The 284,859-nt window shown below is 39.1% G+C and overlaps 3 protein-coding genes and 1 long non-coding RNA gene across 11 annotated transcripts; 2 read left to right on the top strand and 2 right to left on the bottom strand.

The window, feature by feature from the left end:
• Positions 1-101,020: 101,020 nt before the first annotated feature.
• LOC131190525 (transcription factor 7-like 2) lies at positions 101,021-103,467 on the top strand. The gene is made up of 3 exons (XM_058167863.1): positions 101,021-102,272; positions 102,380-102,446; positions 103,310-103,467. The coding sequence occupies exons 1-3, from the start codon at positions 102,030-102,032 to the stop codon at positions 103,465-103,467; spliced, it is 468 nt and encodes a 155-aa protein (XP_058023846.1). The 5' UTR covers positions 101,021-102,029.
• Positions 103,468-106,783: 3,316 nt separating this feature from the next.
• LOC131192571 (lymphoid enhancer-binding factor 1-like) lies at positions 106,784-259,438 on the top strand. 5 transcript variants are annotated; one of them, XM_058171818.1, is made up of 10 exons: positions 106,784-106,914; positions 207,291-207,423; positions 214,399-214,489; positions 226,582-226,668; positions 229,650-229,760; positions 232,202-232,364; positions 233,670-233,777; positions 244,397-244,489; positions 249,642-249,690; positions 255,976-259,438. In XM_058171818.1, exons 1-10 carry the CDS (start codon positions 106,831-106,833, stop codon positions 256,053-256,055), a joined length of 999 nt encoding a protein of 332 aa, XP_058027801.1. In that variant the 5' UTR covers positions 106,784-106,830; the 3' UTR covers positions 256,056-259,438. The 5 variants fall into 5 exon arrangements, with proteins under 5 accessions (XP_058027801.1, XP_058027802.1, XP_058027803.1 ...); XM_058171819.1 differs by having other exon boundaries at positions 255,953-259,438; XM_058171820.1 differs by lacking the exon at positions 226,582-226,668.
• A 2,289-nt stretch (positions 259,439-261,727) lies between these two features.
• Positions 261,728-265,912, bottom strand: LOC131192573 (uncharacterized). The gene is made up of 2 exons (XR_009153751.1): positions 265,514-265,912; positions 261,728-262,143 (listed from the first exon to the last, which is right to left on the bottom strand). It is a non-coding gene; the product is annotated as an uncharacterized LOC131192573 (long non-coding RNA).
• Positions 265,913-267,217: 1,305 nt separating this feature from the next.
• On the bottom strand, positions 267,218-278,933 carry SKP1 (S-phase kinase associated protein 1). Of its 4 annotated transcripts, none has more exons than XM_058171825.1 (5): positions 278,707-278,933; positions 276,728-276,824; positions 270,554-270,627; positions 268,242-268,385; positions 267,218-267,436 (listed from the first exon to the last, which is right to left on the bottom strand). In XM_058171825.1, exons 1-5 carry the CDS (start codon positions 278,707-278,709, stop codon positions 267,233-267,235), a joined length of 522 nt encoding a protein of 173 aa, XP_058027808.1. In that variant the 5' UTR covers positions 278,710-278,933; the 3' UTR covers positions 267,218-267,232. The 4 variants fall into 4 exon arrangements, with proteins under 4 accessions (XP_058027808.1, XP_058027809.1, XP_058027810.1 ...); XM_058171826.1 differs by having other exon boundaries at positions 278,755-278,929; XM_058171827.1 differs by lacking the exon at positions 278,707-278,933 and adding an exon at positions 278,262-278,526.
• Between the last annotated feature and the right edge of the window lie 5,926 nt (positions 278,934-284,859).

Below are 284,859 nucleotides of genomic sequence, written 5' to 3'. Positions count from 1 at the left end.
TATGGCTTATGTTCTCACATAAAGCTAAGCGATATGAGAGACAGCTTCCTGCTGAAAAATAACTTTTGAGGTCATGCAAAGGAATTTGAGTTACATTCTTTGACTCTGAATTCCTAAAAGTAACATATACTATACAGATACATGTACAAATTTTGCAGACTTTATTTCTCAATAAGATATCACTATAGGTACATGTGTATTCTTTCAAGAACTTCAGTTCAACTTACACTGCTAATCTGCCTTTCCAAACACCTTTAATTGCAAATGCCAATGTTGCAGGAAAAATGTAAAATATCCTTATTGAGTTATGATTGACTGACTGATTGTGTGCCATCAACTATTTGTGGACTCTTAGTGATAATACTGATAAATTTTCTCCATGGTGATTTGTCCTTAACCTGGTATTTCAGGTCTTGCAACAGTGTATTCCCTCTAACTAAATCTATCCACCATGTTGCTGATCCTCCTCTTTCCTTCTACCTTTCCCAACCTTAAGATTCTTTTCTAGGAAGCTTAGTCTTTGCATAATTTGTCCAAAGCAGGATAATTTGAGCCTGGTCATTAATGTTTCAAGTAAGAACTCTGGGTTGATTTGTTTGATAATCCCTTGGTTTGTTTTCCTGGCTGCATTGAGCATTATGTGAAAACAATGTGGAATATATACATATTTTTCAAGGTGTGTGTGTGTGTGTGTAAGAGGTGGGTTTCAGCAGTTTCTGACCAATTCTGGAGAACCAGTAGCGGAAATTTTGAGTAGTTCAGAGAACCAGTAGTAAAAATTCTGACTGGCCCCACCCCCATCTATTCTCTACCTCCCAAGTCCCAGCTGATCAGGAGGAAATGGGGATTTTGTAGTAACCTTCCCCTGGATCGGGGAGGGAATGTAGATTTTACAGTATCCTTCCCCTGCCACACCCACCAAGCCACGCCCACCAAGCCATGCCACGCCCACCAAGCCACACCCACAGAACTGGTAGTAAAAAAAAATTGAAACCGACCACTGACAAATAGAGATAGAGATAGAGATATAGATAAAACTTTAAAACAGATGCTCATTTCCATAGACCAAATTCTTATTTATATGGTCAGTTTCTGTGGCTATTATAGAACTCTTATTTTCTGCCTTCTCTTTCTTCCCTTTTACTTTGATTTGGGTTTTTAAAGGAATATTTCTTATGGTGAAATCTGGAGTAATACTTTGCTGAAATATAGAAATATGTTGAAACTCTTCATCAGGTCACAATTAGGAAGATCATGATGTGGGCATTCGAAGTCATAAAACATTCAGTCACATATAATACTGGTATAAAGCAAAAAGATTACCTCATTTGGATAATGCAATGTCTGCAAGGAAACAGCCAAGCTTAGACAGCACCAAGGACGCTTCAATTCAACCCTGAACCAAAAATATTCTCATTTATTTATTTATTTGTCATGTTTACATATCACTGCCATCTCACAGAAAATGACTCTGGGCAGCATACAATGATATCTGTTTTTAAAAGATATATTCAAAACTGATTACAGCTAATAAAAGTTAAGTAGTTTTTTTTACTAAACTAAGTAAAGATAAAAACCATAGACAGGAGAATATTACATATAATAAAGCCAACACATGGGCTCCCAGTTATGAAGTGTTTTCTAGGCTTATTGGGGGGAAAATACCTTTTTAAGCTTTCTGGAAAGCCATGAGAGTTGGTGCCAACCTCACCACAGGAGGAATAATGTTCCAGAGGGCTGGTGCCACAGCAGAAAAGGCCACCACCTGGGTTCCATCAGATGGAATTTAATTGTAAATGGAACCCAAAGAATGCCTTTTTACCAGGCTTGAGATGACAGGAAGGTGTAATCAGCAGTCCCTCGGATAAACCAGCCATTTGTCTGTCATGGAGGGGTTTTAAAGATCAAAACCAGCACCTTGAATTGGAACCAGAAGCAAAGTGGAAACCAATAATAGCGATGAACCAGAGGCATAACATGTATCCTCTTAGGGCACACATAACTGCCTATTCTGCCCCTTTTTGCACCAGCTGCAACTTCTTCAAGGGCAGCCCATGTAGACTGGATTACAATAGTCCATACAGTAGGTGACTTGAGCGTGAATAACTGAACAGAGCCTCACAAACCAGGAAAAGTACAACTGGTGGACAAAACAGAGTTATGCAAAGGTCACCTAGCCCACTACTGGGAGCTGCTCCTCAAGCAGGAGTTGTGAGTCCAGATTGCATATGTCTGAGAAGGGGATGGTAGTCCAGAACAGTGGTCACCAACCAGTGGTCCATGGACCACTGGTGGTCCGTGAGAAAATTTTGTTGGTCCGCAGAAAAATTATTTGCATTTTTTATATTGCACTAAATACTATTTATCTTTTTAAAAGATTCATATTAGTGGTAATTTATTAGTGGTAATTTATTTAAAATTAGGAGTTTAGTGGTCCCTGAGGTCCAAAAGGTTGGTGACCCCTGGTCCAGAAGACCCTAAAACCTAAAGTTACTCAGTTATATAGTAGGAGCTGAGGGCAGGGTCTCATTCCCAATCAACACCAACTGGTATTGGGCTCCGAAGAAAGAAGAGAACCAGGACAATACTGTGCCAATGGTACTGAAAGTCACTGAGAAGTCAAGAAGAGTTATGATGGATGCGTACCTCATCTCACACCCACCAGAGATCATCCAAAAGCATGATCAATACCATTTTCATTCCAAACTAAGCCTGAATCCTGCCAGAAAATAGTCCAGATAATCTGTTTCATCCAAGATCCACTGAAGTTGCTGCATGATCATTTCCCGCACAACCTTCCCTAGAAAAGGGAGTGTCGTGTCCCACTCCTCCGCTGACGGCCGGGTCAGGGAAATCCGAATCAGGCTTGCCTCTGCAGCTCTGCCCAAAGTCCTAGCAAAGTCCTCAGAGCAGGCAGGAGACCAGTAAGTGACTTCAGCAAGATAAGTTCGACTTTGCCTGACTCAGAGACTGCCAGAAAGCAGATCCTTTATATAGGCCATGGGGTGTGGCTCCATGACTCAGCACTCATTAAGGCCTGCCCCTCCCTTCCTTCTGTTGCCTCCGCCTATCCAATCCAATGGAGGGTCACTCCAATCAGCTGTTGTTGGAAGTAAACTTTCCTCAGGCTCACATGCTGTGGAGGAGGGGGAGGGGTCTAGCTGCTCCGTTTGCCTGGGCATGAAGCCAGGGCTGGGGCCGGGGGATGCTCCCTCCTCTGCAGCCTGCTTGGGCATGGAGCCAGGGCTGGGACCGGGAAGTGCCCCCTCCTCTGCAGCTTGTCTGGGCATGGAGCCAGAACTGGGGCCGGGAGGCATACATTCCTCCGTGTTCGGGAGCAGATAAGCAGACCCCGGCTGCGGTGAGAGCGGACAAGACACGACAGGGAGATTGGACAATGAATTAAAATTGCCCAGTATCATGGGATCCAGCTTTAATCATCCTGCAGGAGCATAGATCTAAGGAGCTGATGACTGCCTTCATGGTCCTAATGATCTTATCCAATCCTTCAAACCCAACAGGATAAGAACAGTACTTCACTGGTTCTACACTAAGGCTGTCCTCCAACTGGGAACAAATTTGAGTGATTTTGTCCAACAGATGCTCTGAAAATTCTTTTGTTCAATCATGCAAATGAATCATAGAATCATAAGGCTGGAAGGTACATTGGATATCTTCTAGTCCAACCTCCAGTCCAGGGCAGAAGTTCTTATTCTATTTTGAATAAATGGTGGTCCAGACTTTTCTTGAAAACCTCCAGCAATGGATGTCACACAACTTTGGGAGGCAAACTGTTCCATTGACTAATTGTTCTCACTATCAGAAATTTCTCCTTAATTCCAGGTTGGATCTTCCTCTGACGAGCTTCCCTCTGTTGCTTGTTGCCCTGCCCTTAGGTCTCCAAATAAGTCCTATCTCCCTGCATTGACCCTCCCTTTTCCCTGTGACAGCCCTTCAAGTATTTTCTGGGTTGCCTTTGCCCAGAAGGATCAGGACACCTGAAACAAGACCACTGAATGGCAATCTGTAGATACAATAAGAGCAGAGATGTATTCTCACAGCTGTTCTTACCACAATAAGATAAACCTTAATGTTAGCTCTTACCCATGTTCAGTCAAATTCAACTTTCATTGATTTCCAGTGGCAATCTAGTTTTCCCTTCTCTTGAAAGGCAGAAACAAAATAGCTTTTGCTACAGGGGATCCTGAGGCACCTGCTTTCTGCTGTGACTAACCCTCAAAGCTCAGCTGGTCACAACCTTCCAGTTCCTCCAAAAGGGAGAACCTGATAGGCTTCTGAGTCATTTGCAGAATTCTGTATAGCTTCTTAATCCAAAGGCCATGAAACATTGTGGCATGCTGCCTTCTCTCCCTGGGACAGATTGATTCATCACACTGAGTTCTCCAAGAAACCACTAAACACCACCCCTAAATGACATTGCAAAGCAGTGACTAGATGATGTTGCAAACCATAATTGGGAAACTTTCACATTGGTGCCAGAAACAAAAACGCTGCTAGGATCCATGCCAGACCAACTAACAATCAGGTTACCACCCATAAAAGATACAATAGGGGCACACTCCCTTTAGCAAACCTCTTTCCAAGCGGCCCCAGCAAGCTCCCACTAGATATGTCAATCCATGGGAGTTATCCTAGAAGTGATTAGGGCATGAATAACAATTTAACCTGCCTTGAACTGCCTAAACTAATTTGCTGCTCTCAGATGGTGGAGAACTTATAAAATTATCATGGCCAATTACAATTATTGCTCTACTTCAGTTTTTATGACTTTGATGCACCTTCTGATGCAACTCAACGGCTTCCCTTTAGGTTTTAAGACTTCATATTATATTCTTATTCATACAATATTTCTCTGAGGCTTCATTATAAAACCTCAGTACCTTTCAAAATCTGTAACCATAGAACACAACCAAGGAAGCAAAATTCACAGGGTCTTTTTAATAAGTTTTAATGCCGAGAATTAAGGATGGGAGCCCAGACTTGTAACAACTAAGGCAGCCTTCTTTTATTAGTATGTTCATCTCTAAAGCTTTTGAAATTCTTTTCTCTAGGCTATTTGCATTATAGGCCAATAATCTATTACTTTGAGAAGTTAATGGTCTCTGATTATTTCTGTGTAGAAATTCTGTGCTTCTTCTCAGACTCAATAGTTTCATTCATGTCATCAGATTAAATAATATGGCTGTGCAGACAATGCAATTCAGCACATGGCATGCCATCAACTATGTTAAGATACGTAATGCCAATTTTCTCTTGAGTCAGGATTTATTCCTTGTAGCCACATGAATATATTTGGCAGATTATAAATAGATTCAACTCTGCTTAATTTTCTCAAGATCAACCAAGGTCACCTTAGATGCTGTCATTGGTGTGTTTCAATCATGATGGACAATAACTTAATAACATTTTTTCATGGGGATGTTACTTTCTTTGGATGCTAGAACAGAGAAGAGCAGAATTAAGACTACCCCGAAGTGTTGTGGGCTTCTCTGAGTCAGAGGCTGAAGAAAGCAGACCTTCCAAACTGTCAGCCTGAAGACCTGGCAGGCAACCAGATCCCCTGAAGCAACTCTTGGAGATAATGAGCTTCTGCAGATGGGGGCTGGTTCAGATAAAGGGGGCCTAGCCCTAGAGCATGCCAGCAGCTACAAACAGCAAAGCTACAAACACAAAAAGATGTGTGATCAACACATCTCTATGAGAGGAAAGGGTAGCAGTATCTGAGACTATAGATAAGAGCAGCCTCCAGGCCCTTTTCCAGCTATTAGAGCTAACTATCTAACTCTGGCTATGCATTCCTGTTGCTCACAAACTCCTTGCGATCCATCAGAAGCAGCTTGTGGAATTCTTCGACACTAGAAAACTGGAGTGTTACGAGAAATACTCATATCTCTATCTCTCCTTTCTCCTGCTGACTGATTGTTGATTGCTCCCTCAAGTTTCAAGGCAGGTTTTAAGTAATCTCTGGCCAATTACTCCCCCAGTTCCCAGACAATGATATAGTTCCCAGACAATGATATAGCAAATCATATCACTGTCCATTTTATGTATATTTGCCCTGGCATTCGCTTTGCATAGGAAAAAAAAAACGAGAACAGAATGTAACAGTCTGTCCATTGGCGGATGAGAGCTGGCAGGATCACAAACTCACTGGTTATCCAAATACAGTGCAAAGTGCTCCTTGTTATCTATCAAGCATTATCTTGTTTTGGGTTTAAGAACCTGCCAATTATCTGCTTCAAGCCTATCAATCCATTTGGTGTCTGAGTCCCAAATTGTGACGCTAAAGATCTCCCCACCCCCACCCCTCATTTGAGATTCAGGAAAGGAGGAGGCAATGTTTTTCAGGCCCACCTGCATACCTGGGGAACAGTTTGAAGGCTTACTACTGGAGATCCTTATAAACACCTTCTTGACAGTCTTAGGAAAGTAGTGAAAACAGAATTGTGTTCTAAAGCTTAGTCTGTAAAGCTGCTGGAATTTGGATGCTGAGGCAGAGCTGACATTTTTATGTCTTTGTCTATTTTATGATTTTATGAATACAGTGTAAAGAACTGGATAGTTCTTTATAGGCCTGATGATCTGTAAATAATATAAACAAACAGCAGATGCCATTCCATGTGACAGTCTCACACACTCATATTGTGCTGATTGAGTTCTCTTTGGTAGCTTCTTTCTTTTACTGTCTGATTCACCACTGGTTTATTAAACAGTGCAGTTCGGGAGCTGGGGGAAAGCAAGTCAGTCCCTGCAGTTTTGCAGGCAAGATTTCAGAAGTGGTTTTGCTATTGCTTCCTTCCTATGACTAAGAGATAGTAACTGGCCCGAGGTCACCCAGCTTTGTGCCTAAAGTAGGACTGGACCTCACAGTCTCCCAGTTTCTAATCTGGTGCCTTAGTACAACAACCCAGTTCTTATTTATGTTAGTTGCTTTAAGGTTTTTTTTAAAAAAAACTTAATTACTGTATTATTTGGTCAGTGGTGGGTTTCAAAAAATTTTACTAACGGTTCTGGGGGTGTGGCTTTGTGGATGTGGCATGGCTTGGTGGGTGTGGCAGGCAAAGGATACTGTAAAATCTCCATTCCTGCCCCAGTCCAGGGGAAGGTTACTGCAAAATCCCCATTTCCTCCTGATCAGCTGGGACTTGGGAGGCAGAGAATAGATGGGGGCGGGGCCAGTCAGAATTTTTACTACCGGTTCTCCAAACTACTCAAAATTTCTGCTACCGGTTCTCCAGAATTGGTCAGAACCTGCTGAAACCCACCTCTGTATCTGGTGCCACTTTCTTTCTGCAGACCAAGATTGTGGGCAAAGCAGCTTTCAGATATAGTACTTGTACACTTAGCTTCTACAGATCATTAGTTATTGTAGTAAAGGGGCTTCTACATGACTCTAATCTTGGAGATTATTTCAGTGAAAAAAATGTTATTTTAATTTTTGTAAATTCATATCAAATGTCTTGACCATTAACAAGGGGAGTCCTTAGGAAATACAGTAGTCTTCTATGATCCAGAGATGCAATTTGATTTGACCTCTTTCAGGGTATTATAGGAAATGCCCTAGATTACCGTTATTTATTTTTATTTATTTATTTATTTATTTATTTTGTCACAACAATATATGTAACTATCATACAGAAAGGTTATATAGTATATAAAGGTATATGCATATATATATATATATATATATATATATATATATATATATATATATATATATATATATATATATATATTTGTTTTCTGAGGTTTTCACGGGTGTTTGTATGTAGGTCTTTGGTTGTTCGGGTTTTCTCTCATGTAAAATTGGAAATGTCTTGGCAACGTTTCGACGAAGTCTCATTCGTCATCTTCAGGCTTCAGCTTCGTGCTTCTGGGAGCAATGTGTGATTGCAGCTGTTTCTTCCTTCCTCTTAGTCATAGGAAGGAAGAAACAGCTGCGATCACACATTGCTCCCAGAAGCACGAAGCTGAAGCCTGAAGATGACGAATGAGACTTCTTCGAAACGTTGCCAAGACATTTCCACCTACACGAGAAAACCCAACAACAGACCATATATACATATACATATACATATACATATACATATACATATACATATACATATACATATATTTTATATATATGTCGTGTCCCACTCCTCCGCTGACGGCCGGGTCAGGGAAATCCGAATCAGGCTTGCCTCTGCAGCTCTGCCCAAAGTCCTAGCAAAGTCCTCAGAGCAGGCAGGAGACCAGAAAGTGACTTCAGCAAGATAAGTTCGACTTTGCCTGATTCAGAGACTGCCAGAAAGCAGATCCTTTATATAGGCCATGGGGTGTGGCTCCATGACTCAGCATTCATTAAGGCCTGCCCCTCCCTTCCTTCTGTTGCCTCCGCCTATCCAATCTTCTGATGCGAGGTCACTCCAATCAGCAGCTGTTGAAATAAACTTTCCTCAGGCTCACATGCTGTGGAGGAGGGGAGGGTCTAGCTGCTCCGTTTGCCTGGGCATGGAGCCAGGGCTGGGGCTGGAGGATGCTCCTCCTCTGCAGCCTGCTTGGGCATGGAGCCAGGGCTTGACCGGAGGTGCCTCCTCTTCAGCTTGTCTGGGCATGGAGCCAGGACTGGGGCCGGGAGGCATACATTCCTCCGTGTTCGGAGCAGATAAGAAGGCCCCGGCTGCTGTGAGAGCGGGGCCGGGAGGCATACATTCCTCCGTGTTCGGAGCAGATAAGAAGGCCCCGGCTGCTGTGAGAGCGGGCAAGACACAACATATATATATATATATATATATATTTGTTTTCTGAGGTTTTCGCGGGTGTTTGTATGTAGGTCTTTGGTTATTCGGGTTTTCTCCCGCGTAAAATTGGAAGTGTCTTGGCAACGTTTCGACGAAGTCTCATTCGTCATCTTCAGGCTTCAGCTTCGTGCTTCTGGGAGCAATGTGTGATTGCAGCTGTTTCTTCCTTTTTAACTGCTAGTGGGGGTTTGAACTGATTGGGTGGGAGCTTGGCTGTGCTCTGATTGGATGTGGGTTTTTTTGTGCTCTGATTGGCTGGGGGTGTGTCCTGTTTGGATGGGGGCTTGGTTGTGCTCAAATTGGTCTGAGTTGCAGGGGGATCTGAGCTGGTGAGCTGCACTGCTGCTGTTTGGCTTCGTGTTCGTGGTCGTGCTACATCTTCGTAGTGGGTGTCAGTCTGCTGCATGTATGGATTGGAGGGGTTTGAAATGGCTAATGTTGCAGCTGCGGTCTGGCTTCTGGTCCTTGGTCGTGCTTCCTGATCAGTGTGGGTTTGGGTGTGCTTTCTGGGTGGATGTGTGGTGGTGACATCCTGTGTGGACCTCGTGAGTGTGGGTCTGGTGTCATTCCTCGTGTTAGGGACACGTTTGTCAATAAGGGCAGGTTTCCAAATGGCTGGTAGGCGGGAGGTATCATCTCGTTTGTTCATGCTGTGTGGGCGTTTTTCTATCTCGATGGCTTCTCTGATTATTCTGTTGTTAAAGTGTTCAGTTTTGGCGATAGTTCTGGTCTTTTTAAAGTCAATATCGTGTCCTGTGACTTTAAAGTGTTGGACCAGGGAAGAACCAACAAATATATATATGTATAGGAAGAAGAAAAGAAAAACAATAGGACAGGAACGGTAGGCACGTTTGTGCCTTATGCACGCCCCTTATGGTCCTCTTAGGAATGGGGTGAGGTCAATAGTAGAAAGGTTTTGGTTAAAGAGCCTCTGGTGGCGCCACAGGCTAATGCAGCCTATTATTAACAGCAACTGCTTGCAATATTGCAGGTTCAAGTCCCACCAGGCCCAAGGTTGACTCAGCCTTCCATCCTTTATAAGGTAGGTAAAATGAGACCCAGATTGTTGGGGGGCAATAAGTTGACTTTGTATATAGTATACAAATGGATGAAGACTATTGCTTGACATAGTGTAAGCCGCCCTGAGTCTTCGGAGAAGGGCGGGATATAAATGCAAAAAAAAATAAATAAAAAAAAAGCTTTTAGGATTATGAGAAGAGACCACAGAGTCAGGTAAAGTATTCCAAGCACTGATGATTCTGTTACAGAAGTCATATTTTCTGCAATCTAGATTAAAGCGGTTGACATTAAGTTTAAATCTATTGGTTGCTCTTGTATTATTGCAATTAAAGCTGAAGTAGTCTTTGACAGGAAGGACATTACAATAGATGATTCTATGAGTTAAACTTAGGTCTTGTCGAAGGCGACGGAGTTCCAAGTTTTCTAAGCCTAGGATTTCAAGTCTGGTGGGATAAGGTATTTTGTTATTTTCAGAGGAATGGAGAACTCTTCTTGTAAAATATTTCTGGACACGTTCAATTGTATTGATGTCAGAGATATGGTGAGGGTTCCAAACAGGTGAGCTGTATTCTAGAATTGGTCTAGCAAATGTTTTATATGCTCTGGTTAGTAGTGTAGTGTTTTTGGAAAAGGCCATATCTTTCTGTAACTTTCCTTTATTATAATGACGCATATCTGGGGTCACCTCTGGCCACTAAAAATGTATACTATTATACATTTTGTGGACAACTCTGTGTATTCATATAAAGAAGTATGGAATAGAAAATGAAAATATGATTTTATTGTTATGCTTATCTCCCAGAAGATGGCAGTAAAACTCTTCAAAACATCCTTCAAAAAGCCCTTCAAAACATCCTAAGCAAACCAAAAGACCCAGCAACTCCAGAAGAAAAAACAGGAGTCATCTACAACATACAACCTAAGAATTGCAACAACCACTGTGTAGGGCAAGCAGGCAGAAGATTGGCAGAACACATCCATGAACACCAACTGGCAGTTAGAAGGCATGACAAAAGTTCTTTAATTTCCCCAAATATAGATAGATTTGACCATAATTTCAATTGGGAAAATGTAACAATCCTAGAGCAGGCCAAATCCAAAAAAATGCCAGGGAATTTCTAGAAGCCTGGCACGCTGACAAATCAGCCGTCAAATAGACAAATATACATTAACAACATCTACAGACTGTGCAAAAGAGACAATCAACCAGCCCCTTAACAGATTAACAGAGTTGGAAGGGACCTTGTAGGTCATCTAGTTAGTTAGGAACAATTTGAAGGATGCAGCTGTGGGTAACTTTTCAAAATTTGTCATCCTTAAAAATGACGATACTATGTGACAGACACTGACCAGCTTCCCCACTGATAGGTGGTAAAAGAATAATTGGTGCCTGATAAGGTGGGTAATCTTGTGCACAGCGACTGCTTACAGGTATGCTTCTATTTAAGGAAATGGTGATGTTTTCTTGTTTGTTGCTTGTTTTAGTTTCATCTTAATGTGCTGTATAAAACAAGTCATTTGGATTTCTAAAACATGGTTAGTGTAGCCCTCTCCAACACAACACTTTTCAGACATATTGAACTTTCAGCTTTATGCTGAAAATCCTTGCTGGCTGGGAGTGATGGGAGTTGAAGTGCACAAAACTGTAGACCTCCATGTTGGATATGGGTTTAAAACAGTGGTGGGATTCAGCCAGTTCGCACCACTTCGGAAGAACCGGTTGTTGATTTTCTGAGCAGTTTGGCAAACTGGTTGTTGGAAGAAATCATTAGGGCAGAGAACTGGTTGTTAAATTACTTGAATCCCACCACTGGTTTAAAATGTTCTGCAGAGCCATTGATATTGCAATATTTCCTTCAGCCACAAGGAAATGAACTAAGATTTAGCACATGTGAATCCAGCTAAAGTTGTAGCTGTCACTTATATTTATTATTACTGTATGTTATTGTTTTCTAGGGTTGGAGAAATAGAGTAACAATGATGGAGCCGTCATAACAGTGTACAGTAGGTCAGTTTAAGATGCAACTAGAAAATTCCAAGGTAAAGCCAGGAATCAAGCATGAGTCCCAATGACAGCATGGATCCATTCATATTGTTGTCTTGGCAGCAATATGGGAGCAGATTCCACAGCCCTGATGCTCTTCCTACATAGGTGCAATTTTGTGGAATAGAATAGAATAGAATAGAATAGAATAGAATAGAATAGAATAGAATAGAATAGAATAGAATAGAATAGAATAGAATAGAACCGGACCTTCTAGGTCTTCTAGTCCAGCCCCCTGCTCAAGCAGGAGACCCTGCACCATTTTAGACACGTTGTTGTCCAGTCTCTTCTTAAAAACTTCCAGTGATGAAGTGTTCATGATTTCTAAAGGCAAGCTGTTCCACTGGTTAATTGTTCTCACTGTTAGAAAGTTTCTCCTTAATTCCAGGTTGCTTCTCTCCTTGATTAGTTTCCATCCATTGTTTCTTGTCCTGCCCTCTGGTGCTTTGGAAAATAATTTGACCCCCTCTTCTTTGTGGCAGCCCCTCAAATATTGGAACATTGCTGTCATGTTACCAGTAGTTCTTCTTTTCTCTACACTAGCCAAACCCAAATCCTGCAACCATTCTTCATATATTTTAGGCTCCAGACCTTTGATCATCTTAGTTGCTCTTCTCTGAATTTTTTCTAAAGTCTTAACATCTCTTTTGTAGTGTGATGACCAAAATTGGTTGCAATATTTCAGGTGTGGTCTTACTAAGGTTTTATAAAGGGGTACTAATACTTCATGTGATTTTGATTCTATGCCTCTGTTTATATGACTCAGGATTATATTAGCTTTTTTGTCTGCTGCCACACACTGCTGGCTCATATTCAAGTGGTCATCCACTAGGACTCCAAGGTCCCTCTCACAGTTTTTGAGCCAGGTCCTGCCTAATCTATATTTATACCTTTGGTCTTTCTTGCCTAAATGTAAAACTTTCCTTTTCTCCACATTAAAATTCATTTTGTTCGATAGAGCCCATTGTTCAAGACTGTCAAGATCTTTTTGGCTCCTCAGCTTGTCTTCTGGGGTTTTGGCTATTCCTGCCAGTTTAGTGTTATCTGCAAATTTGATGAGTTCCCCTTCTATTCCCTCATCTATGGGATCCTCATTTATGGGGATATTGAAGATTATTGGGCCTAAGACAGAACCACACTGCTTCCTTCCTTTCATGTAGATGTAGTACCATCAAGGACTACTTGTTGAGTACGGTTTGTCAGCCAGTTACAAATTCATTTATTTATTTATTTATTTATTTATTTATTTATTATTTATTTATTATTTAGATTTTTATACCGCCCTTCTCCCGAAGGACTCAGGGCGGTGTACAGCCAGATTAAAACAATAATATACAAAATTAAAATAACAATTAAAATACATATTCAAAAGATGGCCAAAAATTAAAACCATCGAATTGACCTATACTAAAATACCCCAATTTAAAATTATTAAAAATTCAGAAATTTGAAAATTTAAAAATCAAGCCAGTCCCGCTTGGATAAACAGATATGTTTTCAATTCACGGCGAAAGGTCCGAAGGTCAGGTAATTGGCGTAAACCGAGGGGAAGTTCATTCCAGAGGGTAGGTGCTCCAACAGAGAAGGCCCTTTCCCTGGGGGCTGCCAGCCGACATTGTTTGGCGGATGGCACCCTGAGAAGACCCTCTCTGTGTGAGCGTACAGGTCGGTGGGAGGCATAAGGTAACAGCAGGTAGTCCCGTAAGTACCCGGGCCCTAAGCCATGGAGCACTTTAAAGGTGGTAACCAACACCTTGAAGAGCACCTGAAAGACCATAGGTAGCCAGTGCAGACTGCGCAGTAGCGGTGCTACCCGGGAGCAACGTGTGGCTCCCTCAATCACCCGCGCAGCTGCATTCTGGACTAACTGGAGCCTCCGAGTGCACTTCAGGGGTAGTCCCATGTAGAGAGCATTGCAATAATCCAGACGAGAAGTGACGGGAGCATGAGTGACTGTGTATAAGGCATCCTGGTCAAGAAAGGGGCGCAACTGGCAAACCAGGCAAACCTGGTAAAAGGCTCTCCTGGAGACGGCCGCCAACTGATCTTCAAACAACAGCCGTCCATCCAGGAGGATGCCCAAGTTGCGCACCCTTTCTGTTGGGGCCAGTGACTCGCCCCCAACAGTCAGCCGTGGTTGCAGCTGACTGTACCAGGGTGCCGGCATCCACAGCCACTCCGTCTTGGATGGATTGAGTCTGAGTCTGTTTCTCCCCATCCAGACCCGTACGGCTTCCAGGCACCGGGACAGCACTTCGACAGCTTCGTTGGGGTGGCCTGGGGTGGAAAAGTACAGCTGAGTATCATCAGCGTACAGCTGGTAACTCACCCCAAAGCCACTGATGACCTCGCACAACGGCTTCATATAGATGTTGAACAGGAGAGGTGAGAGAATCGACCCCTGAGGCACCCCACAAGTAAGGCGCCTCGCGGTCGATCTCTGCCCTTCTGTCAACACCGTCTGCGACCGGTCAGAGAGATAGGAGGAGAACCACCGATAAACGGTGCCTCCCACTCCCAGACTCTCCAACCGGTGCAGCAGGATACCATGGTCGATGGTATCGAAAGCCGCTGAGAGATCTAATAGGACCAGGGCAGAGGAACAACCCCTATCCCTGGCCCTCCAGAGGTCATCCACCAACGCGACCAAAGCTGTCTCCGTGCTATATCTGGGCCGGAAGCCGGACTGGAACGGGTCTAGATTTGGTGGTAATGTTGACAATTCCACATTTTTCTAGCTTACCAAGAAGTAAGTTGTGGTCTACTTTGTCAAATGCCATGCTGAAGTCTAAATATACTATGTCCACAGCATTTATCTGGTCTACTAATTTAGTCACTTTATCAAAGAATGAAATAAGGTTGCTTAAGCATGATCTGTTTTTAACAAACCCATGCTGGCTACAAGTTATAACTTTATTTGTTTCTAGATGTTTGTATGTTTTTTTATTATATCTTCCAGGATCTTCCCAGGTATTGATATCAGCCTGATTTGTCTGTAGTTTTCAGGATCTGTTTTTTTGCCTTTCTTGAAGATGAGAACCACATCAGCCTTTTTCCAATCCTCAGGTACTTCCCCAATGCTACAGGATTTTTGAAAGATATGGTACAATGGTTTTGAGATAACATCTTCTAGCTCCTTCAGAACTCTGGGATATAATCTGTCAAGTCCCAGTGATTTATATTCATCAAGATCAGATAGGTGTTCTCTTACCATTTTCTTACTTGTTTTAATTTTTTATTTCTAGTCTATTTTTTATGGTAGTTTTTTTTGGTAGGTTGCCAAAAACCTGGTTGTGTTTTGTGGGGTATTTTTTGGTTTGTTTGTTTTTTTGCGTGAAGACTAATGCAAAGAATGAGTTAAGCAGCTCTGCTTTCTCCCTACTGTCTGTTATTTTCTTGCCATCTTCTCTCTTTAGTGGATCAACTATTTCCTTGACTTTTTTCTTGTTATTAATATGTTGAAAGAATTTTTTTTTGTTATCTTTGACTTTTGTGCAAGTCTTTGTTCATTCTGAGCCTTTGCTTTCCTGACCTCATCTTTGCAGATTTGGGCTATCTGCTGATACTCTGCCTTAGTTATGTGTCCCTGTTTCCATTTTTTGTACTTGTCCTTTTTGTCTTTCAGTTTATCAGAGAGATCTTTATGCAACCATGCTGGTTTCTTCTTGAATTTCTTTTCCAGTGGTATTGTGCTGGACTGGGCTTTTATGATCACATTTTTCAGAATTTCCCATGCTTCTTGAGTTGTTTTCCCCTTTAGGATTTTCATCCATGGAATCTTTCCTAGGCTCTCTCTGAGTTTGTCAAAATCAGCTCTTTTAAAGTTTAAGATACTGGTTGGATTATGTTCTATTGCTTGTGTTTGCGTTATATTGAATTCCAGTGTGACTTGTTCACTTTCACTTCTTCTCTATTAGTAAGAATTAGGTCCAGTATAGCTTTTCTTCTAGTTCCCTCCTCCACCTTTTGGATGACAAAGTTGTCAGCTAGATTGGTTAGGAATCTGTTTGATCTCCCACTTGCTGCAGAGTTTGTCTCCCAATTAATACAAGGGTAGTTAAAATTTCCCATTATTACTGTGGTATGCTTCCTACATTCGTTAACTGGTTGGCAAAAAGTTCATCTATTTCTTCTGATTGGTTGGATGGCCTGTAATATATGCTTATGGCAATGTCACTCTTTTTTCCTTTTATATTGAGCCATATACATTCTAGAGGGGGTTTATCTTTAGTCATGGGCATTACTGAAGATATGTAGTGCTATTTTACATATCACCTCCTCTTTTTGTAGATCTTTTTCTTTTGAACAATTTGTATCCATCAATATATTCCAGTTATAGATTTCATCCCACCAGGTTTCTATAATGACAACTATATCCTACCTACTCTCATGTACTATTGCTTCAAGTTTTGAGCATTTGCATATAAGCATTTAAGACTTTTATGCCTGTCTATGGGTACCGTATGTCACCTGCACCTCCTACTTGTTGTTTGCGTTTTTCTTTTTTCTCATCACTCCCTGCCTCATTGTTTGCTTTGCTTTCTTGGGATTTATGATTGGTTTTGTGTTCTAGAGATTCTAAAGCTTGGTCACCGTCCCCCTCTCAATTTTAGCTTAAAGCCCTTCTGATGAGTTAGGCCAGTCTTTTTCTGAGTACATTTTTCCCTGTTTTCATGATGCAGCCCATCTCTTGCCAAGAATCCTTGGCAGAGAGGGGGATATAACATTCTCTTATCACCCAGTATGTAATAACTGGGTTCTGCTACCCCAAAGGTGCTTTTTCAAGAATCAACTGGACTTCCTTGCTTTTCATTGAAGACATTTTACTTCTCATCGAAGAAGCTTCTTCAGCTCTGACTGGGTGATGGTGAATGGAAGGATTTTTAGATAGCTGGTCATGAGCTGAAGAAGCTTCTTCGATGAGAAGCGAAAGTCCAGTTGCCTCTTGAAAAAATACCTTGGGACACCATGACCTGGATGACTGAGACTCTCTATACACATTTGAAAACCCCACAGTCTGAATCAAACAGATCAGAGATTGAAAAGGAAGTTCCAGAAGCATATTTTGAGTGAAATAAGGTAGGCTATGCCTAGGGAAATATTTTTTTCCTATATTGGCTCTTCAGTTTTGCTTTTTTGCTGGATTTTTTCTTTTTTTTTCTTTTTCCTTGATTCCTCCTCTTATTTTTGTTATGATTTCCATGCTATTTACCCACAGACCTTATATAAGTCTATAAAGTGACCCTAACCTCTACTCTTGCCTCCAGCACTATCAATAAACCAATTTGTGCTTCAGTGTAATGTGTCCTGGTCTGCAGTTTAAACAAATATTTCTTGCTACAAACCTGCTTCTTTTGCAGAAATGTAAAACTATTTGGAACAGGCAGACTGTGCTTAGGTACCATCCACCTACAGCGTCTCCATCTTGCCATGATTCAGCCTCAATGTATTGGCCTTCATAATCTAGATTCCAGATTTATGACCTGCACAGCCTCTCTCATTTCAGAAGTCACTGTGAAAAACAGCTGGATGTTATCAGTATTTTGATAGTCGCTTTATGTGAAGCTTCTGATGACTACTTCAACATTTCATAAGTGATAGAGAGTGTTAGGAAAAAGATAGTTTCCCATTTGTCACACCAGAGTATAACCACATGGTTCACAATACAGATACTTCGAACATTCTGAGAACATTCTGCCAAGTAGAGAAAATTCACTATAGAAAAATGATTCCAATCTTCATTTCACAATTCAGAAGAATGTTGTGGTCAAGAATATCAAAAACAGTCAGGGATCCAGTAAGATCAGCGGTTCTCAACCTGTGGGTCGGGACCATGTTGGGGGTCGAATGACGATTTGCCAGGGGTCGCCTAAGACCATCGGAAATATGGGAAGTATACTTGCGAGTTGAAGAATCGCGCTCCAATGGTTGACTCCACAAGCCAGCTGCAGGCTCTTCAAATCGCTAGCCGAATTCGGCTTCAGGCGCGATGAATTAAAAAAGAGAGAAATCTTTGCTCTGATGTCTCCCTCTCAAGCCAGCTGCAATCACTCCCAATCGCTAGCCTAATCTGGCTTCAGGCGCGATAAACTTAATAGGGGAGGAGTCTTTGCTTTAATGCCTCCGTCCTCAAGGCAATCGCAAGCAGTTCAGATCGCTAGCCAATACGGCTTCAGGCATGATAAATTCAAAATGAAAATAATTTTATGGTTGGGTTCGCCACATCGTGGGGAATTTTTTTAAATTTTTATTTATTTATTTTGTCACAACAGTATATATAAGCATAAGCATGAAAGGAACTATATAATATATAAGCATATATATAAGCATAAGTATGTAATAACTATATTAATTGGATATAATGAAAGAAAACAATAGGGGTCGCTACATCGTGAGGAATTGTATTAAAGGGGTCGTAGCACTATAAAGGTTGAGAACCACTGAGTAAGATCAATAAAGTTGTACTTTTTCTGTCTCCTACCACAAGAGGTCATCCATCAAAGTAAGAAAAATGATTCAGCCGCCAAACCAGACTAAACTCAGGAAAAAAATATCTATTTTATTTACATTCTGCTTTATTTTTTTTATTTTTTTAATGCACGCAAGGCGGTAAACGTATCTAATTACATGTAGTCCTCGACTTAAACTACAATTCAGCCCAAAATTTATGTTGCTAAGTGAAACATTTGTTAAATGAGTTTTGCTCCATTTTGCAAACTTTCTTGCCTCAGTTGCTAAGTGAATCGTTGTAGTTGTTAAGTTAGTAATATGGTTGTTAAGTGAATCTGGCTTCCCCACTGACTTGGCTTGTCAGAAAGTTGCAAAAACTGATCACATGACCCCTGGACATTGCAACTGTCATAAATATGAACCAATTGCCAAGCATCTGAATTTTGATCACATGGCCAGGGGGATGTTGCAATGGTTATAAGTGTGAAAAATGGTCATAAGCACTTTTTTCAGGGCTGTTGTAACTTTGGACAGTCACTAAATGAACTGTTGTAAGTGAAAGACTACCTGTATTCCTTCCTCCTCCTATTTTCCCTACAACAACAGATGAGTGAAGTGAATTGGACTGAGAGTGATTGGCCCAAGTTCACCTAGCTGGCTTTCATTCCTAACAAGAAACTAGAATTCACATACTCCTAGTCTCCTACAGAGACTAGACTCCTACTCTTCTACAGAGAGTAGCTTGTGGAGTTACAATGAGAAATTATGAGTGGGTAGAAATTGTCATAAATGTTTGGATCCATAACTGTTTTTTAAAGCTGATAGAATAGCAGTGTCAAACACGATTTCATTGAGGGCCGCATCAAGGTTGTGTTTGACTTTGAAGGGCTGGGGCTGGGCGTGGCCAGCTCAACATTCATTTTTGCCTGTGACAGACTCCTGCAGCCATCTGCCAGTGAAAACAGAGCTTGTGGGATACGCACAGCCCCTCCAAGCTCCTTTTTTGCTAGCAGAGGCACTGTTTCCAGGGCAGCTCTAGTGGGCGGCAGATCTAAGCACTCCGTGGGCTGGTTCCGGCCTGTGGGCCTTGAGTTTAGTTAAGCACTCCCTGGATCTGATGTAACATACTTCTAGATAAGCCATTCCCTGGCCTTTGCTTGAATAATGATCAGTGTTTTTTTAATCTCACTGAAAGAGTTCATTCTAACCTGGTTGAGATAGGGAATTTAAAAAGTGCACCTACTGTAAAATAACCATTAATATAATATCTTGAAAATAATCAGAATTTCTAAAGTAGCAATGCAGCTAAGGACTCCCAGATTTAAGCTGCTTTTATGAACAGCCTTCTTTTCGGCAAAGAGTCCTACAATCTCTATGAACCACACTGTTTTTGTAACATTAATTTCATGCAGTTGTTCTTAAATGCTTTAAAAACAAAGTAGATCACACAAAGAAAAAGTTATTTCTTCCAAAGCCTTTGGCTTCTGAAATCATATGTTTTCTGTATGCAAATATATGAAAAGAAACACCACAAGGAGTTATGTGTCACATAATAGTACTTTAAATTTCCTCCCTATTCTTCACAAGGGCAGATCACTCTTACATGATGGGAAGAGTTTAACAAAATCAGTAGATCAAATGTTTCCTACTGCTGAAATAATTATATTTATAAAGTAATGAATGTAAGGTGATCCTAAGTGTATTTATTCAGAATGAAGGCTCATTGAATTAAGTTAGACTTGTTTTATACAGGATTAAAGTCTTGGTATATGAAGACTGGAGGAAAGAAATGTTGTTCATAGCAGTAGCTGGAATTCTCAGCCTTTTGCAATGCCTGAGAAACATATGGGCATCAGATAACATACAACTGAGAACCTAGATAATGGTTCTCTAAGCCAGTGGTCCCCAACCTTTTGGTCACCAGGGACTGGTTCTGTGGAGGGAGGTTTTCTGCTGATTGGAGGGGACATGATTTCATATGCTGCCTGCATCCCATGGATGGGGCTTCATTTTTTTGTGTGGCCTGGTTTGTGGCATGCCGTGGACTGGTGCCAGTCCACAGACTGGGGGTTGGGGATCCCTGCTCTAAGCAAAATCCTATGATCCTGTAGTCTCTTAAATGGGCTGCTACTGAGCAGGCCATCTCTCCAATTTACCCTACAGAGGCCTAAGGGCTTATGAAATGTCTATAGTTACAAGTTGGTTAGTGATTCTTTGGCCATCTTGTTGGCTTGCAGTAAACGAGGACAGATAGTTTCTTAAATTTGGCTTTAGATCTCAGCATCCAGTAGACAGCAAACAGCCATGTTCTAGTATAGGAGGAGGGAGAATGGCAAAATATGCATCATGATACACCAGAGGTCAGGATGCAAGTGCATAAGGGCAGGATTTGCAGCACAGTGTCATAAATGGTTAACTTATAACCATAATTAAGTGTGGAATTACAGTCATAAGTCATTAAGCAGGTCATCATGTGACAGTGCCCAATTTTATGACCTTTTTTGCCAGAAACAAACATCAGTTTTATCAGGCAAAAAAATTAAACTGTGCTAATGTAACTGCAGTATACTGCAAATGACTGAAAAGTTGTGCCAGTTGTCAAGCACCCCAAATGCAATCATGTCATTGGCGATGGGGCAATTGTCACAACTTCAAATCTGGAGCCTCGGTAGTGCAGTGGTTAGAGTGCAGTACTGCAGGCTACTTTTGCTTACTTCCGGCTGCCTACAATTTGGCAGTTCAAATCCCACCAGGCTCAAGGCTGACTCAGCCTTCCACGCTTCCGAGGTGGGTAAAATGAGGACCCAGATTGTTGGGGGCAATATGCTGATACTGTAAACCATTTAGAGAGGGCTGTAAAGCACTGTAAAGCAGTATATAAGCCAAAGTATGATATTGCTATCATAAATATCCTTAGGGAGGTCTGTTGTATCTTTGAACAGACATAAGTCAAGGCCTAAATATATCAGCATTTTAATATACTCTCAGATTATAGAGAAAGGCAGCAGTGTTTTGAAATCAGCCCAACAGGCTTGCATGGACACACGCACAGCCTCCCTGCTCTGTCAGTTATATCTTCTCTCTTTTCAGAGCTATTTTACACTTATATATATATATGTACTGAGAATGATTACTGCTTCCCTGATACCATAGTTGTCAGAGTTAATACTGAACAAATGACAATGAACGAACAAATATAAATGGCCATGTGAAACTGACAGGCATTTAGAGTTAACAGCATGCTATCTGTAGGGGGAGACTAAAACCTTCCATGACAAGATGATGTAAGAAAAGAAACCTTGCTTCAAAACGTACCTTTTCCCCCCCAAATGGACTTTCTTGATTTTTCTTGAAGAGTTTCTACTTCTCATCCAAGTAGCTTCTTCAGTTCAAACTAACCGGAGTGGAATGGAAGTCAGCTGAAAATAGTATAAATCTTTCCATTTCCCGCCAGTTAATTTGAACTGAAGAAGCCTTTTGGATGAAGTGTGAAACATCTTCCAAAAAAATCAAGAAAATCCAGCTGACAATTGGAAGGGAGAAAAAGCACCTTTTGAAACAACCATGACCTAAATGTATTAAGAATTTCCATAGACAAATCCTGCTTCACTTAACACTTAGCAAATCATTGTGATATCCTGGATAGATCAGAAGAAAGCAAGATTTGACCATGTCTAGAGTCCCTCTGAAGCTGAAGATGCATTTAGATTCTATTTGTGAGTGGTACTGGAGTGTATTCTAAATTCAGTTCTGTAGTTAATACCCTGATATTATCAATTGGATAATTAAACAGTGATGTTTGCTAAGTGCTTTAATATACCTTCCTTAAAATAACTACTTCGTTTTTAGTTGGCAATTTATATCATGTTAATCAGGGACTCTTACTTAAATGCCTAGGTTTAGTTTTTCCTTTAAAAAGTAGTATAACAGATTTCATAATTTTGTAAGAATCTAATAAAGCAGAAAAAACACGATCTCAATGATATTTTAGATCCCATGTTTACTTATTTGTATCTTGCCGATTTTTAAAATTTTTCTTATTTTTTTATTTATTTTTTATTTTATTAAATTTTTATACCGCCCTTCTCCCGAAGGACTCAGGGCGGTGTACAGCCAAAGTAAAAACAAAGATATATACAGTTTAAAACAACAATTAAAAAGAGCAAATTTTAAAGGCCGATTATTAAAATTTAAATTAAAAAGTTAAAAAATATTAAAACCCCAATTAAAATACATCACTAAATTATGCCAGTCCCGCTTTAATGAATAAATATGTTTTGAGCTCACGACGGAAGGTCCGAAGATCGGGCACTTGACGCAGACCGGGGGGAAGTTCATTCCAGGCGTCACTGCCCCCACAGAAGGCCCTACTCGTGGGGCCGCCAGCCGACACTGTTTGGCGGACGGCACCCTGAGGAGACCCTCTCTGTGCGAGCGTACGGGTCGGTGGGAGGCAAAAAGTAACAGCAGGCGGTCTCGTAAGTACCGGGTCCTAAGCCATGGTGCTCTTTAAAGATAGTTACCAAAATCTTGAAGCGCACCCGAAAGACCACAGGAAGCCAGTGCAAGCTACGGAGCAGCGATGTCACGTGGGAGCCACGAGCGGCTCCCGTTACTACTCGCGCAGCCGCATTCTGGACTAACTGCAGCCTCCGGGTGCACCTCAAGGGCAGCCCCATGTAGAGAGCATTGCAATAATCCAGCCTAGACGTAACCAGAGCGTGAGTGACCGTGCATAAGGCATCCCGATCAAGGAAGGGACGCAACTGGCGAACCAGGCGAACCTGGTAAAAGGCCCTCCTGGCGGCGGCCGCCAGGTGTCCACCAAAAGACAGCCGCCCACCCAGGAGGACCCCCAAGTTGCGACCCCCCTCCTTTGGGCCCACTAACCCCCCCCCAACAGTCAGCTGCGGATGCAGCTGACTGTACCGGGATGCCGGCATCCACAGCCACTCCGTCTTGGAGGGATTGAGCTTGAGTCTGTTTCTCCCCATCCAGACCCGTACAGCTTCCAGGCACCGGGACAGCACTTCGACCGCCTCGTTGGGGTGGTCCGGGGTGGAAAAGTACAGCTGAGTATCATCAGCGTACAGATGATAACTCACCCGAAACCACTGATGACCTCACCCAGCGGCTTCATATAGATGTTGAACAGGGTGGGCGAGAGAATCGACCCTGAGGCACCCCACAAGTGAGGCGCCTCGAGGGCGACCTCTGCCCCCTGTCAACACCGTCTGCGACCGGTCAGAGAGATAGGAGGAGAACCACCGATAAACGGTGCCCCCACTCCCAATCCCTCCAACCGCGCAGCAGGATACCATGGTCGATGGTATCGAAAGCCGCTGAGAGATCTAATAGGACCAAGGCAGAGGAGCAACCTGTCCCTGGCCCTCCAGAGGTCATCCACCAACGCGACCAAAGCCGTCTCCGTGCTATAACCGGGTCGGAAGCCGGACTGGAACGGGTCCAGATAGACAGTTTCCTCCAGGTGCCGGGGGAGCTGCCATGCAACCACACTCTCAACAACCTTCGCCACAAAGCGAAAGGTGAGACTGACGATAATTACTCAAAATAGCTGGGTCCAGGGAAGGCTTCTTGAGGAGAGGTCTCACCACCGCCTCCTTCAAGGCGGCGGGGAAAACCCCTTCCATCAAAGAAGCATTTATAATCCCCTGGAGCCAGCCTCGTGTCACTTCCTGAGCAGCCAGCACTAACCAGGAAGGGCACGGGTCCAGTAAACATGTAGTTGCATGTAACCTCCCCAGCAACCTGTCCATGTCCTCGGGAGCCACAGAATCAAACTCATCCCAAATAACCTCAACAAGACGCGTCTCTGTCGTCCCGGCTGGATCATCGCAATCTTGGTCCAAACTATCCCGAAGCTGAACGATTTTATCGTATAGATAACCGTTAAACTCCTCAGCTCGTCCCTGCAAGGGGTCATCCCGTCCCTCTTGATGGAGGAGGGAACGGGTCACCCGAAACAGGGCGGCCGGGCGGTTATCTGCCGATGCAATGAGGGTGGAAACGTAGAGACGCTTCGCCTCCCTCATTGCCACTAGGTAGGTCCTAGTAAAGGACCTCACTAGTGTCCGATCAGCCTCGGAACAGCTAGACCTCCAAACACTCTCTAGGCGTCTTCTCCGGCGTTTCATCTCTCTCAGCTCCTTATGCTTATGCTTCATTTATGTTTCATGATTTATATTCTTCCCTTTAGATGTTTAAGTAAATAAAAGAAAATAGAAACCATTGTGGTTGTATGTGTATACACATATCTATTTTGTACAGAAATAATATTAATAGAACCATTGTGTCCCGACCAAGCTGAATACAGTACTCAATTCTGTTGCAATGGTAAGATCACACTTGAATCTTCCATTCTGAGTGGAACTGTAGTATAAAAGGGACATGGAAAAGCTGGACTGGATTAGAGAAGAGCTAGCAAAATGAGAAGAGTCTGGAAACCAAACCCCTAAGGAACAGTTAAAGGGACTGGGTGTTTTTGGTTTGCAAAAGAGAAAACTAAGAGGAGATGCACTATGATGCAGGTCTACATACAGCTAAAAAGTTGTTTTGTAGAGGGGCTACAGACAGGTTCTCTATTGAAAGAAGGAACAGCAGGCTGAAATTAAAAGAACTTCAGCAAAGGGAGGAAAAATATTTGGAGGAAAAAGTAGAAACAGGGTACAGTAGCCAAGAAGGACCAAAAATAGTGGCTGAAGAAAGGGAGAAATTGGGGATGAGTGTCATAAAGGGAAAGTATAGCTGAATGTATCAAGGAAAAAAAGTGTCATCTCTATATATTAGAGAGGAATGTATCAAGAGAGAAGAACATGGAGAAACTATTAAAGATGGAATCCCTAGTAAGAGGTAAGATGGGGTGAGACTGAGAGCCAGATAGTTGAGGAAGAAATAGAAAGAACATAGGTTAGTCTCCTCCCAGGTGTTGTGTAGAAAAAGTAACAAGAAACTCCTATGCTGAGGCCTTACAGTTGTCTCTACTACTGGAAGACAATCAAACATGTGCCTAAACACTAAGAAGGTCAAGAAAAAAACACAGCCAGAGCTGGGAAATGAGAATCTCTGGTCTCTAGCTTGTCTCAGAAAGATCTATTAGAGATATTAGTTATTGAAAGAAGGTAATTACCTGCAAAGAAATATTTCACACTACTACAGGATTAATTCTTGGACTGATCTGGTGGATCATAAAAATTATAAGATTGTGATGCTGGTTAAAAATTGGAAGACAAAAGAGTGTTCTTTCCTTGGTTTAAAACAGAAACCCCCTTGGTTGGGGGGTAGGAGATTATTGTGGTGTACTTTACTAAATTAAGGTCCCAATTAACCAGGTTAATAGACATAAATAGATACAAGCAGAAATGGCAAGCAATCCAAATTTAAGCAAACTAGGAAAGAAAGCAACGTCTGCACCATTATCTGCAACAGCAGCAGCAGCATCAAGTCCATCAAGTCAAAGATTGATAGAGAGCATGTTACAAGCAGAGAAATCAAATTCATTTCAAAAAGATGTCATGACGATGTTCCAATCTTTCCAATCTTTTCAGGAGGTGATAACAAAGAATCATAATGAGGTGAAGAGTGAATTGGGAGAGGTTAAAGAAATGATACACAATATGAATGAAAAAAGTAGGGAATTTCCAACAGATAGAAAAAAAATGAACAAAGGATTCAGGTAATAGAAGAAAAATCAGAACAAGCAGAGAAAAAAATGGAGAATATGAACCAAAGACTTACACAGGAAAATAAAGAATTGGATGAAAATGTGATTTTGTTGCAAATGGAAAAGGCCACGTACTTCCTGAGATTCCAAAACATAGAAAGGAGAAGACCTACCTGATATAAAGACAGAATTACTGGCAAATGCTTTACAAATTACAAAACAGGAAATGCAAGCAGAGATTCATTAAATATTTTGAATACACACAACCTATGTGAGAAAACATAATCTCCCAAGAGAAGTTCATGTCATATTTGTCAAGAAGATGCTAAGAGTTAAAATACTTAAAAAGGTGAGAGATGAACCTCTGTAATATAAAGGCAAAGAAACTGTGGTGCTGAAACAGGTGCCAAGAAGAGTAAGAAATCTAAGAAGACAATATCAATTGTCAGGTCAGCTGATTAAATACAATGTAAATTTCAGATGTCCAATACCAGAGGGAATTTTGGTACTTGGAATGAAAAAAGATATAGATTGGACTCATTAGATAAAGCACATGAATTTTATGAATATCAATTTGGAACTACTGAAGAACAGAAAAAGTGAAAGGAAGTAGAATGGAAAGGACAAAGAGAACTAGTAAATGTGGAAAAGACTATAGGGCAAGAAGAAAGTGAATCTGAGAAAACAGAACGAGCAGAATGAGAAGGAGCAAAAGCAAAGGAACAGAGAGAAGTAAGATCAAATTTTTGTAAGTAAGATTACTGGTATGATTATGGTTATTGTACCTTTATTCAATTATGCCCAGACAACACTCTATTCGGATAAACATGGAATTTTTTATGTTTTTAAAGAAAAAAATGTACCAATAAAACATATATTTTAAAAAAAAGTTCTATGAAGAAGAAACTCAAGATTTCAAAATAAAGACTTACTTATTAAAAGAATGTGACTCCTAAGAGGATTTTATTAAATGGTTCCCAGGAATATTGCTGGACATGTAGAAATGAAATTATATATCTCCATTTTGAACATTTTATGACTGAATTTGAAAACAGAACTGATGAACAAGTTATTCCTAAAATGTATAAACTGTTACTAAAATTCACAGTGGAAGAACCAGTAAAAGAATTTATGAAAAATGTGGTTATAATATACAAATAGATCGATGGTTTAATACACATACAAATAGTATGTACATAAAAGCATCAAAATTTCCATTAAGTTCCCTTAAATAGAACTTTTATAAAACAATGTATTTTTGGTATTTGTTGCTGGAAAAATTGTTTAAAATGTACAAATGTATTTCAAATTTATGTTGGGAATATGCTTGGCAGATGTGTAAAAAGCCCCCAAAAAGTTTAATTTTACATTAATTCGGAAGATGTTAAAAATTATTATACAACTGAAGCCAGAGGCACTTCTTCTGAAACTGATTGACAAACAGCTGGGGGAGGGGAGAAACTCATGGTTGTTTATTTTTATACATATTAACAGGAGCAAGAGTTTTATATGTACAACGATGGAAAGATCTGACATTATCCATAATGAGACAGTGGTTGGATTTGGATGGTAAAGATGATAATGATGACCAGTGGTACCTTGTGGTAAGATGGGCAGCCAATAAATTTTACAAATAATTAAGCATATAAAGTTGACTGACTTGGCCAAAATGGCAAAATTGACAGTAGTGATTAGAGAAAAGACACTGATTAATTTTAATAATGATTTGAAACCCCTTTTGGACTTTCTGTGTGAAACAGGAAAAAAACTATAATTATGAAAAATGATAGGAAAAAAGTAGATAATAGGAAAATATGTAAATTATGTTGCAATCTTGGAGTAAGAGGTCAGTTTAAATTTTATAACTGTTGTTAAAGAAACTTGCAAGTAATTTCTCTGAGTTTCTTTTTCCTTCCTTTACTTTTTCTTCTTTTTTTCTCTTTCCTATCTTAATTATTTGTGTTAGTTTTATCTTTTTATTTTAAAAATCTAGTAAAGTTATCTTTAAAAAAAGAAATAAAAATGTTATGGTTGGGAACAATATTGGGAACAATATTGTTCTATATTGGGAACAATATAAGATTCAGAATACTTTCCTGAAATCTCTGTCAATATTATTATACAACTAGCTGGATTCCCGTGCTTCGCTACAAAACTATGTGATCAGGCTTGATAAATCGACACATATAGCTTGAATCCTCCCCTATCCTCTCCCTTCTCTCCTTCAGTCTTGCCCCATAGAAGCCTCTCCCCTTCTCTCCCTCAGCCTTTCCCCACAGAAACATCTCCTATCCCATCCCCTTCTGTCCCTCAGGCTTTCTAGCCCCTTCTCTCCATAAGGCTTGCCCCAGAGAAGCCTGTCCTATGCTATCCCATTGTCTCAAGCGTTATTTTCAAGTTGGGAGGGGGAGTAGAACCTCTAACTAATTAGCATCAGAGCATATTATAATAATATAGGAAATACTAATGCTCTGATGGTCATTTCGAAAAATCCTTTCTTAGTGAGCAACTAGAAGCCAAGAGGAACACATGTGGCAAATTTCAAGTTTATATGCTTTACAGTTCTGGAGATTTCGTGATTAATGCGTGAGTTATTTTCACTTTTATATATAGAGTCCCCCATATTTTTATGTGAAGTGATTGTTTTAAACATTTGCCAATATTTTTCCTGAATCTCATGGAGGATTGCGCTTATTATAGATCCATCATGTAAAAAAAAAACTGTGGACTGTCTTGGGAGAGAGGGAGGCAAAAGGGAAACATGGTATTTTCAACTATTCAATAAACATTTAAAGCAGCCCTTGGAATTTTTCAGATCTTTGAATGCAACACTCAAAGCCTCAAGCTCCTTTTTTTTTTTTTAGATAAAAGAGAGAACAACCATCCTTCCTGAAATTCAATATCCTTTTATCTTCCAATGGGCATAATAACTTGGATAAATACTTTTATATTGTTCTACTGGTAATTATATTTACGTTGGGATTAGGTTTCATTACTCTGCTCCACATCCCCTTACCTCTATTTGCTGATACCATCTTCTGAAGATCACTTTTTCATGCATGCATACATAATGGTGCTACTTTATAAAATTTTATTACTCCTGAAGGCAAAACAGATGTTTTGTTTTTCTTCAAAGCAGCTGTGGGAGAGGGTTAATTTGATGGGGGAAGCAGTGCAGTGCCAGAGGAGTCATATTATTATTTTTTTCCATGTCATTTCTTCAAACTCAATTGTCCCCAGCTGTTGCTAGCCTCACACAGGGATAGAGACCCATAGACATCTCAGAAAGAAGATGCAGCTTTGCTTGTGTGATAAAGGAGAACCTACTAAACACTCAGAACCACTTCCCCAGTCAAATTTGCAGTCCAGGCAGCAGCTTCCAAAGAAAGAAATGTCAAGACAATCTCATGTCCGTTCCTACGTCCTACTTCCTAGTGTCAAGTTCTGTGTAAAGTTTTGAGAACAATATTTTTCCCCCTTGGAAGGAAGAAGTTGCTAAATGTGCCCTTTCATGAAAAGACTTCAGATTGAGCAAGCATAGCTTAAAAATATTACATGGGTTGGATCACTACAAAATCTTTGTTTGCCAAGAAAAAGATCCTCTCTTTGCCAGTTCTGACCACATGTTGACACTGGGTCAAGTGACATCAAGCCACACAATCCCTGAATTTGTCTGAAATTGTAGGAAGCCTCCCCCCAATAAAAAATATTCTTATTCTTAATATTAAAAAGAGGTGGGACAGAATATTTAGTCAAAGGAGAAATAGAATAACATGCTCTTAAAGGCAGAAATCCCAGTCATCCTGCTCTGCATAGTAAACAGCCTCAAGCAGAAGAGGCTGGTCTTTAGGAATGCAGATTTTGTATCCATTCAGAAAGGCTGGGCCATTCTATTCATTAAAAAAAACACCTTCACACCGCCACACTTTCCTCAAGCTGGGATTAAGATTAACAGAATAACAGACTAACAGAGTTGGAAGGGACCTTGGAGGTCTTCTAATACAACCCCCTGCTTGAACAGGAGACTCTATTCAATTTCAGACAAGTGGCTGTCCAGTCTCTTCTTAAAAACCTTCAGTGACAATGTTAGTATTACAGAATACTAAAGAGTTGCAGTTTTCTGTTGTTATGTGACTACAAAAAGACTGGCAACCAGGAGTGCAAATCCTATCTTTTTCTCAGCATACAGCCATCTACTGCAGGAGCGCCAACAGGGTTCACCCATCTCCCGTCAGTCACTCTGGTTAATGGTCATGATATTCCCCTAATTCAGCATTCATTCTGAATCAGAGGAAGAATCCATACCAATTTACATTCCCCCACTCAAATTTTAAGGACAGGACATGACCTTTAGGACATAATAGGATTTAACCACCACCAAAAGACACAAGGCTCACTACATTGCACAATCCCCTGGAGCATCTCAATCACCCTTATAAAGATCCATCCACTCACTCAGCCATTTAGTCAGCCATTCCAGAAACATTTCTGCTGTCCTGAAGTTTCTGGAAACCAAATAAACCTTCCCTTGCAGTCAGCCTTTCTCCCAGCTTGGAACCAGACTAGATTTTTCTTCCAACAAAAACATATTGGCTGCAAGAAAAGTAATTTGGGAGGTAAAAATGCACAAAACAACTGCCAATAGCAGCAATTATTTTTCAAAGATTATTTCAGAATTTGGGTGCTATTTATCACCACTCTAACTCCAAGACCTTTTTCTCTTTCTTTTCATACTTTCCCCACAAGTTCTGGCAGTTTACTTTTTTATTATTTGAATTCTTCTGTATGGCACAATACAAAAATTATTTATTAATTATTTACATTTGAAAAGTACAATTCAGGAATTTTAAGCTGCCTATAAAACTAAATGTGTGAACTGGAGATATGAAGTTGATCATAGGAAATATTTCCCAAATTTGTATTGCACATAATGAAACTGAACATTTCAAGTTTATTTCATCAGCTTAGAATAAGAATCATTTTTCCCACTGTACTGTAATGTAATAGCTGAGCTGTAAATTAGGGTTTTCCCAGTTCATGTGCATCTATTATTCAAGGTGGTTGTATAAAACTCTTGCAGTGTTTAGAGTTCTATTCTATTGATTATACAATCCTAATTATTCTAAGTATTTTAATCTATTATATTATATTCTGACTTCACATTTCTAAGATATTTTCTCAGCAGCTTAAGTATTGTGCTGAATCCTTTGGTTTTCTCCATTTTTGATTGGAAGGTATAGGTTTGCTCCCTTGCCCAGTTGTAGTACATCCAGTGCACGCTCACAGGGAGGGCCTTCTTAGGGTGCCGTTGGCTAGCCAATGTCAGCTGGCGGCCCCCAGGGGAAGAGCGTTCTCTGTGGGGGCCCCGGCTCTATGGAATGAGCTGCCGGTGGGACTCCGTCTCCTCCCTGATCTCCGGACCTTTAAACACGAGCTCAAGACTTTCTTTTTTCACCAAGCGGGGCTGGCCTGATTGATTTTAATTTGGGGGGTTTTAGCGGGTTTTTTAATAGGGTTTTAGCTTCTGAAAATTTTAGCTAATATTTTAAGTATATAGCGGTTGAATCAGATTTTTAAACTTGTTAAGGTATTTTAATTTGTTTTGGATTTTTGTTGTTTTATTGGCTGTACAGCGCCCTGAGTCTTCTGAGAAGGGCGGTATAAAAATATGAATGAATGAATGAATAAATAAATAAGTAGTAATTATAGTCCTTGACTTACAACCACAACTCAGTCCAAATTTTCTGTTGCTAAACAAGACAGTTGTTAAGTAAATTTTGCCCCATTTTACGACCTTTCTTGCCACAATTGTTAAGCAAATCACTTTAGTTGTTAAATCAGTAGCACAGTTGTTAAGTGAATCTGGCTTCCCCATTGACTTAGCTCGTCAGAAGGTCACAAAAGATGATCACATGACCCCCAGACATTGCAACCATCATAAATATGTGTCAGCTGCCAGCTGTCGAATTTTGATTACGTGACCATGCTGCAGTCTTGAAAGAGACAAAAACTTTATTAGATACAGGTAGTTGTCGACTTATAATTCATTTAGTGACTGTTTCAAGTTACAATGACACTGAAAAAGAGATTTATGACCGTTTTTCACACTTACAAAACTCACTTAACAACTGCATTGCTTAGCAACAGCAATTTTGGGCTCAGTTGTGGTCATAAATCAACGACTACCTGTGTTTTAGGAGAGCCAGTCTTGATATAGTGATTAAGATAGTAGGGCAGAAAATCATAACCATGAGTTCCAGTCCCACTTTGGGCACATATCCAGCTGGGTGACTTTGGGCCAGTCACTCTCGTTCAGCCCTAGGAAGGAGGCAATAGTAAACCACTTCTAAAATCTTACAAAGAAAATTGCAGGTACTTCTCCAGGCAGTAAATAGGAGTCAACAGTGACAAAAAGCAACCCCCAAAAAGATGTTTTAGGTTGGGATCTCCCTAGTGCTAGTACTACTGTATATCATGTTTGATCAAGTGAATTGGACTTTATATGAGAAAAATCGAGCAATTTCTTAAAACCATGGAATTACGCAGCATTTGAGAGTTTAGAATCTTTACCATTTACAAGGAGAATATCCTAGGAATTCTTTATTCTTATTTCTGGCCAACATGTCTCAGTATGTCAAGAGTAAAACCAGAAACAACCGAAGCAAGTTTCTATGAAGTTTTTACTGAGGTGCATAGATTTAGTGATTAATATACATTCAGAAATTTATTTACAATGTTGATATAAAAACCTCAAGTATTTATAATAAATGTTTAGTTCTGATATGACTTTTAAGATGGATATTATGCATTTCTTTGAAATATTTGGGGAAGGGAGGGGAGTAGGAAGGGGAGGAGAGAGGAGGGGAGGGGAGGAGAGGAGAGGAGAGGAAGGGAAGGGAAGGGAAGGTATTGATGGTGACATCAATTATGTACCTATCACTTTTCTCATCAATATAAGACATGAGATTTCCTGGACATTATAGCTGTGTCCTTGCAGAATGTTAGAAGTACCATAGATAGACCAAAAAAAAAAAAAGATTAGAGTATTTCATATCATTCTTTGTCAGGGGATCTCTCAAATTCAAAGTTGCTGAAACACCTATTTCGGCAACGACAACATTATTGCAAGAAAAAGGAGATAGCGACAAGCGCTTTGGCTATAAAGTTAAGATTAAGTTCTATAACTATATGAACTCTGAGTTCCAAGTGTTAAAACTGACAAAAAGTTCAAATACCTTCTTGACACAAGAGGTATCTGGCAGACTGAAAACAACCAGTATGTTTTCTCTCTTCTCCTGTTGAAGGCAGAAATACATCCCTATGTGGTTTTAGGCCTTAGGGATGTGGTACTGTTCACCTCAGGTATCCTAAGACCTAACCTGGAGAAGATACTGCAGACAGTTGCATACTGCTTTCAGCTCAGCTAGTATAAGCTACATATCTGTTCCTGTTCTAACAAAATCTATAAAGATAAGGCATATATGAATAGTAACACAGATACTAAATGAATAAAATAAGGTAGTGAATGTGTATGAGTGTGTGTGTTATATGCCTGCTGGCTTAAAGGCCTGTGGCTCGGTATGTACATCATGGTAAGCCATAATGTGGTTTGATTTCAGCTTAGTGCAATATGAATTCAATCAATCTCTATTTCTCTGCGGATATTCTACGTACTGTACAATTTGGGTGAGTATAGAAATATAGTTAAGGAACCAAAGAGAAAACAGTAGCTGTCACATTATCCATTCCAGGAAGACCTTTCTAGGAAATGCAAACAGTTTTACAAGTATTTCTCCTTCAGTATAAATTCAGAACGTCTCCACCAAACTCAGAAGTGGTTTCCCCAAAAGTGTCTTATTCTCTGCACATGACTTGATAGAGAAACTTCATCAAGGGAGCAATTTGTTTATCAGCTCAATATGAGCCACTACTAATTGGCCAGAAACCATTCTGTTTATTTCACTTACCTGGGTGAAAATTATGTTTTTCAGTTGTGGTTAGTTTGTTTTTCTAGAATGCTTTCCGAACTCCACCCTTGCATCCACATCTTCCTGCTACGTTATAGGTTTTTGTTTTGTTTTGTTGCTTTGTTGTTGTTGTTGTGGTTAGGGTAAAAAATACTAAGACACCTAGTAGAGGTAATTATTTTTTTTTTGTTAAAACTAAGAAGTGAAAGCCACAAAGAAATTTCATTTGTCTACAGTAGATTTAGAAAAAAAAAACTCTTTAAAGAATAAAATTAGAACTTTCATCATTAGTCGGAAAGAAATTGGTGATGTTTGGAAATATTATCATCAATAAAATAAAAAGTACAAAATAAACCTTTCTGCAAATGGAAAATACTCTGTTCAGAAGTTTATGATATTTTTAAAAAAACTGTTTTGAAAGCTAAGTCTCAGTGTAAGTAGAAGCTTAAAAGAGTAACACTACTTCAGATTTAGGAAATACAACAGGTCTTCCTCCCACTCATTTTTTTCCTGAAAATTAGTGTTTTGAGTATTTGGTGCTCTAGGAGGCACTTAATCCTCTTCTAAATAGGATCAAGTGGTTGTTGATTATGATTTATTTTTATTTATTTATTTATTATTTAAATTTGTATACCGCCCTTCTCCCGAAGGACTCAGGGCGGTTCACAGCCAAGTAAAAATGAAAATACATTATAGATACAATTAAAATACAAGTAAAAAACTTATTTGAATTGGCCACAATTAAAATTTAGAGATAAAACCCATTAAAAACCCATAACTTAAAAAAACTAACCCAGTCCAGCGCAGATAAATAAGTAAGTTTTGAGCTCGCGGCGAAAGGTTCGGAGGTCCGGAAGTTGACGAAGTCCTGGGGGGAGTTCGTTCCAGAGGCGGAGCCCCACAGAGAAGGCCCTTCCCCTGGGTGTCGCCAGACGACACTGTCGCGCCGACGGCACCCTGAGGAGTCCCTCTCTGTGAGAGCGCACGGGTCGGTGAGAGGTATTCGGTAGCAGCAGGCGGTCCCGTAAGTAACCCGGCCCTATGCCATGATGATGGAGATGTACTGCAACAGAAAAGGGTTTCAGTTTTTGCCTTTAGTTCATGGCCTCTCCAATACTTTGTAGGTGCTGATTATGGAAAAAAAATACTACATATCAACTCAGTAAAACATATTAGTATTCTGCTTAATGAAAAACCCTGCCAGCTAAATGGCTAAAATGAAAAGGTTACATTGCAGGTCTGAATTTCTGAATTTCAAGTAGCTCTGTTTCACAATAAAGTATATGTGTATGTATTTATGTATGTATTTAATGATTAGTATTTAATTTTTAATTGGGCTAGTCTTCATTTTCAGCTAGCAAATCAACATGTCACCTTTTGTATTAATTTATAAAAAGTCTTCAGCGTTGTCATCTTCAGCCAATGAACTAATTCTCATGTAGTATACTCCATAATTTGAACTTGAGACTCTTGTTGTTATAGCCCTCTTCCCCCACCCCCACCCAAATTAAGACTGGTAGATTGACAGTATTTTAAGTCACAAACCTAATCCAAAATCCAGCTGGCTCTTTCAGTTCAGCACCTTGTTGCTTCAGTTTCCAAAATATTACAAGACTTTAATTTCATGTAGGTGGTAGTGCTTAGATTTCTATCCCATTTTTATTCCACAAGCTCTGTGAGATTCAGCTGGAGATCTCTCTTCTGTTATTCCCCACAACAACAACATTATGAGATAGATAGGCTGAGAGAAAGCATCTGGCACAAAAGTCCTGCAGTGAGTTTCAGTGAATGAGGGAAGACTTGAATCTGGGTCTTCCCAGCCTTAATCCAACACCCTCACTGTTAGTCAACACTGGGGTGGTTTTTTTTTAGCAAAACAAAATAGAAATGCTTTCAGAATCTTCAGCAGCATTTTCATACACAATTAATAATAAAGATGTTACCCTGACAATGCCTACTTTTCAGTGGCGGAATTCAATTTTTTTTTACTACCGGTTCTGTGGGCTTGGCTTGGTAGGCGTGGTGTGGCGTGGTGGGCGTGGTGTGGTTTGGTGGGTGTGGCAGGGGAAGGATACTGCAAAATCTCCATTCCCACCCCACTCTGCTGCCAACCACAGGTGGTGTTTGCCGGTTCTCCGAACTACTCAAAATTTCCAGACAAATCTGCTTATCTAGTGAAATTGAGATAAGAATTTTTTAGAAAAAAAAATAAGCTAAGAATTATTTATTTCTTCTTGGGTGGTGGTATTGTCCTCATGCTGCTGTCCTCTTCGTTTTCGGTGTTCTCTGCCATTGTGAAGTGGATGGTAGCTACAGAGATGGACTCTTTTTTGACTTGTGGTAACATACTGAAGTTCATCACATACATTTATTCTATCAGGACCTCAGAAGTGCATCTTCTCTGAAGCAGCACCTGCCCTCTGGAATAATGTTTCCCCAGAGATCCAGATGATCCCCCACTGCTGCTGTTATTTAGTAGATCTATCTATTCACCCAGGCTTTCCACGAGGGAGAATGAGACCTCTCTCTTTATTGCCTTTGCTATATTTTTTTCCTTTATTTTTTATTAGTTATGAGGGTTTTTAAAAATAACAGTTGGCGTGTTTCATGCTGTTAAGTTCGGGTATTGACGAGGCAGGAGACCAGGTTAGTGACAACAGCTCTTTAATATAGTGTGACCCAGCAAAACTCTGGAGAAAAACCTCTCCTTATATACACTTCAGCCTGAGGCTGCAACCAATCAGGAACGAGATATTTCCCGCCTAAAACTCCCGCCAAAACTTACAGTAATACATTACACTCCTTCCCTCCCAGAAGGCACTTTGCCAATATTTGCATATTACTTCTCTACGTAGTCCTGCAGGTACGTGGGGCGTCTCCTGACTCTCCCGGACCTGCGCAGTTCACTTTCTGGAGTTGAGTCGAGCTTGCCGGAGGGACTTTTCGTTCCTCTGAGCTCCTCCTCCCGGCCATCCGGCCCTGGATTATTCGCCGGCTCGGACCTGCTGTCCTCTCGAGGGGCCTGAGGGTGTCGCTGGACCTCGCCTGGCTCAGATAAGTCTCTGTTTGGTTCTATGCTTTCTGTTTGTTCTCGGCTCCAGTCAGCTGTGGGGTTAATTAAATCATAGTCAGGGCTCGTCTCGCCTAATTCTGCCTTATCGCTCAATCTGTTTCTTAGCTGATCTATGTGGCGCCTCCAAACTCTGCCATCGTCTATTTCCACTAGATACGATTTGGGGCCCGTTTTGTCTATGACTATCCCCCTCTTCCAGTTTGGGCCGTCGCTATAATTATGGGCCCACACTGAGTCTCCTATGTTTAATTCCCGGAGTCTATCTGGTTTTGTTTTGAACCCGTCCTGCACGTAGTTCGGGTGTAGCCGGTCTAGCGGGCACCTTAGCTTCCGCCGCATTAATAGCTCGGCTGGGCTGCGGCCGGTGGCCACACAGGGGGTCCTGTGTTGGACGGTTAGGAATGCGTCGATTTGTGCCTGCCAGTCTCCGGGGCTGCTTCGTGATAGCGCTTCTTTTGCACTCCGAACAAAACGTTCAGCAAGGCCGTTCGACGCAGGGTGGAACGGCGCTGAGAGGGCATGTCGGATGCCCTCTTCAGCCAGGTACCCTTCAAATAATGCTGCAGTGAACTGTGGGCCGTTATCGGACACGAGGGTGTCCGGTAGCCCGTGCGTGGCGAATAGGTGTTTTAGTGCTGAAATGACGGCTCCCGCGGTTGTGGATTTCATTAGGATGATCTCCAGCCATTTGGAGAATGCATCCACCACAATTAGAAATGTTTGGCCGTGGAAAGGCGGCAAAATCAATGTGAATGCGGGACCAAGGGCCTTGGGGTTTCTCCCACTCCAACACTGGGGCCGTGGGTGGTAGTGGTCTGGATTCCTGACATACCTGGCATCGGCCAACCCTGTCACCGATTTCCCTGTCCATTAGGGGCCACCAGACATAGCTCCTGGCTAGCCCCTTCATCCTTACGATTCCTGGGTGACCCTCATGCAGTAGTTCCAGGACTTTTGTCCTCAGCTTCTCTGGAACTACCACCCTATCCCCCCAGAGCAGGCACCCCCCTTGCACAGACAATTCCCCTCTTTTCTTTACAAATTCTCTAAAACGGTCGCCCGGCGCAGCGGGCCATCCCCTTTGAACCCAACCGATTACAGTTCTTAAGACAACGTCCCGGTAGGAGGCCCGAGCCACTTCCTGCGATGTGACTGGCCCAGAGTCCCAAGAGTCAATTAGTAGAACGGGGATGCCCGGAGTAGGGTCCTCGATTTCCCCGGGCAATGGGCATCTGCTCAGTGCGTCCGCATGCCCCAGCTCTTTTCCCGGTCGATGCTGCAGTTTGTAAGAGTAGGCGGCCAAAAAGATAGTCCATCTGGTCAGCCGGGGTGATAGTGCCACTGGCGTTGGGCGGTCGCCAGCCAGTAAGCCCAATAGTGGTCTGTGGTCAGTGATAATGTCAAAGTCTCTCCCGAAAACGTATTCGTGGAATTTTTTCACCCCTGACACTATTGCGAGAGCCTCCCTATCTAGCTGGCTGTAATTTCTCTCAGCCGGGGACATCGTTCGTGAATAGAACGCTATAGGGACTTCTGTGCCGTTTGGGAGTCTGTGGCTAAGTACAGCTCCTACTCCATAGGGGGACGCATCACAAACCAATACTAACGGCAGCCTGTTGTTGTATTGTATTAACAGGCTATCGCTTGATAGCAAACTTTTACTGCCTCAAATGCCCTATTCTCTGACTTCCCCACGACCAAACAGTGTTTTTCCAAGCAATTTATGCAACGGTTCAGCAACGGTTGCCTTGTCTTTAAAAACACGGCGTAAAGTTTACCAGACCCAGGAAAGCCTGGAGTTCTGTCTTGTTTTTGGGTGCTGGGGCTCTCTTTATCGCCTTGACTTTGCTCTCAGTGGGTGAATCCTTTTTGTCTATTCTATAGCCCAAAATTCAACAGATTCGACCCCTATCTGACACTTGCTTGCTTTAACTTTTAATCCTGCCGACCTAAAATGGCCAAAACTTTCCTTAATCGCTTCCCAGTTCTCTTAAATCTTCCCTGATACCAACACATCATCGAAATAGGGCACGACTCCGGTAACCCTTGTAGGAGTCGCTCCATCAAATTTTGGAATAGCCCGGGCCACACTCACCCCAAACTGTAACCGGGTGCACTTAAAGGCACCCGTGCGTTACAATGGTCTGGGCTTCAGCTGTGCTAGCATCTACGGGTAGCTGTTGGTAAGCTTGTGCCAAGTCTAATTTGGCGAAAACTTGTCCGTGCCCTAGTGAGTGCAATAAGTGTTGCACTACTGGAACTGGGTAGGCGCTCTTTGCAATGCTTTGTTCAAGGTAGCCTTGTAATCAGCGCAAATTCTTATGGACCCGTCTGGTTTCATAGGGTGACGATTGGCGTCTCCCATTTGGCATGGTCAACTGGCACTAGTATCCCCTGGCTGACTAATTTATCTAACTCTTTGTCGATTTTAGGTTTGAGTGCAAAAGGAACCCTCCTTGCCTTTAACCTAATGGGAGCTATTTGGGGGTCTAAATTGAAGGAGATAGGGGTCCCTTATACTTGCCTAAACGGTCCTCGAATACGTCTGCGAATTCCTCCAGTAGGGCGTTTTGCAGGTTGCATCCGCTCCGGTGGACGCCAGTCACCCCCATTCCCAACGCCCGGAACCAGTCTAGCCCCAGCAAGCTTGGCAAGGTTCCCTCGACTAACGTGATGGGCAGGGTCTTTTCGTATGGCCGTACTTGACCTCGACGGTCGTTGTCCTGGAACAGGGATGCGGTTGCCCTGGTAATCCTGCACCCGGAGCCGTTGTTTCTGTAGCTTGCGCTTTGCGATGTGCGGCAAGGCTTTCACAAAAGTGTCCCAGGACATGATTGTGATAGCTGATCCTGTGTCTACTTCCAGTCGGCACGGTACGCCTTCAATTGTCGGGTTTGTGAAGATCTTTTCTTGATGCGGGTAGCTGCGTGGTCTATGGTAACAGTCATTCGGTTTGACTTCGCTCTTTCTTTCCTGGCCAATCGCGGGTCGCCTTGCCGATCTCGCTCTGATTGGCTGGTTTGAAATTTCGGCGGAATGTGGGGTTTGCATCTCTGACTCAGAGCCGCTCTGATTGGCCGATTTGAATTTTCGGCGGAAGGTTGGGGTGCTCGGCAGACTTGGGCCAGGTGCCCTTTCTCTCACACCGCCGCAAATGGCGCCCCTGAACTTACATCTTTGGCGCTGATGTCGCCCGCAGCTTCCGCATTCCTCCGGGTCTTCCTTGTCGATTTTCCGGTGTAGTGGACTTCTTCCTCCTCTTCGCTGGTTGACTCACGATAGGTTTCTTCGTGGTGGACTGTGCTCGGCTTTGCGCCCGCCATCGGCGTGAGTCGCTTTTGTAAGGTGTCTGCTGCATGGTTGGACATCTCATGGGCTCTGGCTTCGTCCAGAGCGTTTGCCAATGTCAGGTTGCTCTTGGCTAGCAACCGTCTCCTCAAACGGATGTCTCTGACCCCCCGTATAAGTTGTTCCAGCAGCTCTTCGTCCAGATCGCGGTACTGCAATGCTTGGAGGCTTGTCTCAGGGCTGCCATGTAGTCGCTGATAGACTCGCCTTCTTGTTGCCTGCGCTCCCCAAACTCGTACCGTCGAACGTATTTGGACGGGGCCGGTGCGAAGTGATTCTTCAGGAGGGTCTGAAGGGTCTGCCACGACACGGAGTGTAGCGGTGTTGGCTCCGCCAGGGCTTCTGCGACGGCGATGACTGCGGACCCACAGTGGCTTATGAAGTAAGCCCGTTTGCGGTTGTCGGAGACTCCCTGTAACTCGTTTGCCTCCAGGAAACTTTCGAAACGGGTCATATATATTCCCCATGTTTCCTGGGCAGGGTCAAACGGAGTGGGTGGCGTGTAGCCGGTCATCGCTGCATTCGCTATCACCTTGCTGGGTTTGATTCTCGTAGTGAGTTCAGCTCTGTTCTGGTGCTCTGCCTCAAGATCCCACCTTCGTCGCCAATGTTAAGTTCGGGTATTGACGAGGCAGGAGACCAGGTTAGTGACAACAGCTCTTTAATATAGTGTGACCCAGCAAAACTCTGGAGAAAAACCTCTCCTTATATACACTTCAGCCTGAGGCTGCAACCAATCAGGAACGAGATATTTCCCGCCTAAAACTCCCGCCAAAACTTACAGTAATACATTACACATGCATCATTGAGAGTTGAGCAGGATGCAAGTTTAATAAACTAATAATAGTAGCAGTGGTATTCAATGGCAAAAAAAGTATGAGAGGGAGATCACTTCATCATCGGAGGTTTTTAAGATGAGGCTGGACCAAGCCACTTTTCTGAAGTGGTATGGGGTCTCTTGCTTGAGCAGGGGGCTGGACTAGAAGACCTCCAAGGTCCCTTCCAGCTCTATTCTGATCGAATGAGATGGAAAAGAGATATTCAAATTATTGTTCTTGGATGAGTGCTCAGTTCTAGCATTTGCTCTGGAAGTAAATGATACAATAGTTTTATAAGATATTTAAGTACATTTTTATTACATTTGCATTCTAATTATCAAGTAAGTTCACAATCAATCACATTACCATAGAGAACTCCTTTACATAAATCAAATATTTTGCAGCAACTTTCAAGAGCATCAGGAAGATATCCATATCCTTTGCTATCTTTCTTTCTTTCTTTCTTTCTTTCTTTCTTTCTTTCTTTCTTTCTTTTGTTACACAATATATATAAGCATAAGCATGAAATAACTAAACAATATATAACCTGTGCGCTCCCATAGAGTGGGCCTGCTCAGGGTGCCATCGACCAAACAATGTTGGTTGGCGGCCCCCAGGGGGAGAGCCTTCTCTGTGGCAGCACCGGCCCTTTGGAACAAGTTACCTCCGGGGTTACACCAACTCCCCGACCTCCGAACCTTCAAGCGGGAACTGAAGACCTTACTATTTAATCGTGCGGGACTAGCCTGAGTGTATTTTAATTATAATTTTAAATTTTAAGGGTTTTTACGTCGGTCTATGACCTTTTAGTTAATTAGGCCTATTTAATATTTGTTTTAAATTCGTTTTAAATTTGTTATTTATATTATGTATTATTTGTGTTTTTAATAAGGCTGTAAACCACCCTGAGTCCTTCGGGAGAAGGGCGGTATAGAAATTAAACTATAAATAAATATATAAATAAATAAATAAATAAATAAATATAGTCATATTATATGAGTATATAATAACTATATTAATTGGATATAACGAAAGGAAACAATAGGACAGGAACGGTAGGCACGCTTGTGCTCTTATGCATGCCCCTTCTTGGGAACTGAACTGAGGGATGCAAGCTCTGTCATGAAGTATTGCTGAGTGTGTGTACATGCATGTGTGCACACACATATGATTGATGTTTTATAAGCTTTTGAACTAAGAGACACGAGAAGGAATCGAAGAAATAAGGGAAGGAAACTGAAAGACCAGCTAAGAGACACGAGAAGGAAACTAAGGGCAGAGATAAAATCCAGAAGGTTCTGACAGGTTCTGGAGAGCTGGTAGTGGAAATTTTGAGTAGTTCGGATAACCAGCAAATTCCACCTCTGGCTGGTCCCAGAGAGGGGTGAGAATGGAGATTTTGTAGTATCCTTCTCCTGCCACGCCCACCAAGCCACACCCACAAAACCGGTAGTAGAAAAATTTGAATTTCACCACTGACTAATGTCAACCTTAAGGGACAAGAGAAGGAACATGCTTTTCACCAGGCTTTAAAAACATGGCTGTATACCTTTACTTTTACCTGGTTGGCTATTTATTTTTTTTATTGCTATTAATTGTTTTAACTAATTTCTAGTTTTAAAACTGTAAGCCATTCATAAACAGCTGGTCTAACCTTTGTCCCAAAACATGCAGTTATATGGGTAAACAGATTTTCCACCCAAAACTATTTCTCAGTATTGTTCAGCTTACCATAGTACTCTGTGGTCTCTTCCTGAAACAGTTCTTTTATACAAAGTTGATATTGTTGACAAGTTGACATCTCTACTTCAGCTGGAATATCTTTAGTCCTTTGTTGCTGTTAGTTACTGTATATGGGTTAGCATTTCCACCCTAAAACGGCTTTATAATTCTTTAATATATAGAAAACAGAAAATGTTCAATGTTGACATCATGAAAATAGTTTGGTTTATAGCCACTTGTGCACTTAATTTTTCTTCAAAACAGATGTTCAATGGGAACTGACAAAACAAAGAAAATGGACCACCAACTGAAAGTTTCCACAACTAGGGCTTTTAACTTGGCTTCATAATATTAATCCACCCAATCCCAGCAGAAGATTATTTTTCAAATAGATGCTAAAATTTTTAGTCTAATTAAATGACAGACTACTAATTTCAGATCCCATGTGTTTGTGGTACACACCCCATCAGTGTTTTCAATTATTTCACATCTAGCACATCTTGTCTTTTAATAGTGGGTCTTGCACGATATCACATAGTAAGGCTACTTTGACTGGTGTGTGTATGTGTATGCGTGTGTGTGTATTTGCCCCATGTGAAGTAACCTGTTGGGGAGAAGCAAAGGGAAACATTAAGCCAGTGCATTTCTAGTTATAGTTGGTAATCTCTGGTTTGAAAAGACTATCTAACTCAGAAGTCTCCAACCTTGGCAACTTTAAGACTTGTGGACTTCGAGTCCCAGAATTCCTCAGCCAGCAAATCTTAAAGTTACCAAGGTTGGAGACCTCTGATCTAACTGACCATCTTTTTCCAATAGTCTCTACTTGTCCAACAGATTGGGCATGCTGCAGATCTTCTTAGCCAAAGAGTGTTGCATGGCGGGAACTAGAAGACATGGTTGTGTACCCAGGCCTGGGACTCAAAAGGTGTTAAGGGCCTTGTTACTTGATTTTACTATTAGTAGGTTAACTATCCTGGCTATTGTATGCATTTGTTGTTTTGGGTTGTTTTTATTGTTTCACATATATATAGGCTGAGTTTTTGTTCTAGCTTTGAGTTTTTGTTCTAGCTTTTATTTTCACAGAGACCTCACCTGCACATACGTGGATTTTACATCTTTCTTAGGACCACTTTCTGTAATGGTCTGAAACTTTCAGCTAGTCATAAGCAATTGCCTGATTCCTCTTTCTGAACTATTTTGTCATTCTTTACTCAAAAACATGTGAATTTAGGGGGTTTACTCTGAGCACGACAGTATGATATAATTGTATACTGAGAGGGATTTTTTGTAACATTGAGAATGACACCTTAACATTAAATGCAAGTTTATTCCATGAAACAATGTATTTTTTAAAAAAATTATTTAGATTACATTAAATGTAAAGGATAAAAGGGCATACAAAAGGTTTTTCCTGAGAAAATTTTGCTGTTTAATTTTGAATGGATTTGCCTACTTTGATTATAAATAATGTGATACAAAATGCAAAATCTCATCCATTTCATAAAACTTATTCAGTGAATTCATACTCCAGTTAAGTATCCTTACCACTGTTTTTTTAAGTCAATAAAGCGCAATCAGTTACTTAGAAGATGGTAATAAAACTGACTATTACCACAAAAATTGTGCAAAGCAGATCAGGCATAAGATAGAAAATACACTAATTAAATAGCAAAGTATCATTATTATGTTTTAATTGCAAGGAACTGAACATTCAGTATCAGTCAGATACACGTCTTTGTAATGCAAAATATGGAATGTCCCTAATGTACATTAAGAATTAAAAACACACACTAAATATGTTTTTTCCCCCAATCCAAAGCCTGACAAGGTGTCATGAAAATAATTGTTGCCATTTAGTTAATGATCTAGTATTTGAGGGGGGAATCCAAGTCTTGGATATAATCAGCTACTTACCCAGTCACATACTGAAAAGAAAAAACCCAGAATGAGCAAAGGGTTTTCTGATTTGTTTCATGTCCTTACATTTCAAACCAGCTTTCTCTCTTGGGAAAACCCAATTATTTCAAATGCAGAATGACAAGGTATCCCAGAACCCTAATTTCCTAAATCTAAGCTTCAGATAAATCAGTTAACCCAAAGTCTTACTGCTCTTTGGTCCCTATAAGAGCCTTCCAATTAGACTAGACATAATTCTCAGAAATCGATCTGTTTCATCACTTGTGTAAAGTAACTACGACTATCTAATAGCAGCTATTTCTTAGAATTCTTATAAGCTCATGCTACTGATACCACTAATAGCATTTAGCCATCTTGTCTTCTACCAATCTCTTTTTTTTATTGCCTTCCCTTTGTCCAAACATCAGGTTCTTCTCTAAAAACTCTTGCTTCTGTATTATGGGTCCAAAATAGCCAAGTTCCATGATTTGAGCTTCCATTGAGCAATCTCTCAACTATTTTCTCAAGAGACATAGCTACATTGATTATCCAACATTATTGTGACTTTCCTATGAAGACATCCAGGGAAGGCTTGATAAAAGTTCTGTTTATCTAGTTTGAAATGTAAAGACATAAAACAAATCAAAAAACCTTTTGCTCTTTTCAGTGGGTGACTGGGTAACTACAGTAGATAATTATATTCAAGATGATTGTCCCAAAGGTGCTTATTTTCAAGAGGCAACTAGACTTTCTGGTTTTTCTTTGAAGATGTTTTGCTTCTCATCCAAGAAGCTTCTTCAGCTCTGAGATGAGAAGCGAAACGTCTTCAAAGAAAAAAACAGAAAGTCCAGTTGCCTCTTGAAAAAGTACCTTTGGGACAACCATGACCTGGATGACTGAGACTCTCCATAGACATCCAAGCTGATTATATCCAAGATGAAAATAATTAGGACCAGAGACAAGCTTGTATCCTATGGAATATGCAACTTCCAAAAATACATTTAGGCTCCTCATCCAAGGAGGTACTAAAAACCTGCTTTTTAAAGCTGGCCTGGAAATTCTGGGAGTTGAAGTCCTCGAGACTTAAAGTTGCCAAAGTTGGAGACCCTCTGCTTTAAAGCAGGCTTTTGACAGTTAGTGCCTTTCGTGGAGAGCTATCTTGATGCTGGTGATATTATTATTGTTTCATTATCTGAAATTTCTATAAACACCTGCTAGTTTCTGTTAATTTTTTTTGTATAGGTATTGAAACCATCCAGAATCATAGGATTTGGTTATAACAGTCATGAGAGTGATTGAGAGAACTATTGGCCTAGTTTGATTTGCACAAAATGGAAATACAGTTTCTATAATTGGCAAAACTTTCCTATATGATACCACACCATGTTAGATGCAATGTCATATGTATGTCACATGTATACATTGCCAAAGAATATGAAGCTTTCCTCTATTATGCTCCTATTGTACATATAAGTTTTTAAAAAAAATAAAAAATGGTTAACAATAGTGTAGTCCAGGAACAATTTTAGCAATCATCTGTAGTCTGTGTGAGAGTTGATGTGTTTCTTATAGAAACAGAGAACAAAGCCTATTTATCTTTGGATTTTGCAACTATTATTCAGACTATGTTGTGAATATATTGTGTTAAATATTTCACCTTAAATTCTTGGCAATTCCAACGAAGACGAGACAGAAGGAGGGAGCAAAGAAGGACATCATCTCAGTGTGTGATTAGTTTACCTGATCATATATATTAAAAACCTTCAGAAATTAATAAAAAAAATTCAGCTGGAGTTCATATCTGAGAAGCTACCACTGCAAGCTAACTGGACAAGAGGAGGATGTCAGATCATGTAATGCCTTGGGTTTTTTCTTTTATTATTTTGTAAGCACATCAAATAATAAATCTGTGACTAGGAACTTCTCAGCAGACATAAGTCTCTCTCTTTCAGGCACGAGATTAATCTGATATTAGCTCTATGTTTATTTAAATCATCCCCACTAGCGTGGAACAAATTTTACATCAGGAGTTGATTTCCCAAACAGCAAAGGCATTTCTCAGTGATGAGATAGCTGTTCATTTCCTACAGAGTCATCAAACTAATTGGGCTGAATGAGAAACTGCAAGGGTTTCATTCTGAAACTTGATGTTCTTATTTTTAAAGTACATGATGGGCTTTTTGAAATTAATTTAATATCTTCCAGTAACCTAAAATCCCACCAGAAAGTTACAATCAGAGAACACTATGGTTTAGTTATTAACAGACAACTATGGATTTCAATTATCAGACTGACTCTTGAGTTTACATATTTTTCCTTAATTCTTAACTCTGAAAAGTTCACAATGAACTGATAGGATTGCGACATCATCAGTGTGGCTCTGTGGCAGCTGCAGAGAAGGTTGCTGCTCCTCTGTTGTAGTTGACTCTCTTCTCTAAATTCCTGTAACTTCTGCCATCACACACAGCTTCTACATCACCTTACCTTTTGATCAGTTCTAGTACTTGCTCACTTTGGAGTGTCTTCCCTGCTTATTACATTCCTCAAGGCCCCTAAAGAAATGGACCTGGCAGGGATCTTTCAGATATAACAGGAATCTGGGAATCGTAAGTTCCAACATATGGGGAGAGCAGCAAGCTAAGGAAGTCTGGCCTCGCAGCCAAAAGTAAGGAGAAGCAGCAAATTAAGTGGTGCAAGTGTTGTGTGAGATGACCTCCAAGGTCGTCTTCAGAAGGTTGCTTTGGTATCTTTCCTATGCTGGGGTGTGAAAAGAAGCTATATGTAAGTAGACTCTTTAGAGGTTGGCAGCCTCTCCACTTTGGAATGTTTTCGTCAGTGAGGCATGGTGGCACTGCCCTTTGTAGTGCCATTTTTATTTTCCCAGGCAATGTTAACGTTGCTGTGATTTGCAGCTCTTTATTCAGGCTTTTATTTGCTGTCGCTGGGTAAATCTTGTTTTGATTTTGCCCTTTGATTGTGTTTTTAAAAAGGTTTTATTTTGCCCTTTTATTGTTTTTAAAAAGGTCTTATTTTGCATTTTATTGTTTTAGCCTTATGTTTTTAATTGCATTTTGTCATTGTAAGCATTTTTGGACGCTCGTATTAATGGGAAGTTGTATGGAAGATGTTTAAATAAATAAATAAGTATCCTCCTAAGATCTGGTAGACCGTATCAGAGAGTCTCTTAAACTTCAAGGTTCAATAAATTCCTTCCTGTCAGAAAAACCTGCTCCATAAAGAGAAACGTTTTGTTGTTGTTGTTGTTGTTGTTGTTATTTCTTGTAAGAGAAAGCTGTTTGATTAGGATTAGGATTAGGATTAGGGTTTTTCAACTTTATTCCCATAAGAGTTTGGCAGGATGTGGGAAAGTGATGGTTGACAACAGATGTATTTCAGTGAAACAGAAAAGAAAGTAAAAGTGTCACTAAATAACTACAAAAGGGAAATTCCTCACTGCTAGCATTTAGACACCCCCCCCAATCTGTCACAGAGTAGTTTGAAACTGGCCCGTGGTTACCTTTACTTTTGCCAATCAAAAAACACAGAGAACACCATGAGCAATCAATTTACCTTCTTTCCCTCAAGTAGATTAATAGGAGACTGAACAGCCCTTTACTTAACAACCATTCGTTTAGTGACCATACAAAGTCACAATGGCACTGAAAAAAGTTACTTATGACCAGACTATGGAGGTTCTCAGTCATCCAGGTCATGGTTGTTCCAAAGGCGCTTTTTCAAGAGTCAACTGGACTTTCTTGTTTTTCTTGGAAGGCGTTTCGCTTCTCATATAAGAAGCTTCTTTAGCTCTCTTATGACCAATCCTTGTATTTACAACCATCTCAACATCCCCATGATCGTATGATCAGAATTTGGATGCTTGACAATCAGCATGTATTTATGATGGTTGCAGTGTTTCAGGGTCATGTGAACACCATTTGCAACCTTCCCAGTTGAGTTCAGACAAGCAAAATCAATGGGAAAAGCCAAATTTTCTTAACAATCATGTGATTTACTTAACCAACTTGCCTAATAAACAGAAATTCTGGTCTTAGTTGTCATAAATCAAGGTCTACTTGTAAAAAATGTCAACCGATTAAAATTCTTCTTGCAATACTATTCTTCATGGAGCAGCAAAGCCCAAACCTTTTCCACACAAGAAACAGATAGATAAAATAAATTGCTGGTATCTAACTTATCCATCATTTTTCAGTACATATATAATACCCTCTAAATAATTCCTGGCTGCCCTGCAACCATTTTTCTGTTAAATTTAGAAGTTCCTATGAGTTGTGCAATTGCAGTATGTCAGAAATGTTATAACTATCCTCTTTCCCCGGAAATAAGATATCCCCTGATAATAAGCCCAATCGGTCTTTTGGGCACATGTGCTAAAATAAGCCTCCCCCTGAAAAAAAGCCCTCCCCAAAAATATTTAAATACAGAGCTGCCCCATCATGCTCCACGTGCCCCAAAATAATAAGATCTCCCCAAAAATAAGGCCAAGAGTTTATTTCGGGGTTCAAAAAATATAAGACCGGGTCTTATTTATGGGGAAACATGGTAGATGCATTTCCCAATAGCTGTAATCAAGGTTGCATGCTATTATGATGCGGGAATTGGAGGAACAGGTGATAAGTTCTAAACAACAGACACATAGGAAAAGTCAAGCTCTATAAACAGGCAATGAAATTCAGAGATAAAGGCGACATTTGAGTTGAAGCCAAATATCCAGATGTGACAAGATTTCCCATCAATAGGAAAACGGGCCACCCATGAGATCTGCAGAGTTGCAGTAATTCAAAGGAAAATACCAGCCTTGTTTCAGTTTTGATAACCTAGAGTAGAGTCAGAAATGAATTAATTTTTTTTTCTTTTTGTCACAACAGTATACACAAACATTGTCATAAATAAAACAACATATCTTGAAGAATATATATATATATATATATATATATATATATATATATATATATATATATATATATATATATGTAAAAAAATATGCATCAACTATATTAAATTGATATAATGAAGGGAACAATAGGACAGGAACGGTAGACACTTTTGTGCTCTTATGCACGCCCCTTATAGTCCTCTTAGGAATGGGGTGAGGTCAATAGTAGACAGGTTGAAGATTTTGAGTAGAGACTATGGAGTCAGGTAATAAGTTCCAAGCGTTAACAACTCTGTTACAGAAGTCATATTTTCTGCAATCAAGTTTGAAGCGGTTGACATTTAGCTTGAATCTATTTTTTGCTCTTGTAATATTGCGATTGAAGCTGAAGTAGTCTTTTACAGGAAGGATATTGCAATAGATGATTTTGTGTGTTAAACACAGGTCATGTCGAAGTTGACGGAGTTGTAAGTTTTCTAATCCCAGGATTTCAAGTCTGGTGGTATAAGGTATTTTGTTGTTTTCGGAGGAGCGAAGAACTCTTCTAGTAAAATATTTCTGGACTCGTTCTATTGTATTTATGTCAGAGATGTGGTATGGGTTCCAGACGGATGAGCTGTATTCAAGAATAGGTCTAGCAAATGTTTTGTATGCTCTAGTTAGTAGTGTAGAGTTTTTAGAAAAGAAGCTGCATAAAATTAGGTTTACAACTCTTAGAGCCTTTTTGCTATGTAGTTGCAGTGGGCTTTGGCATTAAGGTCATTTGATATGAGAACTCCAAGATCTTTGACAGGGTGGGGGTCGTCAGTTAGGTAATGTCCATTAAGTTTGTACTTGATGTTAGGGTTCTTTTTTCCAATATGTAAGACTGAGCATTTGCTGGTTGAGATTTGGAGTTGCCAAGTTTTAGACCAATCGGAAATTAAGTCGAGATCTTCTTGAAGGGTAGAAGTATTATTAGTGGTATTAAATAGTTTGACATCATCAGCAAAGAGAACGCAATAACTTGAGATGAGGTCACAGAGATCATTTATGTATAGTATGAAGAGTGTTGGTCCAAGAACACTACCTTGGGGAACGCCACTTTTGACAGGAACAGGATTTGATATAGCGTTGCCAATTTTGACCACTTGTTGTCTGTTTGACAGGAAGGCATTTATCCAATTGTGAAGAGGTCCTGAAATGCCATAGGATTTTAGTTTGAGGAGTAGTTTATCATGTACTACTGAATCAAAAGCTTTGCAGAAGTCTATGTAGATTGCATCTATTGCTTTTCCTTGATCAAGGTTGGTAGTCCATATGTTTTTGCAGTGGAGAAGTTGTAAATTACAAGACAATTTTTTTCTGAAACCAAATTGTTTATTAGAGAGAAGGTTGTTTGTTTTGAGGTGGAGTGTAATGGATTGGTTTATGATGGATTCCATTAGTTTGCATGAGACACAACATAGAGAGATAGGTCTGTAATTTTCAACTAGGCTTGGATCTCCTTTTTTGAAGATAGGGATGACTGTGGCTAGAGACCAGAGTTTTGGAAGGGAACTAGTTTTGAAGGCTTTATTAAAGATTATGCTTAGGGGTTCAGCTATATTAGTTGAAAGTTTTTTTAAAAAGTATGCACATAGTCCATCTGGTCCAATAAATAAAGATGGTTTCAGGTTGCGGAGGGCTTTTTCAACAATATCTTCAGTGAAGTCTATATGTGTTAGGTTGTTGTTATCTTCTGTGAAGTCTATATGTGTTAAGTCGTTGTTAACATTTTTGGTACGATTGAGGAATGTCGGATATGAGCAATCACTGTTTACAAAGACTGAGCCGAAGAATGTGTTAAAGAGGTTTGCTTTAACTGTTTCGTCAGTACATTCTTTGCCGTTAGGTTCTTTTAGTGGTGGAATGGATCTTGTTTCTTTAAGTTTATTGTTCACAAAATTATAAAAAGCACGATTGGAATTGGTGCGTAGAATTCATTTACAAAAAAATATAGTTCTTTTAAAACAACCAGGTCCAGACCTGGTTCTAAATTGTTATAAAAATATTGATGTGAAATTACCCATATTGAGGAGAAACTGGGGAACACGATATGGTATGGCACACTTTTATCAGCCTTTGAAAAATATGCTCAGTTTCCTTCTTGGTTTATAGTTTTCTACCAAGATTCAAGTTAAGTAGGTTGGAGTGAGAGACAGTGAGTGGCTAAAAGTCATCAAATGAATTTGCATAAGTTGGGACTTAAATAGGGTTCCCTCAGTCCTAGCCCAATAATTACAAAGAGTTGGCTTATGGCATACCATATTTACCATACCATATTTAGTCTCACTTATCTTATTCAAATTGTTTAAGTCATCATGGATCCAGCCAAAGCACAACAACAGAATTGCAGAATTGGAAAGGACTTTGGACATCTTCTAATCCAATTCCCTGCCCAAGCAAGAGATTTTACACCATTTCAAATAAATGGTTGTCCAATCTCTTGTTAAAAACCTCCAGTGATGGAGCACTCACCACTTCTGAAGCAAATCACAATTTAGGCAAGCTGCTTCCTAAATCTGGATGTCAGTTTGAAAATGGGGCGAAGACAGCCTCTAATCCAGCAAAATGGGAAATGCTAGAGTAGCTGTGACAATTCATGCAACATATGCATTCTTGCAACTAGGGATATGTTTATGGTGCAGAAAGCAGAAGTTCCATTTATTCTTTCTCCCAGAATTGTCCCCAACCTCTTTCGCATTTCTAATCACAAAGAATGGATATGATTGTTCATCTATGCAGCTTCATTGTGAGCAATGACATCTGCCTCCTCTTTTGCACATGTGGCCCTCTCGACAAGTATCTCTACTAATAGGAATAGCACCAGCTGGATTCTTTTTACAATTACAGGAGTTTGCCATATGGTCTGCCTCTTGATTATACACACCACAAAACCTATTTCAGAATGACAAGCACAGAACAAGATGATAGTCATATAACTGCCTGTGTGTCCTTTCTTACAGTGTAGCATTTTTCATCTGTCATTCATAAATCATCAAGGAATTTTTCCCAATCAAGCCATTTTCCCCATGGGCTAATTTTCTCCCTTTATATACATTCAATCAATGTCAACAGTCATCAGCTGTTCTTCATTTTTCCACCACCCAGTAGCATTATGGGAATCAATTCCTTCAGATAATCCAATTTAGTGACATCTTATTGCAAATAAACCTTTGGTATGTTCCTACAAATGTACCTGGAACAAGCAAGAAAGTCAGAGAGAGAGGGGGAGAGAGAGAGAGGGAGGGAGGGAGGGAGATACACATCTCTAAGAGAAAAAAGTGAGTGTGTTATTAGCTCTGGAGACAAGCTTCATATTTAAACCAGTAATAAACAAGGAACAGATCAGACTGGGACAGATATATGTACAATTAGTGCCAATCTCCCCTCTTGGAGCTTGGATAGAAATTCTGAGATTTGTTCATTTTTATTGGTATTTTCATACTGTTTCATTCAGTTTACTGGGGAGAAAGAGTGTTACTTAAGCCTAAAACTGCATTTAAGAAAACGATTAATACATTAATACAGATGGTCACCCATCAATATCTACTCAACCTCTGCTCAGAGAGAACAAATTTCACCAATTTGTGAATGGCTACAAGTAAAGACTTCCAGAGCGTAGGAGCTACAACTAAGTAGGCTTGCTTTCAGGCCCACTTCACCCTAAATTGATAAAAGGATGAGACTCCAGCATCCCATTCCTGCATGGGCTCAGCAACTGGACAGATCCATCTGTTAAGCTACTGAAGTTCGCAGATGACACAACAGTGATTGGTCTCATTCGAGACAATGACGAATCCGCATATAGATGAGAGGTCGAACGACTAGCCTTGTGGTGCAACCAAAACAATCTGGAACTGAACACGCTCAAAACCATAGAAATGGTGATAGACTTTAGGAGAAACCCTTCCATACTTCCACCTCTCACAATACTAGACAACACAGTATCAATAGTAGAAACCTTTAAATTTCTAGGTTCTATCATATCGCAAGATCTAAAATGGACAGCTAACATCACAAACATCATCAAAAAAGGACAACAAAGAATGTTCTTTCTGCGCCAACTCAGTAAGCTCAAACTGCCCAAGGAGCTGCTGATTCAGTTCTACAGAGGAATTATTGAGTCTGTCATTTGCTCCTCTATAACTGTCTGGTTCAGTTCTGCAACCCAACAAGAAAGACACAGACTTCAGAGGATAATTAGAACTGCAGAAAAAATAATTGCTACCAACCTGCCTTCCATTGAGGACCTGTATACTGCACGAATCAAGAAGAGGGCCTGAAAATATTTACAGATACCTCACATCCAGGACATAAACTGTTTCAACTCCTACCCTCAAAACGACGCTATATAGCACTGCACACCAGAACAACTAGACACAAGAACAGTTATTTTCCCGAAGGCCATCACTCTGCTAAACAAATAATTCCCTCAACACTGTCAAACTATTTACTAAATCTGCTCTACTATTAATCTTCTCATAGTTCCCATCACCAATCTCTTTCCACTTATGACTGTATGACTGTAACTTTGTTGCTGGCAATCCTTATGATTTATATTGATATATTGACCATCAATTGTGTTGTAAATGTTGTACCTTGATGAATGTATCTTTTCTTTTATGTACACTGAGAGCATATGCACCAAGACAAATTCCTTGTGTGTCCAATCACACTTGGCCAATAAAAAATTCTATTCTATTCATCTGGGAGAAACAGTTGAGAGGAATCCAAAGATTTAGGTGGTATTTTAACAAATCCCTTTCTCCTCAGTCTCACCGGGTAGGGGAAATAAAGCGGTGTAAAATTTGGAACATGCACTAGAGGATAGAGAACAACTCTTTCTTCAAACATGACAACTGTCTTCTACAAAAATGACTGACTCTGATACAATTGCTATCTTTCTGAAACCCTTCTTAGATATGTCATCTTCATCAAAATTGCCCCTACAAAGCCAGAGAGATAAGCACCTATATAGGAAATCTATAAAGTCTTGACCCTACCTGAAAGGGTAAATAGCTCTGCAAATATCCTCCCATGAATCCAGAAGATAAGACAGGCAGTGGCTTTGAAACATAACATACCTACAGAGAGATGGTTTAAGAATATCCAGTACCAACCACCAAGTCTATTGCATGATTATATTTTGCAGACTTCATCTGTTTATGTGGTTACTACACCAGAACATTTCATTGATTTTGGTCAAATATGCCCCCAAAGTAGTTATGACTATTGTTTTCCAGGGACAGTCAACAGGAATGATTAAGCTTTAAATTTCTAAATGTTGATTCAGAATTGGCCCCCATATCCAAATTTGCTGAGACACTTTTCTAAATCCAGAATTGGCATCCAGATTTAATCTTCCTGTTGTCCATCAATCATTATAATACATTCCTTGTTTAGTGCAATTTTATACCCTTAATAGAACATAATCGTTGCCATTTCTCTCCCTTTTCTTTAGAACATAGAGTCTTCTTCTCTTTTGCTGTTTGATGTGGGGCCTTGGCCAAACCATAAACTAGGCCTAACACATTTGTTTTACTATGCAATTTAATATGGATATTTAAAAAAAACAAATCAGGAATTGCTCTTACCACATTCATGCACATATTATATTAGATCAATGTTAAAACTGTTTTATTACTCTGGCAACATGTGGACTAATTCCAAAGTAGACTCAGAAGTTCTGTATTAAGTTGATTGTCACAAAAAACCATATTTTTTCAGTTGTTCTGCTGAGAAATAGCAATGGAATGCTTGTGCCATTTGCCCAGCCAAGGCAATAGAAGGTTGTAATTACATGCAACTGACCAGGTTGCTAGATTTTTAAGGGAACTGAAGAATTCATGTTGTTAGTTGCGAAGTCGTGTCCGACCCATCGCGACCCCATGGACAACATTCCTCCAGGCCTTCCTGTCCTCTACCATCCTCTGGAGTCCATTTAAGCTCATGCCTACTGCTTCAGTGACTCCATCCAGCCACCTCGTTCTCTGTCGTCCCGTTCTTCTTTTGCCCTCAATCTTTCCCAGCATTAGGCTCTTTTCCAGTGAGTCCTTCTTTCTCATTAGGTGGCCAAAGTATTTCAGTTTCATCTTCAGGATCTGGCCTTCTAAAGACCAGTCAGGGTTGATCTCTTCTAGGACTGACTTGTTTGTTCGCCTTACAGTCCAAGGGACTTGCAGGAGTCTTCTCCAGCACCAGAGTTCAAAGGCCTCAATTCTTTGGCACTCAGCCTTTCTTATGGTCCAACCTTCACAGCCATACATTGCAATTGCGAAAACCATAGCCGTGACTATATGCATTTTTGTTGGCAGGGTGATGTCTCTGCTTTTTAGTACACTGTCTAGATTTGCCATAGCTTTCCTTCCCAGGAACAAGCATCTTTTAATTTCTTGGCTGCATTCCCCATCTGCGGTGATCTTGGAGCCCAGGAAAATAAAATCTGTCACTACCTCCATTTCTTCCCCATCTATCTGCCAGGAATTGAGAGGGCCGGATGCCATGGTTTTAGTTTTCTTAATGTTGAGTTTCAAGCCAACTTTTGCACTCTCCTTCACCCGCATCAAGAGGCTCTTTAGTTCCTCTTCGCTTTCTGCCATTAGAGTGGTATCATCTGCATATCTGAGGTTGTTGATATTTCTTCCGGCAATCTTAATTCCAATTTTTGATTCATCTAGCCCCGCCTTTCTCATGATGTGTTCTGCATATAAGTTAAATAGGCAGGGTGATAGTATACAGCCTTGCCGGACTCCTTTCCCAATTTTGAACCAATCAGTGGTTCCGTGTCCAGTTCTCACTGTGGCTTCTTGACCCGCATACAGGTTTCTCAAGAGACAAATAAGATGGTCTGGTACTCCCATCTCTTTAAGAACTTGCCACAATTTGTTGTGATCCACACAATCAAAGGCTTTAGCATAGTCAATGAAGCAGAAGTAGATGTTTTTCTGGAACTCCCTAGCTTTCTCCATGATCCAGCGTATGTTGGCAATTTGATCTCTAGTTCCTCTGCCTCTACAAAATCCTGCCTGTACTTCTGGTAGTTCTCGATCCACATACTGCTGGAACCTAGCTTGTAGGATTTTAAGCATAACCTTACTAGCATGTGAAATGAGTGCAATGGTGCGATAGTTTGAACAGTCTTTGGCATTGCCTTTCTTTGGAATTGGAATGTAAACTGACCTTTTCCAATCCTGTGGCCATTGTTGAGTTTTCCAAATTTGCTGGCAAATTGGGTGTAGCACTTTTACTGTGTCATCTTTTAAGATTTTGAATAGCTCAGCTGGAATACTGTCTCCTCCACTAGCTTTGTTGTTGCTCAGATTTCTTAAGGCCAATTTGATGAATATGAAGAATTCATACATACAGGAAAAGCGGTGTGGCTCAGGCTGTAAGAAGCCTGTTATTAAAACACAGCTGCCTGCAATTACTGCAGGTTCAAGCCCCACCAGGTCCAAGGTTGACTCAGTCTTCCATCCTTTATAAGGTAGGTAAAATGAGGACCCAGATTGTTGGGGGGGCAATAAGTTGACTTTGTAAATATACAAATAGAATGAGACTATTGCCTTACACACTGTAAGCCGCCCTGAGTCTTCGGAGAAGGGCGGGGTATAAATGTAAACAAACAAAAAAAAAGATTAAACAAAGGAAGCTGCCTTTGACTAACTCAGGTCTTCAACTCAGTGGTGATTGTTTGCTGTGCTACATGAGAGCTTAGAGAATTATAGGTTCTCCCTTTTATTTATTTATTCATTCATTCATTCATTCATTTGTCAAACATGTACAAGTTAACAAGTATAGGTATGAATATAAACATAAACAAAGGAAGTAAGTACAAATAAATGGGGATAGTGAGGCACGCTGGTGCGCTTATGCGGACCTCTTAAGAATGGGGTGAGTCCACAGTAAACAGTTTGAGGTTGAAACTGTGAGGGTTTGAGGTTGTAAAAATGGAACCAGGTAGAGCATTCCAGGCGTTGACCGCTCTGTTGCTGAAATCCTATTTCCTGCAATCGAGTGTGAAGCAATTTACCTTGAGTTTCTATCGATTGTTTGCCCATGTACTATTGTGGTTGAAACGGAAGAAGTCGTTGACAGGCAAGATGTTGTAGCAGACAATTTTGTGAACTATGCTTAAATCGAACTGCAGGCGGCACAATTCCAGATTGTCCAAGCTCAAATTTTTAAGCCTGGTGGCATACTTCACGAACCTTGGGGTACAGATGGCTTACTAACTACTTTTAAAAGACCTTTTAAAAGGCCTTCAGCTCATATCCAACCCACTATCTAGACACCTGGCATTTGTTTTTAATTGTGTCAATTTTAAATCAGTGTTCTTACCTTTCTCCCAACATCAGTCTTGCCACATGAATATTCTTCTATGCCTAATTGATGATGTTTATTATGACTTGTCAGGGGCTGAGATTACCTGAAATTGCTGCAGAAATTTTCCTTCCCTTATGTCACTGGCCACCATCTTCCATGGCTATTTTGGCTTAGTCTGTAGGAGAGACCTATTACTTGGTTTCAAGAAAGGATTGCTTGTGTAAAGTCTGCATATTCCAAAGTGCTTGTCAGGTTTTTAGCAAGCTCCTTATATATGTGGGGTTCTTGCTCTTTGAAACAGCACAAAAAAACACTCAGCAGGAGGAAGTATCCCCAATATCCTTGGAGAGCTTCATCTGGACTCAATGTACTCCAGTGGTGAAATCCAAATTTTTTTTACTACCAGTTCTGTGGGTGTGGCTTGGTGGGCATGGCAGGGGAAGGATACTGCAAAATCCCCATTCCTGGGGGAAGGATATTGCAAAATCTCCATTTCCACCCAACTCTGGGGCCAGCCAGAGGTGGTGTTTGCCGGTTCTCCAAACTACTCAAGATTTCTGCTGCCGGTTCTCTGAACTGTTCAAAATTTCCACTACCGGTTTTCCAGAACCTGTCAGAACCTGCTGGATTTCACTCCTGATGAACTCCCCTCCTCCATTTCACCAACCTCTCGGCCAGACTATTTTGGAGACCTGTGTTTTATGGCTATTCCAAATCAGCTCCATATTCAAGAAAACATGGAAGACAGGTCACTTGTGCACAGAATCTCCACACTACTCACTGCCACTTGAATAACTTGAAAGCAACTGACAGGCTCAGGGACTTGTTTATAGAGTGACCATCTTTAGAATTTTTTTTTCCTGCCAGTGATGCTTGATTGGAGGAGAGACACAGCTGGAGAATCCACTAACTGTGCTCTTTACGTTGTTCCATATTAAAACCGTAAGGATTCTTTCAATTCCTGGACTCAGCCTTAAGTCAATACATTTTATGTCAGAATCCAATCTGGGTCAGTCACCGGGATTAGAGGTTTTGTCTTCTGAGCTTTCAGACTCATGCTAGACCCCATCCTCAGGGAACTTCTCTCTAGCGGAGTGAGTTGTGTTTATGTTATGTTATGTTTCTGTTGCTTTAACAACTGGAAAAGGCAGGTTACCATGGTTGTAAGGAAGAGCCTATCATCTCAACACTTGAGAAGATCACCAGATTGGAGAAAATAATAACTTGACTACATGTACTGCATAACTGAACTAGGTAGGACTGTTCCTAGGAAAAGACATGAAAACAAAACATGTGAAGAAATGCTGGAAAGATTGAGAGAAACATGAATAAATGGGATCATTTGTTTGGTTTTATTTGGTCATAGCTCCATTTTGAAGCCTCAAAACAAACATATATAAGTTTCTTATTTTTTTAACTTTGAAACTATAGGTACATTTGGTGGGTTTAGGGAGAAAATAATTTCCTATTGAAGCAACCCAACAGTTCTCTTTAGCCATGTGATTAGGATCTCCACGTATTCATGAATGATACATAAATAGCAACTCCTATTAGATCTTAAAAGCTACAGGAGTGTCAGTTCTTTATATCATGGCTTTACCTCAGAGCACTCATAAAAAATGTTGTTGACATTTGAGGAAAAAGTAGGTTTCCTGTTTGAACTCTGACAAGCATCGGAAGATGTGAGTAATTTCAAATCTTGGGTTCACATTAAAGGCAGTCTGTGGTCAGGGGTTTCTCATATTTGTTGTGTGCCAAGCTACCTTGAATTGTTTGCCGTTTTTAAAGCAGAATTCTGTTTTCATATCATAGAAGAAGAAACCTCTTGGAGATTCTTATCAGGATCCGTTATGAAATATGTGCATTTGTGAATAGGCCACTGGAGATTAAAAACCACCCCACATGTGCGCATCACTCGCTGTAAAATGTGGTTGATCGTCCTGATACCTCTAAACACCCAGTTCATGTTGTGTATACAATCATCTGCCTTGTTTCTACTTCACAGCATTTGAGAAAAAAAAGATTTTTTTCTAAAACATTTATTTATAATATTATAAATTATAATTTATGTTTAAAATTCTTTTTTTTGTTTGTCAGATTTAAACAACACAGCGATGCAAGAGATTCATATAATTTAAATCAATAGCATTATACATTCTGGATCTTGGATGAACCTGGTTGTGGATAAAACTGTGCCATACTCAGTTTCAGAGAGGGAGAAGTCCTTTGGTCCTGATGTGTACATGGTTGTTTTCTCATTGTTCTGTTGCCACATCTTTAATGCCTACATCTTCTTCTGACACTGTGCAGGTATTATGTGAAACCAGGAAAGGACACAAGCTCTTTAAGATGCCACAAATGCATGTTTATGTATATTTATGCATATGCACAATTATTTTATGGATGTTTTATTGTTTTAAAGTTTTTAAATTGTTTTAATTGTTTTATAATTTTAGAAATATAAACATCCCAGCGTCATTTGATGGAATTGGGTGGCTACAGCAAATAAAGTAGGTATGTAAGTAATTACAGCCATGCCAGGTCCAAAGTATCTTTCCTTAGTTGTGAATTCCCTTTTCCTTATTATCCCTAATTCTGAGAACTCTCATAAAGATTTTACCAAATTGGCATCCGTTAGATTTCTTGAATTAAAATTTTATGATGGGAGTTTTAACTCAACACATCTGTTGTTAAAGTTTTGCTAGTAGCTAGAGCCAGAGTAGGAATGCAATGAATGTAAACCTATGGATGTCACATACATAAGTCAGGGAGGGGGGAATGGCAGGGTTACCACTATACAGTGTAGGTAAAAAGTTGTAGATGTTGGATGTATAAGTTCTGGAATCAGCCTAAAGGCTCATTGATTGTGAGCTGTTCGTATTGGCTTCTGTTCTTGCATTACAGTAAAGATAAAAGTCCTAACCATGTTCTGTCAAATCTCTGGAAAGCTTCAACCAAGTTTGTACTTGCGTTTGAAGAGTCTCTCACAGCTGACAGGCATGAAATCAAGAAGGACAGGTCAATATATTGGCCTTCTCTGTTCAATACAAATGGCCATTATTCTCTCCTCAATCAGCTGACTCATTTTCACATACCAGCAGTACAGGTAGTTGGTTGATTCATGTAGTGTTGCTTTTAGTCTTCCAGCTGGTACAAGGAAGGCTGCTTCCTTGCCTTCCTCTCTGAAATAACTAGTCTTAGCACAACTATAGATAGATTCAAAGAATCCTTATGGCAAATATATATGTATATGTGTGTGTGTTACTTAAAGCAAAAAAAGTTAACTGGAAGCTTCAAATAACGTATTTATTTATTTTTAATTTATTTATTTTGTCAAGCATATATAAGATTACAGAAAAAGTATAAACATGATTGTGAATACATGAAATGTATAAACATGAGTATGAATACATGAGATGGTTACGACTACATGGGGACACAAATAAATAGGCTTGATTCTTCTTTGTTTCCTTGAGGGTGTGAACTTAATCTAAAAGATTTGGGTAGTTGTCTGTTGAACAAAAATTGGTTATTTAGATGCAGTTCCTTAAATTTTATGGCCCTTAACAGGTTAGTCTGCTGTTGAGAACAACTCATGTGAAACAACAAAAGCCACTGTATAGTCTAAGCAATCAGATTTTCACCAGTGGATTGCATGTGCTAGTAATTCATATGTGTGTTCTGGTTTGGATTAAAGCGATCAAATCAAGCAATTATCTTTCGGATCTAAGAGAAATGTTTATATGGAAATTGTTCAGACCATTTTAAATACCAGTAGAAGCTACATGTTACCTTAATGTTTCTATGTTTAGTTTGTCTGTTAGCAGCATCTAGTATAAAATCGATAGGGATCTTAGGTATAACTGTACCTGTGGTGAATGCATTTGCATAGATTTGTAGCAAGATAAAAAGAGGCAGTGGAAACATCTGCCATCTCTAACGTCATTTTATGTCAAGACTGTTCAGCTTGTGTATTATTTTAAGGATACTAGTAGTTTCCCTCTTCCTTTGAACATAAACAAAGGTTTTGTGAAAATATCCTGTTTCTGGATAATAAGAAATCAAAACTTGCACATTTACGTTCATATGGACAAAATTCCATCACATGAATGTATGTGAAAACTGTAAAATATTTGTTTAACTCACCTACACTGTTCAGGGTTGTTATCCACTGTTTAAAAAATCATAAAACTAAGTACTGTATCACCCAAATTTTACACATTAAATATGTACATAAATATTTATATTTAGTATGAATAATTGAAAATTCCTTGAAAATATGACAAAATGTTGTTCTTGGGAAGAACTAAAACATTTTTTAAAAAAATTGAGATCAAATTGTGTTCTGAAAATTAAAGAAATTTGGATATATTTTCCCAGTACTGCTTGTCTCAAAAACCTTCTATGTGTTAAAGACAAGTGTGGCAAGGAATTAGCCATTGGCTATCCTTCATAAATACTGAATCACTCACATATTCCTGGAAACACAACTATTGTTCAGGAAAACATCTTTCAGAGAATATTCAAAGCAATATCAAGTTTTGAAGAGTGAAGAAGTGTCAGGTAGTTCCTTCAAATATTTCCCATAATCCCATTTCTCCCATCTTTTTGCACATGTAGCATATTAGACAAGACTGCTCACCTAATAACATGTTTGTGTTTTTCCAAAATTATTTTTTCTCAGTGAAAAACATTGGGGAATTAACTCTTCCCTAGTTCAACCATGTTCTACTCCAGTTCCCATGAAGATGAATGCATATATTGTTGTAAAATTCTAAACTTATATTTGCAAAGATTGAGCAAAGATTAATTAGATGAAATAATTATTTCTCAGAGGACCACTTTTTTCATGCTGGCCATTTAACAGATCACCGAAGGAGGTAATGTACCTTACCACAACAGAAAGCGGGCGCAATTTGAATAAAATTTGCACATGCTTTTTTTTTTTACATATGGAAAATTATCGAAATTTAGAAATAACATAATTTAGATGTTATATCTTAGGCTAGGAACATTTAAAGAAAATAATCAAGAATGGCAGTGGGAACAAAATGGTGCAATGTGCCAAAACAGACTTATTCCAAAGATTATTAGGATTGCAGTTGGTGAGGCAAGAACAAGCAGTTCTCAACCAAGGGAAGATCTTTGCACAGACCTGAAAGAATGGCCAATATCTTTTGACTCAGAAAAGCTGGAGGAACGTCCTCACAGTCTAACTCCCAAGCACACAGCTTTAAATGGCCCTGTTCTTCTCTGCAGTAGCAGATCTTCACAATGTGTATGGCTTCCCCTTTGTCTGCAGAAAAGTAACTAGTCTAACCATGTTGTGTCTATGAGCTTCTGCTGTAAGCAAGTTCCTGAATACATTGGCATGAAGCCTGAAAGATAACAACCATCATTTCCTGTTCAAAATGTGCGTGTGAACTTGGGAAAGGTGCATATACTATTTTAAAAGTACCAGTAGGGATAAGTATCATTCTTTAAAAATATACGCTAGAAAAAGTTACAGCAGAAAATACAGGAAGGATCTGTAGATTATCTTTGATCCAACTGATTCAGATCTATTCAGAATTTGAGCCAATTTGATTCAACACTTTCCTTGAAAACACTTATGATAATTATTCAGTTTTCCAAATCAGCTTAATTAAAAGAAGATCTAAGAGGACAGGACAAGGAGTGGGTTCTACTTACCTTTACTACCAGTTTGCATTGGGATCGCATGCACGCCTAGCTTCTGTGCATGTGCAGATCACCTATGACGACATTCAAGTTGGTAGGTGGAGCCTTCCACCGGTTTTACTACCAGTTCTATAGAACCGGTCTGAACCGGGGGCAACCCACCACTGGACAGGACAATTAGGTTACTGGCAGGCAAGTTAGCCCTGATTGACTGACCGAGTACAGTATCTGTATGTACCTCTAGTTCAGAAAGAGAAGGCTTTGCTTTGCCTTTTACATAGGATGCAAACAAGATATTAGCTGAAATGGCTGCTTGTTTAAAGGAGCTCCGGGATGGATGTAAGGGAGCTTTGTGGAGAAAAGTTTGCACCATGACTTGTTTTAAAAATTCACTAGGCTAAAAAGTATTGGAATAATTTGTGGCTTAGGATAGCACAATTGTACCATCATGTATTACTGTAGCTAAAAAATTAACCGGTTTGAAAGGTTATTTCAACAGATTTCCTCCAGAGAAAATTATGATTAGAAATTGATTAATTAAGAACAAATGCTTTTTAATTTTTTAATTTTTTAATTAAGAACAATTACTTTTCCCAGATTATAATACCCATCTCCACTTCAGTAATGAATTATATTTTCACTCCAAAATAAATCTGTTTAATTTCTCCTTTTGGGCTGAGTAAATATTTTGTTCCAGTTCATTGTCAAGGTTGTTTATTGGTCTTGATATATAGCATAACAATCTCAATCTTACCTTAATTGCAGCACACTTCTTACTCATTTAATATCTTATAAATCCCAACCTATTATATGAATGAAAAAGGAAAGTAAAAACTTGAAAAACTATCTCATAAACAAAACAACTCCCCAAAATATGACCACATTCTTCAAAAGTCCTTTTCCATGCCACTTTGTTAAAACAACCATCTATTTCAATTGTAGGCTTGTAACCCACTATTGCAAATCAAGGAAATTTGTCCTTTCAAAGTTATCTTCTTTCTGCCACTCCCTTGGCATACAGACAGAGACATATATTGTATACATAAAAATCAATTCCACTTAATATCCGGATACTCCAAATGCAACCTTAAAGAACAAAGATAAACCCTAATGGCATCATAATCTATGGATTTTATCCCCCAAATGTGGCAATAGCAGGAGAACTCCACTAATCTTCATCTGCACAGTTAGAATGTTCTCCTGTATTAAGTTTATTTTAAGATCAAAAAATACGTTCATACTCTTTAAGGCAACTTTCAAAATATCCAGACCAGTGGTGGAATTAATTTTTTTTTACTACCGTTTCTGTGACTTGGTGGGCATGGCCGGGGAAGGATACTGCAAAATCTCCATTCCCACCCAACTCTGGGGCCAGCCAGAGGTGGTATTTACTGGTTCGCCAAACTACTCAGAATTTCTGCTACCGGTTCTCCAGAACCTGTTAGAAACTGCTGAATTTCACCCCTGATGCAGGCCATTCAAAGTTGTTTTTCCAAAGTTCACACTTTGGAATAACAACTTTGGAAGTTAAGGTAAATTTATAAATTTATTTCAACATCTTTTAAAGTTGGGATACCAGTTAGTGAAACTCAACTGACTCCTCCAAAGTCTTTAATAACTGTGGATCTTCAGCTGTATCAATGGCTTAAGACCATGCAGCTCAAATATATGTTTACAATGAATACATTGCCAAGGATCACTCTTCAGTAACTAAATTCTGTTTTAAATGTTACAATTGGCTAAAAGTATTTAAATGGTGTCAATATAATAATGGTGAATTTCAAACTTATCTTTCAGTATTACACAAACATTAACAAATCACATGATGTAAACACTGAACCTCTTGAAGTATAGTTATCAAGCTATTATTGTCTTTATCTGACATGAACTAAGCAGGAGGTGACTTTTCAAATATATATCAGAAATAATGAATGGATGTAACAATCTTGGTGTGCAAAGACAAATAATAGTACACAGCTGAAACCTAAGAACAGAACTCTATTGACTAACTAGCTCATTTATGCTGGCAGAGAATGTGGCCAGAGGAACTTACTATAAATAAGTATGAAAGGAATGCTCAACTTTGACTGATTTATATCAGCCACTGCAAAGAAAACAGTTGTGATGTATCAAGGATTCGGCGACTATCTAAGTACACCATCAAGTTCTAACAGGTTCTGGAGAACCAGTAGTGGAAATTTTGAATAGTTTGGAGAACCGGCAAACACCACCTCTAGCCTGCCCCAGAGTGGGGTGGGAATGGAGATTTTGCAGTATCCTTCCCCTGGAGTGGGGAGGGAATGGAGATTTTGCAATATCCTTCCCCTGCCAAGCCACACCCACAGAGCTGGTGGGGAGAAAATTTGGATTTCACCCCTGAAGTACACCAAAGTACATAGGATTTCTTACAGGGGGCCTTTTATGTTCCTTAATATTGGCTATTTTCTTATATCCCTTATATAAGATATATTATACAGTATCTTATATTTTAGGATCTAAAATTTTGCTGCTCGCTATATATACAAAGCCCTGAATGGGAAGAACAATCACTTTGAAAAACAGATTGATTTGCGGAATGAAAAGATAGAATGTTTTCTAGATAGAGTGCATGTCTTAGAAATCTTTTCCACAGATTTATCAAGTAACAAAGACTTTATTTGCACTGTTTCTCTCCCAGTACAGAACAGTATAAGATGTTTTCTGAAATACTTATGTTGCCAATTTAGAATTTTCAGGATAGATACTGAGGCAGGAGGAGATGAATAAGGTGAAAATTGTCCTTATTAATTGCTTACAGTCCCAGAAGCCCCCCAATCTGCAAGGATGGTCTCCAGAATTCGATTCATAAAGGAGTGGTTTTCACTGGGTGAGTTTTATAACCCTGCCTGCAGCCTCTCTTTCCCCCTCCACCCGCTGAGTTTTTCAATTTAGGCATCAGCAAGGGAAGATTAGATATTAATGAGGATTAAGTGTCTAGCAGGCACTGGGCACCTACTATGACAATAGAGGGGAATTATTATCTGATTGAGATTAGAGCTGGAAGTTTGTTATCTCACAGCTCACAAGAGTTAATAGGAAGAGATAAGCAACCTCTCTTCCAGGTGTTAATTGAAAAAAATGGAGATCAGTCACAAGGTAGAAAGATTTACATAAGTGCTATTTTAATTTGAGAAGTAGCATAAAATTCATCTTGGAGGGCATTCACCATTCCTTTGCCTTTTCCAAAATACAGTGCCCAATCATTAGTAATCATGAACATTTTCCTTTTTGATATTTATATAAATTTAAAAAAAAACAAGCACCCAGAAGTTAGCTATCACAACGGCATATCACAACGGCATATTATGACATCACAACATCAATTTCATCTCCTCTTTACTTGTTTGCAATAATCTGTGCAGATACAAAAAGGCAGAACTTGACATCATGATGTTGATGTTGTTTTTACTATGTTGACATTCGGATAGTTAGGAACAGATACCTATATTACAAACACTTAGCCATGAAAAACTATTTTTCTTTGCATTTTTAAACATCTACAAGTATTTGGAATCATATTCATTCTGCAAAACATTTGAAATGCAACTCTAGGCTTGCCTATTTTCAGCAGTGAAATGTTCAGTGGTCACTGTGTTTTATTGCTTGTACTTAGTGGTTTACAACTTGTTTTATCTTCTGTGCATTAGCATAAGTATTGGGCTATAAAAAGCCTCCTAAATATATATTACCAGCAAAGACTGCTGGCTCTTCACAGCAGGGAACTTTTGAGTTATATTCAGTAGTCACATACTGGGCAATGTTTTTTGGGGTCAATGAGATATATCCTAAATTTAGTATCCTGTGCAGTACTGGCAGCCACCAAAATAAACATGTGCAGTATATCATTTATCTTTACAAATATATTTTGACAGATATGGCAGCAGCTGAGAGAGTCTATGTTCTTCAGTAGATAATAGATCGGCAGAGCTGATTAATTTTAACAAACATATACTTATGGGATTGGTAGCTAAGGATCTCTAGAGCGTAAATAGGAGGAATAGAGCATATATCCTGCCTGTTCATTGTATAATAAGGAGTATATGACAACTTCATCCTTAGGCACATATAGATACAGTGGACTGTCAAAACAATAGCTGAGGTGGGAAGGCATATTTATCTGTTCCATCACAATATGATTTCTGACATGAAAGGAAAATGAAGGAATAGTTTCTGAGATGTATTTGATGTAATATAAAAGCACATTTATATTACCATACTTCATATGGATGGTCAAGAGAAATGGAATAAATAAATGATCTCTCCTTGGTCCTCTCTGAGCTTGGTTGTTTTCTTGCAGATGTTTCATTATCCAAACTAGGCAACATCATTAGCGCTAGACCCACACTGATGATGTTATCTAGTTTGTGTAAGAAACCAAGTTCAGAGAGAGCACCAAAGACCCCTCATTTCAACCCTGAGCTACAAATATTCTCCTTTTTTGGTAAATGATCTCCAGAATACAAGACTGTATTCTAAGCTTAAGCTTTAAATAAAAGCTTGGAAACTGACAGCCAGTGCCTGACAAAGCTCTGTAACTGATATAGTCTAGGTAAATCTTCCCACTTTGCTGGAACAAGGCATGCATGTTCTGCACAGTTCCATCTTCTGCAATACTCCTGCCTGCACAGATTTTTGCTCTCCTTCTACCCACATTGGGACATTGTCTCCTGTTCTAGGCCATTGAATGCACTGATAGATACATCATGGGCAGAAAATAAAATCAAAAAACCCTCATGGAAAGCGTGAAGAAACGTTAGAAGTTGAAAAGAGGAAATACAGAAAAATTTTATACCTATTTACTCACAAGTAACCCCCACTGAGTTCCATGTAATCTACACTCAGAAAACAACTTCAGTTTTTCAGAATGTGAGCCAACTAAAGCCCATGTTTACCACATGCTAGTTCTGTCCCTAATAAAATCCAATGAGAAATGCTTTGCCACACATTGAATTGGTTCAGTTTGTCTTGGGATTGATCCAGTTGTCCATTACATATTTCCACCCCCTTCCACGGATGATGTTTTGTCTTGAAAAGCTTTTACTTCTACATCCTTTCATCATCAACAGTTCCATGAACACAAGAGACTGGGCAAAGAATCTCTACCAACTTATATAACCTTGCTTATATCCATTCTTTATAGGTTCCAGTAGAATCTAACATTTACCATTAGTTCAAGGTTACTGCTTTCAATGAAAAACATGCAGGCTCAGTCCGTATAGACAAACAGTCTGGACTGATTACCAAATGTGACTTCGGCACTGCTAACACAAGGGTTTTGTCTTTAAATTAATTTGGTGGGAGTGGGGAATCAAAAAGCTAAATAAGCCCTTTAATTATATGTTTAAGACATTGAATGGAAGAAATTAGGGGATATGAAGGAACAAATGTATACTAATTATTCCTTGTTTTTCAGCAAATACATTTCTATGGTAACCACTGAGGTCTTAGAAGAAATTAAATGACTTTTTAAATCGGATCATCAGCAAAGTTACCAAGTAGAGCCACAAACCAATACTCTTCCAAATAAGTCTTTAGATGATGAAGGAGAAAAGCATTCATTTTCCCAGATGTTGGCTATTAGAGCTAAAAAATGCGATTTTCATTAAAAACCACCAAGTAGAAGATTTCTTATTTGTTATGGGAGAAGGGTGTGGGTTTGGGGAGAAAATCATTTTAAAATTTACAGTAATACATTTCATGTCTCAACTGTAATTCAGTATGTGGCAGATTTGGGGCACCATCCCCCTAAAGCCATTTAGCCAGTGGACAGAGAAACATGGACAGATCATATTCCCAATTTTTCTCATAGTTATACTTGGGTTGATTCCCACATAATATAGAATCCATCTGATGAAAAAACCTTCACAGAGCATGGTACCTATTTTCTTAATCTGTCACTCATATTCTCCATAAGTTACAAAAGAAGGCAAACATCTCTGTGTTCAGATAATATTATTTGTTTGCATTTTTAATTTCCTCATCAACTAGAAGCAAGAATTACCTAAATGATATTTGTTCCATATAGATAGATAGGTTTTCCAAACCATGGGAAAAGAAAAAACCAACTTTATATGCTTTAAAAAGGAAGCTAGGGCCCCACTGATCCCTTAGTTCAATTTTAATTTACTAAGAATGTATAACCAAGGATTATACTAACCAATTAGTAGACCAGAGGAATGCTGTCAATATAATTTACTGGGACTTCAGTAAAGCATTTGATAAAGTAGACCATAACCTACTACTAGATAGTAGAAAAATATGGGTTAGACAGCACCACCACCAGGTGGATTCATAACTGGCTGACCAACCGCACTCAACGTGTAGTCCTCAACGGAACTACATCCACATGGAGGGAAGTATGCAGTGGAGTACCCCAAGGCTCTGTTTTAGGCCCAGTACTCTTCAACATCTTCATCAATGACTTGGACGAGGGGATAGATGGAGAACTCATCAAATTTGCAGATGACACCAAGCTGGCAGGAATAGCAAACACTCCAGAAGATAGGCTCAAGTTACAAAAAGATCTTGACAGACTTGAACATTGGGAGCTATCTAACAAAATGAAATTCAACAGTGAAAAAAGTAAGGTTCTACATTTAGGCAAGAAAAACAAAGTGCACAGGTACAGTATATGTGGTACCTTGCTCAATATTAGTACCTGTGAGAGGGATCTTGGAGTCCTAGTGGATAACCATTTAGATATGAGCCAGCAGTGTGCAGCAGCTGCTAAAAAAGCCAACACAGTTCTGGGCTGCATAAACAGAGGGATAGAATCAAGATCACGTGAAGTTTTAGTGCCACTTTATAATGCCTTGGTAAGGCCACACTTGGAATACTGCATTCAGTTTTGGTCGCCGTGATGTAAAAAAGATGCTGAGATTCTAGAAAGAGTGCAGAGAAGAGCAACAAAGATGATTAGGGGACTGGAGGCTAAAACATATGAAGAACGGTTGCAAGAACTGGGTATGTCTAGTTTAATAAAAAGAAGGACTAGAGGAGACATGATAGCAGTGTTCCAATATCTCTGGGGTTGCCACAAAGAAGAGGGAGTCGGGCTGTTCTCCAAAGCACCTGAGGGTAGAATAAGAAGCAATGGGTGGAAACTGATCAAGGAAAGAAGCAACTTAGAACTAAGGAGAAATTTCCTGACAATTAGAACAATTAATAAGTGGAACAACTTGCCTGCAGAAGTTGTGAATGCTCCAACACTGGAAATTTTTAAGAAAATGTTGGATAACCATCTGTCTGAGATGGTGTAGGGTTTCCTGCCTGGGCAGGGGGTTGGACTAGAAGGCCTCCAAGGTCCCTTCCAACTCTGTTGTTATATTATATTATTAAGGACTCTGCAATTTGTCTCAAGTTCTATCCTAAATAATGAATCTGGAGTCTTCCTAATGCATGAAGCTAATCCAATAGTAATCATTGGTCAACAATGCAAAACTTGTATTACCTGTGGGAATTATCATTTGTGAATTATGTTTTATTTTTGTCTGTCCAATGTGAAAATAATACACCCCATATCTCAGTGCGGTATAATTCAAGATTCCTTAAAATGGTACAATGCAAAATTGGAATAGGACTGAACATTATCTAGGCTTCAAAGTTTCAAGATCTTCCAAATTATTGAAGCAATTCATGTTATGGATAGAATGAGCCTATAATTAAGTGAATGGGTTTCATACAGGGGTGCTATTCAGCAGGTTCTGACAGGTTTTGGAGAACCAGTAGAGGAAATTTTGAGTAGTTTGGAGAACCGACAAATACCACCTCTGGCTGGCCTCAGAGTGGGGTGGGAATGGAGATTTTGCCGTATCCTTCCCCTGCCATGCCCACCAAGGCACACCATGCCCACAAGCCACGCCCACAGAACCAGTAGTAAAAAAAAAATGATTTCCACCACTAGTTGCATAGTTTTAGCTGCAAGCAAAACTAAGCCATATCAGATGGTCAATAGGAGAATCTCTCTTTAAAATGGTCTCGTTTCAAGCCTGGAACAGACTGCCAAGAGAACTGAGAAGAGTCTCCAGTATTTCTGCTTCCAGGAAAGAAATGGAGTTTTTCTTAGTGAGGTATTTTCAGTTGAGTTGTGTAAATAATTATTCTGTTTGGTAGGTGTAAATGTTTGTGTCTATCGTAGCTGTGCTGTCAATTACCTTAACTCTCTATAGGAGAAAAAGCAGGATAGAAATTGTATAAATAAGTCAGTGTAGCTCTTGAAAAAAGAATATATTTATCCAAAGAACTGGTATGAACAATCCTGCTTTCATTTCTAGAAAAGGTTGGATGGCTTAGTCTTTGTGTTGCAGAATGAAGCACAAGTATGACTCATTGCCTTTACAACACGAAGACAAGGAGGAACAATAGACTCCTGTGTATTGTTAGCTGAGAGCAAAGCTATATTTTGTTCACATGACACTCCTGTAACTTATGAAAAGCTAATCTTTTCACTTCAAAATCTGGCTTTGCTGTAAATTGTAGCAGTAGCTAGAAAATGATTCATGTCATCAGTGGAAATCAATATAGGCTGTATTAGACATAATATCTGTACTGTTTCTACTCTGTCCTCTGATAAATACTCATAACAATCTGTCCAATCCTCACAACATATTGCCAATTTCAAAATAATCCTTTGCCCAAGAGAGCTAACTTCCAACAACATCTCTAAGAAAATTTCAGTGAAAATCTTAGCTGATTTGCTTTGTTGGAAAAATATGCAACTCATATGCAGAAACGTGTGTGTGTGTGTGTGTGTGTGTGTGTGTGTGTGTGTGTGTGTGTGTGTGTATGTATTCAGAAAACAATACACCAGAGAAATTCAAGACAATTTTTATGCATTCTATGCCTAAATGTGAAATAACTGGAAGTGTATGAACTTCAAACAAAATAAATTCATATCAATTCTGATCTACAAACTATTATTTATTTATTTATTTATTTATTTGATCATATTTATATACCGCCCTATCTCCCGAAGGACTCAGGGCGGTTTACAGGCACTTAAAAACACATAAATACAATATAAAAGCAATTAAAAAACTTATTCTAAAAGCCCGATAATTAAAAAATATAGACATAAAACCCAATTTAAAACCCATAAATTTAAAATCTAACTCAGTCCTGCGCAATTAAATAAGTATGTTTTAAGCCCGCGGCGGAAGGTCCGAAGGTCGGAAAGCTGACGAAGTCCGGGGGGTAGTTCGTTCCAGAGGGTGGGAGCCCCCACAGAGAAGGCCCTTCCCCTGGGCGTCGCCAGACGACATTGCCTCGCTGACGGCACCCTGAGGAGACCCTCTCTATGAGAGCACACGGGTCGGTGAGAGGTATTCGGTAGCAGTAGGCGGTCCCGTAAATAACCCGGCCCTATGCCATGGAGCGATTTAAAGGTGGTCACCAAAACCTTGAAGCGCACCGGAAGGCCACAGGTAGCCAGTGCAGTCTGCGCAGGATGGTGTTATCACGGGAGCCACGAGGCTCCATCTATCACCCGCAGCCGCATTCTGGACTAACTGTAGCCTCTGGATGCCCTTCAAGGGGAGCCCCATGTAGAGAGCATTGCAGTAATCCAGGCGAGACGTCACGAGTGCGTGAGTGACCGTGCATAGGGCATCCCGGTCCAGAAAGGGGCGCAACTGGCGTACCAGGCGAACCTGGTAGAACGCTCTCCTGGAGACGGCCGTCAAATGATCTTCTAGAGACAGCCGTTCATCCAGGAGGACGCCTAAGTTGCGGACCCTCTCCATCGGGGCCAATGACTCGCCACCGATGGTCAGCCGCGGATTTAGCTGACTGTACCGGGACGCCGGCATCCACAGCCACTCTGTCTTGGAAGGATTGAGCTTGAGCCTGTTTCTCCCCATCCAGACCCGTACGGCCTCCAGACACCGGGACAGCACTTCGATAGCTTCGTTGGGGTGGTCCGGTGTGGAAAAGTACAGCTGGGTGTCATCCGCATACAGCTGGTACTTCACACCGAAACCACTGATGATCTCACCCAGCGGCTTCATGTAGATGTTAAACAGAAGGGGCGAGAGGATCGACCCCTGCGGCACCCCACAAGTGAGGCGGCTCCGGGCCGACCTCTGCCCCCCTGTCAACACCGACTGCGACGGGTCGGAGAGATAGGAGGAGAACCACCGATAAACGGTGCCTCCCACTCCCAATCCCTCCAATCGGCGCAGCAGGATACCATGGTCGATGGTATCGAAAGCCGCTGAGAGGTCTAATAGGACCAGGGCAGAGGAACAACCCCTATCCCTGGCCCTCCAGAGATCATCCACCAACGCGACCAAAGCCGTCTCCGTGCTGTAACCGGGCCGGAAACCGGACTGGAACGGGTCTAGATAGACAGTTTCATCCAGGTGCAAGGGAAACTGATATGCCACCATACTCTCTACAACCTTCGCCGCGAAGCGAAGGTTGGAGACCGGACGATAATTACCTAAAACAGCCGGGTCCAGGGAAGGCTTCTTAAGGAGGGGCCTCACCACCGCCTCTTTCAAGGCGGCCGGAAAGACACCCTCCACCAAAGAAGCAGTCGTAATCGCCTGGAGCCAGCCTCGTGTCACCTCCTGAGTGGCCAGCACCAGCCAGGAGGGGCACGGGTCCAGTAAACACGTGGTGGCATTCAACCTACCCAACAACCTGTCCATGTCCTCGGGAGCCACAGGGTCAAACTCATCCCAAACAATGTCACCAAGACCACCCTCGAGCGTCTCACCTGAGTCACCGCAATTTTGGTCCAACCCGTCCCGAAGCTGAACGATTTTATCGTATAGATAACCGTTAAACTCCTCAGCACGTCCCTGCAGCGGGTCATCCCGCTCCCCCTGGTAAAGGAGGGAACGAGTCACCCGAAACAGGGCGGCTGGGCGATTATCTGCCGACGCAATGAGGGAGGAGGCGTAGCAACGCCTCGCTTCCCTCATTGCCACTAGGTAAGTCCTAGTATAGGACTTCACTAGTGTCCGATCAGCCTCTGAACGGCTAGACCTCCAGGAACTCTCTAGGCGTCTTCTCCGGCGCTTCATCCCCCTCAACTAAATTAAGGATTTTTATGAAGGTGCACATTTCTCTAGTTGTAATCGGTTATTAGGCACTACAGCTAGAACTATATTTTTAGGAACTTGAATGGGTTTTTGAAAACTGTTTTAGAGTTTGTGGCCTTCACTTATAACTAGAAGAACAATACTTCTCTAAATGTATTTTAATGGAAATTAAAAGACTGATGATCATGCAGACCTAATAGTTACTTGCCATGGTGGGCTGCTGCCGTTTGTAACAACCGGTTCACTTGGAACCAAAAATGTGAGCGTGCATGATTATATAGGACGTGATAGCGCCACGGCAAGTGGGCGGGGCCAGCCACTGGTCAGAACTACCGGTTTGCCTGAACTGGCCCAAACTAGCAGCAGCCCACCACTGGTGATTTGATATTTTGACTCAATTGCACACCCAGTATATGTTCAAAATAAAAGTCATCCATAAATACCCTCTTGAAATGATTACTGGTATTGAATAAAAGTACCATTGGATCATTGCTGTCTATTTTAAAGAAAACAAAGACTTTGATACAAAAAGATTGGCGCATGCTAGTGAGGTTCAGTATGAGAAAGAAGAAGAAAGAAGAAGAAAATGTGACATTAGGGAATATAGCCCACATCACTTCCCCTCATGAAGTTAGTGTAAATATTAGCAGTTATTTTAGATAGTTTTGCTTTTACTCCATGTGAGGCTTGACTACAAATACAGTTTAATCTGCCCGTTCCAAAATGATGCTTACCCCGACTCTTTACTCAGATAAACCTGTTTTAGCAAAAATTTGGGAGGAGGAGAAGGTGCTTGCTGAAGAAAGCTGCTTAGTTGTTCTAGAGGCATCCACAAGGGGGTGCAGGAAAGCTAGCACTATATATTCCTAACTGTATGGATTATTATACTTCAGGCTGCTTAGACACTTTCTGCTGCTGGTAGAAAAAATAGAATAAAATGAGAAAAGCATTCATGGTTTTGGGCTGAAGCTATCGCAGAGATCCAAACACAATCTAGATAATAATCATCCAGGTCCTTGCTGATGCATTCCTGCTGATAGCTCCCCCATGCTATCTCCTCAAATCTGCAATTTTGAGAGATGTGTACGTTATAAAGCAATGTGTAATAAAACATGACCATATGACAATTGATTGAGAGCTTTTTAATAAACTACATCACTGTTTGGTTTGGTGACAGCAGTGCCTCAGATAGAAAGTCCATTCAGAGAGTGGTAAGAACAGCTGATGAAGATTATAGGAGGGTCGTTTCCTGTCATTCAGGATAATGCTTATAAGCACTATACGCTTAGAGCTCAAAGCACTGTTAGAGACCCCACACGCCCAGTTCACGATCTGTTTCTGTTGCTCCCCTCTGGGAGGAGGTTTTGAAGTATTTCTAGCAGGACTTCCAGATTCTGTAACAGCTTTGTTCTCTATGCCATCTGTCTGGTAAACTTGCAAGATTCGTGTCTCTCGCCATGTAGATGTATACATCCAAACTAGATTGTGTTGTTTTTCCGTGTCATATAATATATGTGGGTACATGCAAATTTATTTATTTATTTATTTATCTATCTATCTATCCTGTCATGTTTATGTTTATATTAGAGGTGGACACCCTTTCAGAACTGTATGCAACATAATTTCATTTTCATGTATGCCTGTTAGTGTACATTCAAAGTGATGATAAAGTTATTCTAAATTCTAAGTCCCTATCAAAAAATAAAACCCAATAATCTCTGAGCAAATCTTTTCAGAGATCAGGTTTTCATTCTTAAGAATGAGCTCTCCAGCATTTGGTTTGAGGCTGTTTCAGATTTTAATAAAAGCAGGATGAACAAACTATGGGTTTTGTGTAGACTAGAATAATTATGAAATTAATGGGTATACTCTCCCATTAGATCCACTAATATTATTGCTATGTTGTGCATCAAAGCATTGTTAGACAGAAAATTCTGATTGCTGATCTAATGATGGCTCCAAGGACAGATGATGTCCATAATTAAATAAAGTCTGGCATTAATTTAGAACAAGGGTGGACTTTTGTCTACATGAACTACTGTTCTAATTTACTGCAATCTTCGCATCTTATTTTCAAAGCAAGAAACACACATTCAAAAGCCAATATTCATCGCATTTATTGCTTTAGAAGAAATGTGCCTTTTTTTGCTATTTTTGCAGCAAGGCCAATCTACAATCTTTGCACATGTCCTGACCACAGATAACTGAATTGCCTTTCAATGGGCTAATACAGGGCTGGCAAACTGGCGGCCTGCAGGCCGGATGCTTCGTGCGCAGGTCCTGCCCAGCCCAGCTCCGCAAAGGGGAAAAACATTGCAATACTTCATGTGATGGCAACGTAACACCACGGGTTTGACACCTACAGTCTAATCTGTTCTCTGTCCATTGTATTTTAGACTTGGAATATTACTATCCATAATGGAGTCACTCAGTTCTCTACACAAACTAGATGTACATATACAAGCACATCTTAATGTCCTCATGCCTAACAACTCAGTCCTTAGTTGAAGAGAAAGTTCTTCAGGTTCATTATTCACACTCATTAAACCTAAACCCAGGTTAGTCAGAAGGAACTGCTATATTTACATCACATGCTGTGCCAAATTCCCTAAACCCATGATGGCGAACCTATGGCACACATGCCAGAGGTGGCACACAGCGCCTTCTCTGTGGGCATGTAAGCCATCGCCCCAGTTCAGCTCCGTCATCTCCTGCTGGCCAGCTGGTCTTCAGGTCTGTGCCACGGATGCATTGGGGGCGGAGGGTTGCGTGGGGGCCGTGTGTACATGCACGGGGTGGGGCACATGTGGGGGACCGTGCACGCATTGCATTTGGAGAGTTTGGGCACATGTGCATTCACTTTGGGCATTTGGTCCGGAAAAAGTTAGCCATCACTGCCCTAAATCCTGGTGATATAATGATTAAGTGCAGTATTGTAGGCAAACTCTCCCCACAGTCTGGAGTTTGCTCCTGACTGGCTCAAGGTTGACTCAGCCTTCCATCCTTCCAAGATCAGTAAAATGAGGACCCAGATTGTTGGGGGTGATATGCAAATAATGCCTGACATTATAAACTACCCAGAGAATGCTCTAAGGCACTATGGGATGGTATACAGGTAGTCCTCAACTTACAATCACAACTGAGCGTACAATTTCTGTTGCTAAGTGAAACATTTGTTAAACGAGTTTTATCCCATTTTATAACCTTTCTTGCCACAGTTGTTAAGTGAATCACTGCAATTATTAAATTAGTAACATGACTGTTAAGTGACTCTATCTCCCCTATTGACTTTGCTTTCAGAAGATTGCAGAAGGGGATCACATGACCCTGGAACACTGCAACCATCCTAAATATGAGTCAGTTGCCATGTACCTGAATTTCGACCACATGACCATGGAGATATCCTAAATATGGAAAATGGTCATAAGTCACTTTTTCAGTGTTGTTGTAACTTCAAACGGACACTAAACTAAACTTTTGTAAGTCTAGCACTACCTATATGCTATTGTTATTGCTAAACCATATTAGGATTCAGCATAACGATGCCCCTTATTTTTACAACATAGCATGACAAGGACTGTGTTCCCAAACATGGAGACTCATAAGATTCTTTTAATATAGTTTTTTTGATTCAACCCAGACAATCAGTTCATAACTGGAGTGAGCTTTGAGCCATGGACTTTCCAGAGCTCAATTTTTTGATGATGTAAATGAGCCATCTTTCTTGTTTTCCCCCAGGTTTGGAGACTTAATAGACTTGTTCACAATTTATGCTTTGTAATGATTGAAAGCGACGCAATACAATCTAATTTAAAATAGCAAAGATAATATCTATAATTGTTTCAAGCAAGGTGTAATATAATACACCCCACAGGGTTTAATTGTTCTGTATCCCTTATTGTGATCTCTTAACTCAGTATCTTCACATGTATAAGGTGCTGTAAGTGAAACAGCATTAAATAAACATGACCAAATTGCAACTGTGCCAAAAATAATACAGAAAAAAAAATGAAGGAAAATTTTTGCTGGGCATTGATGTTTTTTTAGTAGCTGGCCCTAAGAGTTTTGAATGCTTTCCTTTTATTATTTATTTATTTATTGAGATTTGTATAGCTGCCCATCTCATGTGACAACTCTGGGTGGTATATATATAGTAATAATAAATTTAAATAAAAACAAAAAAACAAAAAATGGCAGGAAAACTTACAGACAGCACATTTTAGTAACTGTCATACAACCATCTAACAGGTTCCATTCTACCAAGGGAACTCCAAGCTACTAGTTAACAAAGCCAATAGAGTTGGGGCCAAACTCACCTGGGGGAGTGATGTCTCACAAGGCAAATACCACAGCAGAAGAGGCTTTCTACCTAGATCCCACATGACAACTTTCCCTTGCCTAAAAGATCCACAACATGTCTCTCTTGTCAGATCTGATGAGATGGGTAGATCTAACCAGGGAGAAGTAGACCCTCAAATATCCTGCTCTCATACCATGTGAGATTTAAAACCAACACCTTGACTCTGTGTCTATATGCAAACTTGTAACCAATGCAGCTTGCATAGCTAAGTTGTAATATGTGCATATCTTTTAGTACACATAACTGATGTGATGCATTGATGCATTTTGTACCCCCTGAAGCTTCCTATACTTTTCAAAGGCAGCCCCATATACATCCACAAAACAGTAATATTCATAGCAGACAGGATTTTTTAAATTAAACTATGGCTTGCTGAGCAAGCTATGTTGGCTTGATTCATGTTTAATCCTTTTTGAATAATCTGAGCAAAGAAAAGAATATTAAATGGAAATGTGATAGCTGCCTTTTCTATTCTTGAAAGGAAGACACTTACTCTTGATAGTTTCAGAGGAAAAGACTTGAGCTAAATAGCAACAATTGCAGAGCATTAGATTTTGGTTAAGTGCTGGGAGAATTTTCCAAAGGAGAACTGCCTTGTGGTGAAACTGAGCACTTTGGATATGATGAACTCTCATTCACTGGAAGTACAGAAGTAACAAATAGACCAAGGATGCTGCAGTTCCATTTCTGCATTGAGCTAGAATGGACTAGATGTTATTCAAGATAAATTCCAACTCTGTATTTATGCTTCTGTGAAAAGCAAGTAAAAAATTGCACCATTGAACAAGTGGATTATTATGCAAGTAGTGAAGTATTGAGATCAGTTGGTATTCTGTCAACAATCACAGTGGAAAAGGTTTTCTTAGGTCCAGAATCCATTCAACTGTACAGTTTTTTTCATTGTTCTCCTATCATCAAGGCCTTACATTGTTCTTTCCCAATATAGCATATGAAACTGCCAATATATTGAGATTTAATGAATAAGGGCTTCCCTTCTTCACTATGTATTCATGAAGGTAATTCAAATTGTTAAATATTGGATATACCATTTTAAGACCCCTAAAGTCTCTATCATATATATTTTGATTGGAATATTTAAATCCTTGATGACAAATGAATTAGAAATGTTGACATCAGCTTCCTTATGAAATGTTGAATTAGAAATGAATACATTGTGTAGAATTGCTGCTTTTTTTCAAGTTCACAGACATGTATGTGTCTTCTGATGATGAACTCAACACAGTGCCATATGAATGAAAACATTTTGAAATCATAAACATTTCCCTGTTATAATCATTGCAAGAGTAGTCATCAATAGATTTTTTTTTCTACTTGAAGAATATGATTTTACCATATATTGGCTGTTGATATGTTAAAAACTCACCCCGTAATAGCTTGATAGAGATAGCTTGCAAGAAAAGGTTGTCAAGTCAGATATGATTCTGTATACAGAATTCACTTAAGATATACTTCTCTATTTTCTTACATTAATACAGCATCCTTGGAATTAATATTTGACTACATGATTGTTTTCTTCTCATTGGGTCATTTTGTAGGAATAAAGCAGGGGCATACAGTCTATAGCCGTGATGGCGAACCTATGGCATGCATGCCAGAGGGGGCACACAGAGCCCTCTCTGATGGCACACAAGCCATCAGCCCAGTTCAGGTCCGCTGTGCATGCGCGCACACCTCCTGCCAGCCAGCTGGTCTTCTGGTCTCTACCACACATGCACAGGGGGCAGGGCACATGTGGGCCATGCACGCATGCGAGGGGGGGCACATGCAGGGGGCCACACACACATTGCATTTGGGGGGTTTGGGCACGCATGGGCTTTGGGCACTTGGTCCAGAAGTTAGCCATCACTGGTCTATAGCAGGGGTCTCCAACCTTGGCAACTTTAAGCCTGGCGGACTTCAACTCCCAGATTTTCTTCAACTCCCAGAATTCTGGGAGTTGAAGTCCTCCAGGCTTAAAGTTGCCAAGGTTGGAGACCCCTGTTCTATAGTGATTCCAAGGCTTTGTCTCTCTGGCTGCATCCTTTTCTTAGCCAGAATTAATTTTTGGTTAAATACTGTGAAAACAGCTGATAGGGACATAAATTTAAACCTATTTAAACCTATTTAAAAGACGACTTCAATAAAACTGTATATGCCTTTCTTCTCGCCTTCTAGTTTAATCACAGCCAGTTTTCTTTGCCCACAAAGAAAACAGTTTCTTAATTTTTTCAGTAGGACTACAATCAGGCAGCAACCCAGAGAAGTGACCATGGGCTAGAGAAGTAGAATGCCTTGCCTATTAAAGCTGTAAAATAACAAGCTGAACATGTTCTATAAAATGAGATGAAGGAAGGCACTCAGGGAGTACTGCCACCATATTTTAATGGTAGCCTAGTAGCTGCCATCAACATTACTAAACATCCCAAACACAAGAAGCAACTGAATCTATACATATGGTCACTTCTTCTTTCAAGTAATAAAATAAAAAGTTGCACCTGGAAAAGCATAGATGAGACACGGGTAAAAGCCAGAAAAAGTTAATTACCAAGCCACATAGATCCATGTAAAGGGGGTGGGTGGGGAGAAACACAGTTGCAGAATGATTTCTTAGTGTGAAAAGGAATGCATAATTATGCTTGTGTGAGAGAGTGCAAGAGAAATTGATTGGTTGGTTGGTTTCAGTTATTATATTGGAAAATAAATTTCCATTCTAACAAAAAAGAACACCCCCCTCTTTTAAACAGTGCTTCCTAATTATGGATTTTATATGGACTTGTATTAAAAACTGTATTTTTTTTAATGTTGCATGAGTAAGAGATAGTATCAATTTATTGAGTTAAGGCATCCATTGTGTGGCTTTTATGAAGGTGTCTAAGGGAATAAAGAATTCCCCGGAGTCCTGTCCTCAGGGTCAGAGGGAAAAGTCCAATCTCAGAAAGAGGGAACTGAGTTAAAAAAAAACCAGGCATTTCTGTTTTCTCTGACTAGCTCATCTTACCTCAGCAAAAAAATAATAATTGACAATTGAAAGGCCAAAAAGTCATGCTGTGGAAGTGGCTATCCGTCTGCTAAATGTCCCCAGCTGGCATGGAATCAATTTCCAAATCTGGAGGTGATATAGATAATTTTTCTTTTGTTGTTTACAAAATGAAGGAAACCTTTTTTAATGATTAGGACAATAGGGAAGAGCACACAGATCATCTCCTTTTATTTTAGCTTTTTTTCCCCATGGTCATCCTGCTACCTGAAATTCTACACACTCCCTTGAATAAAGTCTTCATGAACTCAGTAGGATTAACTACAAAATACATATCCATAAGATTCTACTGCTATGGCTTTTAAGGCAGTGATTCAAAGAAAGCCAAAGACAAAAATATCAGTCCTTGCCAGAACTACTAAGACATCCCTTTGTAATTATTAGCATTATCAATGGCACAATTTCAATTATGTTCAACCACACAACTCATCCCATACAGGCAGCATCACTTTATCAATCAGGATGCTCCCAAACATGAGAAGAAGGATGATCACTTTATGTTCAGTGATTGCTTTCTTTTTGACTCTAAAACCCAGGCATTGGATAGATTCAAAACTTCTTATGACTTGCCTATTCCAACAGAACACTGTTTATAGCCTTTGTTAATTGGTGTAGAACCTAATGGAGAATCTGTAAGAATCTGGCCGTTCAGCTGGAGTCTGGGTCTCTTCCTTGACTTCTAGTTTTCAATTCAATGGGAACAACTTCTTCAGAAAAATATCTCAAGGAGTGACTCCTTTCATCTAGGCTGGCTATTGGTTTCTTCGGGATAGAAAGTCCTTGAACTTCCAACTGGTCCAGAAAGAGTCTAAAAGCCAGACTAGATAGGTAGGAACAGTTTTTCTATTGCTAATGGGACTTCATTTATTTTAGCATATTACTTTGCAGGACTCTTTGGTAGAAGCCACAATTATAGGGTTAAAGCCTAGATATGTTCAGGAGGACAACCAAGCAGACTTAATTTGTAGTAGTATGAATGTAATAATATAAATTTGCCCACAAGGTATTACCCTACCTATGTAAAAACCATGGAGTGTTAGTAATACTGATTCCCTAAGTGCCACAAATAGCAAGCACTTAGGCTAGTTGCTTTATATGCCTTTCTAAATCCTAGACTTAGAAGATTTCTAAAATCAGATATTATGAATTTGCAATGGAGGCAACATTTGAAAACCAGTATTCTGAAAAGATAATTACAAAAGGTGGGGAAGAGCTGACAGTCATAATATTGTTGATGAGCGAGGAGGACTCCAGAAGTGAGTAAGAGCTGCTCTCCAAATGAATATGGTTTGTTGGGGCATGTCCAGAAGAGCGTCAAAAATTCCCTTTGGCAGAAGCTGGATTTCTGTGGTTGATGAGGTAGTTCCTGCAAGCCTAAGTGAGTATTTCAACCCATCCCATGAATCATCTTTATTCATGCAATATCCACCAAGCTCAGTCACATGATTATGAGCTATAGTATAGTGACCCAAATATTTGCAATGTAGCATCAGATATACAAATTATAAACTCCTATATGTCTGACTACAAAGCCCATCTTGCTGAAGTTAATAATCTAACTGGGAAAAATGGATTAGATTATTAGAACTGGCAAGGATTGTTTTGGAGCTAAAATAATTTTAAAAGTCAATATTAATATGTGTCATCTTTATATATTGGAATATTTTACTCTGGATTAAATAACATTTATCATAAAGATGGATTGAAAGACCTATAGCAATAGCAATAGCACTTAGAAGTATATACCACTTCAAGGTGTTTTACAGCCCTCTCTAAGCGGTTTACAAAGTCAGCATATATTGCCCACAGCAATCTGGGTCCTATGGAAATGATTCTGTGAAAAATCAAACACAAATTGAAAAGTTAATTTTTAAAATTCCACAACCTGAGGAACTGTTTCTCAGAATCTCTGAAAAATGAGCCATACAATTCAGTGAATATTTAGATCCTTCATCTCAGTTTCTCAAAAGCTTTTCATTTTATGGTGCCTACACCTTTGAGCAAATATAGATTCCTAAGCCTTTCAAATAAGCAGGTATTGAATCTGCAGTCATAGTATTGTTACAATATGCCTCGTAGGAAAGGGAACCTCATTTTTCCACAAAAGGCCTTTGATTGAGTTGGCCAGACACAAATCGTCAATTTACTATCAGGCAAGCCGAAAACAGTTCTCCATCCCATCTTATCAAGACTCCTAGGGTGCTCTTAGTTCCTTTTATCCCCCAATTTATATTTCTCTTTTGCCTAGGTAGTCCATCAAACTTTCATATGAAGCAGTGAAGCAATCCTCTATTTTTGTCTAACAAGGCAAGGGGCCCATTTGGTGTCCAGGTGAAAAGATATTCCTGTAAATCATGAATAATTTGGAAACTGATACTTTGCACCACAGCATGCCAACTTTTCTTCAGAAAAGATAATAAAATAATTGAACTGTGGAAAGCCAGGTTGCATGGAAGTTTGGTGTGTGTACCAAAGAAAATGTTTGCAGGTATACTACTGGCCTGGGGTGTTATATTGAACAGCCCTGAGCCTGAAACATCAAGGAAAAAATATTTAATGGATCCAATAAATTCAATATAGATAGGTTAATGGAGTATGAACTGAGGGAATGGGCCTAGATAATTTATATTTTATAAAGTCATAAATAGCATAGCAGTACATTATAAAGATAAGTTCAGGCTAATGGAGCTAGAAGAAAGTTTTGATCAAATTCAACTTTTTGTCCTTTGTTTGTTTTATACCCTATGTATAGGTGTATCTTTCAGGGTTGAGAAAGGAGGTCTGGTATTTTTCTACCAATCATGTATTGGCTGAAATAGAAATGGGACCTTGATGAAGGAATAGGTGAACCTGGGCAAGTCATCATTTCTCAGCTTTGCGTCTCCAGCTCACAGTGACATCACAAGTGCCAGGAGGGGCTGAAACCAGCTGTTTGAGATGAACGGAGTCATGAAACAAAACCAGATATGTAAGTTAAAGGACAAGTCGGGGATGGGGGGGAGATCAAGACACAGGAAAGAAGCAGGATAAAGGAGCAAGGCTCACATCCTGAATGAAGAAGGTCAACCAAAGGAAAAAGACACAAATGATCGTGTCATTCTAAAACACAAAGGATAAAGTGTACTTCACTGACACTTGTAGATCTAAAAAGACCTTTACTACCTTGAGGAGAATATGTGTTTTAGGTTAGAGCATTCTAATAAGATTGCCATTACTTCCTCCACCACCCAAATACACAACAACTACTTTCTCCTCCATGTTCATAAAATGGACCATCTCTTCAACAGATCCCTATCTTTCAGCTATACAAGGTTAGAACATATAAAGTTGGTTTCCAGGATGAGCAATGGTTCATGAAGAAGACAACTTGGAAATACGCACAGAGAAAAGATAACACATTCTTCATCCCCGCTGCTAGAGGAGCCAAGCTTCTTCTCCAAACGTCTTCCAGGAATGCAGGAACCTCTTCTTTCCTTCTCTTGTTAGTCATTATAAGACGTTTTGCAAACTAGTACATTCTATGGACTTACTTACCATTTGTCTGTAAGGGTAGAGCACCAATCCCCTATCCTCAGGATAAGCTTCCTCCAGTGATCCATCCGGACCTTCCATCAAAGGTAACAAGTTAAAAAAAAATGTTGCTGGAAGTTCCCATTTCAAAAAGGTTCAAGTAAGTACAGGTGATAATGAGCATCTTGGGTCTATCATGGGAAATGAATGCTCAGCAATCTCCAGCAAGGTGGAAAATAACCTTTAGAAAATGTCCCCTTATCATTCAAATCTGATCTCACACAGCTCCAGGTACCGATTCCACTGCAGGCTGTAATTTACTAAACCCATCTGTTGCTTCTTGGAAATGTATTTCCAGGGCCTGATATATAGAGAAGGTCAAAGAGTGATGCAGTCCCTTTTATTTGAAAGACACTTGAAGGAAATGGAAAAGACAATTTATATTTAGGAACGGACATAATTAACGAAAGGAAAGTCTCCCCTGTCCTCCAGCCAATCATTTTGGGAGTCACAACCCAAACACATTAGGCTGCCCTTTTTATACAAAATAAGACCTGGCAGCGAATAACTGATAAACAAATAACAATACGAAACATTAAAAACTCTCTCACATCACCAAGTCCCATAACAATCCCATGAAAAATTACAACTGCCAGGCTCAGCTCCCCTTCTGACTACCCAGGACTGCCCAGCAATTAGCCACCTTCTGAAGACAAGGAGGGTATAACGGTGTGTAGGAACGATTCTGTTAATGTAACCTTACAGTAAAGAACTCAGTTCATCTGTGTGTGCTTCTTGCAGGGCTGGCATCAGTCTTCCCCGTTTTTCCTCCTTTTTCTCAACCTCTGGAAAACCTTGGGAGGGTCCTTCCAAAATCCTTCCCATGCTTCTCCCCCACCTGCAGATTGAACAGCTTCATACAGGTAGTTCTTGACTTACGACTATTCATTTACTGACTGGTCATAGTTACAATACCACTGAAAAAAAGTAACTTATGACTTATTCTCACACTAATGATTATCGTAGCATCCCCACAGTCACATAATCAAACTTTGGCTGCTTCTCAAATGGCATGTATTTACTATGATTGTCAATGGAGAGTCTCAGTCATTCAGGTCATGGTTGTCCCAAAGCTGAAGAAGCTTCTTGGATGAGAAGCGAAATGTCTTCAAAGAAAAACCGGAAAGTCCAGTTGCCTCTTGAAAAAGCACCTTTGGGATTTGCGATGGTTGCAATATCCCAGGGTCCCAGGATTGTCATTTGCAACCTTCATAGTGAGCTTCTGACAAGCAAAGTCAATGAGGAAAGCTAGATTCGCTTAACCACATATTTCACATAATAGTTGTAGTGATTTGCGTAACAACCATGGCAAAAAGGTCATCAAATGGAGCATAATTCACTTAACAACTGCCTTAAATTAGCAATGAAAATTTTGGGCTCAATTGTGGTAGTAAATCAAAGGCTACCTATATCTATGGCCTGTGTATTCTTCCTGTCACCATTACAAATAGTCAGAAATCCTGTGTCAAGACATATTTAGTAGCGTCATCCAATTCTACCTTTGTGGTAGATGTGTAATGATTTGCCATGGTGCTAAAGCTTTGGATGTAGTGGATGTTAAGGTCTATCATGTCCACCAGAATTCTGGTTCTAAGTCTCATTTGCTTTAAAAGGGTTCAATCCCATGAATCCCTTAGTTTTCCCATTTTCCCTTAGTTTTCTGCCCCTAATCAAGTCCTATGCTTCTGAAAATACGGTATATTATTCCCAGGAATCCTATATTAATGTTGAGTCCAGGGAGTCCTTGGCAGTTTGGCAATTGGTAGAAATGGACTCACATCCCTGGTTATATGTCAGTTCCTCCGTTATTTACGATCATTTTGGAAAGAACAGATCACTCAAGTTGCTAACTCTGGTTCAGGAGATGCCCATAACTGAGTGTTCTGGTAGTTGCTAATAATGGCCACAATTTCTGCAATTAGCTGAAAGTGAAAGCCTTTGCCAAAGGAGCACATATACTATCAGTATTAGAAGCAATACTAAAAAAATCAGCTAGCACAGCTATTATACTATTTCTGGCAGTAACTCTGGGAGGGAGATTTTTATGTCTAACATCAATGCTGATAATCCTATTGCATTCTGGCAGTGGTGCTGCTATAATTCAGTCCCCTTTCTCCTGATGACTGGCGCAGGGTATCATTAGTTCCATATTCTCTACTGTTGCTGATGGTTCTGCATCCTGGTTAACACATTCGTACTACTGAGAAGTCAACTGCAAAAAGATTTTTTTAAAAAATATCTAACATAATTGTAAATTTTCATTTGAATATGGTTGCACAAGAGAAAAAATTATGTTGGGATAGTAGGAGGAGGGAAGGCCCAGGAATCACACACACACACACACACACACACACACACACACACACACACACACACACTTGCCTGGAGACAAAAGAGTCTGGTGAACAGCCCTGTGCCTACAGCCTTGCCAGCAACAGATGTCTGCACATATACAACACCTCCTGAAACAACCAACCACAGAAACATATTGATTTAAAAACCTATTTTTCTCTCTGTTATATTGAGGCTATGTCAAAACAACGGTCTCAAGACTGCACAGATATGGGTGGCTTTATTCTATTTGTTACTGATCTTCTCATTCAGGTCTACAACACGTTACCTTTACATAAATGACTGTGAGTGTAGACACACCCTAATTAAGTGTATCTGCTCCGAGCTCATTAAATAAACAATATTGCTAAAGCATTTTGACAAATTCTTCTGGAAGCACCGATTCAGACTTTCCTCAGATGACTTTCTATTTTCTTTTCTGTTAGGCAGTTCTGTAATGGCAGTTTTCTCTTCCTTGTATCCCATAAACATTGCTGTTTAATAGTTAAACAAATGGGTCTGGCTTTTGTGGAGAGGGGAAAAGGAGAAGGAAGATGTTCATGATGATGGAGGAGTAAGGAGTTCGTATTTCTCATCAGTTATTTCAATTATTCTCAAAAGACATCTTTGTAATGAAAACCAATGTTATTCTTTCTGCTGTGAGTTCCACAGTTGGCTCTCTTTTTTCATTTACATTTTCAGTGATAATAATATCAAATTAGCTTGCAGAGTAGTTTATAAGACTGATTACCTTACAAGCATATGATAAAGATAGGACACTAGTTAGGTCTTTTTCGAAAGCCTACCTAGTGGCAATGAGGGTTGCGAAACGTTCCTATGTTTCCACCCTCATTGCGTCGGCAGATAACCGCCCGGCTGCCCTGTTTCGGGTGACCCGTTCCCTTTTACATCAGGGGGGACGGGATGACCCCTTGCAGGGATGTGCTGAGGAGTTTAGTGGTTATCTATACGATAAAATCGTTCAGCTTCGGGATAGTTTGGACCAAGATTGTGATGATCCGGATGGGATGACTGAGACACGTCTTGTTGATGTTGTTTGGGATGAGTTTGATTCTGTGGCTCCCGAGGACGTGGACAGGCTGCTGGGGAGGTTACATGCCACTACATGTTTACTGGACCCGTGTCCCTCCTGGCTGGTGCTGGCCACTCAGGAGGTGACACGAGGCTGGCTCCAGGGAATTATAAATGCTTCTTTGTTGGAAGGGGTTTTCCCCGCTGCCTTGAAAGAGGCGGTGGTGAGACCCCTCCTCAAGAAGCCTTCCCTGGACCCAGCTATTTTGGGTAATTACCGTCCAGTCTCCAACCTTCGCTTTGTGGCGAAGGTTGTAGAGAGTGTGGTGGCATGGCAGCTTCCCCAGTACCTGGATGAAGCTGTCTATCTAGACCCGTTCCAGTCCGGCTTCCAGTCCGGGTACAGCACGGAGACAGCTTTGGTCGCGTTGGTGGATGACCTCTGGAGGGCCAGGGATAGGGGTTGTTCCTCTGCCCTGGTCTTGTTGGATCTTTCATCGGCTTTTGATACCATCGACCATGGTATCCTGCTGCGCCGGTTGGAGGGGTTGGGAGGGGGAGGCACCGTTTATCGGTGGTTCTCCTCCTATCTCTCTGACCGGTCGCAGACGGTGTTGACAGGGGGGCAGAGATCGACCGCGAGGCGCCTTACTTGTGGGGTGCTGCAGGGGTCGATTATCTCGCCTCTCCTGTTCAACATCTACATGAAGCCGTTGTGCAAGGTCATCAGTGGCTTCGGGGTGAGTTATCAGCTGTACGCTGATGACACTCAGCTGTACTTTTCCACCCCGGGCCACCCCAACGAAGCTGTCGAACTGCTGTCTCGTTGCCTGGAGGCCGTACGGGTCTGGATGGGGAGAAACAGACTCAGACTCAATCCATCCAAGACGGAGTGGCTGTGGATGCCGGCACCCCGGTACAGTCAGCTGCAACCGCGGCTGTCTGTTGGGGGCGAGTCACTGGCCCCAACAGAGAGGGTACACAACTTAGGTGTTCTCCTGGATGGACGGCTGTCGTTTAAAGATCATTTGGCGGCCGTCTCCAGGAGAGCCTTTTACCAGGTTCGCCTGGTCCGTCAGTTGCGTCCCTTTCTGGACCGGGATGCCTTATGCACGGTCACTCATGCTCTCGTCACTTCCCGTCTGGATTATTGCAATGCTCTCTACATGGGGCTACCCCTGAAGTGCACCCGGGGACTCCAGTTAGTCCAGAATGCAGCTGCGCGGGTGATCGAGGGAGCTCCTCGTTGCTCCCGGGTAACACCGCTCCTGCGCAGTCTGCACTGGCTACCTGTGGTCTTTCGGGTGCGCTTCAAGGTTTTGGTTACCACCTTTAAAGCGCTCCATGGCTTAGGGCCCGGGTACTTACGGGACCGCCTGCTGTTACCGTATGCCTCCCATCGACCCGCACGCCTCACAGAGAGGGTCTCCTCAGGGTGCCGTCCGCCAAGCAATGCCGGCTGGCGGCCCCCAGGGGTAGGGCCTTCTCTGTTGGAGCACCTACTCTCTGGAACGACCTTCCCCCCGGTTTGCGTTTAATATCTGACCTTCGGACGTTCCGCCGGGAATTAAAAACTCATTTATTTGTTCAAGCGGGACTGGACTGATTTTTAAATTTTTAAATTTTAAATTTTAATTTTTTTAATCTTTTGTAATTTTATATGGGGTATTTTAGGTTGGTCAATCTGACAGTTTTAATTCGGCCACTATTGAATAGGTATTTTAAATTGATATTTTTAACTTTGTATATTTACTGTTTTTTATCCTGGCTGTACACCGCCCTGAGTCCTTCGGGAGAAGGGCGGTATAAAAATTTAAATAAATAAATAAATAAATAAATAAATAAATAAATAAATAAATAAATAAATAATTAGTAATATTATGAAGAAAATATATGTGCTAATATCTAGCATTTGCTGTTCATTCAGTTTTGCAAAAGGAAGGGGACTCTTAAAAAGTGATAGTTTCCCAAGGAAAACTATTGATTTATTTTTGCTTTTCTATCCCATCTTCTCTCTTGGGCTCAAGGGAATGACATGTGACAGGTATAGGAGAGAGTGTCAATGGAGATTCTCAGTCATCCAGGTTCATTGTTGCCCCAAAGGTGCTTTTTCAAAAGGCAACTGTTCTTTGTTTTTCCTTGAAGATGTTTCCCTTCTTATCCAAGAGGCTTCTTCAGTTCTGAAGAACTGATGTCTAGCTGCCTTTTGAAAAAGCACCTTTGGGATAAAGGAGATAATGAGACTGAACAGGCTGGGGAAGAGTGTAAGCATGAGCTGAAGCAGAGAATAGATTTCTTAAAGGGCTTGAAACAAACAGAAAGCCAGAAATGTGAGGAAAATGGGAAGCAATAGAGAGAAGCTCAGGCACATACAATGGGTAGAAGAAGTAAAAAACCAGTGAAGCAAGAGAAAGAATGTCAATATGCCACATGGACACAGAAAGAGAAAGAAGATTGGGATATGTGCATGGGAACAAGACTGCTCTAAAATTGAATGAGGATCCCTGGACATTGGGGGGGTGGAGTCTTTCTATCTATCTATCTATCTATCTATCTATCTATCTATCTATCTATCTATCTATCTATCATCTATCTATCAGCTGGATCCCCGTGCTTCGCTACAAAACTATGTGATTGGGCTTGATAAATCTTACAGCTTGAATCCTCCTCTATCCTTTCCCCTTCTCTCCCTCAATCTTGTCCCACAGAAACGTCTCCTATCCTATCCCCTTCTCTCCCTCAGGCTTTCTAGCCCCTTCTCTCCATGAGGCTTGCCCCACAGAAGCCTGTCCTATGCTATACCATTCTCTCCAGAGTTATTCTCAAATAGGGAGGGGGAGTAGAATGTCTAACTAATTAGCATCAGAGCGTGTTATAGTAATATAGGAAATACTAATGCTCTGATGGTCATTTCAAAAAATTATTTCTTAGTGAGCACCTAGAAGCCAAGAGGAACATATGTGGCAAATTTCAAGTTTGTAGGCTTTACGGTTCTGGAGATTTTGTGATTAATGCGTGACTGATTTTCGCTTTTATATAAATAGATTTATCTATCTATTTATCTATTATCTATCTGTCTGTCTCTATCTACAGTATTTATTTATTTATTTATTTATTTACTAAATTTATATGCCACCCATTTCACTGGGTGAAGCAACTCTTTTTCAGGAGATTCACAACTAGACAGGTTATTTAGATTTGACTTCTGTGGGAAATACTCAGCATGTATTTCAGTCTGCTCGTTTCTTTATGGACATTGCATGATTTCCCCAGACTTTTAACTTCTCTTCGCTACTCCAAACCCTTTGTACATCCCCCTCCCACTGAAGGAGTCTGCCTTTGCTGAATCTTGAACTGAAATTGAAGATCACAGTGGAGTAGAGCATACAAGAAAGCATTCAGGGGAAATAACCCCCTCCCAGAGCCAATGTGGATTACTGTTTATTAGCTTGCTGGAAACTGAATATTTAAAATATCGTTCTTCAGAAAATGTATCCTGGGAACAGGGAAAAGCACCACATTGTCTGATCTACTTGGGAGCAACTCATTTGGCCTCTTCCATAGTATAAGCCAGTCAATTGCTCTGCAAAAAAGAAGTGAGCCTGTTTATGAGAATTTTTTTTTTTAAAAAACTGTCTCCTAAAAGAATATAGGAGGTTTGCTGGTTTTCATTTATAAGACATCTTGATTAATTTGAAAATGAATACAGTTGATAAGCTTTGCCAAATGTGGCACATTCCAGAAGTATTGGACTACAGACACTATAAACTCTGCTGCCTGGGAATTATGAGCACTGTAATCCAACTCTTCTAAGGGTGCCAAATTCGTGATGGCTTGTATGAACAGAGGGTAGAAACCACAGCTGGAAGAGGAATGGACTGGCCTTAGAAATGTGCACGAGGGATTGCCTAATCAAAAATTAGTGAAGCAGGGTTTTTTTAAAAAAAAAATGATTGTGTGTCAATTGTGTTTTAAAGTACTTTTGATCCCATGATCTCTCTTTTATGGATTTTTTTTCCTTGCTGCCATATTAAAAATCACAATTTGGTGACATATTTTGAAGGTTCTTGATGGCATATCCAAAACTTTTGTGTGTTCCACCCTGGGATCTCTAATTGTATCTCTCTGAACTAGGAAGCACTTACCAGAATCTATCATTCACTTGTACAGGCACAAATTAATAGTAGCATCCAGGGCTTTTTCATAGCAGATCTGTTAAAACTTATTGGAAATAATAATTTTTAAAATTATTTTTAAAGGAAGAAAAATTTCCAGGCTATGGATATGTTTGGCTACATATTTTATAAACTTATTTTATAAACAATTACAAAACGCTTTACTTTCATATTTGCTGAAACTATTTATCTCGGAATTTCTCAAACTTGACAACTCTAAGATGTGTGCACTTCAACACTCAGAATTCCCTAGCCAGAACTGAGCTCACACATTTTAAAATTATCAAGTTTGAAAAATACTGCTTTAATTTATTGTGATCATTGATCTCTGATTTCAGAAGTAATAAAAATCCTCAGAACCTGAAGTAGATCCAAATAATAACAAAGAAAAATTCATATGTCATCTAGTCATATAAGCAATCTCTGTTAAAAATAATAATGCCATTCTAAATTATAATAAACGTAAATCATTAGTGGAATACATATCAACATTAAGTTTCATTTCCAAGAGGAATATACCTGATTTAAAATATTGAATATAGTTAACTACATTCAAAAATCACAAGTACTACAGCGGTCTTCATAATTTGGACAAATTCAAGGTCTATGAAATGATGGAAATGCCCTTTTTTAAAAAGCCTTTAATTAAATTTACTAAACATTAACATTGAATACCATAACTATATTCATCTGGTACTGCTGTATTTAGAACCAGATTCAGTTTTCTCTTCTGTGTTTGAAGAAAAGCATTACTTAAAACTTTCTTTTCTCATTAATATGATATGTATTAGGTATGGCAGTCTTAGACAAGAGAATTAGTTACAATCTAAAAATCAAAATTGAAGTAAGAAAGGCAAAGAAACAAACGTCTTAAGCGATTATATATTAAAGGCCAATTAACATCAATACTGTAGAACTGGACAAGCATAATGTGAATGGGACTAGATGTTGCAAAATGTAGCACTGTATATGTCCATTGGCCTCGGGTTTTAAAGGAAAGGGCACATACTTGCTACTGTTCAGTGATAGGCTCCAAATAACAATTAGAACCAGATTTCAATTACTCATCCATGAGTTGTCACTTGGTCAGTATGCCAACCTTCCATATAAAGGCTGAGTATGTATCTGTTTGAGGGTAGAAGTTGAGTCTGTTTTATACCGGTACATCCATTTAAAGTGCCCACTGTACTCACTAGAACTAATACACCCCTCTTTAGCATGATCAATTCCACTCATGATGATGAAATTGAGGTTTTCTTATCAAATGACCAATACCCAGACGCTGCTAAACAAATAATTCCATCAACACTGTCAAACTATTTACTGAATCTGCACTACTATAAATCTTCTCATAGTTCCCATCACCAATCTCTTTCCATTTATGACTGCATGACTATAACTTGTTGCTGGCAATCCTTATGATTTATATTGATATATTGACCATCAATTGTGTTGTAAATGTTGTACCTTGATGAACGTATCTTTTCTTTTAGGTACACTGAGAGCATATGCACCAAGACAAATTCCTTGTGTGTCCAATCACACTTGGCCAATAAAAAATTCTATTCTATTCTATTCTATTCTATTCTATTCTATTCAAAGGCAGTAGCATTTTTTTCATTTGTAGCTTTTTATTTAAATTTTTATTTATACTTTTTAAATTTTATTTAAAGAAGTCATTTAAACCTTCAATGAAATCTCAGCTTTATAGGACTTCCTTTTTTTATATGTATGTACTATATATAATTATTAACACATGTAATAATGTGTGCTGCATTTTTAAATGCTGTGACTTGGTCTTGGGTCATAAATAAATAAACTCATCCATGAATTTTTTTTCAATTTCTTTTTAACCCTACTTTATCTTGTGGGGGCATGCATCCACAAAAGCAGATCAGGTTTTTTTTACCTAATTAACAGAATAAATAATAAAATATAGGAAAAACCAATGTTATTTGCAAAAACAAAACAAAACAAAAAACCAGTTCATGGATTGATTTCAGGCAGATTTAAGTACTAGGGAAGCGTGTACGAGATCACAGTCCAAAATACAGATCAAGGTGAATTTAGCCTAAAAGGAAGTAGATTAAAGCTAGGTTCTCTAACAGCTCAACCAAAAGAAAACTATTACAGGTATCCACAATAACGGTAGAAGTCTTGAGGCTTTTCTAGGATGAGACAGAAATAAACAAATGAACCCTGATAGCTCTCTAGTTTGAGACAAAAAGGAAAATGTGCCATGTATAGCATCACACGGGGCGAATCACAATTTGCCAGCAATATCTGGAAATAATGGTCAACAGTGGAAAGAGGGCAGACAAAACATCACAATACAAGCCCCACTCATTTTGTATGGTCAGGTGTACAAAAGGGTTGGAGCTCGCATTGCAACATTAGTCTGCCATCATGCCAATTCTGACACACGCACGTCACTGATCCCCTACCCTTCACCCACCTATGAGTTTGCCTGGAGCTTATAAGAGTCGAAGGGAGCTCCATGACATCTGCCAGTCCAGGAAGGAGACTCCCCTGCCAACCTTGCTTCTGAAAATGGTCTTTTCAGCATTTATTTTTCTTACTTTCTGATATAAATAACTTGCCATAAAAACAAATGTTGAAAAGATCAGTCGCAGACACTTACATTCCTTTATTAAATTAGATGTTTCGGGAAACACATACAGCTATGAAATGCTATTGGACAGTGGCCAAAAAAGAAACCCTCTGTGAAGTGGAATGGTCAAAGATGAATCCCAGGGTAGCATAAGTGGAGTGGACAAAGTAGGAGGCCTTCTTGTGCCCCTACCCACTCCCATTGTGGAATGGAACATTCTGCCTTCAGAGACTGGAATAGCTCCTTCCCTTCTGGGATTCCAGAAGACTGCTAAAGCCTTTTCATGTTCCAACAAGCTTTTGGCTGCTATTGATTGTTGCAGGTGCCTATCTTTGTACTTATATAATGTCCTTATACTGTCTGGTGGTGTTTATGTTTGAATGATGTTTGTTATATGTGCTTGCTTTGTTGTTCACACCACTCATAGAGTCATATGATTTGGGTGATTAATGAAGACAGCAAATAAAGAAACACCAAAAAGAGTTTGGCACTCTTTTTTTTTTAAGTTTACTTTACTTTTTTTATTTCTTGCAGGGAAGCAACTAGGGGTAGCAGCATTTAGGGGGAAGGGGGGTAATTTTTTTAAAAAAAAATTCTTAAGGAGACCCATCATGTCAGAAGAACTGAAATGAAGGTATTCATTTTTTCTCTTAAGTTATAATTGGGTGCCTTTTCCCCAAATTACTGAAATAGAAAACTTGCCTTCACTGAAATTATTGGAGAAGCTTATAGTCACAATGTAATTAAGATATTCTACAAGGAGGGCTTATTTCAAGACTTCTTTCCCATAACAACAATGCAAATCAACTTGTGACATTGCCCGTAGATATGATTTGACAAATGCATCAGGCTTATTGTTTCCCTTTGATCTGCTTCCAATAAGATATCAGAAAGATGATTTTCTTCTATATAAGTACTTTTCTTTTTAAATTTTAGGGTGTGTGTGCCAATAATCCAATCATACACCTGAATTCTGTGCTTAAAGGAATACATTTCATAAAAGAACTACAGTACCTCTTTCCATATAGTTTTGCACACATGAAGACTTAAATCAACAAAAAAGATAGGGATACAAATTACTATTGTAGAAAGTTTGTTGGATCACTTAGTTTGCACTAATTCAACTCTCACCATTCAGCCTTCTACATGATGCATTATATGAAATATTTTTAGAAATGCAACATTACTACCAGAGATAATGGTACATTTCTTGAACTCACCATTGCATAGCACTTTTAAAAAATGGCTTTAAAAAGGTCCCCCATATAAATAAAGGAACTCCTGGTGCATTTGTTATTTTCTTGGCACCAGTACGGAAACAGGTTGCTGTCACCTGATTCTGGAATATTTTATGTTTGGCAATTTAATTTTTCCATCTATTTATTTACCCCTCTTCCTCTCAATCACAGCCTAAAATTTCCTGGTGGTCATTCTTCCAAATTCTGACCCACTGAAATTGAAACTTACCTTTTTGAGACTGGCAAGGTACTAATATGTACTAGACTCTTTACCTTGGTTGATCGTCAGTTATGAGGTTACATTAAAAAAAAAATCTCAGATGTAGAATTCAGGTTCCAAGATAATAACAATGACAGCCTTCCTTGTACTGTGTTCTATTCCATTGTGATTTGCCAAAAAGGCTGCCAAGTTTCTTGATATAGCAGAATATAGCTCAACAATTAGAGACAATAATGACAAGCAGTACAAATCCCTGAATGTTTATTCAGGCTGCATTATGGCTAAAAACAAAGACCTTACTCTTCTGTAAACCATACATATTTAAATATAAATCCTCTTGAATTTGCTGGTTTTTTTCTGTATGAAGCACTATAGGGTCGTGATATAACTGCATATCTCCCAAAGCATATAGGCAACAACTTGCGCAAGAACCCAGCATTGTGGTATTTATGGACCATCTCTCTTCCTCCAAGTGATACCCACCCTAGCTGATGTCTTTTTATGCAACTTCCAGGCATGTTGTGTCACTTATATCAACATGCGTTGGCTTTAGTACAGCACTCAGCCTGCTGGCCACGTCCAGATGAATTGGGAATTAAAGTTTTAGGGAACATTTTTATTATTATTTTCATTGTTGATGGTCAGCCAGTCTCTTTTCCCTGAATCATGAGTCAGCACAAATATTTTGTCATTCAAGACCTTTCAACTGAAGAAATAAAAGGGGAACAAGAGGATTATGACTGCTCTGCTGAGGGATCTGATTGTAAAATTTCCACAGGCAGCAAAATCAGCCAATATATGAAATTCACCTTAAGAATGTTATCCAGACCTCTTTCTCTTTACATCAATTTAAACTTGAGTTAACCATCTGTGTTCTTTAAATCTTGAGTCTGTATTAGATGTCCGTCCACCAGAAATGCAGGAGAAAATATTTGCTCTGTTGGAAGATTATATGAGATTTGTATTCTCAGCTTCACCACTGTGGGTTTCTTTAAATAGAAAGCTATACTTTACTTCTAAATTGCTTAAGGCAAAGGAAGCAGAAACGATGTTTATGAATGTTTAAATGCAAATGGAAAGGAGAGTGAATGCTATGCTAGCTAACATCAAAGGCTCACCAAAGACTCTGCATTAATGAGCCTCTTTGTTTCCTGGATCACAGATTACAACAGGTTTCCAACTCATTGCCAAGGTTTTATCTCCATTTGGGAGGGCTGTAAATCGCAGGCTATTTCGCTCGTTCGCTGCCTTTCACATGCAAAGCGAGAGAGTCTCAAAACACGAGGGGGGAAAAAAAAGGAAAAGAAAAGAAAAATTGGAAGCAACAAATCTGCTACATGCTTTTCCCTCCCTCCCCGCTCTTCGCGTTTTGCTTAGAAGCAGAACAGTGCAGAAAAGCAACGGGGCGACCCAGGCTGATGTTTAATCTAGAGAGGGTTTGTTTCAGGAGGTACTTCGGACCTTTAGAGAGCGGTGCAAGGGGGGTGGGGGATCCAGGAAAGCTCCGTACGACTCTTTTCGATCTTTCAGAGGTGTGTGCGCCTGGGAGATGAAGGAGTCTCTGTCTCCATCCTTTACTTAGCTTACATGCTTCATGGAGAGAGAGAGAGGGAGAGAGGGGGGAGAGAGGTTGAAGATAGGAGTCTAAGCGCGCCCTGAGAAGTCACGCATCTGGTGGAAAGGTTGTTTCTTCTCCTTTTTTTTTTAGTGGAAGGGTGGGTTTGCTTTTGAGCTGCCGAAAAATAAATCTTTTCAATAGCAGAACACGACCTTTAAAGCAGAGGGAAGCGCTGGAGATAATTGAGGTGTTGAAAGTAACAATTATGTGCCATGCGGAGAGTATGAAGACCTCTTTACGTGGAATTGTTCAAATGCCAGACCAGATGGAAAGTTTTGCAAAGACCCGCAGCTGTCCCGCTATGAAAAGGAGAGGCAGTCTCGTCGGGGTGGTGTTTTTATTATTATTATTATTATTTATTAACTTTTATGTACAAGAATTGTGAACGCCAGGTTGGAAAATATCGCCTCAGAACTGTCTCGTGAGTAACAGGGACTTTGAGGAGGAGACCCCAGATGAAAAATTTGTCGCTTAAATTCACTCCCCACTCTGCCTCTGGACGACACTCCCGCTTTAAGTGGTTTGAAAACCAGCTGAAAAGTTGCTAATTTCATGTTTCCTTACCCTCCGGGCGCGTTAGGAAAAGTAATCATTATCTGAGATCCAGCGTTACTTGTCTTTATTCCAGGAGGGTTCACCAATACCAGAGGAGGAGAAATTGAGAAAAGAAAAGGGGGGGAAGGGGGGGGAGAAAACAGAGAAGTTCTCCGATTTGGGGTGGGGTGGGGGTTTGGAAACTTGGAAAACCCATCAGACATAGATAAATGCTTTTAGCTGTATATGACCACTTGACAGGCACAAAAAAGAGAAAGAAGGGCTTTGCCCATTCATAGCAAAACAGCCTCACCCCAAACATAATCGGGCATCTCTTGGGCCCAGGTTAGTTGAGCTTCTTTGGAGTCAATGAGACCAAAAAGGAGGGTAGCTGGCAGAGGGTAAATATCAGAAATAGAGCTCACACTTGATTTACTCAGAAGTCAGTCCCATTGGTTCAATGTGCCAAAAAATGTGGCTAGCGTTGCAGGCACAGCTGGAAAGCTGAGTCTTTATTAATAATAGTAATAATATTAAAAAACACCTCACTGCTGATGCTTCATGTTGTTTGACTAGTTTGGGTTTAGTCTAAACCCCAAGTTTAATTTAAAAAATAGTTCTGCCCATTCATTAAGAAAATAAAATACAATAAAATAAGGGCAATTAAGGCTGTAATCTAACCCTTGCTTATTTAAAACTTGGTGCCATTAAAATTAAGAAAATTGTGCCTAGGTTCTGTGGGGAAGACAGGCATGTCTCGCTAGAGCAACAGCTGTAAACAGCAGCGCTGCAATTTTGGGTGACTGGATGTCAGAAAGACCCGATTTTATTTCACATAAGAGTGATAGAGAAATAGTTGTAATTCATATAAATTTACTAGGAAATAGTGTGGTTAATTGGAGCCATGACATGGGTTTTTTTTTCTATTTAGCATGTTGCATTAATCTAATCAACTGTTTTATGTAACAAAGGTTAAACAAATCATGGTTTGGTTTGGTAAGTGCACCCATCCTGATTCCATTCCCCTGAGATGATTTCCAAATAAATGGTTATGGGATCAGGCCCTTACAGCAATCAAGATCCTTTACTCAGAAAGAATCCCCACTGTGGTCTCATGGAGAGAGAGAGAGAGAGAGAGACAGACAGACAGATTGTGATGTTTTACCTAGGAATGGTTCCATAACAGGGTATATTCCAAAATGAAGGGTTTTTTTAAAAGTGAATATTAAGATGAGTACAGAGTAGTAATGATAATTAAAAAACCACCACCGTCTCCCTCTGTAAAGTAATTGCCTAAAGATTAATGCTATTGCATTAAAACAGGCTTCCCAACCTGCTTTCCTTCCCGACATGTTGGACGACATCTCCCATAATCCCCAGTCACCCTGGCCTCTGGTGAGAAGGGCTGACTGGGAATTCTGCGAGCTGTCCGAGCCATCTGGAGGCAACCAGGTCGGGGAGGGGGGGGTGCAGTAGAAAGGAGCAGCCCGGAGCCAAGCCCCCATTGTTCGCTCGTTCCGCGGCTCCCCTTCTCTTGCACTGCCTGCGCACAGGACGGCGGCGTCTGCGTATTACTTTGCGCACCGACACGTGTAAGTGCGCCAATCCATCGGATGGGACCAACTTTCGTCAGGAAGAGGGAAAAGCTCGCAACACACACACACACGCCCTTCTTCTTCCTCGCCGAGATTGTATTCCGCCCCTGCGGAAGGTTTGGGGGAACGGCTTTCCGCGCTGCCGCCTTTCACCCCACGGAGGCGAGAGCGCCGGTTCTCAATTGCCCGTCGCGAGCATCCCCTGCAGCCGTGCGGGAGGAGACGGGCGCTGTCTCTTTAAGGCCGAAGCGCGTCGCGGGAGAACAGAGTCTTCCAATCCCTCCCCGCCGCTGTCAATCAGCCGGCGGCGGCTTTGATGTTGAAAGTCTTTGGCTCGGCGGCTCTCCAGTGTTCTTCCAGAGTCGCGCACTTTAACAGCGCTAGCTCGGCTGCTGCTCGGGGTGGTGGTGATTTTTTTATTATTATTTTTTTATATTTTTTTCCCCATTCTTCCCAGCGAAAGCCGCTGCTGCTGCTGCTGCTGCTGCTGCTGCTCCAGCTTTTTTCTCATCCAGGCTAGGCTATTTAGCTGGCTGGCCGGCCGGCCGGTGCTACTTAATCAAACTTTCCCGGGGCTGGGGAGGGAGGGGCACCCAAGACCGCGGAGGGGTGGGGGGGGAAAGCGGTTTGATCGCTGCCTCGACCTCTCCGCTTGCTTTTTCCTGCCTTGGACCGCCAAGCACAGCCCCCCCTCCCTCTCCTTTCCTTAAGCTAGCGCCCCGGCGAGAGTCGGAGCGCCAGGATACCGCTCAAGGAGGTCGCCAAACGTTTTGCCTCCCCTTTCACGAGCGAAAGGAGGGAATCGGAGTGCGCCGCTCTTCTTTCCCGGCGCCGCTCCGACGCCCCAACATTCGCTCTTCCCTGGCTTGGCTCGGGAAGAAAATGCCCCAACTCAGCGGCGGAGGCGATGACCTGGGAGCCAACGACGAGATGATCGCCTTTAAGGACGAAGGGGAGCAGGAGGAGAAGATCCAGGCCAACGCCTTCACCGAGGGGGACCTGGCTGACCTCAAATCATCCCTGGTGAATGAGTCGGAAAGCGGCGGCGGAGGCAGCAGCAACCGTCAGGCGTCCAACCCAGCAGCAACCGTGGCTGGAGCCGCCGCCGCAGGAACCCATCCCGAGGTGAGCCCGAACCCCGCCCGCCCCCAGATCACTTTCTCCTCTTATGCCAAACTTTTAAAATCTTCATCATCGTCCTTCATCCCTTTCTCTCTTCTCGTCTTTTGCAGGCAATCCGGCGGCTGCAAGAACCTCAGAGGGTCTATTCAGAGAAACTCCCGGATCACATGGATGATGGTCAGTTTCGGGGGGGGGGGGAAGAAAGACACCCGCTCTTCTTCTCCTCCTCCTCCTCCTCGCTCGCCTCCACTCCCCGCCGCCCACCTTTTCCTCTCCCCTCCGCGCCTCAAGGGAGGGAGCCCGACCGCCGAGGGGAGGGGAGAGAAGGGGGAAGGTTTGGCAGCCCTCGTGGTCCGCGGGGGAAACGTCAATGCCTCGCTGCGAAATCAAAGCGGGCAAACGCCTCGCGCTACCGCGCTGGAGAGGCACTCCGTACCGGCTCGTCAAAGCCCTGACCTGCGAGGTTCCCGGGTGCAGGGCGACTGAAACTTAACATAAAGGTGCTTCTCCGTAGGCTGTCATCCTTTCCCCCCACCCCTTTTGCATGCACACACACACACACACACACACACACACACACATGCCCCAAAACAACCTATTCTCCCCCCCCCCCATAATTCACTATTGCATCGCAGGAGGTAAAGTTGGTCTGGGTACTCTTGGCACAGTGAGTTCCTTGCAGGGCTGAAAAAAAAAACCACCTGGAAGTTTGGGGAAGAGGTATGGAGCAGCTACAAATACCTGGGACGGAATGCATCCCACTCCTTATTAACCAAGAGCACCAGATTAACCAAGGTGGAGAAATGAGCACATCTGCACACCACTTTCGTTCTGGGACCTGATCGTTTCATGCCTGGCTTATCTTTCACCACCAGATAAGTTGCAAACTGTAAGGCTGGTGTGTGGCAGTAATGGGGAGTTGAACGTCAGGTGAACCCTCACAAATGCTAGCAAGCACAAATAATGCCACAAATGTATGCGGACTGGAGGGGAGATTGGTTCGGAGACGAAACCCTAACCAGGCACTTGAATTTTAACAGGTTTAAAACATCAGGACCCAGGGATGTATAAAGGATCTCCTTATTCTGGATACCCTTTCCTCATGCTGTCTGATCCTTACCTGCCAAATGGATCTATGTCACCTTTGGTGAGTACACTTCCCCTGCCATTCCTAAATTCTTACACTGTGTCTACATGATCGTGATTGTGTTTCAAGACTGAAATCAACATCTTTCTTTAATCTTCAAAACTTTTAACAGGATAGGTTCCATTAAAAGGAATTGTGGCCTTTTAGGCAATACCTCCTTTCTTTGGCAATACTCTCCTTTCAGCCTTGCAATGCTGCTATACATGCTTGCTTATGGAGTCTCCTGGGTCTCCTATCACCCCAGAGCACACATGTAAAGCAAATTAGCAAAATTATAGCATTAGTATTATTATTGTTTCTACTCTGCTACTGTACTAAAGTTATTAAAAACAATTGATCAGAAATGGCTCAGTTAAGGATCCGTTCCTTGACTATTTTTTTTTTAAAAATCGCCTATGGCAAAGTGAGGGTTTCACCCCCAATGTACCTTAAGCTAAGTAGGCGTTATAAATATGTACCTAGTAGATGCTAAGCTCTACTTACTTCCAGATAACCCTTACTTCCAGGGTTATAGATTCCATCAGTACATGTACCTCCCTACCTCCCTCTTGCCAGAGATTCAACTTGGTTGCAAGCGGTCAGCTCTGAAAATCATGTATATGTGTTTGTAGAGATTGAAGTGTCTATTAATCAGGTTCATCCCACAGTAAATCCCCCTGAATTTGAAGCAGAGGCATTTGAACTGAATTCTGAATCTTCACTTTTATTCTACCTTTGAACAGTAAGTTAGTGTAGAGATTATTTTAACGCAAACTTTGTGCTCGTGCACTGGTCTAGTGACCATGGGTTAGAAATGAGCTTGTTGCCTATTTTGTAAGATTATGGCACACAGGCACATGGGAAGAGTACATTTTAGTACCCTGACTACATTGGAGGGGGGCAAGAAATGTTTTAATGAAAACTTATTTTGTTGCATTGGGGAAGTAGGGAATATATTACAGTTGGATATTAGGAAATTTATCAATAAAAATTCTTTAATATACAGTGTATTTGTTATTGGTGTTTGGTATTAATAAAATGGGTATCCTACATTTTCTTTCTTCAGCCTCTATAGAGACCTGTCGATGTAAACATTTCTCCACTTATAAGAATTGCAAAAATATATGCAAAGAAGCTTTTAAAAAAAATAGTGCTACTATTTTGTAATAAATAAATACATTATTTTTAGTATTCAGTGAAACACTCTTTGCAGTAGGGCAATGCTTTGTGCTTATTGACAAATGATCATAATACAAAGTGTGATCTTGGCCTCACTAGTTACAGATAGGTTCTGTGGCTATCAGATGGATTTAGCTGTTGGTAGGATGCGTTTGAGGTTTGTAAGGTTAGATTCCATATTGTAAAAAGCTGCCTGTAGTTTCTTTCTTACTAATAAAAAAGGAGGATAAATTGATCAGCGTAATAAAATGTTGCAGGGTCGAATCTGAGTCCTCAGTTCCCTGAGGATGGGCTCCAGCACGAATCCAAAATCTCTGGTCCCAGTGACCAACTCAGATTGGACCTTGCAAAATTATCTTGGGACAATTATGTTGGTCTACATTCATAAAGTGTTGCCACTTCCTGCTTTCTTATTTGCCATTTTCCTGCAATTGTTTTATGCAATTATTGGAAGACTTTCTTTTGTGTTTATACCCATCTCAGTGAAGCCTACTTTCTAATGTTTGGGAGGTTAATTGGGAGATTTAAATGTTGCCGTGAGTGTGGCTTTGTTTTTCTTGCAGCTGAACTCCAAGTATATGAGGATTCAATTGCAGTCTTACTCTAGAATTCTAAATTGGTTTCGGCAGCGATAAATCTAGTTCATTTCAGTGGGGCTTAGTCCCAAATTTGCTCCTTTGGGCTGCAATCTAGGACACAGTTAACTGGAAGTAAGCCCGTTAATCAAAATGGGATTGTTTCCACTGCAGTATACACAGGATAGTACAATTAAGGACAATTTCTCTGCCCTTTCAATATAACTTCAGATCTTGGGAAGTTTTGCGCCTTAAACATTTTGATATCTGAAGGGTCTGTCTGAAATCCAAAAAAGGCCAGTGTCAAAAGAAATGCAGTCAAAAAAATGTAACACTCTGTGGGCTCACTAGAAATTGATGGAACGTTTTAAGTCAGAAAAACCATTGCTTTTGCTTAGGTTGAATGTTTGTTTGGGTTTTGTCAAGTATAACTTTAGCATTGTCTCCTCCCTCCTTAAAGAGAACAGATTTCTTGGGCAGCTAGCCTGGTGTCAAAGGGAGATGTTTCAATTTTATCAATTGATTAGCTAAAATAAGCCTTTTTTTTGGAGGGGAAGCAAGACTTCAGATCTGGACAAGGAAAGAGTCTGAAGTGTTGATGGTAGCAGATTCCAAGGGGAATTCTACAAAACAAGAAAATGAATCCACCCTAGGCTGAACTTGCTAGATCTTACCAAAATTCCGTCATTTGGCTTCCTGTGTCTTGCTCACACACAGAAGGCAAAAGTTTCTCCTCAGTAATTGACATTTGGGGGTATTATGCCAATGAAAGTGGAAGTTCTACTTTGCCATTTCAGTTAAGAAGTTTGTCAACAATTTATTATCTCCATGTAAAGCCATCTCTGGCAACAGCTGTCAATTCAGCTTGTGACGGCAGATTCTTGCGTTAATACACTTGATGAAAACAGTGTCTAGACTGTAGTAGAAGTTATTTGGATTGAAACTGTTGAATTCCTAATCTACAGGACCCAAATTACTGCTGCCTTTCTCCCCCACTCCTTATATGTTACAGCTTTTTGATAGTTTTGGTTGTCCCTGATCATTAGCTAGTATACAAAGAGCAGAGCGACAGCCTAAAGTTCACTGTAAGCTTTTCTTTGCTCAGAAATCACTGGAATTGATAGTAAAGCAGATCCATGTTTTAATGTTATTATTCCAGAAATTCTGGAATAATGTTATTATTATTATTATTATTATTATTATTCCAGAAATTCTGAAGTTTCCTGAAAAGTAGTAGCCTCGTTTTTAAAAAATATTTTCTCAAAATTTCTTAAGAAGAAGAAAACGATTTTAGCAACAGTGCATTTAAAAAAAAACCACCTGGAAGTTTGGGAAGAGGTATGGAGCAGCTACAAATACCTGGGACGGAATGCATCCCACTCCTTATTAACCAAGAGCACCAGATTAACCAAGGTGGAGAAATGAGCACATCTGCACACCACTTTCGTTCTGGGGCCTGATCGTTTCATGCCTGGCTTATCTTTTACCACCAGATAAGTTGCAAACTGTAAGGCTGGTGTGTGGCAGTAATGGGGAGTTGAACGTCAGGTGAACCCTCACAAATGCTAGCAAGCACAAATAATGCCACAAATGTATGCGGACTGGAGGGGAGATTGGTTCGGAGACGAAACCCTAACCAGGCACTTGAATTTTAACAGGTTTAAAACATCAGGACCCAGGGATGTATAAAGGATCTCCTTATTCTGGATACCCTTTCCTCATGCTGTCTGATCCTTACCTGCCAAATGGATCTATGTCACCTTTGGTGAGTACACTTCCCCTGCCATTCCTAAATTCTTACACTGTGTCTACATGATCGTGATTGTGTTTCAAGACTGAAATCAACATCTTTCTTTAATCTTCAAAACTTTTAACAGGATAAGTTCCATTAAAAGGAATTGTGGCCTTTTAGGCAATACCTCCTTTCTTTGGCAATACTCTCCTTTCAGCCTTGCAATGCTGCTATACATGCTTGCTTATGGAGTCTCCTGGGTCTCCTATCACCCCAGAGCACACATGTAAAGCAAATTAGCAAAATTATAGTATTAGTATTATTATTGTTTCTACTCTGCTACTGTACTAAAGTTATTAAAAACGATCAGAAATGGCTCAGTTAAGGATCCGTTCCTTGACTATTTTTTTTTTAAAAATCGCCTATGGCAAAGTGAGGGTTTCACCCCCAATGTACCTTAAGCTAAGTAGGCGTTATAAATATGTACCTAGTAGATGCTAAGCTCTACTTACTTCCAGATAACCCTTACTTCCAGGGTTATAGATTCCATCAGTACATGTACCTCCCTACCTCCCTCTTGCCAGAGATTCAACTTGGTTGCAAGCGGTCAGCTCTGAAAATCATGTATATGTGTTTGTAGAGATTGAAGTGTCTATTAATCAGGTTCATCCCACAGTAAACCCCCCTGAATTTGAAGCAGAGGCATTTGAACTGAATTCTGAATCTTCACTTTTATTCTACCTTTGAACAGTAAGTTAGTGTAGAGATTATTTTAACGCAAACTTTGTGCTTGTGCACTGGTCTAGTGACCATGGGTTAGAAATGAGCTTGTTGCCTATTTTGTAAGATTATGGCACACAGGCACATGGGAAGAGTACATTTTAGTACCCTGACTACATTGGAGGGGGGCAAGAAATGTTTTAATGAAAACTTATTTTGTTGCATTGGGGAAGTAGGGAATATATTACAGTTGGATATCAGGAAATTTATCAATAAAAATTCTTTAATATACAGTGTATTTGTTATTGGTGTTTGGTATTAATAAAATGGGTATCCTACATTTTCTTTCTTCAGCCTCTATAGAGACCTGTCGATGTAAACATTTCTCCACTTATAAGAATTGCAAAAATATATGCAAAGAAGCTTTTAAAAAAAATAGTGCTACTATTTTGTAATAAATAAATACATTATTTTTAGTATTCAGTGAAACACTCTTTGCAGTAGGGCAATGCTTTGTGCTTATTGACAAATGATCATAATACAAAGTGTGATCTTGGCCTCACTAGTTACAGATAGGTTCTGTGGCTATCAGATGGATTTAGCTGTTGGTAGGATGCGTTTGAGGTTTGTAGGGTTAGATTCCATATTGTAAAAAGCTGCCTGTAGTTTCTTTCTTGCTAATAAAAAAGGAGGATAAATTGATCAGCGTAATAAAATGTTGCAGGGTCGAATCTGAGTCCTCAGTTCCCTGAGGATGGGCTCCAGCACGAATCCAAAATCTCTGGTCCCAGTGACCAACTCAGATTGGACCTTGCAAAATTATCTTGGGACAATTATGTTGGTCTACATTCATAAAGTGTTGCCACTTTCTGCTTTCTTATTTGCCATTTTCCTGCAATTGTTTTATGCAATTATTGGAAGACTTTCTTTTGTGTTTATACCCATCTCAGTGAAGCCTACTTTCTAATGTTTGGGAGGTTAATTGGGAGATTTAAATGTTGCCGTGAGTGTGGCTTTGTTTTTCTTGCAGCTGAACTCCAAGTATATGAGGATTCAATTGCAGTCTTACTCTAGAATTCTAAATTGGTTTCGGCAGCGATAAATCTAGTTCATTTCAGTGGGGCTTAGTCCCAAATTTGCTCCTTTGGGCTGCAATCTAGGACACAGTTAACTGGAAGTAAGCCCGTTAATCAAAATGGGATTGTTTCCACTGCAGTATACACAGGATGGTGCAATTAAGGACAATTTCTCTGCCCTTTCAATATAACTTCAGATCTTGGGAAGTTTTGCGCCTTAAACATTTTGATATCTGAAGGGTCTGTCTGAAGTCCAAAAAAGGCCAGTGTCAAAAGAAATGCAGTCAAAAAAATGTAACACTCTGTGGGCTCACTAGAAATTGATGGAACGTTTTAAGTCAGAAAAACCATTGCTTTTGCTTAGGTTGAATGTTTGTTTGGGTTTTGTCAAGTATAACTTTAGCATTGTCTCCTCCCTCCTTAAAGAGAACAGATTTCTTGGGCAGCTAGCCTGGTGTCAAAGGGAGATGTTTCAATTTTATCAATTGATTAGCTAAAATAAGACTTTTTTTTGGAGGGGAAGCAAGACTTCAGATATGGACAAGGAAAGAGTCTGAAGTGTTGATGGTAGCAGATTCCAAGGGGAATTCTACAAAACAAGAAAATGAATCCACCCTAGGCTGAACTTGCTAGATCTTACCAAAATTTCGTCATTTGGCTTCCTGTGTCTTGCTCACACACAGAAGGCAAAAGTTTCTCCTCAGTAATTGACATTTGGGGGTATTATGCCAATGAAAGTGGAAGTTCTACTTTGCCATTTCAGTTAAGAAGTTTGTCAACAATTTATTATCTCCATGTAAAGCCATCTCTGGCAGCAGCTGTCAATTCAGCTTGTGGCGGCAGATTCTTGCGTTAATACACTTGATGAAAACAGTATCTAGACTAATAGAAGTTATTTGGATTGAAACTGTTGAATTCCTAATCTACAGGACCCAAATTACTGCTGCCTTGCTCCCCCACTCCTTATATGTTACAGCTTTTTGATAGTTTTGGTTGTCCCTGATCATTAGCTAGTATACAAAGAGCAGAGCGACAGCCTAAAGTTCACTGTAAGCTTTTCTTTGCTCAGAAATCACTGGAATTGATAGTAAAGCAGATCCATGTTTTAATTGGCTTCCGTGGACCAGCTTTATATTACGTAATGTTATTATTCCAGAAATTCTGGAATAATGTTGTGTTATTATTCCAGAAATTCTGGAATAATGTTATTATTGTTATTATTATTCCAGAAATTCTGAAGTTATTATTGTGTTATTATTAGTGTTATTATTCCAGAAATTCTGAAGTTTCCTGAAAAGTAGTAGCCTCGTTTTAAAAAAATATTTTTCTCAAAATTTCTTAAGAAGAAGAAAACGATTTTAGCAACAGTGCATTTAAAAAAAAAAAAACCAGAGGAAAAGGAGACTTTTAGTTTTAGAGTGTTTCACTGGCCTTTGAATTTTCTCTCAGTCATCTGCAAATAAATGAAAGCAATGGATGCAACCGCTATAAAGAATTGCAGACAGGTGCTATGGTCATATTCCCTGCCTATTGTAAATCACCTTTTCTAATTTTTCTGTAAATTGTCCTTCCTATATATACTAAAGATATCTTTCCTGTTGAAGAATTAACTATAGGAGCATCATTCTCATTTATATCTGATATAAAATGATTTTAAAGCACAGTCTGGAAGAGATTTACCCAGCTGATATATCAAAAGAGATACTATCCTGACCACTAATGAATGGAGCAAAACTCCATTTTATGGAGTATATCAGCAGTTTCTGTTGGATCAACTTTGTGGGCTGTCTGTTATGCAGAAAGATCACTGGCATTTCTTTCTTTAGCACTTCCGCATGATAATATGCGGAATTGTTCTTTAAAAGGTAGCTGGCTTCACAAAAGTGTCTTTATCAACAGCAGTCAAAGCAGTCCTCGACATACGACCACAGTGGAGCCCAAAATTCCTGTTGCTAAGGGAGACTGTTGATAAGTGAATTTTGCCCCATTTTACGACTTTTATTGCCACAGCTGTTAGGTGAATCACTTCAGTTGTTACTTTAGCAACATAGTTAAGTGAATCTGGCTTCCCCATTGACTTTGCTTGTCAGAAGGTTGCAAAAGGGGATCCCAGGACCCAGGGACGCTGTAACCGTCATAAATATGAGTCAGCTGCTAAGCATTGGAATCTTGATCAATGATTGTGGGGAGGCTGCAACAGTTGTGTGAAAAACAGTCATAAGTCACATTTTTCAAGACTGTTGTAAATTCAAACAGTAAATGAACTCTTGTAAGTTGAGGACTACCTGCATAGGAGACTTTTTGTAGTGCTGTCCTATACTGTATATATCTAAAAAAAATTGCTAAAAAATAAATACCATTGTTTGCGATAGATGTTGCCCCAGCTGTTCATGGGATCATAATCTTAAACTGCAGAAAATTAAATGGAGCAGCAATTTGAAATTACAGAGCTTTTCATATGGAGACAGAATATGTATTGATGTACTAAAATAAAACATATTTTTTCAGTGGTTGGCTTTTAGAAATTGATTGAAGCTCATATTATAACTTATAATCAGGAAAATACTATGCAAAACTGTGTGTGGCACATACAAGATGTGCTTGTATGATTTCTCAGTTCTGAAGATATTTCTCAATATCTTCAATTTTTTAACAAATATCAAGGAGGGAAAATATGTTTTGATCTGCAAATTAGCAAAATAATTCTGTGTTTGGTTGACCCATGATTATGGCTTCCAGTCTACACATCTATTCAAAGGTTCCTTTTAATTCATTTGAATATATGCCAGAGGAGGTTATGTAATACATGTAATATATTCTACTGCTTATAATATAGTATAAACAACCGTTTGCTAAGTTTTACCTTGGGGAACTTAGAGGAGTATTGGGGTAACGGAGAATGAAGAAAATATTCTGGCTAATTTTCAGACTAGAAAAGGCCTGTTTTGATGAAATCTTTTGGAAAAGGTGCTTTGAAACATGCAGGAACATCTACAAAGTACCTTTCTTAACATGGTTAAAGAAGCCTTATCCTCTCCTAGGCTTGTGCGGCTGCTTTGTAAGCTGTTCCCAACTATCTCGCCATGTGTGCATAGGATGACTACTTGGTTTTGTTAAAAAAAATAATGACAACAAGCGCCTGTGCATGATTCTCCTAAAGCTACAGACAATTATATTTGCGTACTAGTTATTCAGCTGTTATTAACGGATACCTGAGGTCCCATCCTATGTAAATATCAGCTGCAATATATCTTTTTCAAGCCACATTATTAAAGGTTTTGTAAGCAATGCATGCCCGATAGTTGTTTTGTAAAATTCTATGGGATCATCCCATTCTGAGAACTTTTAATTTAGCTAAAGTGCTTGTGATACTTATATGACTGAATCACCACCAGCACCAGCAGCAAAGTAGATCCCTGAGAAGGTCTCTCAAGCTTATTGTCTATCCCTTTAAAAGACAGCTCCATTCAAAGCAGAACATCATCAACAAAATAAGTATAGCTATGCAGTTCTGCTTTATCAGCTGAATGTACAGTACAGGAGTTAAACACTATGCGTGTTGTGGTTAATTTGCGAGATTAGAATTGGAGTGATCCAGATTCGAATTGCTATGTTTTTAGAAAGCTCATTGAGTGATTCTGACCCATACATGATATCTCAGCCTCAGTTACAGCACAGGTATGTTGAGGAAACACAGGGCCATTCAGTCATGCATACAACTTGAGTTCTTCAAAGAAAATATATGGTCTCAAGTTATCATTAATGTTTTTTATTATTTATTTTATTCATCTTGGATGCTGCCCAATTCTAGTCAACTCTATTTACTATTACTCTGTAGTAAATAGTAAATTACTATTTACTCTGTTTACTTTTTTCTATTAAAAAAATAAACAGCCATGTGCAATCCAGATCAAATAAACAATGAAGAAGGTGGAAAATCCATCTAGCACTGATATTTATTACCAGTTTTCATTATTATTTTTTTACCCTATTTCAAGAGTTGCTAGTTTTGTTCATGCATCTGATAGCAACACAATTCCCAGGGCTGTCCTCAGCCGAAACTGTAGTGAAATAAGCTTAGCCTTTATTTGTAGAAGGGCTAAATCATTCAGTATGGGAATGTAAGAATTTTGGAAAGATGTACCTGTCTCTGCCTCAAATAGACCAATAGTTGAATTGATATGAATTAATTGATCAATTGCATCAAACCATTGTGGATATAAATATATTTTTCTTATTATTGTTGTTTCTAAACCATGGTTTATTCCTTAATAGGTATGACCTATTTAGTAAAAAAGTCTGAAATGAATCGTGTAAATAGCGTTGTTTATGAACTGGGTCATTATAAGAGAACTTCCTTTGTTCCTAAATTTGGCCCAGGCAGACTTTTTGGAGAAAGCATGTCCCAGTATTGGGGAGAGAATTAAAAACTCTGCTTGCTTGATTAGCAGTCCTATGACACAGGTAATAAATAATACGGAAGCAGGAAGAGGACACAAAGGCAGAAGGCAAAACAGCACTGGGACCAACCAACCAATAATTCGGAGACAAGGGCTTTCACTGCCAGCTAAGTCTGGATTCCTGCATACCATTACAGGATTCTCTTAAGGGACTGGCGTGTCTTACCCATCATGTCTTGTAATGCCCTGATCTTTACATTGATCCAGAGAGCTCAGGAATTTTAGAAGGCAGCTTAGCAGAGACTCTTTCAGGGATTGATCTACCAGTATTAGGTGGGAACTTTGTGCTAATAGCAACATTTCTTAGCAACTGTGCATCAATTGGTGTAACAGCATAGAAAGGTTTCTAGATTAATGTTGCCTTCTTATATATTGCAGGAATCCAGTATGTGTGAGCAAACGGTGAATTATCAAGGACCATGTAAACATGTATAGGATGCTGGGGTTAATACTATAATCTTTTCTCTTGACATTTTTCAACAGCATATTTTTCCAATTATGGTTCACGTTTTAATAAATTACTTAAGAATACTTCAGCTACAGTAATGAAAGATCAAAGATATTCATGTTTTAGAATCTGACATCAATATCCCACATATTTTTTATCCCGGTAGATAGGATAGGTCTCACTTCCTGGTAAATTCATTTAGGATTCTAAAATATCTTCTCCTACTATATATTATCATAACACTAAAATTGTTGGTGCAGTGTGTGTGTCTGTGTGTGTGATGAAAAGAAAAAGAGGTTGACATTCAGCATGAGGAAAACTCGTTTTTCTGATCTATATGGGGCGGGAGGATCAGCTTTGGATTTCAGAGGACAAAGATATTAATAGGGATGGGGCAACATTTCAAAGACATTTAAAGCTTTTCTTGGCTAAAATGTTAAATATTAAGTGGTTTAAAATCATTAACTATTGAATAGTTTTAAAAACATTACTAACAGCATTTTTACAACTTATCTCTCTTTTTTCTCCATTAATTATCAGTTACACCATCAGGATTAAGCAGTTGCTATGTGTGTGTGTGCACACATGTATGTGTGTGGGTGAGAAAGAGAGGCAAAGTACAGTGATTGTGGGGGGGGGGGTTGGCCTGCATTCCTTGAGCTGAGGTTCAGTTAACTGTTTAGCAATCCAGTCAGTAATGAAATAGCATAAGAAATAGGCTCAGAGTAGTGCCATAATACATTTTAATATTTAAAAAGTTTTCATGTGGTTCGAAGCACTTCACATATTTGACAGTAATCTGTATAATGTCTTTATAAATAAAATCAGTTTTATTTTTGCCCCCTTTATTATACATGGATGAACTGACGCTAACAGGAAATTCCTAGCCCCAAAACCATGTAGTGATTTCATGGCCTTTTTGAGGCACTTGACGTGATTGACTGTGGAGGATAAAAGCATTAATTTCCTTTACACATAATTAATGGCACATTTAAGATTAAGCAATGATGGAAATGTCCATAGAAAGCTATTACATTATCAATTTATTTATTTATTTATTTGTCAATCATATATAAGATAACAGGTAAAAGTATAAACATAATTTGGATACATGAAAAGAGTAAGTAAAAAAGGACAGGGACGGTAGGCACGCGGGTGCACTTATGCACACCCTTTATAGTCCTTTAAAATGGGAAGATTGGGATATCCCAGCTAGCCTGTTCATGCAGCAAATAGTTTCATGTGCAGCAAGCAAATAGAAAGTTAATGAACTTAGAATGATAGAAAGGAAATTACCGTATATACTCGAATATAAGCCGATCCGAGTATAAGCCGAGGTCCCCAATTTTACCCCAAAAACTGGGGTAAAACTGGGGACTCGAGTATAAGCCGAGGGTGGGAAATGAGGCACCTACCGGTCGGCGAAACCCTCCCTCCCTCGGCCGAGAAGGCTGGCGGCTCCCCGCCCGCCTCTCACTGCACCGGCAGGGCTTCCGCTAAAGCAAAAGCCCGCCAAGTTCGCTACCGGCCGGTATAATGTGAAAAAGGAAAAAAAAACTGAGATAAGTCAGAGATACTGAGTATAAGTTTAGGACGTTTTTCAGCACAAAAAACGTGCTGAAAAACTCGGCTTATACTCGAGTATATACGGTAGATGGCATCTAGTCCAATTCCCTGGCTCAGTCTAGGCTTCACCTGAGCATCTCCCACACCATCAGTCTCACCATATCACGTGACAGCTTGTTCCTCTGATTAACAGCTTCTGTAGTCGGGAGGGTCTTCTTGAACCTTCTTCTAGAAATATAGTATTCTCCGAAGGCTGAACATATCCAGATCCTTTATTAATTATTCCTCACAGAGCTTGGTTTTTAGACTGTTCACCATTTTGGTAGGCCTTCTCTGATTTGTTGTTCTTTTTGAACAATTGTGTGTGGAACTGGACACAGTATCCCAAATGGGGTCTCAGCAGGACAGAGTTGAAGAGGGCAATTATTTGCACTCTATAATCCTATTAATGCACTCCCAAAAAGACACTTGCTTTTTTTAACAGCTGTGTCATACTGATGGCTTGAAGTCAAAAAGAATATCTAGAGTCTTTTCAAACCAACTCTGCCCTATATTTTTCTTGTGCCTTACATTTTTTTCCTATCTTGGTGCAGTACTTTATCTTACTCTCTATTATATTCCACCCCATTCATTTCAGTCCACTATTCAAGGCTGTTTGCTTTTTGAAGCATTTCTCTTTCATGTAAAGAATTAGCCACCTTCCCAGTTATGTTTTTTCTCCAAACCTCTGCACTAGAGCTACATTGTAGATTATGGTCCATTACCTTTGACCAAGAGACCTTCATTCTATAGTAAATTGATGTGGGAATAATGATAATAATAAAATTATTATTGATATATTTTGCTTTTTATTGTTCCATTTTAAACTGACTTACAGAAGTGGGATGTAGACAGTTCGGAGTTGTTCATGTCTAAAGAGACTTATAAGCCCAGTAAAATAAATAGTAAATTTATCTCATCTTTGGTAAAAACTTTGAACAGAGTGGAACAGAACTCTTTGGCATTCCACTCAATACTTCATTCCAAGCTGAAGTACAACAGTTAATTATCATTTTTTCAGAGTTTCTATTCAAATTGTGAGTTCATCTAACAATAGTATTATCTAGCCCAGATTCTACTATTTTATAAAGAAAAAATATGAAGCATTCTGCTGAAAGCTTTGCTGAGATCCAGATACATTACATGTATGGCATCACACTAATCAATTAAATTTGTACTTATATCAAAGTTGATAAGTTTTACCTGGGTAGTTTGCAGAACACCTATGCTAGCCTTGTTAACTGTAGTGCTCACCAATAAGCTCCTACAATACTTTGCCTGGGAACTTTGCCCTATTCACCTTCTTGAATATGGGCACCACTTTTGTTTTAACTCTTATGGGACATCAACCTTATTCCACCAGACTTGAAATCCTGGGATTAGAAAACTTAGAACTCCGCCAACTCCGACAAGACCTGTGTTTAACACACAGAATCATCTATTGCAATGTCTTTCCTGTTAAAGATTACTTCAGCTTCAATAGCAATAATACAAGAGCAAACAATAGATTCAAACTAAATGTTAACCGTTTCAATCTTAATTGGAGAAAATATGACTTTTGTAACAGAGTTGTTAATGCTTGGAATATACTACCTGACTCTGTGGTCTGTTCTCCAACTCCCAAAAGCTTTAACCAGTGGTGGGATTCAAGTAATTTAACAACCGGTTCTCTACCCTAATGATTTCTTCCAACAACCAGTTTGCCAAACTGCTCACAAAGTTAACAACCGGTTCTCCCGAAGTGGTGCGAACTGGCTGAATCCCATCACAGGCTTTAACCAAAAACTGTCTACTATTGACCTCACCCCATTCCTAAGAGGGCGTGTATAAGTGCACAAAAGTGCCTACCGTTCCTGTCCTATTGTTTCCTTTCAATATATGTTCTTGTATATAATGTAGTGACAAAATAAATAAATAAATAAATAAATAAATAAATAAATAAATAAATAAATAAATAAATAAATAAATAAACTGTCTTCTAGAAGTTTTTAAAGGTTACCAGGAATGGTTCTGGGATCATCTGCAATTATTCCTTTAGTACCCTGAGATGTAATTCATTTGGAAGTGTAGATTCATTTAAAAGCCAGAAAAACAACAACAAAGGAAGTGTAGTACTGTCGATATTTTAAGACCACTTGATGGTCTTGAATACTGTTGACCACAGTAACACTTTGGATCATTCAGAGGAAGCAAAAAACTTCTCTGAATGATTGCTCCAAGTGCTTTAAGTGCTATCTGATGGTCATATTGAGAGAAATCTGCTTCAGGTTTGTGGGGATGGAGGGCACAAAATTGCATTTTATCACCATTTTTTTTAATTTTATTTACATTTATATCCCGCCCTTCTCCGAAGACTCAGGGCGGCTTACATTGTGTAAGGCAATAGTCTCATCCTATTTGTATATTTATATACAAAGTCAACTTATTGCCTCCCCAACAATCTGGGTCCTCATTTTACCTACCTTATAAAGGATGGAAGGCTGAGTCAACCTTGGGCCTGGTGGGACTTGAACCTGCAGTAATTGCAAGCAGCTGTGTTTAATAACAGGCTGTCTAACAGCCTGAGCCACACCGCGGCCACAACATGCTTGGAGTCAATTGACATCAGCCTGCAAATGAATTTTCATTCCTTGTACATTCAGACCTGGATATTTTGAGAGAGAGACTAGTCTAGGCTATAATGTTTTTCTTCAGGTGGTAACATTTTTGACCCTGGAGAAAAGGTTAGCAATTCAGACCACATTTTTGCTGATTTCAGGAACAGGATTCATCTCTTGTGCACACTGTCATTCTCAGCCTTGAAGGAACAGATTCACCAATCAGAGGATCCTCCCATCCTGATGGACAGGGATATAACCTCTGTGGAAAGGGAGACCTTTAGTCAGCTTTGGCTAATAAACTTGGTATGCCTCTACCTGAAAGAGACATAGCTGGAATTGGTGATACATGCACATATAACCTCAGCAACTAGTAATTGCAATGCAGTCCATTTGGAACAGCCCTTGGAAAACAGTCTTCAAATTGTAGCTGGCCCAGAACAAATCAATACGACTGTTAGAATATGGTGGTTTGGTTTTTTTTAGTATAATTCAAAGTGCTTCCTGATACACAAAACCTTTAAGGCTTAAGCCTGAAGCTCCAGTGGGATACAATCTTCTACACAATCTTAAGTCTTCAAAAACATCCACATTTTCCAGGTTCTGCTGTAGATACATCTGAATTTTTATTTTCTTGTGTTGCAGCTTTCATCGTTGATCAAATTGCTGCTGAAGGGGAGGCAAGCTCCCTCCTTATTACAGCTTAAAATCTACTATTTTATCCAAGTCTGAGTGTTTAGGTATTCTTATGCTGTTGGTTTTTATATAAAAAGCTGCCCAGAGTCATTTGGGAGTGGGTCACATGTTTAACTGTAAGGAAGATAACTTGAGAGATTGCTGATTTTCTGGCAATTAGATTATATACATGGATAGATATTTTGTATGCAAATCTAATTTTCTTAGCATTTGGTATCCATTATATATACCTATCCTCCCTCCCTCCCTCCCTCCCTCCCTTCCTTCCATCCATCTATTCTCTGCCTCCCGAGTCCCAGCTGATCGGGAGGAAATGGGGATTTGGCAGTAACCTTCCCCTGGATTGAGGAGGGATTGGAGATTTTACAGTATCCTTCCCCTGGAGTGGGGTGGGAATGGAGATTTTACAGTATCTTTTCCCTGCCACACCCACCAAGCCACTCCCACAGAACCGGTAGTAAAAAAAATTGAAACCCACCACTGCTTCCCTCCCTCCCTCCTTCCTTCCTTCCTTCCCCCACTTTTTGAAAATTTGGTAATAGTTGAATAGTTGAAATAACAAAGTATCCAAATAGTTGAAATAATAATCCAGATGTTCCATAAAGCATCTCAACATTTTTTTTTTGTCACAACAGTATATACAATCATCAACATAAACAATAACCCATCATGAGAGAAAAAGTATATATAAGTAAAAGTAAAAGTATGCATATAATACTATAATGAAGAGAACAATAGGACAGGAACGGTAGGCACTTTTGTCCTTCTTTTCCTCTTTGAATCCAGATTGCTCTACAGCATATTCTACAAGCTAAATTCAAATGATCCACTTCCAGCACAGTAGACTGCTTGTGTAAATGTTATTATTTTTAAATTTATATCCTCCCTTATGCACGGATGCTCACGGCAGCATATCCAGCAGCCCACCCCACCCCACCCCATCCCACTCCTATTTTTTCCCACTACCATAAACCAAGATGCAGATGTACTGAGAGAGAATAACTGGCCCAAAGTTACCCGGGAGGCTCTAATTGCTGAAGCTCAACTTTCCTATTGCTAGTCTTCCTGTTGCTATTCCAAACCCTTAGCCACTGTGTCACAGTGGTTCTCATATGGGCATTTTCTGGAAGCAACTACATTCATTTTAAAGGTTTGAATATGTTCTGGCCATTAGAGAAATGCGGCTGGGCTACATATTTAAATTTTAAATGCATTCAGATGTTAGCCTAATATGTGCAATGATTTTCTAACAGCGCAATTTAGCTTTTAAGAATTGAACCCACAATATATTGCTTTCTTCTTGGCTTTCATGACAAACAGTGCAAATATTTTTATTTTATTCTAAAACAGCTAGATGAATAACGCTCAAGGTAAATGCCTGATGCCTTCTTTGAATAAGACCATCTTAATGTAGTTTTAACCATCTTGTCTAGCAGCAGACTCATTTTATTCTGTGGTAAGATGATGAGAGCCAAAGCAAAGCCTTTGAAAAATAAAAAGGAAGCAATGCCATACTTGGATGGGATTGGGTAAACAATGAGGCATGCAGAAGTAAAAGATTGTTTAAAGGCACAGAGGCCCAACCCTCTCTCTCTCTCTCAAATAGTTAAATTAGGGCCGTTATGCTAAGTGAATTAGACATCCAAGGGAGCTACACTTTGATGTCAAGAAAGGAGGGTAAAGGGGAGGGGGAGATATTTACTTATTTTATCAGAGGAGATGAAGCATTTTGTGGAGCTTTATGCCTCAGGTACCACCACCCCATGCCATATCTTGGGTTTCAAATGTCTTGTGCATCACTCACTGCTTCATTCTAGGCTGCAAAACAAGTTGGATTGAATCCTGGATTGAGCATGCTCAGTATCATGAAGAAAAAAAACCCACTAACATAGAAAGCTTAGCTGTGGTTTGTCAAACAAGATATGGTATGCATGTTGTTCAGTCATGAAATAGGCTGTCTGAGTTTGCAGGGTTTGCACACTAAATCCAGCTAAGACCAATTGCATTTCACTTTACTATGATGTGGGGAATTTAGTCATTTTGTAAATACGGTACATGACAATTTCTCCCTGCAAGTTTTCCTCTTTGCAAAGGTAGTTTTATGAAAACAGAGGAAAATATATTTATGGCAGACCTGTATGAAGTTTAGTATTATTAGTTGATTCCCTTTCCTTAGAAAATAATGAAAGTATATCCCTTTTTAATAGTGGAAATGTGTAAAAACTAATTGAGGTGGCTGAGGACCAGGTGGCTCTGCCTTTTAGGTGGTTACAAACTTTAAAAGTCAGACATGTCAAAACTTTGATCAGATTAAACTTTTCTCTTTGCTAAGACAACATATTTAAGTTAAGGCCTGAGGGTATTTTATGAACATTGTTGCATCCTGTCGCAGGTTGGTGATATATAAACATGTAAAAGGCTTGAAGAAGCACTTTAGTTTCTTAATTTTGGTTTTGGATATGTGAGTAATGGAAAGGAACTGGGGCTTCCCAAAGATGAGGGGTGGGAAACCATGGCAACTTTATGCCATGGACTTCAGCTCCCAGAATTCCTGAGCCAGCCATGATGACTCAAAAATTCTGGAAGTCCACAGGTCGTAAAGTTGCTATAGTTTCCCATCCCTGCCATAGGTATTTGTAGGTGCATTTTGCCCATTCTCGGGTAACATGAGCAAACTAAGTTCAGACATATAAAATTTTATGGTAGTTTGTATTTTAATGTTTGAATCTCCAATTTAATAAAGATAATTTTTAAAAAAAGATACATAGAGTTTTATGAGCTAAAAGTAAACATGCTATAAAGGCAGATTCTTTTTTCGTCTCAGCCTGATTTTTTCATTGATGAAGAAACATTTGCTTAATTCCAAAACTAACCTATCTTTGTCTTGCTTCAGCTTACAAAAAAATTACTTTGTGTATTAGAAATGAATTGTAGCTTCTTTTTACCCTGGTAGAATGGGCAACCATTCCTTGAGTTCCAAGATTTAGGACTCCTCTTTCAAAATAACATGTATGTCCAGAAAAGGCCATGGAAGGTTCTTCAGAAATGGAGGGTCACATTTTTGCTCTATTTTCAGCTATCTTTCTCCTGGTTCTACACAGGAATTATTTGATAGTTCTTATTGTGCTATCATATTAAAACTCCTGCATTTTAGAGTTCTTAGTTTTAGTTCAAGGAATTCAAGACCCTTGCAAAGGCCTGGAAGTATGTAATTCCACTTTAATCTACCTCTCTTACAATAGTTTCTGCCCAGGCACAGAAGCCAATTTTGCTGAACTCAAATAATGTGGCTTTTCCACCATGATGAAAATAAAGAGGGAAACAGTTTTGTTTCGGAATTCAAAGCAAAATACCCCTATTAAGGCTTTGCAAAGCTTTGATTCGAAGATGATTTCATCACATTAGCCAACTAAATTAGCAAATCAATTGAACACATCAAATCATGTACTTGTGAATAGATTTGAAGGTTTGGTGAACTTTGGTTCATGGACATACATGCTTAGATACAACTAACAGTGAACTTGTTTTGGCCCTGTCTCTGCCAGATGCCAATTATGGATACTTTGACACTTTCATTTTTTTTTTTTACCAGCCCAACATTTGAAGGATTCTCACTTCTATAGCAAAACGTGTTAAACAATAAAAACGGTGGAACTTGATTTTGAAGTAAATAGATATTGTGCTACCTGTTCACAGGATTGTGTTCAGTGCTTTTTAAAATCAGGATTATTGCTAGTCACTAACAAATCCTATGGTGTTAATTTTTATAGATAGCTGCTCATTGTGTAAAATGATTTTCTTATTTTTCCTCTTTTCTTCTCAGCTTCTTATATCTTTCTTCCATCCTTTTATATCATGTCTATTCACTGTTATTGTGAACAGTGCTGTTCACATTAAAATAGACATCTTATTTGCTTAAAGCCTTTTACCCTTTTACTCTTTTACTCTTCATTTAGAGCCAGTTTTTTATAGAGATTAAGGCACTAGGCTAGAAACTGGGAGACCTTGAATTCTAGTTCTGCCTTAGGCATAAAGTCAGCTATGGGCTTTATGGGTGGCCTGGCCAGTCACTTTCTCTCAGCTCTAGGAAGGAGGCAATGGCAAACCCCTTTCAAAAAACATTGCCAAGAAAACTGAGGGGACTTGTCCAGACAGTCTTTGAGAATTAGACATGACTGAATAGAAGAAGAAATAAACCTTCCTTTTCCCAAGGAACTTATGTTACCTTTTACTATAATATAACATATTATAGTATTTTCAAGATCTGTGAACTACATAAAGCATTTTTAGATATAGAAAAATTGAATGCAATCACAGGTTTTAGTTAAGGTTATCATGACATGTGGATTGACAAAACGAATTGATATTTCAAAAGACTAGGTTAATTAAAGTCCAGGTGATGATAATGTGCATATTTTAGAGTTATCTCAGCTCAGTAAATATCCCCCTGCAAGTTATTTTCTCTTAAACTTCACCTAAATAAAGAACAATCATGATTAAAAAATAATTTATAGAATGCTGTACATGTAGAAACGATAAGAAATATAAAACACAATTGAAACAAAATGAATAAATGAAGTTAATGAACATGGTAACTTAAATTACAATATATCCAAACTGACACGGGCATGAAGAAGCATCAATTTCAATTCCTGCCTTTATGACGAAATGCTATGCAAAGCCAAGAAAAAATATTATGGAAATATTTTTTTTATCTCTTTTGGAATATTTCCTCTCAAACGGATATGTCCATCAACAAGCTACATCGTATATCAGTACTTATGTTTGGTATAATGATTGACATGAAGTCACGACCCTTCTGAGCAAAGCCGAAGAATGTTTGTTGAAATGGCACAATTCAAGCTTTTCATTATTATTATTTTCTTTTTTAGAAGAGGAAACAAAACCTAAACCCACAAGGCTTATCCATGTTACCGATTAACATCCTAGAAACTTTCACTTTGAAGTACAAAGAGATTTCTGAACTAAATGAGTACACAGTGTCTCTGGGAAATGGCAGCATTTTTGTTCAGTTTAATAGAGCTGACTTGAAAAGAATAGTACAGATATTTGAAAGGCACAGAGGGAGGAGAGTTTTTACATATTGCATTTTACACGGAGACTGATGTTCTTGCCTTCTCCCAGAAATTTGGCAGGCTATTTGGGATTTGCAGTTTAAGAGATATACCCGAAAGACATTCTCACTCAACTACCGTAAGACGTGAATTTCCTGGGCAAGACAGTCCTTATCACTCCTAGTATGACCATAAAGAAAGGCTATGGTAGTTTGAGATCTGGAAAGATTCTTTATTTAAGATAGACAGGCAGAGTCTCCAACTAAAATAAATTTATGACTTAATAAATGTTTTCTGTTTCATTAAAAATAAGTGTGTAAGGGAATCCTGGATGATTAGATGCATTTAAAGAATAATAGTATGTTCTATCAGTTCTTCCACTACCCACAATAACACAAAAATAATTCTTACTCAGAAAGTTGGTGGAGTCTTCTTCATTGGGTTCCTTCAAGGAAAGTCAAGCAGTCAGCTTTCAGTGTGTTGATTTGGATTGGAGTCAATGGTCAAAACACTGTACCTTGATGATTCTGTTTTTATACACAAGAGGGAGAACGTCAGTGGTGGGATTCAAGTAATTTAACAACCGGTTCTCTGCCCTATTGATTTCTTATAACAACCAGTTTGCCAAACTGCTCAGAAAGTTAACAACCGGTTCTCCCGAAGTGGTGCGAACTGGCTGAATCCCACCACTGGAGAACGTGTATCCATAATAACTAGACAATATTGCTTAAAGAATCTCTCTAATGAACTGCAAATATAATGACAAATTCCATTTGTCTGCTAAATATTGAAATGCTTTGGAGGATTTCTAGCTAGTTACTTACTGTAATTATTAGCTTAAAAAACTTAATCTAGCCTGACTCTGATTAAAAGTGACATGAAAAGCAGCTCAGCAGCAGATATAACCATTATTCTTTATATCTCACCTTTCATACCTCTAAAATTGTGGCATTTTTTTTCTTTGTGTGTAGATATATGTGTATTTTGATAATTTGAAACAGCCCTGTATCTATACCTGATGACAAAAAAATTAAAATCATGCTGCCTTCTGGCTTGAAAAAATTAGGACTGACTTAATAACGAAAAACATCAGCATAAAGTTTCTATTTTTGACTAATTTTCATCCATTTTCCATCCATTATTAATAAAACAAAGATCTGAATTCTCACTTTTCAAAACTACAGTTCAGTGCAATGAAATCTGTTTAGATTGCTGTTCTATTTACTGTACATGCTATTCTGATTAAAATGGGTTTTCTCAAAACTTATCAAATTTTGTGTAATGTCTGTTTATCTCGAAATACTGATTTCAGTAAGATAACCATACATAAATTGAATTTGTCAATTTGCAAAAGATAAGATTGAAGTAAGGTAGGTCTACAAGGGACTCTTGAAAATGAAAGCATGATATAGATCAATTTGTTGACATTTAAAAGAAAAATATTTATGCTATTAGGAAGAATTTCCTGATTTTAAGAGCTATTAAATAGTGGAACAATTTGTTTAGAAAGTAGGATTCCTCATCACTGAAGATAAAGTCAGGTTAGATGATCTAAAATCCCTGCCAATTCACATATTCTGTAATGTATGACCATCTCATAAATTCAAAGACAGTTGTTCCCACCTTTCAGCTTTAAACTAGACATATGGCTTAGGACCGGGCTATCTACGGGACCGTCTACTGCCGGCCTCTATCTCCCATCGTCCGGTATGCTCCCACAGAGAGGGACTCCTCAGGGTGCCGTCAGCCAAACAGTGTCGACTGGCGGCCCCCAGGGGGAGGGCCTTCTCTGTGGGGGGTCCGACCCTGTGGAACGAACTTCCCCTCGGACTTCGACAACTACCTGATCTTAGGACCTTTTGCTGCGAACTTAAAACTTATTTATTTCGTATGGCTGGACTACCTTGATTTTTATCTTTAAATTTTAATTGAATTTGATGGGTTTTTAAAGTTTTGTAATTTTATGGGGGAGTGTGTTATTTTAACATTTGGGAAAAGTTAAATTACCGTATATACTCGAGTATAAGCCGAGTTTTTCAGCACGTTTTTTGTGCTGAAAAGCGCCCCCTCGGCTTATACTCGAGTCTACGTCTTGATGTACTTCGGGAACCCCGCACAGGAGACGCCAAAGAGGCGGCGAGATCGTCCGGCGGGATTTGCCCAAGGCTGAGCAGTTCGCCGCGCGGGCCTGGGCCAAGCCGGTCGCAGTCCAGCCGAACGGTGAAAGCGACATGCCGAGCCCCGCCCCGCTTCCCCCGTTCGGCTGGACTGGGACCGGCTTGCTCGGGTCCGCAGTAACTCCCGCCAGGCTGTGCCGCGAAGAAACCATTTAAAAGCCCCGCCAGGGCTTTCTTTCTTCTCCCTCCGTGCTTCAGAAGTTGGGCTTTTAAATGGTTTCTTCGCGGCACAGCCTGGCGGGAGTTACTGCGGACCCGAGCCAAGCCGGTCGCAGTCCAGCGAGCGGTGAAAGCGACATGCCGGCGCCGCTCCGCTTTCACCGTTCGGCTGGACTGGGACCGCTTGGCTCGGGTCGCAGTAACTCCGCCAGGCTGTGCAGCGAAGAAACCATTTAAAAGCCCGCCAGGCTTTCTTTCTTCTCCTCCGTGCTTCAGAAGTTGGGCTTTTAAATGGTTTCTTGGCGGCACAGCCTGGCGGGAGTTACTGCGGACCGAGCCAAGCGGTCGCAGTCCAGCGAACGGTGAAAGCGGAGCCGCGCTCGGCATGCCGCTTTCACCGTTCGGCTGGACTGCGACCGGCTTGGCTCGGGTCCGCAGTAACTCCCGCCAGGCTGTGCCGCGAAGAAACCATTTAAAAGCCCAACTTCTGAAGCACGGAGGAGAAGAAAGCCCTGGCGGGGCTTTTAAATGGTTTCTTCGCGGCACAGCCTGGCGGGAGTTACTGCGGACCCGAGCCAAGCCGGTCGCAGTCCAGCCGAACGGTGAAAGCGACATGCGGCGCCGCTCCGCTTTCACCGTTCGGCTGGACTGGGACCGCTTGCTCGGGTCCGCAGTAACTCCGCCAGGCTGTGCGCGAAGAAACCATTTAAAAGCCCGCCAGGGCTTTCTTTCTTCCTCCGTGCTTCAGAAGTTGGGCTTTTAAATGGTTTCTTGGCGGCACAGCCTGGCGGGAGTTACTGCGGACCGAGCCAAGCGGTCGCAGTCAGCGAGCGGTGAAAGCGGAGTGGCGCCGGCATGTCGCTTTCACCGTTCGGCTGGACTGCGACCGGCTTGGCTCGGGTCCGCAGTAACTCCGCCAGGCTGTGCGCGAAGAAACCATTTAAAAGCCCGCCAGGGCTTTCTTTCTTCTCCTCCGTGCTTCAGAAGTTGGGCTTTTAAATGGTTTCTTGGCGGCACAGCCTGGCGGGAGTTACTGCGGACCCGAGCCAAGCGGTCGCAGTCCAGCGAGCGGTGAAAGCGGGCGGCGCTCGGCATGTCGCTTTCACCGTTCGGCTGGACTGCGACCGGCTTGGCTCGGGTCCGCAGTAACTCCGCCAGGCTGTGCGCGAAGAAACCATTTAAAAGCCCAACTTCTGAAGCACGGAGGAGAAGAAAGCCCTGGCGGGCTTTTAAATGGTTTCTTCGCGGCACAGCCTGGCGGGAGTTACTGCGGACCCGAGCCAAGCCGGTCGCAGTCCAGCCGAACGGTGAAAGCGACATGCGGCGCCGCTCCGCTTTCACCGTTCGGCTGGACTGGGACCGCTTGCTCGGGTCCGCAGTAACTCCGCCAGGCTGTGCGCGAAGAAACCATTTAAAAGCCCGCCAGGGCTTTCTTTCTTCCTCCGTGCTTCAGAAGTTGGGCTTTTAAATGGTTTCTTGGCGGCACAGCCTGGCGGGAGTTACTGCGGACCGAGCCAAGCGGTCGCAGTCAGCGAGCGGTGAAAGCGGAGTGGCGCCGGCATGTCGCTTTCACCGTTCGGCTGGACTGCGACCGGCTTGGCTCGGGTCCGCAGTAACTCCGCCAGGCTGTGCGCGAAGAAACCATTTAAAAGCCCGCCAGGGCTTTCTTTCTTCTCCTCCGTGCTTCAGAAGTTGGGCTTTTAAATGGTTTCTTGGCGGCACAGCCTGGCGGGAGTTACTGCGGACCCGAGCCAAGCGGTCGCAGTCCAGCGAGCGGTGAAAGCGGGCGGCGCTCGGCATGTCGCTTTCACCGTTCGGCTGGACTGCGACCGGCTTGGCTCGGGTCCGCAGTAACTCCGCCAGGCTGTGCGCGAAGAAACCATTTAAAAGCCCAACTTCTGAAGCACGGAGGAGAAGAAAGCCCTGGCGGGCTTTTAAATGGTTTCTTCGCGGCACAGCCTGGCGGGAGTTACTGCGGACCGAGCCAAGCGGTCGCAGTCCAGCGAACGGTGAAAGCGGGCGGCGCTCGGCATGTCGCTTTCACCGTTCGGCTGGACTGCGACCGCTTGGCTCGGGTCCGCAGTAACTCCCGCCAGGCTGTGCCGCGAAGAAACCATTTAAAAGCCCAACTTCTGAAGCACGGAGGAGAAGAAAGCCCTGGCGGGCTTTTAAATGGTTTCTTCGCGGCACAGCCTGGCGGAGTTACTGCGGACCGAGCCAAGCCGGTCGCAGTCCAGCCGAACGGTGAAAGCGGAGTGGCGCCGGCATGTCGCCACCGCTCGCTGACTGCGACCGGCTTGGCTCGGGTCCCGCGCGGGCGGGGAGCCGACTTTGGCCCTTTAGCAAGGAGGAAGGTGGGAGGAAGCGGAGCTGCCGGCTGTGGCGCCCGCCGAGCCGCCGCCGCCGCCGCCTGGAAGAGGAGGAGGTGACCTTCACGCGGAGAGGGTGGGGATGGGGGTTGAGGCGTGCAAGAGGAGCGAGCGTGGAGGAAGAGGAGGAGGCGACGGCCCCGCCGACAGCGCTTCTAAGATCAGCCCACGCCCAAGAGGGAAAGGGAGCGAGTGGGTGGGTGGCTGGGACGAGACCCCACCACAAACACACACACAGCCGGTCGGACGGCGCGTTCCTTTCTCTCTCTCGCTCTGCGTCAAGGCGCTGGAAGGGGCGGAGAGCGAACAGCAGCAGGAGCAGCCGGCGCCGCCGCTTCCTCCTCCTCCTCCTCCTCCTCCTCCTTTCGTGGCGGGCTGCTTCCAAGTCTGGAAATCTGTTTTGGGAAGTGGTGGTGCAGCGGCAGTTCAGCCCTGTCGGCCGGGGAAGGAGGCGGTGGATCGGATTCTCGCGCCACAATCAAGTCGGCTGGAAAGCTTGCTGCTTCTTCTTTTTGCTTCTCTCCCCCACCCCTCTTTTCGGCTCTCTTGCAACGTTGCTGCAGCTCCTCGGCTCCTTTTCCCGGCGCCCAGAAGGCTCGAGCCTCTGCTGCCGATTGAATACTAAAATAAAATAAAAGCGGAGAAGAGCAGGCGCCGCTTTTGGTGTCCGCGTCCCTGTCGCCGCCCGGCAGGACGCGTTTAAAAAGGCGGGGAGTTGAAAAGAGGCTGCCTCTTCGGGTTACCTCAACATCCATTCCAGAGCCGCTAAAGAGCGGCTGCTTGGCCCGCCCTGGTTGGGGAACGGCACAAAAAGGGTCCCTGGTGACCCAGAATTCATCCTAGCCCCATTGACTGGCCCTTTGACTCGATAGGATTTAGCTGACGGGATTGTTAAACAGCGCTCGCACCTTTCTTCTGGGGAGAGAAGTCACTCTAATAAATATTGGGAGGTGTTTTCAAGGAAACATAGGGTCCACCTTCTGCCCACAAGAAATGTAGGGAAATGCCACCATTCCCAGCCTTCTGAGCACATCAGCTTATCCTGGCAGAGGATGAGGAAAGTCGATTTCAAAGCCTTTGGAAATCACCAGCTTGGAAAAAGCTAAATTATGTAGGGCTATTCAGCTACAACTTCGTGTTTAGGTTTTGTCTTTTGAAGCGAGATAATGATAGCTAGCTAGCTAGCTAATTAGATAGATGATAGATAGATAGATAGATAGATAGATAGATAGATAGATAGATAGATAGATAGATAGATAGATAGATAGATAGATAGATTAGAAAGAAAACAGAACAAAAAACAGAATAATAGAGTTGGAAGGACCTTGGAGGTCTTCTAGTCTAACCCTGCTTACGCAGGAAACCTTATACCACTTCAAATGCTTATCCAATATCTTCTTAAAAACTTCCAGTGTTAGAGCATTCACAACTTCTGGAGGCAAGTTGTTCCACTGGTTAATTGTTCTAACTGTCAGGAAATTTCTCCTTAGTTCTAGGTTGCTTCTCTCCTTGATTAGTTTCCACCCATGCTTCTTGTCCTGCCCTCAGGTGCTTTGGAGAATAGTTTGATTCCCCTTCTTTGTGGCAGCCCTGAGATATTGGAATGTTCCTATCATGTCACCCCTAAACTAGACATACCCAGTTCACATGCCCGTGAGACGCCTTGCTTGCATGTCACACACACGCACCGCCGCTGGGAAAAAAAAAGGATGGAAGGAAGGAAGGAAGGAAGGATGGATTGATGGATGGAGGCGACCGCTTTGAAGCGCAACCCTTCTCCCGCAACTAAGGGGGGTCAATGTTTTCCCAATCCTAGGGTGTGGGAAACAGTCATTCTTTCTTCCCCTAGTCTCTCCCGAGATCGCACTGCAGCGCCCATCATCCCCAGCCGGCAATCTGAGCTCGTGCCATCGATGTGGTCCTTGAACTTCCTCCTTGTTTCTAACCCAGCCTAGGATGGCCGGGCGTGGAGGGTATGGTGGTGGTAAACGACCAGGAGAAAGCTTTCGCTCTTTTCGAGAGGTCCTCTTGGAAGGCTGCCTTGGAAAGGGAAAGTGGGAGGGGCAGAGATTTCTCCTCAAAGGTCCCCTTGGAAGGCTGGGTTGGAAAGGGAAAGTGGGAGGGGCAGAGATTTCTTCCTCTCGGGTCCCCTTGGAAGGCTGGGTTGGAAAGGGAAAGTGGGAGGGGCAGAGATTTCTTCCTCGGGTCCTTCTAGAGTCCTTGAGAAACTGATATCATACAAGGTTAATAAATTATACCTCCTCCTCATTGATGAGTTTTTCATCCTGAAATTGATTGAAACATTGTACCATCATATGCTGCCATAGTATAGTGTTAACAACATCTGTAAAGATGATATATGAGCATGACACTAAGTTTTTCTATATTTCCCTTTATTGAAAAACTTCCATCATGCTTCTTTCTGAAAACAAAGGTCATTATAATATACCTCATTATATATTTGATTTGATGATATTTCAGTTAATAAATACCATTTAAGGTGTTAAGCTTCCTTTCTTTTCAGCAGCAAAGTGAATTACAACTTTAAAGAACTTTATTACTTTATATTCATTTATTTTAAGTATAGATTTTAGATTTTTAAACAAATATGTTTAGAGCTTTTATATCTTTCAAGTTATTCAAATTATCCCTCAGCAGGTATATAATGGCATCCAATTCCAATATCATGTTGGGGCTTTTGAGCAAGGGAGGAGGAACGCGAGCACCACCTTTCGCGCTGGCATTCCGGGATTTCCCTTTGTTTAGAGCTGGGAATCCTCCTTCCCCCTTTTGCACTTTTATTGTTTTTCGTTCAAATAAATATTCATGTTATTTTACTTGGCTCTATCTTTATTTTTTACATTGACCAGTAGCTGCCTCATTTCCCACCCTCGGCTTATACTCGAGTCAATAGTTTTTCCCAGTTTTTTGTGGTAAAATTAGGTGCCTCGGCTTATATTCGGGTCGGCTTATACTCGAGTATATACGGTAGTTTTTTAAGGGATGTTTTTAACTATTGTGTGTATCTGTATTTTATCTGCCTGTTCACCACCCTGAGTCCTTCGGGAGAAGGGCGGTATACAAATTAAAATATTCATATTCATTCATTCATTCATATGTAATGCTGGTCTGAATGAATTTCTGATTGTATTTTTATATCTGAGTACCACCATTTTTTGCTATTTTATTATTATTATTATTGTTATATTAAATAATAATCCAAAGGCAAAAGAATCCAGAAGTTCTAAATAAAATAAATAAATAAAATAACTGTGGAGAAATATGTTTTAAAGGCAGTAACCAGTTTTCCTATCCCAGAATTTGAAATATTTGCATGGGAAATGATGGCTGATGAATCTCAAATGTGTAGTAGATACATTTAGATGTTCAAAGTTCTTCCAACTTTGATTTTCTAGTATGCTATCACTGTGGAGGGTATTTAAGAAGATGTTCTTGAAATGGTTAAGAAAGTTTACCAGTTCTCTAGCTTAAATTTCAATTAAAATTCAAACAAAAATGCAATATTTGTCTGCTGATATTAATGCAAAAGTTTTATCTTCATGTATCAGCAATTATATTCAACATATTAACAATCATATTTGTTGAGTTATAATAATTGCAGTTGCTAGCAGCTTCAAGCCAATGTTACATAATATACATTAGATATTCTGACATGATACTTCATTAATAAAAAAATTAATTTTTATACATTAGTTCTAAACGGAATACATTCATTATTAATTTCTAGGCTGCCCATTGTGTGAAACAAATCTAAATACTGATCGATTGTATCAAATTTGTATAGTTATTTCATGCTTATGCTTATATATACTATTGTGATAGATAAATAGAGAAAGAAAAAGAAAGAAAGAAAGAAAGAAAGAAAGAAAGAAAGAAAGAAAGAAAGAAAGAAAGAAAGAAAGAAAGAAAGAAAGAAAGTAGACATAAAGGAGGGGAGATGGGCTTTCAGACTTGCAAGATTCTGTTAATACAGATTACAATATTTATTTATTTATTTATTTTGTCACAACAATATATGTAGGTATCATACAAAAAGATTATATAGTATATAAACACATGATTCAGATGATTTATCACAATCTGGAGCCAGACTGAATGCAACTATCATAATGTGATTTTTGGACTTGCATTTTGTACAAATCAAGGCTTATTCCACATTTAAACAAACCGTGGCTTAATAAACTGGATGTGTAGACAGTGATAGTCTTTTTTCTGAATGTCCAATCTGTATAATTAATACCTAATATTCTTTGTTCCCTGTTTATTTACCTTTGTTCTATTGATTATTTTCAATTTGAATGAAGAAATTGCTTAGGGTAACTTCTGTGTAACTTAATCCTATGATTTATTTGAGATTAAGTTCTCCAGCACCAACGGAGATTGTTATTCACAGATTAGTGAAACTGGCCACAAGATTTATTAAAATGAATGTCATTTCTTTATATTTCTAAAGATACATTTTGATTATTTTGATTGCCCACTATATGAGCAGATTTCAAACATTAGCAAGGACAACTCTCAGTCATGATTTACTCAGGTACATAGTTTTGAAGTAACGATGAAATGTTCATTGCATTGCAGAAGGAAGCAGAACATTACAGATGTTGTTCAGTGAGCAGGAACTTCCAGTTCCAGCATTTACATTCATTTTTTCCTGTCTCCAAGTTGACAGGAAATCTTTTACAGTCTTTCTCTTCCAGAGTTATAATGCTTAAACAAATACATCTGCTTTTCTCAATTTTTGCTTTCCAGGTATGTTGGGAATACAACTCTTAAGAATTGCCAGCCAACAAGCATGCTGGCAGGCCAAGTGAGCCAGGGAATACTGAAGTGGTCCAATTGACACAGCCTAGTAAAGCACCTACTATGTAAATTAGTTTTTATTATGCCAGTCCATGGAGATTTTTCTGATTACAAGAATTGGTAGTAACTGCTCTAAGTTTCGAATTTTAGTCTGAGGAAGTGTACTCGTATATGAGGTTAAGCACAATTCCCTGGAATTTTAGTGGGAATGTTCCAGAGGTGGGTTTCAGCAAGTTCTGACCAGTTCTGGAGAACTGGTAGCAGAAATTTTGAGTAGTTTGGAGAACTGGTAGTAAAAATTCTGACTGGCCCCGTCCCAATCTATTCTCTGCCTCCCAAGTTCCAGCTGATCATGATGAAATGGGGATTTTGCAGTAACCTTTCCCTGGATTGGGGAGGGAATGGAGATTTTATAGTAACCTTCCCCTGGAGTGGGGTGGGAATGGAGATTTTACAGTATCCTTCCCCTGCCATGCCCACCAAGCCATGCCCACCAAGCCATGCCACGCCCACCAAGCCACACCCACAGAACTGGTAGTAAAAAAATTTGAAACCCACCCCTGGAATGTTCAACATGTTTATGGCTAATCTTTAGAATTTAGAGAGCTTAAATCTCAGCAGATAGGTATGCAATTGCTTGGGAGATATTCATTGTATTCATCCCACGATTTTAGCGCTGAAGCCTTTAATTTCAGCCACATCTTTACAAGGAAGGCTATTAAAATTAACCAGCATTTTAAAACAGAAACCACTGGCCTTTCACAGGAAAATTAAAATCTCCTAAGATCTTGTCTATATCTTTTTTGCATTTTTACAGAAGGCAGTCTAGAAAAAAAAATACAAGTATGAACATTTCACTGCACCTTAGAACTGCCTGTACCCTGCCTGCCTGCTTTAAGCTCTTCCTCTAGGACAGAGGTGTGAAACGTAAGGCCCGTAGGCCAGATCCGGTCCACAGGGTACTTAGATCTGACCTGCAGGGCCACCCTGGAAACAGTGAAGGACCGGCCCGCGGTGCTTCTGCCAGTGAGAATGGGCTCACAAGCTCTGTTTTTGTCTGCCAGACGGAGCTCGAGCTCAGTTTTCACTGGCAGAGGGTTGCAGCAGACGTGGCAGCCGAAAACAGAACTCAGGAGCCTGTTTTTGCTGCCATAGCACTCGGGCTGCCACAGGCATCCCCAACATGAGTGACATCAAGCTGGCCATGACCCCTGGCCACACCACGCCCGCCCCCCCCGCCCCCGTCGCCTCCCCCAAGGTCAGACACAACCCCGATGCAGCCCTCAATGAAATTGAGTTTGATACTCCTGCTCTAGGGTGATTGTCAGGTCCTTTAGATTGGGTGTTGTATGAGAAAAATGGGTTTTATTGTTCCCTCTGGGAAAACAATGCATTTATTTTCTGATATTACAATATTTCTTTCTTTTTTTTAAATGTAAGTTGCCTACAGTCATTCTGGAATTGGGTGGCCCCAGATATGTGTTTTTTAAATAAATAAATAAACCTGCAGCACAAAGGAAAAGAGAGAACGCTCTGTGTGTATGCATGTGTGTATTTAGCTTTCTCTTATACGCAGCAATTTCATAAAGGCTCTGTAGCATATGAAACACATTATAAATGCTTTCGTAAAATCCACATCATTTTGCCACATGAAAGGCGAAGGCCTAAAAATAGCTATTTAGAGAGTATGTGAGTTAGTCGTAATTTAAGTGCTCATGAAATGAAATAGCCGTGTAGACAGCCATTTTCCCAGAAGAAATGCTATAGGTCGACTCTACCCAGCAACAGTAGTTCCTTGCATTTTGTTCACATTATCCATCCCGTAGAAATCACGACACACCCTCACATCTTCCCATTGCTGTTTTAAATTTGCCAGGCTAGCTTTAATCGTTTTAGCATTTCCTTACTCTAGGATTATTTCTTGGCAAAGCTCTGTCAATAAGAGCACTGCCAACCAGGGCTTAAAAGTTTCAGCACATGGGTCTTTTCTCTCCGATTTACCTTTCTCTATTGCTCATGAAAAATCATTTTATTTATAACAAGTGATGACATTGTCCTTTCGCTATAATGGATTTTTGTCTTGGCATTGGAAGCTGGCAAAATTTATTCTCAGCATATGCATAAAAGAGCAGCAATGCTACATATTCACAGAGCAGAAGAAAGCATCCAATTGCCATGTTGAGGTTAAATTTAAATCCAAGATATAAAAAGCCAATCCTTCTATAAAAAGCCAATTGTTTAACATCTGGAATTGTGGTCTACTTCCCATGTCCACTGTTTTCCATTTTGTGAGGGGTTGTCCATTTCATCTGGTAAGGTGATACAAATCTTCTGTTCCCCACTCACAGAAATGTCATCTATAAAAGTATAGGTATTACGGATCACTTAGAGATTGTTTGAAATTGCAACAACTTTCCCAAAAGATATTTAAGACCTGGATTCAAAGTTCCTCCAATACGTGATTGCATTTTGGGTGCTCAGCAGCCAGCCCACATTTAAGAACATTTGCAGCAGCCCATAGTCACGTGACATTTTTGCCAGAAACTGGCATTTACTTCTGGTTCTGGGGGGTGGAAAACACCCTTTGTGGACATGTAGGAGATGACTAGGGTGAGCCCAAAGAAGGGGTTAAATGCATCATCAATCATGAGTTCTTGCACACCCACTAGTCATCTAAGTCCATCCCACCTTGAATTCCTTTCTATTCTTAACTCCTGCTAATTTCTCTTCTAGTGTTATTAGTACGGATTCTTGTAGATAATTTAAGCTTGCCATAAATCCTTAAACACATTTGAACTGCCTGGATTTCCTGATTTCTTTGGTGCTTGATATTGGGTTCATTTAATGACTGTGTTTATTTAATGACTGCCATCTTCATTTTACATCTGCCACATTCACTTAAAAACTGCCACCCACCCACACAAAGAAGTAAAATTGGATTGCTGACGTGGGTGCCTCAATTTACAATTATCATGACACCCACTGGAAATTCTGGCCTCCATTATGGTTCTACATCAAGGACTACCTGTATTCTCCCATGGTAAAATATCTGTACTGGAGACACATATGATTCCAGTTGGGTTACACCGTCATCAGGGTGACCTGTCCACAGAGGAAGAGCTAATTTGGCTAGAGGCTTTTTCTTTAGAAAAGATAAATGCTCTTAGCAACTCCCTCTGTTCTGAGCAATAAATGTGTTGTTGTTGTTGTTGTGTTGTCGGGATCATGGTAAGCATAAACACAGAACAAAAATAGGGAGGTGCTAGCTAGGAACAGTTTAAGCTTCAGATGTTGCTGTTATTTTCCAAAGGCTGCCAGGGCAGGGGCATGACTGAACTCCTTTCTTTCAAGAAGTTGAAAAAGAAAATAAAAGTTTGAGAAGGGGCAAATAATATTGCCAAGGGGTTTTGGTGAGGGATGGAATATGATTACTACTAGAGATAAAAGCTTTGCTGGTGTTTATTTTTTTAAAAAAAATGCTGGCTAAAGAGGGGGATGCTCTTGGAAGAGGTAAGTTTTATGTTCAGGATGAGGAGGACCCTGTTCAAATATCTGACTCTTGCTTCAGAACATTTTTGGCTATCCTTTTTATGCTTAACTCTGTGCCCCTCAACCTTGGCAACTTTAAAGTGCATGGACTTCAGTTCCAAGAATTCTGCAGCCAGCAGAGCTGGTTGGGGAATTCTGAGAGTTGAAGTCCACGCATGTTAAAGTTGCCAAGTTGAGAAATGCTATATATCATTACATTGTCCACCAAAAGGGCCGAAGGCAAGAAGAGCACATTGCTTCTAGACACTGTTTGGAAGTTTGGTGTTGGAACAGGCACAAAAAAAGGCAATGAGATGGCAAGAGAGCCAATATCTCTGGGCAACATCAGCAAGACGCCAGCCAGCCAGCCAATCTCAGCACCACACACTAATCTATGTGAAAAGATGTTTAATTCACAAAATGCCAAAATAGTTTGCTGGAAGTTTCTTCAAGCTTTGTGTTATACAGTAGACCCTGTCCAGTAACTATCTTATTCATAGCATTTTATGTATGTATAAAGTATAAAAAGTATACTTTATCAAAGTATAAAGTATTCTCATTCTCATTCTCTCTCTCTCTCTCTCTCTCTCTCTCTCTGTCTATCTATCTATCCCTCCCTCCCTCCCTCCCTCTCTCTCTCTCTCATAAACAAATATGACAGACCACTATCCTTGTGCTATGCATTGATCATCTGAAAAGAACTCCATAATCAATAATCATAATCCATGTATAACTGCTTCCATTCACATATATTGTTTAAATAGCTTACAACCTTTTCTGGTATTTTTTTCAATTGAAAATATTATAAGATCTACTATATTTTTACTTTTTGTGCCTATGATATGTTTTTCCTTCACCTTGCCCCCATTTGGAGGTATATTGATTCTCTGCACTTAAAAAAAATGAGATTAAAAATATTTTAAAAAGCTAAGCCACTAAAAATCTAAACTAATTTTGTAATCATATGTATAAAATGATAAAATGAAAAGCACACGCCATTTAGTTTAAATTAAAGTACTTTATTTCCATTAAAAAAAACCATTTGCCTTTGAGATGAAGGTGGCAGAATGGGAACTTGGCAGACATTTAATAAAATAACAGGGTTCTCTATAAAAACAATATTGCAGTTTAATAAAAGGCCTCAAAATTATTAAATTCAGAGCTTCATTCAGTTCAGATGTGGTTAAGGCGCACAAACTCTTTGGGAACTCTACCATTAAGGGATTTGCTGTGGCTGTTTTTATCTGTTTTCCAAGTGTATGTTTTAATTTAAATCTTTACTGCATGTTCCGCTCCTTCTCAAAAGGCAGCAATTCCCTACTAACATTTCCGTCCAGCTCCTAAATTTTTACTGGCACTTGGTAATACTGAAATAATTGTTGTAAAATAACATATATTCTCTGTGGTCTGCATAAGTTCCTTAAGTGTATGGAGGAAAATCAAATCATAGGAAGCAACAATAGATTTTAAATTGTTGAATTGAACATCATGGATAATGAATCCATCCATCCATCCCCATACAAAAATACTAAGCCTAATCTTTTCTGATGTCTAACATAATATAACATATAACATAGCATAGATTGCAAGGCACACTGTTCTGCACTGAAGATGTTATTCTTAGAAAAGCTTTCAATATGTTTTTTAACTTCAGTGCTAAACTTCTTGATGCCGTTTCAGATAAATATCTAGCAGATTTTTGCTGTCTTTGATCATTAAAGTTTATTACCCAGAGGCAAATCCTTCTTCCCAGTGTCAGTCAACTCGGGAGCTTGTTCATCAAGAGAGCTTTCCTCAGGTTTTCATAAACTAAATCTGAAGGCAATGGAGATGCATACTGTGCTTCTTTCTTCTCACTCAACTCAGAACCTGTGTCTGATCACCTGGCAAGTTTGCAGTTGAAATGTAACTTTCATTGCAACACTTCCCAGATAAATACATCCAGATTATGAATGTCCAAAGAGGGTAAATAAAATTTACAAAGGTGGGAGAAAGAAGAATGAGAACTAAAATAACATCTGCTTTATGGACTTGCATATCTTTGTTTAGAAGGGATATTAGAAGGGTTATTCAAGAATTACTGATTTAAGAGATCAATGGTACCCATCTTATATTGACTTTGCCCAGAATTTGAAATTGAATTGTTTGCTCTTGTTCGCAATAATCTCAAGGGAAAAAAATAACATAACATAACATAATAACAGAGTTGGAAGGGACCTTGGAGGTCTTCTAATCCAATGCCCTGCCCAAGCAGGAAACCCTACACCATTTCAGACAAAAATGCGGACTTAAAAGATTTCCTCCAAGTTTATAAACATATTCAACCATGCTTTCTTTTTGTACTGTAGCCAAAGCAGATATTCTTCTGGAATATATATTTTCTAGAAGAAATTGGGAAATAGCTGCTCTACCTTAAGACATTCATGTTGTGGTTTTGCAAAGCTTTTCTGGTCTAATGTTGTGGTGACTTACAACTCTCCACCCTTCTCGTCTCCCAAAAGTTATTAATATTCTAAATAGTAACTTAAAGTAAATTGTGGGCTTGATAGAGACCACTATACTGACCTCCAAATCAGATTAGCTTGTGATATTATTGATGGAAAATATAGTTATGTTTACGCTTCACCTAATGACTTGGATCTGTAATTTGATGGTGTGATTACTGGTGTGATTACTGGTGAATTAATGAATCAAAGTAAGGATTCCTCCTACATGTGACTCTTCCCCCCAATCACCAGATTACTATCAGAGTATATTCACATGTGTTAAACTATACCTATATCATGTTTGGTTTTGGTTTAGAACTGTAGCCTCTAGGATTTGTAAATTATAATTGATGGCTTAGTGTTAGATCTGAAATAAAACCAGTGGTTTATTTAAGTATTATCTGGCTCTGAATACAACAGTGAGCCTATTAATTGGAACATCTAAAAATGAGTACATTTTGCCAGTACTTAAAGTTATGTTGGCTCACGATCTCAGCACCTGAAGGAATGTATTCTTCCATAAAGAACTGCTCAGTCAGTTCTGGATGCCTCCAATTTTGGCGGCAAGGTGGGTGGTTTTGAGACAAGGTATTTTCAGAAATTGCATCTCGCTTGTGAACTAGGATATTTCTCCCAACTTGCTAAAATATTGTACATTTTTCTTGGCTTTAGATGACCTCTATTTCACTGCTGCTTTGTATTTCTTTCAATGCCTTTTAAATATCCTTTGCTTTTATGATGTGCTGCTGTATATGGCTATCATAATTTAGCTTCAAAGGGGTACTAAAAATGTTTTTAAAGAAAATATTTATTTTTATTTGCTTTACCTAGTTGGGAAAAAGAAACTGCCAAAATAGAAGGCCCAAAAATGTCCACAAGAATTGACTTCTACCTATGGTAGCATTGTAAGATGTTCAGGATATTGCTCCTATGCATTTGATTCTGAGAATCTGCATCTAGTGAATATGGCTTTAGAACCAGGCACATCTGGAGTGCACCAGTTTGAAGATGGATCATTTAGTGATTAATCTGAACTTTTATATGGTTTCAAGATGGGTAGAAATTCTATATCTTGTTTTTGAAGTAAAGTAGTTGGGACAATTGCCTTAAAACTTCTGTTTACCAAACTTTTTTCCCCATTAGATTTATATGCTGCTTTTCTTACAGAGAAGTTCAAAGCAGCATTTATTACATTCCACTCTCAGGTTTATTCCACAAAAGTATCCTTTGGGTTAGGCTGGACTGAGGGATAATAACTGGCCCAAAGTTACATCAAAATGTTCATGACTCAAGACAGACCTGAACATGGATGTTCTACTCTTAGAATAGTGGGCCTGATGTTTCTATGTTAGGCATTAATTATGCTTTATATTTTATTTTAATGTATAAAGCATTTTAAAAATATTTATGATCTTTTAATTGTGTCAGAATGTTGGTTGTTGGGTAGATTGGAAACATAACAATATTAATTAGAATAGAGTAGAGTAGAGTAGAGTAGAGTAGAGTAGAATAGAATAGAATAGAATAGAATAGAATAGAATAGAATAGAATAGAATAGAATAGAATAGAATAGAATAACAGAGTTGAAAGGGACCTTGGAGGTCTTCTAGTCCAGGCAGGACCCTACACCACTTCAGATAAATGGTTATTCAACATCTTAAATTTTTTCCAATGTTGAAGCTTTCACAACTTCCATAGGCAAGTTGTTCCACTGATTAATTGTTCTAACCGTCAGGAAATTTCTCCTTAGTTCTAAGTTGCTTCTTTCCTTGATCAATTTCCATCCATTGCTTCTTGTACTACCCTCAGGTGCTTTGGAGAATAGTTTGACTCCCTCTTCTTTGTGGCAATATTGGAACACTGCTATCACGTCTCCTCTGGTCCTTCTTTTCATTAAACTAGACATACCCAGTTCCTGCAACCGTTCGTCATATGTTTTAGCCTCCAGTCCCCTAATTATCTTTGTTGCTCTTCTCTGCACTCTTTCTAGAGTCTCAACATATTTTTTACATCGTGGTGACCAAAACAGAATGCAGTATTCCAAGTGTGGCCTTATCAAGGCATTATAAAGTGGTATTAACACTTCACGTGATCTTGATTCTATCCCTCTGTTTATGCAGCCCAGAACTGTGTTGGCTTTTTTTGGCAGCTGCTGCACACTGCTGGCTCATATCTAAATGGTTGTCCATTAGGACTCCAAAATCCCTCTCAAAGTTACTATTGAGCAAGGTACCACATATACTGTACCTGTGTACTTTGTTTTTCTTGCCTAAATGTAGAACCTTACTTTTTTCATTGTTGAATTTCATTTTGTTAGATTGTTCAAGTCTGTCAAGATCCTTCTGTATCTTGAGCCTATCTTTTTGGAGTGCTTTTAAGGAGCTAAAACAGAGAACAGGATATTCTCAATCCGTTGGAATTTTTCAAGAGAAAAAAAATAAAACAGTTGCAAAGACCTGAAAAGATGCATTTATATCTTTGTGTTAGATTGCCACTCAATCTATTACAATTACAATTTATTTTTTCTTATTTTTACAAACATAACAGAAATTAAATTTGAAAAGGAATGAAGATACCAGAAATATTTGTACATAACAGTGGAATACAATCATTTGTTTGCTTTTGACAACTAACTTGCAAATGTAGTGTTTGTGTCCCTCTGTGAGTGTGAGTGTACACACTAATATATTTATTTATTTATTTATTTATTTATTTATTTATTTTGTCACAACATCATACAAAAAGATTATATAGTATATACACATATAAACATATATAGGAAGAAGAAAAGAAAAACAATAGGACAGGAACGGTAGGCACGTTTGTGCGCTTATGCACGCCCCTTATGGTCCTCTTAGGAATGGGGTGAGGTCAATAGTAGAAAGTTTTTGGTTAAAGCTTTTAGGATTATGGGAAGAGACCACAGAGTCAGGTAAAGTATTCCAAGCACTGATGATTCTGTTGCAGAAGTCATATTTTCTGCAATCTAGATTAAAGCGGTTTACATTAAGTTTAAATCTATTGGTTGCCCTTGTATTATTGCAATTAAAGCTGAAGTAGTCTTTGACAGGAAGGACATTACAATAGATGATTCTGTGAGTTAAACTTAGGTCTTGTCGAAGGCGACGGAGTTCCAAGTTTTCTAAGCCTAGGATTTCAAGTCTGGTGGGATAAGGTATTTTGTTGTTTTCAGAGGAATGGAGAACTCTTCTTGTAAAATATTTCTGGACACGTTCAATTGTATTGATGTCAGAGATGTGGTGAGGGTTCCAAACAGGTGAGCTGTATTCTAGAATTGGTCTAGCAAATGTTTTATATGCTCTGGTTAGTAGTGTGGTGTTTTGGAAAAGAAGCTACGCAAAATTAGGTTTACAACTCTTAGAGCTTTTTGCTATGTAGTTGCAGTGGGCTTTGGCACTTAGATCATTTGACATGAAAACTCCAAGGTCTTTAACGGGATGGGGTCGTCTGTAAGGTAATGTCCATCTAGTATGTACTTAGTTTTAGAGTTCTTTTTCCTATATGTAAGACTGAGCATTTGCTGGTTGAAATTTGGAGCTGCCAATTTTAGACCAAGCGTTAGATGGTCAAGGTCGTTTTGAATGATAGAAGTGTTGTCTGTGGTGTTAAATAGTTTGACATCGTCAGCAAAGAGAACACAATTACTTGAGATATGGTCACAAAGATCATTAATGTATAGAATAAAGAGTGTTGGTCCAAGGACGCTGCCTTGAGGAACGCCACTCTTGACAGGAACAGGATTTGATAAAGCATTGCCAATTTTGACCACTTGTTGTCTGTTAGACAGAAAAGCAGATATCCATTTGTGGAGGGGTCCTGAGATGCCATAGGATGTTAGTTTAAGGAGAAGTTTATCATGTACTACTGAGTCAAAAGCTTTGCAGAAGTCTATGTAGATTGCATCTATTGATTTGCCTTGATCTAGATTTGAAGTCCATATGTTTTTGCAGTGGAGAAGTTGTAAGTTACATGATAACTTTTTCCTGAAACCAAATTGTTTGTTGGAGAGTAGGTTGTTAGTTTCTAAGTGTGAGGTAATGGATTGGTTGATGATAATATATGTATATTCCGGCTCTCAACTTATTGATAAGGGAGACATCCGAGGTTAGGAAATATCTATTTAGTATATGTACTAAAGCATACATTGTGTATTGTAATTCAAATCCCAAATTGTATAGGACACTTTTATTTGTTTTGAAATCTTTTATCTCAGTTAAAGCAGTATTGTAATCCCTGTCTGGGAAATGTTGATTAACAACAGCTAGCAGCCAGTCTGTCAACTAATAGCTGGAAGGGAAAAATCCAAGCAGCAAGGAAGTTCTTTCAAAGAACTGCTTTTTCCAAGGACACATGAGAGTGTTAGCAACTTCCTAGCTGTGAGAAGACATGAAACGTTAGAATAGAATAGAATAGAATAGAATAGAATAGAATAGAATAGAATAGAATAGAATAGAATAGAATTTTTTATTGGCCAAGTGTGATTGGACACACAAGGAATTTGTCTTGGTGCATATGCTCTCAGTGGACATAAAAGAAAAGACAGCTTCATCAAGATATAACACTTAATGATGGTCATAGGGTACAAATTTAACACTTAATGATACAACACTTAAATTGAGGAGTAAGTTAGCTGCAATTGGGCTCCTTGTTAGCCCAACCATTTAGAAGATAGCAAAGCTGTCGGCCTTCTAAATGCTTTTACCTTTGAAGACTTCCTTGTGTAAATAGAGGGTGCCAGTTATGGTCATGCAAACCCCAAAGCTGCCCGTATATATGACCCAATCGCTTCTGAATTCTGACTTTATGATACTCCTTTTCTGGTAAACATAGAAGCAAGGAGATAGAATTTATTCACCTGTCCTTTAAAAAGATTTGGCGTTCAATATAACATAAATCTGGATGGGTAGCAGTGACTTACATTAATTTTACTTCAGAATTGTGAGACTTGAAATATAGCTTATTTTCATGCTTTTTTTTTTTTTTAGTAATATTCCAGCATATTCCAAAGGCAATTATGGCCTCAAATTCATGTTTACATTAAGCAGTTGTTCTGGGGAGGCCAACCATTTCCAGGAATGAGGGATGGTATAAATTGTGGATCTACTGTAACTCCTTTTCTGATGTAGAAGAAGGGAATGGAAAGCAGCTTTTCCTGAATTTGTTAGGGAAAGGTATTTGGGGAAAAATTGATAAACTATTTTAACTAGCAAGGTGATTCGTTCTCCAGTGGGGTGCTTGCCATTAACTCTTGAATAACAACTTGAATAACAACTAGAAATCTGGGTCGGTGACCAACCCAGTTGTATCCTGCAACATTATCCTGGGACAGATATATATTCGGCTTCATTCATGGAAATCTAGGACCAGCTTTTCCTCAGGGGTCAATTTAGTCTGGCATTTAAAAAAACAAAAGTTGGCAATCCTAGTTGCTCCTTAGCACGATTGGCTTCCCTTCCAGTTTTGTTTTGTTTTTGTTTTTATATAGATGAAAAGAGATCAGTCATGAGGCTTGAGGCTAAATTAGCCATTTTGCCAAAAAGCACCAAAGCTGGAGCTTTTCCATTTGCATGTCCTTGAGACTTGCAGATCTGAGGCCAGTTTTTCTCATAGACCTTCCAATGGAACCCTTTTGATAGCTCGTGTCCTTCACCTCGTCCCTGTCTTCCCAGAGAACAGGGTGGTAACTTACATGGGAGGAGAAAATCTAGCTTATTATCTCTTTGCCAGAAGCTGGGCTTGGGGGTGGAGCTAATTGTGTGGAAGTAAATGCAGTCAGCTTTTCTTAAACTGGTTTGTAGGCTACCTTGAGGAGATAATATGTGTTCGTGAATGAATCTTGTATATGTGTCTTTGATTCTCTTTTGTAAGGGAAAGAATGTATTCTGTTCCATCAACTTAACCTGTAAATCTTGACAATACAGATAATTATGTAGACTTCTTAATATTGCAATTTTTGCTCAGATTATTTTTTTTTCTTGCAGCTGGCACCCATTTTAAAGAGGAATGTTGCTACATCTAGGCAAACAATGGGAATGCATTTTGTTGAAAAACTGATTCAACTTGACAGTTAGAACAATTAATAAGTGGAATGACTTGCCTGCAGAAGTTGTGAATGCTCCAACACTGGAAATTTTTAAGAAAATGTTGGATAACCATCTGACTGAGATGGTGTAGGGTTTCCTGCCTGGGCAGGGGGTTGGACTAGAAGGCCTCCAAGGTCCCTTCCAACTCTGTTGTTATGTTATGTTATGTTATGTTATGTTATGTTATGTTATGTTACGTTACGTTACGTTACGTTACGTTACGTTACGTTACGTTACGTTACGTTACGTTATGTTACATTACGTTACGTTACGTTACGTTACGTTATGACCAATAGGGAAGAGATGTTCAAATAATATACCTTTACAAAATATAAATTATTTTATTGAAGAGCCGTGGTGACCCAGGGATTAGAATGCAATACTGCAGGCTGACTGTGCCCCACTGCTAGGAGTTCAAGCCTGACCGGCTCCAGGTTGACTCAGCTTTCCATCCTTTCGAGGTCAGTAAAATGAGAACCCAGATTGTTCTCATTATGCTGACTCTGTAAACCCACTTCAAGTGTGCTGTAAAACATTGTGAAGTGGTATATAAGTCTAAGTGCTATTGCTATTGCTATTTTAAAAGCTGTTACATCAGCTCACAAGTCCTAATTAGGATGGATGTGACTATGGCTTTGTCTGCTGAGAATCATAGGTGGTGATGGTCACAAACATGTCACAAGAGCAAGTCTGAAATCAGAATCTGAATGCAGGGGTGGATTCCAAATTTTTTTACTACCGGTTCTGTGGGTGTGGCTTATTTGGTGGGCGTGGGTTGGTGGTCATGTGACTAAGTGGGCGTGGCCAACCTGAAGTCACTCAGGGCAAGGTGGGGTGACACCTTGCTGTGAGTGACATCAAGTTGGCCACGCCCACTCAGTCACATGACCGATGCTGCAGAGACAGGGCAATTTCTCCCGGAGGGCAGCCAGGGCTTTGCTGCCTCCTCTTTTCCTCAGAGGAGCTGCCTCCAAGTCCTTGTGAAGGGACACATACACACACACACCCTGCCCTGTCACCTCCACTGCCGCTTCTTTTGCTGCCTGTTTCTCGCCATTCTTAAAGTACATTGTTACGAGCTGGAAGACATTTTCTTAGATCTTCCCTAAGTCATTGTTGGAGCATCAGAGATTTAAGAAAATATCTTCCAGCTCTTAACTATAGACTTTAAGAGTGGCGAGAAACAGGCAGCAAAAGAAGCGGCAGTGGAGGCGACAGGGCAGGGCAGGGCAGTGTGTGTGTGTGTGTGTGTGTGTGTGTGTGTGTGTGTGTCTTCGCAAGGACTTGAAGGCAGCTCCTCTGAGGAAAAGAAGGGGCGGCGAAGCCCTGGCTGTCCCTGGAGAAGACCATGGAGGGACACACACACACACACACCTATCACCTCCGCTGCCGCTTCTTGCCACTTTTAAAGCCTATCGCTAAGAGTTTACTTAGATCTCTGACATTCCAACAATGTATTGGGGGAGATCTAAGAAAATATCTTCCAGCACTTAATGATAAACTTTAAGAGTGGCGAGAAGCGGCAGTGGGGGTGACAGGGGCTTATGTGTGTGTGTGTGTGAGAGAGAGAGAGAGACATCTGGCCGCCCTTCCCCAGCACCGCCACTGCCCCCTCACCTCCAGCACAGCGGCTCTATCTCCCTGAAGGGCCGCTCATCCACCCACTGGCCAGGCCAGAAGGCAGGGCCCCGGAAGGGAGCTAGCTAGCCGGGTGGCCCCAACATGCTTGCCTGCCTTCCCTGTAGTCCCCATGGCCAGGCCTGCTTGCTTGCCTTCCTCCCTATCACCACCTCTTTTTTTGGCTGCTTACCTTCCATGGTGGCTGGTCCAGAGTCGAGAAGGCAAGCTGATCTGAGTTTTCGAAGGCCCCCAGCCAGCCACTGCTGCTGGAAAGTGGCTGGCCAGGAAGCCTCTGAAAAGGCTTTTTTGCCAGCTACTTTCTCCTCAGGCTGCCAAAAAGTACTGGCGGCATCCCCATGTTCTTTGCACATGCGCATCCCATTGGACTTGCAAGGCAATGGGATGCACCTGCACAAAGAACACGGCGGTGATGAACATTGGAGGCCAAGGGACTGGTTCAGGGGTGTGGCCAGCCAGCCATTACTACCGGTTCTCCCAACGCCAACAGATTTTTACTACCGGTTCTGCTGAACCGGAGCGAACCGGGGACAACCCACCACTGGCCGAATGGTGTATAATATTTTGATTGCTTTCATTATAGAAATCTTGACTAAAAGCTAAATCCTTGGGGGGGAGGTGTTAAGTGGAATGCTCTCCTCTCCGTTGAAGGTGGTCCAATTGCTTCCAGGAACTGGCAAGTCCTGATACAGATGTGTGCTGTTCATTGCAACTATGAATTTAGTTAATTCATAGATAAAATAATGATTTTATCTGGGCATTTCCAAGGAAATGAATATCATGCTACTTATGGAGAATCCTGTTCTAAATTGTTTAATGGGTAAGTCTGCTGACACCAAATGATTTTATGTTTAAGCTTATAGGCTTCAATCTCATAGTCAATGGAGGCTGCTTTAATGAAATTGAATAAACCCTTATACATCCCCTTAAGTTTGTTTTCCCTCTTAATAGCTTGAGAGAGAATCCCAATAAAAGAGAATATAGGTAGCTCTGAGTTGAAATGTGGAGTCTTTGGTGCTCTCTGAGCTCAGTTGTTTGGCTTGTAGAGATGTTTCATTGCCCAACTAGGTTGTCATTGTCAGTGCTCCTGAGTGTGGGATTTGCTCCCTGTTTAAGTTTGCTGAGAGAGAATATTTGAATAAACAGAAATATCTTGTTTTAACTGCAATCCCTGATAGTATTTTGTATGGAATCGTTGTTACTCATTGTAAGGCTCATTTTCTTGTAACTGGATTGTCTTGTTTCTGCACTCATTACTTCTCTTTGCTATATAGATACTTCTGCTATGGCTTGTATGTACCTTAAAATCACAGATTGATTTATTATGTATTATCAAGTTGTCTTCAACTCCTAGTGACCACATAGATAGATTTTCTCTATCTGTTCTCTCAAGTCTCTCATCAGCATATGCATTGCCACTGTAATTAAATTCATCCACCTTTCTCTGGTTGTCCTCTTCCCTTTCCTTTCACTTTTTTTGTTGTTGTTGTTTGTTTACATTTATACCCCGCCCTTCTCCGAAGACTCAGGGCGGCTTACAATGTAAGTGCTCCCAGCACTGGAGCCTTTTTTTCTGAAATCACAGAGAGGTCTATTATTTGCAAATTCCATTACCACATACTTTAGTCATCCCTTGTTTTGCAGTTAAATGTGGAGATTCTGCCTTAGTTCTTCTTAGTTTAGTTTTATTAGAATGATTTAAACATCCTGTCCACCAGAGGTTGACGCCATTAGGAGGAGGGGAGAGAATGCATTTATTTATTCTACTTTAGGGCTACTTTAGGGCTGTTAAACTCGTGGCCTGCAGGCGCACTGCCCACCCCTGGTTTGCCCAAGGGGGAAAAAGTCGCGATACGTCACATGATGCCGCCATGATGCCGTGAGTTTGACACCCCTGTTCTACTTCATAGCCTCTGTTCCTGTATCTGTTTTCATAAACCAGAGGTCCTGAAGGAAGGTAAAAGACTGCTTAATGTTAATGTGATGTTGACCAAAACATATGAATCAATAAAACAGTTGAAAGTGTGTTCATTATTAATTTAATAGAAGCATGATTTGATATAAAGGTCTATGTGAACCAAAGCCATTTCAATTAATGTTCTTTATAGCTGCTGGCAAAACCTGGGTTTGAGCCAAAGGCTTACTCCCACATCCCAATATTATTTTTCAGATATTTTGTTTTAGCTGTTGGAGCCACTTAATTGTATTTTACCTCAGGGGGCAATTCATGCTTGTCTGCTTAGGACTGGCAAAAAGTTTAACTATTCCTGACACTGAAACTGTCTGCAATTCCCATAATAATTTACAAGAAAAGCTTGCAACTTACTATATTCAGTTTAGGAATCCAGTAAAGACAGGCAACATTAACTTAACAAGATTAAGTTGAGTTCAGGACTTGCAGGATAGCTAACTCTGTTGCACAATTAAATCCACAAATAATAATGGCACCTAATTCTGAATATGCACTGTTAAGCTGCAGTCCTCTAAATGTTTAACTGACAGCGTGTCCACGTGAGCTGCATATATAATCCAACTCACATATGTTGGATCATGTTGTTGATCTGTTTCTAACCAGCACTGTAAATTATAATCATGCAGATTAAATTTCAAAATTGAACTTAACTGTTTTCTTTCTTTAACCAGTAGCATTCACAAATGATATATTTGTGACCTGGTTCACACTATGATAATCATCTGGTATATTTGGTTTTGGCTCAGCATAATGTATTACACCCATAATAACTATCCATTATCTGCACTATACCTTATCATTAAACCATTGTTTTTTTTCTATAAAAATAAAGTCTTAATGATGCAGAGGAACCAGAAGCCCAGGTAATCAATCTTTTTTCTGATTAATACATTCCACAATCAGATAGTCTCCAAATGTGTTAAAGTACACCCCCAGAATTCTGTGCTAGAATTTCCTACCAGATTAGTAAAAGGTGGGTTTATTTTTCCAGACTAACTACATTATTAATAATAAATAAACACTTCTTAATTGTGCGATCCTTGCTGGCAGAAGAGCTCTTTTGCCAAGTTTTCAAACATTCTGCCAGTCTGGGATTTTAGTTGTAAATACCCTACTGCCAGCTCCCTTCCTACGGTAGTTACTGGCAAATTAAAACATTGGATTTGATGTGATGGGTGGGTTTTAGTAGAGACATTAATTGTTGCTATCAGGCCATTTTTCATGCAGCGTATGCATTTATACTAAGGCATCTACCATGATGTTTCTTATTTTCTTCTTTCTGCTAATAATCTGCGATCAAGAACTATCACTCAAATTGTCCTTGGTTAAAGTTAGCTATGTCTTGAGGTTCTGTTTACATTATTTCTGGTCTAACATTCCCAATTTCACACCAAATAAAATGTACTAAGAGCTAAAGTAGCCTCCTGGAGTAGTCCCATGGCAAGATAGGGGGAAAATAAATTTAACAAATAAAAAATAGATTGTATCCATTTTGTTTCTTTGCTAGTTTCACCTGTTGCCATATATTCTTAATGAGTTTACTTCAAGATTCTCCTTTTGCAATCTTTCAAAGAAAATTCCAAGAATTTTACAAGCCAAATTCACCCAACATCTGGATCTATCCTGTATTAATCATGCTGAGGCCTCCAAGTTCATTAATAAACATAATATCTAGAGGGACAGGAGCACCGAAAACTTTTGGCGTTCAATATAGGCACCATGATCCCAGCATTTGACTCCTGTTCCTTTGGTGGAGAAGGGCATAATGATTTTTATTTTATCCAATATGCAAACTTTATTTCACAGAAATAGCAAGGCAGTTTTAGGACTTTGTGCTGGAATAGGTGACTCCAGATATTTTAGTTCAACTTCTATAATTTCTGACATCTAGCTATACTAATGCCACTGATAAAGATTTTAGTGCCATAAAGCCATTTACACTCCCAATCTCCCTTTATAGTGCTAGCAAAAGAAAACAGAGGGAGATATTCCTCAATTTATTTTTGCAAATTGGGTTTAGTAGAACCTCAGCACCACATGTATTGTCAAAAGTACAGTACAATTGTACTGTAAAATTGGAATGGATCATCTCCCGCATGATCAAATATGAGGCTGATAAGATAAAATGTTGTTGTTTGTGGTTCAGGATATCATAAAAATCCTTTTCCAGTTCACATCTATTATCTTCACAGAATTGCATCAGGTAGTTTAGTTGGTAAAATAATAATTTAACTTGAGGTGATTTTTTTTTCAACAGAGATGCTTATTGAAGAACTGTCTGAATTTTACAAAACGAACAAGGGACAAAGTATGTCTTTATTGTCTCAAAGCACAGCCATCTCATAACTCACATATGAATGCACATGTACCAATTTTTTTGGTTCCAAGTTTCCGCACATGGTGGTTTTACAGGTTCTTGGGTTTTTTGCATTTCCTTTTCTCTAGAAAGTTTTATCTTCACATGTTTGTTCCTGTTTCCACATCAAGCTTATTCTTGCTCCTTCCGACTTGAATATGGGGAACTACTTTATTCCAATTCAGATCATGGTCCTTCTTTGGTTTAATACTTTTAGAAAATATCACTTTGCAGAAAGAGGAGTGAAAGCCTGGAACCAGCTTCCAGCAGAGGTATTGGGTCAATCATCAGTAACTGAGTGTAAACAGGCTTGAGATAAACACATGCCCATCATCCAATGAAATTAAAACTAGGATAAAACAGCTAATGAAATATAAAAATAATAATTTAAAGAATAAAAAACAAAAAACCCTCAAAGGGCAGACTCGACGGATCATTAGGTCTTTTTCTGCCATCAGTTTTCTATGTTTCTGCATTTCTAATATGATTTGTCCTGACTGCCAAGAACTCACCAGAAGTTCTCACTGACATTTCTGTACCAGACTTTGAAACCAGGAAGTTCTGCATGCTTTGGCACTAACCTACTGTCATGTGGCTCAGATCTGCATTATGCTTTGATCTCTCAGCTGTTCTCAATGGCCAAGCATTACAGTTTCTTACCTTGACTTTGCCCCTGAATCTGCAAGCAGCCTTCGGGGTAAGGTAAATAAAGATCTTGCCCAATCATAGATTGGTCTCTGTTCTTGTACGCAAATATATCCTCATATAGCCTAATCTAATTTTTCTGAAATATTACATCCCTTCCTCTTAGGGGGCGTGTCTGTCCTTATTTATTTAATATTACATCAATTTATATAGTTGCCCATCTCACGTTGTGGCTCTGGGTGGAAAACACAAGAATTCATCCCATTAGAATTAATATTCTATGTAGGCCCAAATTGTAGGTTTGCTTAAGTAGTAAAGAGAGCTGATGGGCATCCTTGATATTCCATGAAACCCCATGGGCATCTAATGACTAGGGACATTTGCTTTTAACTACAAATTGGACATGTGAGAGAAGACACTGAGCTCCACTATGACCCAAATTTGTTTTTATTCTTCAGTACTAGAAGGAAAATGTAAAGAACAACAAAGATTTTCTTTTGAAAATATTAGAACACGGACATGAGAATCAAGTTCCTGCAAAAGTTCCTGTCGCCCTTAATATTGCCGGTTTGCTTTTTCAATTAATTTAAAAAAGGGACACTATTGCTTTTCCAGACTACCTTTCCCAACCTGGTGAGCTCCATGGATGTTCACCTGGATTACAGTTTGGAACCTGAGAATTCTAGGGATTAGTAGTCTAAATATGTCTGGAGATTTAGCAACGAGTTGCTGCACCCATAATAATGAGAGGTGCAGGCTGATTCAAAATTGTAACTGTTTAATGCTGGAGAGGTTTGCATGGGTTTGCTTGGGGACAGATGGGGGTAATCGAAGCTTCATAAAAACGCCACAGTAGGTAAGGTGGGAAGTTTTTTGCAACCACCCTTAGGAAGTTGTTCCTAGTCTTTACGCAATCAGTACAGACACCAATTCAATCATATTTCCCCTTGTTTTAAAACAATAGAAGACACAGAGTTCCATTGCAAAAAATGGACTATGTTTTAATTCATACTTGTTCTAAATATCAAAGGCCATGTTGTTGAAAATGTTATGCCACCCTTCCGTTTTGTAGCAAAACACCTCATTGCTTCCGGTAGATTTTTGGGAAACTATGCATTGTGTATTTTTACAGCGTACTATCTCTATATGAGAATCTTTGCACTGCAATGTTTTGGCTAAAAAATTTGACTTCAGTTGTTCATTAGATCTATCTGTACATGCATCAAGCTCCTATTTAGCTACCAGAAGGTCACAGGAAGTATGCACACAGCTACAGTAAGATCAAAGCTTCAGTAAGCTGCACAAGTGCTTGTAGCAACAGCTGAGAAAAAAAATCATATTTTCCTCCAGTGAAATCAGTTGTGCATTATCTATGGAAGGAGTACTACAACAACAACAACAGAAGAGGATTTCTTTCTGTAAGGACTACTTGGTAGCAATTGTCACACAGACACACAGACACAAACACACACACAAAAACACATACATATGTATATATGCTTCTGTATCTGGTTTACTAAGAATATTTATGTAAACTGTCTGTGTGTATATGTGCTGTTTTAAGACTCTTGCTCTGACCAAAGTACCTGTTAACAGATTTAAAAAAAAAATACCAAGAGAAAGATACAGTCAGTGATAACAATATACGAAAAGCAGTTTGAGGTAAACTGTCATATAACAGTATTAACCACAGTCACACCTGGTTTGCCAAGGAAAAAAAAAACAGTCTGTAGACAGTTAACAATTAAGAGCCATTATGATGCTTAATAGGGTCTGTCTATTTATAACAAGTATGTCAACTAGCAACTGTCTATATGTCCATATGCAGCCAGCCAAAGCATTAGACCTAGAGTACAACCTTAATTTAATTCAGTGGTCATTCCTTTTTCCCACTGAAAATGAGAAAAGAACTTGTCCTTTTCCAATTATACCAGAGTCATTTTAGCAACAAATAGTCATTGTAGATACCATTTCACCAAGGTGATGCTCCATCTAATTCACAGAGCTTAATAATGATGTTTCTTGAGATGATGCTAGTACTGTTTTATGGTTTGACAAACTATTACTTGTTCCCCTCTTTTTCCTCCTGTTTCCATACAGACAACCTATACAGGCAGTCCTTGACCTAAAACCATTCATTTAGTGACAATTCAAAGTTACAAGGGCACTGAAAAAAAGTGACCTACAACTGCTTTCAGCACTTATGACTGTTGTAGCATCTCCATGGCATGTGATCCAAATTCAGGCAACTGGCAACTGGCATGTATTTATGATAGTTGCCCTGTCCTGAGGTCACGTGATCACCATTTGTAACTTTCCAAGTTGGCTTCCGACAAGCAAAGTCAATGGGAGAAGCCAGATTCACATAATGACCGCATGATCCATTTAACAATTGCAGTGACTTGCTTCACAACTGGGGCATGGGGTGTAATGTTTTTAAAAGAAAAAAAATAAAGATCGCGTGCCACAGCTGATCATCCCCCTCCCCTGCGCGCTGTTCTACTTACCGCATGCCTCCTTGGCACTGTGTGCATGCGCGCACCTTGCATTTGGTGTGTGGTGTGCACTGCGCATGTGCAGCCAGCGAACTGGTAGTAAACAGGTTCAGATTTCACCACTGGTGCCTAGGTGGTACTGAAGGATGGTCTCAAAAGACATGTCTAGAAAAGTGGGGTGAACAGAAACAAAGCTATGACAGCAAAGTCAGTTACTATGCCCGGATGGCCTACTTCCAAACCCAATAAAAAAGGCTGACTATCTCCTATTTTGTAATGTCCCAAAAATCTTCAGTTTTGCCTTTTATAATTTGGCAAGTCAACCTTTTGAAGCTGATAGGTGGCTATGTTACTCAGGTACTTTTGTTGTGGTTCCTGACTTTTGGTCCTTTCTTAGCAAATTCATTTTTCTTTCTTTTTTTTTCCTCTAAAGGCCAGTAAAAGCCAATAACGGTTTCCATTTTAGGAGGCTCTATGTTTTCCAGATATTTTTCCAGATATTCAGACAATGGTGCCAAGAGTCCCTAAACAATATACCTAACACACAGGGTGAAATCCAGCAGGTTCTGACAGGTTCTGGAAAACCGGCAGCAGAAATTTTGAGTATTTTGGAGAACCGGCCACCTCTGGCTGGCCCGAGTGGGGTGGGAATGGAGATTTTGCACTATCTTTCCCCCAGGAGTAGGGAAGGATTGGGGATTTTGTAGTGTCCTTCTCCTGGAGTGGGGTGGGAATGGAGATTTTTCAGTATCCTTACCCTGCCACGCCCACCAAGCCACGCCCATAGAACTGGTAGTAAAAAAAAAAGGATTTCACCACTGCTAACACAGTGGCTGAGAATTGTGGGAAGTGGAGTCCCAATACATTTGGAGGATTCCAACTTGATGAATGTACTGTCTTCATGTTCTATTTGTCAAAACTGTTTCTATAGTATTAGTGACTAGTGATTATTATATACTGTTAGAGGTCAGGGAATCAAAAAAGCAGCCTAGACCTAAAAAAAATAAACAGGAAATGCCTTTTCTCAGCTGCTAGTGAAAAGTCTTTTGTGAAATATCAAGTGAGGGTTAAAACGCACTTCAGGAAATGTTTAACATTGGCCATTTTCCATATTGGTTAGCCTGTGCAGTTTTCTCAAGGCTTCATGCTGCATTCTGTGATAGTGATTACTTTGTGTATTACATGCACGTGTCTATTCCTATTGCTACTACTCTATAATCAGACATTCAGATTTAAAATACAGTAAAAATATGATCTTCCGTACTTTGCCATAACTAAATTAGGCACAGGAAATGTACAGTTAAGACAGAAACTGGCATCTTCACATTGCTATCAGATTGCATCCTTGCTACACTGTGCTTCTCTTGATTTGAACTGTTAGCATACAGAACCTACATTTAGATGCCATAAATTCAAATACTCAGCCTGGCAAAGCTACAGCTTTATGTTTTTAAATTTGTAGATAGGTCTTTCATGCTGCAAGTTAGCTCATCCTCCATTTCTGTGGTGAAGGTCCCTGATAATAAATGGGAAGGAACTTGATGATACTTTTGTTTTAATTTGTGTGTGTGTGTGTGTGTGTGTGTGTGTGTGTGTGTGTGTGTGTGTGAAGATGAAGCCAACAGCAGCAGAACTTATGCTTATGAACAGTAGCAGCATTTAAAGTCATATTGTTGCTCCTGCAGTAAAAACTATTTGAGAGTTATCAAGAACAAAGATGAGCTCCCATAACAACAGTAACAGAGTTGGAAGGGACCTTGGAGGTCATCTGGTCGAACCCCTTGCTCATGCAGGAGACCTATACTAGGGATTTGAATTGCTGACCTTTATGATTGACAGCTAGTCCAGAATGCGGCTGCGCGGGTTATTGAGGGAGCGGTTCGGAGCTCCCACGTAACACCTATCCTGCGCAGACTGCACTGGCTACTTGTTGTTTTCCGGGTGCGCTTCAAGGTATTGGTTACCACAGCGCTCCATGGCTTAGGACCGGGCTACTTACGGGACCGTCTACTGCCGGCCTCTATCTCCCAGCGTCCGGTGCGTTCCCACAGAGAGGGACTCCTCAGGGTGCCATCAGCCAAACAGTGTCGACTGGCGGCCCCCAGGGGGAGGGCCTTCTCTGTGGGGGCTCCGACCCTTTGGAACGAACTTCCCCTCGGGCTTCGACAACTACCTGACCTTAGGACCTTTCGCCGCAAACTTAAAACCTATTTATTTCGTATGGCTGGACTAGCTTGAGTTTACCTTTAAATTTTAATTGAATTTGATGGGTTTTAAATTTTGGTAATTTTATGGGGTGTATTGTTATTTTAAATTTTCGGGCAAGCTTAAATCAGTTTTTTAAGGGTTGTTTTAATTATTGTGTATGTTTGTATTTTATCTGCCTGTTCACCGCCCTGAGTCCTTCGGGAGAAGGGCGGTATACAAATTAAAACAACAACAACATCATCATCATCATCATCATCATCATCATCATCATCATCATCATCATCATTATTATTATTATTATTATTATTATTATTATTATTATTATTATTATTACAAGCTCAGCATTTTAGCAACTGAGCCACCTAGCCAGGCAATAAATGTTAGTGCAGGTAGAGCTGATCAGGCAAATCAGTTGATCCATCCCAAAAGTGTGGTGAGGCTATCAAGAACAACTCATCCAGCCAACCTGACATTGAAAGGAGGCACTGTTTCTTGGGCAGTTGTGCGACACACAGTGCCATTACTCTCTCCATTAAACATCCTTTCCTTCAACAACTGGGCAGGTTGGAAGTTATTTTTTAATGCAGTGTCCTGGTTATAGAAACCATCTATAGGCAGATTTGGCAGGCACTGGTTTCTTTTAATCATTGAAACAATAGACCAAGTGTCTTTCTCATAATTATTATTTTCCAGGGATTGTTTTTTTATGAGTGGTTGCCAGGCAGAGGGTTTTTTTTTTATCACTAACTTTTCCGGCTTTAGATGCTATAAGATTTTGCACTGCATTTACTGCTGCTTTTTCTTTAAAAAAATGTTTTATATGCTTTATCATTCCTAGGTCTTGAGTTACGACCATTCATTCAGCAACCGATTAATGTTATAATGATGCTGGACAATGAATACTTTCAACCGGTCCTCAAAAGTTGAGGCTGTTACCATGTACCTGTAGTCATGTAATGTTAGTTTATAATATTAGTTTCCCATATTTCTTTTCTACTTCATTGACCGTGAAACCCAATAAAAATAATTCTGCTTCTTGTATATTTCTAACACATACCTACTGAAAGCATAATGGTTGCTATCAATCAAGACTTAACAGTGTCAGGCACTGTTTTGGTTTTAGAGCAACTAAAATCTTTTGTTTTCTATTTCACCTCATTTTTACTGTGAAAATAAATTTGTTATAAACTGTTTTATGAGCAATTGCTTTGATAAGCAATATATACAGAAGTCAAAAGAAGAATGGGACGACAGAGAATGAGGTGGCTGGATGGAGTCACTGAAGCAGTAGGCGTGAGCTTAAATGGACTCTAGAGGATGGTAGAGGATAGGAAGGCCTGGAGGAACGTTGTCCATGGGGATGCGATGGGTCAGACACGACTTCGCAACTAACAACAACTACAAATATACAGAACTAAAATACTTCCATTGCTTATCAGAAGTTTTCTACGTCTTAGTGGCTTTTAATAGTCCTGGTTTCCCGCAAAGAATCTTGGAACTGGAGTAATGAATAATAATGACATTGGCGAATTCTTGTCCCAACCCCCTTCTTCACATAATATAGCTCCTAGGCTTTTCTCATATAAAAGAACAATTGTTACTCCATCTGGTTCAGAATCCTAGAGTATTTAAGACTCCGTCAGTCATACAGGTTATGGTTATTTTATTCCAGTTTTCTTAGTATAGGAGTCTTAAATACTCTAGGATTCTGAACCACCATATTAGTATCTGATAGCTATCTATAATAAAAATGCCCCTCAAGTCAACGTGACCTTATTCAAATGAAATTTGCAACATGCTGTCAGTTTCAGCTTTACGTCGGTCATAATTAAATTAAATCTCACTCATTTTATGGGTGTATGCTTTGAACCAATGATCCAGCCAATTACACGTTTGGCATGTTGCACCTTGCCAAAGGGGGAAAAAAAATCTGGAGATGTTTGAGAGCAGAATACTCACCACCATGGAAACAGTATCTAGGGTTGGACCACAATGGAGGAAGTTAACTGCAAAGATAATGAAGGGTTCCTAATGTCTTTTTAAAGAAACCTTTTGGAAGGAGACACAGTTGCAATTATAAGAACTCCCACTGAACAGATTCTGGCTTGTGAAAACGGTTTCTTTCTGACTATTTAAATCTCTCCTATTGAGACTGTAAATTCTTCAAAGGAGGTACTTGAAGAGTACCAAAGGCATCTTGGTAGCAGCCAAGTAGTAAGAACTGTTGGTTCTGATAGGCTGCTTGGTAAATTATCCTCTATAAATAATAACCTTGACAGCTGGAAGGTTGGAAACGATTTTCTTAAAATAAATTTGATCCTTCATCCTGAGATTAGGGGTGAGTTTTTAGAAAATTCGGTGTCAACATCAATATCTCCGTTAAACGATGTGGAGCTTAAAATGCTCAGTGACAGTGTGACTCTCATTTTCTAATATGTTGGAGTTGATATTTCCCCTTAATCAGTTAATAATAGTGTGGTATCGACTTCCCATTAAAGAACATAATCTCTCTTCCTTTAAAAAAAGCCTTTCGTTGGGAGGAGGTATTATGCTTTGGATTAAGAATGGATCACGTAGACGTGTAAAGGATTGTTCTATCTTTCTCTTTTCCGTAACTTTTATTTAACAAATCTGAGCATGTTTTTCTGCAGGCAAACTTGGGTTTTTAATCTGTGTTTATTCTTCCACCTTGCTTTGCTAGTACCACTAAACTATGAATATAAAATTCCATAATTATTGTCACTGGGAAAATATATATCATTATGACAGTTGACTATGACTATATGCATGCACTCCCTGTATCCCTGATGCACACAATTATATTTATCAGTCAATGACAACTGTCATTCAATGTGTAATTGTATCTATCCAACTGTTTTCAGCACTCTGTGGGAGGTTTACAACATTAACATATTGCCTTCAACAATCTGGGTGCTCATTATACTGACCTTGGATGCATTGAGCCCATCAGGATCAAATTCCAGACTATGGGCAGAGTTAGCCCGCAATACTGCATTTGAACCACTGTGCCACCCAGGGCTCCTATAATGAATGTCCTGTTCCACAGCAACATTTAGGAACTGTAGAACCTGCAGTGCATTACTAGAAAGTTTTTTTGGTGTAGTGGTTAAGGCATGAGGCTAGAAACCAGGAGACTAGGAGTCCCACCTTTGGCACAAAGCTAGTTAGGTGACCTTGGGTCACTCACTCTCTGTTGACTCTAGGAAAGAGACAATAGCAAAGCCCTTCTGAAACCTTGCCAAGAAAACTGCAGGGACCTGCCCAGGCATTGCCAAGAGCCAACACTGACTAAAAGGCACCAAAATAAGCAAGGAACCGTCTCCCCATGCATGATATTCTGTATTCCAATCAGTCTGAATGTGAACGATCTAAGCTCTGTCATTCATTTCACCGGATGCTTCTGCTGCCTCCTCCTAAAGTTCATCCCAGCTATTCCGGTGTTTTCCTTGGTCAGTTCTGTGTATATATGCATAGAAGATAACTTCAATTCTTACCAAAGTCTTTGCTTTAGTTCTTTGATGTGACATTTTTCTTGCATTGCTGCCATAAATTAAGCTCTTTTCTGAAAGATTTGTACATGTGCAGTAAAAAACATCACCGAAAATCATTGCCTAAAAGAAACCAAGGCAGACTGTTTATTGTAAAATAAAAATTCCTTTAAACTGCACTATCCTTGGCTTTCTGATGGGATATACTGTATATTCTGGAGAAATGTTCACTGAAGTTTCAAACTAAATGTGCTTTTGTCTTACACCTGGAAGCAAATTTGGGTCCCAGGCTCAGACTGAACCAAACATTAAACATTATGTAACCCTAGATAATGGATGGGTATTGCCTATTATGATTGGCTGTTGCAAGGAAGCAAAATTGCAGCCTGTAAGAAGGATTCTTCTAGTTTTGCATGTATAAATTTCTAGTTAAGTTGGGGTGTATGAAACTATGGAGATTTCAGTATAGTTTCTTAGCCTTCTAATTAAGCACTGGCATTAGCTCTTCAGAGCATGCAATTTATTAAGCTGCCAAACTCAAAATTAGTTTACATTAAAACCAATCTTGATCTGATTTGAATGTTGGTATCAATTCAAAAATTGATTTGATGATGTAGTTTGCTTTAGAAAATTGATACAAATTGATTTGGATTTTTGAAGTTAATTTGTGCATGCTATTGAGGAAACCGCACTGGACACCACTGCATAACTGAATCTAAGATGGATTAATTTCAAATGACAACTTCTCTATTTCAAATTAGAATACTTCCAAAACAATTGGTAGATGTCTAACTCAGTTTGAATCCAAATCCAAGTCATGCAGTCTTATTAAATACAAGAAAAAAAAACATTTTACCAGAAGTCTTACATTCATAAACCAAATCCGTAAATTGAGTCATAATATACAAGATCAGGCTGCTTGACTCAAAATGCAAGATCAGGCTACTCACACCTATTGAATGATATGCTAAGAGTCCATATATGCTTGTCAATCTTTTTGGTTATGTTGAGGATGTTCCAGGAGAAGACCATTGCATAGTTCGCCATACATTCTTAAGAGCTATGAAGCAAAACATACCACATGGTTGTATACTCCATAGAAAGCAAAGCTTTCAAAGGAGCCTGAGGTCTCATTGAAGTGGTAAAATTAGATTGGGGCTGTACTATTTCCAAATGCTGATGAAGACGTCTATGTAGGACTTTTTTCCCACAAAAAGACTTTTCTGTACATTGAAAACAACCATGTTGGGAAGAAAGCTAGATTAATCCTCCTTTCTAAGATATTTTTTATGCACAGCACTTTGTCATTCAGTCCTATGATTGCCATCACTGTTCTAAAGATGAACAGCTCAGATGGAGGCTTATAATTTTACTGGGATCCAGGCTACAGATTGAAGGATGTTCAGACATCCTCTCTAAATATTTACCCTTATGTTATGTGATTCATTTCTTTATGTTATCTTGAAAGTGAGGATTTTAAGCTTTAAAGAATCACATGCATGCTCATGGTTAGCTGATATCAAAGGTGGCTGTTACCACAAATGCCCAGTTTGGTTTGTGTAGATGCTTATAAATTACCTCAGTTGCCACAATATATTCTGGATAGGCACAGTAAAAACTTTAGCTATGAATATGATTATGCCGAAACTCTATTCAGTTTACTTATTTCAGGTCCCTACATGTAGTTTTCATATAAGGTGGGTTATCTATCTGAACTATTGACTCTCTGCTTGTTTAGAAACTTTGCAAGCGTTATAAATATAGAACTAATTCCAAGAATTTTATATTGTAGTTACCTTCGACTTATAACCTTTAGTTTAGAAACAGTTCAAAGTTATAACAGCACTGAAAAAAGTAACTTATGACCAGTTTTCACACTTAATTACCATGGTCACATGATCAAAATTCAGATGCTTGGCAATTAACATGTATTTATGACAGTAGCACTATCCTGGGGTATGTGATCACTATTCGTAACCTTTCCAGCTTGCTTCCAACAAGCAAAGCCAACGGGGAAGCCAGATTTGCTTAATGACTGCATAATTCACTTAACAACTGCAGTGATTCACTTTACAACTGTGTCAAGAAAGGTTGTAAAACCTCTTTGCTTAGCATTGGAAAATTTGGGCTCAATTGTGGTTGTAAGTTGAGGATTTCCTCAATCATCTGCCTGCATTTAGAATAAGACTTATAGGCTGCATAGGCTCTGCTCCATCTAGTCTTCATTAGGGTTTTTTTAAAAAAATATTCAAACAGCCCCCCAAAAACCTTCTTATGTATGAAACAAGTCTTTTATATATATTCATTGCATCTTTTTAATGTTGAAGTCAACTTACTTAATAAGAGGGAAACAAGGAAATGAAGCATATGAACTACTACATACAGTCTTCCAAGCAGAAAAAAAGTCTGCTAAATTATGGGAACTAAGCTGGGCTCTTCAGTCTATTGTATAATTGATGAGAAACAGGTATCCTCCCATACTCAGGTTCTGTTCCAGTTAGGCTGTCATTTTGCATGCCCACTCTTGCAGGGATTCCTTGATCATCCCCGCTTACTTCACTAGTCATTGTTCAGTTATGCCTCCATTTTTACAGCTTATTCTTTCTTTTCTCAAAGCAAAACATTGATTTGTGGAATATCTGGTGCACGAGTGGACAAGATACATCCAGTGGTGGGATTCAGCCAGTTTGCACCACTTCGGTAGAACCGGTTGTTAACTTTCTGAGCAGTTTGGCAAATTGGTTGTTGGAAGAAATCATTAGGGCAGAGAACCGGTTGTTAAATTCCTTGAATCCCACCACTGGATACATCCCTTGTTCTGCCCCTCTGTGGCCCCTCTTTTTTTGCATTCCCCAGAGACTTGGGATATATTGGTAACAAACTACCAACATAATCCCCCCCTCCCTTAAAAAAACAATCCTCTCCTTCAAAAACCCAGAAAAGTATAACATTTTCACTATGGTGAGATCCCCATGTCACTCACGACCCACTTCAGCTCTTAGCCATTGCCATTTAAAAAGAGAGGTACAATCCCATGTATAAAATGTTACCTTTTCTTTGGTATGGCTTGCCTTCTTGTGCCATGGGCTCTTTAAGTATCTAATAGAACTTTCTCAGAATTATGCTCAAGTGCAACCATCAAACATTAGAAAATCACAAGCATGTAATGTAATAATATATGCAGTTTATTAATCCATTGAATCAATATCTGACAATATCCTTTTTTTTAGGTAAAGGCTAGAAACTGGGAGACAGTGAATTCTAATCCTGCTTTAGGCATGAAAGCCAGCTGGGTGATCTTGGGACAATCGTTCTCTCAACCCAGAACTCCAGGCTTAGGCAACAAATCAATCACCCAATTTGTAATCAACCACTGGATCAATATTTGGTGGGTTCAAAAAAGATGGACCCTGCACTTGCAGAAAAATACTAGGAAGAAAAAAATATATTTTTATAGGTTATAATAAATTTAGACAGCAACCTTTATTGAAGTTAAAAAATATTTTTAAACACCAGAGGCATAAATTACTTAGTTGCTTATGAACAGCTAAATTTCAGAGATTACAGTGAAGGGTTGGGGTAGGTGGTTTTAATAGTTTAACAATATAGCCTTTGTTGTACATCATGTATACAACGAAAATTGGTTTTAGTCTCACTGGTGCAATCCATGACAAAAAATACAAACAATATAAATAGTATAAAGAATAATCCCTATGCAAGTAATTGGGGGGGGGGAGAAAAAGAAAGAAAAACTAGTCATACGTTTCCGCGTGTGCGTGGAGTGATTGTGGTTGTGTTTAAGAGTTTGACAGCCCAAGGATAGAAACTATTTTTAAACCTATTTGTTCGGGTTTTTTTTTAAATTTACATTTATATTCTGCCCTTCTCCAAAGACTTAGGGCGGCTTACATTGTGTAAGGCAATAGTCTCATCCTATTTGTATATTTATATACAAAGTCAATTTATTGCCCCCCCAACAATCTGGGTCCTCATTTTACCTACCTTATAAAGGATGGAAGGCTGAGTCAACCTTGGGCCTGGTGGGACTCGAGCCTGCAGTAATTGCAAGCAGCTGTGTTTAATAACAGGCTATCTTACAGCCTGAGCCACCCACGGTTGGCTATGCTTCGATGTCTTCTGCCCGATGGTAGAAGTGTGAAGAGTGTGAATAATCTCTGAGTATCTTCCTTACTCTGCTAAAGCAGTGAGACCTGGCAATGTCATCCAGCGGTGTTAGAGGGCAACCAATGGTTTCTTGTGCCGAATTGATCACTCTTTGTAGTGCCTTCCTGTCCGCATACCATACTGTAATGCAGTATGTGAGGACGCTTTCTACCATGGATCGATAGAAAGAGATCATCAGCTGTTGTTCCACCTGATTTTTTTGCAGGACTCTAAGGAAATGAAATCTCTGTTGGGCCTTGCCAATCACCAGGGACGTGTTGTTTCTCCAGGTGAGATCTTGACTAATAAGCACTCCCCAGAATTTAAAAGAATTTAAAATTTGGTTGCCATCCAAATTCACAGACTCCCTGAAATCTATCCACTGACCCTCAAGGGGTTGAACAATCCCAAAATAAGACTCCATGTTTTAGAGGATAGCCTAAGTATTTCTGATTATTAAGAAGGTTTACTTCCAAGTTTAATTCAGGCAAGATTTTATTTTTGTCCCTGTTTCAGAAGTGACATATGTTTAGTTTACTGAACAAACGTTCAATGGTAACGGATCCTCAAGTTACCATGGTTGTCAGGGATACCCATTCCAATTATTGGAAATACTGGTGTTGGGGGAAATCTGCTTACTAACAGAATAAACAACATTGGTGTGAAATACAAAGGATGAAAATCCGTTTTTTTTTTAAAAAATCATTCTCAGATGCAAGTTTCCTCATTTAGGCCACAGAAGGTCTCCTGCCATTCTTGCTCAAGCGATGGTAGAGTTCCAGATCAAATTGCTTGGGGTTGTTGGGTGAATCATGGCATCACCACATGACTGCTTTGCCAGCACACCTGTGTATCTGCTCCTTTCCCATGAAAGGAAACTCTATCAAAACGGTGATATGATTTAAAAAAAAACAATCTCACAATCAAGCATAGGATTAAGGCTCCATCTTGATTTGATCCCAGATGATCTCCTTCATCATTGGATGGGTTTTTAAAATTTTGTTATTTTACGGGGGAGTACGTTTTTTAACATTTTTGGGCATTTGAATTAGTTTTTTAAGGGATGTTTTTAATTACTGTGTGTATTTATATTTTATCTGCCTGTTCACCGCCCTGAGTCCTTCGGGAGAAGGGCGGTATACAAATTAAAATATTATTATTATTATTATTATTATCAGAGCAACAGCTGAGAATCATTTCATTTGTGTAGTTTTGCTTTGGTTTCCTTTGTATTGTGGGGAATATTGGCTGTTTCACTGGGGGATTCTGTCATTTCTGGATGTCTTTAATGCAGCCATTATTGTCTGTATTTTGTAGGGATATTTTCAACTGCCTGTTTTATATTGCTTTGGCCATCGACTCTGCCATGTTCCAATCTGTGTACCAAACATAAATTGGTTGGATTTCTGTAGGATGGGTGTATATTTTGTCTTGTTACATATAGCAATATGTAATTGTAGTTTTATAGCAATACAACAAAACACCTTATGCCACCAGACTTGAAATCCTGGGTTTAGAGAATTTAGAACTATGCCGTCTTCAACATGACCTGAGTTTAACTCATAGAATCTTCTATTACAATGTCCTTCCTGTCAAAGATTACTTCAGCTTCAATTGCAACAATACATGAGCACACAATAGATTTAAGCTTAATGTTAACCGCTCCAATCTTGATTGCAGGAAATATTACTTCAGTAACAGAGTTGTTAATGCTTGGAATACACTACCTGACTCTGTGGTTTCTTCCCAAAATCCCCAAAGCTTCAACCAAAAACTGTCTACTATTGACCTCACCCGATTCCTAAGAGGTTTGTAAGGGCGTGCATAAGAGTGCCTACCATTCCTGTCCTATTTTTTCCTTTCGTTATATCCAATTAATATAGTTATTACATACTCATACTTATATATATGCTTATATATTGTATAGTTATTTCATGCTTACACATATATATACTGTGTGACAAAATAAATAAATAAATAAATAGCACTTAGACTTACATACCGCTTCACAGTGTTTTATAGCCCTCTCTAAGCGCTTTACAGAGGCAGCCTATTGCCCCCCAACAACCTAGGTCCTCATTTTACCAACCTCAGAAGGATGGAAGGCTGAGTCAACCTTGAGTTGGTGAGACTTGAATTGCCAAACTGCTGGCAGCTGGCAATCAGCAGAAGTAGCCCACAGTACCACACTCTAACCACTGCACCATCACGGCTCAGTAGGAGCCAATACATGATTTTGTTGTCACCTGGAAGACAATGAATTCAGAATTTGAACAAAACAGAAAAGAACAATTGTCTTAATCTGAGGCGATTTGACTTCTATAACTCTGTGAGGTGGTGAGAGACTAGTGCAAAGCTCAAAAGTATGGTTACAGTAACAATCTATGGTTATGGTTAAAGCTAGCAGAAATGTATAAGCCTACTTTAAAACCTGGTTCAGATTGGAGAATCTTACCTGGAAAAAAATCAGATGTTCAAATAAAACATGGCTAGATAAAATAATAATTACTCTGAAGTAAATACTAATATTTAAGAATATTAATATTTAATAATTAATGGTTAATACTATTACTCTTTTTTAAATACTTCTTTTGTGAAATTGAGTGCACTGATGATGTTGCCTGGTCAGGTAATGAAACGCCTGCAAGCAAACAACCAAGCTCAGCACCAAGGAGTCCACAGTTCAACCCTGAGCTACAAATATATTCTACTATTGAAACTTAGCTGTACTTCATAATTGAAGAATTATGAGAGAAGGTGGCATATAAAACTTTGTAAATAACTGTATAAAATATTTGGTACCTGCTTGTCTTGGGATGTAGGGAGCAAAATGATCATCTATCCCTGCGTGCATTCACCCAGCCTTTTTGTGGCTTTTTCTATCTGTTTGTTCCCCTATAAAGACAGGCTGTTATTCAGAAAAAATTAGCCCTTTCTGGGGACCGCTTCCATTTTGTAAAATTTCTTCCTTCTCCAACTCTTCTTGTTCTCAAGCATTAGGAAAAGACTTAGCTTTCACTGGCTTTGGCTGACTTTCTTTAGCTGTTCTGTTCCTCCATTTTATTTCTGTCTCATTGATTTATGTTTTACAGGTAGCAATAGCAATAGCACTTAGATTTATATACCACTTCAGTGCTTTATAGCCTTCTCTAAGCGGTTTACAAAGTCAGCATATTGCCCCCAGCAGTCTGGGTCCTCATTTTACCCACTTCAGAAGGATGGAAGGCTGAATCAACCTTGAGCGTGGTGAGATTTGATCTGCCAAGTTACAGGCAGCTGGCAGGCAGCAGAAGTATCCTGCAATACTGCATTCTAACCACTGCGACTCTTTACAATTATGTCTGTTAATCATTATTTTAAACATATTTTCATCCTGTTTTTAAATAACTTTGTTAGCTGCTCTGAGTGCTTTTTAAACAGAAAACAGAGATTAAAATGTTAAAAACTAGTTTGTCATTCAGCGACTGCATTTAGATGCCACAATGTTAGAAAAGTATACAAAATATTTCAAATCTGAACTGTTTTTAATCCAAACTGGCAGTTTTAAGCTCAAAGCACCTCTGAAATGTGTTTTTCAACAACTGTTTCACCCTCAAAGTAATGAGAAAATTACTAACACTTGCACACTCTTGTAAGTCAGGATAATGGCTTAACCAGGAATGTGTTGGCTTATGCCGGCTAGTTCTTCCAATATGTGGAGCACCATTGCAGTGTGATGCTTTCAGCTTGTTTGTTTGTTTACTTATTCACCAATTTATTTAAAAATCACTCATCCCCTTTAAAGGTATACAAATATAATATTAAAAATATTTTTTAAAATTATATAAAGCTTTTGAAAAATCAAGTTTTAAAAATTAATAATTGATAGCTTTATAGTTTTCATTTTATGGATGTTCTATCTATTTAAAAAATCATATAGCTATAGATGCCCTGACAAGCAGAGTTATAGCTGGGAGCCCCCCAAAAGTAGGAGGAGCCATCAGATAGAATTGACATGCAGGTAGACTGTTTTGCTTATTTTTAGTATATATATATTAGTTTGACTTAACTAGTTTTGTCTCTCAATTTTGGCCTCATTATCATCTTAACGGTTTAGGTCTGTGAAATAGCCCTCAACCCATGATGTTTCATTTAGCATTCTTTCTGTCCTCACCATTAATTATACTGCAGGCACCTACTGTATTTATTTGTTTACTTGTAACATTTGTGTACCACTTTACTCCAAAAGCTCTAAGTGGCTTATTAGTCTAAATTCAAGTGTTACAAATGTTTATACCCCATAGTGATGAATTAAAATTTGTAAAGTACACATCCCTTTCTCTCTATTGCCTAATATAAAGTTAAATTTATTCTAGTCAAGTGTTTGATGCTAGACTAAAAATCCTAGCTTGCATTTCAAGTTGTGACTTAAACAAGCTGATTTGTGCAGCAGAAATAATACTGGATTATTGACTCCAGAGTGTTAATGTTTTATTTCAAACACAGCTGGAGAGACATTTACCCACTGGGCAAAAATTTAGCAAATGTTCATTGAGCCAAAGACCCGTTGAAAGCAATAGATTTTGAAATAGGAAGAGGAAGGTGTGTGGGCTATGTTCGCTGTCTTGAGTTCTTTGTAAAAACAATAAATGCTGGATGTAAATAAATAAACATGAAACACAATCTTAACCTTGGTAGTGAAACATAGTGCCCAATGATTTGAGCAGCAATAGCACTTAGACTTATATACTGCTTCATTGTGTTATACAACCCTCTCTAAGCAGTTTACAGAATCGGCATATTGCCCCCAATAGTTTGGGTTCTCATTTTACCGACCTTGGAAGGATAGAAGGCTGAGTCAACTTCGAGCGAGTCAGAATCAAACTGCTGGCAGTCAGCAGGATTAGCCTGCAATACTGCGTTCTCATCACTGCGCCACCACTCCTGCTTAGCAAGTTGCAACTTTGGTACATTAATAAGTACCAGTATCATTTGAAGACAGCTTATCCGTCTGTGCCACTCTATGTCACCTCGACAGTTCTAAGGATTCTTTCTCCAGATCCTCCCAGGCAGCTTTGGAAAGGCCATGGAAAACATGGCCATGGAAGGCCATGTTAGGAGAAGTCTAATGACATCTCTGACATTTTCTGAAGTATCATTTATTGGATTCAACCCTTTGCATTTTTTGCTGCTTTGTGACTTTTCAGCAATACAAACATAGCTTTGAAAGTCTATTCTCAGTCATCTAGGTCACGGTTGTCCCAAAGGTGCTTTTTTAAGAGGAGCTAGATTTTCTGGTTTTTCTTTGAAATGGTTTTGCTTCTCATCCAAGAAGCTTCTTCAGCTCTGACTGAAGAAGGATTTATACTCCTTGCAGACAGCTGGTCATTTGCATTCTTTTAGTAAGTCATAAATGCATGGCACAACATAGGAGAACAGACCCATCAGACAGAACTAGCTTCAGCAGACCATCTGCATTTAAAAGACAAAGGCCATTCTTTTGAAAAGAGCAAAGGCCACATTTTGGACAGAGAAGACTGCTGGTTTGAAAAGGGGGCGGGGTCAAAGAGGCCATCTATGTCAAAATTGAACTGCCCTTTCTCAACAGAGGGTGAGGGATACAACGTCAACAGTTCCAAGAAAGCTCCACACCCATTTGCACCACTCAGGTGATCTTGTCCACACAGATAAAGCTCCAGGTGGCCTTAACAACTCGCTAAAATAATATAAATGACTTGCTGTCTGCATGGAGTATAAATCCTTCCACTCCCCACCATCCAGTCAAAGCTGAAGAAGTTTCTTGGATAAGAAGCAAAACATCTTCAAAGAAAAACCAGAAAGTCCTGTTTCCTCTTGAAAAAGCACTTTTTGGATAATTGTGAAGGCTTTGTTTAGTTCTGGTATCTGCCCGGTAGAATGATATTCCCCAACCCTCCGAGATCCAGTTGACTCTAACTCTGATGATGTTCAGGAACCTTTGCAGGTCTAGCTATTTTCCCATGTTTTAAAATAGATTGATAGTTTAACCCTTCTTGGATAGGATGCTTCAGGCTACTTATGATCTTTTTCTTATTGATTGATTGATTTGATCTGATCTGATCTGATCTGATCTGATCTGATTTGATTTATATTGCCACCTATTCACCCATGGCGACTCTTTCCTCTTCTTCTTTTTTTTTAAAGTAAGCCAGTCATTAGGAGTCAGGCAATCTTTCAATTGATGAAATAAAATAATAAAAATAAAAATTAGTCTTATTTTCATATCATACGGCCATTCCATTGAGGATGAACCTGGATTTTTGAAAGAATATGATATCAGTCATTACTGAAAGCTATGCAAATGGAAACTGGGTGAAAATGTTTGCACATCTGCACTATGGAGTCTAAAAATGCTGACTTGCGTAATTCTGATTGCTTATAAAAGGCTATGGTAAGTTCTATCAGCAAAATGATAATGATGCAGTGATAGCTAGAAACTGCTTTCTATATGAGAATTATTTTATTCAGAAAAAAAATGTAGGTGAGCCTGATTAAATGTAAAACATGTATTTCAGCCAGAACAGCAATTTATGTAAATTATTATATTTTTATTTCCTCTCCTCTACTATTGCTAGTCTGGGAAGATTTCAGTCAATTTATAGGTCTGGTTGGCTTTTTTTTTTAAGGCTGCATTATTATCAGTGTAAGCTGCTCCTTTAAGAACTAAAAGCAGAATGCTATTTGTCTAAAATTAAAGCACTTAACCTACCTCTTAAATTCTAAGAGGTAGGTTAAAATAAAATGGTATCTACCTATACTTGTTTATTTTGTTGTTCAAAATTTAGATGGGGATTGGTGATCAACTTTTGTATTCCACTCACATTTATGTAGCATTTGTGAGTCTACTTTTTTCACACATATTTCTTAATTATACCATTTCACAAAAAGGACAGAGGTTGGAGTGCTGTGTATGCCATCCTGAGTTCCTGAATGGAAGGTGGGATGTAAATCAAATCAAGAATGCTTTACCCTTAATCATTTTTATTTTTTTCAATGAACTTTCACTCCATGAGACTAAACCATCTTCATTCAGATCTGCATCGCAAACACCTAAGAGAATCCCCCCCCATTTATTTATTCATGCTTTTTGCTACAATTTACATTCCTTCAAATATCCATATCCATATATATTTACCTCTACTGTCCATCATCATTTTGGTCAATTTAAATTTAAAATTGAATTTAAAATTACTTATCAACTCATTGGGCCTTTCTTTCAAATAATGTGTAGTAGCAACTAGGATTGGCAAGGGACACATGAAAAATTCAGAGTTTAAATCTGTAGTTGATGGGGCTGGATGAGTCTTCTGATAATGCAACCCCCAATTGGTGCAAATCCATTCAAGGCTATGTAAATACCAGAAGAACAGCAATATTCTAACTTATGGTGATGTAGTAAATGTGATCTCATTATGCACAATTCACTAAATATGAGATAAAAATTAAATACTTTTGTAATGGCAAAAAACCTAATCTTGTTTAAATCAAAGAAAACATCAAAATAGAAATTAAAATGTAGCAGAGTTAGAAGAAAAAATAAACCAAGGAAAAAATCAGGAAAAAAAGGAAAGAAATTACCGGTAAATAAAATTTGGGAATATGCACACGTGCCAAATCCATTTGAAACACTTATTATATTTCTAGTCATTTATACAAATGGTTGTAAATCTAATGAGAAAATTATAGTTAATGTGATCACTAGTTTTGAATAACTATCCACTTTATGGTGGAATTTTGTGTGTTTTTTGATTAAAACAATTTGGGGGAGGAAATTCTGATTTCCTGTATTAAAGAAATGTTAGAAATTCATCTGAAATTAATAAAGTATTCTTTGGCCTATAAGAAATAACTTTTTTTTGTTATGGCCAATAGGCTTCATTGAATAAAATTGAATAGATTTGCCCAAACAATCTACTCTTACCAGTTATTGTTAAGGCTTTGTTGTTCTTCCTGCATTAGACTACCACAGCAGCCTTTCTGGAAGCATTTAAGTTGTTTACCTTAAACTTCATGCATAAATCTCAGAATTTCAAGAGTATGTTTGGCATCCATACAGTTTTTTTCAAGTGGGGTCTCAAAGTCTGCCATAACAGACTGCATGCCCCATTTCGAAGAAACATAAGTTTTAAGTTAAGGCAAAACAGCAGCTGAGGCAAAACAACAATACAGTGGGTTGGAAATGTCCACTGGCATCCCATATATGGGATGAGGCAATTAATTAGAAAGATGTGACGCAACAAAATGAGCTTCTAGGGGCTCTCTCAAATTTTCAGTACCTAAAAAAATTTTTTTTCTGAATGGAAATTGGAAATTCAATTTACTGTCACAGAAAACAATGATTTCTTTTTAGACAAAAAAGTAACCCAAAGGTGCTTTTTCAAAAGGCAATTGGAGTTTGTTTTTTCCTAGGAAAAATTCCTAGGAACAACCATGACCTGGTGACTGAGAATCTCTATAGGTGCAAAAAAGTCACATTTTTCGTTTTCTTTCTGTATTAGGGCAGAAGACATAGTAGTGGTAGAATACACACAGAATGTTCAGTCCCCAACGTATTTAAATAGTATGAACTCGTGTGCCCAATATATATATTGCAGAATACCTGACAGTCAAAAAAAAAAAGAGTATTAGACTAGATGGGGAAACAGTCTGCCCCTCGCATATTTGTGTGTCTTTTTACAAGATGAAAATAAGCAAGCCCAGAAATTTCAGTTTAGAACAAAACATTTCACTGAAATGAAATGAAATGAATAGGCGGACAGCAAGCAGGCAACACTAGGCAATGCTTTCACAGGACATTGCAATTTATAACTGCATCACTTAGTGACAGAAATTTCCAGTCCTAATTACCATTTTTAAAAAGGACTACCTGTTCCAAATGAAAACAAATATACGTGTCCCGGCAGAGGTGGTATTCAGCAGGTTCTGACCAGTTCTGGAGAACCAGTAGTGGAAATTTTGAGTTATTTGGAGAACCAGTAAGTACCACCTCTGACTGGCCCTGCCCCAATCTATTCTCTGCCTCCCGAGTCCCAGCTGATCTGGAGGAAATGGGGATTTTGTAGTAACCTTCCCCTGGAGTGGGGAGGGAATGGAGATTTTACAGTACCTTCCCCTGCCACGGCAACCAAGCCATACCCACCAAGCCATGCCATGCCCACCAAGCCAAGCCACGCCCACCAAGTCATGCCCACAGAACTGGTAGTAAAAAAATGTGAATCCCACCACTGTGTCCCAGGATAATGTTGCATACAACAGTACAACAGGATCCAAACTGGGTTGGTCATTGGGGCTTGTGCTGGAGCCCATCTCTCTACTGGAATGTATATTCCAGTTGAGAGAAGCCCCCTGAGGATGGACTCTCTAGCACGAGTCCAAAAGTTCGGAAGACTCAACCTCTAGTGACCGACCCGGATTGGATCTTGCACTATCTTCCTGCTTAGGCTAAACTCATGGACCCAGTTAAACTCATGGACATTGGGAGCCCAAATGAATATGACCCTTTTTTTTTACTCTATTGGAAATTTTTCTATGATCAGTTGAACATTTGAAAAAAGGATGCTCTAACTAGTTAAATGTTGCTACAGAAAAATAAGAATACTTTTTTAAAAAAGAAAAACAAGTATTTTTACAAAATTCCGGTTCAGTAAGATTCTTTGCATGTTTTATTATTACCCAGCATCTTTGTAAATAGGCCTCAAAACTTGGCTTCTGGCCCAGAACTTAGCTCCTAGCAATGTTCAGCAATGAAAGCCAAAAGTCAAAGGAAGATGCACCTTGAATCCCGTAGATCAGTTTTTCTGAACTTTACTGATCAATTATCAAATTTCATGTTCAATTATTCTCAGCCAAAACATATCTAGAAAACATTTAATTTGGGAATGGTTGTTTGAACATTAATTTTCCACCACAATCAAATGTTCATATTGAAAGGATATTTTTTTAATTATTATTTGGTGTACAACCAATAACAGAATAAATACCTAGAGCTTATTAGGAGAATGTTTCACTTTTATATTTAAATTGGGGGAAGCCACAGGCTCTTGGCATGAGACCTCTGAAGCCCTTCAACTGCAAAGATTTCGATTCACTGATGAACCAGATAAAGCCCATCTCCATTGCCATAGCCTGTCTGAATATTGCATCACTACTGAAATGGTTTGGAGATGTAGGCTGAGAAATCTGACTTCATCATTTCAGCTTGTGGTTGGTAGTTTTGGAAATAAAGTTACATAGCTCATCACGTATACCCATAAAATATGTTAATGCAACTCTTTGGATATGTTTTAAGTTCTAGGGAATTAAATGGTAACGCGTCAAGATCTAGAATTAAGATAAGATAATCAACTTTAATCTGAGCTCCTGCCTGAGGAGGTAATATGTTAGCTGTGTAGTCTGTCTTCTTTTAATGATATTTTATTTAATGCTTAATTAGGATTGTTCATGCACAATAAAGATGCAGGAAGATATTTTCTTTTGGTGGGTGGGTATACAATATTTCGGGACTGCCCACAATAGTCTTTTGGCTTGTAATTTTCACTTGGCTTTCTTCTTTAGTTGCAGTCACATGAACACACAAACACCATTAAATTCTTTTCAGGAAAATATTGTTTGGTTTTATTTCATTTCCTTTAGTCTAATGCACTTGGACTGATCTACAGATTTTCGTATGCTGTGTACAAAGTTCTCTATATACAGTCTTCCTATTCTGTTATATTTAGGAGAATTTTGAGCAAATTAGGTTAAGGACCTACATCCTAGACCTAAAAGTATAACTGTAGTTCAGATCAATAATGGCAATTCAGTGCTGTTTACTGAATGCAAGTCCAGGCAAGTGGGACCTCATTGTGATCTTAGAGGAAAAGCTGCCCATATTATGCACCTTAGACCTAGATATGTTTTTGCTGGGGTGGAGGAATTCTTTATATATAGGAATGCACTTACTATTTTCATCTTACAAACTACTCATGGCATCCAAAAGAACTCTCATGAATACAAAGAAATATACAAAGGGAACACATGCCATGGAATCTACTTTATGTACCTACAGAACATGGTCCCATCATCTATATGTTCAATACATGTGAGATGACCCATTATGCATAAAAATCATGTTTTCAATGAACTGTATGATGACTCATAACTTGATTAAATTATTCTGATCAGATATAATATTAAAATATATTCAGACTGTTTTAAGAAAGTTCTGACTACATAGCAAAGCAGATAAATCTAAATAATTATTGAAGCAATCGTTTGTTATCCAGAATTTTCATTACTTCCTGCTTTGTTTGTCTTGTTCAAATGATTGATGTGTCTGGAATTATACCCATAGGATTCAGACTTGCTTGAGCTCATCCATGTCTGGTTGGCTGAAGGGGAACTGCTCATGTAATCATAAAAATGTCCTGATAGGTGAGAATTCTATACATGTACCAATGGAATTGTAACACTTAGTTGATGCAATATATTCAGTATATATATCAGTTGCTGGAAAAACAACATCAAGCAAAAACAAGATTACACTCAAACAGCAAGGTTTCCCAGAGATGTCTTGTTATCTCATAAGGAGCGTCAGACCATTTTGGAAAGTGATAGAATAGTTGGGAGCAGATTTCAACTGGAAGAGGATGCTTAACTGAGAGCCTTCTGATGATTATCCTTAGCATAGGTTTCTGAAGGCCACCATTGTTAATTTCCCACATCTGCAGTGGAGATGTGGGAAATTAAAATAAGAGGCAGACATGCCTTTGTGGTGCTGTTGAAAGTAACATACCAGGAAAAAATATTAGGGGAAACCAATCAGGTATGGTTCCTGCCAGGTTATTGGTTGTAACTGCTACCAACATGCACATGTACAATATATCTGATCCAATCTGATCTGATCTTATCTCGTCACCTATTTCTGTTATGATTCTGGGCAGCATACAATGCATAAATTTAAAAAATACCCTTAATATGAAATGCAAAAAGAACATCTAGAGAAGGTAACCACACTCTCACTAATCAGAAAACCCACAAGGGGCCTGCCACCTACTCTAGTCCAAGATCTGAGAAATGAGCAAGGTCTTAAGATCTGTCTAAATAAGATAATAATGATCGTATGCAAATCTCTGGGGAGATATGGTTCCAGAGGACAGGCACTATAATAGAGAGGGAGCATCAGGGGATATTGCTTAATCGATGGGAGCCAGAGTGCAATGAATTCTACCGGTTTGTGTAGGATAAACAGCAACTATGGATGAGAAACAGATATAAGAGACAATATACCCCACTCCTCCCTCTACAATTGATCATAGCAAAAAATACATACTGGTTTTCACATACTATAGCAATCAAATTTATTGTGGCTGTTACTTCTCTGGTTAAGACAGTGTTTAATGGGGAAGTAGGATAATAAATCATTTTTCCAGGCATTCATGTTTCTAGAGATAAAGATATTTCTAGTTCACAGAATCCAAAGTTAACTAGAAAGCCTATTCGATACCATATAAGTAATGATAAACTGTTATTAGTGTGTTTTATGTTATAATTATTGTTATTACAAGGAACACATTTCAGCGAACATCCTTACAGTGAAGGCTTTCTTGTGTTTTTATTCACAGCCAAAAAAAAATAAAAATCCCCAACTAGCACGCATGCATTACAGGAAACAGCAAAGCCAATATAATACTTACTGTGAGGGGATGATTATTTACATTCCATAGAAAGGTTGCAACACTTGAAAGGTTTACTTTGCTAAATATGACAGGTGTAATAAAAGGTGTGTGTTTGTGCATGTGTTTGTGAGTGTGCATTGGGAATAGTTCCAGATGACATTTAGAGTTCAATCTTTTCATTCTGTTTCGGTGAGGAGATGCCCCTCCTCGTTGTTAAATGAAGCTAGTAGTAAACATCTTTGCATTACTGGCACACGTGGTGGGAAGAATGGGGGGAAAATGGTATCTATTTTTCTTGCTAAAGAATTCTCTGTTATTGAGAATAATAACAGCTCTGTTAACGATGGCACTTTTTCCAGTGAAAATTGTCCATATTTGCTTTTTAAAAAAATTGTAGTCTAACTGGTACTGAACCTGATTGAGTATGTTGTAGTGTGTCCACTTCTATCAAGTATCTTTAGTATATATTAATATTGTTTCAACTCCTGCCCTCAAAACGATGCTATAGAGCACAGCACACCAGAACTAGACACAAGAACATTTTTTCCCCAAACGCCATCACTCTGCTAAACAAATAATTCCCTCAACATTTTCAAACTATTTACTAAGAAGATTATTAATCTTCTCATCAGTCCTATCACCCATCTCCTCACACTTATGACTGTATGACTGTAACTTTGTTGCTTGTATCCTTACGATTTATATTGATATTGATTGTTTCCTGATTGCTTATTTGTACCCTAAGACTATCATTAAGTGTTGTACCTTATGATTCTTGATGAATGTATCTTTTCTTTTATGTACACTGAGAGCATATGCACCAAGACAAATTGCTTGTGTGTCCAATCACACTTGGCCAATAAAAAATTCTATTCTGTTCTATTCTATTCTATTATGTAAATGGTAGTGTTAATCTATCTAATTTTCCTAGTTTCAGCATCGTTTGACTCTAGGTCTCTAGGCTCATACTGTACTTAAAATGCTGTCAGGTGCACAATATGGCATGGCTAATTCAGAATTGTTACTGTCTCTTAGGGAAAAAAGCGTACTAAAAGAGTTGATTAGTTGCCAACTTGAAAGTACAATTTCCTTTTTATACTTATTGTAGTTAAATTCAAGTGCCTTTTTCCTCTCAACCCTCACATTACTAACCAATTTTAGAGCTTGTGCTTCTTAGTCTGAAAACTAGTTGTTTGTTGAAATAACTGATAATTCAGTTATTTCTGAAATAACTGTCTCTCAACAGATATTTTGTGATACAGTGTCAGACCATATTCTGCAGTGAAACGTACACATTACATACATACGTCTTATGACTGGGCCATACATCTGCATGAACTTACAGATATACAATTTACTGGTAAATTCATGATGCCCATACATTTCTGGATTTATTATTTGCAAAATAATCACCTGATTCAGTACGGAGTAAGCGTTCAGGAAAAACAGTTCCTGCATATGAATCATCTCTATTTAAGAAGCAAAAGGTTTTAAAAGCTTCTAACTTAGAGAGAGATCTACACCCATAGTAGGATTCTATAGCCCTTCTACTGAACTTGATGATCTCCCTTCTGACACATACAGGGAATGTTCACTCAATGCACTCTCTTCCCCTACCCATCAGACCAGGGGTCTCCAACCTTGGCAACTTTAAGATTTGTGGACTTCAACTCCCAGAGTTCCTCAGCCAGCTTTGCTGGCTGAGGAACTCTGAGAATTGTAGTCCACAAGTCTTAAAGTTGCAAGGTTGGGAGACCCCCTCCATTAGACCATCTGGTTGGTGAAAAAAACGAAGTCTTTCCAACTGTTACTTTTACTGACAGTGGTCAAACACTGGCTCAGAGTTGAACTAAATATCTGCATGGACACAGAAACGATGTTTTCATTTTCATGCTGTATAAATGGTTTGTCATGACAGGTTTTTTGTTTGTTTGTTTTTTACTTTCTAGTCCTGCCTGTAACCCTGAGAGATACTTTGTCAACAGGCCAATAACCAGTCTGACCAAGCTAAATTTCTAAGCCCAAACAAGGTCAACTATGTGCTGCCACCTGCTGAACCATTGTTATGATAGCACCTTGAATGAATCCAATATTAGAAGCATTTACAATGCAATGTTAATGAAGATGAGGAAGGTTTATTATGGGAGCAGACAACCTGTGTCTTCCAAAGCTGATACTGTGGCCCTGAAAGCCTACACATAGCCCCCAGAACACTTCTGAAACTGTCTGTTCAAATTGTGATTTTTAACCTGACAGAATAGAAAAAATAATTACATACCCAGGGAATGTTGCATTAACTCTACTAGTAAGTGTTGCAATTACATTCATTTGAATGTATTTTTGCCCTTGGCCTGAAAACCTTCATTATTCTAAATCTACCCATGATAATGTGAGAAACTTTCTTTGCCATCTGTTTCACAAGATAGCAGAAACTTCCAGAATCCAGAAGCTCAATGTGATAATAGCTGAGTTTGGTGCTCCTCATACGTGGAGTATTCAAAGGTACAACCTGTCAGTTAATTACAACGCATACTGTCATGCTAATTCAAAGCCTCCACTAAGTTTGGACATCATTTGTTATTCATTAATGAATGATCAGTGGAGCAAATCATCTTGGCTATTTGGATATTTCACTCAAACCACCATGTGGCGTGTGAGATGACTCAAGAATTTCATTATTTGACTTGGTGCCAGGCTTTTGTTTTTGATGTTTATGGTTTTAATAGTTTTAATGAGGTTTGATGTTGTTTTAATTCTTAATTGGGAGCCTTTCAGAGTTTAGTATAAGATGTACAGCCATGTAAATATTTCAAATAAATAAATTATCCAGGCTGAGTGAAGGTATGGTATAGATTATGAAAAAAATTGTGACGGTCTGTTTTCAAAAAGAAAATGGCAGCTTGGGTAGAATTGACCCAAAGAATTGTTGAGAATTTTTTATAAGGGAAAAAACAGATTTAAGTTTGCTACATATGTTATTATAGATTTTACACCACCTGCTTCTCAATACTTTTTTCTTTCTTTGCCTCCTTCAAAATCCGTTTTGGCATTTTATATTTCTACCTAATTAGTGGTGGGTTTCGAATTTTTTTTACTACCGGTTCTGTGGGTGTGGCTTGATGTGTGTGGCATGGCTTGCTGGGCATGGCTTGGTGGGTGTGGCAGGGGAAGGATACTGTAAAATCTCCATTCCCACCCCACTCCAGGGGAAGAATACCGTAAAATCTCCATTCCCACACCACTCCAGGGAAGGTTACTACAAAATCTCCATTTCCTCCCGATCAGCTGGGACTTGAAAGGCAGAGAATAGATGGGGGCGGGTCCAGCCAGAATTTTTACTACCAGTTCTCCAAACTACTCAAAATTTCCGCTACCGGTTCTCCAGAACTGGTCAGAACCTGCTGAAACCCACCTCTGTACCTTATAAATGTGGGGAATTGGAAATAGATACCATGGGCATAGATAGTGTTTTATATGCTCTTAGTCTTAGTGTTCAGTATTCCTCCATTCAATTGCAAAATTTTAATAAAAGAAAATAATGTGAGTCAGGATGGAGACCATTTGCCCTGGGATCTTGTCAGCAATAAATCACTTTATATCCAAAACAGATAACTGATAATAAAACATAAGGGCATCCTTTGAGGAATGGATTTTTAATGAAACTATCTAACTAAATAGGTACCCAAGAATTTGTGATCTGTGAAGCTAAGTGTCAATCAGTTTGGTGTAGTGATTAAGGTACCAGGCTAGCTAGCAACCTGGAGACCATGACATCTAGTCTGCAATAGGCCCAGAGGGCCAGTCCCTTTCTCAGCCTCAGGAAGGAGGCAATAGCAAATCACTTTCGAGAGCTTGCCAAGAAAACAGGAAGGACTTGTCCGGCCAATCCCTGTGAGCTAACACTAGCTAGAAGGTGCACACAGAGACACACACAGAGACACACAGACATATACATACAGACATATACACACATACACACACAGGTAGAAATCTCAGAGTTCATAGTTACACATAATAGTTATAATGTCTTATCTTTACACAGGACTCCTAATTATCCATCGTATATATTCATTTTTGTTGGTTTTAATAAGGATGTTGATCAGTTCTTGCTTTAATTTTAGAATATCACAGCCTAGATTTCCTATCTCAACCATCAGTATTATGCATTGTGTTGTTGTTGTATGTGTCTCTCTGTGTGTATTTGTATTGGGAGTTTACCTACAAACCAAAGAACAGAACATGTATGCATTCCTTTATAAAAATAAAGCACTAAGTGTAGTAGTATTCACTTATCCCAAAGTCTATGGAGATTCTCAGGTCAGGGTTGTCCCAAAAGTGCTTTTTCAAGAGGCAACTGGACTTTCTGGTTTTTCTTTGAAGATATTTCAGAGCTGAAGAAGCTTCTTGAATGAGAAACGAAACGTCTTCAAAGAAAAATCAGAAAGTCCATTTGCTTCTTGAAAAAGAACCTCTGGGACTTACCCAAACTATCTTACCAGCAGTAAAAATCTGTCCACTTTTCTAATAAGCACACTTGCTAGAATTGCATTGATGAACATCAGCTAAATTAAATAAAAGAAAAGCTAGTGGTTCTAGAAATTAAGTATTTAATCTAATTCATTCAGTATGAAACTAATTTTGAACTCTACCTTCATAGAGAACAGAAATAAAATTTAACTTTATAAAATGCAGTCATTTAATTCTTGCTTGCTTCTGAGAAATCTTTTGCCTTTAAAATGCAAGTTAAAGCAATTTATTGAAACTTTTTTATCAGTACTATTAGCCAGCTGTGCTGTGTGGGTAAATGGACCAAAGGCTGAAAAGGCCACGTTACAAATTGCTGGGATAGTAGGATTTCTATCAGTCTGGGAGCCAACTTGCATCTGAGGATACCTTATTAGCGTTCTCTACCTCACATATGATCAGTGAGTGGCATTAAAACATTCTCTCCTTCTCCAAAGGCTCTATCTTTAGGATCAGTGATTTGGCAAAGAAATAGAGTCATTTCCGTCCCCAAATACTTCTGAATGCAACTTTGCACTGCTTCAGGGTGTCCTCACCATGCATCAAGTTCTTTAAAATAAGTTGTCTAGCATTCCTTTCATGGTGGTGCAGCAGTCTGGGAAGCACAGAAGTTGATATGTAATTGTTCTCCCATTCCTTTATTTGGCACAACAAGAAAAAGTAATGCTATCGTTCGGCTCTTTAAATGTAGTGAAGTGAAGGCAAGAGAGTTGTATCTTTGACACCTTCTTTAGCACTTGAGATCCACTAGAAACAGCAGCAAGAAGCAAGATACTTTGACTAGTGGAAGGAAGAGAGCCAAGGAACTAGGGTGGGATAAGATGAAAGCCACCTGCACCTGGATCAAGAATTAATATTGTAGAACTATTTTTGCAGTGCTTTCTTGGTGCTGCAACCAAGCCAAAATTAATCAGCACTGTGCAAGGAAAAATAAGAGGTCCAATTACTTTTGCCAAAATTGATCCAGTGATGGAGGAGAATATATAGTTACTCTTTCTCTTAGCAGACTTTGAGGGGGAACAGTTGGGAGGGATTTCATGGAGCTTCAGAAAGATCATCCTGAACATACTGCATGAAAAAGAATTCCTCTTGCCACCTTTTGTCAGGGTAATATTTAGGTCATTATTATCATGGTCCAATGAGCTTGTCTTTTGATTAATCTGAACATGGGATCTCCAACTTCTATATATTCTGGATCAGACATACACAGAGTTCTGATGCTCAGCTGTGATACTTAGCTTTTCTTTAGAGAAATTCTTGGTATGAGTTGGATTGTCTTTTGACAGTAAACCCCCAACACTGCTGTAACCTTACTAGATATTCTGCCCAGTCAATGGTATGTAAAAATCTACATATGAGTACAAAACTACATGTACATAGCTATTTCATTGGACCTAATTGACCTATAGTTTATACAGCGATATCAACAGCCCTATGCAAATGTAAACTGAATGCCTGGTACCAGATATTGGTTTCATACAATTTGTAATATAGATGGCATAGTCCATGGCTGAAGTTCCCTTCCCAATTCATATGTTGATGAGAAATTAATCTGAATATGTTATCCATCTTCTCCATCTTTCACTTTTTCTTCTCTCTGGAAGTTTACATTTTTAAGCTCCTTTTAAGACAGGAAGTTAATTTTTCCATTTGGCTATTTTATTCCTGTTCCATTTAGTATACTATGCACAATGAAATGTGGATTGATTGATTGATTGATTGATTGATTGATTGATTGATTGATTCATTCATTCATTCATTCATTCATTCATTCATTCAGAAAATCCTTTAGGCCCTTTTCTCCCTTAATTTTACAGACTGTGTCTCAGCTTCTAACCTTCATTTCTCATCCTTTACCCTTCATCATAGAAAGATGACTTCATTCTTTATCCCTTGCTGTCTTGTAAACTTGACATATCATCAGAATGACTTTATGATGTCCCTGTCTGGAGACAGCACCTTAGTACTTGTTTTTTCTTGAACCCTTCAGTATATTTCCCCTGGTCCTCATGTCCTGTTTGAAACAATAGATAACTAAGCCTAAATCCATGTGTCTGACCTCTTCTTCTGTTGCTTTGCCACATATCATTATAAATTCCTTGAAGCAAAAACTCGTCCTCTTTTACTTTTCAAGGTACCATGCACACTGACAGCATACGAGGAACAGTAGCTGAACTTGAAATCAAGCTCCAAAATGATTGGGGATCAAATTGTAGGATATAAATTCAACCCTCTGGGATTTTTAGTGAAAGAGGAGCTGTAATCTTTACTGCTTGGCTGAGGAACACAGATTATGGGTTATGCAAATACTTGAAAGAAGAAATTAGAACATGCAAAGAGAATGTGGTAGCCCAATTAAAGTACAGCTTGGGTTTCATTAAAATAGGTCTATTATCTGTAGCAGGATGTTGGCTAGATATGTGGCTCAGAACATGAGAAAACTCCAGCCAGGGTTTTTCTGGAACACTGACAAGAAATAGAGCAGCTGACTTTTTCCCTTTAAACTGCACCTTGCCTAGATTGAATGCCAACCTTGGTTTAAATCTCAACTTTATATCAATTTATATGTACAGCACATTTCTCCCACTTGTTAGCCTGGCTCCTGACAATTATATTTTCTCCAAGACCTTTGGTCCAGTTTTCAGCTTTTTCTAAAAGGTTCCATAATGTACCATTATACTTACACAAAGTGGAAATATGTAATTAAAAGAAAGCTCCTTCTTACAAGCGCTTGAATTAACTTTAGGTGAACCAGTTCCATGCAATCCTCCACAAGAAGATAATATTTCATAAAATTCAAAAAGTCAACAACTGGATTAATTAACAAGCCAGTCTAATCAATTATACTGTCATTTGGTTCATATTGCAGGATTCCATTATTAAAATGAACAGGTTTGTGTTTGTTTTACTCCTGCAGATATCATGAGAAGATCAATATTATTGAATATATTGGTACTACTAATAGTACTCGATGTGAATTAATTTTCTATTAGCACTACCAGGAATAGTACCATTAATAGTATTAATTAATAAAATTAAGTCAAATCTCATTTTCAGTTAATCAATTAACGTATTTAAAAATATCATATACAAAAGAAATAACAGTAATATAGTTATTAATGTAATTCCTTAATTTTCCTAATTGGTCTAAATTTATGCAAATTCACATAATACAGACATGTTTTTAAGAGATCAAAGAAGGGGGCATAATATGAAAGGAAAAAAATAAGATTTTAAAATAAGGCTTTAAAAATAATTCTGCAGCAATAGACAGTTCAACTTTTATCAAAGCTGTTTGTTTTGCTCTGAACAATAAAATTCCCTTTTAAGTGGATAGGAAGGATAGCAAAAAGAGGAATTAGACACTGAAAGGCACTAATTCTATCTCTCAAGAAAATGATGGTTTCTACCTGCAGATGTGTGGGTATCATTTAGGATTAGTAACAATGGTAGTTTTTGTCAACCTACGTATCATAATTGAAAGTGAGGAACAAGGGGACAAGAATCATTTTCCCTTCTGAGAGTGTCAGTAATTCATTTACCTACAAGATGATTATCCCATCTTTTGTATCATGGATAGAGAGAGATGCAGGGGGGAAAGAGTTAGCAAAGATGAGCTGTACATCATAGGCATGTCTAAAATAGAGTTTATATACAAAATACTGCAAAACTCACCCTGCCTGTCCTAGATCTCATTTGTAAGATAACACAGCCATCACTATGTCTTTCTGTAGGTTTGCTTTTCAGTAATTTGGTGGGACTCTAGAATTTTTTTTTTATTGGCCAAGTGTGATTGGACACACAAGGAATTTATCTTGGTGCATATGCTCTCAGTGTACATAAAAGAAAAGATACGTTCATCAAGGTACAACATTTACAACACAATTGATGGTCAATATATCAATATAAATCATAAGGATTGCCAGCAACAAAGTTACAGTCATACAGTTATGCAGATATTATATGCAGATATTAAGGAACTTCTCCATAAAGCATATTCTATAATAATAATGATAATCAGGATCAGAATCAATTCTGATTGATTCTGATTGATTGATTATAATTTGCCAACTGCATTTTTGTAGAACTGGGAAACATTTTCAAATGAGTAGGACACAATCTTCTACCTAATATATATGCTGTGTTTTTTTTTAAAAAAAAATATATTGTTGATCTTTTAGTCAGCCGTTTAGACTGGATTTGGCGTTTTTTTACTGACTATCAAGTCCTAAGGACCTGGGACACAAAAATGGTGCTGCATAATAATGCTAAAGGTATCATCTGCAGGATGTAAGTTGTTCCAAGTAAAGCTGCCTTTTGCAATTGATTGATGATGATGGTGTCATTGTCAGTGTTCTTCAAGTGTTGCTCCAGATAGAAGTATTTTGGAATTGAACAGAAGGTACTTATTACTATGTGTACTACCTTTGTCTTTTTTCCCCTATAACTCTTCTACCTCTGTTTACAGCTCTTTAAAGTTTGCTATTTTCTCTATTCTTTCTCTTCTATTCCGCTGTTTCCAGATATTGCAATATCCACTATTTCATCAACAACTGTTGTGTCTGGGGTATTGTATGGCAGGTACTTGTCTAAATTCTGAAGTCCCAGAATATGATAGCTTCTTCATTTTCTTTAATTTGTCTATTTTGTGGTCCTGCCAGTTCTTGCTTGCAGGCAAGTGACATTTCTTGCAGATATTCCATTGTTGCTACTTTCTCGTGCCATTGTTTGCAATCAGTCTTGGCGATCATCTTGCAGCAGCTAACTAGGTGGTCCATTGTTCCCTCAGCTTCTTTGCAGAGGCAGCATTTGATGTCTGCTGCTATCTTCATAATTCTGACTTTGTATGCATTTATTCCAAAGGCTTGGCCTTATGAAACTGGAATTAACCCTTCTGTCTCTTTCTTCAATTTTCCTGCTCTTAGCCATTGCTGGATCTTTATGTGATCTGCTTTGCCTTATGTATTGGCCTGGTAATATTTTGCTTTGCCATGTTTCTTTTCTGGGTTTTTGGGGGTTTTCGGTTTTGGGTTTTTTTTTTTGTCTTTCTGATAGGCCAGTTTGGTCTGTTTGGTATTCAGTAAGCCTTCCTGTTTCAATGCCTCTTCTTCACAGCCTTTGTAATATTCTTCCAAAGTCCTTTTTTCTTCTTCAACTGTCTGGTGTCCTTGCAAAATTATTATTATTATTAGCGAAGGTATTTATTGATTAGTATAATGTGAGACAATTCGGTCTAAAACATATTTATTTTTTATAATCCTAACACAATAAAAAGGATACAGTAAAGATAAAGATTCCCCATGCACATATGTGCTAGTTGTTCCTGACTCTAGAGGGTGGATTCATCTCTGTTTCAAAGCTGAAGAGCCAGCATTGTCTGAAGACGTCTCTGTGGTTATGTGGCCAGCATGACTAAATGCCAAATGTGCATGGAATGTCCACCAACGGTGGTCCCTATTTTTCTACTTGCATTTTTTACGTGCTTTCAAACTGCTAGGTTGGCAGAAGCTGGGACAAATAACAGGAGCTCACCCCGTTACGTGGCACGAGGGTTTCAAATCGCTGAACTGCCGACCTTTTGATCTACAAGCTCAGCGTCTTAGCTTCTGAACCACCGTGTTTAAATGTTAATATAAGGAAGAAAGGATGGGGGAAAGAGGAAAGATTTATAAAGTGCACAGCTGAATGAAGTTAACTTAGTATCATCTAGAATGCATGACATAATCCATTGGATGTACTTCACATGTATTCTCTCTCTCTCTCTCTCTCTCTCTCTCACACACACACACACACACACACACACACACACACACACACCCCTTAGCAAGGTTCAAAAAGGAAGATTCAAGAGGACAGTAACCAAAACAAAGGAATCTCACTTTCTTGTAGGGTCAGCTCAACTCTGTGGAAGAGAGTCTGTACCAGCTTTGATGAAGGCAGAGGTGAAAAATAAAGACATAAACACATTTGGCCAGAATAAACAATGCAGTCTTTTAGAGTTACAATGACATACTATAATCACCACAAACTCAATTTCTTATCAGTACTTCTAATATTAATTCATACTATGATTCCATCCAATATGCCTCTTGATTTGGGTCTCAGGAAATGTGCCATCCGTGCAACTACCCAAGAGAACAGCACTCTCCTTTCATCACAGCTTACACCTGATGGCCAGTGAGATTGCTGCCCCAAGGCTCAAAGGTGACAAGCACTTCAATAGAAGACTATGGAGCTGAATGGGAGCAATCTTCAGCTAGGCTTTTTAGCATATTTTAAATGAGGTTTCTACAAAGGGATCATTGTGCCGAGACTGGCCCAGTTATAGTAATTGCTTGTTTTCTGTAAGCTGCAAGTTTACATTCTGGAGCATGTAACCACATCAAAATATGAAAGACTTCGGCATGAATGGGAATAGTAAGGCTAAGTTTACATCTTATGTAAGCAAATGAGAATGAGCATCCACTGGAATTAAAAGAAGGCATGTTCATGTCTCTCAGCTTGCCAGTGGAGCCTTCTAAGGTTCTTTAAAGTGTTGCAATTAAGTTGACATCTCATTTGACTTCATCTGTAATTCAAAAGGTAGAACGATGTAAGAGGAAGAGCAATCTGCCAGGGTGATAGTTGAATATTAGTTTATTTATTTATTTATTTATTATTTATTATTCATATTTGTATACGGCCCTATCTCCCGAAGGACTCAGGGCGGTTCACAGGCATATAAAACATTTATATACAAATTAAAATAATCATTAAAAAACTTATTCTAATGCCCAATTATTAAAAATAGAAATATAAATATTAAAACCAATTTAAAACCCCTATAAATTTAAAATCTAAGCCAGTCCTGCACAGATGAATAAATGTGTCTTGAGCTCGCGACGGAAGGTTCGGAGGTCCGGAAGTTGACGGAGCCCTGGGGGGAGTTCGTTCCAGAGGGTGGGAGCCCCCACAGAGAAGGCCCTTCCCCTGGGCGTCGCCAGACGACACTGCCTAGCTGACGGCACCCTGAGGAGTCCCTCTCTGTGAGAGTGCACGGGTCGGTGAGAGGTATTCGGTAGCAATAGTTAAATGCTTTGTCAAGCAAATGCTCAATAAATAATATCAACTTACCCATTGATTGCAGTGCGAAATTTGTCACATATTAAACTATGAAATGCACATGTAGAACTCACTGTTAGATAAGAAAGAGCAAGTTTGATTCAATTGTATGAATGCTTCTGATGTTTCCCTGTTAATATCTTCAATCACTTCATTGTGGAAATAGCAAATACAAGGAAGTTGAAGTGACTTCAGCTGAAGTCAGTGCTGTAATGAATCACTAAAGTGATTCTCATAGTTAATTAAGATCTTTTCATAATTAATATAGTAAAACCTAGCTTTAATCACCCATGAGCTTTATAGAAAGACAGTTGAAATGATTAAAGAGAATAGAAAAGAAAAAGATTTCCTGAGACTCAGATATTTAGAATGAATATATTTCTTAAATTGATGAAGAAATAGAAATATTATTCATCTCATTCAGAATTTATCGTTCCTGTACTACAGATTAACATTTGTGACTGCTAAATAGAATTGGATCTAATATTTATTTGTCAGCTGTGCTGAGATCAGCAATTTTAAAATTATTATTCTAGATTGAGCCAAAATCAAAGAATCACCAGTTGGAAAGAGCCGTTTAGGCCCTAGAATTTGACCACTTCTTCAGTGCAGTAATTCAGACTGAAGCATCCAGGCAGAGAGGGTTATTACTCTTGATTTATAATAATAATAATATCAGAGTTGGAAGGGACCTTGGAGGTCTTCTAGTCCAACCCCCTGCCCAGGCAGGACCCTACACCATTTCAGACAAATGGCTATCCAACATTTTCTTAAAAATTTCCAGTGTTGGAGCATTTACAACTTCTGCAGGCAAGTTGTTCCACTGATTAATTGTTCTAACCGTCAGAATATTTCTCCTTAGTTCTAGGTTGCTTCTCTCCTTGATTAGTTTCCACCCATTGCTTCTTGTCCTACCCTCAGGTGCATTGGAGAATAGTTTGAATTTGAATGCATTCTGTCCAGAAGAGCTCACTATTTTGGCTTTTGACCAATCACTCTGTCTCAGCCCAACCCACCTCCCAGAGTGGTTGTTGTGGGCAGCAACTTTATGTCTACTATCTTGAACTATACAAAATAAAGGCAGGATATAAATTAAATAATAAATTAATAAATTTTCATTGTCTATCTCTGCACCTTTCTCAGCTTATCTAAAGCCTTCTTAAAGGATGGTGTTCAAAACTGAATGCACTATTAATAACAAGGTCTTATCCAATCCATAATAAAAAGCATGATTGTCTTCCAAGATTTGGAAACTATTTTTACTTTTGATGGAATTAAAATTGCATTTGCATTTTTTGTAACCATATCACATTTCGATTCATAAAGAGATATTATACTGCTCCATGGATTTACAGAACAGAGTGTCTTTTTGATCCCAATCTGCCTTCTCGATTGGCCCCTCTGTTAGGGAGGGACTTGACATTGAGAAGAATGCACAAGTGTAAAATTGAGAGTTCAAATAATCAGCCCTGAAGCAACCCCGTCAGATGTCAAAAGAATCGAAACCCCCATGAATCAGTGCATAGGTCTTATTTCCCTCCCATACTTTCGGAGTCATGTTTTTATTTACAACGAGAAGGAATCTTCCCTTGACTCCAGTTATGAAAAAATAAATAAGACTTCAGTGAAAAGTAAATATGGCTAATATTCACAATTGCATCTACTGAGTTTCCATCTGATGTGTTGTTCTATGCAGATAGATTGAGACTGTCAAAACATTTAGATCATTAGATCATAGAAAAAGGAATTGGCTTTTTAACAAAATATGTATTAGCATCTTGCTTTTGGAGACTGTGTTGTGATGAGAAAACCACTGTGTTTAATCCAAATGGTGTGTTTCCACACCCATGGAAATACAGATCTGCTGACGTTTTCAGCAGTCGAATAGGCAGACAGGAAATTTTGGATGATTTCAGGTGCTTCTTTCAGTGTCTCTGCTTCCCACATTCCAAGTGGTTCTACCCAACTCCTGAACATCTTTTTCCCCAGAACAATTGATACATGTTAATAGATATTCCAAAGTCCCCCCCAAAAAAATCAGATCTTCTGTTGTAAATGCAATTTGTCTAGAGATAGTTTGAAATAAGGGTTCAGGTGTTGGGGTATGGAAGAGAAATTCAGTCTCAAGTTATTCATGGAAATTCAGCCATGGAGAAAACCTGGATAAATTCAATTCAGTTACTATCCCAACCTGATCTACCTCACAAGATTGTTGTGGAATAAAAGTAATCAGAAAAAAACAATGTAAAATGCCTTAAGCTCATGGAGAAAAAACAGGATATAAACCAAACCAATTGTAATCATTTGTCTGGCTTCTCCCTATGACAAATGGGAATTCTATATTTTTAAACAAATAGCAACCTGATTATATGGAATATTATTTCCCTTGTCAGTTTAGGCCTTAGACTTGCGGAAAAGTTAAGAAGTAAACAATTCAACTCTAAATAGCTCTGTTGCATTCATTTCTTTTCATATTAACTTCTAAGAAGCGAAGTGGGGTATATAAGCGACTTTTAAAAAAGGAGTAATGGGGCTTCCTTTATGGTTAAGATACCAATAGGTGTGAGGTTGTTTTTCTCGTAAATGTACTGTAACTGTAAAATCATATGAAGCAAGAGAGGTCAAAAGTGTTTGGGGATGATTTGACTATTGGGGCAGCACAAGTAGCCAAAACCATTTAACCTCATTTTTCCACTTTTCTTCTTTTCCCACTGAGCCACCTACATCTTCCTCTCAGAAGAGAAATGCTTGCCAAGCAAAAAAAAAAGAGAGAGAGAGAGAGATGTATCAGCACTCTAGCCCATTTAGTATGCAGTTGAGAAAGTTTTTAAAAATCCACCCTCAGAAATTGAAACTTATTGCAAATCTATGTACACTATCTAAGTGTTGCTAGCAATTCTGATGCCATTTGAACAACAAGACTGAGGTTTGCAAATCAGGCAGTTCTGCCACAGAAGCAGTTGATCAGATTACTTTTTGGAATATGGAGTCTTTTTAAGGAAGCCTGGAAAATTGTTGCACTGTCACTTTTAATCAGGCACCAGAGTGGTTAGGGTGGGGTTTTCTTTTCCTCAGGATAGGGAGAAAGAATTGGGGGATTCTTTGGGGTGTTTTTTTTTTAGGTTTATGCTTAATACATTTTAAGGTTTTCATTTAAAATTCTACTAAACGTAAAGCACAGAGTTGGAAGGTTCATTAGAACTGGCTAGGTGGCTCAGTAACCTGGCTAGGTGGCTCAGTGGCTAAGACACTGAACTTGTTGATCAGAAAGGTCGGCAGTTTGGGGGTTCAAATCCCTAGTACAGGTCTCCTGCGTGAGCAGGGGGTTGGACTAGATGACCTCCAAGTTCCCTTCCAACTCTGTTACTGTTACTGGAGAAGTCACCTAGTCCAACTTCCAAGAACATTGCAGACAGATGATTATCCAGTCTCAGTAAGAAGACTTCTAACAAATGAGAATTCACCACAAGATACGGCTGTCTGTTCCACAGACTAACAGCTGTTACATTCAAGAAATTCCTTCTGATGTTTAGCCTGGCTGGAATCCGCTTCCTTCCAATGTTAACCTATTAACTCTGGTCTTGCCCCCCCCAACCCCAGCAGCAGAGAATAAATCTACTACTTCTCCTGTGTGACAAGCCTTGAAATATTCAAAGTCTTTTCTGCAGGCTGTAGTCATTTGAAGCAGTTTGAAGTACAATGTCCAGTGCTGGATATCACATTTCAAAAAGTGACAGATTACAGCAAGTTCCAAGAATGACTATCAAAGTGGGGATGACTCTACAAATCAAGCCCTATCTTATAAGTATAGCTTGAGCATCTTACATTCTCCCAAAATATAGGAATTGGGATAGAGAACTGAATAGAAGATTTAGACAATAATCCAGATCCAGATCTGGAATGCATGTCACAAGGATTTCTCCAGATAGTATCCTTACCTAATGAGTCCGGTAGCTCACATCTGTCTGCTTCTTGGCCAGGATCTCTTCCTTCACTTACCAGTAAGGGAAAGGGGGAGGGCAGGAAGGGAGAATAAATTATCCTAACGGGTAAATATTTGAATAAAACAGCACTGAAACATTTGCAGGATGGAACCGGCACTTATATTTTTCCTGCTCATTTTTTTTAATTTTTGGAGTTATAAACAGCTGATTGTTTGAAACAGATACTTCAATTATATAGTAGTCTTCCAGAGATAGTTCTAGAAGATACAGGTTTTTAAAATCAACTATGTAGATAAAACAGATTTTTGAAGAACTCCATTAGTTATTTCTCTTTGCTTTGTCAATTTCCTCCCTTTACTTCACAAACCTCTCCAAGTTCAGTCAGAAGCAAAATCCTTCTATATGGTTTTCATCCAGAAAAGTGCTCATTCTTGACATTGAGATGCAGTGCTCTGGACTTAATCTAAGAGGTGAATTGGTACCTATTTGCCACAATACTATCCTTCACTTCCTACTGGCATTTCAGGATTAACAAGTCTCACTTTTGATGGAAATGTACGGAAAACCCTAGAGCTTCATTTTAGAACACATTCAAAATTTGGCAAGTTCAAGCTCTGACATGTCTAACTCAGACTGGAAGAAAGTCTACACTGAGATCTTGGAAACCTAATGCCAACCTGCAATGATTGATTAGTGCTTGATTGGATGCATTAGTGACTTCCTAAGTAGGTATTCAATTTCTGTCAAATTGCTGTTTTGTTTGCCAGCTGCAGATAGTCCCTATACATTTTTACCATAATGTGTCAAGAAAACAGTGTGGTTCCCATTGCCCTTTATTCATCTAATGGGTGCAACAGCTTTTTTTGCTGGCAAGATTATTGTCTCATAAACTGAACTCTCAGTGGACCCAGTGTGACAAATGGTGAGATTCAGCATTCATTCATTTATAAGTCAATCTACATTTGCTGAGCCAGCAGCTTAGAAACTCAGGCCATATAGCAATGTAAGCACTGTTCATTGCATAGAAGTTTTATCACTCCCCAATCACATGCCATTGTCAGAGGAAAGTTATGTCAGCCACTCTAATGTGGTCAACCCAAATTGCATCAAAGTTCTTTCTCCTAAGCACAGCTCTCACTGCAGGGACAGTGTGGGAAGGAGCCAATAGTAATAAAACCCCAAGCGTAGGTTGCAATAACTTTCCCTCATTTCCTTTTTGTAATGCCAGTGGGCTGAAGCAAACTGATTGCAGCAAAAGTGAGAAAACACAAAAACAATCTGCTGAATTCTGAAATGACTCTGTGTTGATCACATCCTGACAGCAAGTTGAAAAGTTATTGAGGTGGTTGTTGACATATCTTTTGAGAAGTGCACGAAATCAAATTTAGAAAACAGATACGGAAGCTGTGAGTTTTTATAATCATTCTTTTTCTGTGTAGCTTACATTAGGCTATGTTGAGCAGGTGCCTCTGGAATACATAGCTTTGTAACTATTAGATTTTGATTCACATCCAGGTCTCATTTGCTTGATGTTTCACACTTCACAATGTCATGGTTTGCTGAATCTGCCACAATGATTATATTCACCCACCATTCCCTTAATACAGGTTTACAAACAGCAGTAGCAGGATTCACAAACCAAACTAACTTCACTAATGTTATTTCCTGACAAAATTAGTATACCAGTGAAATGTATTTGGAGTTCAGTAAAGCATTTGAGAAAGCAGACCAAATCTACTACTTGATAAGATAGGAAAAATGTGGGTTAAACAACATCACTACCAGATGGATTTTTAACCACATCAGTGGAAGGTCCTTAATGGAACTATATGGAGGCGATCATTCAGTGGGGTACCTCAAGGCTCTCCCTTACTCTAGTACTCTTCAATATCTTCATAAATGATTTAGATGAGGGGACAGAAGAGGATTTGCAGATGACACAAAGCTGGCAGAAATAGCAAACACTCCAGAAAATAGGTTCAAGATACAGAAGGATCTTGGTAGACTTGAACACTGGGCTCTGTCTAACAAAATCAAATTCAATGCTGAGAAAAGTAAGTTCTACATTTAGCCAAAAAAGCCCCAAATGCACAGATATTAAATAGAAGGTACCTGGCTCAATAGTAGTAACTGTGAGAGGGATCCTGAAGTCCTAGTGGACAACCATTTAAGTATGAGCCAGCAGAGTGCTGCAGCCGCCAAAAAAGCTAACACATTCCTAGGCTGTATTAACAGAGGGATAAACTCAAGATCATGTGAAGTGTTAGTACCACTTTATAATGCCTTGGTAAGACCACACTTGGAATATTTCATCCAGTTTTGGTCACCATGTTATAAAACAGACGTTGAGATTCCAGAAGAAGTGTAGAGAAGAACAAAGATGATTAGGGGAATGGTGGCTAAAACATATGAAGAATGGTTGCAGGAATATGTCTATCTTAATGAAAAGAAGGATTAGGGGTGACATGGTAGCAGTGTTCCCATACTTAAGGGGCTGCCACAAAGAAGAGGGGATCAACCTTTTCTCCAAAGCACAAAGGCAGAACAAGAAGCAATTGATGAAAATTAATCAAGGAGAGAACCAATCTGGAAATAAGGAGAAATTTCCCAATAGTGAAAACAATTAATCATTGGAACAACTTGCCTTTAGATGTTGTAGATGCTCCAATACTGGAGCTTTTAAAGAAAAGATTGGACAAGCATTTGTCTGACATAATATAAGATCTCCTGCTTGAGCAGGGGGTTTAATTAATCAAAGGCCCCCTCCAACTCTGTTATTCTATTTTTCTGTTTAGATGCTGTATTTTACATAATACTCCTCATAGCCATAATATTTAAAACGTGTCAAAGATGCATAAATACTTTCACTTCTTATACTAGGAATTTTATCTTAGTCTTGACTCCTCTTCTATAATAGCTTTTTGGGGGCTTGCAAACTAGGAAAGTTTTGAGGGTGAAATGACTCATTGAATTCACCACAGCCACGGCTTACTTGCCTGACTGCTAAGAACCACAAGGCAAATTTACTCAGCAGCCACGACTAAATTGTGTACAATGTTTGGTTGATAACAGTGTAATATTTGTCATATCAAAACCTGTTGGGTTGTTTCCATCACAGCTTCACTAGTGACCAAAGATGGCTGCTTGGGGCAAGTCGAAGACTTGAATGGGTTTTTTTTGAAACGGAGCACTGAAATTTGTTAAAAAATAATATTAAAAGACTATCTTTTCTAACAACAGCATTATCTATGTAGATGAAGCTACTTTCTGTCCTCTTCTTTTGAGCTTAGGGCCAATTCATTTAGTCCTCTCCCCTGCAGTGGTGCAGAAGAGAACGGCACTTACCATGTACAGTCAGTTCTGGGGGGGAAACTCCTTACAAAAATGAACAGGCTTTGCTTGCTTTTCAAACCTAGATGGGTGAGCCCTGAGGGCAAATGGGGTAGAGAGCTAAAACTGCACAGTGGCCAATTTTGCATTTAGAAAGTATTATAAGTAGAAATAGTGCAAGAGTTCTGCTGTCCCACAAATATATCCTTCAGTGGTGGATTGATAAGAATGAATGTCCCACTGTACCAAACACAAAAAAATGGACGCTGGAAAAGGGTTGCAGCTACCTTCTCCTTAATTACTTTCTATAGGGTTACAATTACAGCCAACTCTCTGGAGTTAACCTATATTCTTAGGGATTAATGGTGTGACCATAATGAACTGTGCAGCGTCTGTTTTACCCATTTGACAATTCAGCCATATTTTTTGAAGACAAACCTATACCAATTTATCGAATAATATCAGTCATTTTTTTATTGTAACAGGGCTTGTCCACTCAATTCTACAGCTTCACAGAGGCTACTTAATCTTTACATTAAGCGATCTAATTAAAGAAGAGTTCTGCTGATGATATTTTTCCCTTCCTTAAATTGTTTTTAAAGATGAGTTGGCAAAGCAAATCAATTATTCAGTAAGCTGTCCATTGCTTTTCTCTTAAATACTGAAATCATATATGGAAGAGATGGCTAGGTTTATATAAATTACTTTTTTTTCGGTTTTTATACCCTGTTCAAACTTTACTAGGGATGAATATCCCCAATACAAATTAAATTATACAAAACTATCTTAGCCGTGCAAATAGCGAATAATGCCATGTTCTTTTCCTGGTAAATGCAGGTCAAAGTTTCATGAAGGAGGCATCCAGCATAAGTGGCATCTGTAATAAAGAATTTTCTGCTTTTTAAAATCTAAAATATAGGTTCTTTCAAGGACTACTGACTACTAAACTTCTGCTTACAGTGGGTCTTATGGGAGTATAAAACATATCCTGGAATAAAAAAAAAATCAAAACAGAGATAAACTAATTCATTTCATGCTATATATTCTAAAAGCTAGATGGCAAATAATAATTTGTGGCCCAGGAGGAATGTCTACAAATGGAAAAGCTAAGATAGTTGGTACGTCTGTTTCATGGTGATTGTTGCAATGAACCTTGTAAAATGTGAAGTATTTACAGAAATGTTTGGAAGCATATGTTCCAGAAAGATATGAGCTACCACATCAAATACACTATCAGCTGCACATCTCTTCATGAGAATTTAAAAGAAATAGATAATTAATTCCACATTCTCTTGCCTTAACCAGCTACATAAAAAAAATCTGTTCATATTTTCGCGTGGGTATACCCACAAGTCTGTGTCATTATATTTAGATAGTAATCCCTACATTTTATTTTTAATTAGCACAAAAATAAATGTGCATTTCATCCCTTGTATATTTAAACTGGTTTAAAATAGGTAACCCTAAACTTGATTTCTCTCAGAATGTTTACCCTGTTTTGCAACTTAAACTGACAGCTATAGCAGAATTTCTGGGAAGTGCAAGAGGTCGATTTTTTTTAAAGTAAATCTTTCTTCTGATCCACCCATTACCCAATTCATATGGAAATTAATTAAGAGCAAATCCATTATCAACCGACAGCAAATATGTACAGTACCATCTGGATCGTTCCTGGGTCACAAAATCACTTTGTATTTTGCCAACCAGAATGTTCTTAACCAGGATCTAGTTCCCATGTGGCAAGCCAAAAGATAATCTGTTCTTCACAAATACAGACTTCAGTTTTGAATGCAACTGGAAATCACAGCAACTTAAGTGTGCAAAGCTGCAATTTATATTTGTGATAAGAACCCATCACATTGAGACATGATGATTCATAGCCAGCATCTGAATCACTCCAGCAAAATATGACCTACCATCTCTTGAGGTACAGTAATTAATATCACTACCAAACTGTTGGTATTGTTAGGAAGTTTTTCTTTTCTTAACATTCAGCTAGAATCTGCCTTCCTCTTGCATTGGGCATTTGTTCTGTATCTTTCTGTATGAAACTCTCCAGGTATTTGCAGTTGGGTAATGCATTTCCCTCTGGTTACTTTTCCTTGAAACAGATCCCATTCTTTCTATATCTCCTCTTAGGACTTCATTTTCAGGACTTTGATCATCCTAGTTGCCATTCTTGGAACCTGCTGCAATTTGTCTGAATCCTTTTTTAATGATGGTGCCCAGTTTTGGAACCAGGACTCAAGGAGGTTTCTGATTAATGGAAGGGAGATTGTTCAGCTTTAGCATGAATGAATATATAGACAATACAAATGCAATTGAATCAGAGATGGGTTTCAGCAGGTTCTGACCAATTCTGGAGAACTGGTAGTGGAAATTTTGAGTAGTTCAGAGAACCAGTAGTAAAAATTCTGACTGGCCCCACCCCCAACTATTCTATGCCTCCCAGCTGATCGGGAGGAAATTGGGATTTTGCAGTAACCTTCCCCTGGAGTGGGGTGGGAATGGAGATTTTACAGTATCCTTCCCCTGCCATGCCTACTAAGCCATGCCATGCCCACCAAGTCACGCCCACAGAATCGGTAGTAAAAAAATTTGAAACCCACCACTGAATTGAATTGATACAGAATCAAATTATAGTATAACAGCATGTGAACTTCAGGGAAATCAGTTTATAGAGAAGCTTCCTGATTTCTTTCCGTTAATAAAAGCATTCTGGGAAGAAATGAAAAGTATTCTATTGACATTAGTAAATATAAAATTAAGCCATAAACAAAATCTTTTCTTGCATTTGGAATATTAACCAAGATCTATCTATCTATCTAGAAATGTCTGCATTTGTTGTGTTACCAGTTAATATCTTTGCCTTTTAACATACCGATTTGATTAATTGCACTCTAGTCTTTATTTTAACTATTGCTTAACTGATTTTTCATTGTTTTAATGATTGTGCAAGCTTTTGAAGTCTTAGCATCATAAGATATAAAAATAATAGTTTTAGCTAAAGTTATCACAGCAAGCATAAAAAATGTAAGTGCCCAAATTTAGCAGAAATGATAACTTGCCGGTGCACAGGAAAAGCAACAACAGTAAAACAACAACAGTAATATTCCAAGCAAGAAATAATGCTGTAGTGTTTTGTGTTTTTTGTTTTAATTCTTTGTAAGAATAGATAGTCATGGTACATTTTTAATGGCCTTATCCTTGTCTGCTACTGCACGTACAATAGTTATACTTATTTTGAAAGTTAAACATGATTTAGACATCAGCCAAAGCCTTGATTAATTGCTTAAGGGTTTTGATGATTCTGAAAAAATGGGTATCCACTTATACAGGTAATACTTGACTTACAACAGTTCATTTAGTGACCATTCAAAGCTACAAAGGCATTGAAAAATGTGACTTATGAGCACTTTTCGCAGTTACAACCCTTGTAGCATCCCCATGATCATGTGATCAGAATTGAGATGCTTGGCAACTGACTCATATTTATGACCGTTGCTGTGTCCCCTTTTGTGACCATCTGACAAGGAAAATCAATAGGGGGGCCAGAGTCACTTAACAACTGGATTAGTTTATCAGCTGCAGGGATTCACTTAACAACCGGGGCAAAAGAAGTCATAAAATGGGGCAAAACTCACTTCAAAAATGTCTTCCTTAACAACATAAATTTTGGGTTCAACTGTGGTCATAAATCAAGGACTACCTGACTTGCAAAGAGAGTATTCGCCCAAAATTAGAAAACTAGTGTCAATACTACATTTACGAGACCGCCTTCTGCCACCGATAGCCTCCCAACGACCTGTGTGCTCCCACAGAGCGGGCCTGCTCCGGGTGCCATCAGCCAAACAGTGCCAGCTGGTGACCCCCAGGGGGAGAGTCTTCTTTGTGGCAGCACTGACCCTATGGAATGAGTTACCTCCTGGGTTATGCCAACTTCCCGACCTCCGTACCTTCAAGCGGGAAGTGAAGACTCTGCTATTCAATCAGGCGGGACTAGCCTAAATATTATTTTCATTTGATATTTTAGTTTATCTTAGTTTTAATTGAATTTTAAACTGTATTAATTTATTTATATTTTTATAGTTTAGGGTTTTATATCAGTCGTTTGACCGTTTTAATTTTAAATTGGCCGGTTAAATATTTCATTTTAAATGTATTTTAAATTTATTGTGTTCCTATGTGTTTTAATAAGGCTGTACACCACCCTGAGTCCTTCGGGAGAAGGGCGGTCTAGAAATCTAATAAATAAATAAATAAATAAAATAATGTTCTCTCTGATAAAGGTATTATCGTCAAGATGTTTTATAATCATTGCTGGTCTAAGTATATAGGGAAGAAAACAGGCCACCAATAATAGTCCCACTCTAATTAAACTTTTTCAGATGAAATCATTTTTGTATTTATGCTTCCCTCCCCAGCATAACGATTGCATTTATGCCTTTAAGAAAAACTGAATTTTCTGAGAAACCGAATAAATGACAATTCCCTCGCCTTTCTCAGGACTGCAGGTGTCTTTCCCAGCACAAGAAAGCTTTTTCTCTCTCTTTGCAGACCCTTCTAAGTGGGGGGAGGTTCACCACAGAAGTCAAATGCCCTGTGTCTGTTCAGCTATTTGAATGGTGTGGTTAGCATGAAATGTATTTTTGATTGACGGTGGCAGTACCTGCTTATCTCTTTAAAATGTGTGCCTGGTAAATAACAGAAATGAGATTGCAGGTGTGCGTCCACAAGAAGTTTGGGAACGAGCCAAGCAGTTAAGCTAGCTGCTTACCTCCTATAAGCTATTTGAAAGCACTTAGTGCCACCTCTAAATCTCAGAGAAACCCACAGGAAAACTGTCCTTGGATCAGAATCCTTGTAATTGAAGGAGCAGCTGAATCTGCCAAGCAAAGGAGAATTCAGTTAACACTTTGAAGCAAGGATGGTAAGAAGAAAGAATGTGGAGTCTTATTTTTGTGCCTACCTCTTAATTCTTTTTTTTTTTTAAAGGGACGGTGTTTGTATGAACTGAATATACACAGGCTTTCAAAACCATGGGGTAATTTTCAGTAGTGTGACTTTACAATAAAATGTCTTTAAATAGTTTCTCAAAACTTATACAGCGGTTGATTTCTTTCCAAACAAATCTTTGTTTAACTTTGTATATAAACAATCAGCTTATGAAACCTTGATACATAGCTGAGATTAGTTTCAAAAGTTGAAAATTATTCTGATGTGGATTCTCTTTTTTTTTTAACAAAAAAAAAAAGCCCTCAGATTGGTCAAGCAGCAACTACCTGCTAACTGATGAAGGTTCACTGTGAATACCATGATGTACAGGAATGTAAATCCATGACTTTACTTTTTTTTTCTAATATTGAACCTAAATGGAATTGAGGGCAACAAATCTCCCTTTAATTTAATTTTTTAACATTATTTGGTATTCTACATTCTGAGCCGACCCCAGAAACTGACTTATTTCAAGTCATATTTCATTTGTAATTTAGATAATATAAATACCACAGGCATGCAAATCAATTTAACAAAACTATATATGAACTGGTTTCATGCTTTTCAGTTAAATTGCCTTCTATTGTTCTCAAATGTTAAAAGTAAAATGTTTTCTCCCATCTGCTCTTAAATACCATCTTCAATATTTTGGATATCTGATAATTTTTATCACTAATCATTCAAGTTTTGGGAGTTACCTAAATTACTGTTTCTCAAACTTGCCAACTTTGAAATGTGGGGACTTCACAGCTGGGGAATTCTGGGACCTGAAGTCCCCACATCTTAAAGTTGCCGAGTTTGAGAAACCAGCAATCTAGAGAAATAGTTAGGAATGTCAGACTGTTGAGACATTCTCTAATATGTGTAAATTAAGAAATAGAACCTGCATGTCTTGATATATTGCATTTAAATAAATACACATATTGAAAATGAACATTCACAAGGTCTCAATAGAGAAGTCTGTATAAGTAATGAAATAATACATTTTGTACCCAATTTGTAGCTCCGCAGAATATATTGCAACAATTTCCAGAAGGATATACAGTAATGTGTTAGAATAGAGCCTTCTAGCTCCTTACTGACAAATGTATTATCCTTATATCATAATAAATTTGCTAGTCTTTAGGATGCCAAGGATTCTTTGGCACATACTACAGTTCACATGGCCATGTTGAATGAGGAGGAGTCCATTACATCTGGAAAGACCAAGGTTTGGAAACAATAAAATAAGGCTTGATTTATACGTTTTTTAGTGAGTGTAAACTTTCCCATATTCAAGAAAGGTATCTAAAAGGATCTGATATGACAACTGTCTGTAAGAAGAGGCAGCGAATTCTTAATTTATCAGATGCAAGAATAGTCAAATAAAACCTCTTTAGCTACTCCAAATTTGTATATTAATTTATAGGATGTGGTGGGATTTAAATCCTAATTACATTTCATAAAGCAGCTCTGATCAAGGGTATTTTATGACACAAGCAGATTTAAAATGAAGTAGGAAATATCTTGTCTTAATAAAGTTATGACTGCCTTTCTGTGCTTCACGATTTATTCTCCAGGCTGCTGCACTAAATATTTCCCTATTTAAATCTCATTGAATTTAGTTGGCCTACCGATCTCTCTACTTCGCTTCTTGCCTCTGAATGAAACATAAGACTGCCTTCCATTGTTAATTTGATGGAAGGTAAGACCTCAGACCTCTAGGCATCGTAAAGCTGGCAGCAGCAGAGGTTTCCAAATGCTATATTAGGGCAACAGTCAGTAATTTTGTAGACTTAATATGGGAATTTAATTAGTTTTTTTTAAAAAAAACAAAGACAGGAGCCTAATTGTCATATTAAATTTTTTAAAAAACTATAAAATCTTGGGGTTTGAGGCTGAAACTGAGCCTTACAGCTCCTTGGATCTACAAAAACATTAACTATTTTGCTGACACAGGTGGGCCTCAGTAGAAGTCTGTAGGAACTTTAGTGGAATTTTTGCAGGGGGAAAACCTTACGATCAATATCTAGGATCAAAATGTTATGTATCTATATTAATAAGAGGGGGAGCTAATTGCAGCAAAGATCATTAAATTCAATTGCAAACTGGAAAAACTAAAATTAAACAAGTCCTAGTTTTTAAATAGCTTTGTTTTTTCAAATCTTTGTAATTCAGCAGAAATAAATTAAAGCCAGTTGTGTCAAAGTTAGCATTAACATTAAGGCAATCCTAGGACTGGTGCTTTTTTGTTTGTTTGTTTGTTTTCTAAAGGACAGTTATCTGTTCCCATCAAGCTTTTAAAACTAAAACTATATCTGAAATGTGTGTGATGCATAAATATGTGCCTACAATAATTCCAAGTCCTTAGACATTGCCCAATCCAAGTCTCTGAAAGTATTTTTTTGCTTATCATGCGACCTTTAAAATGCTTTAATCTGCATAGAAACCAGTATGATTCCACTGGCATCAGAAAGCGTTCTCCTCCGCCATTTTCTTATTGGCTTCAGTTTCTGTCTTCCTATGTCTCATTGGTGCTTTTGATGAACGTTCAACAAGGTGGAAAATTAAAATCTCACCTGAGCTGTGTCACTGTGGCCTATCCATTCTGCTGCATCTCAGAATAGAGAGACCTAACCCCAAAATATATCAAAGAGTCTTTGATATTGCATGGGTGCTATAAGTTAACTTACAGTGGTGGCTTTCAATATTCAAACTACTTACTCAGTCTTGCTCGCTCAACACAGTGTAGAGCTTTTCTTTTGGCTCATTTCAACACCTTCCCCTATGCAATACTAGGTGGAAAGCACAGTGCCCCCACTTTCTCTGAATTTCAAACCCAGTCTCCTGGTTCTAACTCAGTGCCTTTAACCACTGCACCAAACTAGTTCTCAGAGTTATGGTATTAGGAAGAATTTATTTTCTAAATTGTTTCATATTGTATTTTATTCATTTTTTCCTATGAAAACCTCATGAAACTCATGAAACTATAATGTCCGATGAAAATATGAAGGATGCTATGTAATGTTTTAGATCATACTGAAATTGAATGTACCATAATACATTTACAACACATACAGTGAATCTACAATAGTATTATTGATATCATACTCATCAACAAAATAGTAATATGTCTTGGTATAAGTGTTGATGTCAAGATGACATGCACTTGATAATAGACCATCCTCACTTGGAGTGGGATGAGTTCTTGACCTTCCCTGCAGTATAAGTGTGCAAGTGTTAAGTCTGTTCCATAACCTTTTCTACGTGGGTCTATGACAACTTGCCACAGCCAATTTGCTGCAGCCAATATGCCACAGCCAAGTCGCCACAGGTCAACTTGCCATGGGACATGAGTTACACCAATTTGAAGAAATAGTGGAATAGAATCATTAAAGAAAGGAGGGACAAAATGAAATATGAATGAGAAACATTAAAATGATTTTTAATTATTTTAAATAATTAAATTGAATTGTTGAATTGTCCCCCAGTGAGTTTTCCCTTGGCAAGTTGGTCATGTCGAGTTGGCCATGGTGAGTTGGCCATGGTGAATTGCCCATGACAAGTTGACCATGGCAAGTTGGCCATGGTGAATCGGCTGCGGCAAATTGTCCCATACCGTTTCTTAGTAGAGCTGTGTATATCCTTTTTAATTTACTTTGACAATTTCTGCTATGGTTTTCATATATTTTCATATATTATGGACATCAGGGATAATTCAATAATGAGATAAAGCTAATAACTGGGCAAATTATCTTTCAGCATTCTCCACTTGGGAAAGAGATTTATGTTTCCTATATACAGCGCTTTGGTTTTTTTAACCTAATAGTATGTGGCTTAGTTGACTTGTTTTAATTATCTGCTTTACACATATAAATCTGCAAATCACTTCATTCCTGTGTATATGGAACTAACTAATAGCTATATATTTTAATGTGGGTCATTTGCTTCATGTTTTGATTTGTGGACCCTTGTTCAGATGTTATTACTTTTTGATTATACAATAGTGATTTATCTTGAGTAATCAAAACATATTCTTGTCCTCTGGGCTTATTCAGCCGAGTTCATTCTATTCAGCATTTCTCTACCCCTTCTCTAGCATATTAAATGCCTTGAATCTGTTCGGTATATATGTATAAAATGCCAGGTGTGACACATAGATGTGATGGTTTGCTTGTTTCCTTTGTTGGACTCCTATAAGAAATGTGGCCGTTTACAAGACACCATTTCCAATAATCAGTGAATATCCTGTATTTGATAGCCCTTTTGTTCCCTACCACATGCTTTTCTGAGGGCTTTTCGGTATGACAAACCTCAATTTTTCCAGTGTTGGTACTGTCAGTGTCATTATAAAGGCAACCATGGGCGAAACTGGGCAAGTATGAAATGGTAAGAATGCTTGAGGCAGGCAGGAAGATTCTCTAATAGCATGACTACTATTTTTCATTTAAAAACAAGTTCCTCTGAATTGGCTGCAGTTGGAAATTGTTGATAGTTTTCAACCTAATCTTTTTACCTTATTCTTTCTTTTCAACTGAAAAAAAAAATAACTGCAACATAATAGCCTGGTAAACGTGGGCATATGTTTTTTTTGTCCTCCTTTAACATGATAAGACAGAACTGATATGTTTGGTGCATTTTCTTCAAGCCTGAATAATCTGCATATCCTGTACAAAATGATCACTGTGTTGCAATATCAGTCCTTTAAAAGATAATTCACTGTTATAGAATAACTTGACATGATATTACTCTTATTCCACAGTTGAAAAATCCAGCCACAGAACTCAACGCATCAAGCTCAGATGCTCTGTGCTGATCCTCACACACTAATCTGGACTTGCAAAACACTGTTGTGTTTTGCAAGTCCAGATATATGACCCACAAAGAATGTGTTTGTGCAAGCATGCATATTCACACTTGTTCATTGTACTTTTCAGTAGTACTTTGAAAACTGCTTTTTTTCCAGGCCTGCCCTGATCTACTTTAGGATTTAGAAATCTTGTGAGTACATATACAGTATATGGCCAGTCTCCTAGGTGTTCCCTTGGTATCAGCACTGTACAGGATAGAGGAGCACCAGTTCCACATAATGGTTTTATTCCCATAGTCACAATCTTTTAAAGCAGGGGTCTCCAACCTTGGTCCCTTTAAGACTTGTGGACTTCAACTCCCAGAGTTGAAGTGGACTCTGGGACTTGAAGTCCACAAGTCTTAAAGGGACCAAGGTTGGAGACCCCTGTTTTAAAGCATAGTTCTCCAGACATTCCTGAATTATCACTGCCGAACAATAATTGCCAGAATGCTAATGTTGAGAGATGCTAAAGATTATAATTCAGCAACATGTAGAGGAACACCCATTCTCCAACTCTAAAAAGTATTAGTTTGAAAAGTTCCTTTAAAGCCATCCTGTGCAAAGCTTCTAAAAGATTTTATGAAGTGCTCAGTATCCAATAAAGCAGAAATGCTTCTTTATTCCCGTTTGGTATAGGTAAATATCTAGCAAATAAATTGATAAACAAATGTATACAAAATAAATTGACATGCTAATTTTGGCAGGATGATAGAGGTCAGCACTTTACATGTGAAGACCATGTGACACACACACCCCAAATCAACTCGAGGGATTCTGGCAAGCAGTTCGCACAACAAGAGCTCTATTCAGCCAGTTAATTACTAAGCATGGCAATTGCTAAAGTAAATCTTACATTTGGCAAACCTGTTCTAATTCACTTTCATTTCAGCTATCTCGCTAATAAAGACATAGTCAGACTGGAATAATTGTTCCCTGCCATACCTCTGTTGAACTGTTAGTGTTTGCTAACCCACACTTCATATTGGACATTAATACAATTGAGCTTGTCCAGAGATATTTCACAAGAAGAGTCCTCCACTCCTCTGATCGCAACAAAATACCTTATGCCACCAGACTTGAAATTCTGGGTTTAGAAAATTTAGAACTACGCCGCCTTCGGCATGACCTGAACTTAACTCATAGAATCATCTGTTACAACGTCTTTCCTGTTGAAGACTACTTCAGCTTCAATCACAACAATACACAAGCACACACTAGATTCAAACTTAAAGTGAACCGCTCCAATCTTGATTGTAGAAAATATGACTTCAGTAACAGAGTTGTTAATGCCTGGAATGCACTACCTGACTCATCCCAAAATCCCCAAAACTTTAACCAAAGACTATCTACTATTGAGCTCACCCCATTCCTAAGAGGTATGTTAGGGGTGAGCATAAGAGCACCAGCATGCCTACCATCCCTGTCCTAATGTTCCCTTTGGTTGTATTCATTTTGTGTGTTTGTTTCATGCTCATACTTATATATATTGTTTAGTACGTGTTTGACAAAAATCAATCAATCAATAAAATAAATCTACTAAGCAAGTTGTTTGCTTAGTGAGGATAAGTAATTTAGGGGTGGGGAGAGGAATTTCAGGATGCTTCTGACTTGGGTTCTTCTCCCCCCGCATCCCCAATTTACAGAGCTCAAAGGCTGGCCTTTCTAAATCGTCTCTCTTCTTCTGACTTCTGTTTTTCAGTCTAACAAAGTTCCCGTAGTACAGCCATCTCATGGGGTCCATCCACTCACCCCACTCATCCCATATAGCAATGAACATTTCAGCCATGGCTCCCATTCACCACACCTGCCAGCCGACATCAACCAGAAACAAGGTAACTAATCCTTCGCCTCTCCTGTGATGCTATCCTTTGGGGGGGGGAGAGAGATGTGCTTTAAAACAGGGCTCTCCAACCTTGGCCACCTTAAGCCTGGAGGACTTCAATTCTGGGAGTTGAAGTCCTCCAGGCTTAAAGTGACCAAGGTTGGAGACCCCTGCTTTAAAAAGTGTGTGCTGTGGGGAATTTAGCCATAGTCATGAAGTTTGGAATGGCTGCCACAGACGTTCAGTTTCCAACTCAAGGGCTTCATCATGGACACTGCCCATTTTTACACACCACCTTCGTGTGTCTTGGAGGTTGAATAGCATGCTCTCCTACCAACAGACATATTCACTCTGGGCAGCAAAATGGAATAAGTAAGTAATCTTGGGAGTTTTGGAGGCCAATGTTTTTCCTTTTAGAGTTTCTCTGATTTGATTCTAAGCTTCTGAGACATATAAAACGAAGTATTGTAACCAAACAAGCATTGTATTTTAATACTTAAGAATGGAGAAGCAGATTGCAAATCACTGGGAGTATCTATGACACTGCGGTTTAGGAAATTAAATAACCTATTACTTCAAATCCCATTTTTAATAGAAAAAAAATGTCCCTATGTTCTAGTTTTAAGTCCTCTATTATAATAGCCAGTTAATAGAAGTTCATATCTTCAGCTAACATATCTTGGTTAATTGTGAATCATTCTCAAGAGTTTATCTGCCTCCCTGTGCCTCTAGAAATAGCTCAACTCACATTTATTGAATTGTCGCAAACCCTAAAGGTGCACAGAACATTTGTTGTTGGGATCTTTCTAACATATACAGGTAGTCCTTGACTTACAACCACAATTGAGCCCAACAATGCTGTTGCTAAGCGAGGCATTTGTTAAGTGAGCTTTGCCCCATTTTACACACCACCTTTGTGTGTCTTGGAGGTTGAATAGCATGCTCTCCTACCAACAGACATATTCACTCTGGGCAGCGAAATGGAATAAGTAAGTAATCTTGGGAGTTTTGGAGGCCAATGTTTTTCCTTTTAGAGTTTCTCTGATTTGATTCTAAGCTTCTGAGACATATAAAACGAAGTATTGTGACCAAACAAGCATTGTATTTTAATACTTAAGAATGGAGAAGCAGATTGCAAATCACTGGGAGTATCTATGACACTGCGGTTTAGGAAATTAAACAACCTATTACTTCAAATCCCATTTTTAATAGAAAAAAAATGTCCCTATGTTCTAGTTTTAAGTCCTCTATTATAATAGCCAGTTAATAGAAGTTCATATCTTCAGCTAACATATCTTGGCTAATTGTGAATCATTCTCAAGAGTTTATCTGCCTCCCTGTGCCTCTAGAAATAGCTCAACTCACATTTATTGAATTGTCGCAAACCCTAAAGGTGCACAGAACATTTGTTGTTGGGACCTTTCTAACATATACAGGTAGTCCTTGACTTACAACCACAATTGAGCCCAACAATGCTGTTGCTAAGCGAGGCATTTGTTAAGTGAGCTTTGCCCCATTTTACAACCTTAATGCAACAGTTGTTAAGTTAGTAAGGGGGGTTGTTAAATGAAGTTGGCTTCCCCATTGACGTTACCTTGTCCGAAGGTCACAAAAGGTGATCACATGACCCTGGGACACTGCAACCAACTGTGAGTCAGTTGCTGTGCGTCTGAATTTTGATCATGTGACCATGGAGATAAGTATGAAAAATGGTCCTAAGTCACATTTTTCAGTACCCTTGTAACTTTAAACAGTCACTAAACGGACTGTTGTAACTACCTGTATTTCCATTGATTGGAAACCCAGTTTCTAGATCAGAAAAGAGTGACTACTTTCCATTTCCTGACTGAAGTCTAAGCATCTCTTCACACTAGCTTGTATAGGGTATATTGGAAAAAGAAACTTGGTACATTTGGACTGACCTGTTTAGATTAGAACATGATCTAATGATCTTCAGGAGTATCATAATCATCATTATCATCAAAATAATGAAAACATTCAAGATCTCAGTCATGAGTCTCTTGCTTCTCATTTAGCGAATGAGAATTGCTTCTCTGAATGACTAGATTTAAGCTGCAAATTGTAGATTTGATGGCACCATAGCTTTATCTGTTTGGGATTTAATTTTTATGAACCATCCCACAGCATTTCAATTTGATTGGGTAAATTATTCAAATATAGTAAAGGCTAAAAGCAACTTAATTCGGTAGTAGTTCTATGAAGCTTCTTCAAAGCTTGTTTTAATATATGAAAGCTACGAGACCACAACTCGGTTCCTTGTGACATCTTCCTCTGGTGGACTAATTACTATCAAGGCATAAGTCTTTAAAATTTCACTATAAATTAATTTTATAATTTTAATAACAACTTCATTATATGGTATTGATATTGAGTGATGGCATTAATTCATAATTAAGGTATATAATCATGGTATTTCTGCACTAATGAGAATATCAAATTAAATGAGACCATGTACAAAAATATCAAAATTGAAATATTAAATTAACAACTGAGATATTTGATTACTCTGCTACTTGTAACAAGCTTTGCTGTCACAAGACAAAGCAAAAGTTGAATAACCGACTGATAAAAATGAGGATTAATGTTTTTGCATATATGTTTTGCACATACTTTTGGGACTGCTTTTGAATGTTTTTTTTTATTAAATGAACTAAAGAATGCATATATATATATATATATATATATATATATATATATATATATATATATATATATATATATATATATATATATATATATATATAGGCAAGAAAACTATAGATGCATCCAAGAATAAATGCATGACCCTCACTTTGTCTATAAAATTCTTTGTTTGAAATGAAATACTGATGAGAGCTGGAATATGAATGGAAATCCTTTTTCATTTATAATTCATAATTTATCCAAAACTCAGATTCACAGCCCAAAGTACTTTCACTTGCAGTTTAGTTTCGTCACCTACTTACCTATCAGTCTTAACACTGAATTACTTACATATCTACTCACAGAACTAACACAAAGACAGAGGATACCTGGCACAGTCTGCATAGATTTGTTCTAACTTGGTGGGCTCACAAAGGATTATATAGTAAATACCTCTTCCTGTTAGGATTATCTTTTCATATAGAAGGAAACAATAACTTCGATCCTGTCAGAGAAGATATTTTCCAATCCAACAGAAGAAAAGAGTATGAGAAAAGTGATCCGTTTCTTTCTTTCTTTCTTTCTTTCTTTCTTTCTTTCTTTCTCTTTCTTTCTTTCTTTTGCATAGTGTCTTTCTCCCAACCTGATTGCTTACTAGAGTTTATACATTGTCCTTTGAGTCTTCCATGTTCATCTTATTTCATATACTCTAGACACAATCATACCCACAATGCAATATTATGTTTTAGAATAGCATAGCATAGCATAGCATAGCATAGCATAGCATAGCATAGCATAGCATAGCATAGCATAGCATATTCTTTATTGGGCAAGTGTGATTGGGCACATAAGAAATTTGTTGCTGCTGCATAAGAAAAGTCTAGCACTAGCATAGAATTTCAGAACAACATTGACTTATTTTTTTTCTTCTCATTCTGCCCTACTTTGGCTTCATTTCACCAACAGGCACATGATGCAGAGAACCTACTGTCGACCTGCATTCAGAGATAGTACAATCTTGTATGGTTTTTGGCTTTCCTAGACATTTACATTCAATCTCATTGCAACATTTCTGAATGAACACACCTTGTGAGATATAAAAATGCTCCACCCATAGTATTTCTCAGCATGTTTGTTTGGAACAGTCTTTTTTTTTTCCACTTCCACGGAAATCATTAGAAATTACCTGTTCATTCCTCCCCTCCCAAGCTCTAAAATCACAACAAACCTGAATATGGAATATGGTTAAGCGGGCTGCCAAACACAGGGACTATGGAAAAGTGGGTATGAAACTGAAAAATGACTATATCTAAAGCCCCTTTAAGTATTGTTTGGGCATTGTTTTTAACAATGCAGATTTTGCAGATATTGAGTTGGTCTCCCAGGATATTTCATTGTCTTCTCCATACATTAAAAATACTTTTAGCATATTTAACCTATTGGAAATGCTCACCTACTTTTCATAAAGACAAGAGGGAAAAATTAGTTACTAATTCATGCAGTAAGTTACTAGATGCTCCACAAAGGGCAAATATCCAAATCTGTCAGGAAGTAGGGAGTAAGATAGTTCAAATCTTGTTTGGCTCTTTAGGAAATAAAACACAAAGCAACTTATAACTTGACATACTGAGAAATTCAACCATGGATTTTAAAATTCTCTGTGAGTGTTCCTAAAAGACTATTTCTTAAAATAAAAACAAATAAACTTTCTCTGAGAATGCAAGGCTCTTCTGGTAGCTTCTCTTACTGAAGTTAGGAGCATAGCTAATTACACAAGCCCAGTATGACTCTTTTCTCTCAAACTATACCTCAAAATCTTTGGCAACCAGTGCAGGGCTCACAAAATCAGTGTTATATGCTCCCAACATCAGGAGGCATCGAATACACAGGCAACTGCATTCTGGACCAATTTCAGTTTACATATAGCCTTTAAGGGCAGCCCTATGAAAATGTAATATAGTAGTCTAGTCAGGGATGTGGACATGAATTACAATTGCCAAGATTCTCTGGTACCAGTAACGGTCAAAATTGGTGCACCTGTCACAGCTGGGCAAAGGCCCTGATAGCCATGGCCTCCATCTACTCTTCTAGAAGAAGCTGTAGGTCCAGAAAAATCTCCCAAGCACAAACCTGCCCTTTTTCAGGTAGTGCTTGTCCATCCAGAGAATACCTTGGATGAACAGAAAAATTGAGGTGATGTGAACTTCTTCTTTTCCATCCTAAGCTGCAGGTTCCTCTTTGCCCAAGATATATAATAATGACCAACTAGAGCTCTATTTTGTTTCTGAGAAAATAGAAGTAGGAAAGTTCACTTATCAGCTCCCCATTTTTCTTCTTCATCAATTCAAACCTCTTTGGCTTTGCTTTCTTTCAGACATTCCCAAAGATTTTTTGGCTGTTTTCTCTCTCAAGCCTCAGCTTATCTTCCTGACACAATTCCTAAACTTTCTGAAGCCAAGCCTTAATTTTTTTTCCCTTCAGTAATAGTTCTCTCTTTTGTTTTCTATAAATGTTCCTTTTCCTCTGCAGTACTTTAGAGAGCCCTGTACATATTCATCCTGGCCTAAATTTCTCCCAATCTTTCATTGTGATAAGAATATAATTAGGTTTTCAATATCTAATTTTGTGGGATTTTCCTCCTTCCTTGACACTTCTCTGCTAAGATTTCAGGCTATTGGTTCTGACTTCTCTTCCCTTGGAGTAACCAATATCCACTCTTCTGAACTCAAGTATACTTATCTCTTCAGACCTTCTCTTTTGTACATCATGATAACCCATTCAATTCTCTTCAAATAATCACCAGTTTCACTTCTTCAGCCAATCCATCCCTGCTGATAAGGGTTCAGTCTAGGATAAAGGTAAAGGTAAAGGTTCCCCTCGCACATATGTGCTAGTCGTTCCTGACTGTAGAGGGCAGTGCTCATCTCCGTTTCAAAGCCAAAGAGCCAGCGCTGTCCGAAGACGTCTCCATGGTCATGTGGCCAGCATGGCTAAACGCCAAAGGCACATAGAACACTGTTACCTTCCCACCAAAGGTGGTCCCTATTTTCCTACTTGCATTTTTTATGTGCTTTCGAACTGCTAGGTTGGCAGAAGCTGGGACAAGTAATGGCAGCTCACCCCATTACGGATGGGGTGTATTACGCACTAAGGATTCGAACTGCTGAACTGCCGATCTTTTGATTGATAAGCTCAGCATCTTAGCCACTGACCTCAATTATTCTTGTTCTTTCCATCACCTTCTGAGAAATAAATCCAGCAAGAAAGAGCTGGGGGGGAGCTTATTTTATTCTAATCTTTGTAGATTGCTGTAGATGTCAGGATAATTGAAATCTCCCAATATCACCCTTGAATGTTTCTTTGAAGGACTGGTCATCTGAAACAGTACACATATCATGCTAAAACACTTCATAAGTTCTCTCTATTTCACAATAACCCAATGAAGTATGCCTTCTCAGTACTGCATCTCTATACAGCACATATTAAGCTAAGAAGTAGGAATACTTTTTTATTTAATTAATGGATAAATGAGTTAAAGCATGAATATAGACAAATAGGTGGAATAAAAACTCTGAGTCAAACATAATTTGTTGAGTAGTGGCGCCAAGTAAAGCTCATCATCTTTTCCCACAAGAATCCAAGCAGGTTTCTTGCAAGCTTTCTTCATTTCAGCAATATAATTTAGGGCAAAAAGGAAGTCAGTTTCATATTGTTATCCTTCAGAATGCAGGTTTCTCCCTATCTACCACTAAATTTAGATCTTCTCTCCAACTATACATAAAACCAACTGTATCATCTCCAGATAAATTGAAGGTTCCACTCATCTCCCACACTGCTTCCTTTCCTAGTTCTACCTTGACTATGTTCTATTCATTCTCTCTTATCCTTACTCTGGATATCCCAAAGGTGCCTTTTTCCAAAACGCAATTGGACTTTCTTGGTTGCTTTTTTTTTCTTTGAAAACTTTTCACTTCTCATCCAAGAAAGTTCTTCAGAACTGAAGTCCAATTGCCTTTTGGAGAAAAACACCCTTGGGACAACCATGACCTTGATAATTGTGAATTTCCATAGACATTTGCTCTGGATACTTTTGTCTCACTCACTTCCTCTATCCCTCACACCATCTAGACTACTTGCCTGCATGCTTTGAAAAGAACGTTGCAGATAAGAAAGGCCAAGAATATTTATCTTGGTAATAAATAGTAGGAAGAACAAGGTGAGGGTAAGTAGATGAATTAACTGGCTATTGAATGTTAGCAAACATGGATCTTTTGAATCCATTTTGATATAAAGCTAGAAATAAAGCTAAGCTAAATTTCCTCATGTTTTCATTTTCTGATAGGTGTACACCGTCCTCCTCAGACATCAGATATTTCTGGTTTTTATTCCCTCCCTCCCAGTGGGGTTGGACAGATAACACCTTCTGTGGGATGGTAAGTATTTAAGGCCTTCACCTGAAGAACATTAACATTGGACATGTATTAATATCCATCATCCTTCACAATAGTTGAATTTTAGCATGTTTCCTAGATTCTATGTTTATATCTCTGAGTTCATATTGAGTGAGATATTGGTTCTCTCTCTTGCTCTCCTACTTTTTTTTGATCAAGTATCATTGCACAGAGAATTGGAATGCCTTCATTAACTGAGCCCTCTGCTGCCATTCGGAAACAATAAGGAAAATCAGGTTGTAGAATTTAGACTGTTAACTTAAGCAGGGTACACACAGCTTTTTCTGAGCAAGAGCTGCACATGGCTATTGAGTGACCTGGAAGGAGCTGACATGCTCCAAAAAATAGTAGCTGGAGCCAGGGGGGAAAAAATGAAGCAATTTCATTTTATTTCATTTGCATTTAAACCTAAATTTAAATAAAGAACCATGTTTCCCTTTTAAACTTTATAATCTGGTAATAACTTTTAGTTATAATCTGGTAATAACTTTTAGAATTCTTTGGAGTACAAATATGACCCCATGATTTCTAGTTATATATCTCTGCAATAAAAAAAACCCTGAGTAGCTGTTCCATCATTCCTTTGGCAATTGGTTTTTGAAAGTAATAAAAAAGATAGAAATGGTAAGAAACATGAGAAGCTTTTGTTGTGATAACTAAAATTCTTCGTTGATTGTAGGAGAAAAAACATTCTTTGCAAGCATTCTTTGTAAGAATAATTCCAGATAGGCAGAAAATATTGAGAAAGGAAGGAAGGAAGGAAGGAAGGAAGGAAGGAAGGAAGGAAGGAAGGAAGGAAGGAAGGAAGGAAGGAAGGAAGGAAGGAGGGAGGGAGGGAGGGAGGGAGGGAGGGAGGGAGGGAGGGAGGAGATTCACTCAGTATATGTATTCATTTAATTTCTGATGGACTTTTCCTCACTCTGTTTAATCCATATCATCACTTTAGTTTGTGGTGAATGGAAGTGGTGTGGCAGATGTTTGTTTGACCTGAATAATGTGGGATTCCATCTCATGTTGATTCACTGCCATTTCTGACCTGGAGGACTAACTGAATGTATTTGATGTGGTGAAATAGCCTTATGAAATGTGGTCAAGTTATGCCTGAGAAAATGCTTGCTCTCTAGCTTTTCTAAAATGGTACAGTAGACTGTCATTCTGTTTTCCCAAGATTCATCAATATTCTTGGGAAAACAATATTCGGTAGTCACCATTACTCCTCACCGCAACCACCCTGGATGAATCAGCTTTTAATGTTAAGATATTAATATTCAGTAATGCAAACCTTGAATAATCTCCAGTTAAGAAAAATACCCAAGGGTGGAGATTAGAGCCACCTTAAGAAGAATAAGTGGCAAGAAAAGTACACCACAACTATTTACACTGGAGTTATTGATTTAAAGCCCATTGAAATCAGCAGTGTTCTAAACCAATGTGTTGACTGACTTGAGTTTTTAAGGGTATGTGTCATTGCAAATCTTCAAGGGATCTTAAACTGCACAGTTTATGAGTCATCAAGTCAATCCACAGTCTACAAGCTATGTGTTGTTGTCTGCCAGGAATTTCACAGCCCTGCTAGTTTTTCTAATCTGAGAAAGGCAAAAATGCATGATATTTATGAAGCATATAAAGTCCTGTCATATAGTATAATGTCAATTTATCTTGTAAGCAATACATTTTTCTAACTTAGCCTGAATCAAGCATAAGATCAGAACGCAAATTGGGATTGTACCAGGGGTGAAATCCAGGAGGTTCTGACAGGTTGTAGAGAACCAGTAGCGGAAATATGAGTAGTTCAGAGAACCGGCAAATACCACCTCTGACTGGCCCCAGAGGTGGGGTGGGATTGGAAATTTTGCAATATCCTTCCCCCAGGAGTCAGGTGGGAATGTGGATTTTGCAGTATGCTTCCCCTGCCACGCCCACCAAGCCACGCCACAGAACCGGTAGTAAAAAAATTTGGATTTCACCACTGGATTGTACCCTGGCATTGAAAGGTTAAGTGCAATTTTTAAAAGTGGAATGCAGTCATAAACTGCCCTACAAGTTAAGTAGTAAGATATTTCCTTACCAAAGAATGTGCCGTAATTATATTCACAAAAGAAGAAATGCTTAATGCTTCAACTTAAGTCAAGGTTGATTATTTAGATTTCTCTCTCTCTCTCTTTTTCTTAAAATACTGTGTTTGTCCTAAACTGTTTATATTGTGGGTGATGATTAACAATTCAGACAATAGGAGAGAAAAACATTTTAGAGTGGATAAAAGAAATATTGCAGAAATATTGGCACAGTGGCAAATACAAACATCCTTTAAATATGTTGAATGAATAAAGAAAAAAAATTTTTTTCTCAAACAACTTTCCTCTAAGTAGTTTTGACTTCAGTTCCCGTTATCCCTGCAATTCATAGGTGATATATTTTGGGATATAAAACATCATCATTGCGGCCCAGTTCATTTCAATAGATAGTCAGCAGAGAGAATACTCCTATTTTTAATTTTGTGGCTGAAAACCTTAAACAGTTGCATCTTTGGACACTTCCCAAGAGGAGCCTGAGCCCATTTGGGAACGGCTCCGGAACTCTGTGTTCCCATGACATCAACAGTGCCTGAGAGCTGTCCTGGTTTATTTCTGGCTGAGTGCGGTGTAATTAAAATTGCTGCTGTTATTTCATTTTTGCTTTATGAAGCAGTGGCTCCATTGGCCCATTGGTGGAAGATCTTACTCATTTTTGCTCCTGGCTCCTGAGCTTGAGCCTAGCTTGGCAATTCCCCCTCAGAAATCCACACAAAAGGAGGAAGAGTGGAGTTGACAAGACCTTTGTCAGTTTCTCTTTCCTCTTCTGATATCAAAGGAGTTTTTTTAAAAAAAAAAATTATTTGCATTTATAGCCCGCCCTTCTCCAAAGACTCAGGGCGGCTTACACTATGTTAGCAATAGTCTTCATCCTATTTGTATATTTATATACAAAGTCAACTTATTGCCCCCAACAATCTGGGTCCTCATTTTAAAGCGGATGGCTTTCTAAGCATTTGGGGAGAGGAGATAACAGTGACACCTTGGAAGTATCTGAAGAACCCATTTCGATTTTAGCAAAATTAAAATGAGAGTTTGTAGCATACGTGTATATAAAATTTTCATTTCTGAGCTCAGCTATAAATCTGTGTGGAACAAAAGGGCTAACAGTACATATGGCATTAAGTATATTTCTCTTAAAATAATAGGTTAGGTTCTTCATCATGGCACCTAGTCATGTAGTTTAATCTTTTGGTTCTATCAGAGTCGATGCTGTCTTTTCCAAGTCTCATTTAAGCTTGAAGAGAAACTATTGGTTATGTTAACTGGGGAATTCTAGAGGAAGCCCACATTGAAGCAGGCTGAATTGGACAAAAAAGGGTCCACACACATACATACATACATACAATTGGACATACAGGGTACACACACACACAGCCAGACAGACGCACACATACACAGAAACACACACACACCACCTTCAGCTGAAGTCCTTATCGTGACCGGATCCTTCTTTGATCATTTTTAATCTGCTTTAAAAAAAACACACAATTGTGTGATTTGGCTTTAAACTGACACCTTTGCCAGTACAAAAATTGTTTGCCTTTAATTGCAGCATATTATAATCAGTAGTGGGTTTCAAAACCCAGTGCTACCGGTTCGCTATTGTAGTTAGCGCTTTTGCGCATGCGCAAATCGTTTTGATGACATCAGGGGGGCCACCACTACCACTAACAGTTTCTCATGTATTATAATCAGTGGTGGGTTGCTCCCAGTAGTTAAATGGAGAGACTCTTGAGGAACTATCCAAATTACTTAGAATCTGGTCTTCGATTGTTTCACATTTGATGCAACATCTGTTCCTAAAAAGTCATGTAACTATGAGCCACGAATTCATTTAGATGATGTCTCATTATTAAGAATTTTCTCCCTTCCTGAAACTATGTCAGCTTTTTAAAACTAGTAGAAGGGATTTTTCCTTGATGGGGCTATATTGGGAGTGCTCCAAATAACAAAGGAGGGGGGGAAGGGATTTTACTTTGTCTGAACTGATTTGGCGATTTAATATATTTTCAGAGGGTTCCATTGAAGCATTTTGGGTCATAAAGTGACCAATTTCCACTTGGGGATTAGAGGTCACTGTTTTCTCAGCCCTAAAGCCAGAATGCTAAATTTCGATGCTCATTTTGGTTTCCTGCTGTATTACCGTATATACTCGAGTATAAGCCGAGTTTTTCAGCACGTTTTTTGTGCTGAAAAACTTCCCCTCGGCTTATACTCGGGTCTATACGGCTTATACTCGAGTTTTTTTTTTTTAAAGCCCCTCGGCTTATACTCGAGTATATACGGCTTATACTCGAGGTTTTTTTTTTCTTTTTTTCACATTTTACCGGACGGAAGCCCTGCCGGTGCAGTGAGAGGGCGGGGCGGGGGAGCCGCCAGCCTTCTCAGCTGAGGGAGGGAGGGTTTCCCCAACCGGTAGGTGCCTCATTTCCCACCCTCGGCTTATACTCGAGTCCCCAGTTTACCCCAGTTTTTGGGGTAAAATTGGGGACCTCGGCTTATACTCGGATCGGCTTATATTCGAGTATATACGGTATATGTCTTGGCTGGTTCATGACATATTAAATGACACTTCCAAATTCTCACCAGTATAGTCTCTCTCAAGATTGAAGCTAAACTCTGATTTAAAAAGAGAGAGAGAAATAACCACACTGATAATGATAGTTAACAGTAATGTTTATCTAATGCTTTAAGGCAGTGTTGGTGAACCTTTTCAGCACCGAGTGCCAAAATGGGAGCACATGGGGGAGGGAGCGCCAGAAATCAGAAGAGAAGCTCCCCGGTACACACACGTGAGAGCGCTTGAAACCAGAAGAGCAGAAGAGCAGCTTCCAGTTTCTGGCACGCACATGTGTGCCTGTCACCTGGTCTTCTGGTTTCTGGTACACATGCGCATGCGAAAACCAGCTGGCCGACATGCATGCACGCACCAGAAACCTGAAGGTCAGGTTCCCGGTGCATGCATGCACGTCAGGGAGCTGCTCTTCCGGTTTCTGGCACTCTCGCGTGTGCAAAGACCAGCTGGCATGTGCGTGCCATACCCCAGAAAAGCAACGGGCGACGGCTGGCATGCCCGGGAAGATGTCTCTGCATGCCACTTCCGGCATGCATGCCAGACGTTCGCCATCACAGCTTTAAGGGATTCAAAGTATTCAAGACAGATTATTTCAGCAGGCCTGATAGCAGCGCTATAAGATTATTCCCACTTGCTGGAAGAACAAAGTGTTTCCCCTATTGAGCAGAACTGATTTAGATCATGAACCAATACAAAACATGGTCTTAACCACTGCATTTCATTCAATTAATAACTCTTTATTAGATGGGTCTATTTAGGCAGTGGAACTAATTCAGATGCAGAGGTGAATCAAAGCCGAAGGAAACAATATAAATTAATACAGAAGTTTGTGCAATCATCTCCCATGTGTGATTTGCCTATTTCCTATTTCCTAAATGATTTATCAGCAAGCATTATAGATTGACACCACTCAGCTGTATTACAAAAGTAATGCCTATCATCATATACTTCCCCTTCCTGGCCCCTCTAAGTCAGGGGTCCCCAACTATGGCATGTCCATGGCATGCCAGAGACCAGGTTGCACAGACAAGCAAAGCCCCATAACAGAATGCAGGCGCCACATGAAACCACTTGCCATCGCGGAAAAAACTTCTCCTCGGAACCAGTCCCTGGTGCTCAAAAGGCTGGGGGCCGCTACCCTAAGTCACTGGTTTTAGTTTCTAAAATTCCTAGGTGCATGGCCAAATATTGCGGGGGGGGGGGGCGGGATCCAACATCCATAGATGATACCTACTTGGGTAAACCTGTGAAAGCCTATATTATTCTAATCTTCTTCTTTTGAACCTGATATTTGCTAATTTCAGTGGATAATTTTGAGTTCTAATGACTAACCCTAATAATCTTCTCTCTCCTACCCTTGCAACCATTTTTCTTTGGTTCATATCTTAGGTCACATTTGTCGTCTTTATTCCTAAACTTAAAACCCCAAATAAAAATAAAAAAAATATTTTAGGGTTAAGTCGTATGATCTTGGTTGCACTTTTCCAGTGTAAGAACCTAAGGTTTGAGATAAGATAAAGTGATACCTACACTTTGAAATCAACTTTATTGATCAGTTTGACTTTACTGATTCGATTACATTGATTCTCTTTTATTTCTAACATATTTCCTAACAATTCTTAAATTTTCATGCTTCACTATCCTCAGGCTGAATTTGTATTTTTAGTAAGCTGTCTGTTACAGTTCTAGTGGCTTTTTTTACCTGTTCAGTGATTTTCAGTTCAAGCCTCTTCAGTTTGTATGATAAATTTCATTTCCCCCCCCAGCATGCACTGCACTTGCAATATTGGCCATTCATCTAACTGGAAAAATCATTTTGGAGTTCTTTAGAGTCTTTTGACTTCATAAGTCTGGACGATCAGATGTCAACTGCACTGTATGCCTCATTTTCTTTACGATTAAATTAAGTAGCTTTAGCTCAGTGATCATTTATTTTCCCACATAATCAGAACTCTCCAGTTCTATGTGCCTTTTAATTTATTTGTGAGCATAAAAGGATCTATATTTCTAAAGAGTGGGAGTCTTTATCAAAAGGATTTTTAAAAAATAAAATCAAAGAATTCATTTCAACCCATCTGGATTTAAGAATCCATAAAAAAGATATATGCCAATCCAGAGTATGCTGATTTCGCATGGTTGCTGAAACTGTCAAAAGCTATGATAGTATGCTTTTGACATGAATAAAAAAAAAATAATAATAAATGAACAAACAATAAACAAATGAATAAACAAATAAAAGCTATGATTTGAAGAACTTCTCTTTACCAAGCTTCTACTGATTATCCACACAAAGACTTCTTTTATAGGTTTCAGAGTGTAGGAAATCTGCATTTAATCACTGTTTTCGCCTACTACTTTGAGATCTGCACTATCCTAATTGTTCTTTTCTTCTCTGGTACACCACCACAAACATGCACATATTTTAAAATGGTTTTATTTGGGTGTCTGTTCTCTGGAAATTATTTGAACAGCAACTTGTCTGCTTTTGTTAGAGATTGGCAAGATCTCATTTGAATTCTTTAGGTGAAAGATATCTGGGTCTATTGATTAGTTATTGTGCAATATATTGTGTCATTGTTACTTGGCATGCATTTTCAGATGTTATCCCTCCTCAAATAACCATACAGGTATAACCATTTTCTCCAACAAGTATTTTTCACAGCAAAAATAGATGTAGAAAACCCATTTTGCTTCTCTGTTGTCTCCTTGTCTTCCTTTTATCTAGACAACTTCTCTTCTATGGTGACTTCCAACTTCTGATATCCTGGAAAGGGAAGTAATGTTGCCAGAGATTCTCCTCTTTAGGTTTTCTTCATATTAGAAACATATCTAGGTTTAAAGGGAAGCCACCTTGACTTTGTAGACTCTAAAATATAACCATCCAGGTGTTATTTATACTTTTCCTCTCACCCTGATTTAAATAGTTCAACTATTCTGACAGAAGTTTGAATACTCACTTAGTTTTTCTGCCATTAAGAATCACAGGTGTGTCCTGGGATGGATTATAGAAAACTGGGATTTTAGAAAGTATAAAGACTCAATATTTCCTTCTCTTTGTACTTCAAGTTGTCTTCTGGTGTTGATAACTATGTTAATTAAGAAAGAAGATGAAGACAATGTCAGCAGTAATAGAGATATTACGGGTAGTTCTCTCGATGTTAAGGTCATTCCGCCTAATTCTTCTGGCTTCAACCTATATGTGTCTTTATTTTTTATTGTAAGGCCTTAAGCAATTTTTTGCCCAAATAAAGATCTAGTGCAATGATTCACTAATTTGCATTAAAATCTCTCTTGTATCTTGTTTGGTGTAGGTATGTTCATTGATCTTTTCCAACATTTGAGAAACTCAGATTTATTCCATATTTATTAGTGTGCAACTGTTTTCCCTCCTGCTTTGTTGCCTGTTCTATTTCACTTTCCAGGGGATTTAGTTTTTGAATATTTACTTTCTACACAAATGCTTGTCATTTTATAAGCACCTTTGTAAAATATTTCATTCTAGAACTTCCACATTTTTTAGACTTCTTTGCCTCTATTAGATCACTTGAATAATGGCTGTGTATATTTTGAGGGTTAATTCTGATTTTCTTCATTTGTTCTTTTCATGATACATTATTTTATTTGGTGACGTTCTTGATTGAGATAGCTTTACTTGTCCTTTCTTGCTTGAAACGGAAAATCTGCATTCAGTTATTGTATGCTTCTTGTTACCCAAGACTTTCATTCTCCACCTTTCAACCTAGCTATTTTGGTAGCTTACTCTGAAAGCCATTTTAATCTTTTCTCAAGATTTTAGGAATATTTTTTTTTATTTTGGTTCCCATAATGTGCCTCTTGTTTCTTCCCCTAGCTCTTCATGTCCTCTTTCTTATATGTTAAGTATGCTGAATCTGATCCTTATATTAATCCTGTGTCTGTCAACAACATCTGGATGCTGTTTTTAATTTGCAAAGCTTAACCCATATATTTGAAATGAACAATTTCACTCTTTTACCTGGAGGTGTCCTGAGGACTGGATTGCACTTCCCCATTTCCAATTCCTATTTATTATTTATCAAATGTAGATCCTGCCCATTTCACTATCCAAGTGACTCTGGGCAGTTTACAGATTCAAATGATAAAACCATATAAAGAAATACAATTTAAAAAGAATTAAAACAAAGTGAAATTTTTTTAAAAAGTGCAGAGTTAAAAAGACATGTTAAAAAAATTTTAAACAATAGATGGAGCACTCTTAAGCCACCACCAATCTCAGGGTTGTGAGCCACTGTTTGACCCCCATGCCAGCTGGCAGAGCCAGGTCTTCACTTCCTTCTGGAAGGCCTGAAAATATCAGGCCTAACTTCACCTCTAAAGACAAGATACTCCACAGAGAGGAGCAATGACAGAGAAGGCTCTTTTCCTAGACCCTGCCTGTGGAAATTCTTAACTAATAGATCTGTAACATATCCTCTTTGCTTGATTATGTGGGACAAGTTGATGTAACTGGGACAAGACGGTTCCTTGGATAACCTGATCCCTTGCCTTAATGAAGGGCTTTAAAGCAGTGGTGGAATTCAAATTTTTTTACTACCGTTCTGTGGGTGTGGCTTGGTGGGCGTGGCAGGGGAAGGATACTGCAAAATCTCCATTCCCACCCCACTCCAGGGGAAGGATACTGCAAATCCCCATTCCCTCCCCACTCCTGGGAGGAAGGATATTGCAAAATCTCCATTCCCACCCCACTTTGGAGCCAGCCAGAAGTGGTATTTGGCCGTTCTCCGAACTACTCAAAATTTCCGCTACCGGTTCTCCAGAACCTGCTGAATAGCACCCCTGCTTTAAAGTTGATAACCAAACCATGAATTGGACTTGGAATCAAACTGACCTCCAGTGCAGCTCATGCAGCAGAGGTGTTACTTGCACAATCCTTGGAGGCCCAAGACGCCTCATGTAGCCACATTCTGCACCAGCTGCAGTTTCCAGATACTCTTTAAAGATAGCCTCCTGGAGAGCTCATTGCAATAATCCTTAAGGGAGATGGCCAGGATATTATGTAGTTAAAGTTCCAGTGTATAATCTGCATTTATATTGCTTAAAATAAATATTAATAACAAAAAATAATTCTGTTCAGAGAACTCTTAGTATTCTGTCTCCTGTATCTTGAAATCTTCCTGTAATTCCTTGATTCTTTTGCACTGTAATTGTCCATTAGTAGTACTGCATGTCTAGGTGTTGCATTCAGTACCACTTAAGGTTTGCCATAGCCTACCTCTTTCCCCATTGTGTTGTGGTGAATACATAGCCTTGTGTAATATTCATGTTCATTGAAAATACATTAAATTCAATTGTTATGATTTACTGGATTATAACTGAATGCATAATTATAACTGTCTTTTCCATTCTGTTGCCACACCATTGCCTTTGCTATTTTATTCTTTCTTATGGTCTCATGCCCTGAATATATCATCTCATTTAAATTTGACTTATTCCAGACCATATAAAATCGCTCATTCCTTAATGTGCTTCTTTTCTGCATTCAAAATGTTGTGGTATATTCATTCATGCATTTCACATTTTGTGGTCCCATTGCATATATCCTTGTAAAATGGGAAATCTCTTTCAAAGCTGACACCCTTAGTGCACATTTTTCTTGTGGCTTTGTCCACACCTGCAGATCTCCATCTACCAAAGTTTGATGATCTTCCCCACAATTAAGACATGCTTTCCAGCCTTTCGGCCTTTCCACCAGCATTTCCACCAGCATGCGTTTCCACCAGCATTACTTTCAGCATGGTTCTTCCTGTATTTGAGATAGCTGAGCAATGTTTTCTAATTAAATTCTTGGTTCTTAACAAGATATCCACTAGATGCTTTCCTCCCATCATAATTAAGTACAGCTCCGAGGTCTTGGATTAGAGTTTTCCAATTTTGGCAGCTTCCAGATGGATGGACTTCAGATCCACAAATTCTCAACAGTAGTCATGCTGGCTAGAAAATTCTGGCACGAATAGTCCATACTTCTGGAAGATACCTAGTTGGAGAAACACTATCCTAGATCGTATTTTGGATTCAAATAAGAGTAGGCAATTTCCTCCTGGGTGGAAGGCTTCAAATGTGTTCAGTTCAAAATCCTCAAAAACTGATTAGTAATTAGAGCAGATACTGATACTGTCTCAGAATTTCACAGTATTTCACTGCTTACCTTTGCTAGGTATAGGTTATTGCAAGCCTTTACCTGTTTCACAAGTAGAAAAAGTATAAATCATGTATTTTTACATTTTTGATGTGGAGGCTTCTATAAAGTAAAGAATGTACTATATTGTCCTGGATGCAGTTGAATTTTGCAGAAGCGTTCCCAATCCAGTCCTCCGATCACTTGCCACTTCATGTTTCCCTGTGATGTAATGCTAAATTATTTTTGCCAGCTTTGCATCCCACACACATTAGGTCTTGGCTAATAACCAAAGATGCATGTATTTGTTTGGCATTTTGCTAAGAGCACACTGGGAATGTGCTTGGATTTGGATTTGAATTTGGGGCTGGGTGGGTGTTTACAGTAAAATCCAAGAGATTTCAGCCCTTTTTAGAAAGGAAAAAAAGTCAACATGTGCAAAGCTAAACAACGTCTTTCGCTATTGAAATGTAACCTTTTGGAGTATGGTTGCAATAGAGCGAGTTTATAAGTGTAATTTATGTAAGAGAACAAGTGATAAGACTGGTGTCATTTCAGACTGACTCAAGAGCATCAACTAAGAAATGGCTTTGGATTTCTGTCAAATAGGATTTGAAATGTTCTTCATTCATATCTTAATTTCTAATAGTGCAAAGAAGTTAAACGCTGTGCATACGGTAGATGATAGATATATTTGTCCGGATTTCTAGGGATATTAATTTTCCATTGCTTGTTTGGACCCAAATGACTACACTGGATGAACCCCTTGATGCATGGGAGAAGGATTATGTCAAACGTCTCTACCTGATTGCGTGGCTCAACCAGGAATGAAAGTCTACGTCTCTAGCCATGTTTCGAAGCTAATCGTATAGTCCAGAGGTCTCCAACCTTGGCAACTTTAAGACTGGCAGACTTCAACTCCCAGAATCCCCCAGCCAGCTTTGCTGACTGGGGAATTCTGGGAGTTGAATTCTGCCAGGCTTAAAGTTGCCAAGGTTGGAGACCTCTGGTATAATCGTTACACGTAGCTTTTAAGCATTGTTGGTGGAGTTCTAAAGAAGCTCTAGAGAAAAAACTCTTCTCTATTCATGTATACATTTAGACAAAAGCCAATGAGTAACAAAAAAAAAATTCCTTTCCCCAAACATGCAAGTTCCCAACTTTAGCCAGCTATGAGTCCAGACAAAAAAAAAAAGGGTGGGGGGTGGAAGTATGCAGGAAAAGTGACATGGGTGTAGATGCTTTATAGCCTCTTTCTTCCTGCTCCCAGGCAGAGCCAACCTGTCTGCCCATTCCAGTCATGTGGATTTAGACAGCCCTATACGTCGGCGCTTTCTGCTGGGGCTACTTTCTCCAGGTAAGTATAAGCTGCCTGAGCCAGGACACGTTGCTCTGCTTCTTTTGCAATTCAAGTCATGAAGGTTTCCAGGATTTAGGGAGAAGCTCTCATGTCCAGATGGCAGCAACAGGGAAGGAGTTCTCTTGTTTTAAACAGACAGACTTTTCAGACCAAAAATAAATAAATAATTTGATGACCTTCCAGACGAGAAACTCACTTTGGTTGGGGGTCAACAATAGTAGGACAGTAGAGAGAGAGAACCCTGGCAAGATGTTGCAAAGCTAAAGAACATGTCGCTTATTGTCATGTATCTAGGAATGAAAAAGAAGGTCAACTGAAATGCTCTGATGAGTTTTTATCAGTTATTTAAGCTCTCTCAAAAACGCTTCTTGTCATATAAGGTCTCTACCCTCAGTCCTCTTTTCAGATTTTGAAGCTGTGCAGAATTTTGCAAGAAGGCTCTTTTCTGAGGACTTCAGTAGAATGACAATACGGGTCCTTACTTAGTGATTCTTTGTTCTGGGTTCTCAAAAGACAAAGTAAAGCAATATCTTGTTGGCTACCATTAAAATAAAATTATCTACCTGGTGTAGCTTCGAGAAATAATGGACTTCCTTACAACTTTGTTCAATTAGAAGTCTTTAACCGAAGGAGAAATCAGGTAGAAACCCTGGTACATTCAAGCTACCAGGTTCTCTTCCTTATGTGCTGCATCCCTTGAGCCCATTTTCGCTTTTCTCAATGCACTTTTGCTCTGCTGAGTTCCAGAGGGTTTACACTTTTCTCTTCATTCTACTAATATCCTGGTGGCCACCAGCTAGTATCAACTACTAGCTTTGCTTCTATGGAAGTGTGTGGCGATTTGCAACTGCTGAGGATTGCAATGCAAGTGTGAGTGTGCCATCATACCAGACACACCTAGGCTGTTTCTATTTCTCCAGCCACACCTAAGTGGTATGCAGACTTCTCATACAAAACTTTAAAAAAAAAAAAAGATTTTCCTGATCATCACAAAAGAATTTGATCAATTGGCTGGGTTGTAAATTTTGGGGAACTAATTGGAATGACCTGAATGCCAGATTTATTTTCTCTTTACTTCTGAGAAGGTCCAGCTGGAATATACATTAACCTACAGGGAATGTATGCACAAGCACCATTCATTGCATTTCTCCTCTAGCTTCTGCTTTGTATTGTCCTAATAAGTTTCTTGATGAAGACATTCTGGGAGTTGTAAAGGAAAAGGCACATCATTATTTTTACTATTATAGTATTATTATGCCATTACCTTAATGTTTACTCTGCCTCAGGCACCTTTGCCTGTCTAAGTATCTTAATATTTAAGATAAATGAATGACAGACCTCCTAGTTATCTGGTAGTTTCATTCTTTGCCATAGCAGCATTCCCATTAACAGCAGAGAATGAGGCAGATTTTTCAGACAAGAACGCACACCTTGACAGATAATGATCAACCTTCAAGCTATGCCAGTAGATTAATATCAAGCATCATTTATTTTTGTGCCAACAGAGCTAATGAACAGTTGGTTGTCTCCCATGGGCAAATCTGCTGTCTCAAGTTTTAGTCATGATGCTCAGTAAAAATTGACAGCATCTTTCTATAATGCTGAAAGTAGTCTTCAGAACTGGTGAAGAATGTGCAAACAATTCACGTACAATCTAATTTTATAAAAACTCCAGGAATGTGGCCCTCACTTTCTAATATCTCTTTGTGTTCAGAATTATTGAAGAAAGGGAAACGGCCTTTCAATATTCATAAAGCACTAAAGACACAAGGCTCAGATGCAGATTGTAGGAAGTTAGCCTAAGAAATTCTTGGCAGAGAATTGGTATATAAGCCAAGTCTAGGTCCTCATTTAAAATGGGCTTAGTCACCCAACAGCCTCATTTCCTTGGCAAGAACAACTTGCATAAAATAATTATTGCAAAGAACTGAAGCCAGAAAATCAGCATAAAATTTTCCCCACCCCTTTTTTTATTTTTCTTAGAACTTAAACCTGAGGTACATGTAAGGAACTGTTAAATACAGCTCTTTAATCAAACAGCAAATTAAGTCTCGCAGTCTTTATTTAACTACAGGCATTGTAAGAAGAAAATACCAAGTTGGAGTTGGCGCTGCCTGACTCAGCATTGCCATAAGCTTTACCAAGAACTGTGTCAAAGCGTACTTGGGTGTTCTGCATCCAGGAAGAATGCTTCCCTTACAGAATTTCAGGATAACCAAAGATGATGGTAGCAGATGGGAGGTTGTCATTTTGACATCTGACATTTGTGTTAGTTTGCTCCAACAGCCAATGTAGGGAAAACAAGATCAAGCTAAAAAGTGCCATCTAGTGAGCCAGACCCCTTGTCTCACGATTGTTGAAAACCAAATTCTTTTCAAGTGTAGATTAGCCCTTGGCTGTCATTGCTGTATTCTCAGTTTAATTCAGAATACAGCAGCTGAGTGCCCAAGCACCCATTATGTTGCAGTTCCAGAAGACTTTAGAAACCCAGGCTTCAGTTTACATTGTGCTATATATAGTGAATACACTACCTGACTCTGTGGTCTCTTCCTAAAATCTCAAATGCTTCAACCAAAAACTATCTACTGTTGACCTCACCCCATTCCTAAGAGGTCTGTAAGGGGCGTGCATAAGAGCACAAACGTACCTACCGTTCCTGTCCCATTGTTTTCCTTCGTTATATCCAATTAATATAGTTATTACAACTCATACTCATATATATGCCTATATATTGTATAATTATTTCATGCTTAGGCTTATATATACTGTGTGACATAAATAAATAAATAAATAAAATATCTCTGGAAATGTCAACCTATATGGAAGTCAGCAAATTTTGCTGTTACACCAATGTTGGCACACAGTTCTGTGAAACAGTCACTCTCCACATCTAGAAACAAGTCCAACTACTGTACAAATCCCATTCCAATGTAATGCATTAGAAGCCCAGGCAATAACAAATCTGTGTTATATTGCAGGATTACACATCCTTTGGTGCTTAGCTCTGGAATGCATGCACCAGGCCTCCCACACCCAGGCATCACATCTCCATCTGGGAAACAAGAAATGGATCATTACGACCGAAGCATGTAAGTAGCCAAGAACTGGAATAAAGGTTTATAGGTACTGTGCCATTTATTTATATGTTGCATTTTTATGCTGCTGAATCTTCAAGACTTACAGCAACATAGTAAGACACAATAAACTTTCCACCAGAAAATAAATGTAGTACAATGCACAACAAAGACAGAACGATGTAGTTTTCAATTTACAACCATTTGTTCAACCACGGTTTGAAGTTACAGTGGTACTGAATGTATGGTACTTATGAATGGTCCTCAAAATTGTAGACATTGCAGAGCTCTTGTGGTCATCTTTGGAAGTCTGGCCATATTTATGACTACAGGGGCACTTCCCCCCACTTTCCTTTTTTCCTTTCCCCCATTTCTGCCCTTTTGGTTGTCCTGCACAGCAGCACTCCTTCGTAGTGCTGGCAACATTGGGGCTGAAGTAAAGACCTGAGGCCTTCAGCAATTTCAGTCAGCTGGCCCCCCTCTCAGCCGCTACCTCAGTTCAAGCCCACAACCAGTGGCACAGCTCAAAGCTCTTGCCACCCCACACTCCACAAGTCCTGCCACAACCAACTGACCATCACCATCTTTCTCCTCCTGCTAAAAGGGTGTGTCCAACCTGCCCTGTGTGAGGCAGCTTCTGACCCTGCTAGGCCTTCTTCCAAGTCTATTCACACTATCCTTCAAAAAGTGTGTGCTGTTCTTATGATGCTTCAGGATGCCTCAGAGGCTTTTCAAAGGCTTTGCGAAGCATCACAAGAATCATGCAAACGATTTGGAGAACAACAGGCATGCCCTTCTCATGAATTTTAGATGGTCGTAGAAGCCTGGGAATCGTGCATGTTATTCAGAGAGTGGGCACAATTGACCTCAGGAAGAAGACCTTCAAACCAGGCTGGGCGCAACTAGTTAGTAGTGGGAGAAAAATGGGGATAGTATGGCCAGTGAGCACAGGGCAGCAGGACTGACAGAGGTGGCAGAATGCAAAGTGGCCATAAGGGCAGAGATGGAGGGTGATAAGAGGATGGGGGAATTGAAGAGGAGGCAGTTCCAAACTTAAGGGACTGGGAGGGACCAAGCTGGAAGAGGCTTGGGTCAGTTGGTAATAATGGCAATGGGGAGTGCCAGGATTGCTGTCGCTAAATGTCAGATCATGCTTTATGACCACATCATTTATCAATGGAAACTCTGGTCCCAATTACCACTGTAGCTTGAGAACTACATATAATTAATAATAATTAATATCCATCCAGAAAGGTCCTCCAGAAAAGTTCAGCCTATCCGGAAGGCTGTCACAGAAGGGGGCAGCCATGATAGAAATGCAGTGCTTTCAGACTTCTGCCTTCCTCACTTCCCAAAAATGGGTTACCATAAACTGCTTCTCCTAAGGGAACTTCTTCAGGTGGGAGGAATCTGGCAGGAATAGTGGTCCTAATATGTTCTCCTGGCATGCTCCCTTACCAGTTCCATCTCTTGGAAGAGCAGCTGCTGCTTCTCATTTTTGCAAAGCCAGTATCTACAAGCCTTGTTTTCAGGGTTACAGATTGGAAGATTGCACTGTTTGCTAGTCTTCAGACATAATCAGGCACACATCTGTTGTAGCAGTTCAAAAAGAACATCTTCCGTCCTACCAGGCAAAAGTAATAAACATAGTAGTTCCTACATGAATCTTTCATAAATCAGATTTAACAGACCAAATTAATTGAACTGGATCAATAGGATGTTTTGTTGGATAGTTTGGACCATAGAACCCAAAACTATATTTCCAGTGATAATGTCTTAGACATTATCTTAGATAATCTGCCTTCTATTGAGGACCTGTATATTGTGCAGCCTTCAAAAAGAAGGCTGTGAAAATATTTACAGACCCCTTGCATCCTGGACATAAACTGTTTCAACTCCTACTCTCAAAACGACACTATAGAGCATTGCACACCAAAACAACTAGGCACAAGAACAGTTTTTTCCTGAACGCCATCACTCTGCTAAACAAATAATTCCCTCAACACTGTCAAACTATTCACTAAGTCTGCATTACTATTCTATTAATCTTCTCATTATTCCTATCATCCATATCCTCCCACTTATGACTGTATGACTGGAACTTGTTGCTGTATTCTTACAATTTATATTGCTTGCTTCCTAGTATGATTTGATTGCTTATTTGTACCCAATGACTATCATTAAGTGTTGTATCAAAAGGTACAACACTTTGAGAGCATATGCACCAAAGACAAATTCCTTGTGTGTCCAATCACACTTGGCCAATAAAGAATTCTATCTATCTATCTAGAGTTGGCTACCATTAGAAAAAATATTTTGCTCTTTTAATGTTTAATCTTTGGCTCCTCAATTTTAATCTTACACTGTCAATCCTTGTTTTTTATTATTTTCTAAGAGGCTGCAGTACTGAGGTAAGACCCTGTATTATCAATGGTTTCTTTTCTCTTTCATATAAGGAAATCACAATCTGAACCAAAGAGAGAAAAGGAAGCTAAGAAACCTACCATCAAGAAGCCTTTGAATGCTTTTATGTTGTACATGAAAGAAATGCGGGCAAAGGTCATTGCTGAATGCACCTTGAAGGAAAGTGCTGCGATCAACCAAATTTTAGGAAGACGGGTAAGAGCACAAGTGGTTTGTCTTGTTTTTGATTGATTAGGCATTAGGATAGGTTCATGATGAATGAGCTGTTTGCTTTTTCAGAAATTCTGGATTTCAGTTGTAAACGTTATTTTTAGCCAAGATATTGCTCCAATGGATTGGGAAAGAAGCTGGAGAAAGGCTTTGAAAATTATTCTCCTGTATCAGTGAATAATCTAGCTGTATAGTGGCCTGGTTGGTGTGCAGTTTGCAATATACCAACACACTTTTCCAGAGCTGAGATCTCCATCTTCTCCATATTTAGACTTTAATGGCTTCTGCATTTGTTTCAGTGCATTTGGATGGGCTTTGAAAATGAAACAAAATTTATAATAAAACTTCTGCACTGCTGCATAATAGATAACTTAAGAAAATACAACAACATATTTTTCTTCCTTTTTCCAATTTGATTTTGAAAGATTGTATATAAGTCCCTGCATCAGCAGATCATGAAGTAGTTTTCATTATCTGGGACTTTCAAAAGATGTCAGGAAACTCAAATTGATAATTTGTAGATCACTTTCTACATCGAAAATATTTTTCCCTACACAAAGTATGAATCCACACAACATTGTAAGGCAGGTGCCAACTGTTGTCATTTTGTAGAGGGGATGTAACATGAGAAATGAACAAAGGTTGCTCAACTAATTTATTATAGCTGAGGAAGCTTTTTCATTTTGGATTTCAAAGATCAGTGGTCTCTTTAATTTACTTTTTTGACCAATCATATAATTTACTTTTTCTCATAAGGGCATAAACTAGTTAGGTACATAACTTTCAATTTTATCCCAAATTCTGATCTTGATTCTAAATAGTAAAAACTTAAAGTGGATATATATGTTTATTGCATTTTAAAAAGTAAAAACAATGTACTGGTGAATTCAGTCAAAATCTTCTATTCCTAAATTGGGGGGGAGGAGGTTGAATAATGTGCAGGGATTCCATTTATTTATACCTGTAGAATAAGAGATTGAATTATCTTTATTTAATAAACTTTTGCTGTTGCTTCCTCCACAGAGAACTTCGGTGTCCATAAAAACTGATAAGTACAGGCATATGCAAATGAACAACAGTGACTGTATTAGTAATTAGTGATTTGGGGATTTGAGAAACAAAGAAATTGCTAGATATATTTTAGATCTTGCTTAAGAACGTGGCTGGTTGCTGCTGATGGGAGCTGTAATCTACCAACACCTGGAAGGCAACAGTTACTCTTTTCTGATCAGGGTGTGACAGCACTGTAAATTTCTTGGGTGCTCATTGTTTTCTATGGTTCCTTTTCAGTGGCACGCATTGTCACGAGAGGAGCAAGCCAAGTATTATGAACTGGCCCGCAAGGAAAGGCAGCTTCACATGCAGCTCTATCCTGGCTGGTCTGCAAGAGATAACTATGTGAGTATCTGGGATCTGTGGTGGTGGCAGAGTTTGTGTAGGACACTAGCTATTTTGCTTCATAGATAACTCTAGGCTTCTTCATCTTTGCAACTAATGGCTTTCAGTTATCTGTCTTAGTAGTTTGTAAGTGATGCCAATCCAGTGGGAGACTACATTGAAGATTGGTTTCCAAAACTTTAACTGGATTATCTGAATCATGTATAGTAAAGGTCACATGAAACTGGTAGAAGTGGTAGAAGACAGCCAAGCAATATTGATGGCAAGAATATTTTATTTTGTATTTTACCCTGAAAACGTTCTGAACTTAACATTGAAAAGAACTTTTTTAAGTTCACTGGAATTCTCTTTTCTGCTGCCCTGCCTTCACTTTCTCACAATATTATTGCAAGTCATAATTCACACATACACAAGCTCCTAGCTTCAGATGAATCCTTTGCAGGGGGTGGAGGAGGATTAGGAAAAAAAAGAAAAGAATGCATGGCAAATTGTTCTCAAGGATTAGTGGTACCACTGTCCAGGCACTGGGAGCACGAGGAAAGGTTCTTCCATTGAGTTTAGGATGTGAGTTCAATAGGTTATTATAAACCAGAACATTGAGAGTATCGCTAGATTAAATCCTGCTATAACTGCCCTTCAGGCACTGGTTTCAGCAGAATCTTACAATTTTTTTTAAATTTGAATTTATATCCCGCCCTTCTCTGAAGACTCAGGGCGGCTTACATTGTGTAAGGCAACAATGTTGATTTCAATGCAGCCCCAAAAGAGGTTCAATATATTTAATGCTGTTATCTCTATTTGCCATGAGAGTGGATGATTGTGTTTGTCCACAATTCCTCTGATTGCGTCACAGACCGACATATTGAGAAACAGGTATTCTAAAATATGTCGAGTATTTACAGTTGAGGATTTTATAAAGCTGTGCCTTTTGATAAGTTTCTATTTTGTACATGTCTTTTTCTTTTCAACAGGGTTTCCTGTTTATTTATTTTGCTGATATATGTGACAGCCTGCTGAACCTTATCTTCCTTCTTCCTTCCCCCTCACTTTCCCAGGGTGGTATTTGGGGCCTATTGTTTAAACGGATTCCTGCTGGGATCTATTATTTCAACTTTCAATATTTGTTTTCTCTTCGAGACAGCAGACCTGTAAGCATTTTTGGTCTTTGCATACTTTTTGCATACCTTAGCATAATTTTCTGTTTTTTATACAGCATTTTGACATTGATTGAAATTATTTCTGACTGGGTACCTCAGATTATCTAAAACAGAGCTATTGCTCCATCTCTACACATCCTTCATTTTGTTTCATTTTTATATTCTCCATTCTATCCACAGACAGAATAAATAAAACATAAAAATTATTTTTTATATTTACACAAGTTGCTATTTCCAACTTTTGAACATTGATTAAAATTTTTGTGATATTTTCTTTCTCCTTATTCTCCTTGATTCTTGATTTTCCTTTAGCTTTTACTTGTTTCATTCTATCTCTATCTTTTTTTTTTAACTTGTATTACATACTTTTCTCACCAATATGGTTTTGTTTTCTATATGTTATTTGTTTTATAATATATATTCCTTTCCCTGGACTTTCTTCCTTAATATATCTATATACTGTACTTTAAAAAAAACTTCAGATTTTGGCTTCTCATTTATCTTCTCTATTTGTCACCTTGTAACTTCTTCTCTGTAAGAACTATGTTACAATCCTTTGCATTGACTTCCACTTATTTTATTTTATTATTTTATTTTTATTATCTAAGTTCACCATGTGATATTTTGAGTATTCAGGAACGGAATCTCACAGTGAAAGTGAGAACAATCAACTAATGGAACAGCTTGCCTTCAGAAGTTGTGGGATCTTCATCACTGGAGGCTTTCAAGAAGAGATTGGACTGCCATTTGACAGAAATGATATAGGGTCTCCTGTTTGGGAGGGGGTTGAACTAGGTGACCTACAAGGTCCCTTCCAATTCTGTTAATCTGTAATCTGTAAATATCCAATCTTGAAATGTGCCATTCCAAAAAACGATCTCAATTATCCAAAGCCCATTTTCAGATTAGAAAAAATCTGAAATCCTTGAAGCCCCCCTATTTCACAGTCAAAACATTCCATTCCAAAATGTTTTGGAAATGTGTCTTTATAAACAACCAAAATAAATGGTATCTTTATAGTTGGTCACACAATTAGACTGGGTTTGGCATTTTTATCCACCTATCGAGTCCTTCCCAAGGACTTGGGATAGCCAGATGTTCCTGTTTAATAACATTAAAGGGATTGTTACAAGATGTAAGCTCTTCCAAGTAAAGCTGTCTTTTGCAATTGACTGATGGTGATTTTATCAATGCAGATAATGTTCAAGTGATGGTTCAGATGTTTTGGAATTGTGCCCGAGGTGCCTATTATTATTGGTACTATCTTTGCCTTTCTTGTGCCACAGCCTTGTGACTTCCTTTTGCAGATCTTTGTAATTTGTGATTTCTCTCCAGTTCTCTCTCTTCTGTTCTCTGCTTCCAGGCATTGCAATATCTACCATCCAGATTTTTTAGTCTTTCTTATCAATTGTTTAGTCTGGAGTGCTGTGTGACAAATGTTTGTCTGTTTAAATTCTGAAGTTCCAGAGGACTTTAGCTTCTTCATTTGCTATTAATTTGCCTGTTTTGTTGTCCCATCAGTTCTTGTTAGCAGCCAAGTGATATTTCTTGCAGATATGCCAATGCACCATTGTTGCTACTTTGTCATCCCATTGTTTGTGGTCAGTCTTTGCAATCTTCTTCAAGCAGCCAATTAGTTGGTCCACTGTTTCTTCAGCTTCTTTGCAGAGACAGCATTTGTTCTCTATTGCTGTCTTCTCAATTCTGGCTTTTGTTCTTACAGTGTGGCCTTGTACAGCCGGAATTAGACCCTCTGTCTGTTTTGTCAACTTTTCTCCTCTTAGCCATTTACCTGGTCATGTTATCCGCTTTGCCTGCTATTTTTTTGTGTCCAGGCCATGACTTTGCCTTGCTATGTCTCTTTTCTATTTTTCATTTTATTTTTCTTGTAGACCAGGTTGCTATCTTTGATATTTACTAAGCCTTCATGGTGTACTAGCTTCAGTTCCTCTGCTTCACTGTCTTTCCAATATTATTCCAATGCCCTTTTCCTCTTTTTCGACTGCCTATGTCCTTGCAACATTCCATGCCCACTTATGCTCCTTGGTAATAGGCAGGCCTGGAATATTGCAAGGACACCAGACAGTTGAAAAAGGGAAGAGGGACATTGGAAGACTATCTGAAGGACAGAGAAGTTCAGTGCTCCCTTAAATGGAATTGGACATGAAAATGCTAAATTTCTCTTGACAAAATTGTGCCAAGAATATTCAAACTATGTAAGCGACAATAAAGATTAGATCCTTTTTTTTGGAGTTAAGCAAGTGTTTAGGTCTGATGCCTGCCTAAAATACTTAATTCTTGTGCGGAAAAAATAAACAATTGCTTTAGGTATATCTCCACAAAATATAATTGCCTTGAAATTGTGTAAGGATTTAATTTTTTTAACATTTCTTTATTCATTAATTTATTGCTGTCATCAAGAAACTGTTTATTTCCTCCTCATGCTGACAATATAAAATTGATTAAAAAACGATCGGGCAATAAGAAGAGTTTTTTTTATTTTAAATTTACAGGAACTTGAATTAGATTGTGCCCATCATAAATAAGTTCAATGAAAATTATAATGGGGAAAAGGAGAAAGGCTTTGGTAGTATTCTCAAAGTAAATAATAATATCACAGAAATTTGATGTTTCGTGTATAATTATTGGTATAAATAAACATATTGGATCTTTCTCTCTCAACACGTGCTTTACCTTATTATTCTTGCATGTGAATATTATAACTGCATTCAGGCAGTTTAATATTGCTAGTTCTAAATTGTTCTTAGTTCAGAGAAATTGCTACAGACTTTCATCCAGATAATCCTTGCTTAAGGACTCTCACCATTGAAATAGGAACTCCATCATTAAGCAAGGCAGTCATTAAGCAAGAAATCACATGACCACAACAGATCTATGACCACGCTTTTGCCATGGTTGTTAAGTGAATCACTTTTGATCATTAAGCAAGGCACTACATAAACACAATTTGTGATTTTACTGCATTTGACTCTACTTGTCAGAGGCCGGCTGTAAAGTGTACAAATGGTGATCATATGATGGCGGGGACACTGCAATGGTCATAAGTTCAAGGAGCAGTGTGACCACTGTCAAACAATTGCTAAACAGGGCACTTGTTATGTGAGAATACTGTAGTTTTCTTTATGCAGGTCTATGGAAGATCTAGATCTAAGTTAATAATTTACATTGCATTTGAGGATGAACACTTCAGGGAAAATATTCCTCAGAAATCTGGGTACATCTTGTGAATAGTGCAAAATGGATGAGTTTCTTTGCAGTATAATGCACAACAGTAATGTACCATTGCATACTTCATAGCAGTTCACTATGCAAAGAAATGGAAAAGGGACAACAGAAAGGACATTTATATCTGGATATAGCTGCACTTGACCTCATCTTGGGATGTAACAAAGAAAAATGATTAAAAGAATATTCAGAAATAGACAAGCTACACCAGGCACCATTAAATTTGATGATACCTTCCCTGATGCTTACCTCAGCAGGTTGCAACACATGACTTTGATCTCAGAAGTTAAGTATGGTCAGCTCTGGATAGTAATTGGAAGAGTTCCAATAAGGAATTCCAGAATTCTTGACTAGGCTGTGAGTTGGAAAAAAAAAACCTAAAAAGAGGGCCACATTTCCATAACACTGCTTAGAACATGGGTCTCCAAACTGGGCAACTTTAAGACCTGTAGACTTAAGACCAGCAAGCGCATGCTGATTGGGGAAATTCTGAGAGCTGAAGTCCACAATTCTTAAAAGTTGCCAAGGTTGGAGATCCTTGGCTTAGAAGACTTAGAAGACTGCATAGATGTAGATAAGCAAGCTTAAGTTTAAGGGTGTCTATTTTTATTTACCTACATCTCTGTTCCTTCTGCTAAGGATACCTTTATCTGAATGAACCAGCACTAACAAACCCCCTAAAACTCTCAGAAGGAAAATGGAAAGCCCAGAAGATAAAGTCCATAACTTTGTTCTTAGATTTTATGGCTAAATGTAAAAGAAGGTTTCTGCATATTATACCTCCAGTTCATTTGCAATCTTTCCTTTAAATTTTCTCTCACTTCTCTGTTTACTATTTTGCTTAAAGAATCCACTTTTTCTTCAGAGGAAAATGCAATCATTGGGCATTGGTATGACAAATATTGTGAATGCAATCACAGGAAAAGTATGCAAGTGTAGGCAGGCAAATGTCCATTTAAAATCTTGAAGTGCCTAATGTCATGCCCAAATTATTAGGGTCAGTTAACTATTTCAGGACAGACCAATAGTGATGTTGTGGATAATGTGTCAGACTGATGGGAGAACCTAGGTTTACATGTAATTATGGTTACTAGATGAATTTGACAGCTGGAATGAATTCAGAATGTTTATTCTCTGGCATTAGTCCATTAATGGTGATCTTAATCTAATTGTCCATCAATGCTATCAGTCAACCATAACAGGGCTGTCACTCGCAGGTGGCTTTTTACTGGCTGGTGCTCAGAAACAAAAAGCAGCAAAATTGGCTTAACCAATGTGGTGGTTTAATATCCCTTGTATATCTAAAATCAAGGTACTATCTTGAGATGGACAATAGATATTTTTTTTTTGGGCAGGGGCTGATTTCTGTTTGCTCACATATGACTGGGAAGCTAATTCTGGAGCCCTGGGAAAATCTCTTCACTCTCATGAAAATTTAACATTTAGACAATTATGTATTTGCAGGATATTGTTGTTTTTTGAAACTGCTATAGGAACTTGAAATAGCACAAATAAGTAGTATATGGGGAAGGGATGTTAAATTATGTCCTTACCTGACTTTGTTTTTTTTTAAAATATTTAAAACAGGCGCTTTAGCTGATTTTTCAGCTTTTGGACCACAGCTAGCAGGAAGCTTGCAGTTTGGAAAGCAAAATAATGCACACTTGTTTGCATGGTGTTTTACTCACACTCAGAATCTCTCATGTACACTCTTCATTTTTAAAACCTTTGGAAAGACCGATAACTCTTAAATGAACTTATATACATCTCTATTTATTAGCACATTCCACCAAGGGAGAAGTTGGTTTGTCTTTCTCTATGATCTAAAACACTTTGACACAACTTTCTTTTATCTGGTGTTCCAGATGAAACCAGCTTGGACCACAAGTTCCAAAACTTGACTGATTTGACAAATTCCAACAGCCGAATCCACTTCTTCTAGAGGGCACCCACTTTGGAAGATTAGCAATAGCCATAGCATTTAGACTTATATACCCCTTCATAGTGTTTTACAGCCCTCTCTAAGCGGTTTATAGATATTGCCCCGACAATCTAAGTCCTCATTTTACCAACCTCAGAAGGATGGAAGGCTGAGTCAACCTGGAGCCGGTAAGAATCGAACTCCTGACAGTGAGCAGTGAATTAGCCTGCAACACTGCATTCTAAGCCCTGTGTCACCATAACTCAGGCAAACAGACAGTCTCCATAGTATGGATTCAAAACAGTGTGTGCACTGACCATTCCAGTCATGTTCTTAATGTAACATGCTTATTAACATGACCAGGTGACTTAGGATCACCCATGTCTTTCACTCTGTAGTCAGAAATGTTACGATAGAGTTATAGTTCTTTTTCCTCACATCTATCAACAGGAAGGGATAATTGTTGTTAAAAGTGGTAAATCTTAGAAAATCTTCTGTCATATCCTTGAACCTTTTGCTGGCAAATAACAAACTTCATTAGTTGATAGATTCAATCAACATATGTTTGTTTCAGTTGTTGTGAGTCCTTAAAAAACCAACTACTATTACACTTTGTCTTCTTATTCGGCACAGTTCCTTCCTATTTATCATTTAGGGCAGTGGTTCTCAACCTTTATAGTGCTGTGACCCCTTTAATACAATTCCCCACGATGTGGCGACCCCGACCATAAAATTATTTTCGTTTTGAATTTATCGCGCCTGAAGCCGTATTGGCTAGCAATCTGAACTGCTTGCGATTGCCTTGAGGACAGAGGCATTAAAGCGGAGACTCCTCCCCTATTAAGTTTATCGTGCCTGAAGGCAGATTAGGCTAGCGATTGGGAGTGATTGCAGCTGGTTTGAGAGGGAGACATCAGAGCAAAGATTTCTCTCTTTTTTTAATTCATCGCGCCTGAAGCCGAATTCGGCTAGCGATTTGAAGAGCCTGCACCTGGCTTGTGGAGTCAACCATTGGAACGCGATTCTTCAACTCGCAAGTATACTTCCCATATTTCCGATGGTCTTAGGCAACCCCTGGCAAATCGTCATTCGACCCCCAGTGGGGTCCCGACCCACAGGTTGAGAACCGCTGATTTAGGGAGTCATGGCCTGCCTCATGTTCATTTTCATCCTGTTCAGAATTTGAAAGAACTGAGTATTGTTTCTGATTTCTAGTGGAGACAATATCTTCATTTCTTGCTCTTGGTTTTTACTTTCATCTAGTGCATTTGATAGTGCCTTTTCCTCTCTCTCTCTCTCTCTCTCTCTCTCTCTCTCTCTCTCTCTCTCTGGGGCTTCCTTTCTTAAGGATAGCAATTTGAGCTCCAATTCCATGGCTTTTTCTCAGGGCTTGCTATACATTTGCATTTGCTGCAAATATATTCCAGCTTGTTTTCAGAAGGAAGACAAATGCCACAAACATTGCAGGTCACAACTGCAAATTCTTGTTAGTTGATCCTCAGGTATTATTATTATTGTTATTGTTGTTGTTGTTGTTATTATTATTATTATTATTATTATTATTATTATTATTATTATTATTATTATTATTATTATTATTATTATTATTATCAGAGTTGGAAGGGACCTTGGAGGTCTTCTAGTCCAACCCCCTGCCCAGGCAGGAAACCCTACACCATTTCAGACAAATGGCTATCCAACATTTTCTTAAAAATTTCCAGTGTTGGAGCATTCACAACTTCTGCAGGCAAGTTGTTCCACTTATTAATTCTTCTAACTGTCAGGAAATTTCTCCTTAGTTCTAAGTTGCTTCTTTCCTTGATCAGTTTCCACCCATTGCTTCTTGTTCTTCCCTCAGGTGCTTTGGAGAACAGCCCGACTCCCTCTTCTTTGTGGCAGCCCCTGAGATATTGGAACAATACTATCATGTCTCCCCTAGTCCTTCTTTTCATTAAACTAGACATACCCAGTTCCTGCAACCGTTCTTCATATGTTTTAGCCTCCAGTCCCCTAATCATCTTTGTTGCTCTTCTCTGCACTCTTTCTAGAGTCTCAACATCTTTTTTACATCGTGGCGACCAAAACTGGATGCAATATTCCAAGTGTGGCCTTACCAAGGCATTATAAAGTGGTATTAACACTTCACATGATCTTGATTCTATCCCTCTGTTTATGCAGCCCAGAACTGTGTTGGCTTTTTTGGCAGCTGCTGCACACTGCTGGCTCATATCTAAATGGTTGTCCACTAGGACTCCAAGATCCCTCTCACAGTTACTACTATTGAGCAAGGTACCACATATCCGGTACCTGTGGATTTTGGTTTTTTTGCCTAAATGTAGAACCTTACTTTTTTCACTATTGAATTTCATTTTGTTAGATAGTGCCCAATGTTCAAGTCTGTCAAGATCCTTCTATATTTTGAGCCTATCTTCTGGAGTGTTGGCTATTCCTGCCAGCTTGGTGTCATCTGCAAATTTGATGAGTTCCCCATCTATCCCCACGTCCAAGTCATTGATGAAGATATTGAAGAGTACTGGGCCTAAAACAGAGCCTTCGGGTACTCCACTGCATACTTCCCTCCATGTGTATGTAGTTCCATTGAGGACTACACATTGAGTGCGGTTGGTCAGCCAGTTATGAATCCACCTGGTGGTGGTGCTGTCTAAGGTTATCTTCATAAAGCACTTCAAGTAGAAAGATTTTTATTTCTTGTTGTTGTTCCTTAGGCTCTCACATTAGTTAAGTACAATTGGCTTAGAGGTAAATTGGTCAATCTCCCACAAGATTCTCCAGGCAAACTAATTTACTAATCTTGTACAACCTGCCATCTTGCATTAAAAATGTTTCTGTGGATTTTTAAGATTGACTGATAGCTATTTTTTTTTGTTAAAATCAAACCACCAAAGCATTATTAAATTGCCCCAAATTAATCAGAACTTTTTTGTGGGAAGAAGGGAAGGAATAACTAATAGGAAGGCATTAGTATAATAAATATATTTTACAGGTTAGTTTTATTATTTTGAAAAGTGGTGGACAATAGAAGCGTTGGGCAATAGAGAATTTGGGAGGAGGAAAATACAACGCAATAGATATATTATTTATCTGAATTTCTATAACAAGAAGCAGCACTACCATCCCCAAGAAAGGACCTCTCTCTTACAGCTTTTTGCAGTAGAGGATATGGCTTGAGTATTTTCAGCACTGGGGAGCGGGGAGGAAAAAAATAGTCTGTATCATGAATTTTTAGAAAACAGAAATTAGCATCTCATAGTAATTGTTTTATGTTCTCATCTACTGAACATAATTTTAGACCTCAGGTCTGTGCTCATCCACATGGTATCAGCAAAGACTCAGTAAAACTGACTTCTGAATAAATATCAGATGCTATTAAAGGGTATTCATTAATAAATATATGTAGTGAGGAGGGTGGGTTTGTACAGCCCATCCCCTGTCCTGGCAAAGATGTAACTTTTCATCTTAAGTCCAAAGTTAAAATTGTGATAATTGTGAATTGTTTGAAACTTTTTCTGTGGCTACTTTACTTTCGGCTCCATGTCCAATGTAAAATTGGATTAAGTAAAAGGTTCAGATTAGAGAAAACAAACAAAACCTTCACAATATATAATTCTTCCCACTATTCTTTAACCAAGAGTTCAGCATTCATATGCTGCATAAAATAAATGCCAGTGACAATAAGTAAGAGCCTGGCTCAGTGGTGGGTTTCAAAAATTTTTACTACCGGTTCTGTGGGTGTGGCTTGGTGGGTGTGGCATGGCTTGGTGGGTGTGATTTGATGGGCATCGCAGGGGAAGAATACTGTAAAATCTCCATTCCCACCCCATTCCAGGGGAAGGATAGTGTAAAATCTCCATTCCCACCCTACTCCAGGGGAACGTTACTGCAAAAATCCCCAGTTCCTCCCAATCACCTGGGAATTGGGAGGCAGAGAATAGATGGGGGCTGGGCCAGTCAGAATTTCTACTACCGGTTCTCCGAACTACTTAAAATTTCTGCTACCAGTTCCCCAGAACTGGTCAGAACCTGCTGAAACCCGCCTCTGGCCTGGCTCCTTCAAAGTTCATTTATTACTATATTACTCAAAGTAATTATGGTTTGAAGATATATTTCCAACAGAAGGCAAATTATTTGTTTTAGTAAACAACAGTGATAGTGAATTCAGTCTTTGCCTGGCATGTGGTAATGGTGTCCTGCATACTTCCTGTTGTGTTCATATGCTTATTTTTTTCCCTGCTCTCCATAGCTGCTATTTTAACCCTTTACCCCTTGCTCTTCAGTCTTCTTCAGGCTCTCCATCCCGTGATCACATACAGTTTAATTCAGGGCCCCTGGAATTCAGCAGCACTTCCTGGCCAGCTTCTGCGGCAAGGGTAAGCGAATTCTGCAGCAAATGTCATTCTGCATTATGGCAGTGAGAGTCTGAAACCATCTGCCACTCATGCATCCACCTAACCCAGCGTTGGCTGCAGAATTCCAGGAGCCCTGAGCTTTTCCATGGCCATAGAATTGCTCACTGGCTGTGGAATTTCTTCATTGGGAGGGAACAATCAATATGCCACATGACTTTTCAGGTGGCTAACTTGTGTGTCAGTGGAAGTGGGTTGACACTCCATGCCAGCATTTTTTGTTGTTTGTGAGATGAATATATCAGAGTTTTGATGTTTAATCAAAGCTCTGGAATCATAGCACATCTCTACTTCTCCATTTATACACTTTTCTATATTGTTCTGAGAGGATATAAGCAGAAGGCTGCCATTTTGAATCTCCTGGGCCCAAAAATATATTGCTGTAAATCATCTTCTTCATTGTATGTCTTGGGAGGGTAATTTAGAAAAAATACTTCGGTTTATAAGTTGGACAACAGGCAGCAGAAACAATGTACATGTAACCAGTCTTTTCATATTAGTTTTACATTGCATTCGACATGACTGAAGCTGGAAGTAAAGGCCCAGAAATAAGAAAACAAAATTTCAACACTCAATTTTCTAAGTAGCAAATACCTTCTTGTACATACATACATAAATATACACAGAATGCAGCAAGTAAGCAATAGTTTGTTCACTGAAGAGGAAATGATAGTTTCTGAGGTGCAATTGCATTTTTAATACCATACAAACTTCCTTTCTTGGGCAGATGAAGGGTCATTTAGTCCAGCTTGCTGTTTTCTAGAGCAACAGGATGGATGCTTACAAGAAGTCCACAACCAGGAAAAGTAGCCTGTATATTGGCTACACCAATGTGAATGATAAACACAGATAATACCCAACTGTAGTCCTCAGCATTTGGAAATTATCAGTGTATATCATTGATATTGATATAGTTGTTAAGTCTAGAAACAAGGAGGCTGTAAGTTTCAGTCCTGCCTTAGACAAAAAGCTAACTAGGTGCCCTTGGCCAGACTTTCAGCCTTGGGAACCAGACAATGGCAAACCATTTCCAAGAAATCTTGCCAAGAAAACTGCAGGGACATGTCTAGGCAGTTGCTAAGAATCAGCACTGACTCCAAGGCACCAGCTACTACCATTGGTCATTAATATGTAAATACTAATGTTGTTTTGGATGATTAACTTGGTTGCTTAATATTTACATATTAATGACCAGTGGTAGTAGCTGGTGCATTTTAATATTTTCTTTTTACACAATTTCTTCTCTTCCTGTCTCACCTTTCATATATAGAAATTGCCAATTTCTATAGCTTTCTGCCTCATCCAACAGGACAGAAAGTCATAACATTAAATCTGAAACATCAGCACCACTTTCATAATCCAAAACCTATAAACAGAACCGTAGCAAAGTAAAAAAAAGTTTTAATATTGTGCTTTTCCTTTGGGAAAGTATTTCTTATACTCTCACTGACAGGTGATGCACTCTTGTGGAAGTAATGTTCTTGACATCTAAAAGTGTCGTTTTGGATTTTTCCTTTGGCTACCTAGTGGTAAGACTAGAATTTTAATTAGGAAAAGAGTGCTGAAAAGACAGCCTTGATATGGTCTTAACTATTTCTGCCATATGAAACCTTCACATTTTTATGAGTCCAGAACTACATACCAAAGCTCCATGCCTTTTAAACTGGTTTTCCACTGAAAAACTTCAGCTTGAATGGTATAATTTGCAAGATTCAGATTTTGGGAAGATGGCTTCTTCCCTCCTTAATGCATTCCCTGCTCCTGGCATTCCTTGCTAGTATCCTGGATTAACTATCTCCCCATCCACATTACTAGGTAGAATCTCCAATGGTGAAAATTTGGAATGCAGGGGAAAAGGGGGGAAATGCTTGTAAAATGCACTGACGGGAACTACTTTTCTCAATTCCTGGCTGGCAGAGAAGCAGCAGCTGAATTTTAATAAAGTGTCTGATGAGATTTTATTTGAATGAAATGCAATCTGTAATGCACTTGGGGAGCACATCAAAACTCCCTGTGGGATAATAGTTGCCAGGATGTTTGACTCAGGCCTCTAAAAGGAAACACACCATCACCATACACTTTTTTAAATATAGCACCTAGGAATACTTCCACCTTCTTTCCATGAGATTATAAATTTTTCAATGTTGGAAAGAAAGCCCCATTTTTAGGCCTTGCCTTGCCTTGTGATTTTAAGCACAAGGGCCTTTCCAAATCAAGGCCGTTGGTTTGCATTAAGAACGCCTGTCTCTATTTTGATTGTATTTCCATTGTACAGCTGAAGTGTAGTTTTGTGTCACAATATAAGCATGGAGTTTTCCAGTTAGCAACAACCACCAACTTTGTTTTAATTGCGGGGTTTGGGAGTTTTGCAGTAACTTGGCCTCCTGATGCAAGCAAAATCAGTACTGTATGGGCAGAAGTGTGGGGAAAACACAATCTGGTTTGATTTTGCCTGCTTTCATCAGGGAAGTGGGTTTTTTTGTGCCTAGTTAATGACAAACATATTTAAATGTTGTTTGAACTTAAAATGGAACAGTCTTTGTTTTGTCCAAAATTGCAGTTGCATCTCTGGCAGTTAAACAAAGGCTAAACGTATTTACTCCAGAGTAAGTTATACTCAATGGGAGCTTGTTCTTAGCAAAATATCCTTTGGACCTGGCAGCCCAAGGGTTCCATGTTTTTTGAGGGTTCCATGTTTTTTGAGCTGCTAGTGGTTATAGATTTTATACTCGAGAATGGAGGTTAATGTAATTAAAATATTAGTATGTTAGCATGATATATATGAAAATACCCTAGCTATAGGGCAGATGTCTTCGTTTGTAAGCTGATTTGAAATAGCTTTTGATGCTGAAGTTGAATATTTAAATTTTGAATTGTACTGTTTTATTTTGTAATGCTCACTATAAAACGAAACAAATTTCTTTCCATCCCATTACCTCCCCCATTTTGCTTCTGGATTTTTTTAAAGGACTTTTTCAGCAAATAAAAGTATTATGTTTCATTGGGAGAGAAATTGTGCACATGATGCAGATCAGCAGTGCCTCAGCATGCCTGCAAAGGCAATCCTTTACAATCATCTTCTGCATGCAATACCAGCTGCTTTTCTCCATCACTCCTGGAAGAAAATTGTTCACCTCTGGTGGAAGTTGCCTAATCAAAAGTTGTGCATCTTCGTCTATCCAAATCAGGCCCTTATGGCAGCAATATCACTTTGGGAACAATGTCACCTTGTAATAGGATTCTTGTTACAGCCATGAACCATCTCAAATGCCTGATATCCCATGAGTATGGCCTACAATAAGTAGGTTCAATGTGCCAGTTTATGCATTAGACTTTAGCAGATTTCGGAACAAATGTCTGTCAATCCCTCAAAAATCATGAAAGCGATAAGGTCAAATTGATCTCATCGAAATATCAGCTATGATTTTAATATATAATGACTTTAATAGCAACTATGAGCTGCCAATAAGGAGAATATTGTGTGTCATCAAGAGGCATGGACTACAGGTAGTCCTCGATTTGCAACAGTTCATTTAGTGAATGTTCAAAGTTACAGTGGCACTGAAAAATGTGACTTATGGCCATTTTTCAGCGTTACAACCTTTGCAGCAGCCCCATGATCATGTGATCATAATTCAGATGCTTGGCGATTGGTTCATACTTATGACCATTGCTGTTTCCCAAGGTCATGGGATCACCTTTTGCCACGTTCTGCAAGCAAAGTCAATGGGGAAGCCAGATTCACTTAACAATCATGTTACTAACTTATCAACTGCAATGATTCACTTAGGCAACTGTGGCAAGAAATATCGTAAAATGAGGCAAAACTCACTTAACAACAGAAATGTTGGGTTCAATTGTCGAGGACTACCTGTAGTATAACGCTATGGTATCTGTTGCTTCATGATACAGTTCTCAATTGTAATTGTGATGGACAACTGAAGCACCAAGGTAGAAAGGCTAGACAAGAACTGTCCAGACCTCATAATAAAGAGGTAGAGGTTTTTAGCACATTATTTTCCTCTGTGTGGTAGAGATCTCTCTGTATTATAGGTATGGGTATGTTCCTTACTAACCCAATGATCTCTTTACTGCAATTGGAGCTGCTGCTATCAAACATTCTTCTCCTTTAAGATACTGTATATACAAGTTTCAAAAATCTGGGTTGGTCACAATTAGTTAAAACACCGCTTCTCAATGGTAGTCTAGACTCACATTGTTCATTACATAGCTTGACTTTTGGTGGAGTAGAAAACTTGAATCAAATATTACAATCAGGGCCATAAGGATAACTACATCTACCTACCTATCTGCCCACATATTTATCATCTATATCTGTCTGTCTGCCTGTTTGTCCATCCATCCATCCATCCATCCATCCATCCATCCATCCATCCATCCATCCATCCATCTATCTATCTATCTATCTATCTATCTATCTATCTATCTCGACTATCTATTTATCTATATCTGTCATCTATCACATGGGGGTCATATTTGCTGCATCACGTTGCCATCATATGACGTTTCGTGACGTATCCAGCCTCGGGACTACCCATTTGACACCCCAATCTATCATTTCTATCTATCTATCATCTATCTATTTACCTCTCTCTCTCTCTCTCTCTCTCTCTCTCTCTCTCTCTCTCTCTATATATATATATATATATATATATATATATATATATATATATATATATATATGTATCTCCCTCTTTATATACATGTATGTGTGTGCACGTCGGTCTGTCTGTCTGTCTGTCTATCTATCTATCTATCTTATCTATTTGCTGACCACCTCACTGTTACAGTGACTCTGGAGTCTTGGGAAAATGTATTTTGAAAGTAAGAAGTGCTTTCATTTTGCAACTTTGGAATATAGTCAGTAAGAGCCAACATGCTGTGTTTGGATGTTTGATGAATGGGGCCATCTTACTTTAGCAAATAAGGAATTTGAAAAAAAAATTGGTGATAAAACTACAGCAGGAAAATTGAGAGAAGGGGAGCTGTGTTGCATTAGTCCCTATACTTCTTCACCAAATTCTCTTTCTAAATAAAACTAGCTTGTTTTATTCAATTTATGATTTATTTTCTTTTCCTCCTTTTTTAATCATAGGGAAAAAAGAAAAGACGAACAAGAGAAAAGCAGCAAGATTCCAATTCAGGTAAACCTCCTGGCGTAAAATCTAGCACATTATCTGGTTACTGATCACTTCATTTACATTAGTAAGAAATTAGCCAAACAAGATTTTTTTCCAGGATGTGTAGCCATGGGTTATTGGGACTATCTATGCTTTACTGTCTGCACTAATCTTTCTAGCTTTGCCATTATCTACAATTATATATTTGTCTGATATTCTGTGATGACAACATCAACAGACCAAAAATAACTAATTCATGTTAACTGTAGTTTAAAGTACCAACTTAATCCCATCTAATTGCCTTAACAGTCTCTACATTTGTGGCTGTTTCAGGTTTTTTCAATAACAAATGAGGAAAGCGTAAGTTAAAACATTTACGAAACATTCAACTTCCAATCCAACACCCAAAAAGGTAGTTTTTGCAGCAACTACCCAAATATACAAAAGCAATCTTTTTGAGGCCAAAGGGCTCCATTAAAAAAAACACCTCAAGAAATTCAAAGGGGAAAAACATGTAAATAAAAGACTTATAAATAAAATAGATTTTAAAATGGATTAAATAAAATTCAGCTTTGGCAATAGTTGCCAGATTCTTTTTTTATTACTATCTATATTCTGGAAAAGTACAGTAGACTTTTATGGTATTTTTTCCTTTGTAATCAATTAAGATTAGTTCCTATTTTTAAACACATATAGAAACTTTCAATCAGCACAAAGGCCTTTGTTTAGGGGATTAGAAGTAGTTAACAGGCATGATCCTGTAACAGTAATAACAGTTTCTAAGAAAGATATAAAATCTTAAGAGACGTATTCTTATATATGCTTTTTAATATTTGTTTTTCCTTAAAATTAGTATTCACATATTAAAATGAAATGAATCCATTTTGTCATTTGATAGGGCATTTGGAAAGATGCCAATGGAAAAAATCAGATTAATTCCAAAACATTTCTTAAATTTAATTTATATTAAGCACATTTTAAATCTTAAATTCATTCTGGATAATGAACATTAATCGATTTCTCTTTATGACTCTTGAGCCCTTTTAAAAAACGAAAAGAGTAAAAGTAAAAATCATTTTCAAATTTTCAACAGCAAGAGGAAAGGACCCCACCAAAGCTTTTGGAATGTTAGTTTCCCATACATACTATAATATTGGCTATTGTCTCATTTGTTCTAACAGTCACATAATTTTCTAGGTCTCAGTATTTGATATAAGAGTTTGGCATCCCTGTTATCAATAATAAAAACAAGGGATTCCTATAGAAATTTACTGAGGCAGCCATATTTTTTTTGGACTAAGCATCCATGCGCTGAAAAATGTCTACAGTAAAGCTTGGGCAAGCAGAAGTAGTATGTACCCATGTGAAAGCTATGTGTATAGCAATAGCACTTATACTTATATACCATTTTACTGTGCTTTACAGCCCTCTCCAAGTGGTTTACAGTGTCAGGATATTGCTCCCAATAATCTTGGTCCTCATTTTACCAACCTTGGAAGGACGGAAGGCTGAGTCAACCTTGAACTGGTGAGACTCGAATTGCTAGCTGATGATCCCGTGTCCCACCAGATCACAATAGCTGGGTGGGCTGGATCTCCAAGAGCATTAGTTCAGTAACATCTGGAGGGCTATACTCCTACTTCCGATCTAGAGTGCAGCTAAGCATCATTCATTTTTAAGTGATTTCTTGGTTCCCTTTTTTCCAACTTGTTTAACGATAAGGATTTGGCACATAGGATGTCACTAAGTTACTTCTTCATATAACAAAATTCTAACATAAAAAGACCTGCTTGCTTGCTCGGCAGAATTTCAGATCTAATCAAACCTAAAGGAAGTTTTCAAATATTCTCTAAAAAATGCATAGGTTGAAATGCAAAAGTGACCAAAATGAAATAAAGAATAAAACCTTAGTATGAGCCAGTGGCACAGTGGTTGAGTGCAGTACTGCAGGCTACTTCTGCTGACTGCATGCTGCCTGCAGTTTAAATCTCACCAAGCTCAAGATTGACTTAGCTTTCCATCCTGAGTTGGATAAAATGAGGACCCAAATTGTTGGGGGCAATATGCCGACTCTGTAAACTGCTTAGACAACTGTAAAGCACTGTGAAGTCTAAGTGCTATTGCTATTTTATACTACTGCATTTTCATTTTCCTAATCATTGCATTTATGGCCCTATCAAATCTATTTGTTCAACGCTCACTTTCTGGGGGGAAAGATGATGTTAATAGACATTTATGGTGAAGAATTGAGTTCATATGGCCTGTTTAGTTTTGTCTTCGGCAGCTAAACCAACATTGCATCTTTTCTTCCTTCTCCTGCTCTTGCTGCTGTTTGTGCCTCTGCCTTGCCCATTCAATGTGCATGCTCCTTGTTCAGATCCTGCCTCTCCTAAGAAATGCAGAGCTCGTTTTGGCCTCAGCCAACAAATGGACTGGTGCGGCCCATGCAGGTGTGTATCAGGAACTTTCGCTTTGCAGCCTTGTTTCTTACCACAGAGATGGTTGTACTCTGTTTTGATTTACCTCTCTTGCATCTTTTCTATAGCTGCCTTTTCTAACTCTACTAATGGTGCTGCTAAGGCTTGCTCTCAATTTTCCATGTGCTTCATTTGAGTGACCTACAGATGCTTTCTGTATTGAACGCTGAAGAGAGAAATTAGTAACATAACTAATATATATATATATATGGGGGGGACCTCTTTTTTTAACTAGAGTGGTACACAGAAAAATGGTTAACTTTTTGAAAACGGTATCATATTTATTTAAAAATGGACCAAAGGATAAAAGTGGTAAACTATCAGAATACTTTTCCATGAATCAGTAACCGAAACCTACTGACATGCCCTTCCTTGCCAATTGCCAGTCCAAACAATATGGCTTCTAGGGTCCTCCAAAGTGTCTCTCTCTTCTTTAGTCATCCTTTAGGAAAAATGACTCCTGTTCCTTAAGAATTTTGGTTAAGGAAGCAATGAGTTTTATTATTCTTGGTGTTGGTTTCAATACTTATACTTCAACAGTCCCCTGCAATTAATTGTTTTCTTATCCTGACAAATGAAGTAATCTGTGGCTGAAGATAATATAAATATATTGTCCCCACTTTTTTTCTTCCAGAACAAACAGATCCAGACTGTTTTTAGAGTAATAGATGAAAGAAAATATCTACTTACCTCTCCCCATAACAACATTCTTATTTTGGTTTTATTTAGAATAGAGAACAATTTTTAAAAGGGCCTATATTTTTCATACTCTAACAACTTTACTATTAATGGCTCTCACTCCTTTTCTTTGGAGAGCTACTTAGCCCTTAGGAACACCTTGGTGCTCTTTGGAAGCACCATGTCAGGACATTTATTCTAGATTTGGGAGATCATGGATTGAAAATCATGTTCTCAGTCTATCATGAGTCTACCCAATTTGTTGATTTAAACAATCTGTATCCTCCAATTAAATATATAATTTTTACTTTGTTGATTGGTATAATTTATTTCAATGTTGGTTTATTAGGCGAAGGAATTCAATACATAATGGCTTCTGTAACTATGTGTAATGGTTGCATCATGTCTACCTAGCCATCAGAACGCTTAACCTCTAGGGGGAAAAACCTTTAATATTCATTCTGATTATTCTTATTTGATATTAAATGTTTCTCTTTTATAAATGGTATCCATGCAGTATAAGTAAATTAAAAATTGATTTCAAGACTCCAAACAGCTAGGAACTAGTGAATGTCTCTAACATTACAAATATGGGCATTCTTAATTTTTCTTTCTCAGTATATATTCATACTTCTTTCTCAGTATATATTTGTACTGAGGCAAGAATTAACATTTTGCTTGTAGTCAGCATTGCTTCCAGATTAACAAAAGTAGTTGAGCTGCGTTGTTGAGCTAATCCCTTACCTCCTCCTCTTCTAAAATGCAATGCACAAACCATCTGCAAGGCAGCAGGACAGTGATAATGTCTAGATAGGTAGCATGGGTGGATCTTACTACAATACCAATCCTTGGCTTACTGGTTTATTTCCCTAAAATAATATGATTCTACAAATTTTCAAATGTTGCATTTCCTTGAAGTTGTTTCACAGTGTAATAAAGATCTCCACACTTTTAAGACAATTGTTCTATTTCAGTCTACTTTAGACTCTCTCTCTTCAGACTCCCACAGAGCCAGAACGTAGGCTGAGAAGAATCTTCTTTTGCAAGACCTGTGAGAGAAGATGCCTTCTCAGCTCAGGATATACATCTCCTAGCATAGGCTGGGACAATATAGCAGAGCATTGTCCAGTGTATCCTAAGCAGAGGCAGCCAGTGGTACCATTGGCTTGTTTTTCTCAAGAGGGTTGGCCAGGAGCATTCCCCAGCAGGTCCCAGAGAGGTCAGATAGGAGCAAGCAAGGTGCACCACTAGCTCACCTGTCCTGACACATGCTTGCCAGACTTTTTGGCAGTCAATGCCAAAAGGCCTTGAAGTGAAATTGCCACTGGTTCCGCCCATGCTGGTTAACAGTTCATAGATGTGTGGCTGGCTGGCATCAATAGTTCAACTCTCCAAGGAAGAAGGACCAAAATATTGCCATTACTGCTCCTACTTTCTTTTTGCATTCATAAGATGAAAATCCTCAGACTGAAGTGCTTTGAAGCTGGCCACTTCTATTGCATGCTGCAAAGAATTCTGTTGTGTTTGTCAAAAACAACCTGTTTGGAAAACCTTTATGTACCAAGAGGGCTCAGATAGGCTGGCTATGGTGTTTGCTATAGAACTGCCTAGAACAGGGGTCTGCAACCTTAAACAGTCAAAGAGCCATTTGGACTCATTTCCCACAGAAAAGAAAACACCGGGAGCCACAAAACCCTTCCTGTGCCTGATTATTTCTTGAGCAGCCACAAAACTCTCATAAGTAGTTGAATTACACGTTCTGTTTTCTTCTGAAACTTTTCTTTTCTTGGATTTATCCATGGTTGGCCTACCGGGGGTTGAAAAGCTCAATAAATCACATGCCAGTGGGTGTCATACATTGGCAGTTGTGACGCATATTTTGAGTGATGGAGCCGCAGCAGAGTGGTGAAAGAGCCCAGGTTGCTGACCCTGGGTCTAGAACATACCCATCATATGGTTGCACCATTCTCATAAACTGAAGACTTTCTAGGCTACATAACTTCATTGTAAGCTATAAGAAATTTTGAAGTTGCCTGGCAGAAAGTCCCATCCTGGGTGGAAAGACTGAGAGAGCCCATCTCCCACAGCCTTTGCCCGAAGTGGTTTGAGAGCACCTAAATAGCTTAATCAAGGTTAATTAGATGGCCTTTTCTGATAAAAAATAATTTGTTTGCTTTCACAGTTCAAATCTGTTTGTCAAAATAAATCTTAATGATTTGCCCAAGCTGTATTGGAAATATGCAGAACTGCAATGGAAAATATAAGATTATAGTTTTGAAGTTAATGTGATATCCTTTGTTAATCAAGTGGTACCTATCACCAATGAATTACAATTATTTCATGCTCAAGGAAGTAGAATAATTTCTGAAATGTATTCTAGTATGGACAGAGTATATTTAAAATTACCCCTGCCAAAACCACTACTCATCTCTAAAAAAAAAATTGGGGGGGGGGGAAGGTGCCTTTAAGACAATTGATTCCTGTAACTGTTGGACAAGTCCCTGCAGTTTTTAGGCAAGATTTCAGAAGTGGTTTGTAACTGCTTCTTTCCAAAGATTGAGAAAAGGTTATTGATCCAAAGGCACCCAGCTGGCTTCATGCCTAAGGCTGGGACTAGAACTCATGGTCTCTTGATTTTAGCCCATTTCTAGTTTCTAACCACTACACCCATGAATTCAACTTAAAACACGATCTATTCTCTACACAAGTCCTGAAACTAAACTAAATAAAGAAAACCCAATTAAACGACTGGCTCAAAAACATTATATTTATTTATTGGGAATTATCCAAATCTACATATCTCTGTATGTGGGGGTGGGGTTGCTTTCAGTAATCCCTTGGACAGCAATAACCAGAACTAAACATTTCTGGTAACTTTTTATCTGTTTTGCACATCGGCTTGGAGAAATTTTAGCAGTTTTACAGTTACACCTCCATCTAGTGGTAAAAAATACAAGTTGACAATAAGGGTGGTTTTTTTTTTTTAATTCTTACAAAAACTTGAGTAATAGGTGTTAAAAATGTTTTTCCTTCTAATCCTTGTTCCTTAAACACTATACTTGTATTAAATGCTATATAATGCTTTCATTTAAAAAAAAATATGACCCTGTAAATTCACCCTTTATTTACAGATAACTCTCTTCACTGTTCTTAGGAGGAAAAAGAAGTGCATTCGGTACCTACAAGGAAAAGGACACTGCTCCAGCCCAGTTTCTTCCAATGGAAGTACTATAGATTCCCCTTCCTCCCCTTTGGATGTGCTCCAGTGTACATCCCCTGCTTTTATTCCAAACAAGCTTGCTGCTCCTGCTGATCTTATACACCAAAACCAAGCCAATCCTTCTTCTTTATCTGCACGTCTCAAAACTGCTACAAGCACATCAGGACTTCCTTCTAATAAATGTTCAACAATGCCTCATAAATCCATAATGCCAGGTGAATCCTCAGGGCACAATATGGTATCAATAGGAACATAGTACTAATGTGATATCAAGGCGCACAGATTCATCAGGCACTTTGCTGATTGGTTCTGCTGCATACAGAAGCTACAGAGACAACTTCAGCCTGCCATCAAATGGTATTGTCTTAAAATCAGTCAAATCAGAAAACAACACCACTGCAGCACTAAAAGTGTTGTCTAAGTAAGGACATCAACAGTCTCTTTGAAAAGTATGAAGATAAACTTAATTCTGGTCAGTAACTGAATTATTTAATCTCTTTTCCAATTAAGATAAAAACAAAATACACTGATCTAATTGCAGATGAGAGGTGCTATAAACGTTAAGGCATTTATTAAACTATTATAGTCAAAGTGCTGAGGTTCAGCAGTCCAATCGATATTACACATTACAAAAGCAGTTGTTGAATGACAAGCTCAAATGTTCCACAGAAAAATTATAAAGCAGCTTGTAAGAAACGAAAATATTTAATTATGCCTCATTTTTGGGATCAAGGGTGGATTGCATTCGCAAATGTTTATTCCAGCAGCTTTATTAGGTGATAAAATAGGAGAAAACACTGGCTGTGAAAGTCTACCTAATATTCCAGACATAGGGCTGTGTGCATCACAATTTTTCAGCTATAAAGACTTTTTATGCTATCTACTGTAAAATATGCAAAACTCAAAAATACTTATTTTTCACAATTTACTGTACTTTTGCTATGTAATCAATGGGAACTAAGAAAAGGATATAAGCGGTGCCTCTGATCACTAAGAATTTACTCTGCAGTCTTTGTGGCTTCTTAAAAACTTGCCAAGGTTTACCTACCGTCTATTTCAAGCCAATTGTGATAGCGCACTCTGCCTATAGAACCATTTCTGCAATTGCAGTATTGAAGCCTAGTCATATTCCTCATTCTCTGTATCCCTTTTGTCCATTTCACAGGGAAGATATTTATTGGAAAGTTATACCCTTCCCCAGAGCCCAATTCATTTTCAGTGATAAGCAAAGTTGCTTTGAACTTTAAACATAGAATCAACACATATGGTCCCTTTCTGGTGCTTACTTTAGGGATGGTAGTTTTTCTGAGAGGACAAATATACAATCACACATTGATACCAATCCCAACATACTGAGATAATACTGGACAAAGAGCAGGAAAATTCATAATGTGGAGTAACTGAAATGGGTGAGTCACTTCATTACAACAAACCTTACATTAACCTTTCTGGGAGTAAAGGAAGGTTGCAAAGTCACAGTTCTGAAGCGTTTGCAACTCTTAACTTTATGGACTTGAAACTAAATCACTTAAATTTATGGAATTGAAACTAAACCACTTCACTCCATCTGAAAGGACCTCATTTTCAGCAAGATTAGAGAGAGACTGTAATGCTGACAGGTTACAGTTTGAAAATAGGGAGTAAACTGACCATAAATGAATCAAAGGTAGACTTGCAGGTTGATCTTCCTAATACTTGCATGATGTTTTCATTCAAGTAACTTAGGAACTCAATGAAAATGAGAAGTGATTCCTAATCTGGATTTCTGAACTAATATCAGAAACCTTATTAAATCAAGAGTAGATAAGTCGTAATCTCTCAGCCACTTTTTTCAGGCATCTGACTTAACCATACAATATAATACTATGACTGCTAAGAACAGCTGGTAATATTTTCCCCATGTTTTAGGTGTTCTTTAAAGGCAAAAACTCACCCAAAAAATGTAGTATAAATCCTAATAATTCAGCTTCAAAAACTTACCAGAATTGGGAAAATCCCAGCCCACATACATTTATCTTACCTTATTTGTGCCTTTGAGTTAGCTTTGATCTACAAAACTACACAAACAAGTCCATGCAGTTTTCTTGAGAACAACTTTCAGAAGTGGTTTGCCATTGCCTTCATCCTAGGGCTGAGAGAATGTGACTTACACTAAGTCACAGTTGATTTTCTGTCTACAGTAGGACTAGAACAGAACCATCCAGCTTCCAATCAGTGCCTTGAGCCGCACATGAAATAGTCCTCCATTAAAACCTTCAGTATCCCAAGGAAAACTAGGAGTACCTTTTGACATCAGAAGGTTGCCCAAACTTGATTTCAAGTCTATGCAAGAGTACTTCCACAAGAATATCATTTTGAAATTTTATTCTTTAAAATGCTATACTTGATTTCTTCCTCCAGAAAGGCTCCCCCAATTGATAGTTCAGAGGAACTCTGAAATTAATGAAAGCCTCCTGACCCCAATATGATATAAGCACAGGTCATAAATGTAACTGCATTTGCACCTACAATCAGACGAGTACATAACTAGATATGCAAAAATGGAACTGAATTAATTATTCAATATTAATCAGCATGATTATCATTTATGTAACTAGGAAGATAAGCTATTTTAGTTAAGACTAGAGCAGTCACAAGAATTTAGAAACATTTAAAAACAAGATTCCAAAAATGCAAGTATCACTTAAATACCAAAAAGAGATGCTTAACAATGCTGTATTAAATTTTCTGTATTTTATCTTCCCTAGCTGTGTAAAATGAAAGCTTTTATCATGGTGTTTTACTCACAAGTTAAATGTATACACAGCAAGTGCAATTATTTGCTTTTCTGAAGAGACTGAATGTACCATGTCTTGGAAATTTAATAAGCCACCAAAAAAAAAAAAAAAAACTCTGTATGTATGTAGCAGGGGAAAATTTCATTTGTACAATTACCATCTGGAGTTTTGTTTTGTCTTTTTTTAATCTTGAATTTGTTTTGCTTCTTTGTTTAAAATTTGTTTATGGCTTTATAAATAAAAGTGATCTACCAGATTGTCCATTCAAAAATGGGTAACTGGGGACTGTAATCCTATAAATGTTATATTTTTTGTGTGTATATTTCCATATATTACAAAAATATGTGTACATCACGTAGTTTGTGAAGAAAACCAATGAGCCACAATAATTTTAGATCCATCAAGCATTCAAATTTAAAATTGAATATTTAGCACATTATCGAACAGTGTTAAAAGGACTTTATTCTTAAAGACAGTGTGCATTAACTGCAATCAAAACTTCAATCAACACCAGCACCTTATGTGCATAAATCAGCAAAGCTAAATCTAGTTAGCCACTTGTTGACAATGGCAGTGAAAATTGACCGTTCTACCTATTTTTTTTATAATTCTTAATTTTCTTCCCACCAAAAAAAAAAATACTATTTCAGGACAGGGGTCTCCCTCAAGTGGATATGGATATAACAGTTGAGAGAAAAGCTGTGATTATGTTAAATCTAATAAAGGCACTGTAGGTGCAACATACAGGTTTTGCTGCCTGATTTTGTGAGCCCCTCTTATTCACTATACATGTACAACAGTGTATCAGCTGTGATCTTCAACTCTGAGTGAAGTATATGAAGTAAATATGTATCTCCAACTATTTTAAAGTGACATTTCACCAATTTATATTATTCAATGCTTAGACTGGTTCCTACAGTTAAACTGGGCCTCCCCAAAGGAGCCTGTAGCAGCCATCAAAGCCATTGTTTTCCACTTGAAGAAACCCAGTTGAATTCTTCATATGGCTAAAACAGATTGAGTCTCATTTTTGCATCGGCCATTATTATAGGGTAAATGGCACCTTCAAGTCAATGTTGATGCTTGGACTGCAATTTTCTTGGCAAGGTGTTCGGAAGTATTTTGCTGTGAATTTCTTTGTAGAACTGAAATAACCCAACTGGTCCAAAGCCACCCACCTATTCTCATACCTAAGATAGAACTAAAACTCATAGTTTACACCCTGGTGCCTTGACCACTACTGTATATGAAACTTGATTCTTTGGCTAGAAAAAGCAAGATGGGTAGGCTGAGCTTCCCTTTAAGATTGAAAAAGAAATACTATCTTGGGAGACAGTCCTTAACTTTTTTTCAGGTCAAAGGAGTGAAAAACAAAGTAGGTGAACAGCTGTTCTTCATTGATGAAAAAGACTAGGGTAATTTGCCAAAGTGCATACTGTGAGATGACAGTCAGCCACACTGCTTTGATCTCAGTTCTCAGACAGCAATGTAGATGGAAGGAACCAGCATAATTATGAACAGAACTGTTTCTGAAGCTGTAAGACAAACAATACACATTTTTTAAAAATCTACAGAGAAGTCTCCATTACTGCTCTTTTGGGCTCTAAACTCTCTGCCCTTCTTGTTCATATGCCCAAGAAAGCATGGATTTCACCCAAATTTCCAGACAGGTGCCAATTCCTATCAAGGCAATAGCTTCAATTCTTCTTACTACTTGCTCCCTTATAACAGCTGAACAATGAGAATGACTGAAAAATCATGGGGATTTGTATTACTTTTTTTTTTTTTAAACAATAGAACATTGCTATCCTCTCAAGATCGATTCCAATGCTACACCATGCTGGGCTCAGTAGGCTGCCAAAGTGTGTTCTAAGACAGTACCTTGAAAACAGCAGTGTATGTATACAAAAGTAAAACATTTATGGCACACTTAAATGACAGAAATAGTAGTGGATGGATTGGAATGGAAACTTTGTTCAGAAATTAAGATTCCATTGCTGTCATGATTTTGATTGTTTTTTCATCACCCTCGCATCTAATTGTGACAAGTTGAAGAGACAAATTCTGAAACTCCATTATTCATTTTATCCTCACTAGATTTTTCAACTGAAACTTATAGTGGTGTGTGAACTATTTTGTAGGAAACCCACTTATTTTTATAATATTAAAATATTACTAGTAATTAATCTTTTTGGCAATCGTTTTATTGAAAAATGTCTTTATTACTTCTGATAATGACCAAATTTGTGAAATTGCCCAGTATATGCACTGCGTTATGCATAGTTAAATGTTAAAATTCTTTATTGTACATTAAATGCTTAAGGTCATCACTCATTTATAAATATTTAACTTTTATTCTACCTAGTGTTCATACAGAAATGGGATGTGCTTATTACATCTCTCTCCTCTAACCCCTAAACAGAATAATAAAGAATGAAAATATTACTATCCTACTGGCAAGTGCTATGAACTTAAATAGTACAACATCAATATCACCACTCAGCATGCAGTGATAAATCACTGCAATCTGATGCCATGTTTCTGATAGCTTTAAGGAAATACTAAAATAGATATTAACTGTCCAAGAAATTGTTTTTAGAAATCTATTTTTGATCAAATACTGAAATTTTTATTGGTTTTAAAAATACGTACATACCAAATACTATGCTTCTTTACAGAAACTACAAGTATTTAGCTGGAAGAGAACTCTAACTGCCCAGGCGCTACCAGGGGTGTCACACCTATATTAGATTAGAATTAGTATCAAGCAGAGCTAATTTGCTTTAGTGTTTTAACAGTGTAACTACTACAAAAGATGTAGAATGGAAGAATCCCAAAACAATTATTCCAACTTGTTTTTCAAAATATTTTGTGGCTCTTACTCCATGAAAAAAAGTAGGCTTCACTGATTCAGTTTCAGAAAACTTTTGCAAGTAATTTTATTTACAAGTTCAGAGACTTCTGAATTCTGACATGCTGAGGATTTTAATGTGACAGTGAAACATTCAGAAGCATGGAAGGTCTAGTTTGCAGTGCTAATTGCCATACAGAACTTGCATGGAGTTTAGTTTTATTTAGAGAAGAGGAAAAATAAGGAAATCAGATTACACTGATTAAACCATGGAATTTAAATCTATATTCAAACGCTACACATGCAAAGAGAACACCACCAGACTAGTACAACTTCATTTGCTGCTGCATTTGTCTAATATTAACAATTATAAACAGAGCAGTGCAACTGATATTTGGAACAATCCTTGCAGTGTTGTTAGGTATCAGGCACAAAGCTTCATTTCTCTTCACACCACTGGTTTTCTTTGCGTACCTAAAAATAAAGACAAACTTTATAATTACACCTGAAGAGCAATATCAAATACGTCTTCTAGATATTTATTTTTCTATTCTAGATATTTACCCGTGGATTAATAGCATCCCTGTGATTCCAGTTATTTCCCCAATTCAGATGTCTTCCGGATATCAAGTAGTATTTAAAAATAAAGTGTACCATTATATAAAACTAATGTACCCATATTCATGGAAATATAGTTATGACCATTTAAGAACTAACTGCATGCAACTTTTTAGCATGGTGAACTCATTCTGCCAACAGAAAATCAAAGTTGGGTAAAAATCTGGGGTGAAGAAATGGGTTTTATTAGCTTGATTACTGGTTGCAGGACACTAGCAGTTATTTTCAACATGCTAAATGATCCACTGAAATCAAATGGATAAATGGTAGGACTTGTGTCTAAAAATTTTCTTTGCAGTCCAACAATTATAGTGACAGTATTAAAAAGAATTATAAACAATCATACAGTGATTCTGTAGTAGAGAATTGGAATCTAAGAGTAGCGAGACTGAAACGATAAACTTAGGCTAGGTAACTGCTAAGTGTTTTTCTCAACAGTGCCACTCAGGCTATGCATATATTACTGTAGTCTAAACATCTAGATTGTGTTAGGTAACCTATTCTAACTCATCTTTAATCAGCAATAAATAAAAAATAAAATCTTTTGCAAGGCATCTCCTTTATCCCTGATTTTTTCCTTCCTAACATTTTTCCATAAAATGCTCTCTTTTTCTTTCTCTGTCTCTTGCACCGCCCCCTATAATCATTTCATTCATTTTCATTTTCATTTATTTGATTTTTATACCGCCCTTCTCCCGAAGGACTCAGGGCGGTGTACAGGCAAATAAAAACAAACAAGACACTATATATAAAATGCAAATTAAAAAACTTATTATAATTTGCCTAAAAATTTAAAAATATATAAAAACTAAAACCCCGTTTAAAATTAATAATAACTATAAAATCCATAAAAGTTAACCCAGCCCCGCGCGAATAAAAAGATGTGTCTTCAGTTCGCGAAAGATCCAAGGTCGGGTATTGGGCGCAACCCGGGGGGAAGCCCGTCCCAGGGTGGGGGAGCCCCCACAGAGAAGGACCTTCCCCTGGGGGCCGCCAGCCGACATTGCTTGGCGGACGGCACCCTGAGAAGTCCCTCTCTGTGAGAGCGTACGGGTCGGTGGGAGGCATATGGTAACAGTAGGCGGTCCCGTAAGTACCCAGGCCCTAAGCCATGGAGCGCTTTAAAGGTCATAACCAAAACCTTAAAGTGCACCCGAAAAGCCACAGGGAGCCAGTGCAGTCTGCGCAGGAGAGGTGTTACATGGGAGGTACGCGACACTCCCTCTATCACCCGCGCAGCTGCATTCTGGACTAGCTGAAGCCTTCGAGTGCACCTCAAGGGAAGCCCCATGTAGAGAGCATTACAATAATCCAAGCGAGAGGTAACGAGTGCGTGAGTGACTGTGCACAAGGCATCCCGATCAAGGAAGGGGCGCAACTGCCGAACCAGGCGGACCTGGTGGAAGGCCCCCCTGGAGACGGCCATCAAATGATCTTCAAACGACAGCCGCTCATCCAGGAGGACACCTAAGTTGCGCACCCTATCCTTTGGGGCCAATAACTCGCCTCCAACAGTCAGCTGCAGCTGCAGCTGACTGAATCGAGATGCCGGCATCCACAGCCACTCCGTCTTGGAGGGATTGAGCTTGAGCCTGTTTCTCCCCATCCAGACCCGTACGGCTTCCAAACACCGGGACAGCACTTCAACAACTTCATTGGGGTGACCTGGGGTGGAGAAGTACAGCTGAGTATCATCAGCGTACTGATGGTACTTCACCCCAAAGCCACTGATGATCTCACCCAACGGCTTCATGTAGATGTTGAACAGAAGGGGCGAGAGAATCGACCCCTGCGGCACCCCACAAGTGAGGGCCCTCGCGGTCGACCTCTGCCCCCCTGTCAACACCGTCTGCGACCGGTCGGAGAGATAGGAGGAGAACCACCGATAAACGGTGCCTCCCACTCCCAATCCCCCCAGCCGGCGCAGCAAGATACCATGGTCGATGGTATCAAAAGCCGCTGAGAGGTCTAATAGGACCAGGGCAGAGGAGTAACCCCTGTCCCTGGCCCTCCAGAGATCATCCACCAATGCGACCAAAGCTGTCTCCGTGCTGTAACCGGGTCGGAAGCCGGACTGGAACGGGTCTAGATAGACGGATTCTTCCAGGTATTGGGGTAGCTGACGCGCCACAGCACTCTCTACAACCTTCGCAAGAAAGCGAAGGTTGGAGACTGGCCGATAATTTCCCAAAATAGCCGGGTCCAAAGAGGGCTTCTTAAGGAGGGGTCTCACCACCGCCTCTTTCAAGGCGGCAGGGAAAACCCCTTCCAACAAAGAAGCATTTATAATCCTCTGGAGCCAGCCTCGTGTCACCTCCTGAGTGGCCAGCACCAGCCAGGAAGGACACGGATCCAGTAAACATGTAGTGGCGCGGAGCCTCCCCAACAACCTGTCCACGTCCTCGGGAGCCACAGGGTCAAATTCATCCCAAACAGACTCAACAAGACGAAGCAACAACTGCAGTAAAATCCACAGGGACTCCTATACTGGCAATACTCCTTGCAGAAATTCTGCTTATTCTGCCATCATAGTCTTGGTATCAGATAGACTAGGTGAATTATTCTGCATAGAATATCTTGTCTTGGAAGGGACAAGTCCCTAAGTGATGACGGCCAAGGGAGAAAACTTAGAGGTACTAAGTTCTATGTCTAGAATAACAATTTGATTTGCATATGTAAAAAAGCTGTTTTTGTATATACTGTAGTTCTAAGCTCCCTAATGAAAGAATAGCAATAGTGTATTTATTTATTTATTTATTATTTAAATTTGTATCAACGCAAACATACAATAAGCTAGCTTGCCTGAGACTTCATTTCCCATACATGAGTGATAGCAAAGTCAGTGAATGGGATAAATTAGAGGACATATTTATTTTATCCATCATTTGATTTTAATTATATGAAGGCTGAATTGCCAAATAAGTATTTGTTGTCTATAAAAACAAATAGTTTAGAGCAGGGATGTCAAACTCACAGCCCACTGCGAGATGCGTCACATGCTGGCTCCGCCCCACCTGGTTTAGCAAAGGGGGGGGAAGTCCCAATACATCATGTGATGATGTGAGTTTGACAGCCCTGGTTTAGAATCTTACTGCAACACAAGCTTCACAAGACACTATGTATATATTAATCAACAGAAAGCAACTATTTTAGCCTACAGAAGCTAAAATAGTTGTAGGATTAAATAGTAAATAGATTTTGTTTTAAGTAAAAGGACTTGGCATACCTGGGCTTCCTCCTCTTCAGTGAAGTCATTTTTAATATTGAAAGTCTTGCGGATTTCTTCTGGTGTTTTTCCTTTAATCATATTTGCAACAGTCTTGCATGTCACATCCAGTAAGCCTTTGATGTCTAAGTAGTTTGCAGCCTTTACAGAAAGCAACAGATTTTTAAAGACTCTGCAAATCAGAACTCCGTGATATAATAGTGCACGTTATATTTCTAGCAGTAATCATACATAATAGCAACTAATAATAAATGAAATTAAGTCTGGTGTAACTATTTTCTTGCTCGATCTAGAAATATTATTGTAATGGCAATAATAAGCCTTTCTCCCATTTGCAGATTTTGTAAATACATATTCCATAAGATACAATATGTCAATAGGTTTTCATTATTCAACTAGTTTTGCTGAGTTTTCACCGTCTGCGACCGGTCGGAGAGATAGGAGGAGAACCACCGATAAACGGTGCCTCCCACTCCCAATCCCCAGCCGGGCGCAGCAAGATACCATGGTCGATGGTATCAAAAGCCGCTGAGAGGTCTAATAGGACCAGGGCAGAGGAATAACCCCTGTCCCTGGCCCTCCAGAGATCATCCACCAATGCGACCAAAGCTGTCTCCGTGCTGTAACCGGGTCGGAAGCCGGACTGGAACGGGTCTAGATAGACGGATTCTTCCAGGTATTGGGGTAGCTGACGCGCCACAGCACTCTCTACAACCTTCGCAACGAAGCGAAGGTTGGAGACTGGCCGATAATTTCCCAAAATAGCCGGGTCCAAAGAGGGCTTCTTAAGGAGGGGTCTCACCACCGCCTCTTTCAAGGCGGCAGGGAAAACCCCTTCCAACAAAGAAGCATTTATAATCCTCTGGAGCCAGCCTCGTGTCACCTCCTGAGTGGCCAGCACCAGCCAGGAAGGACACGGATCCAGTAAACATGTAGTGGCGCGGAGCCTCCCCAACAACCTGTCCACGTCCTCGGGAGCCACAGGGTCAAATTCATCCCAAACAGACTCAACAAGACGAAGCAACAACTGCAGTAAAATCCACAGGGACTCCTATACTGGCAATACTCCTTGCAGAAATTCTGCTTATTCTGCCATCATAGTCTTGGTATCAGATAGACTAGGTGAATTATTCTGCATAGAATATCTTGTCTTGGAAGGGACAAGTCCCTAAGTGATGACGGCCAAGGGAGAAAACTTAGAGGTACTAAGTTCTATGTCTAGAATAACAATTTGATTTGCATATGTAAAAAAGCTGTTTTGTATATACTGTAGTTCTAAGCTCCTAATGAAAGAATAGCAATAGTGTATTTATTTATTTATTTATTATTTAAATTTGTATCAACGCAAACATACAATAAGCTAGCTTGCCTGAGACTTCATTTCCCATACATGAGTGATAGCAAAGTCAGTGAATGGGATAAATTAGAGGACATATTTATTTTATCCATCATTTGATTTTAATTATATGAAGGCTGAATTGCCAAATAAGTATTTGTTGTCTATAAAAACAAATAGTTTAGAGCAGGGATGTCAAACTCACAGCCCACTGCGAGATGCGTCACATGCTGGCTCTGCCCCACAAAGGGGGGGAAGTCCCAATACATCATGTGATGATGTGAGTTTGACAGCCCTGGTTTAGAATCTTACTGCAACACAAGCTTCACAAGACACTATGTATATATTAATCAACAGAAAGCAACTATTTTAGCCTACAGAAGCTAAAATAGTTGTAGGATTAAATAGTAAATAGATTTTGTTTTAAGTAAAAGGACTTGGCATACCTGGGCTTCCTCCTCTTCAGTGAAGTCATTTTTAATATTGAAAGTCTTGCGGATTTCTTCTGGTGTTTTTCCTTTAATCATATTTGCAACAGTCTTGCATGTCACATCCAGTAAGCCTTTGATGTCTAAGTAGTTTGCAGCCTTTACAGAAAGCAACAGATTTTTAAAGACTCTGCAAATCAGAACTCCGTGATATAATAGTGCACGTTATATTTCTAGCAGTAATCATACATAATAGCAACTAATAATAAATGAAATTAAGTCTGGTGTAACTATTTTCTTGCTCGATCTAGAAATATTATTGTAATGGCAATAATAAGCCTTTCTCCCATTTGCAGATTTTGTAAATACATATTCCATAAGATACAATATGTCAATAGGTTTTCATTATTCAACTAGTTTTGCTGAGTTTTCAAAAAGCAGCAAGAACTATAAACCAGTAAACATATGTATTTTCTCTTGTTTAAACTTCTGAGATAAACTAAGCAAAATCTCAGCCTTTAGGCATAGTTAATTATAATATTTTAAGTCGGAGTCCCCAATCCCCCAGTCTGTGGACCGGGACCGGGACACAGAATGCCAGACACCAGGCCGTGCAAACAAGTGAAATCCCATCCACAGGATGCAGGCAGCGCACAAAACCGCACCCTCTCTGGTCCACAGAAAAGCTGCTCTCTATAGAACTGGTTCCTGCTGCCCAAAAGGTTGGGGGGGGGGGCCACGCTGCTATAAACTGTGTTCATTTACTGAGTTGCTTGCATTATTTATTTCTGCATTTTTACAATCATGACGCTTACCTTTGACCTTTGATATTTTAGATTTTAGGGTATTTTGCTTAACCCAACTGCAAAGTATTTACGACATTAAACTGCATACACTCTATTATAATCCAATATTTCATTAGTCTGTAAATATCAGTGAAGCAGGATATATGAGACCAACTTACCAGGATGAGTTCAAACAGAGTTCCTTGATCTACTTTGAGAAATTCTTGATCCCACACAGGGATATCATCTGTTCGTTTCTCTTTGTTCTCATCATCCTCAGGAGGAGGTGGATCATCTTTATGATGGGTACACCACTGAATCACCTTTGGAAATCGAAATACATTATGGAAAAGCTTTATAAAATTTGTTTTGTTTTCTACTGCACTAAACTAGTGCTCTACTAGTATCCACAAAGCTTTTGTATAAACATTGCTGAGTACAATACTGCAAACATGATTTATGGGTTTAAACAAAAGGCTGTACCATTTTCAAACTAAGCATGCTCACAATGCTTAAGTATCAATCTTTCAGAGATAGAAAAGTAGAAAATATGAATCAGATTTCACATATTTTTATATACTTTATTATTCTGAGTTCCAGGACTAATTACACTAATACAAAGGATTTACAAAAAAATATTCAGAAATATGAAATAAAACAGTAAAAATGATCAACAGAAATGTTCCTAGCTAAAATAGTTAGGTTTAGCTACTTCCTAGAAAAATACTTTCAACTGCAAAAAATTATTTTCAATAATGTAAAAATAATGCAAATTTCTATTTTATGTCTAAAATTATAGAAAGACCAGGTTAAAGATAATCCTTTAACAACACTGATATTAACTATATAACAAAATATTTTGTTTTTCTACAACTACCCTGCTTCCCCCAAAATAAGATATCTCCTGATAAGCCCAATCAGGCTTTTAAACGCATGGCAATAAGTCCACGTGCTTATTTTAGGGTTCAAAAAAATGTAAGACAGGGTCTTATTTTCAGGGAAACACGGTATTTGAACTACCTTCCAGTACAGAAACCAATGAATACAAACTATTTTTTAAAAAATTAAAGTCTAATTTGAAACATTTGAAAAGTACAAAGTTAAAAATAATCTGTCTAGAAGTAAACCACACAGAAATAATATAATCAGAATAAAAATTGTATAAATGCAAGTGATAGAAGAAATGGCACAAAATGGACAACAAAATGCACGCCAGAATGCTGTCATATTTGCACTAACTGCAACTTCCAAAGATTCAAGGTCGGCCTCATGTGAAGCGCACTGCAGCAATCTATATAAGAAATGTTTTAATCACTCTCGGTATCAACATAAACAAACTTGAATTTTCCAGAAAAGATATAGATGTTACAATGGCAAAGCTAGACAATGAAATTCTTGACCAGAGAATTGTCCTTTCAAAAGCAACCGGGGGGGGGGGGGACTTTTTAATAATAATAATAATAAAACAAACAAAAGCAACGAGGGATACAAAAACACTCCAACTAGAAAAACTAATCCAAAAGGAGTCAGCTCCAAAAAGATGAACAAGCCTAATTTTTACATTGAGTTGTTTAATTACTGATTGATCGAAATAATGTAAAGGCATTTGTAATCAATCTTTCAAAATCTAAGTAGCTCACAGAAAATATTCAGTAATGTACTACGTTATCATAAAACACCTGTATAACGTAAGCCAATAATTAGAACTTTACCAATATTAAATACTATAGTCTATTGTTCTATGGAAACAACTATTGGAGGAATGTCAATAATAAACTGCAGTGTGGGGAAAAAACTCATCCAAAGATGGCCTCCAAGCTTCAGCATTTAACATTGTACAGAAATTCAAGATCTTTAGTTAATCATGATATCATGCACAACAAAATCTATTTAATTTGATTCCACCACAGTCTCACAAATCATGTTTTACAATATCACAATAAAAACAACAGAATTAGAACAATCTACAATCCAAATTACAAAATCAAAGAGGTGCAGATGAAGTTACAGAAGCTGTCTCTGAAAAAGCTCAATTTTTAATACAGCTTTTTAAAAGGTACCAGAGAGAAGACCAGTCTGATTTCCATGGGAAGCTCATTCCATTACATAGATACTGCTGTGAAACAGTATTTTCCTAACATCCCAGAAATGTGACACAAAGAGCATCTCTTACATGTTATAACAGGGCAGGCTGAATCTGATTGGACAAGACAGTTTTCAAGGTACCCAGGTGCCAAGCCAGGGAGGATAACTATAATTAACACCAGCACTTTTACTCTGCAGTATAGGTGTCCCAAATGAATAGGGCTCTGCAGCAAAAACAAGAATATACCTATAAACTTAAAACTATAATCCAATAATTTTTAGACAGAACTGCCTTCCCCAAGCACTAGATATACTACTTCTCAATATAAAAATTAACTTAGAACATATTTATATTGTGAAATCAGATTGTTTGAATTTCTATATTTCGTTAAAATAGAATTATTACCTTTTTTAGTATAGCTGCATTAACATTTGGAAGAGGAACAGGATCATCATCTCCTTCGTCATCCATTCCCAAGTCTAAGGAGGAAAACAAGCAATGAAAAATGTATTAGCAGCCATTTTACTAATACAACACTTAAGCCAATCTAGCAATTTCCAAAAAACACTGCTATTTTTCTCTGTAAAGAGATATGCCACATGTTTATTGGACCCGTGCCCCTCCTGGTTGGTGCTGGCCACACAGGAGGTGACACGAGGCTGGCTCCAGGGGATTATAAATGCTTCTCTGATGGAGGGTGTTTTCCCCGCCGCCTTGAAAGAGGCGGTGGTGAGGCCCCTCCTCAAGAAGCCCTCCCTGGACCCGGCTGTTTTAGAAAATTATCGTCCTGTCTCCAACCTTCCCTTTGTGGCGAAGGTTGTTGAGAGTGTGGTGGCACGTCAATTACCCCAATACCTGGAGGAATCTGTCTATCTAGACCCGTTCCAGTCTGGCTTCCGACCCCGGTACAGTACGGAGACGGCTTTGGTCGCATTGGTTGATGATCTCTGGAGGGCCAGGGATAGGGGTTATTCCTCTGCCCTGGTCCTATTAGACCTCTCAGTGGCTTTTGATACCATCGACCATGGTATCCTGCTGCACCGGTTAGGGAGTTTGGGAGTGGGAGGCACCATTTATCGGTGGTTCTCCTCCTATCTCTCTGACCGGTCGCAGCCGGTGTTGGCAGTAGGGCAGAGATCGACCGCGAGGCCCCTCACATGTGGGGTGCCGCAGGGGTTGATTCTCTCGCCTCTCCTGTTCAACATCTATATGAAGCCGTTGGGTGAGATCATCAATGGCTTTGGGGTGAGGAACCAACTGTACGCTGACGACATGCAGCTGTACTTTTCCACCCCAGGCCATCCCAACGAAGCCATCGAAGTGCTGTCCCGGTGTTTGGAAGCTGTACGGGTCTGGATGGGGAGAAACAGGCTCAAACTCAATCCCTCCAAGACGGATTGGCTGTGGATGCCGGCACCCCGGTACAGTCAGCTGCAGCCGCGGCTGACTGTTGGGGGCGAATCATTGGCCCCAGTGGAAAGGGTGCGCAACTTGGGCGTCCTCCTGGATGGACGGTTGTCTTTCAAAGATCATTTGACGACCGTCGCCAGGAGGGCTTTTAACCAGGTTCGCCTGGTTTGCCAGTTGCGCCTCTTCCTCGACCGGGATGCCTTATGCACGGTCACTCATGCTCTGGTTACCTCTTGCTTGGAATACTGTAATGCTCTCTACATGGGGCTCCCCTTGAAGAGTACCCGGAGGCTCCAGTTGGTTCAGAATGCAGCTGCGCGGGTGATAGTGGGAGCTACACATTGCTCCCATGTAACACCTCTCCTGCGCAGTCTGCACTGGCTACCTGTGGTCTTTCGGGTGCACTTCAAGGTGACTACCTTTAAAGCGCTCCATGGCTTAGGGCCTGGGTACTTACGGGACCGCCTGCTGTTACCGAATGCCTCCCACCGACCTGTACGCTCGCACAGAGAGGGACTCCTTAGGGTGCCGTCCGTCAAGCAATGTCGGCTGGCGGCCCCCAGGGGGAGGGCCTTCTCTGTGGGGGCTCCCACCCTGTGGAACAAACTTTCCCTTGGACTTCGGCAACTGCCGGACCTTCGGACTTTCCGCCGAGAGCTGAAGACCTATTTGTTTGTTCGCGCAGGACTGGCATAAGATTTTAATAGGATTTTAATTAGTTTTAATGTTTTAACATTTTAAAATTTGGGGTTTTATTCTAAATGTTTTAATTCGGCCATTTGTATAAGTTTTTTAAACTATGGTTTTATGTGTATATTGCTGTTGTTTTTTATTATGGCTGTAAACCGCCCTGAGTCCTTCGGGAGAAGGGCGGTATAAAAATTTAATTAATAATAATAATAATAATAATAATAATAATAATAATAATAATAATAATAATAATAATAATAATAATAATAATAATATGAATAAACAGTTTCTACTATTAATAAAGTAGAATATTTGGTGCTCTCTGAGCTTGCTTGTTTTCTGGCAAATGGTTCATCACCCTAACTAGGTAACATCATCAGGACTGATGATGTTATCTAATTAGGTTAATGAAATATTTGCAAGAAAACAAGCTCAGAGAACACCAAAGACCCCTCAGTTTCTACTATTGTTACTTTACTTACTTTGCGTCATTATCTGTGCCATAAAATATAAAATATTCATAAAAGTAAAGAAATTAAGGACCTTCTAAGGAAATACGCACGGGATAAGATTGTAAATGGATCTGTTTCTCTTGCTTATTTGTATTTGTATTTGTTGGCAATAGCCAACACCCCAGAACATAGGCTCAAGATCCAGAAGGATCTCGACAGACTGCAGTATATTTAAATAGTTGCCCCCAGGACTCTTAGATCCCTCTCACAGTTACTGCTATTGAGCCAAGTACTATCTTTTCTATACCTGTACACTTGAAAACAAGGTTTTTCTTGTCCTAAGTGTAAAGCCTTACTTTTTTCATCACTGAATATTATTTTGTTAGATATGGCCCAGCCTTAACTACTTTAAATACCCACTTCTTTTTCCATTCGAGAGGCCTACTATGGAGCTACAAATCCACAGCATCCCACCAACTACACTCTATAGAACAAATCCACCCACCAGTGCTGTAGCCCTTTTTGCTGCCCACTCACATGATGCCACAAACCACCATCACCCCAATCATACCCATAGCATTCCTCTGCTCAGGACTTGCAACTTTCTGCTGGCTTCCTCACTGACTTTGTAGGAGGCTAATAGGCAGTCACAAGTCATAGTTAACATGATCGTAACTGAAGAACCTGTAATCCTCACTTAACAATGGCAATGGTGACTGTCAGAATTGCCACCCCTGGAGTCATGTGATATACTTTACTACTGCATCATTTAGCAACAGAAATTCCAGTCCCAATTATCACTGTTAAGTGAGAACTATTTAAAAGGATGCAGATAAGATATAAAGCATGATTTTCCCATAACCTTTATCATCGTATAACATAATTGCATCATTTTATTTAAAATTAGTTGACGTTTCTGTGTACCGCTGTGCTAAAATATAAAAATCTGAATCGACTTAAATGAGCACTATAAAAGTAAGGAATATTATATTTCAGTCTTGCTAAGCTATTATGATTATCGAAGCACATAACAATATACGTGTCATTATGTTCTGAAAAAATATTAAAACAAATATTTCTAGGCTTACACTGAATAGAGCTGCAAGTACATTTTAATCCATTTTAATTGATGGATTTATCTGGTTTAAAGCAGCTGTCTAATACCCTGAAATAGCATTGAAGAAATATGACCAGAACAAATGGCATAAGTTCAAGTATAACACAAATGGAGGACAGATATATCAAGATGTTACATTTTATATAATTGTGTGTGTGTGTGTGTGTGTGTGTGTGTGTGTGTGTGTGTATTTGATGTAGCTGTTCCTTTATAACTAACCAAACAGATGTAAAATTTCTAAAATTTTTGAAGAAAACAGCTTTTTAGAAAATGAAGTATAAAAGGAAATAATGTTTTTGGGTTACTTGAAACAGCGTATTTGGTATATACACTGTAACAATGTATCTCATGCAAAAATTTATCAATTTAGAGAATGGAATATATTTTAAAATAATTTGTATTACAAATGGAGCTATAAGCTGTTCAACTCTAAACAATGTAGCATCACTTTGTTTTCCTCTACTTAGTAAAACTAGGCAGGCAAGAGTAATTAAAATAGAAGGAACCACCAACATAATAAAACATAAGAAGTTTATATATTCTAAATGTTGTCATCCACTTTATCAGACTGATAAACCAAATATTTCCGTATTTTTTGCACTGTAAGAGACACCCCCCCCCCAAAAAAAAGTGGGTGAAAATGTCTGCGCATCTTATAGAGCGAATATTGTGGTGGGGGGAGGGGGGTTGGTATGGCGGCAAACGGCGGTGAGTCCTGTCACTGCCGCTGCCTGTCACTGCTGCAACCACTCGCCGCCGCCAGGGAATGCTGGAGCCTTCACTGCTGAGCAGCTGATTGGTTGGATCGGCCTCCCGGAATACCAATGATCAGCTGTTCTAGGCGGATGAACGGTGACCAATGAAGATTCCCATTGCCTAGAACAGCTGATCAATGGTATTCAGAGTTCCCCTGCGGAGGCAGCAGCTCAGCTCAGTTGACCAGTGATGGGCACAACAGAGTGGAGCCCTGAAAAGCCACGTTCTGGGGCTGCGATAACATGCTGAAGCTGTGTTTACTGCAAGGATGCTAGCCAGATGAATACTGGATGGATGCTGGGAGGCAGAGGCAGATTTTTTTTTCTTGTTTTCCTCCTCTAAAGCCAATGTGCATCTTATGATCTGGTGCATCTTATAGTGCGAAAAATACAATTATTGGAAGTGGATATAAAGTAATTGGATATAAAGGGACTGTGAATATATATTTTTATCACACAAAACATCACTTTCTGAATATATTATTGTTATATTTCGTTATTCAATGAATTTCCAAACACAAACCAATGCCTTTCACTCCTTATTTTCTGCATTATTCAAAATAAATTTTTTCCAGAAATAAATTTAAAAGTTTTCACATTTTCCCCTCTACTAATTATTACCGGGACAAGGAATCACCTGGATGATTACAACTGGTCCTCAGGTTATGTCTGGTTTGAATAACATAACCATGAACCATTCAATACCATTCAAAGTTACGACAATGCTGTGTAGGGGGGGACTTATGATGGATCCGTGGAGTTCCAGCTATCATAGGGCTCCCATACCCACATGATTACAATCTTGATTCTCAACACTTGGCTTACAATTAAACCATAGCATGTTGTTGGTCACATGTTCATGATTTCTGATGCTCCATGCTGGCCTCCTACAAGCAAAGGCAATGGGGAAAGCCAGCAGGAAATAGGAAATCATGATTACATGAAGTCCTCAACAACCAACACAATCCTCATTTAACAATGGCTACTGGTACTGCTGGAATTGCCATCACCGACAGTCATGTGATGTTGTTTTACGACTACATTGCTTATAAATGCCATCACAGCTCAAGGACTACCTATACTGAAATTGAGAGATAATGAAATTTAGAAAGTTGTATACTTTCTATTTGTATACATCACAAATAAACATTTATGGACAGAGAAAAAAGCTAAATTAATACATTTCTTCAAAATACTGCTTACTCCTCCAACATTCAAATTAACTGTAAAAGTAGTTTGCAATCAATACTTTGAATTATAAAAATGTCAAATCCATATTTTAAAAAAATAACAACATAGTCAAGAGAATTCTGGGAAGAAATCTTTAAAGATTGCTAGACTCTTTTTCCAAAATCTATGAACAATTGATTTAAAAAATAAGTTATCTGGCTATATTCCCTCATCAATTTTTTAATATGCTGACAAGCAGAATTAAGCTGTCATCTTGCAAGGCTTAACTGCTTGCAAAACTTCACAATCTATTTGTATTACCCTTATGGTGGCACGGTGGCTCAGCAGATAAGGCACTGGACTTGTCTTCTGGAAAAGCTGGCAGCCAGGTTCAAGATCCAAGCACCATGTAACGGGGTGAGCTCCCATCCTCACCCCAGCTCCTGCCAACCTAGCAGCTGGGAAGCATGTAAATTTGAGTAGATAAAAAGGTACCACTTCAGTGGGAAGATAACACTGCTCAGTGATGCCATGCTGGACACATGACCACAGAAATGTCTTCAGACAGCACTTGCTTAATGGCCTTGAAACGGAGATAAGCACCGCCCCCTATAGTCAGCAACAACTAATTGAGTAAAATCCACTGGGACTCCTTTATCTTTTACATTAACTTTATCTTATTGCTTCACAAGGTTTAACTAACCCAAATGCAAGGCATAGTAAGAATTCACTATCAGCTTCAAAACAAAAATTAGACAACCTTACCCATACCTTTGCCAAGAAGTTGTTAGTCTCAGGAAATCCATTAGGCTGTAAAAACCCTCTTTTGTCTTCCTTCCTTGAAAAGGAAGACATCCCATGACCTCCAAGACTGATTCAAAGATTAAAATCCAATTTATGAAATTAAAAATGGTTACATGGTGTATGTATGTGGAGAGAGAAAAACAGAAATACAGAAAGCATTTATCTTTTATGATGCTCATACCTTCCAGCATAGTCTTGATTGTTACAGACTGTTTTGCAATTTCAACATCAACTTCAAATATTTCTCCATCAGAGCTCTGTAGTTTAATTGAAGGCATCTGTAAATGAATAAAAAAATATTTTACCCATATTTTTAAGTATGACATTTTAGTTATGTGGTTTCATTAGCATCTCCTATCAAAAAATAGACACTAAACATATTTACAAAGAAATTTTATTTTTTGTTTTACAATGCTCAATTTCATCCATCCCTGAATCATCATAATGTGATCAATAAAGCTATATCACCTGACTAAGTAGTAATGGTTTGCTTAAAATTAATGGCTGAAAAAGGGGCTGATCAGATTACAACTCACTCGGACTATATTTGTAGTGTTGCCTCCATAGAAGTAATCTTTATTATGGAATTAGTGCATAAGACTAAAATACATGTTTTGATTAAGTATTTCAACAAGCTTGTCTAATTTTTTTTTTACATCTTAGTGTTCCAAAACTTTTTACTTTCCAATCTAAAGTGCTGCACATGCCCAATAAAAATGTATGACTTAAAATTCTAAGTCTGACTTGTATTATGCTATTTAAGGCAGTGTATTGCATATGCTTGTACCTTGCTTCAAAAGCAAGACATTCATTTTATAGAATGAGATAATTACTTGGGCATTTTGACATGATTCATGGTCAATGACCTAATTCCAATCATGTGGACTATTTACCAAGCAAGATTTGAAAATATAATATTATACTTTCAACAAACTACCTGTACACCATCGTTCTTCACACTACTTGGAAAACAACTACTGTTCTGTTTTGGGAAGTGATCAATCATGAAAGAAGCTGCATAACCAGTACAGTGTGCTTTTTAAGAGGAACCCAAATTATTTTTCAAAGTATAGAACCAGACATCACTAAATATATGAAAATTCTCAAAATTATTCAAGTACTATCCAAATCCTACATAATCCATTTTGGATAAGGTTAAGTATAATTCTTGATTTCAACTACTGTGACCTCTTAAAACAAAAGCGGATAATAAATTTCTTAGTATTCACAAATGATGCATACTCCTTTGGAGAGCTCAGGGCACAATAATTAAGTTTCCGTGGTATTTTTTATAAAGGAAATTTCCCATTAAAATTGATAAGCATTTTTAATAAACAAAATATAAATGCAATGTTAAGAAACAAACCTAATAGTTATAAACATTTTAACTGTGTAACCATGAGATCAAGATGAATCTGTTTATTCAAACAGATCCATTAAATTGAATGGACACTTTAATCATCGTTTAAATCCCATGATTTAGGACATCATTAAATCCTAAGGCTAGGCTTGGATCCAGTCCACTATCATTGTTACTTTTTTTTCCAAATAAGCTTAAAACTCACCAGATTGTTAAGGATAGCTTTTTATAAGCAGCTTCGGATTAAACGGCAATCGTGACTAAGCATTTAGGGTACATAAAGCCTCTGCGTAAAACAAGTCAAGGTAAAGTGCCCGGCTGGCTACGTCAGCCCTATGCCCTTCATTTCACTCACTATATTGTATTTCTTGCTTCGCTCCAGCAAAACACTCTCTCCTCTGAAGTATGCACCGTTTGCGAATGAAAGACGCCCTGCAAAAACTCACACCGTCAAGAAATGCAGCACATCGCATCAACTCTCTTGATAAAAAATAAAATACGTTATTTCCTTAATAGAAGAAGAGGGAAACGGGATGGGAAAAATGTTCCTCTGGCTCGGGAGGAGAACGAACTGTAAAGGAGTGCGGATTCCTAGAGTCGAGTCACCTTCCCTCCCTTTTCCCTCTGCCGGACGAGCCGGGCTGCTGGAAGAGATGGCGGAGGCGGCCCTTCGACTGCGCGTCTCCTCACCCCTTCCCGGGGGGGGGGGGTGAAAGCCGCTCCCTTAGCAACCACCTGCGATAGGTTCTCAAGGCTTCATCCCCCTCCGCGGCCCTCCGAACTTTGTTCTCGCCCCTCACCATCCGCTGAGGAGGCCCGAACCTCAACCAGGCCTCGGCCTCACTCACCGTGAGGCAGCACAACGGCGGCAACGGTAGCGGCGGCAACGGTGGCGCCTTTTAGCCTCTCCCCGCAAGACACACCACCCAACTCAAGTTAAGGGCGCACTGGAACGTCTTGTGGCCGCTGCATTTTATAGAGTTGGGGGCGGAGCGGACCCGAGCCGAGGGCCCAAAGCGTTTCTCCCCGCCCCTTCCACTCACGGGGCTGGGTATTTCGCTTGAGCGCCTGCGCTGGGCGACTCAGCGGGCATCGGTCCTCCGCCTTCACCGCGGAGGGACTGCGGAGGGGCCGAGACGGGAATAACGTCTATAGTTCGTATAAAAAAGAAGAAGGAGACCCTTAAACGTATTTAGATGTTAAGTACCTCGGGGTCCTTCAGGCAAAATCGGAGGTTGCCCGCTACGAGCTCGCTCGTGACCAAGGCTACCTCATAATGATGGCGACGGCGTTACGTCATAATAGGAAGGACAGTTTCTCGTTTATTCTGAGCGCCGTAATTATGTTTTCTTTTCTTTTTCCTCTTGCAGTTGGACGGCTACGTAATTCATGTCCGATAATCCTGGATGCTGTGTGTGTGAGTGAATCCAGCTCCTTCTGGTTATTACTCCGTGGGGTTATTTGGCCCCCTCCCACAAAAGATGTTGAGTAAAAGATGTTGACCTGGATGAACTCACAGATACTGTAACATCATATGTCAGCTTCTGTGAAGACCTATGTGTACCTACAAGGAACTTGCGAATACACAGTAATAACAAACCTTGGTTTACACCTAAACTTAAGCAGCTACGACATTCCAAAGAGGAAGCCTACAGAAAAGGTGATAAAATGCTGTACAATCAGGCCAGAAATGCACTAACAAGGGAGATAAGAGCAGCAAAAAGAAGCTACTCTGAAAAGCTAAAGAATCAATTTTCAGCAAATGAACCAGCAAACATGTGGAAAACTCTTAAAAATATCACCGGCTATGGCAAACCTCCTTCCCAGGCTGAAGGTAATCAACAACTGGCAGATGACCTGAATGAGTTTTACTGCAGGTTTGAAAGGAAACTACAGCCACCTATCTCCACAACCCCCATCTCAGACACACCAACAACAGCCAAGCCTCCTACAACTGACCCCATTTCATTGGGTTCACAACCCCTAGTGATCACAGAAAAGGAAGTGCAGGACCTATTTCACAGACAAAAGCCAGGAAAAGCTCCAGGCCCAGACAAGATAACTCCTTCTTGCTTAAAAGTCTGTGCTGACCAATTGGCCCCCATCTTCACCCATATTTTCAATAAATCACTAGAGATGTGCTATGTTCCTTCTTGCTTCAAACGCTCTACCATCATCCCAGTGCCGAAGAAGCCCACCATCAAGGAACTGAATGACTACAGACCAGTTGCTCTAACATCTGTAGTCATGAAAACCTTTGAAAGGCTAGTGCTTTCCTACCTGAAAACCATCACGAATCCGCTTTTAGACCCCTTGCAATTTGCATACCGAGCAAATAGATCAACAGATGATGCTGTTAATATGGCTCTGCACTACATCCTACAACATCTTGAGTCTCCAAAGACCTATGCAAGGGTCCTTTATGTAGACTTTAGTTCAGCATTCAATACCATCATTCCAGACATTCTTCTAACTAAGCTAAACCAGCTACAGGTACCGGAACAGACTTGTAAGTGGATCACAAGCTTCCTAACAAACAGGAAGCAGCAGGTGAAGCTAAGCAAGATCACATCAAATACCTGTACAATTAGCACAGGGGCCCCCAAGGCTGTGTGCTCTCCCCACTTCTCTTCTCTCTGTATACCAATGACTGCATCTCCAATGATCCATTTGTTAAGCTACTGAAGTTCGCAGATGACACAACAGTGATTGGTCTCATTCGAGACAATGACGAATCCGCATATAGACGAGAGGTCGAACGACTAGCCTTGTGGTGCAACCAAAACAATCTGGAACTGAACACACTCAAAACCGTAGAAATGGTGGTAGATTTTAGGAAAACCCTTCCATACTTCCACCTCTCACAATACTTGACAACACAGTATCAACAGTAGAAACCTTCAAATTTCTGGGTTCTATCATATCGCAAGATCTCAAATGGACAGCTAACATCAAAACATCATTAAAAAAGGACAACAAAGAATGTTCTTTCTGCGCCAACTCAGTAAGCTCAAACTGCCCAAGGAGCTGCTGATCCAGTTCTACAGAGGAATTATTGAGTCTGTCATTTGCACCTCTATAACTGTCTGGTTCGGTTCTGCAACCCAACAAGAAAAACACAGACTTCAGAGGATAATTAGAACTGCAGGAAAAATAATTGCTACCAACTTGCCTTCCATTGAGGACCTGTATACTGCACGAATCAAGAAGAGAGCCGTGAAAATATTTGCAGATCCCTCGCATCCTGGACATAAACTGTTTCAACTCCTACCCTCAAAACGACGCTATAGAGCACTGCACACCAGAACAACTAGACACAAGAACAGTTTTTTCCCGAAGGCCATCACTCTGCTAAACAAATAATTCCCTCAACACTGTCAGACTATTTACTGAATCTGCACTACTATTAATCGTTTCATAGTTCCCATCACCAATCTCTTTCCACTTATGACTGTATGACTATAACTTGTTGCTGGCAATCCTTATGATTAATGTTGTACCTTGATGAACGTATCTTTTCTTTTATGTACACTGAGAGCATATGCACCAAGACAAATTCCTTGTGTGTCCAATCACACTTGGCCAATAAAAATTCTATTCTATTCTATTCTATTCTAATGTGTGTATCCACAAATGCATCAGACGTTTCAACGTACCCTTGGATTATCATTAAGGGAATAGGTCTGTTTTTTACATATAATCATTGGTAAGAAACTATTTCATCATCCTAACATTAACACGCGTTTTACATCTTCTGTTTCATATCAGATAAGATGTTAGTTGCCATTACCGAGCTACGAGAATTATTCAAGTTGTTTATTTAGGAAGAATACAGAATTGATTTATTGGTTAGTCCCCCTCCTCTGCCCACTCAAAATAGTTCTATTTTAATTGCATAGATGTTCCAACTGTTGAAAAAGGAAGCCCTGGAAAAGGGCCTGCTTGTATAATAGGCAGCACTACATTTACTCCTCTGGCACAATAACATTTCAAATGGTACATTATGTTTTCTACTCCTCCCCTTACACCTCCCCTCAATAAATATTTTGAGAGCAGCATCCTCTGAAAAACTATTTCCAAATCAAGAAGCAGATCACAACTAACACTAAGCCAGTGTTTGGAATTCAAAATTTCTGCTACTTAAACCAAAGTTTAAATAAACTCTTAGGCAAAAACTACTCCCAAAGCAGTCCTAAACTACCTCAGATGAATACCATATGATGTTTGATATCAAAGCAATATTACAATTTATATCCTTACTTGCCGCTCCCTCTGCATTTATGCATTAGTCATAAGACAGCAAAGTTTTTTTGTTCCAAGCTAGAAAGTCTCACCTCTGTTGCTTGATAAATATAGTGTCATCAAATACCACCACCTAATATTTGTAGAACTGGAGTGTTCAATCTTCGAGCATTAAATTTCCTCTTAGGCATGAGTGAATTGCAGCAAAAATATAAGTCCAGGTTGATTTAGAGGTATTGTAAACACAATACAAGAAATCACTGTCAGCCAGTGAAATATTTAGACATTGATGAAAACATCCAATTCTTCCATCATCAACACCATCTATTATAGGTAGTTCTTGTTAAGCAACTCTGCATTTATGATGAAAAGATAACTTCGCAATCAATCCTTGCATTTATAACCTTCTCGGGCCGGTAGAATAGAATAGAATAGAATAGAATTTTTATTGGCCAAGTGTGATTGGACACACAAGGAATTTGTCTTGGTGCATATGCTCTCAGTGTACATAAAAGAAAAGATACGTTCATCAAGGTACAACATTTACAACACAATTGATGGTCAATATATCAATATAAATCATAAGGATTGCCAGCAACAAGTTATAGTCATACAGTCATAAATGGAAAGAGATTGGTGATGGGAACTATGAGAAGATTAATAGTAGTGCAGATTCAGTAAATAGTTTGACAGTGTTGATGGAATTATTTGTTTAGCAGAGTGATGGCCTTTGGGAAAAAACTGTTCTTGTGTCTAGTTGTTCTGGTGTGCAGTGCTCTATAGCGTCATTTTGAGGGTAGGAGTTGAAACAGTTTATGTCCAGGATGCGAGGGGTCTGTAAATATTTTCACGGCCCTCTTCTTGATTCGTGCAGTATACAGGTCCTCAATGGAAGGCAGGTTGGTAGCAATTATTTTTTCTGCAGTTCTAATTATCCTCTGAAGTCTGTGTTTTTCTTGTTGGGTTGCAGAACCGAACCAGACAGTTATAGAGGTGCAAATGACAGACTCAATAATTCCTCTGTAGAACTGAATCAGCAGCTCCTTGGGCAGTTTGAGCTTACTGAGTTGGCGCAGAAAGAACATTCTTTGTTGTCCTTTTTTAATGATGTTTTTGATGTTGGCTGTCCATTTTAGATCTTGCGATATGATAGAACCTAGAAATTTGAAGGTTTCTACTGTTGATACTGTGTTGTCTAGTATTGTGAGAGGTGGAAATATGGAAGGGTTTCTCCTAAAGTCTACCACCATTTCTACGGTTTTGAGTGTGTTCAGTTCCAGATTGTTTTGGTTGCACCACAAGGCTAGTCGTTCGACCTCTCGTCTATATGCGGATTCGTCATTGTCTCGAATGAGACCAATCACTGTTGTGTCATCTGCGAACTTCAGTAGCTTAACAGATGGATCATTGGAGATGCAGTCATTGGTATACAGAGAGAAGTGGGGAGAGCACACAACCTTGGGGGGGCCCTGTGCTAATCTCGGGCCTGTAAAGCAAAGGGAAGTTGAAGTGAGACCATAAGCAGTCCCAATTTCACTTAGCAACCACTTAACTGAGTTATTGGTCACTAAACAAGATAACTTGTAAGTAAAATTGCCTTTGAACCAAGCATGAACTCAACAATTTATATTCATATTTCCATGCATTCTTATTAGTATAAGTTGGTCTGTCTCACTGCCTTCTTTCAGGATGTATTCCAAGTTCCTGGACAAACCAACTCTGTACTTCAGTTGGCTTAGGTACCCCCGCCCCCCCCAAAAAAACGGGATTTATCTATGACTTCCCTTCTGGCCATGCTAACTCTATGATTTTCAAACACGACGACTCTTAAACAGGAGTATTAAAACATGTTAAAGGCTAATAGCTATCTTACAAACTTTCATAGATCAAAATCAACTTGTCAGGTTTATTAAATACCACAAGTGTCCACTGATTTGTGATGTGAATAGATATGCCATATGTTTTCATATTGTTATGTTAACATAAAATTATAAAAATAGTCCATACTTTATTATGCTCAAGTTATTCTAAACATTTACTACCTGCTTTTTCAGCTGAACAATTCTGCATAATACATAAAGCTCACAAGACCTGTCAACAGGCCTTTTCTTTTTCAAAAGAACAATTTCAGCTTTCTCTTTCACTTCCAGAAACCATATTTAACTAAGGACAGTAACTTGCTTAGAAGATGTCTTAAAAGCAGCCAATTAAGACAGTGGAATTCAAGAAGGGTGGCTTCCACTTTGAAAAGCTTCTCCAATCATCATGGTACAGGAATTAGAATCATGAAAGTTACTACACTTAAAAGTGGGTAACATACTGTACATGGAAACATTTTCTAACCTGTGTTTAAATATGGGATCATGTGGAAAAGAAAAGGAGAGGAAGCTGCAAAATTAAGCTGCAGTGTATATTATTCAGTTAAAAATGCAAGAAAACTGGTATTTTAACTGGCTAATTCATAGAAAAAGTTGGCCACTTTTAGCTTATTACTTACCTTTTTTTAACCTGTGGAAGTTTTAGCTGGCATCAAATTTCTCTTTGAAGGTGTGTTTTTTTAAATATTTGGAGTTAAATTTCTATTAAAATGAATATGCTGGTAAACTGACGCTAGCGGGAAATGAACAATAACAGTGCCAATAGTATTTCTTTATAATACTTGTTCCTTTTTGGTTTTTTGTAACAGTATCTTAGAAAAATCTCAATTTTTG

This window comes from Ahaetulla prasina, chromosome 2 (assembly GCF_028640845.1).
Source record: "Ahaetulla prasina isolate Xishuangbanna chromosome 2, ASM2864084v1, whole genome shotgun sequence".
Lineage (NCBI taxonomy): Eukaryota > Metazoa > Chordata > Lepidosauria > Squamata > Colubridae > Ahaetulla > Ahaetulla prasina.
The sequence above is the reverse complement of the archived record's forward strand: the minus strand, read 5'-3'. Positions and strand labels throughout refer to the sequence as shown.

Excerpts from the sequence above, each read along its gene's own strand:
- LOC131190525 (XM_058167863.1), top strand. The coding sequence starts at position 102,030 with ATGCCCCAACTCAGCGGCGGAGGCGATGACCTGGGAGCCAACGACGAG. Across the intron at positions 102,273-102,379 it reads CCGCAGGAACCCATCCCGAG|GCAATCCGGCGGCTGCAAGA; the intron begins GTGAGCCCGAAC and ends CGTCTTTTGCAG. Across the intron at positions 102,447-103,309 it reads CCCGGATCACATGGATGATG|GTTTAAAACATCAGGACCCA; the intron begins GTCAGTTTCGGG and ends GAATTTTAACAG.
- LOC131192571 (XM_058171818.1), top strand. The coding sequence starts at position 106,831 with ATGTATAAAGGATCTCCTTATTCTGGATACCCTTTCCTCATGCTGTCT. Across the intron at positions 226,669-229,649 it reads GCTGGGGCTACTTTCTCCAG|GATTACACATCCTTTGGTGC; the intron begins GTAAGTATAAGC and ends GTTATATTGCAG. Across the intron at positions 244,490-249,641 it reads GGCCAGCTTCTGCGGCAAGG|GGAAAAAAGAAAAGACGAAC; the intron begins GTAAGCGAATTC and ends TTTTAATCATAG.
- SKP1 (XM_058171825.1), bottom strand. Across the intron at positions 268,386-270,553 it reads ATGCAGCTATACTAAAAAAG|GTGATTCAGTGGTGTACCCA; the intron begins GTAATAATTCTA and ends CGATTTCCAAAG. Across the intron at positions 267,437-268,241 it reads CTCTGTTTGAACTCATCCTG|GCTGCAAACTACTTAGACAT; the intron begins GTAAGTTGGTCT and ends CTTTCTGTAAAG.